The sequence below is a fragment of the Cervus elaphus genome, chromosome 24 (assembly GCF_910594005.1).
Source record: "Cervus elaphus chromosome 24, mCerEla1.1, whole genome shotgun sequence".
Lineage (NCBI taxonomy): Eukaryota > Metazoa > Chordata > Mammalia > Artiodactyla > Cervidae > Cervus > Cervus elaphus.
The window spans coordinates 64,665,856-64,936,990 of record NC_057838.1 but is presented as its reverse complement, the minus strand read 5'-3'; the positions used below and the strand labels follow the sequence as shown (position 1 = coordinate 64,936,990).

The following is a 271,135-nucleotide window of genomic DNA, read 5'->3' as shown; positions in this document are numbered from 1 at the left end:
TAGTGTAGTCGTGGGGTAGGTAGTTCAATCTGCCGTGTTCCCTCTTATAATCTACCACATGGACAGAAAAGCTTTCAGATGATATTGTAGGGTCTATCAACTTGGAGAACCAGAATTTTGATTCTTTCCATGTCCATGAGATGAAATTTTCCTGGAAGGGTCAGAAGGTTTCCCGACGGTCTTTATCGCTCATCAGATGCCGTGTGTAGACACTCCTTTCCACACCGCTTCCAGCTGTCTATCTACTTGGTGATGGCTTTCTCCTACCATCTGAGCCCGGGAGATGGAAAATGTAGAGCAGCGTCTGCAAACTGTGGCAAAGGACCCTGAGCCTGTTTTTGTATGATCTGTGAGCTAAGAATAATTTTTACACTTAGTGATTGAAAAGAGTCCAAAGAGGAATAATTTGTGGTGTATGGCTTCCAGGTGGTGGCAGTCATGGCAAAGAACCTGCCTACCAGTGCAGAAGACAGAAGAGAAACGGGTTCGATCCCTAAGTCAGGAAGATCCCCTGGAGGAGGGCACGGCAACCCACTCCAGTATTCTTGCCTGGAGAATCCCATGGGCAGAGCAACCTGGTGGGCTACATACAGTCCACAGGGTCGCGAAGAGTCAGACATGACTGAATCCACTTAGCATGCACAAATGCATGGAATTTAAGCAAAATTCAAGTTTTTGTGTAGATATTTTGAATAAATGTATACAGATTTCAAATTTCCGTGTCCATAAATAAAGTTATAAATATCAGTATATAACTTATATAGCTTTATAATACATACATTCAGTCACTCCTATTCATTTACATACTCTTTTTCTTATCATTGGCCTCACTGGGTCTTCGTTGCTACACGTGAGCTTTCTCTAGTTGTGACAAGCAGGAGCTACTCTTCCTTGAGGTATGCAAGCTTCTCGTTGTGGCGGCTTCTCTTTTGGGGGAGTATGGGCTCTAGGCGCAGGGACTTCAGTAGTTGTGGTGCACAGGCTTACTTGCTCTGTGGTATGTGGGATCTTCCTGGACCGAGATCGAACCGGTGCCTCATGCATTGGCAGATGAATTCTTTACCACTGAGCCACCAGGGAAGCCCTCATTTATATACTTCTTGTAGCTGTCTTTGAGCTATACCAGCCCAGCTGAGTAGCTTTGATAGTCTGCATGGCCCACAAACCTGAAAATAGTTACTGCTTGGCCCTTTACAGGAAAACCTTGCCAACTTCTGGGCGTCTTGCCCAGAGCCCGCAGGGCCCCTGCAGGGGGATAGTCAGGATGACCCAGGAGCAATGTCTAAGGCAAGCGCTCTCTCCTCCCTCAGCATACTGTGGATGCTGCCCCCAAATTCCACTTCCATGGCACTGGTGGCCTCTCCCCCAGTGGGGAAGGCTGGCTATGACCTCACTGTTCCCAAGTCTACAGATTCTAGGCAGCCAGCTCTCCCAGGATTCTCCTGGACATCTTGCACCCAAACTTGGAATCTTATTTGGCACATGGTAGGATGGCCTTGTCCCCCATGGGCCACATATTATTAGACTGGTGCCAAATATTCTGATTTAAAAAATAAAACAATTTCCCTGACTACTTAATTTGGAAAAACATGCATAAAATATGCTCTGGTTATCGTAAGTAAAAACATGCCTGGTTAGATCTAAATCTTCTAAATCTGGTTTACTGGGGGAGAAAAGAAAGAAAACAAAGGGGTGCAGGTATTGGATGAATTCACATTTGTTTTATTTGTTTTTCTTTATTTTTAATTGAGGGTAATTGCAATATTGTGCTGGTTTCTGCCATACATCAACATGGATCAGCCATCAGTATACATGTGTCCCCTCCCTCTTGAGCCTCTCTCCCACCTCCCACCACATCCTCTAGGGTGTCACAGAGCCCCGGGTTGAGTTCCCTGCATTTTACAGCAAAGTCCCACTGGCTATCTATTTTATATATATTAGTGTATATGTTTCCATGCGATGCATGGAATGTTTGGTTTTTTTAAATAACTTCCAGTGGAGTTACTGAACTGAGTAAACCTCAGCCAAAAGCCCTGGATTTGCAGGGGCCGGGTGGGCTTTGTGACATTTTCCTGTGTCTGAGCTGTGAACTTGGGTAAGTTATTTTGCCTTCCAAAGCCTGAGTCTGTCCATAAATCATTAAAGTAGTGAAAATGCTGTCTCTCTCCTAAGATTGCCGTGATGATTTGGAGAGTCAAGTTCCCGGCATGTAGTAGGTACATAACCCGTGATAACTTCTCCTGTTCCTTGTCTCATGTAGACCCTGCCATAGAGTCTGATACCCAGTGTTAACCCACAAAGGCAAAGAAGATGTTTTTTTACTGTGAAAAATTTCTCACATTTTGTTTGCTTCATTGGCTTGAAAAACCTTTATTGCATGGCTCTGAGCATTTGAATAGAGGAAAGTAAAATAATAATTTTATAGATTATTAGACCCACACAAGCAGCCAGTGTAGATAATCCAGTGGTTAGAAATCACTCTAATAAAACCCCTCTTCTCTTATTTGTACTATACTTTTCTGCTTCAAGTCACCCAGAAAAATGAGTGGGCTTGGCCTCTGTTTCAGTCTGCCTGAAGAAATGCTTGAGGGGTGTGTCTTTGTAGCTGGTGTGTTCTGACTAGCCTGGGAGATAGGAAGGGAAAAAAAGAACATGATACTGCAGGCCTGGAAGGACCAAGGCATCTCCTCGTCCAACAGCCTTGTACTGTAAACGGGGAAACCAAGGCCAAACAGCTCATTAATGGCAAGGCTGGTACCCTAAGCAGGTGGCCCAGTGCCCTGTCTCATGTTACTGCTAGTCTGCTGGAAGTCTCAGGGATGCTAACACTGTATCTGATGCTGATACTAATACTGTGGGACTTCCCTTATAATGCAAGGATTGGGCAGCTATGGCTTTGAACACAGATGGGTGGCAGGACTTTAGGCTTCATCAGGGAGGCCCAGCACACCAGAGCCGGCTGCACTTCAGTTGGTACAAGTGCAGGACTCCCAGAGGCAAGGCCAGCTAGCTGGACGTCATCTGAGACAGGCCAAAGGCCTGGGGGTCAGCTCCTGAGCGGGATGGAGAGTTTAAAGTTCACCCGGTGCTGGGACTTCCCTGGTGGTTCAGCGGATGAGAATCTGCCTGCCAATGCAGGGGACATGGGTTCGATCCCTGGTTGGGGAAGATCCTGCATGCCGGGGAGCAACTACTGCACTGCAACTACTGAAGCCCGTGGTCCTAGAGCCTGTACTCTGCAACAAGAAAAGCCACTGCAGTGAGAAGCCTGTGTGCTGCCGTGAAGAGTACCCCCACTTGCCGCAACTAGAGAAAGCTGGTGTGCAGCAACAAAGACCCAGCATAGGCAAAAATAAAGAAAGAATTTTTTGTTTAAAGAAAAAAAATAAACTTCACCTGGTGCCTTTCAGCTTTATTCCCCGCTCGCCACTACTGGGAATGGAACTCAAGAGTGAGGCGAGGTCTGCAGTGAATCCTGAGGGTGTCCCACGTAGATCCCCTTTACGGGCCTGTACACCATCTGCCGCTGCTGGGACTGTTTGTATGTGTTAGTCACTCAGTTGTGTCCGACCCTGCGACCCTGTGGACTGTAGCCCAACAGCTCCTCTGTCCATGAGATTCTCCAGGCAAGAATACTGGAGTGGGTTGCCATTTCCTTCTCCAGGGCATCTTCCCAACCCAGGGATCTCCTGGGTCTCCTGCATTGCAGGCAGATTTTTTTTTACCGTCTGAGCCACTAGGGAAGACCTGCTGGAAGTGTGCTGGCTTCTAATATCTCCCAGCTCCCTCTGTCTATGGAGAACTGGGCCCATGTAAATGGGAACTGCCAGGGAGGCCATGCAGCCCCTCTCCGCCCCCCCAGACCCAACTTTGACCAGTGATTGAAATGGGAGTACAGAAGCCCAGCCTTTGGCATCAAGTGGTGCGATTCCCTCTCCAGAGACCCTCGTGGGGTCGGCTGAAGCTGACTCCAGCTGACACCACATCCTTGCTTTGCTCCTTTCCTGGCCCCATCCTGCTTCCCCTGCTCCCTTCCTCCTGAGAGCACCCCTCAATCAACCCCTTGTGTGAGTCTTCCCATCTCAGACTCCACTTCCAGGGACCCCAGTCCTAGACAGGATCACTCCTAGAAGGCCTTAACACTGTCCATTTATTGTGATTGGTGCTGAATATATTTTGACTCAGTGATGGTTCCTGTCCTTGGTGGATTCCCCCACCTCTGGCCCCATCTCCTTCTTCTCTCTGGGGAGGTTCTGTCTTTACTCCCTACCCCTGACAGCAGAGGTTTCTGAATGCAGCTGCTCCTTGGCTATGTGGAGCTGTGACAGCTTTAGGGGCAGCATTGTATAGGAGCAATATCCTTTCTGATTATTGAATCTCAGAATTCATGTCACACCAAGACATCAAATAAAACCAGACAATACAAGGCAGCTCCGTGGTTATGACTGGAAGAGAAGAATCTCATTGTTCATCCTCTAAAGTTGTGTTCTGTTCCTTATCAACCTCATCTGAAACCTCAAGAGTAGAGATGTTTCTCCAGGAAGAGTAGAAGGTTTGGGCTGGCTTTGATTCGTGTTGGAGATGATAGACTTGCAATGGGAAAGATAGAAGACCTCCCCAGCCCACTCTCTGCCAAAAATCTTCATCAAGCCTTTGGTCCTCAGATAGGTTTCAATATCCTGTTGCAGCTGGACCTCTGACCCACATTGAGAATACAGCCTTTAAACACTCACTGCCCTGAGAAGCCTTCCATAACCCTCTGCAGAGGGAGGGACCCCTCAAGAGCTCCTGAGTGGAGACAGCAGGGCTCAGAGAAGCAGGTGCCTGCTGGGGTTTTTATACGTAGAATATATGCATGAATGTTTATCGATAAAAATGAGCCATGGTCACTGACTGTGCTGGTGGTGTTGCTGCCATTGATTCCTTTATCTTACGATGAGTATTTTCTCAGTTATCTATGATGTTGCACTTGTATAACAAAGTTTTCAGAACAGTTAGGTACAGAACAATTCCATTTTTAGTGTAAATAACTTCTCATGGACACATATACATGTGTAGAAATAGACTGGAAGTGTGTGCACCAAAACTCTGGCCGGGCTAGCCTTTGGGTAGTAGAAAGATGAGTTCTCCTCTCCTTCTACGCCTGTGTGTCATCATTCCTAATACTTCTACAGTGGATAGATAGCATTCATGTTCAAGCCAGAGTACAAGGATGATGCTGGGTAGCAAAGTGTCATTTCTGAGCCACGTTAACACCTGCAGGGACATGGTGAGAATCTGGAGTCGGCACCATGGGCTCTGCCTCTCAGGCTAGGGGAGACACGGTTTGGAAATCAATGATTCTAGCCTTCCAGGGCCAAAGGAGGAAACTGTTTCAGAGCAGAGCAGAGAGTTGGTGGGGCTGTCCACTCAGGGGTAGCACTTATAAGAGGGGGGCCCGCAGAACCTGTTCCCAGCTCTTGCCCTCGCGTGCCCCTGTCAGAGCGCATCCTGTTGTGGGTCCCCAGGGGCCCTTCACCTGCCTCAGGCGATGGCTCCAGGTCAACCACTCCATTTTAACGTCCTTTGTGCCTTTGTGTGGGGTCTTTCATTGTGTGTGAGGGGAAGGGGAAGGGATGATGAGGTGGGGGGTAATCTTTCTAGTCTTAAAGCTGATTTTTAAAAAAAATCTTTTTATTAAATTATGGTTGACTTACAAAATTGTGTTAATTTCTGTTGTACGGCAAAGTGATCCAGTTACACACACACACACACACACACACACACACACACTGTTTTTTATGTTCTTTTCCACTATGGTTTGTCACAGGATATTGAGTATAGTTCCCTGTGCTATAGAGTAAAGCCTTGTTGTCTATCCATTCTATGAATAATAGTTTGCATCTGCTAACCCCAAAGTCCCACTCCATCTTTGGCCCACCTCACCCCCTTGGCAACCACAGGTCTGTTCTCTATGTCTATGTGTCTGTTTCTGTTTCGGAGATAAGTTCATTTGTGTCACATTTTAGATTCCACGTAAGTGATATGGTGTTTCTCTTTCTTTGTCTGACTTACTTCACTTAGTATAGCAATCTCTGCTGCTGCTGCTGCTGCTGCTAAGTCGCTTCAGTCGTGTCCGGCTCTGTGCGACCCCATAGATGACAGCTCACCAGGCTCCACCATCCCTGGGATTCTCCAGGAAAGAACACTGGAGTGGGTTGCCATTTCCTTCTCCAATGAGTGAAAGTGAAAAGTGAAAGTGAAGTTGCTCAGTCGTGTCCGACTCTCCGCAACCCCATGGACTGCAGCCTACTAGGCTCCTCCATCCATGAGATCTTCCAGGCAAGAGTACTGGAGTGGGGTGCCATTGCCTTCTCAATAGTAATCTCTAGATCCATGTAAATGGCATTATTTCATTCTGGGTATTTTTTTGGCTGAGCAGTATTATATATACGTACTGCATCTTTATCCATCCATCTGTTGCTGGACATTGAAGTTGCTTCCATGCCTTGGCTATTGTGAATCGTGCTGCTGTGAACATAAGGGTGCATGGACTTTTTTGAATCGGAACTTTCTTCAGATAAATGCCCACCAGTGTGATTGCTGGATCTTATGGCAACTCTATTTTTAGTTTTCTGAGGAACTGCCATACTGTTTTCCATAGTGGCTGCACCAACTTACATTCCCACCAACAGTGTAGGAGGGTTCCCCTCTCTCCATGCCTTCTCCAGCATTTGTTATTTGCAGACTTTTAAAAAATATATTTATTTTTAATTGAAGGATAGTTGCTTTAGAATGTTGTGTTGGTTTCTGCCACACATCAACATGAATCAGCCATAGGTGTACATATGTCCCCTCCCTCTTGACCCTCCCTCCCACTCCACCCCATCCCACCTGTCTGGGTTGTCACCGAGCACCTGGTTTGAATTTGCAGACTTTTAAATGATAGCCATTCTGACTGGTGTGAGGTGATACCTTGTTGCAGTTTTGATTTGCATTTCGATAGTAATTAGCGACTTTGAGCTATTTTCATGTGCCTTTTAGCCATTTGTATGTCTTCTTTGGAAAGATGTCTGATTAGGTCTTCTGCCCATTTTTCAGTTGGGTTATTTGTGGGGTTTTCTGTTCTTGTTGAGTTCTATGAACTGTTTGCATATTTTGAAAATTAAGCCCTGGTCGGTTGCATCATTTGCACATATTTTCTCCCATTCTGTAGGTGTCTTTTCATCTTGTTTATGGTTTTCTCTGCTGTGCAAAATTAAAGCTGGTGTTTTAAAGTCGGGCTTTCCTGGTGGCTCAGGTGGTAAATTCACTTCTCTCCTCTTAGTTACTGTTTTCCCTTCTACTCCCTCTCTAATCCAAAATAAGTTAATAACTATTTATGATGATGGTGATAATAATAATTATTATTATTTCCATTGTAAAGTGAAGTCGCTCAGTCATGTCCGACTCTTTGCGACCCTGTGGACTGTGCCTATGGGATTTTCCAGGCAAGATTACTGGAGTGGGTTGCCATTTCCTTCTCCAGGGTATCTTCCCAACCCAGGGATCGAACCCCAGTCTCCCACATTGTAGGCAGATGGTTTACCATCTGAGCCACCAGGGAAGTCTCTGTATTGCCATTGTAGTCCTCCTAAAGAGGTTGCAGAGTTACCTAGGAACACAGGAGGAGAGGTAGGGTATTAATATAATGATAAAGCTTTTAGGGGAAAACTCAGCATCTTTTTACCAAGAGAACCAATGAATGTGGAATTTAACTCCAGCCAAGGTAGTCCAATGATCACAGAATATTCTGAAATAAGATTCCAAGGTACTAACTATAATGATAAAGATCACAATTCTAGATCATTACACAGTGTGATTCATGATTTAAGTCCAGAGTGGAACTTACAAGGAAGCCTAAGAGCTAGGCTGGAATTCACAAGTGTATCCTCTGGGACAGAACAGTGTGGCGCCTTGGACTGCTGGGAAAGCTGCAGGGACAAGACTCCAAGGCACAGCCCCTAGGAGAGGCCAGGGGGCTCTCTTAGGTTCTGAACAAGGTTCAAACTTGCAGTCCAGGGTCAGACCCAGGGTGAAGTAGAGAGCTAGGGGGTCATCAGTCTTGCCCCGCCCCACCCCTTCCAACTGACCCTCAGGAAGTCTGACAGAACTTCCCAGGAGCCCAGGAAGGACTCTGGTCAAAGGGCAAAGTGGGTCCTGGTGGATAACCCTCCACAAGCAGGTTATTTCCTCAAGTGACAAAAAGCTTTCTGGGAGACAATTTGTATGAAGGGTCAAACTGAGGCCTTAGGGTGTGATCAGGATGCTAAGTATTTTGACTTTCATCATTGGCCCATGAAAGCACAAAAAATAATGGGTCCTCCCCAGCACGTTAGCTCACCCCAGTCCTTTAGGTAAGGAGACAGTTCTGGCAACACTCAGACAGTTGGAACACCAGAAAATGCTAAGGGTGAGAGGTGGAGAGAGTCCTGGGTGAGCCACAGCCATGCCACCAGAGAACCACAGTAAATCCCCATCCTCCTCAAAATACCCTTGGACCCTGGCCCGTCCCCGGGCGTGGCAGAAATGACCACACGTCAGCACCCGTTGGGGGTTGTCAAACCCAGACTGGGGACTGTGAGATCCTGGTGGTTGCAGCTGAGCGGGGAGAGACAACAGATTGCAGGACCCCACCCCAGAGCTTCTGCGTCTGAAGTTCCTGGGCAGGGCCCCAGTTTTGCATTTCTAACAAATTCCCAGGTGCTATTGACGCTGCTGTCCCAGGGACCCTATGTTGAGAACTATCAAGAATAGTACCTACTATTCACCAGAACAGAATGCTCTAGCACACGTATTCACTCAGAAGTGGGGAGGGGATGGAGAAAGGGAAAGTAGCTTTAATACTTTTTTAAAGGTGTTTATTAGTTCATGAGACTTGAGAAAAAATCTTAATGCCAAAATACCCCACGTTTTAAAACCAGCTTTTGAAACGTATTCATATACTAAAGGTTACACATATGAAAAGGAAATCTACATGCCTTTTAAAATGAATCATTTTCATGAAAGACACTTGGCTCAGAAGACTTACTGATTTTACCATTTCAGCACTTTACTGGGTGTTTTGTGGGGCTTGCGGGAAGTGGGTAAAAAGATAAGTCACATAAAACTCTGTATGCCGCCATGACAAGTGGTAGTGAGGCTGAGGGGGGAGGGATGTTGTTTCAGGGGAGGGCAATGTGGTGCGGGGTGAAACAATGGGGCGAGGGCATTAGGGTCAGTAATTTGGTTTCCATCTCCCACCTCTCCCAGACAGGTAAGGGAGACAGAGTTAGCCCTTCTCTAACTTTTGGAGATTCCCTTTCTCACGTTTCAGTGGCTCATCTCGTAATTCTTGGATTCCTTTTCAGAATCAAATAAAGAAAAGGCACATACGCATCTCTGGAGGAAAATGTCTGTATTAAAAGCCAAAAAAACACAGAGTACAAGAAGAAACGCCCATCAGGCCACGTCACTGGATAGATCGACTTGGAAAAAGGTTCATAAAGTTCATTTTCAGCGGTAACAATATATCGGTGTTAAATCATTCCCGTGCCCCCCTTTTAAATAAATTAAAAAACAACAAATTTCAAATACTATGTTCAGATACAAAGAGCTTCTCTGACTACAGCAATAGCCATTTGATTTTTTTTTTACTAAAACTTTCATTTAAAACAGTTATTAAATATATAAAACAAATACACAGGATTTGGTCGTTTTCTGCCATGAATATAGGGCACGTGGGTGCGGGGAGGGAGGAGGGCAGGGTGCGCAAAAAAGGGGAAGGGGCCCCATTTCCATCTTCTCCGTCTTCCAAGCTGCGGGTCCCACCCTGCAGGGCGAAGGCTTGCATTTGCTTTTCGGAGCCAGAAGCGGGGCACAAACCTGGCTTTTCCCACACGCTGGGGCCTCTTCGGCGGCCCCCTCCCCCGAAGAAGAACTAACGGTCACTACAGCACGAAGCACACCGGCCGAGTCTCCCGGCGGGAAAGGCACCGAGAGCGCGGACACAGGACGGACACGGGAAGGAGCGGGGCGGGTCACTTGGTCGCCGTCCCCGAGGTGACAGCCGCGGCGGCGGCCGCGGCGGCTGCAGCGGCGGCGGCGGCGGCCGTGGTCCCCGCGGGCACGGCTGCGGGGGCGGCGGCGGCGGCGCTGGCGGTGGTCCGGCGCTGCTCCATGCCGTTGGGCAGGAAGCCGGCGATGATGGGCACCGGCCAGATGAGGGCGGCCACGCTCCACACGACGATGACCAGGGTCATGAAGCAGGCCACCAGCGTGGACTCGATGGGCTTGCGGTTCAGCCGCCAGCCCGGCTCGCCCTGCAGCTCCTCCAGGCTGAAGTCCAGGCAGCAGAAATGCAGCGGCTCGCCCTGCAACCACAGCGGCCCGGGGGGCTCGGCCGCGGGGTAGGCGGGCAGAGCGGTGGGCGCCCCGGCGGTGGCGCCGGTAGGCCGGAGGCGGCCCGGGCGGCGGCCGCGCACCCAGCCGCAACCCACGCAGAGGCGCAGGTCCTGCTGCGCGCCGCCCGCCGCCAGCCCCAGGTGCTCGATGAGCAGCGGCGGCCCGACTCGGTGGAAGGCGGCGGCGAAGAAGGCGCGGCCGTGCGCGTTGGTGGAGAAGAGCAGCAGGTCGCACTGGAAGCCCCGCGGGCGGCCCCAGCGCACAAGCAGCGAGCTCAGCATCTGCCGCTGCACGCTGATGTTGCACGGTGCCGCCGCCTCCTCCTCCGGGCGCTCGGGGGCCCCAGGCGCAGCCGAGGTCAGCAGCCGCGGGGCGGCCGGCTCGTCTGAGGAGGACGCGTTGACCGAGGCGTTGAGGGGCGCCCCGAGGAGGCCCGGCGCGTCCACGGCCCCGCCGCGAGCGGGCGGCAGCGGGCAGGCGGCGGCCAGCAGCGCGGCAAGCAGGGGCAGCATGGCCTGCGGCGGGCGCCTACGCGCGCGGGGCTGGCGGTGGCTGCATGGCGCGCTGGAGACGGGTCGGCGAGCGGACGGCGGGATCGCGGGGGCTGGCTGCGGGCGGAGTGAAGACGCGTCGGACCCCCAGTCAGGCCCGCGCCGGGGCGGCGCGGAGGCGGGGGCGGCGGCTCGCTTGGCGCGGGGCTCCCTCCCGGCCCGGCGGCGTCTGGGGTTCCCCTCCAACCCCCGCGCGGGGTCCCTCGGACGGCCGGGCAGCTCTACTGGGCCGGGCGCTCGAGGGGAGCAGGAATCCCCGACTCGGCTCCGCCTCCCGCGCGCCCCGCCCCGTAGCGCCCCGCCCACCGCCCGCGCACCGCCCACCGCCCGCGCACCGCTCGGAGACTCCGGGGAGGGCGGGGTTGCACGCGCCGCGGCGGGGGCGGGGGCGTGGCCGGGGGCGTGGCCGGGGGGGCCGAGACGGGTGCGGGCCGCGTGCGGGGGTGGGGCTCCGAGGCTTGCGCGCGGGCGCGGCCGCGGCGTCTGTGGAGAACGTCTGATAGTCGCGGTGGGGGTGGGCAGGGCCGGCGGATTTTGCGGACGCGCCCTAGCGGCCCGGCCACACCGCCGAAGTCCAGGTCCAAGCGCAGAAGGCACTCTGAGAGAATTGCGTTCTCTTGAGGGAGGCTCGAGGGCCCGGCGATCAGGTCACGCCTGAGGCAGCCGTGTGGTGTCTCACCTTAATGCTCTCCGGACCCCGCTCCTTTCACAGAGGTAAAACTGAGGTGTCCCCAGATCACCGCAGGAGCCAGAACCAGAACTCCTGGCCACCGTGTCTCCTCAAGTCTGGAGAGTTCGGCTGGTTTTTAATGTGCCTCCAACACAATAGATCCACTTGGTATTCTCACAGCAAGCAGACCCCAAGGAAAATTCCAAGAACTCTGGGGAGTTGAGGTGCAGAAATTCTGGTGGGAATGTGAGCCCCGTAGCGGTTCTGGGGTTCCCAGGAAAGAAGCCCTGTCTGGCAGGTCCGATGAGCACGGTGTTTATGAAAGATTCTATGTAGAACGTGTTCAAGGAAAGATTCATCCCCGTTAGGGCATTAAGTGGAGGAAAGCCTGTCAAGAATAACGTGCCAAGATTAGATTTATGTGCTTAAAAAAAAAAAAAAAAACCCACTTTTCTAGCAATTTGGCCTTTTACACTTGTTAAGAAAAATTCCCTGATGCCCCTTCAAGAGAATAACCTTGTGGTTTGAAGCCAGTGTGCCCCCGGAGCACTGGCTGTTCCTGAGTCTGAGAGGAAAGTAGTGTGGAGAGCAGAAACAGGCCCTCAGCGAAATGACACTCGCTCTAAACCAGCTTCCTTTGCTAAAAACATTGCTAGACTTGGTGGCTGATTACATTTCTGGCAGGTTTATCCATTGTCTCTAACAGTGAGTCAAACCAGGTTGAGGAAGATGTAAAAACAGCTCCAAAATATAGGTCCCAAACCTACCTGGCTTCTTTCTAGCGGGGCAAGCTATTATTCTAACTTGGCCTTGGCTTCCCCATATGAACACTGGGGTCAGTGGTACCTGCCTTGCAGGGTTGGTGTGATCAGTGCGCTCACCCCAGTGTCTGTCCATCAGTCCACAAAGGTGCTGGTGTGTGGCTCAAGAGATGTAGCTCCTATCAGTTCAGAACAGGCTAGCTGGAATGATCTTTGGTTTCTACAGAAATGATTAATATCCCCCAAGGAGCCGGGACCCCTTTTGTTTAAACCTTCATCACTTTTCTGCTGGGAAGCCAGCTATCAGAGAAGACAATGTGAACTTTCGTGCTTTTATTAAAAATTAGTTTTCCTTTTAACCTTGCATGTCAGGTACAGAATCTTCTGTCTGATCTGGCAGAGCTGTTTTAATCTGAGCCATGTGGCTGGTGAACAGCCCCAGAACAGGGGCCTTAGGTAATCCTGAAGGCTGAGAGTCACCCAGTTTTCAATGGGTGGGTTTTAAGTCCACTGTCTTTGGCAGCGAGGGATGCTCTCTAGGGTTTGACCAAGAGGTAGGAGCTGTCTGGCTTTGTCTGAGCAGGGAGGCAGCAGCAGAGGGAGATGGCAACCAGTTGTGGAGCCAAACAGTTAAGTGCAAAGCTGTGCCACCAGTGCATCCTGGGAAGCCGAATTCTGCCCACTTTCCATCTTATGCTATGGACTCTAACACCGTGCCCTCATTCAGAGGGACAGCCATACAGTCCTAGAATGATTTGCTTTCTTTGGGGGCAATAGGAATTTGGGAAGATAAGATAGAATTATTTTCAGTTTTGTTTACTGGTGTGTTACCAGAAACAGAAGAAGCACCGAACACAGGGGAGAGAGGGCCTGTGGTGGGTTTTTGTTTTTTTTTTTTCTTTTTCTTTCTGACGATTTATGTTTTGCTGTTTTTAGTCAGTGTTTGTTGATTGGACAAATTTGCCTGTTTGCTAATAGCTCTGACAAGCCACCATTTATTGAGTACTTTCCACATACCAGGTTTTACACATCATCTCTACTCTTTTCAACAATCCCATAGTGATACCTATTTTACAGTGAAAAAACTAAGGCTCAGAGACGGTGAGTAATTTACCTGAGGCCTCACAAAAGCTGGTGACAAAGCCAGGATGTCAGTCTGGTCTTCATTGACTCAGAGTTTGTGCTTTTTAAAAAACTGGTTGTGTCTTGTCTTACGGAGGTTGGGTTCCAAAGTCTGTGCATAAGACTATATGGCATAATTTTCTTTTATCTTGAGAAAAATTTTTGGTTGAGTTTCTTTTTATTTTATTCATAAAAAAAAATTTTTAAACTTTTTTTTTGACTGTGCCCCGTGTCATGTGGAATCTTAGTTCCCTAATCAGGGATCAGACCTGAGCTTCCACTCCCTGTGGTGGAAGCACAGAGTCTTAACCACTGGACTTCCAGAGAAGTCCCAAGTTTCTTTTTAAAGATATACATATATTATAAACATAACAGCATTAGACAAAGATTGGAAAACAGTGGAGGAAACTACTAGAAACCTGGCTACCTGATTCTCTACTTCTCTGCATCATTTTTCTCTTCTGCAGTCTTTATATTCTCTAAATGTACCACTAATACTCTGGGGAAAAAAGGAAATTAAAATCCCACTGTCTTTTGCAACCATTATCACTTTGTGCTCTTCCCTTCAGCCCAGTGGGGATCTGGGGGGGTCTACCGAGGAGCAAAGGGCACTCAACACACAGTTGCTGACTGAGTTAGCCTCCTGGTTAAGAACTCTGCCTGAGCTACAGGCAGAGGCCTGACGGTTAATTGTGGCTTCTGGTCCCTTCTCTGATCCATCTCCTACCAGTTTCCCTTCTCCTCGCTGGCTCTGTTCCAGGTATCCTGGTTTCCTTGCTAGAACACAGCAAACACATCTAGACTTAGAGCCTTTGCCCAAGCTGTTTTCCCTGCCTGGGATGTTGTTCTTTCTGGTAGCCGTCTTTCTTGTTCCCTCCCTTCCTTCAGATCTCTGCTGAGATATCAGATTCCCCAGAGGGGCCTTGCCAGACCATTTCTGTAAGACAGCACCCATTACCGGCATCCCCGTCCCTCTCAATCCTCTCGTGCATTGTTCCCTGTCTTCCTGGTACTTATCGTCAGCTGACATACTGTGTGCTGTTCTTTGTTTAATGTCTCCCTTCTTTGGAATGCCTGATCCCCCAAAGCAAGACTTTTATCTGTTTTGTTCAATGAAACAATGCGTGGCACATAGTAGAGGTTCAGTGACTAGCTGACGAATGAGTGAGTGAATTCAGTAGACCAGGCTGACCCAGCAGGCAGGATGTGGGCAGGAGTTAGGGACTTGAGATGGACAGAGCCATACCAGTTCCACAGCAACAAGACTCACACAGCCGTTCCCAGCCTGCAGGCCAAGGAGCCACCCCCTGGCCCTGCCCTGCTCTGCCAGGAACCGGCGGAGGAGCCAGGTCTCGTGTGGAACCACATGGCCAGGCAGAGTTTGACCTGGAAGACTGAACTAAACTCACAGACCCAGCAGTACTTAGGGGTGTGAGCCGGGGCAAGCTGAGTGACTGGGAGGAACATCCCAGATGAGCCCAGACTTCCCTTCTGTCTAAGGAAGAAAGGCAAATGACACTCCTTCTATCTCCTCAAGTCTTGTCATTTTTATCAAACAGAGATTTGATAAATCTCTGTTTTATCTATAAAACACAAATAGCAAGTTTTTTCTACATGGACTGTATTGTTAGAAAACAATCATGAGGATTTCAGAGAAAATAATTAGTAATGATGCCCAGTTGTTTCATTTTTTTCATTTCCTGTGTCCCTCCCAGGTGTCAGCTAATTTTTCCTTAGTCTGCCTATTGAAGTTATACTTAACAAAAAGATCTCTCTGGGTTATTTGAATTCCTTTCATCTAAGGACCTCAGAGTGCCACAGGTACAGTAATTCCTTAGTTCTCTCTTATCACGTGGGTGGAATGAAGAGGATATTATTACACACGCTGTAGACTAAGAAGCAAGAACCACAAAAGAATCATAAAAATAGGACAGAGGAAAGAGGGGCTTAAAATGAGGGTTCAGCTACATCAGAGTCACTGGTGAAGGTTGTGGTAGTTGGCTTGGTGTGTGTGTTGGCAGAGGTGGAGGGGTGGGGGGTGGCGCTAGGAAATGGGGGAGGAATTCTTTTCATGCCTGTATTCCCTGAGACATCCCATTCCTCAGATGGGAAACTTGACAGATCCCAGAACTGCTTCTGAAGAGCTGGGCCTTTGTACCAGCCACTGGGGGAGGGCTGGGAGCCCCCAGTGTTGGGTGATTAGACCAGTCCTGTGTCCTCTGCTTCCAGACTGCTTTGTGACGTCCCTGAGTGGCTCAGCCGGATCTCCAGGATGTGGATCTTTATCCTTCCCGACCACTGTGGTCAGAAGAGAGATTTCCCTCCACTCACTTCTGGCAGCAATTATAGCCCACACAATTCATTTGGCAATTAATCGTGGGCTGCCTTGGGACGAGGCTGCCGTTGCCAGCTCAAGCTGTTACTAAGACAATTCTGTCTGGTGTGTTCATCGTTTGCTTGTGGATACCCTGTGCACATGGTGGGCAGGGCCACTGCTGGTATTTCTTTTCTATTCAGAGACCCAAACATCATGCTGGGCTTCTGGTAAGATTTCAGCAAAGACTTTTTGAGGAAATAAGAAGCTGTTGCTGTTACAGGGAGGTGGAGAGTGTTTAAGAGAGAACTGGGAGGACGCAAATGGCTGCCGAGGTGAAAGAACTGGAAGGGGAGAGAAATTCTGCCAAGTGAGCCCCTCTTCTGGGCTTGACCTGTCATTGGTATCTTCCTCAGATGATAAATGTCCCTTGACAGACACTCTGTGCTCCAGGCACTGTGTCGAGCGCTTGAAATTCATCCCTACCATATGCTCCTGAGGAAGAGATTACTGTGCTCATTTTGTTGTTCCTGTTCGGTCGCTCAGTTGTCTGACTCTTTGTGATCTCATGGACTGCAGCACACCAGGCTTCCCTGTCCTTCACTATCTCTCAGAGTTTGTTCAAACTCAGGTGCGTTGAGTCAGTGATGCCATTCAACCATCTCTTCCCCCATCTCCCCCTTCTCTTCCTGCCCTCAGTCTTCCCCAGTGGCCATTGCACATAGGAGGTAAACCGAGGCTCGGGTGATTAAGTCACTTGTACGAAATCACAGCAGCAGAACCAAGATTCAAACCTTGTCTCACAACTGTATTCTTAATCACAGCCCTGCTAAATGGCCTCCACTGTCACTGACAACCTTGCAAGCTGGAAGTTACTGTCCTGTTTTAATGACGAAGAAGCAGATGCAGGATGTCTGGGCAGCTGGCAAAAGATGGGCCATCTGCATCTCTTTAATGTTGCAATTATATCTAGGCTGCACTTAGCCCCAGTTCGTATATTCCACCAATTTGAAAATTCTGGATGTTTTCCCAATCCAGTGCATCCTTATGGATGGAGCCCTGAATTCCCCATACCCATTGCTCTGCCTCCAGGGTTACCAGGGCATGTGGTACAAAGTAGGTACTCAGTAAGTGCTGGGACAGCTGGGTGGACATCCAGCCTGGAGCTCCCAAGATACCTGAGAGCCTTCAGGTTTGACGTTGATGGTTTCTAAGATAATGTATTCACAAGCTACTTGGAGAAGTATTCAAGAAGTATTGATTAAACCCCATTGATGGGGACAGCAGACTAGTTTCTGTGAAAAGGAAAAGGAACTGTCAGTAAGCACTTATTTCCAGGGTGAGCATCTGTCAGACAAACTGACTGAAACTACCTTTTAAAATATATTTTTTTTAAGTATTCTGGTGATGTGCATTTCTAAAACTTTGGGGCTACTTACAGTAATTTCTTTTGAAAAGACAACCCTTAAGGCAAATGATATTTTGTGGTTCTTGTATCCACCTTCTAAGAAGTTAAAATGTCATTTAGCATTTAGAATGGTGAGTTCTGAGGGTTTCAGTATGGCAAATGTGGGAGACAGAGCTGGGTCATCAGAGCCAAGGCAGCTGAATGTTCCCCATCAACCAGCATCATAAAAATTTACTTCATGATGCTTCTAAATAGCACCAAACACTCCCTTCAAGTGAAATCATTGGCATTCCATTTCCAGAGGTAGGGAGGAGATAGAGAAAGCCAGACCCCATTTAGAGAAAGCCAGGAACATTGGAACATATTTCTCAAGGTCCCTCATGCCTTCTAACCGCCCCCTCTTCCTGCTGGATCTGCTGGACCACATGCTTGGAGACATCTGCCACTCGCCTAGGCATGCCCTGTCACTCAGGTGTTCTGCCTGGTATTCCCTTCATGTTGAGGTGGCCTCTAGGTCTACCCATTCTTTTTCTACTAAAGTCCCCAGATTTGGGGACTGTAAACATGGCCTTCAGAGCTAGGCAGACCTAGGCTGGATGTACTACTTCACTGTGTCTCAGTTTTCTTGTCAGTTAAATGGGCCTAAGAGCCACTCTCTTGTAAGGATTAAATGAGATTCTTATTGCAAAACTGCATTCAGTGAGTATAGCTAGCACTTTGGGTTCCAGAAACATGAGCACACTGCTCCTCCTCTGTCCTTACACTGCTTTGGAAGTGGGTGTATTTGCACCTGCAGGGATTCGTCATTGTATGTGGTAAATAAAGAGGGAAGGATAGCTCCTGGCTTAAAAGAAGCTATAATATATTCCTGTCTACACAGAGCCATCCCTCGTTATCGAGCACACTTGGATTCCAGTGGCCATGAGAGTTGAAAGGGAGCAAAGAGGCCACCCAGTCCGAGCTCCTTATTTTATAAGTGGAGAAACCGAAGCCCAGAGATGGATGCGGGCCTCATTAAAGGTCACAGTCTGGTTGACAGCAGAACCAGGGCTGGAAGCCAAGATCCTTGGCCAACAGGCCATCAAACGTGGCACCTCTCTTAAGTATAGTCTGTGACAGTACTTTTATAGCTGCACTTTAAAAATGAGGTCCGGTTGCAAAGTGAGAGCAAAGAGCCCTTCTAATTTACTTAAGAGAAGAAGAGGAAAATGATGGGCTTTATAATTGCCGGAATCACACTTCTCACTCTATTTACAGGATGGAGGATTGATTGCATGGGCTGAAAGTGTCAGCACACTTGGCAAGCTTCCATCCTGATGCAATTAAACCTCGTTCCTTCCGGCTCTGCTGAGAACCTGGTTCAGGCCCTCGGAGACCTGGATGTGAGCTGGAAGCACAGGCTGAGCCAGCCCCAGTTTCTAGTCCTGAAGGAGTCTATGGGAATAGGCAGGAACTTGGAGCCCACTGTCCAAGTGAGGCCACTGGGGCCATCAAGTTGTGCTTCTTCCTGGTACTTGGGCTGTTGGCCAAACTCCTGCAGCCCCTCAGATGGAATCAGAATCCCTGCTTGAAGAATCAGAATCCCTGCAGAATACCTGCTTGAAGCTGTGTCCCAGGACCACCCAGAGCTGGCTGCGCCCTGTCTTCACCACTCAGGCCGGCTTACTCAATGGCAGTCTCCATCTTGACTGTGCCTGGGTTTGCTTTGCTGTGTGCACTTTGAAGATGTGAGCTTTGAGTTCCTCCTTGAAGAACTCTGTGCTACCCTGCAACTGGGTCTGTGGCCCCAGCTGTCTACCCTAGCCCAGCAAAATTCACCTTCTCTGGCTGACCATTGATCATGCAATGAAGCACATGGGTGGGAGCAATCAGACTTCTCCTAAAGCCAAATCCTCATGGAAATCTATTGAGTAGAGCTCAGAGATTTTCTGCACTGCCCACTTAAGATTCACTTTTTTCAGTGACAGTAATGGAAAGAAAACACATTTGGCCTACCCTAGGCAGACAGTCTCACAGTGTCCCACACGCCACGAGCACCCAACTCTCTCCCTGTCCCAGAGACTGACACCTGCAGTTTCCCAGAAGGGACCCATTAGGGTTCTGGCTTGTGTGCATGTGTGCCGAGTCGTGTCCGACTCTTTGTGGCCCCATGCACCATAGCCTGCCAGGCTCCTCTGTCCATGGGATTTCCCAGGCAAAAATACTGGAGTGGATCGCCATGCCCTCTTCTAGGGCATCTTCCCGACCCAGGCACTGAGCCTTTGTCTCCTGCAGTCCTGCATTGGCAGGTATATTCTTTACCCACTGAGCCACCTGGGAAGCCCAAATTCTTTTCCTTAAATTCAGTTCACTGTAGTCTCTTGTTCATCAATGACCTGACTTCTTGTTTTAAGCTCCAAAATGGCAAATCACTTTTATCTTGTAAACTGGATTGGATCAGCTGGAAATCACTGCCTGGATGCTGTGTTAAGAAGGTTTCTGAGGCTGAATCTGGGTTCAAGGGGGAAATATTATAATGGACCAACAGTAGCTGCCATAGTGTGAAGGAACACAGATAGTGAATATCTGTGGTTTGGTTTCTCATTTCCATCCTTTTCTTTTGGGTATCTGCTGCTCCCTAAGTTCGTATGGCTTTGGTGGTTCTGTTAGTACTTGGTCCCTGGTTTCAGTGATGGACATGTGACCCAGGCCTAGCCAATCAAAGTGCCCCAAACCTCCTAACCACAATGATTTGCCCAGGGTGCCAGCCTGTGACCCAAGCCAGTCAATTAGAGACCTTCGTTGGAATTTGATACACAAAGCTAGGGAAGAGAAGGCTCTCTTTCCTGTGGCATCTGGGATGAAGAAAGTTTGGAGTTGTCTGTACGTCTGCCCACTCCTTCCTCCGCCTCCTGCCCATTCGTCCCCGCCCTGCACATGGAAAGCCTGTTTATAGTAGGAAGGAGTAACCAACAGCAGGAGCTTAGAGATAATAGAAGGCCTTGACATTATCACTTGCAACCCTAGATCTAGTGGTACTTGAAACCTGCCCTGCCCGTGTTCTGACCAGACTGTGAGTTTAAAAGCACAGTTGTGAGACTGGGAGCTGGCAAGAGATGCCTGTCTGACACCTGCAACCAGATACATGCAGCAGCGATCTGTCAGCCTTCTTGTTATCACTCAAAACACCCTCAGCTCTAGCAATGCTTTAATCTTACTGGAAAGCCCCCTTTTCCCTTTTCTCACAGTCCCCAGAATACCTGGCTCTACTCTTGAAACCCCTATAATTCTCTCAAAAGAAGAAGATACTTTTTTCCTTTCCTTAATCATATTCATAAATGTTCTGAGCACCACTCACTCTCCTGCTTAATCTCAGGGGAAATTTCTGTTCTGTGTAGTACTTAGCATTCGAACCAAATTGCTCAACATTTGTGAATCTGTGTTCCAAGGTCATAATCATGAATAAAGAGAAAGTTTGCACCTCCAAGACATTTATCACATATTGTTTACCATAGTGAAAAACTGGAAGCCAACCAGGTGCCCCCCACTAAGGGGATGACTAAGGAAATACAGAGCTGTCCCCCTTAGGCAAGAGTATGCAGCCATGACAATTTGCTTTGCAAAGAGATTTCTGTTGAGTGTGGCATGGAGACCACCATGCGGAATTTAGTGCATCTCGTGATGTCCAGAGTGTAGAACCCCCAGAACTTTGGTTGTTTGTATAACCTTCACCGATGCTTTGTGGAGGAGAGGGCGTGTTGCATAAGGCTTATGATTCCACTGACGATGTCTGAAGATTCTCCCTGTTATGGGGGTCTCTCTCTTGCATCCAGTCTCACTGTCTTCACTCTCCTCCCCTCTAGTTTTCCACAGGGAACCTTGAAAGTCCTTTCCTTCTTTTGTGAAGAGCAATCCAGTTCTTACCCAGCTCCTGCCTCCCAGTCTATCCCGGGATTCCCCCTGACCTGAACCACGCAGGAAGCCAGACCCTTCCTCTTTACAAGGTCACTGAGCCCTGGTTTTTGCCAATGGGGTATGTTCTGGAGCTTCCCCATCTCCACCAAAATCAGCTTCCCAGACCTTAACTGTGCCCGAATGCCCTGGAGGGCCCACCCTAGCGGTTCCGATACAGTAGGGCAGGAGTGGAGACCAAGAATCTGCGTCTCTAACGAGGTCTCGGGTGGTTTCCAGGGGATGCTGAGGCCACTGGTCTGGGGGCCACACTCTGAGAACCACTGACTTGGAGCATTTCTTTTGAATGCACAGAATACTGTCCCTAAGAGGAATGTTGGTGAACAGTGTTTTCTCCATCTTGTCACATATTATTCTAGTATTGTTCCTGGAGATAGAAAAAGTTACATTAAAATGTTTATGCTGGGGACATCTGCCTCCCAGCTGCTCCAGAGAAGCAGAGAAAGGGATCCCAGACGGCCCGTCAGCTAGGTTTGCTTAGCTAAAGAGATCCAGCTCTTGCCATGGTTTGGGAAGATGATTTCTAGCCACTGACCAGGGCAGCTTCCATGGTACCCAGGCCAGAGGAGGTACCAGGATGGGGAGCAGGGCTGGGCCAGCAGAGGTTGGAGTCCAGGGCCCCCTGCAGTCATGTCAGGGACCAGTCAGTCCATTGGCAACTGTCCTCAGTGAGCACTGTACAAAGGGCATGTCAGAGACGGCCGGGGGGCACAGCTGGCCCTGACCCCCAACACAGGCCCTTGCTCTCTGCTGGTTTAGGAAGGGGGACGCTGGCAGGACATGAAACTATGGAGTCCCCCTGGACTCGTAGTGGGCACTGACAGAAAAGCCACGGGAGGTGGAGCCGCGCCAGGGACCTGGTTTTGGTCCCACCCTGGTGCTGGCTGGTGAGCCTTCCTTCTTGAGCCCATCACGTCACCTTCCCTGGTTCCAATGTCTCATTGGTAAAACGAGATGAGTCCTTGGCTCCTTAAGATGCCACAGTCAAGTGCATCCTTGGGCTGGCACTCCACTCCTCCGCTGGGACTGTCTTCCTTTTGTGGGGAGAGGGGGATGAAGGATGCGCTTGGATGTTGCGGGAATTGGGGCTGGTTAAGATGTTTTGTTGTGTGTTGCAGTCTCTTCCATTATGAGGAGTCGTGAGGCTGTGAGAGCCCCCAAATCCTGTTTCAGCCCCTGGGGTGCTCCTTTTACTCTGACAAGTGGAGGCAGGATGTTGGGGAGCACAGGTACGGAGGTGGGGAGCATACTGGGCTTCTGGATGCGGGGATCATCCAGCACAACTGGCCCACACTTGATCCACATTGGCAGCTGAGATCTGAAGGACAGGAAGACAAACAGTAACTCTCACCGGGCCTCCCTGGGCAGGAGCCCTGATTTCTTAAAATGGATGTGGGCCGGGACACCAAGGACAATACCTAGTCCATATGCAGGAGCGTGGCTCCTCCCTGCAGCCAGCCATGGGACATGGTGTTACCACAAGGAGACTGCTGGGAATTTGAGGGTCATTTGTGTAAGTTTCTCCACATTCTATAGTCAGACTGTTCCCAGGACTTGGAGAGTTCTCATCTGCCAGCAGGAGCTCCCGGTGGCCTTGATAGCCTCAGGCAGGGCATCTTCTCTGGCCTGATGCGGCTGCCCCTGTAACTTTGGGACAGACCTAGACTCAGGGTGTTTTTCCCTTTTCTCCCTTCTTGTGTCCCTCTTTGCAGGTGCCTGGGGGATTCTCTTAGCTAAGAGCCAGCTGAGCACTTCACACTTTAATAAAAAGTCACCACAGTAATTACCAGATCATTAACAAGGGATTTTGAAAAGGCACTTCAAAACATCTCTCCCAGAATTGCTAAGACAGGTGTAAAAGTCTATCTGGGCGGAGAAGAGTGGTTTAAAGGGATGTTTGGGACTGAGGGGAAGGTGTTAATTAAACCGAGCTGAGCAGCAGCAGAAGTGGGTAACCTCCTAATCGAGCATGGTGACAACCCAGGTGACAGCATGGAGGCCTGACAGTTTTAAAAAACACAACAAAGAGACTTTGTTTCTCCTCTTCTACTTTAATAAGGAATTTGACATAAACCCAGGTGTTTCTTAGAATGTCTGGTACCTGTTTTGACAAGGCTCATGTACACAAAATATAAACAAACCTTCCTGCACCACGGGCTTATTTTTTAATTGTCTTCATTACAATTAAGGAAAAATCAACTGTCCTAGTGGCTGGGGATGAGGTGGGCAGATAAGCTCTCCTTATATCAAAAGTCCCACAGGAAGGAAGACTAATGGTTATATCTCAAATAGGGAAGATGACTAGGTATGCCTACTTGTGCAACCTGCTTTGCACACATGCATGCTCAGTCCTATATGACTTTGTGACCCCATGGTCTGTAGCCCGCCAGGCTCCTCTGTCCATGGGGTTTCCCAGGCAAGAATACTGACTGGAGTGGGTTGCAGTTTCCTCCTCCAGGAGATCTTCCCGTCCCTGGGATCAGACCCGCGTCTCCTGCGGCTTCTGCATTGGCAGGCAAATTCTCTACCACTGAGCCACCTCGGAAGCCCCACTGTCTGCTTTACTGAAACCTTAACTCAATTTGTCGTCTCCTGACAAAAATCTGCACACTGTCTGGATGGAGATATAACCCTTCCGTACCTGGGACTTTGTTTCCAGAGTTCCTTGCCCAATTACAAGTGATAATCTGAGTGGCAGCAGACTCAAGTACAGATCTTTGTCTTTCTGTGATGATCCAAGTCAGTGAGTTTCAGCCATGGCTGCATATCAGAATCCTAGCAACATAGATGCCAGGACTCACCCAAGACACATGGAATCAAAATCCTTGGGGCTGAAAATCTGGCATCCATACTTTTTAACACCTTGCAAGATGATTCTTGTGCAGTTTTTAGAGTACTGGTGTTTGGGAACTAACTATAGGAGCTGAAAATACATTTTGTAACCCCCCCCCACACACACATTCAGAGCTATACTTAAGAGCACAACTGCTTTAAAATGCCACCTGGGGGATCTTCAGCCTCCTTGAGAGGGTAGACTTGAAATAAGTATTTTCTATCTGCCAGACAGAAAGTTTAAGCCAAGCACAGGAGTGTTTGGGCTCATGGTGACCATCTTTAGCATCAGGCAGGCATCTGTCTGGCACCTTGCAGGCTGGCAAGGCGAAGTGTGAAGTTCATGGTGTTTGTATCTGGAGTAATGCAAACTCTGCCTAGGACATCATGCTGTCTGCATATGACTTGATAAAATGCAACTGTTTTTGTTTGTGCACAAGACCACATGGGCCGTGGGTCTAAAGGAGCTGTTCCAAACTCCATGCCCTGTCCCAGGTTCTCTGCCTGACTCCTGGACTGTGGTGAGACAGCCTGAGGCTGTCTTTTGCTACAACCGTGATGGGAAAGGAAGGTCCTGGGTGATCCCAGAGGGGATGGATGAGAGTGATGGGTGGGCTGCTGTGCTTAGGAGGAGGATGTCACCAGCTCGGTCAGAATCCATAGCTTGGGAGACCCTCTGTAACTAAAAGATCAACCTCCCCCCGCCCAAATCCTTAAATGTGCTGGCATCAACTTGTCATTTTATTAAATATTATTACAATCACCTTGAAAATCCATCCTATTTATCGAGGGCACCCTGATGTCTCTGAAACATCTCTGGGCATTCTTGGGATACTCACAATTCTCCTGCCTGCATCTGGCCATGACTCCTATTGGATTCCCAGCTCCGTTATGTGCTATTGTTTTCCCCTTAGGCTATAACCCCGCCTCTCTCAGACCCCACCAGCTCAAAGCTTTGGGTGGAACCAACTTCTAGGCCCAGGTCAGCAGAGTCCAGCTACATCACAAGGATACCCTTGCCCTCAGCCTGATCAGGACCCTTTACCCTCATGTTGTTACTCATGTTATAAAAGCAAAGCATCCCATTCCTGGCTCATTGCCCCCTCATCAAGCATCCCTTCACCCCTCAGAAACCTCCGACACCCCACTTGCTAGTGCAACAGTGCCAGCCGGGAGGGAAGAGTAGAAAGATCGATGGAGGGAGGCAGAGGGAATTTCCCCTCCTGTATATCTTAATTTCAGCAGCAAAATCAAATAGCCAGAGACCAGATTCTGCAGACAGAAGCCAATTACATGCAAATTTTGGCAAATCATATGCTTATAACACATGTGACTGCCCTGGAATGCATCTGCTTAGATGTGTTTCTCAGGAGCAGACAAGTCGAGATGGCTGGGAAAGTGTGTTCAGGATTCAGGGGCAAAGGAGCAAGAGAGGGAATGATGGATTCTTAAACCCAACTGCGTGCCAGGAAATTTTACTTATGTCGTTTGCTCAGCTATCCCTTGAATGGCTGTTCTGTGCTTTGTGTGTTGGCCATGTTTCTCCCAATCATTTGAAAGTGGCTGTCATCACACAGTGATGTCCAGAAACAGAAAAAGAAAGGGGAAAGAAATCCTCACATCTTTCTCTTTTTCACTTTTCAGAGAAGATAGTGGCTCCTCATAACTACGCAGTAATTTTCTCAAGGATACAGACCTGGTTATACAGTGTAACAGAGATGTCAGTGTGGGCAGTCTGACTCTAGGCTGTCCAATAGAAATATAGTACAAGCCACATATGTCATTTTAATATTTTAATGTTTATTTATTTTAGTTTTTAGTATTTAAAAAGTAAAAACCCAGTGAAATTAATATATTTAATTTAACCCAGTATATCTAAATGATTATTTCAGCATGTCAACAGAAAAATTACTAATGATATAGTTTACACTTTTTATACAGTTTTTGAAATCCAGTACATCTTTTATACTTAGAGTACATCTCAATCAATCACTCTATTTTCATTGGAAATACTTGATGTGTATTATATTTCATAAAAGATTTACATGGATACACATACTCAAGTTGTTCCAAATAGGCTTAGAGTTTCCCAGTAGCTGAATCAAATAACTGAATCAAGTAGTGGGGTTTTTGTTTTGTTTTTCTTTGTTTTGTTTGGGGTTTTTTTGGCCATACTACATGGCATGTGGCATCTTAGTTCCGCAACCATGCCCCCTGCAATGGAAGTGCAAAGTCTTAACCGCTGGACTGCCAGGGAAGTTCTGGATCAAGTAGTGGCCTGTACATTCACATTTAAATTAATTAAAGCAAAACACAGCTAAAAATTGGTTTTCTCGGTGTCTCTAGCCCCAGTTCAAGTTCTCAGAAGCCACGTGTGCACTGTCTACCACACTGAACACCATCGTTCTTGACTCTGCACACTTAAGCTAATTTGGATCAAATTCCCTGTGAATGAATGAATGTGAAGTCGCTCAGTCGTGTCCAACTCTTCGCGACCCCGTGGACTGTAGCCTACCAGGCTCCTCCGTCCATGGGATTCTCCAGGCAAGAATACTGGAATGGGTTACCATTTCCTTCTCCAGGGGATCTTCCCAACCCAGGGATCGAACCCGGGTCTCTTGCATTGGAGGCAGACAAAGGGATATGTTAGTAAGTGTCCACCTATTTAAGTGATGCACAGACTCTCTAACTAGAAGACTGGAGACCCACCTTGGTTGTTGCTCTGCTTCCAATCAGCTTGTGTGACCTCAGGAGAGTTACTCAACTTCTCTGGACTCTGTTTACTCATTTGTTAGTGAGGGGGTGTGTCTCAAATGTTTCTTCAAGCTCTCAAATTATGTATTATTTCTCTTTTCTAAAAGAGAAAAGAATAAGGACTTTATTAAAGCAATAGGCACCAGGGCACACGCATACACAAACATGCACACACACATTGTCTTCAAAATAATACCTATTATAATGCCAGTCTCCAGCATTTGCTGGAATGCTGTGGACAAGCGCTCGCAGGACTTTCTCCAGAATGTCCAGGATAAAGAAACATCGAGACATTGTCTGGGCTCCAAATTACAGGAAATATTACTAATTTGTTCCTTTGTATACACCACCTTTTAAGGAAGAAAAATCCTATACATGGACAGAATGCTGCATTGGTTTCTGGAATGGTTTTGAGTCACTGGCTTCCTGGAATGCACTGTGTTCTTTTATATATAAAAGAAAGGGCCATGCCTCTCCCAGACTCCCCTCTTGTTAGGCTGTTTGTATTATGTGCACCTGACTTGTTACTCAGAATGGGGCTTTGGGTTTATTGGGTAGCATAAAAACTCGACTATGTTTTAGCTGTGCTGTGTGCTGTGCTTAGTCACTCAGTTGTGTGACTCTTTGCGACCCTGTGGTGGGCCCGCCAGGTTCCTCTGTCCACGGGGATTCTCCAGGCAAGAATACTGGAGCGGGTTGCCATGCCCTCCTCCAGGCTTTGTGCATGCTAAGTCACTTCTGTCATGTCTACTAGCTCTTTGGGACCCTATGAGCTATAGCCCTCCAGACTCCACTATCCATGGGATTCTCCAGGCAAGAATACTGGAGAGGGTTGCCACTTCTTCCTCTAGTTGATCTTCCCAACCCAGGGATGGAACCTGCGTCTCTTAAGCCTCCTGCATTGGCAGGTGGGTTCTTTACCACTAGTGCCACCTGGGAAGCCTGCTACAGAGCCCTGAAAAGTTGGTCAGGGGATTCAAGTCAAACCAGAGTGACTATTGAGGCTGAAGACTCAGCAATCCATAGAATAATTCAGTTGGACTAGAACTTGCCTTCTGAATGGAGGACTTGGATCTGCCAGGGGTATAAAACTTTAGGGCTATTTGGGAAGGTTCCAATTCTGAAAAACAATTTCACCAGACTGGTGACCTTTTACTACTAGAGTCTCATTTCTTTGGGTCCTGTAAGGTGGGCAAAGTGAGAATAACCTCCTTACTCCAAAATGAGAGCTTCTAGTCTTAGGTTTGAATTTGAAGAGAATGATAAGAAGCTGAATGAGAGGAGAAGGCGGGAGGGGGCAGGTGGAACCAAAAGGACACTGAAGAAGATGCTGAAAGTTGTCAGCCATTTATGTGACACTAACATCATACTGGAGCTTATACAGACCAAGAAATACATAAAAAAAACCTGTCACCAGGTTTATGTTCTGCTTAAAGAAAGACAGGCTAAAAAGAAGCAAGAATGTTTGGTTTAGTTTCCTCATTTTTTTAACCAGAGTGAGAACTGGAAGGAAGGTTATAACTCATTTGTCTGTTCATCTTTTCATCCATTGATTGTAGTAGATAGCCTACAAAGACGGTCACCATCAATCCTTGACCTTCCATCAAGAACTGTGATTTGTTTTCCCTTCCAGGTGATTCTGGGCTAGCCTGTGACTTGTTCTGGCCAATGGAATGTGCTGGAAGTGCTGCTATGCCCTTGGGAGGCTGTGCTGTGCCATAAATGACTTGGGCTACACTGCTGGCTGATGAGAGGCCACATGGAGAGCGAGAGGCCAGGGGAGGGGCCTGAGGGGCCAGATGTGAGTGAAGCCTTCTGGGACCTTCTGACCCAGCCCAGCCACCCTCTGAATGCAGGTGAGTGAGTGATCCCAGCCAATGCCAGATGGAGTGGAAAAAACAGCCCAGCTTTGAACACTGCCCAACTTCACACCCACAGAGTCATGAGAAGTATAAATTGCTGTGGTCTTAAGCCATTCTGTTTTGGAGTAGTTTGCCATCTGACCTTAGGTAACTGAACTCATGTATTTTTGGCAGCTGTATTTAAGGGGTTTCTTTTTAGTTTTCTAAAATAGGTTTTCCTAAAGAGATGGGAATATGCAGACGTACATGAGTTTGGGTAAGCTCTGGGAGTTGGTGATGGACAGGGAAGGCTGACATTCTGCAGTCCATGGGGGTCTCAAAGAGTCAGACATGACTGCACAACTGAAATGAACCGAAAATAGGTTTTTGAACATAAATAAGAATTGGAATTTGTTAAATGACCTTTTCTGCCTCTATTAAAATGATCATGTGATTACTTTCCTCCTTTAGTCCATTAATCTTTAGTTGGCTCTGCATTTAGGGAGTTTTTTAGCAGAGGTTTTGCACATCTGTCATTAAATTTATTCCTAAATATCATATTTTTGATGTTTTTATAAATGATACCTTAAAATTTTTTCTTCTAATTGTTTGTGTCAAATAATATTGATTTTTATATATTAGCACTGTGTTCTGTGAGCTTGTTAAACTCATCTGTTACTTTTAGTAATTTTAAAAGATTCCTTAGGATTTTCTATGTACATAAGCATATTATCTACACACAGAGATAGTTTTACTTCTTCCTGTCCTATATTTATACCTTTTATTTATTTTTCGTGTTTTATTGAACTTGCTGTGACCTCTAGGACCATGGTGAATAGAAGTATTCAGAGTGAACATCCTTGCCTTATTCATATTCTTAGAAAGAAAGGACTCATTCTTTCATCGTTAAGTATGATGTTATCTTTAGGTTTTACATAGATGTCTTTTGTCAGGTTGAGAAAGTTATCCTCTATTAATAATTTGCTGAAAGTTTTTCATTATGAATGGATGTTGAATTTTGTCAAACACTTTTTCTTCCTTAATGAAATGATCATATTTTTTCCTTTATTCTGATTTTTAAATCGGTTGAACTTCAATGTGGTTTGCAGCCTCTAACATGGTCCCCAGCTATCCAGGTATAAAAAGACTGTGACTTATATCATGGGTGATTTTCCTCATTTGCCTTTGCTCTGAGGAAAGCCAGCTGCCATGTCATGAGCCGCTCTGTGGAGCACGAGGTCCACGTGGTGTGGAACTGAGGGAAGCCCTTGGCCATTAGCCAGAGAAGAACTGCAGGCTTCAGTCCAATAGCCCACAAGGAACGGAATCTTACTGAGAACCACATGAGTGACCTTGAAGCAGGGCCACCCTCGTTTAAGGCTTCAGATGAGACCACTATCCAGACTTACCCCTTGACTACAGCGTCATGAGAGACCCTATACCTGAAAACCCGCTTAAATAGCAGCAGGATTCCTCACCCAAAGAAATGGCGAGATAATAAATGTTCATTGCTTTAGTATGCTGAGTTTTGGAAGTGATTTCTTTATGTATCAATAGATAACTATTATCAATATATATGCTGATTACCTTTTGAAAGTGAAATGTCTTGCATTCTTGCAATAAACGTCACTCTGTCATGAAACATTACCCTAGAAACATTGTTAAATTTGATTTACTATTTTTTTGTTGTTGTTAAGGATTTTTGTGTCTGGGTTCATAAGGAATATTGGTCTGCACTTCTTTCTTTGTTTGAAAAATATTTATTTGTTTGGCTGCACTGAGTCTTAGTTGCAGCATGCAGGTTCTTTCAGTTGCAGCATGCAAGCTCTTAGTTGTGGCACGTGGGATCTACTTACCTGACCAGGGATTGAACCCAGACCCTCTGGCATTGGGAGCACGAGTCTTAGCCACTGGACCATCAGGGAAGTTCCTGTGTTTCTTATGTAATGTGTTTGTCGGGTTTTGGTATTAGAGATATGCTTCATAAAGTAAAATCCCTCCTCTATTTTTTGAAAGAGATTATGTGAGATTCATATTATCCCTTCCTTAAATTTTTGATAGCATTGACCAATAAGCCTGGCGTGTTCTTGTAATGAACTTTTTTTTTTCTTATTTATGAATTCAATTGTCTTATAGATATGGGACAATTCAGATTTTGTTTCTTCTTAGGTCACTTTTTCTCTTTCTCCAGCTTTAAAGATTGAAAGAAAAAGTATATGGGCTGATTATCAAAAAAAAGGCAACCCTAAGGCTGCTTAGCATAGCAGGTCTGTGCAATGTGAAGGGAGCACCTTGCCTGGAAATGCATTCATAGAGAAGAGTTCACAGGACCAAGATGGTGGGAAAAGACAGCATGGATGACAGAGTTATTGGAGCGGAAGAGTGAAAAAATACGAGAAGCCTTACATGCTAGAGAGTAGAGAATAGGAGACTTTAAAGAGTTTCTGTGGCTTAAATTGGATTCCCTGATATCTCTGAAAGAAATAGACTTTAAGATTAAAATTCTTGTCTACACGAAGCTAAAGAGTGACACCCCTTTGGGACAACAGTATGAACCCTTGGGACAGAGAGGAGGAGGGATAGTCATAGCTTTGTAAGCATCGCTTTTCCATTACTCTAATGTCACTGAACTTCATTAAAATAATATTACATTATTACCATTACTTCATAACAGATTACCCCCAAACTCGATGGCATACATCAACCATTTATTATTATGCTCCTGGATTCTTTGGGTCAGGAATTTGATCAGTACATAGTAGGAGTGAGTTATCTCCATGGTGTCTTATAACCCCAGCTCTTTCCAGCTTTTTTTTCTCTACCCTCTATGCCTTCCAAGCCCATTCATCTGAAAGTCCTTTACTTTCCTGAACATGCTCTGTATTTTCTGTTACTGAGGCCTTTCCTCCGTAAATGCTCTTCCCAATACAGAAAGCTCTTCTCTTATTTCCTTGCCTGATTAATTCCCCGTCTCTTTTGCGGACCACTTAGATGCCACCTCCTGTGGAAGTCCTTCCCAACCCTTCGCGCCCGCTTTAAGTATCCTTCCTCCAGGCTCTCAGAATTCTCTGTACTTCCCCATCATAAAGCTCATCACACATTATTTATTTCCTGATTCTAATGTCCGACTCCTAAACCCCGACTCCTAAACCACGAGGCTAGCTCCAGAGACAGCCTCTGTGCTGTTCAAATATTTTCCCGACCCCTGGCACAGGGCTGAATGTTTCCTTGTTGATTCTATTAATGGGCAAGGCAGGCATTATTATTCCCTTTCTATAGAAGTGCAAATAGCATGGGGGACAATAAGAGCCAGCCCTAGTCATGGTCAGTTCATGATGTAGCTGAGTCTAAGTGCAGGTCACACCACCACCCTTGTGTAACCTGGAAACAGGTCTCCTGTAAATTTGCAACAGCCTTTGCAGCTTTGGTCCTTGGTACTCTGCCAGCTGTGTCCACTGTCTTTCCAGCCTGGACATGCCAGGCACCTGGGTCCATGGAGGGAAAAGTTCTCGTTATTAGCTTATTTTCACTCATTCACTCACAAACTGCCCCTCGGGAGATGGTGCTATTGACTTGTCTTGGTAAGACACAGCCAGAGAGATAAAAGTTCTACTCCCATGATTAAGGTTCCTCCACAACTAAAATATTGATCTTAATGAAGAAGTAATGCACATAGAGGACACTGGGAACAGTGACAGTGGGCTACAGAGACAGTAAGCTTTTGTGAAAGGAGAACGTGGAAGTTCCATTTGCTCTCATTGCCAGCTTTTTCTCTTTCCCACTTAAGAGTAGTGGCAAATAGTTTTCTTTTTCTTTTTTCCATTTGGGAAAAAAGTACCCACAAAGTACTTAACTCAGGGGAAAAACGAGCCCAAAAGCCAGACAACTCGATCACCCTGTCTCTTAGCAGCTGCTCCTAATGGGTGTGGAATCAATACCACTGAACCCCAGTCTTTCCAGAGCAGACACTACCAGATGCCCAGGACTCAGGCAGGAGAGGCCAGGAGGTGAGGCAGGGCTGGACCAGCCACAGCTGGGCCTGCAAGATGGTAACCAAGCAACAAGCCCACTTTCTGAACCAGGGCAACCACTATGGCTGGATGGTGAGCAGAATTAAAGACTGCAGTATCTCAAGGCAGAGTCAGAGAGGCCCCGAGGCAGAGAGCTCAGGAGCTCAGTAAACTGGAGGAAAGAGCACCTGGTCACCAGAGGTAAGAAAGCCTGACAGTCACGGCAATTTCTGTGATGATGATGACAACAATGAAATAAGCTTGATACAGAAGCCAGAGCCCAGCCCACAGGGGAGCTTCCCATATACTTCCTTTTAAAGATGAGCTCATTCTGATACTCAATAAATAACACACAGGAACATTTAACAAAAGAGCTATACAGTTGGCCATTAAGCATATGGTAAAAGTCTCCAATGTTTTAGACATCAAGGAAATAACAGTTGAAACCACGATGAAAAACCTTGCTCAGTTGCTAAGTCACATCCAACTCTTTGTGACCCCTTGGACTGTAGCCCACCAGGCTCCTCTGTCCATGGGATTTCCCAGGCAAGAATACTGGAGAGGGTTGCCATTTCCTCCTCGAGGGGATCTTGCCTACCCAGGGATCAAACCTGTGTTTCCCACATTGGCAGGTGGGTTCTTTACCACTCAGCCAACAGGGAAGCCCATGAGGAATTCATACAGGGAGTCAAAAGAGAAAGAAAAGGCTTTTGGGTTCACAGTAGCTGGAACATTAATGGAACAGGCTGAGATTTCAACAATATAATTTGCCTCCTCTTCCTGCTTTGTACTTTATCCAGGTCATCGCAGCTAAGTGTTCTCTGTTAATTCCAATATGCTGCTTCTTAATTCTAAGCTCACAGCCCTAAGTCCTATAATTCTTATTGCCTTGAAAAACCATTCCACCCCATTAGGATGGCCAACCTCAGAATGAGACCACCTCTTGGTGAGGAAGTGGAACAAGTGAAGGTGGGAATGCAAAATGGTATAACGACTTTGGAAACTTGTTTGACACGTTCTTCTAAAGTTAAACATATATAACACCTACCCTGTGACTCCATAGTTCCATTCTTACCCGAGAAAATGAAAACATACACCCACAAATTGATTTGGATATGAATGTTCATAAGCAACTTTATAAATATCCTTAAGCTGAAAACAACCCAGATGACCATCAAGTTGAAAATGGATGAATAAATTTTCCACAAAGTGAAATACAGTCAGTAATTTAAAAGGATGGACTAATAGTATATACTTTATGATGAATGACACTCACAGGAATTATGCTGAGCCAGAGTCCACAGTCATTTCTATGCAATTCTCCAACAGCCAAAAACTAATCTATGGTGAGAGGATGCAGAATGAAGCTGAGGGTGGAGAAGGTGACTGGGTGGAACATGAGGGAACTTTCCAGATGATGAAAATGTTCTATATCTGGCTTGCAGTGATGGTTTCAAGGATGTAGACAATTGTCAAAACCTATCAAACGGAACACCTAAGATCATTGCTCCTTGCTGTGTGCTAATTATATCTTAATTTAAAACAAAATAAGCCATAGGTAAATTGGAATCTTTAAGTCTAGAATGACCAACACAAAGCACACGTGCCATTGCTCTGATTCTGCTCCTATGGCAGACAGGATGAATTGATTCAGCATTCTGTGCTCTTGAACTTCAGTGGGGCTTCAGAATATATGTCACACTGTAGCTCTTCAAGCAATCACTGTCAGTCCACCCATCTGTTAGAGGTCAAAGCCAATACAACTCATTCCTGCTACTGAGACCACAGCATAAAGTCTCTCATTTTGGTAAGACCTGGGAAAATTTGAGTTTTCTATAAAAATAATACCCCCATTTCAGAAAAGTTTTAAAATAACTCAAAGTCCCACTCTCTTAATACCATCACTAATACCATTGAAGTTTTTAAAAAATTAATTAATTTTATATTTGGTTGCAGTGGGTCTTCGTTACCATGCCTGGACTTTCTCTAGTTGCAGCAAGCAGGGGCTATTCATCGTTATGGTGCATGGGCTTCTCTTGTGGAGCACAGGCTCTTGGTGCACAGGCTTCAGTAGTTGCAGCACGCGGACTCAGTAGTTGTGGCCCATGGGCTTAGTTGTGGAATCTTCCCAAAGCAGGTATTGAACCCGTGTCCCCTGCATTGGCAGGCAGATTCCTATCCACTGTACCACTATGGGAGTCCTGGCATTGAAGTTTATTTTCTTCTGTTCTGTTATTCTAGGTAGTCATATTTAACACACACATGAAGGTCCTGTTTCTCACTCTTCTAAGCATTTTTCTAGGTTACCTGATAGTGTTCACATCTTCTTTTTATTTTTTAAATGGTGGCATAATTCTCTGGGAAACTGCACTGTCATTTGCTGCCCCTGCCCCTGTGGTGACCACCTCCTCTTGTCTGTTTTCACTCGTTCTAGAAGTATAGTTTTGTTGGGTTTATAAATCTAGTTGACAGTTATTTCTATCAGCACATTGAAAATTTGACCCTACTATCTTCTGACTTCCATATTTGAGAAATCGGATGTTGACCTTTATATTTTTGTGGATAATCTATCTTTTCTTTCAGACTTCTTTTAAGATCTTGTTTTTGTCTTTGGCATTCTGTCTTTTTCACTATGATGTGTCTTGGACATGGCCTTTTTATGGTTTATTCTGTTTAGGAATTTGACTTCCCCTGATAGCTCAGTTGGTAAAGAATCCACCTGCAATGCAGGAGACCCCCATTTGATTCCAGGGTGGAGAAGATCTGCTGGAGAAGGGATAGGCTACCCATTCCAGGGTTCTTGGGCTTCCCTTGTGGCTCAGCTGGTGAAGAATCTGCCTGCAATGCGGGAGACCTAGGTTTGATCCCTGGGTTGGGAAGATCCCCTGAAGAAGGGAAAGGCTACCCACTCCAGTATCCTGGCCTGGAGAATTCCATGGACTGTATAGTCCGTGGGGTCCCAAAGAGTTGGACACAACTGAGCGACTTTCACTTTTCTAAATATGAGGATTCATATCTTCACTGGCCTCTGCAAAAATTCTCAGCTACTATTTCTTTAATTATTGCCTCTCCTCCATTCTTTCTATTATCTACTTTTCTAACCTGGATTAAATGTATGTTGAACTTTTATCACTCCATTCTATAATTTTCTTAGCCGAGTTTTCCATCCTCTCTGAGCTGTTTTCTGTGTAAATTCTTCATGTTTATATTTGAGTTCACCGATTCTTTTTTTCAGATGTGTCTGTTTTGCTTTTCAAATCTTTCATGATTATTTTCACTTCTATTGTAGTCTTCATTTTTAGAGGAAGTTTTATTTGGTTCTTTTATAGTACATTTGCTGCTCATTTGTATAGTTTCTTGCTTTTTTAAAGTTCTGTTACTTACATAATCATATTAAAATATTTTCCATTCGAGATTTCTAATATCTAATCTTTATGAGTAACATTTTTCCCCTGCCAAGTTTTACTCATTACGATGGCTTGTTATTGGGGGCATTTTCTGGTTTTATATTGTGAGCTCATATATGATGGAACTTTGCCTGTAGGAGTTTTACGAGACCTGGGTTGGAGGTACATGCTTGCTTCTGTCAGGAGTTTTAGGCACTAAAGACCTGGGTCCCTCTAAATTAAATTCTTACCTTGGGATTTTTTGGTGTACATCAATGTACAAATCTGTATGAGTGTTGGCCAGTGGCCTTGAAATCTCAGGGGAAGCCTTTTCTCCTCCAGCAGAACTGGTCCTAGGTCCCTGTTTCTTGCAGTCAGCCTCTGATAGGCAGAATGTCTTCTATGTCACCTCGTTTTCAGGGTGTGACCCCCTCTCAGTCCTGGACTGAGGCCAGGTTTTGCTGCTCTGTGTCTGATCACTATTCACATCGAAATCTTGTTCTCTTTTCCCATCCATCCCTCACTCCAGTTTGCTTCTATGTGAGGAAATTCTCTAAAGATGACCTCAGGCTATGAAGTGCTTTTTGGTTTTTATTTACCTTCAAGGACTGGTATTCCTCCTAATTTTCAAATCATAGATAGTTTCCTTACTTTACTTTCTTGAAGACTATTTCATTGCTGTAAAGGAGACTGTGTGTGTGTGTGTGTGACAGAGAGAGAGAGAGAGTGTGTTTATCATGTTAAGATACTTTGTTGCAGAATGCTCAAATTGTTTGCTTTCTCTTTGTGTTGGCTTGTCCTTGTTCATAATGTCTATTCTCTTCTTTCTAGTTGCATTAATACCTTTGTATTTTTCCTTTGCATTGTCATGAGTATTATAAGTTCTTTTATGATGGCAATTTGATTTTGAGCCTTCTATTTCTTACAGTTGTAATATTTTAATTAACTCTTTTATGGTATTTTTTTGTCCTAGATTTGTTTTCTTAATTCTGAAAGATCTAGTTTAACTCTAGTCTATTGATCTTGTCAACTCACCTTTCAGTTCTTGTGCCATTGAATTCATCAAGTTCATGAGAAGAAGCACTCATGTTCTGTTTTTTGAGTAGTGTTTTCTTTCCTTTCTTTAAGTTTAGATTCTCTCTGGAGTTTTCTTCTTCTTTTTGACTGCACTGCGCAGCATGTGGCATCTTAGTTCCTGACCAGGAATGGAACCCACAGCCCCCGCATTGGAAATTTGGAGTCTTAACCCCTAGACCGCCAGGGAAATCCCCCAAGTTGTGCTTTCTTTTAGAATATGTTCTTCAACTTATCTTTAGCATGCTTTGTCCTTTTTTTCTTTCTGTTTATCGGTGTCTTATTTTCATAGCTTGAATGTGGACAGCCATATACACACAGAATATATTCTGTGGGAAATTTCCCCCAAGTGTTGCATCTTCCATCTACCTTTCTGTAACCCAAGAGCATGGGGTAGGGGTGCTCTCCTAATTCACTGTGGAGTCCCGGAGCCCCTGCTTTCATCTGAGAAAGAACCTCCCTTCTCCTCTCGGTGCTGCTTCTACTACTCTTACTCTCCCTGCCACCCCCCACCCAAACAGAAGAGGAAGAGAAAATGTCACATTCTCTCCAGAATAGGTCTATAAGTAGAAATCTCAGGATCCTGTTGACTCACCAGCGCTACATGTAGGTGGTAGGCTGCACTCCATCATATTCCAAGTTATTTTTTACCCTTTGTCACCACTTCTTGAATTCTTATGTCATTAGATTATGCCCTTGTCTGGCTCCTACTGGTAAAATTTTCTGGTTTGTTTAGGGTAGCTCAGTTAGTAAAGAATCTGCCTGCAATGCAAGAGACCCTGGTTCGGTTCCTGCGTGGGGAAGATCCCCAGGAGAAGGGAAAAGCTACCCGCTCCAGTATTCTGGCCTGGAGAATTTCATGAACTATATAGTCCATGGGGTCGCAAAGAGTCAGAAATGACTGAGTGACTTTCACTGTCTTTACTTTCTTTCCTTTTTTCTTACTGTTTTTGTCATCTCCTTAGGAGATGAAAGCCTCTGTGATCCTATTTCACTTTGTCAGCTCAGCTCAGTTTCACCTGTTTTCTATCTTTCAAGATTCTCTCAAACTTCCAGCTGTAACAGACATTATTGTCTTCCAGCACTTTTATAGTTTCATTCCTTAGACATACACACACAGTCACACACACACACACACAGTCATACGTATTCTGCTTGGGGAGCTGCCGTGTATAAGGACGTGTGAGGTTCCCTTTTACTTAGGGCGGCTCACCAGTTTTTGGCTCGTATGGGCTTTTCTGTGCCAACTTGAGAAAGGCTTCCCTTGAACTAAGGCAGTACTCTTAAGCAGTTGCTATACTTCTCTGCTCCACAGTTGGCTAATGTCACCTATAAGAGTTAGGTTCATCAGAGCTTCTCAGACAGGGAAACGTCAGTCATCAGGGTTGGAGCATGATGAGGACGTTTCTCTGGGGAAAGAAGCCTCCAGTTTTCATCACACAACCTCTGTAAGCCTCTGTTCCATCATCTGTAAAATGAGGATGATAATAATGGAACCCACCGCGGAGGGTCATTGTGAGCAGTGGTCCCCGAATGTTTTTGGCACCGGGGAGTGGTTTGGTGGAAGACAGTTTTTCCACGGACAGGAGTGAGGGTGGGAGGAGGATGGTTCAGGTGGTATGCACGTGGTGGGGAGCAATGGGGAACAGCAGCTGAAGCTCCTCTCTCTCGCCTATCACCCACCTCCTGCTGGGCGGTCTGTGGCCTGGGACTTGGGGACCCCTGATTATGTGGATTAAACAATGGAATTCTTATTTAATCTTATTTACTTAAGTAAAGCACTTGGCGTCAGCCCTAGAATGTAATGAGTACTATTATTCTTCTCAAAGGAGCCCATGTATCCCCAATTTTAATAACTACTGAAGTAGATTTTCCTTCTGGTTTTCTACTGCCGTGTAATAAAATGCTCTAAAATCTAGTAGCTTGAAGAACAGTTTCTTGTCATTTGCCATTTTGTGGGTTGACTTGGACTCAGCTGAGAAGTTCCCACTTGGGGGTCTCATACAGTTGCCTTCAGACGTTGGCTGGAGTCGTCAGAAGGCTCGACTGGGCTGGCCATGGAGACGGCTCACTCTCACAGCTGATTGTTGATCCTAGCGGGTGGCTGAGAGCTCAGCTGGTGGCAGGCAGAGTGCCTCCGCTGGCTTCTCTGTGGGACTTGGGGGCTTTGCACAGCATGGGAGCTGGGTCCTAAGGGCAAGTATCCCAGAAATAAACTACCCAAGAGACCCAGTCATGGAAGCCTCAAGCCTCCTTGTGATCTTTTTAAAAAAATATTTTGTTTATTTATCGATTTGGTTGATTTTGTTTATTTATTGATTGGTTTGGTGCTGGGTCTTAGTTGCAGCCTATAGGATCTTCCATCTACATGCAATATGCATGATATTTTAGTTGCAGCTGTGGAGTCTTTTTTTTTTTTTTTTTAAGTTGTGGCATGTGGGATCTAGTTCCCTGACCAGAGATCAAAGCTAGGCCCCCTGCGCTGGGAGTGCAGTCTTAGTGCCTGGACCTTCAGGGAAGTCTCAAGGCTCTGTATGGTCTAAGAGAGTGAATACTGGCAGATGTGAGTTCTGAGAGGCTTGGTTCACTTGTCAGGGGGTAGGGGGGAGCATTTTGGAGGAACTAGCTGCCACAGTTAAAGTTCTCTTCCAGCTCTAATATTCCACAGTTACATAGTCATACATACACAGTTACATAGTCTTTTCTCATTTCATCCTCACACCCAATCTTTTGAACTTCCATTTTAAAGATGAGGAGACCGTCACAGACAGGGTGAGTAACAGTAAGATTCTGCACTCCCAGTGCAGAGGCCCTTGACGCCAGGTCCAGTTTTCTTTCCCCTTGTGTGTTAGTCGCTCAATAGTGTCTGACTCTTTGCGACCCTATGAACTGTAGCCCGCCAGGCTCCACTGTCCATGGAACTCTCCAGGCAAGAATACTGGAGTGGGTAGCCATTCCCATCTCCAGAGGATCTTCCCAACCCAGGGATCAAACCCATGTCTCCTGCACTGCAGGCACATTCTTTATGTCTGAGCCACCAGGGAAGCCCTGATGACTTGTAAATGTGAACTAGAGGGCTGCCATGTATTGAAACCCTGCCCACATTCCTAGCATGAGGCTGGGTACCCAGAAGAGGCTGAACATGTGCTTACTAGTGAAGTAAGGGACTTTTCTTTGATAATTCACCAGAAGAAAGGATGGCTCAAGTGTGTTTCCCTGAGGTGGTTCACAGGACTTGAGAAATGCAAACTCATTTTCCTTTACTGACTATATGCAAGACAAGCAAAAATCTCTTCTTGAACAGCAGTCTTGGGGAAGAGAATTGTAAACCAAAGCACTCTGGAGCCACAGACCTGGGTGGGCGTCCACGCTGTGCTGGGATGCCTTGCATCTCTGTGTGGTCACAGAGGAGGATCTTGACAGTTGAGCAGGCCCAGAATTAATCTTTTCCACCATCAAAATATAGATCAGCTCAATCCGTCCTGTCTGGACCTGTAGCTGCCCACACGGAAACAGGCAGCGTCAATTTAACACCCCTAAAATATACCCTTCCTCAGAGGAACTAGGGACAATGAAGTGACATGGTGATTGAAGTTATGGCTGGAAAACATTTTGCTCTGACAGCTTTCCTCCCCGAGGGTTCCATGCAAGTTTGCCAGCCTCCCTGCCCAGGAGGGAGAAGAAATACCAGAGGCTCTGCGGGTCCTCTTTTTTCTCCCTAACAACTGCTGTTCTGCCCAGCACTTCACAGTTTATCAGTTCTCTCACATGCCACTCCCCGGAGACCTTGTGAGCTGGGTTTTACAGGAAAGGAAAAGCAAGTGGAAAGAAAGAGGGTGACTGGCTCAAGGAAATGTACGGGCAGACCTCGTTTTATTGTAATTCACTTTATTGCACTTCAAAGATAATGCATTTGATTTTTGGAGGGGGGATTGGTTTTGTTTTTACAATTGACATTCGTGGCAACCCTGTGTCGAGCAAGCCTATCAATGTTGTTTTCCCAGTGTCGTTTGCTAACTTCGTGTTTCTTGGTCTCATTTTGGTAATTCTCACAACATTTCAAACTTTTTCAGTATGGTTTTATTTGTTATAGTGATCTGTGATTAGCAGTGTTTATGTTACCACTGTTGCTTGTGAAAGGCTCATATGATGGTTAAAATTTTTTAGCAATAAAATATTCTTTAATTAAGGTATCTACATTGTTTTTTAGACAGTGCTATTGGAGACTTGATAGACCGCAGTATAATGTAAATATAATTTCCCTATGCCCTGGGAAACCAAAACATTTTTGTGACCGCTTTATTGTGATACTCGCTTTACTGCTGTGGTCTGGAATACAACCCATAATATCTCCAAGGTCTGCCTGGAGTTAGTGAAGATCACAGCCAGAACCTGAATGAGTGTCTCTGGACCCTTAACGCCAGCCCCTTCAGTTCCCCTGCAGCCCCCACCGTCCCACGATTACATGGGGAGCATTCCCTGCCTCCGTGCCTCTTGGGGACCACACTGACTCCTCAGCCTTCCCCTCCTGGCTTCCCTGGAGCCACTGGGAGAGCAGGACCATCCCCGCCAGCTTGCTGTGGCTCCTGGGTTTCAGCTCCGTATGTTGCAGAGCACAAGTTGCAACCATGAAACTTTCATTTTTTTCTTCCCAACCTTACATCCTTCAGAAACAGCCCCAGCTGAATATAATAAGGATGCCCTTTGGCACATCTTGCCAATCTTGCTAGTGATTCATAGCGCTCACTCGAGGTGCCCAGGGACACGGGAGCTGCCATGTAGTGAAATTACTGGCTGTGCTGGAAGGCCGCACAGATGGCTCTTAATGAGCTTGCCCTGCTCCTCAGGAGCCGTGCGGTGCTGTAGATGGGGAGAGCCTGGCAGGGCTGGGGTTATGCTGGGCTTCCTCTAGGCCTCCCAGTCTGCTTATCAGCCCAGTGGAGTTCCCAGAGCCTGCCCACAAGCCCACAGCATGGGCCAGGCAGAGCCATGAGGAGCCGGCCCTGTTCCTTGTGGAGTCTCTGTCCTCTGACAGCCCCAGAGGCACGGCCTTTGGTTGGGTTCCCCAGAAACAGAGCCTGAGACAGGAGTTTACTGGGAGACTGCTCCCGGGGTAAACCTGTAGGGGAGTGAGGGAATCGGGACGGAGCAGGGAAGAGGCTGGGCAAACATGTAGGCTGAACTAGGGTCTACGTTGGCCTGATCCTATGGGGAGCTCAGAGGCATGAATCTTTCCATTTGGAGTTCAGGCCTTTGGTCCTTGGACACCCAGTCCAGTCCCTGCTGGCTGCTGGCTGCTTCTGCAGCAGGGCAGAACCTCCAGGCTCTTCTGGGTCAGGTGGCTCCCTTCATTGAGGATGATTCTCTGGAGGAGGGAACAGCTGTAAAATGGTTGCCCCCAATTGCAGCAGCTGGGGGCTGGGTGCACTGGGCAGGAGAAGAGGAATTTGGTGGCAGGACGTCAACTGTACCCACTCCAGGTGCAATTTCTCACTTTTGGGAAAATCAAAATGACCGAGCATCTGAAGGTAAGTCACTTGCTGATAGCAAAATGCTATTTTCAGTTGTCCCAAGGGTGCCTGTGTGCATGCTCAGTCATATCCAACTCTTTACGACCTCATAGACTTAGCCTGCCAGGCTCCTTCCTCTGTCCATGAGATTTCCCAGGCAAGAATACTGGAGTGAGCTGCCATTTCCTTCTCCAGGGGATCTCCCTGACCTGGGGATGGAACCCACGTTTCTTGTGACTCTTGGTAAGCAGATTCTCTACCACTCAGCCACCTGTGAAGCCCGTCCCAAGGGTGGGAGGAGGCCGAATGCAGCATCAACTCATTTATCCTTCATCTTGCATTACATCTGATCTTCCATGCACAGGACAATCCCCGTGATTGGGGAAGAAGTAAAAGCATAAACACCACCGACTCATTACTGACTCCCTTAAACATTCTAACCTCCTATGAGACCAGTGAATGCCATAGTTTTTCATCTCACTCCCTCTGTTCTTTCATTCTGAAAAAAATTGCTGCTGTGATGCATGTGGTGTGGAATACCGCAGTGGTAGAGGAATGCATTCACTAAGTCTGCAGATGTTGTTGCTGGAAGAAATATGGCAGCCATGCAAGGTGAATTCAAACATAGAGTGGGCCCATACTACCTGAGGACACACCATTGCCCCCTCCCAGATTATAAGGACTATAAACAACCTGCCCCTTGGGTTCTTGAAGTAAGTACCATGTCAGATGGCAGACATGCGGCAGTGGTCTTTGCTGCTGGCAAACTGGGGACACAGGAGGGCCAGGACCAGATCATCCTTGCGGGGGGGGGGGGTCCCTTATTGTTTATAACTTGGGGATGCAAGAGGAGCTCTAGGGGTTCCCTCCTTCTTACTACATTTGCCTTTAATCCAAGGTCAGAGAGTCAGAGTGGGGATTCTTCCTCTTGCTGACCTGGGAAATGAGCCATTATGTGCTAGGATATAACTGTGTAAGATATCAGGGGGCTGACTGTGGTGGACTGGTTCTTCTGGGTACCATCATGGAGTCCTGGGTCCCTCAGAACAAACGTCTGATTCTCCTCAAATGTTCTGATGAGCTCCCTGTCCCCAGAAGATAGTTACCCTGAGAAATGGCCATGGATCCCTTTGAGAAAGTGGTGATGGCAGAGAGTAAGGGCAGCCTGGAGACACTTGGGTTTCCCTGTTAAAATAGCTTCTCTAGGTGACACCATTACAGGACTCTGGCAAGGTAGGAAGAGCCTCTTCAAACTGGGATGAAGAGCCATTTTCTGGCAAGAGGATTTGTGGGACTTTGTACCTAGAAGAGGCCAGTTTATCCCAGGCTAAATATAAGATGTCATGTGCATACTTGTGATGTTATCACATTATCTGGAAATTCTGGTCTTCTGAATGACTCGGATCTGGCAACTGCTCTGGTGGCGGTAGTTAAGCTCCACTTGGCCAAACTAGAGGCTCAGGGGTATAAGGTCACGTAGCACCGTAGTTAGCTGCCAACCTATTTTAGTCCTAAGGACTCCATGAACACCTGGCTATGGCTAAAAGCTCTAAAAGTGGTCAGACTATTCTGAGTGCTACCCCAGCCTGTCTGCTGATTGCTGTGACCCCAAGCACCTTCTGGAAGCTAGTGCCACCTCTTGGCCTCAGCCACCTCCGTATCCCTTCACCTACCGCTGACATCAGGCCGTTTTAGCACAGTCTCTCCTGCAAGCACATCTAAACTGCAGGCAAGAGTACAACACCACTTTTCAAGGATTCCCCTTCTTTCTTTATTCATGTAATTCTCAAGACTTTGGCAAAGAGTGTCTTCAGGGTACTCCCAGGGATGTGGTTAGGGAATGAGTGACTGGATCTAGTATAATGATTCCAGTCCGAGATGTATAAAGATGTATCTTTCTTCTATATCAGAGCTTCATAACCTTGAGTATGCATTTTAATCATTTGAGAAGCTTTGACGAAATACTGGTGCCCAGGCCCCATCCACAGATATTCTGATTTAATGGGTCTGGAGTATGACCCTAGCATCAGTATTGTTATAAAGCCCCTTAGATAATTCTAACGTGCAACCATGCTTGAGAGCTGCTGTTCTACATCAGGCCATGGAATTTCTAGAACTCTGTTTCATGTTGGCTGCCACTGAATTCAGGATTAAGTCCACCAGTCAGTTAGAAAGAATAATTGGAATAGTAATCACTATTCTAATAGTGACGATCTTGCGCAGTAGACTGTTTGATATAGTCTTTTAAACAAGGGCTCTCCAGCATTTCTTGCCTGGTGAATTCCACGGACAGAGGAGCCTGGCAGGCTACAGCCCATGGGGTCACAAAGAGTTGGACATGACTGAGCGACGACACTTTCACTTTTCTTTGGTTGGAGCTCTCCAGTTGACAGATGCAGCTCTGTCTACACTATGTCCCTCCTTCTCTGGCCCAGCATCTTCAGAATCAATCCTCTCACTTGGCTCCATGCTTATTTCTGGCACAAATTAGCAGTTCTTATACATCTTTGTTTACAGATGCTTTTTCTTCCTGGGTTTAACTTTATATCTGGCCTCCTATGACTGTTGGGTTCTGACGTCTTCTGATACAGTGAGTGGTGTTGGCCAGCAGTGAGGGGAACTTGGCGGGATTTAGAGGTACCCAGCCAAGTAGCTTCTGTGGTGAGGCATTCCAGGTCCTCCAGCAGTCAGGGATGGAAGGGTTTACTGTTCTGACAGAAGCATCTGGGGCAGCCAGTTGACCCCTCTGACTTTGAATTCCTCATATTCTTCATACCATTTGATGACAGTCCCATTAGATTCCTCTGAGCTTTGCCTTCAATATGCTCTTCAAGGTGCCCCAGGAAACACTGTTTTCAAGACTCAGCCCTTGGACTGTTCAGTCCCCTTCCTTATTGCCAACTGACTCTTCACTGCCATCCCTTCCAACCGGGTCAGATAACCAATCCCTCATTCCTACCCAGGGTCTGTAGCTGGCAACAACTTCTAGTCCCAGTTTCTGGATAAGCCTCGTGTCTGATGGTGAGACTGACTCCAAGTAGGAAAAGCATTTATTAAAAACACACTACCAGGTGGCTCAGTGGTAAAGACTCCAGCTGCCTGGGCAGGAGACATGGGTTCAATTCTTGATCCAGGAGGATCCCACATGCTGCGGAACAACTAAGCTCATGTGCCACAACTATTGAGCCTGTGCTTCAGAGCCTGGGAGCCACAAAGTGCTGAGCCCACACACCACAACTACCGAAGCCCGCTAGCCCATGCCCCACAACAAGAGAAGCCTCCCCAGTGAGAAGCCCGTGCACTGAGAGTAGCCCCTTCAGAGAGCGGCCCCTGCTCTGAAACTAGAGAAAAGCCCGAGCAGCAATGAAGAATCAGTGCAGCCAAAAATAATAAATAAATAAATAAAATTATTTTTTAAAACCCACATTACCATAGCTCATAGAAGCGCTGGGAGGGTGGAGGATCAAGCTCACAGCTAAGCTCTCAGAATCGCACCGCAGGGCTGACTTGATGAGCTCATCTCTGCCTCTGGAACTAGAGGAGCCCTCCCCTACTCCGCTCTGCTGCTGTGAGGCTGACTTCTCCCCAGGAAGTGACCTTGTCCCCGGTGCTGACCCCGAAAGCTACATGCCTCTGCCACCACCCTGCAGAAGGTTCTAGGTAGAGTGTCCTTTGCTGAGTTACGATTTCTGAAATCGTATCTCAGACATATCGATGAGTCTGAGTAGACATGTAGGTCGTGTGCCTGTGTCCCAGCAGCTGAGGAGCCGGGGAACTGATTTCTTTGGGTTCTGTTCTCCAATTCCTTTATCTTAAGGAATAGGTTTCTGTGATTGTGGGGCTGGCGATTCTGAAGCCCTCAGGGCACCCAGCAGGCTGGAAGCTTTCAGGCAGGAGCTGATGAGCAGTCTTGAGGCAGGAGTGTTTCTTCCTCAGGGAAACTTGTTTTGCTCTTAAGGCCTTTCAACTGATCAGATGAGGCTTCCCCACATGATCAATGATAATTTCCTTCACTTGGCGTCAGCTGATTGTCGAGGTTAGCCACAGCAACACCCACATTACTGTTGGATTGAATAACTGGGCACTATAGGCAGCTTCCCAGGTGGCTCAGTGGTGGAGAAGCCACCTGCCACTGCAGGAGACGCAGGAGAGTTGGGTTTGATTCCTGGGCTGGGAAGATCCCCTGGAGAAAGACATGGCAACCCACTCCATTCTTGCCTGGAAAATTCCATAGACAGAGGAGCCTGCTGGGCTACATGGGAGTTGGACACTACTGAGCGACGGAGCACGCCCTGCACACACATAGGCTGGTACCCAAATTGACATATAAAAATACCCACAAAGGATGGCTATTTCCTCGAGTTAGAGATGGTGTTTAAAAGGTCCTGGGAAGCCAGAAAGCATGGGAAATATTTATGATGCACCCCCAGACTCACCACTTACGATGAGATGATGACAGAACTTCCCCGGTGGTCCAGTGAAGACTCCATGCTGCCAGTGCAGGGGACCTGGGTTCTATCCCTGGTTGGGGAACTAAGATCACACATGCTGCAGGGCAAATAAGCCCACACACTGCAACAGAGACCCAGGGCAGACACACAAAAGGAAGAAATCCATGCGATAACGAAAGAGGAGAAGGATCAAGGATCAAGAAGTCAATGGGGGTGATCAAAGAGGAGAAGCAGCAGCAAAGAGCAGCTTGCTAATCTCCTTGTCAAAGAGGAGATACTGTCACAGAGAGAACTGGGTTTCAGTTTTGTGACCTCTTCCACAAGCTTGCAAACACCCTGGTCCCCAGATCTGAGGGAGCCCTGGTAGGCCAAGAATTGACAAAGCATCGTGTCCCCCACTGAGGAAACTCCAGGCAGAACTTCAGCTCATGGATGATTTTATGAACTCTGAAATTACACTAATGTTTCAAGTCCCCCGGAATCTATTTCATCACTCTAAACGTAACCCTACAACAACCCAGATCATCAGGATGGGGAAGGGGAAATGATGGTTCAGTAGAAGAGGATTTGTTAAAGAATATGCTTTTTACTGCAAAAAAAAAAAAAGTCAGCTTTTTGAAGAGAGGATGGACTGGGCATGGGCGGTGGCCAGCTCACTGGTACCCAGTACTAGCCCTTGAAGTTCTGCCCAAGCCCATGCTGACTGCCTGTGAGGAGAACCCCACTGCTCTCTCCCAGCAGCTTACTGGAGTGGGGATTTAAAACACGGTCCTGAGAGGTACCTGGAGGGGACTGAGCATTCAGAAAATGGAGGAAGAGTTCCGGTTCAATCGCTTAAGTTCTAAAACATCTGCGTCGCAGTTTTGTCATTGGCAAAATGGGGAAATACAAGGATCTACCTCACAGAGCAAGGTTTCAGAGTGCGGTTGTAAAATTTTATGTTGCTTTGACTCTTTCCTTGCCTCATTTCCTTTTTTATTTTATTTCCTTTTTTATTTTATGTGACCAGTACTACGATTGAGCGCAAACTGTTCTCAATTTGGCAGGAAGGACAGTCACTTCCAGATTCTTCAAGGATTTGGATAGTCTGGACTTGATCAAATACCTGGATGAACACGAGACAAAATAACGAGAAGGGTTGCTTAGCTGAGGTCCTCTGGAAAGCAGAGCCTGAAGCAAACACTAAACCATTGACATTAATTGGGTTTTTTTGTTTGTTTGTTTGTTTTCTTTTCAATGAGTAGCTTTTAATTAAAGTATAGTTGATTTATAATATTGTGTTAATTTCTGTTGTACAGCAAAGTGATTCAGTTATATATATGTATACAGTAATTTTTTTCGTACTCTTTTCCCTTATGTTTCATCATAGGATATTGAATATGGTTCTCTGTGTTGTATAGCAGGACCTTGTTATTTGTCCATTCCACATATGAAAGCTTACATCTGCCAATCCCAGCCACCCTCCCGCTCCATCCTCCACCCCCCTAACCCTAACCCTAACCCTGGGTGGAGGATGGAGGATCCTCCACTGCATCTCTCCCAGTCTGTTCTCTATGTCCATGATTCTTTTTATCTTCCATAGACAGGTTCATTTGTGTCATATTTTAGACTGCACATGGAAGTAATAGCATATGGTGTTTGCCTTTCTCTTGCTGACTTCCCTCACTTAAAGTGTGATAAACTCTAGTTGTATCCATGTTGCTGCAAAAGGCATTATTTCATCCTTTTTATATGACTGAGTAGTATTTCATCGTATACATGTACCACATCTTTTCTATCCATTCATCTGTCGATGGACATTTAGGTTGTTTGCATGTCTTGGCTATTGTGAATTGTGCTGCTATGTATCCATATACATACATAGGGATGTGTGTATCTTTTTTAATTAGAGTTTTGTCTGGATATATGCCCAGGAGTGGGATTGCTGGATCATACGGTAATTCTATTTTTAGTTTTTTGAGGATCTGCCATACTGTTCTCCATAGTGTCTGCAACTTACATTCCCAACAGTGTAGGAGGGTTCCCTTTTCTCTGCACCTTCCCCAGTATTTGTTATCTGTAGACTTTTTAACGCTGGCCATTTTGACTGGTATGAGATTGTACCTCACTATAGTTTTGATTTGCTTTTCTCTAATAACTAGCAATGTTGAGCATCTTTTCATGTATCTATTGGGCATCTTTGGAGAAATGTCTATTTAGGCTGCATGTAAATCAATGAATTTAGAACACATCCTCTCACCATATAGAAAAATAAACTCCAAATGACTTAAAGACTTACACGTAAGACATGATACCATAAAACTCTTAGAAGACAACATAGGCAAAACGTTCTCTGACATAAATCACACCAATGTTTTCTTAGGTCAGTCTCCCAAGGCAATAAAAATTAAAACAAAAATAAACAAATGAGACCTAATCAAGCTTACAAGCAGTTGCACAGCAAGGGAAACCATAAAGAGAGCAAAAAGACAGCCTACGGGATAGAAGTAGATATTCACAAATGATGAGACCAACAAGGGCTTAATTTCCAAAAGATACAAACAGCTCATACAACTTAACCACAACAACAAACAACCCAATCCAAAAATGGACATGAATTGTTTGAGAATTGTCTAGCCCAGGACAGTGAGGCGGGGAAAATGGGAAGGGGGCGGGGATAAGGAAAATTGCAAAACAACGTGATGCAATGGTACCACCCCGGTCACCACTTCATGACAAGCTGAGAAGGGAGAAACAGGTAGCTTAGCAGGCATGTTTGTCCAGCACATGGGACTCCTCCAAAATAACTGTGAGAGAGAGCTAGCCTTCCGTGGTGGTCCATGGAAGAGAGAGAGGAAGGCACACTTGGTGCTGCCCCTGATGAATGCCAAAAGAGAACGCCTTCGCCACCCTCCATCTATTGCTGTGTCTTATGAACATGGGCACCTTGGGCTTTAGCTGGAAGCTAATTAGTGTTCTCTGGCCCCTTTGGTAGGAATGATGGTGGATTCTCCAATTCCATTCCAGTCTCCCCGTGGTAGCTATAGCCAGTGTCCCCACTAAGTTACCTAAAAAGCAAGCAACCTCACCAAGGCAAGCACTGACCTCTTTCCCTTCAAAGGTAGGTCCAGTCTCAACATGAGAAAAACGTCTTCCTGCCTTGAGCATGACTATCATCAGATCAGGTCAGGTCAGTCGCTCAGTCGTGTCCGACTCTTTGTGACCCCATGAACTGCGGCATGCCAGGCCTCCCTGTCCATCACCAACTCCCGGAGCCTACCCAAATTCATGTCCACTGGACTATCATACCTCTGGTATAATTGTGGCAAGATGAATTTGACTTTTTCTGTCCCAGCAAGAGTTGCCAAAGTGGCTGTAAATGGCCTCTTAGCTACCCAGCATGGGTGGTACCAGGTCAGATTAAAAATCTTGATTCCACTGCACTCTAATACAGTGGCTAATGCATAGGAGACATACAACATGCATGTTGCTCCTTCAACACTCCTCTTATTTATGATGGTGTTGCTGTTGATCCCATTAAATAACTGTTTTCCCCATTACCTCTTTCTCTTATATTTCTCCCTCCCCTCTTCTTTTACTTCCAACCTCGTATTTTGTCGTTTGATCTCTTCTTTGTGGTTTTATATACCCCTTGTAATTATGAAGTGGATGGGTTCTTTGGTGATAAACTTTTGAGGAATTCCTACCAGAAAACAAGAAATTTAAAGTCTTCTCTCAGTTCAACAAAGAGCTGTGGTTCTGTTTACATCGGTAGAGTTGCAGTCAGAAAGTACTAAACAGCCCAGATTAATGCTCTCAACAGCTTCTGTGTGGGTGGGCAGGCAATTAAAAGCTAGACATGCTCAAATTCTTAGATGATGCCTAGGTGGTAAAAATACTGTCAACACATCCAAGGAGGAGTTTGCCAGGTTTTGTTGGAACAACACAATTTTCATGTCCACAAAGGAAACTCTCATCTTGTCTTCAAGTCCAGTGTCAAACTGGAGAGGAGTGTTAGTGGGAGTGGAAGAGTAGGGATGGAGCAGAGACAGCAGGTGGCTTTGTGTTTAAAGGACAGCCAGGGAGATACCCATTAAAATCAGGATTATGCTTCAGAACTTTAAAAAACCAGTCTCTAAACTTGCAGGTGATAAAAGAGATGAGTTGCTTTAGGATGTCTCTAAAGATCTCTTTCAAAAAATTTGAAGTGTCCTTCAGTACAAGCTGGGTTTGCAACTTGGAATGGCTCTGTCATTCCAGTTGTCATTGCCCTTAAGTTTTTGTTGATCCTCTTTAATGAAGCAGGAATGTTGACATGAGCTTCGTGTATATCATCTTACTCTTCACAATAGTGAAGTGAAGTGAAAGTCACTCAGTCGTGTCTGACTCTTTGCGACCCCATGGACTGTATAGTCCATGGAATTTTCCAGGCCAGAATACTGGAGTGGGTAGCCTTTCCCTCTCCAGGGGATCTTTCCAACCCAGGGATCAAACCCAGGTCTCCCGCATTGCAGGCGAATTCTTTACCAGCTGAGCCACAAGGGAAGCCCAAGAATACTGAAATGGGTAGCCTATCCCTTCTCCAGCAGATCTTCTCCACCCAGGAATCGAACGGGGGTCTCCTGCATTGCAGGTGGATTCTTTATCAACTGAGCTGTCAGGGAGTAGGCATTATTTCCATTTTGCAGGTGATAGGACTTGGTCTCACACAAATTAAGAAGCAGAGCAAAAGGTACAGAGTTTCCAGGGGGAGGGTTAAAATCTTAGGACTGAGTCCTAACTCCAAAGCCCATTTCATTCCCACCCTTCCACTTGTTATCTCCTTTATGAGAAGGCACTTCGGACTTGAAGATGTAGGTTGGTTGAAAGTACAAGAATGGCAAGAGATATACCATGCAGGCAGCAACCATAAGAGAGCCAGAATGGCTATGCAAATATCAGGCAAAATATAGACTTTAAAACAGAAATGTGACTAGAGGTGAATACGTTTGCCACCTGACATGAAGAGCCAACTCATTGGGAAGACCCTGATGCTGGGAAAGATTGAGGGCAGGAGAAGAAGGGAGTGACAGAGGACGAGATGGTTGGATGGAATCACCAACTCAATGGACATGAGCTTGAGCAGAATCTGGGAGATAGTGAAGGAAGAGAAGCCTGGTGTGCTGCAGTCCATGGGGTCATAAAGAGTAGACACAACTTAGCAACTGAACAACAAAAGTTAAATATGGATGGTTTACAATGATAAAGGGTCATTCCATCAGAAACCCGTAACAATTATAGTTATAGTCCATGGTGGCTTAGATGGTAAAGAATCCACCTGCAATGCTAGAGACCCGGGTCTGATGGTCAGGAAAATTCCTTGGAGAAGGGAATGGCTACCCACTCTGGTATTCTTGCCTGAGGAATTCTACCACCACAACTAGAGAGTAGTCCTTGCTTGCCGCAACCAGAGAAAAGCCTACTCAGCAGTGAAGACCCAGCACGGCTGAAAATAAGTAAGTAAATAAAATTATAAAACACAAGATATCTGACCTATGATAATATGCTTATTTTGTGATGAGTAAACTGCAACAAGCCTAACTGTGTGATGTGTAAGCTGAAATAGAGTCATGGAAACGAGGTTGCTAACAAGACACACTAATAGTGCCAGGATTTGAACCCAGGCAGAGTTTAGGCCCTTAAAAACTAGTTAAAATGCACTGAGCACCTTCTATGTGCCAAACCCTGCTTTCTTTTCCCTAGAAGTATTGGCTCACTCAATACCCTTTCCAACTTCTTTCTAAAATACCTTCCTCCACTGCAAAGACTAGAAAGCTTGGCATTTTCCAGGCCCCCTAAAAGCTTGTTTTCAGATGTTCTCCTGTGAGACTTTGATGTACAACTGAGTTCCTTGAGCAGAGAAGCAGCATCCAAGGCTCCATTTTCCCGGCACAGGTTGGGCTAGAGGTGGCATGGTTCTCAAGTTAACAACTGTAGTGGCCACTTCCTGACCCTGCAGTTTCCTGGTTACGTAGAGGAGCGTTTCTATTGGTGGCCCTGTTTGGGATTGTGGTTTCGGCAGTTGTTCCTGAGAGCTCAGCCTAGAGTCAATTTCCTCAGGCCTTCTAATGATTCTGTAAGTTTTCTATTCTCCTTAATAACTTTCTTAGCTGGAGCAGATTCTGTTGTCTGCAACCAAGGGTTCTCATTAACACTGTTGGATTCCCTCCCCCCGGGTTAGCTGATGTCTTCAAGAGGAAATCGAAACTCCAAGAAGTTAGATTTGTCAAAGTCATACCACTTTCTAAGTAGGAAAGCAGGAACTTCGATTTAGTTCTGTCCAACTCTGAAGCCTGGGATTCAACTCCTGTATTTCACTGTTTGGGTTTTTGTTTACATTTTCCTGCTAGGCTCGAATGCAGTCACAACCCATCATTTTTGAGATATCCTTATTATCAGAGCCAGCTCTGTTCCTCTCTTCCTCTCTCAGTCTTTCCGGAATGTGTTCTGAATATCTGGCAGCTCCAGCAGCAATTATCTATTTTTTCCCCTATCACAAAGGGTTTTATTTTTTAGAACTTTTTATTTTATATTGGGGTGTATCCAATTAATGGGGCTTCCCAGGTGGTGCGGTGGTAAGGAATCCGCCTCCCAATGTAGGAGATGCAGGAGACGCAGTTTCGATCTCTGGGTTGGAAGGATATCCCTTGGGGTGGGAAATGGCAACCCACTCCAGTGTTCTTGGACAGAGGAGTCTGGTGGGCTACAGTCCACGGGGTCGCAAAGAGTCGGACATGACTGAGCACGCAGGCACACGGAGCCAGTTAACAGCGTTGTCATAGTCTCAGGTGGACAGCAAAGTGACCGGGTCACACACATACATGTATCCAGTTCTCCCCCCATCCAGGCTGCCGCATAACACTGGGCCGAGTTCACTGTGCTCTACAGTGGGTCCTTGTTGCTCATCTGCTTTAAATATAGCAGAGTGTACATGTACCTCTTAATGGCTGATCTCCATTGTCCTGTGTTAAGCTGGACCTCATGCTGGGAGTTCCACATCATCCTCCAATAATCCCACAGATGGGTAATGTAATCCTCATCTTAAAAGGCAGAAAAGAGATCCTCAGGGCTGTTGATTGAAGATCCTAGCTGGTTAGTTAAGGTCATGCTAGCTGTTGGAACAAGCAATCCTAACAATATACAGTGGCTCAAACATGATAGGAATTTATGTTTCATCCACCCAAGCCGAAACAAATGCTCCTGATTGGCAGTGCCTCCCCTGCGAGTGGTGATTGAGGGACCCAGGCGGTCTCCATCCTATGGTTTTGTCACTTGGAACGGGTGGCCTCCTCTAAGTCAAGGCGGTGAATGGAGAAAGGACATGGATGACCCCGTGTGGGTTTGTTTTATGGTCCAGGCCTGAAAGTGATGCTTGTCACGTCTGCTCTGTTTCTATTGGCAAAAACTCAGCCACAAGGCCAGACGTAATCTCAAGGGAGGGTGGGAAATGTATGTGTGAGGAATACTGGGAAGTGTAGTCTAGCCACACGCCCAGGGAGAAGACGAAATGGGCCTGGTGACTGTTAACCAGCCCCGCACAGCAGTCTCAGTGGGGCAGGTGCCAGCCCCATTCTCCTCTCTGCTGCCCAGTCAGCTTTGTCAACAGTGACGATGCAGACAGAAGCGGCTTGGAGCCCTGGTGCTCACTCTGTCACTGGCTGCACGACTCTGGGGAAGTCATGTGACCTCATTCTCCACTTCAGTAAAATGAACGGACTGGGCTAGCTGGGTCTAAAAGCCCTAGCCAGCTCTCACATTAACTTTGACTATGCTAGTTGCCTTCATTATGGTTTGTCTAGAAGAGATGTTTTCAAAACATCTTTTTAAAACATTTATTCTTTCTTCAAGAGGCACGTCACCTGGAGGCCCAGTATATGATAGAGGAAAGAAGAACTGCCCTGGCTAGAGGCAGGAGAGGAGCTGGGAGCCTTGTGTCCTGGGCTGCCAGCTCCCTCTTTCTTGCAGTGGCCCCTGGAGGGTCTCTGTGGACCTTAAATCTCTAAGAAGCATAGTCTGAAATCCAGTTGTCTAAACCACAATGGTCCCTCCAGGTGCGCGTGCTTGGTCTCTGAATAACACAGGTGACCCCTGGATTCCTTCATTCATTCTTCCATCTAATCTTACTGAGTTCCTATTTTGAGAGGCAGGAGGGTACAGTAGTTAGTCATGTGATGTCAGAACTTGGGTTTAAATTTTTAATCTGCCACTTAATAGCCAAAGGGTTGCATTTTGAACAAGTTCCTTAATTTCCTTCTAACTCAGTTTCCTCATCTATGAGACACGGAAAATATGCATCTCATGTGTTTGCTCAGCCCTCTTCCTTGTACTGTCTTTCTCCTTAGGACTTATCACCTTGTACTGTGTCATGCAATTTACTTATTTATCTTATTCCTTTTCTGTCTGCTCCACTAGAATATCAACTCCTTGAAGTAGTGACTTTTGTCTATTTTGTTCTCTGGTGTACCACCAACACCTATGTCCAAGCCTAGCTCAGTAATCATTGTTCAATAAATATTGTTGAATGTTGATTTCCTTAAAGCCCTCAGAATGGGGCCAGGTACATTATAAGCATTTAGTAAATGTTAGCTGTTAGGATTTTTATCGGGTCCTATTGATGAGGATACAGTGTTGAAAAGATTCAGATATCACTCTAGCCTTCATGGACTTTACAGTTCAGAGAAGAGTCTTATGAAATAAAGAATTAAATTAAATATCTATTATATGTTAGTGTTAGTTGCTCAGTCATGTCTGACTCTTTGTGACCCCATGGACTGTAGCCCAGCAGGGATTCTCCAGGCAAGAATACTAGAGTGGGTTGCTATTCCCCTCTCCTGGGGATCTTCCCAACTCAAGGATCGAACCCTGGTCTCCTGTATTGCAGGTGGATTATTCACCATCTCAGCCACTAGGGAAGCCCCCTATTATATGTTACACACATTTAAATTGGAGCACAAAATATGAATGTTTAGGGAGCCATGAAAGAATGTAACAGAAAGATATCATTTGTTTTTGTTTTCTGGTAGGGTGGCGATGAGTCCGAGGGCAACGAGTCTGAGCTGGCTTCTTTGAGATAAATCATTTGAGCTGGGACCTGACAGGTGAACAGGAGTAGGCCAGGCACAGGGACAGTGTATGTGAGGCCTCAAGCCAGGATGGAACGTGGAGTTTCAGGGATCGGAAGGAAGACCAGTGGGGTTGGTGCCCGGTTAGTGAGGGGGACAGTGATAGGAAAGTCTGCTGGGGAGGCAGGGACTGGAGGGGGCAGGGTGTACAGAGCCTCATCATCCCCAGCAGGGCGAAGTCGTTGCTTAACAAGCAGTGGGTCCCCCAGGCAAGGGATGTGTTTAAGCAGAAGAAGGATATGGTCACGTTCACAAGATCCCTCTGGTTGCTGAGCAGGGAGCGAGCTGCAGGGGAAGAAGGGAAGCCGAACACAGAGGCAACACCACGTCCGCACCACATTCCACTGGTCAACGTTCTTCTGCCATTTGTTTTTTCACAAGTCTTGCACTACTTAGGCAAACTCTTACTACTTACTAATCAAGTTCTAGGGCTCGATCTTGAAACTTCTGGTCCTTCTAACTGCTGGGGAAAGAATTTTCATCACACTACAAAAGAAAAATGTTTTCAACACAGGGTACTCTGCTCAATATTCTGTAACAACCTAATTGGGAGAAGAATTTGAAAAAGAATAGATGCATGTATGTATAGATACTTGTAACTGAATCATTTTGTTGGACACCTGAAACTAACACAACATTGTTAATCAACTGTACTCTATTATAAATTTTTTTTAAATGTAGAAAGGAGATAATTCCTAAAAGAGACAGAAAGAAAGAATGAGAGAAAGAGAAATAGATGTTGCCTTCTTCCCCACAGCTATAGAAAAGCAGATACTATCTTACATCCTAAACCTGTTTTTGCAAATGCTGTTTCTGACAAGGTCTTCTGTAAGACCCCTGGATTTTGGAGATGGCTGCTCTGCGTTACCACTACCTTTTAACCTCTAAAATGTCTTTTGTTTGAACTGAATGCCCTGGTAGTAAGATTTAAAATGGCATCTTTATTTTCTAAAACTGATAAGTACTTGTGAGGTTTCCTTCTTAAGCCTGGAGGAGAACATTAACCCTAACTTCTTTCTTTGTAAAAAAATGCCTTTCTGTATCTCTTTTTAAAACAAGAGTTTGCTAGCTTTGGCTCATTTAGATTAACTCAGAAGACTCTAGGGAGCTTTTTGCAAAGTCAGGTGACAGATGCTGCAGGTTTGGGTTAGGACTGGGGTTGTGGGGATGAGAGAGCCGGGAACTGGACAGAATCGAAAAGGATTCCGGAGGTGGAATTGATAGGATTTGGGAAAAGACTGAACTGAGCGTGGGAGGGACTTTGACAGATGACTCCCAGGTTCCTTGCATGAACCACACGGAGAACTGTCCGTGTAAAGAAGTGGGAGGGTGGAATGTCCCTCAGAAATCTGTTTACTCCACAATTACTGATGTCAAGAGTCCGTTTGTGCAAAATTTCCCTCTTCAGAGGCCCCAGAGTGAAAGCTTAAAGGTCATTGACTGTGTCTGAACAGGATTAGAGGAAACGGGGTGGGGTGGGTCACAGGGGCTCTTGAATCAGAAGGTGGATACTCCTCCGTAGACATCACTGGGACGTCTGATGTACTGGGACGTGCGCTCCCCACTGAGCCCCCAAAGAGGTGGTATATCTGCTTGACGTCCACTCAGCTCTGTCCTCTGGGTGCTGGGAACTTCAGGGTTCAGGGCGCGGGGGGTGGGGGGTACATCTCATGTCATGAAAACCCTGCCACTGGATAATTTTACTGGAGGTAAGGACAGGGCTGAATGGCTGAGGAAACAGGCTGGGGATTGAACTGCTGTGAGAAACTAAACGTGCAAATGCAGAGGGCCAGACCACATATAGAAAGAGAACCCTGACCCACAATCTGCTACCACCAGCTCAGGAAGCCAGCCCACAAGCCTTGTAACATTCTCCCCAAGATGACTGGACAGTACAGTCAGTAGCATCCAGCTCCCCTATCGTGTGTCCCCCTTCCAACTCAGGACCAATCACAGAAGGCCAAACACTCTCCCCTAGCCAATCACATGCCCCCTTCTGGTTTGCCCGCCCCCAGCTCCACGGTCTCCAATCAGGGCACACATGGATTGACCCTTCCGTTTATCCACTACAAAGCTGTCCCACTCCGTTTGCCTTTGGGTCTCTGCCAAAGGCAAGTGATGGCGCTGACTCCCTTGCTGTACAGCAAGCTCTGAAGAAATAGCCTTGTTCTCATCAGGGTGGTTTTCACTTATTTCCACACCTGGTCCCTCATGGAAGCTAACTCGCTGGGGACTTGAGGAAGGGGAAGGCAGAGCTGGACCTTGAGGTCTCTGCTTTTCTCAGTGTTGGGGCAGACGGCCGATTCTTCATCAGAGGTGGTGCCGGCCACATCTGGCGATTAATCTGACACCTTCCCGATGCAGCTGAGGGGTAAGACTGAGTAGGCAGAGGGCCGTCTGCTGGGACAGACCCTTTGAGAAACAGCTGTTTGAAGGGGTGTGCATGTCCGTGTGCACATGTTTTCCTGAAATCCTTCAGCTCCTTTACAGGAAGAAAGCCCACAATGGCCACAGACACAGCCTTAGAGTCTGGAGTTGTACAAGTGGCCCACATGGCGTGTTCTCCTTCCCAAAGAATTTGTACAAAGTGTGTGTATCTCTGCCTGCAGCTGGGTCTGAAATCCTGCCTTTATCCCTCTCTGGCTGTGTGATTTTGGACAGGTTACCTGCCCCACTCTGGGGTCTCAGAGTCCTCCTGTGTTTCTCTCATGGGCATTTTGAGGGGTATAAGTTTACACACCACCTGCGTCTGAATCTGGAGTATTTGTTGAGAATACAGGTTTCTGGGCCTGCTGCGCCCGCCCCCACCCCCGCCCCCGCCCCAGACTTAATGAATCAAGAGTCTCTGGCAGTGGTCTAGGTGTCTACTAGACTAGCCGGTTCTCTGAGTGATTGTTCTGCTCATTTAAGTGTAGGAACCTCAGGGTTACTGCATCTTAGATGCTTGCAAGTTTCCAAGGATAATCAAGACTTGATGCCTATCTTGACTAAGGGCTTGTGTATGGAAACTTCCAAGGCAAAGCACCTTGCAATAAACTCAGAAATGGAAGAACCAAGAGCTATAGGGAAAGGAATGGAATGAATTGCAGCCGGGGAATCACAGAAGGCTGCATGAAGGGAGTGACTTCCAGTCTAGGCCCTGAGGGAGAAGGGGAATTTCATCCTGCAGACAAGGGGCCCCATCTAGGGTACTGCTGGTGGGAAAGAAGAAAAGCTTCTTCCTCCAGAAGAGAGAGGCATAGACTCAACACTGCCCAGAGGGCACTTACTACAGTGGCAAAGGCCCATTCTGAACCCCATTAGATGCCCCCTGACTGTGGGGTAAGTAGTGCTCCCAGTTTCATGGATGGGGGACCAGAGGGCCAGCAAAGACCTGGGACTTACCCAAGGAGGTGCATCTAGGAAGAAGGACCCATGGAGTTAGAGAATCTTTGGGAAGAAGGGGGTTTCTGTGGAGCATTTGAGGAGAGGGGACACCCCCCCCCCCCGCATTGGTTTTTAGGAAAAGGTTGTGGTACTGATTTGTTACTATGGGAAATCTGGCCTCAAGGCAGGGGTAGACTGTTGTACATTTAACTGGTCACCAGCTCTGAGCAGAGCAGGAGCCCTGGGTTGCAGCGTTTGCTGACTGCTATGGTGTAATCACTCCCACCATGGCCCATTTCAACCTGTTGACATGACACCACTGAATCATGTCGGGAAGAGATGAGCCCAGTGGGCTCTTGAGCCAGTAGAAGCTTCTCCAGCACCCTGTGGTTGGGGTGTGGATAAAGGACACATGTGAGGCAGACTCATCCATCAAGAAAGAAGCAATGCTGTGGGCTGACCTGTGGGCTGGACCGTGGTGTCTGGCTGGTTCCGAATGCCCCTCAGTCCCTTGGATGGGCTGTGCCATTCTTGTGGCTTCTTGGGCACACCAGCTGAAGCGTCTGCAGCTGAGGAACCCTGGGTGTGAGGGAGGCGGGATGCTGAGCGCTGCTGTCCCCTCTCAGAAGGAAATGCATCCAACATCTTCACACAATGACTTTTTGAAAAACAAGAGGTCTCAACATGGTTGGAGGGGTCTGTGGGCATGTGGAAGAGCCACAGAGAATGAGGGTGCCCCGGCCTTTGGGTCACTGGGAGGAGAGGTGCTGGGAAGACATGAGAAATAAAAGGGACCAGCCAGCCGAGATGGGCTTCACAGTGGCGAGACTAAGCGGTGGGCAGCAGGGACATTTACTGTCGACAAACCTATGCAGAACCACCATGGCAACCAGATAATTAAGAAGTTATTGTAATTTCAGCATACATATAAATTCTGTGCTTTATGATTTTTATATGGAGTTAGGTAGAGGGAGAAGGCACGACAGATGTCTTTTCTTACCCAGAGAACTAAAGGGATTTATCCGGCCCCACCCACTGCCTCCTGACCCATATCTACCTCCTGCAGCCCCTCACTCTGCTCAAACATAGCTGTTCCTAATTGAACCCCATGTTTGCTGTGGGAGAGGGAAGGGATGCTATTTCTCCCCGTTGGAGAGGAAGCCACACTGTCCCTCTCTGAGGGCATCCTCAGTGACACAGAGGCCTGAGCTGAGGCAGAACACACTCATAAGGGCCATACCCACCATCTATGCAGAGAGCATCCCGCCAGCAGGTGCCACCAGCAGCCAACAGAACCAAAGAGAGCCGGAGAGAGGCCCGAGACCTCACCCAGTGTGGAGACCACCCTGCCCCTTGGTTCTCTTAGGTCCCTAAGGCCCGAGGACCCAGGCGTGGGCATTTGGTTTTGTAATTATTATTCTCTGGTGCTATCTTAGGAACCTCTGGGCCAGCACAGTGTCTGATATGTGGCATCCACACAGGCATCTACATAAGGTGGTGGGTGCTTCTTGTGACCCACTCTGTGGAGGATGGACTGGACGAGAGAGGCAGGAAGAGAGGAGAATGTGGCCGTAATTGATAAAGAGCACGGTGTGACGATGAGTCTGTGGGAACACAGCGCCTCTGCGCCTTCATCCCAGAAACCCAAAGCCCCACCCAAGCGTGGGGAAAAAACATCAGACAGACCCAGACTGAGGGACTTTCTGCAAAATACCCGACCAGCTCTCCTCCAAAGGATCAAGATCATTAAAAGAAAAAAAAAAAAAAAGGAAATATCGAGGAGCTATCACACATCAGGGGAGCCTAAAGAGAAATGACAGCTACGTGTGGTGTGTATCTTAGAGAGATCCTAAGTCAGAAAAGGGACTTCAGGGAAAAACCGAATGAGATCCGAACAAATTGTGACATTTAGTTCACAGGGTGTACCAACGTCGCTTTCTTCATTTTGGCAAATGCGCCATGGTAACCTAAGATATTAACATCAGGGCGCACTGGGTGAAGAGTATATGGGAGCTCTCGCTGCTATCTTTGAACTCCTTCATAACTCTAAAACGGTTCTTAAATTAGATGATTAAAAAAAGCGTGAGGAGAGGAGGCATGGCTTCCCAGTGGGGCACCTGGGGACAAGCTCTGGGGACAAGGTGTCGTCTGAGCTGTTGAGGAGCGCGCAGCGCTTGGGTGGGGCAGGGTTTCCAGAGGAGCAGCGGCCTGAGTGCAGACCCGGGAAACCAAGGGAGCTTGGTGGTCCCCGGGTGCTGCCTGCCTTCCCAGCAGAGGTAAATGGCACAGTGATTTTAGCTAGCATTACGTGCTTCTGACTTGAGAATTCTCTAATCCAGGAGGTAATTAGACTGCCTCAGGCTGAATGAGGGCACGTGTATTTTCATCAGCAAGGAGGTGTCTGTGGAGGGGCTGCAGGATCCCGGAGTTCTGCCACGGTCTCGGATGGGCCCCAGGGCAGGGCCGGGAAGGGGGACTTTGCAGGGGCCCTCTCTCGCCACTCCAGTGAAAAACAAGTATGTTGGGTGCACACTAAAAGCTGCACATGGATGTTTATAGCAGCTTTAATCATAATTGCTAAAACTCAGAGGCAACCAAGACGTCCTTCAGTTGGTGAATGGATAAAGTTTGGTACATCCAGACAATCGATGTATTATTCATTGCTAAAAAGAAATGAGCTATCAAGCTATGAAAAGACATAAAGGAAATTTAAGTGCATATTACTAAGTGAGAGAAGCCAGTCTGCAAAGGCTATACACACTGTAGGGTTCCAACTGAATCACATTTCGGAAAAGGCAAAACTATGGAGACAATAAAAGGATCAGTGGTTGCCAGGAATTGGAGGGAGAGCGGGGGCTGGTGGGATGAATTAGGCGGAGCACACAGAAAGTTTAGGACGGTGAAACTACTCTATAGAAGCATGTGTCATGGTAGATACATGTTATTATACATTTGTCCAAACCCACAGAAGGTGTAACATCAAGAGCAAGCCCCAAGGTAAACTATGGACTCTGATGGTTCACCAGTTTTACAAAGGTGCCACTCGGGGGCAGGGGGTGGTCTTGCGGATGTTGATAATGGGGGAGGCTGTGTGTGTAAGTGGGGGCAGGGGGCATGAGGGAAATCTCTGTACCCTCTCCCTTAGTTTTGCTGTGAACCTAAAGCTCCTCTAAAAAATAGTCTTAAAAAAAGGGAACATAACCAGAGAACAAAGCAAAATGAAACAAGTCTGTTGGGAGTGGAATAGGAGACACAGGTTTGATCCCTGGGTCTGGAAGATCCCTGGAGGAGGAAGTAATAACCCATTCTAGTATTCTTGCCTGGGAAATCACATGGACAGAGGAGCCTGATGGGCTCCAGTCCATGGGGTCATGAAGAGTCTGACAAGACTTAGCAACGGAGTGTGTGTGCGCATGTGCATGTGTGCACACACACACACACACACATGGATCCAGAGGAGCTGCCCAGCTCCCTTTGATGGCCCCCAGCTCTGGTCTGTCTGGGAGGCTTTGCCTCCAGAATGACTTCTGGAATGAAGTCATTCCAAGGCCCAGAGGCATGCAAATCAGGGTCCCAGGAGCACAACAGACATAACTTTAGACTTTTAGAGGAGTGGTTTGTCGGGGAGGAATCATTTGAGCCGGAGTTTCATTGACTTCACCATGCAGCTTAAGTCCCACCCTGGCCTCTCCACGTTTTCCCAGGTCCTCCCTACAAGGGAGCATTTTGTTAAAGACGCTTCCACACGGGCACGGCTCCCTGTTCATCATGTGTCGCCACCCAGCTTGTCCCGGGTCCTCTCCTGGCCTGGCCCCTCAGGCGAGCCTCACATGATGTGAGCATCACAGGGGAGGGGGTGATGGAGTTGACATGCTGCTGGGCACCTGTGTGGGCTGGTCTTCCGCAGAGTCGGAAAGGTAAGATCTGGAAGGCCTGTCCCTGCCTTGGAATCCCCGTTCTATCCTTTATGGTGGCTGCTCTGGAAAAGGGAAGGAATGGGAGATTCTTGCCCTGTTTCATTCCATCCTGATTCCCAAGTAATTGGCTTGGGGGTTTAGATGAGCTCTGGCCTCCGGGGCCTCTGCCTCTGGAAAGGAACCAGTCAGCTGCTAAGGAACTGATGCTGCTTCAAAGAGTGGGCGACGGTCCTCCAAACCTGGGTCTAGATTGACCCCAGTGCAGATGGAAGCTTCCGGTAGGGGACCCTAATTGTAAGAGGCTCCTGTGACCACCAAGGCAATTAAATGATGTCCCAGGAGCTGGGAACAGCTGTCGGGGTACGGGTGAATTTTTTTCTCTCACCAGAATTTGCCTGAGCGATCGAAGGAGGTATTGACTGTGGGTGCTGTACAGGTCAGGAAAATTGGTCTCAGGAGAAGTAAGAAAAGTAACATTAGCAACCTGCCTTTTTCAACAGAGGCTCTAACGAGGCTGAGCTGGTTTGTTGGGGGAATAATTGCTTCCAACTATCAGGAAAGTTTCCTGGACCAGAAATTAGGAGAAGGTATCAGAGACACAGGCTTCCCAGGCGGTGCAGTGGTAAAGAATCCACCTGCCAATGCAGGAGAAAGAAGGGACTTGGGTTCAGTCTCAGGGTTGGGAAGATCCCCTGGAGGAGGAAATGGCAACCCACTCTAGTATTCTTGCCTGAAAATTCCCACGGGCAGAGGAACTTGGTGGGCTACAGCCCACGGGGTCGCAGAGAGTCGGACACGACTGAGTGAGCACACAGTGGAGACATGCTACTTTGAGAGGGGGCAGAGAGTTGGGCGGATTAGGTTTTGAAACTCTACCCCCTGTTAGGCTGCGGGAACTACATGCAAATGTCCCTCGAGGTGATTTTGTGGTGATAGAACTATTCTGTCTCTTGATTGTGGTTGACAGTTACAGGATCACATGCCTCTGTCAAACCTGCTATAAAACTGTAAACTTCAAAGGGTCAGTACTGCCACGTGTAAATCATTCCTAAATTTACACACACACACAAGATACACCTACACAGGGTCTCTTAGGCTGTTTCTCCTCACCCAGACCTGGGCACAGGGCTGCTGGTCGACTGTTGACTCCATGTCCTGCCTACAACTCCTGGAGACCTCTACAATTTTTTAAAGGAGGAGAGAAGGAGGAGAAACACCAGCATGGGAGTATGAAAAGTGGGAGGGCTCTATAGCAGGGATTTGCCACCTTGGCTGCCCGCTGTGAGCTCTGACAGCCCAGACCACACCCGACTGGTGTGAAGTCAGAATCTCTAGGGCTGGGACTCAGTCTTAGGGTTTTTAATTTCCCCCACCCCACAGCCCACCTTATGATAGCTTTGTGGGAACAGATCAGGACCTCTGACAGCTCTAAAGTCATGGGAAGTGGGTTGTGTATTCCATCCTTCACTGTTAGTTAATACATCTTTGGAGTCAGAGTCCAAAGCCCACGTCTGAGCTCTGTGCTCTCCCGTCCCCACACCTGCCCCGCAGGCGCTGGGTGCCCTCCCTTGGATTTTCATCTTGCTGCTCTGACGGGACTGTCAAGAGGCTCCCTTCGCTCCCACTCCAGGATCCACTTGGAACTTTGGCCCTGGGTTCCCACTGCCTCCAGCCACCTCCCCTCCTCCGTCTCTCCATGGGACTGTGCATGGATGTTCCCAGAGGAAGAACATGACACTTGGAACTGAGTCTGGTTCCAGCTGCTCGTCTTGGGTGACAGTCCCTGAGGTCAGGGCAAACCCCTCAACGTCTTTGAGGGGTTTCTCACCTGCAAGCTGGAGAAGATGGATGAGGATAAGGAAGGACGCACTTTGGAAACTGCAGCATTCAAGCCCTAGGTAACGGTCTCACCGATGGCTCCCTGGAGGACAGGACTTCGTATCCTACCTTTCTTGGTTTCCAACAGGAGTCACTACCGTGTTCTCCCAGGGGATGCCTGATCGTCGTCGGCCAAATTAATTACCGTGACACCTCGTTTTTCGTGGGGAAAAGGACTAGGCTATTTTCAGGCTGCTGGGTTAAGTCAGAGCTCCGCGCAGGCCTCCAAAACAGCTGCTGGTTCCCGCTGGGCGGTTTCTGAAGTGGCCCAGATTTCTCAGTGCCCCTGTGCTGAGGGAAAGGCTGTCATTGTGCCTGCCTGCCCGCTGCAGGGGAGGAAGATGAGTGCCGCCCTCCTCCCAATGCTGTTCGTGCCTGTGCAGCACGGATGGGGTGTGGGGCTGCCCACTCCGGAGGGGAAGCTTGAGGGACACAGTGGGGAGCAGTGCTGTGTTTTGAAGCTTTTCCAGAATTGATTGTTTGGGGGACACTTTCTTAAAGGGTCCCTCCTTTTTCCCCAACAGTGAAGAGTATCATGTATTGGGTACTACGTGCCAGGCTTGTTGTTGTTCAGTCACTAAGTGGTGTCTGACTCTTTGCAACCCCATGGCCTGCAGCACACCAGGCTTGGATTCAGGGCCCACTCTAATCTAATATGGCCTCATCTCAACCAGTTATGTCCACAAAGACCCGATTTCCAAGGAAGGTCTGAGTAGAGCTGAATTTTAGGGGAACATTATTTAACAAGGATCCCTGGGACTTATAGATCCTTACATATCCTCTGTCCAAGAGGCTTTTTGGCAAAGTCTGAGCAGGGTGAACTCAGCACCACAGTGGTGAAGACAGGCACTATGGTGTCAGAAAAGGGCCAGAGCTGGATCTGAAGACTTGGGTCAACTTCCAGGGGACCTGAGTCAATCAACTACCCTCAGAGCAGGAGCCACTTACAGCCCCACAGCTTAATATGATGAAGTTCTAAGACTATATGTTAAAAATGAACCCTCTGCTGCCTGCAGAAAATTCCTTCCCAGGAACATAAAGCTAAAAATAATTGTATTATCTGTCTTATGAACTTCCTGAAAATCCATTTATCTGAATTTTTATTCATCACTCAACTAGCCTTCGACAGGGTAAATAGCCCCTTTCCCAGAACAATGAGTCTCTCTGCTGGGTTTAGCAAATGACTGTTTACTCTTAAAGTTCATTCAAAACGTTCCTATCTTTATGTTTCCCAATCCTCAACTGTTTTATCAGGAAGTTAGTCCAGTTCCAGTCAGCTCCCCACAGTTGAGGATCTATCTTAAACCAGGCCCCCCTAGATCATATAAATTTGGTATCCTTGACTTTCCCCATTTGCTGCAGAGCAATAAACTGAACTTTCCTGGCCCCAAAGGCTAGCCAGGTGGCATTTTGCCTGGCAGTTGGCACCTCTCTGAGTATCAGTTTTCTATATTTTATATATATTAGTTCAGTTCAGTTCAGTTCAGTCACTCAGTAGTGTCCAACTCTTTGTGACCCCATGAATCGCAGCACTCCAGGCCTTCCTGTCCACCACCAACTCCCGGAGTTCACCCAAACCCATGTCCATTGAGTCAGTGATGCCATCCAGCCATCTCATCCTCTATCATCCTCTTCTCCTCCTGCCCTCAATCTTTCCCAGCATCAGGGTCTTTTCAAAAGAGCCAGCTCTTTGCATTAGGTGGACATATATATTAGTAGCAAACACATATTTTTATGTAGAAATATGTATTTTACATTGTATATTTTTATATTTATATTATAAAAAGTCTATGGAATGGAGATAACAATCCCCTACTTCACCCACCACACAGACTTGTGGGTTCCCCACTCACTCCCACCCCCTCACCAAGGAGAGAAATAGAGACTAGCAGAAATTCGCGTCAGCCAGGATGCACTCCAAGACTGAAAGGAACAAGTTACCCACTTGGGCGCTTTGGGGTCTTTTAATGTGATATCTCTGTAAAAAAATTCTATAAATCAATGGTTGCCATATAAACTTCAGAGACCATTATTAGCAGTTAGATGTTTTTGTCCCTCCACCCACAAACAGAAGCTTTTGAACCAAGTAACAGAATCCAATGAGGTGAAGTTGGCTACTTGTAAACTTTCCTTGTTGTTATTGTTTAGTTGCTAAGTTGTGTCTGACTCTTTGCGACCCTGTGGGCTGTATTCCACCAGGCTCCTCTGTCCACAGGATTATCCAGGCAAGAATACTAGAGTGGGTTGCCATTTCCTCTTCCAGGGGATCTTCCCAACCCAGGGACGGAACTTGCGTCTCCTGCATTGGCAGGCAGATTCTTTACCACGGAGCCACCTGGGAAGCCCCAAGAGTTTCCTTCCTTTTGTTAATTAGAAGTTGACATACCCGCACCTCCCCTGGGCTCAAGGTTGGCCTGGGGGATATCAGACACCCCAAGCGACGTAGGTTGACAGTGCTCGGTGGTCTCCTTCCTCCAGCCCTCCTGCAGCATCTTTCATGTCCCCACTGGATGGGAGTCATGGGGGAATTACTGTACCATAGACCAGAATGTTGATATTTAATAAGAGGTACTTACTAAAGGTTTAGTTATCAAAACTAACTTTAGATAGCTTTCTAAGAGGCATTTTATGTAAAATGAAGAGAAGTTCGCTATTTTGAAGTTGTGCAGGGTTCTCTTCAATTTAAGAACATATTGTGATGCGCTCTCTGAGTGTGTCTATTATGGGCTGTGATTCTCAGGGTGGAGCTTTTGCAAATCAGATATTTGCCAACTGGGGAGCACATCTGCAGTTTGACCAACTGAGGATCAAAACACAGGCTCATGTTTCACGTTTCCCCAACTGTCTCTACAATACATTTTAGACCTGACTCTAAGTCAGGACCCAATAAAAATTTGGGCGTGGCATTCAGTGGCTACACATGTTTAGCTTTCGTTCATCTAGAATGGCCCCCCAATTTTTTGTCCCTCATCATATCAACTTTCAGAGAGGACAATCAGTTTCCTTATAGAAAGTTCCACCTTCTGGATGTTGTTAGATTGTTTCTTCGTGGTTTCATGTCACTTGTTTCTCTTTCATCAAAGTGAGAGTTAGGGCTCATTCAATTTGTTTTTGGCAAGAATATGTCACAGATTTTTTAAAATACTTTTTTCAGATAATGAAACCAATTCAAAGTCATTATGGACAAATTTAAAGACAGAAAGAAGCAAAGACAGCCCATAGTCCTACCATCCCAAGATAAATATATTTTAGTGCGTTTCTTGCCAGCCTTTTATTCTCTGCATGGGTAGAGAAACAAAGGCAGAAAATATATAATATTCTTTTTAAGAACAAAATGAAGCTCACAGATTCTCTGTGTGGGAAAGTGTGTGTGTGTGTGAATGTATGTGAGATCCATCCATTATTTGATCAGTTTTCCTATTGCTGGGCATTAAGATAATTTCCAGTTCTTGTGTGTATATATACACACACACATATATATATATGACAAGTATCCTTGCATACAGATCCTTATCTGTCTTTTTCTAAAATGGACTTACTAGGCTAGCGCTATGTATAAGTGGAGTCACATTTGGCAACCCACTCCAGTATTCTTGCTTGGAAAGTTCCATGGACAGAGGAGCCTGGCGGGCTACAGTCCACAGGGTCACAAAGAGTCAAACACGAGTGAGCGCCACACATGTGTGAGATTTCTGATCCACACTGACCAGGTGGCCCAGTTGATCAGGGTATTCATCCACCACCCATTACTCGCCTGCCCGTTTTATCAAAACTTCACCAAACCAGAGTTTTCTTTAAAAATGTTTTGATAGGTGAAGACAGAAAACTAATTTTAGTTTTCATAGTGGATTACTTAAGGAAGCTGAGCATACTTCCATATGCTCATTGGCCCATCGTGGGTCTTTTTTTTTTTTTTTAATTTTATCCATAATTTCTTTAAACATTTTTATTTATTTTTTATTATTTGATTATGTTTGATTATTTTTGGTTGTGATTTGTTTTGTTTTTGATTCATCGCTGCCCATGGGCCTTTTCTAGCGGTGGCTGGTAGGGGCTGCTCTTCACTGCGGTACACGGGCTTGCCATCGCAGTGGCTTCTCTTGTCTCAGCATAGGCTCTAGGCTCAAGGGCTCACTAGTTGTGACGCATGGGCTTACCTGCCCTGCAGCATGTTAGATCTTCCAGGACCGGAGAAGGAACCCGTGTCCTCTGCGCTTACAGGTGGCGTCCTAACCGCTGGACCACCACTGGGTATGGAAAGCCCGATTCATAACTTCTTGCTTGTGCAATCATTTATATTAAGAATCATAGTCCTATGTCCTACATGTTGCTCTTATCATGTTGGAAATTGAAAGGCAACCTCAGGTTTCACTCACAGCCACTCTCTTCAGATTCACACTGGACTCTAGGGCCTCCTGAGAAGGTAGGAGCTTGGCGGAAAAGAAAGCCCTTGACACAGAGCTTGGTACACAATAGGCACTCAGCAGAGGTTGGGAACATACTAGTGATCCCAATAAGCCCCAGGACATGTCCCCTGCTGTGACCACAGAGACCCCCATCATAAACCACCTGGATGAAGCTCAGAGCTTTAACCAGCCTCGCCCCTCCCCTGCCCTGCCATGCTTCCCACTTCACTTCCTTCTCTCCATCTGTTCCTCATGAATCCAGCCCTGCCCAAATTTACCTCTTGGTTGATCTTCCCTCTGTCAAGCTACGGAACATGATTCCCAATCTACAAGGGCCTGATTTGCAAAAGCCGCAGCCCCTGGTAGCTCAGTCAATAAAGAATCTACCTGCAATGCAGGAGACCTGGGTTCGATCCCTGGGTAGGGAACATCCCCTGGAGAAGGAAATGACTACCCACTCAGGTATTCTTTCCTGGAAAATCCCATGGACAGAGGAGCCTGGCAGGCTGCAGGCCATGGGGTCGTAAAGTGTTGGACACGACTTAGTGACTAAACCACCACCAGCCCCAGAATCGGGTTCAGAATGCCTGGTTCAACGGGCTGCACTGAAGAAAGCTGCAGAAGGTGGGGGTGGGGGCCAGGGTGGGTGCAGAGGGAGATGTGTGCCTCCAGAGAAGGCCTAGTCCAGGCTGACCCGAGGCGTGAGGGCATGCTGGGCAGCCCAATAATTTGGAGCCCCATCACACTGAGATGTTCAAAAAATTCTTAATGGTAAATAAATAGAAAGTAATTTTCCGTTTTAAAAAAATAGCGTGCAGAGACAGCTTTCCCCCTCTATGTTCCCAGCACGGCTTCTCTAAACCTTTACTCTGGTTTCCACATTGTGATCACCAGCAACTACATGATTCCTCCAACCGGACTGTGAGTGCCTGGAGGGTGGGGACTGTCCCTCTTGGTCTCAGAGTCCTCAGTTCCTGGGGCAGTGTCTGGCACGTAGAAGATCCTGGAATGATTGCTGACTCTGTTTCTATAAAAGGCGGTGGTAGACACATGGGCTCAAAGGGAAGAGCAAGACACCCACACATGGCTGATTTCAGGCCCCTTTGGACGCTGGGGCCCAGCCCTATTGACATGAAGCCCCCATGCCTGGGCTGTGGAGGAAAGCTGAGGACTCGTTCTGCTCCCCTGGGTTCTCCTGGGCTCTCTCAGCATCCTGAGACACATTTGGCTCTTCTTGTCCTGGATTAACTTTGAAGTGCAGCAGTTCCTCTTCGGGAAACAGATGGAGAGCGAGAGGGAGAGGGAGCTAGAAGCGATATGAATGAGGGTGGGGGCTGGGTGGACCATCACCCGGCTCTGGGCCCTAGGAGCAGGAAACCAGATCAGAAGCTGAGAGGCTGTTGGTGGAAGGGTTAGGGCTAGGGTTGGCAAAAAGGGCATCGTAAAATACCAGTTCTAAAGAGAAGTCACTGGGGCTCAAAGGCTGGGGAGTCACTGCTCTAATCCTGTTCCCCAGCTCTCAGCTGCTTCTCTTCTTCGGGAAGCCTGGCCTCACCCTGTCATGCTGACCACATCAACTGCAGGCAAATAATAATAGCTGCCATTACGAATGTCCTCTGTGAACTCTGCCTCACGGATACTTTCTCCCTGAATGTAGTCCTCACTGCTTCTGATCTGCTTATGTGATACATACTGATACCTATCCCCACTTTCTTTTTTAAGAAAATAAATGTATTTATTTAATTTTGGCGGTGCTAGGTCTTCGTTGCTGCGTGGGCTCTGCTGTAGTTTTGGTGAGTGAGGGCTACTCTCTGGTTGCACGGGCTTCTCACTGTGGTGGCTTCTCTTGCACGGCTCTAGGGTGCACAGGCTTCAGTAGCTGTGGTTCCCGGGCTGTGGAGCACAGACTCTGTAGTTGCGGTACATGGGCTTAGTTCCTCTGAGGCCTGTGGGATATTCCCAGATCAGGGATAGAACCCGTGTCTCCTGCATTGGCAGGCAAATTATTTACCACTAGGCCTCCAGGGAAGCCTGTCCTCACTTCCTTTTGTAGCTATAATAAAAATCAATATTACAATAAAAAAGCACTAAATTTGTATAATGAAAAATAAAAACCCCTATAGATATGCTGTGAACAGCCCCTCTTGGAACAGAACTTGTCTGCACTATGCTCCCAGTTACAAGTGATGGGCTTGATCTGAGAGGATCAATCTCTGTGTTCGGGCATCGCACAGACAAGCTGTGCCCTGCACCCACCACTCCACTCCTAATCTTCAACTGCTGCCTCTCCCCGAGGCTGTCACATCAGAACGCAGTGCTTACATTTGCATCAATAGATCCTTTGCGTATAGTAAAGTTCACCCATTTGAAGTGTACACTTTGAAGACTTTGAGTCACGGTATACAGTCAAGTAGCTAGCATCACAACACAGACCAGAACCATCCCCTCACCCTAAGAAACTCCTCCTGCCCCTGTGCAGTTGCTCCCTTCCACCAGCCTTACGCAACCACTCGTCTGCTCTCTGCCATTATAGTGTACTCTTCTCTAAAATTTCCCATAAATGTTCTCGTATAATATTGGGTTGGCCAAAAACTTCATTTGAGTATAACATTTTTGAGATTCATAACGTTTTTGAGATTCATCTGTGTTGTTGCATGCATTGCTATTTTGTTCCTTTTTATTGCTGAGTAGTATGCCATTGTGTGCATATTCTACAATTTGTTTATCCATCCGTCATTGACTGGGGGCTTCTGGTAGCTCAGTGGTAAAGAATCCACCTGCCAATGCCGGAGACACAGGTTCGATCCCTGGTTCGTGAAGATCCCCTGGAGAAGGAAATGGCAACCCACTCCAGTATTCTGGCCTGGGAAAGCCCATGGACAGAGGAGCCTGACGGGCTACAGCCCATGGGGTCACAAAGACTTGGACACGATTTAGCGGCTAAACAACCACCACCACCACCATTGGTTGCTTCCACTTTGGAGTGATCATGATACATAAAGCTCCTATGAACTTTCACACACACATCTTTGTGTGGACATGTGTTTTCATTTCTCATCCCAGGAGTGGGATGGCAGAATCATATAGTAAGTTTAACTTGGAAAGAAACAGCCCTGCTGTTTCCCAGAGTGGCTGCACCACTTTGCATTCCCATCAGCCATGTGTGAGAGTTCCAGTTGTTCCACATCCTTGCCAGCACTTAGCATTGTCGGCTTTTGTTGTTATTTGCTGTCTTCCAGTCATTCTGAGAGTTGCATTGCTGTGCATTGCTGCACTTCTGCTTTGCATTTCCCTGATGACTGATAACGCTGAGCATCTTTTCATGTGCTTATTGGCCATTTTGGTGTCTTCATTGGTGAAATGTCTGTTCAGACCTTTTGCCTATTTTTGTATTGTGTTGTTTGTCTTTTTATTATTGAATTGTACAATGCCAAATTTATTTTAAAAATGTATTTATTCGAGTATAGTTGACTTACAATGTTGTGTTCATTTCTGCTGCACAGTGAAGGGCTTCAGGTATACATATATATACATTCTTTTTCATATTCTTTTCATTGTGGTTTATCACAGGATATTGAATATAGTTCCGCCCTGTTGTTTATCCATTCTATTTATATAATAGCTCGCATCTGCTAATCCCAAACTCCTAATCCATCTCCCCCCTACCCCCACCTTCCTTGGCAACCTCAAGTCTGTTCTCTATGTCTGCGAGTCTTTTTCGTAGAGAAGTTCCATCTGTGCCATATTTTGAATTCCACATATAAGTGATATCATATGGTATTTGCCTTTCTCTTTCTGCTTTCACTTAGATGATCATCTCTAGGTTCATCCATGTTGCTGCAAATGGCATTATTTCATTCTTTTTTTTATGTAAGATGCCATATTTTTAATAGCTGTTTCCTATGACCCAGCCTGAGGCACGGAAGTCAGATTTCTGTTTCAACTGCTTTATCTCACTTAGAGATACAGATTTAATTATAGTACAATTCAGAATGTGCCTCCATCCAAGTCATACTGACCAGTGATAAGTTATTTTAATCCATTGCACCTTTTAAAAATAAACAAGCATTTGTCCTCTGCACCCTAAACATGGCTAATATGACTTTTACTTCCTTTTTTCAGGAACGTAAACACATAACAATGCTTGTGTAAGAAAACACCCACATATTAGCTGACACCTGCTTTTTCTCTTCTTATGTCAACTAAAGTTAAATAGTCACCAACAGAACATGGAGAAATCTGTTCCAAAGATAAACCCCTTAGCTTCTTGATACTCTGATGGGTCATTGCTCTGGGAAAGAAAATCCATACATCAGGAAATGTATGCTTTGACTCAAATTCTTTGGAGTTTCTGATCTTTACATGAAGTCCTAACCATGCCAGAGGACCCTTATAAACAGTTTGTCCGTATGTCTGTGCTTCATCCAGCCCTTTCCAGTAGTGGGACACAAAATAAACCTGGTAAGTTTGATAGTTTAATAATGGCTACCATTGTAGATGGGGCTTCCCTGGTGGCTCAGTGATAGAGAACCACCTGCCAATGCAGGGGATGCAGGTTCAGTGCTTGGGTTGGGGACATCTCCAGGAGAAGGAAATGGCAACCAACTCCAGGATTCTTGCCTGCCAAATCTGATGGACAGAGGAGCCTGGTGGGCTACAGTCCATGGGGCCACAAAGAGTTGGACACGACTTAGCAACCAAACAACAACAACCGCTGTAGATGACTTACTGCATGCCTGGCCCTAGGGACTTTGAGTTTATAATCTGAGCGACTGAGCACAGCCCGGACTTAAAAAGAGACGACTCCCATATGAAAATCGGGGTGAGCTACACTAGAAACGCAGCTGCAGGGGCGGAGGGCCTCAAGCCTGCCTTGGCCTCTGGTTCCGTCTCTGATCTCCAGATCAGAGACGCACTTTTCCGTTTTCCAACAGCCTGCATTCCTTTCACAGAGCTGACATCCTCAGTGGGCTAAGCCCCATTTGGGTTGGCAACCTCTACTGGATTGTTCTATTGTCAACTTGTTTACTCTAGGGGCTCTGTTTTCCAAAATCGCCTTCCTGGTGTGGTTCTGAGTTGGCCACAGTTGAAGTTCTGCAGGACCTATGAGGCATAAGTGAAGCAGCAACCCTGAAGGTTGCCGTTGGCGGCAGGCTCTGAGAAACAGTCACCCCCTCTTGCTCTGCTTCCCTTCCTGACTGCCAGGCGCCTGCCAGCAACGGCCCAGGGTCCCTGTCACTGCGTTGCCTACCAGAGGCGGTAGCCGCTGCTCCGTGGTGAGCATTTAAGATGGCCAATCCCTTTCTTTGAATATCCTATTTTTCTTTGTCCCAGGGCTAGGGGCATCTTTGGTAGAGTTCCTTCATCCTCTCCCTTTTTTCAGGCTTTTTCTTTTCTTCTTTGGAATCCGGATGCAATAGGGTAGATTTCCTTCCAAGCCTCCATCTCTCTCCTGTTTGCTTCACATGGTTCAGGTAGTTTTCTTTGATGCTTGTCCTATTTTGAGGTCGGGTGCTGGGGGAGGGAAGGACGAGGAAGGATTTAAGGGTCAGATCCACCGGGGACAGTCATAGGGCTACCCATTGCCTGTTGTATGTCTCACAGTCTCAGAAACAACAGCGTAAATCGGAGGGCTGAGAAAACCCTCAGTGAGAACCATCCAGTTGCTCATTCTCTCTGTCTTGACAACCACCCTTTTTACTGGGGGATGAGGATTAGTTATGGTGATGGGAGAGGGCTGAATGGAGAAGGTTGGTGTTTTGGTTTTATGTAATTATTTATAGGCAGGGGCATAATTTGTATTGCATGAGTGCATACTCAACTGCTATGTTGTATCCAACTCTTTGCAGCCCCATGGACTGTAACACACCAGTCTCCTCGGTCCATGGGATTTCCCAGGCAAGAATACTGGAGTGGGTTGCCATTTTCTCCTCCTGGGGATCCTCCTGACCTGCATCTCCTGCACTGACAGGCTCATTCTTTACCACTGAGCCACCTGGGAACCCCACAACTTGTATAAACCACTGTAAAAGTTTTCTTCTCTGAGCTGTGCTGAAGTCATGTTTCCTTAACACTGTGGACACCACGAGGGAGGAGAATGCAGTTTCCTACAACTCGCAGATCAGCTCCTGGTGCTGCCCAGAGACCCACAGGGAGCCCGCAGTTACTAAAGAGGACAGGGGACAGCCAGGGCAGGTGACCCAGTGCCTGGGAACGGACCTGTTTGTTGGTTGTCTTTCCACCCATCCCTTCAGGCTCTAGAATTTGCACATGTTGGAGTGAGGTGTGTGAATGTACTTCTATGTACTTCTCATCATAACCTTTTGATGGATACAGACTGCTTTCAATTGCAAAAAAGACGCAGAGCCTGGCTGGTAAATCACTTGTCAGACTTGAGTAATCTGTCCATAAGGAAATTCCTGGACTGCGGAAATCCTTCTCTGATACTCTGGCCAACCCCACATTTACTCACATTTGGGAGAGTCTGGGAAGATCCTCTCAGGAGCTGTCAAAGGAGACTTTGTCAAAGGAGCTGTCTCAGGAGACTTCCGTCTCCTCCTGAAATCTGGGGACCACCCAGACCTTCTCGCATTTGGCTTCCAAGGCACAGGGAAGCAATCATATTACCACAAGCTCCAGGAAGACTCCGGCTGGCTTCACACACACTGCTCTTGACCGCGGGCATCATCCTTGCAGATGGAGGCTGTAATTAAAGGAGTCACTCCACGAGATAGGCTGGGAGTAGCCCCGTGATTAATGGGAGAGACTCACTCAAAATGCAAGATGTCTCATTTCCTAGTTGGGTGTACAAGCAAGACCCTGTGGAAATGTAGCCTCCACAACTCCAGCTGAAATGTCTTGGCAGATTTCCTTCTATTCCCAGGCAATTGGAAACAGCAGGGGTGTCTCAGATTCCAAAATCATATTTGGGAAGAGGTGGTTTTCTAGAGGAGTGACTCTAGAGAAGTCACTAGAGATCCCAGGTGGTTTTCAAACAAGTTTTTTGGAATATCTGGGCTTCCCTGATAGCTCAGTTGGTAAAGAATCCACCTGAAATGCAGGAGACCCCATTTGATTCCTGGGTCAGGAAGATCTGCTGGAGAAGGGATAGGCTACCCACTCCAGTATTCTTGGGCTTCCCTTGTGGCTATCTAAGGGCATATCTAATTTCAAAAGTCATTTTATATAAGTTCATTCTGGAAAAGTTGGAAATTATAGAAAAATATCTGAAAGAAACCAGAAGTTATCCACAAGCCCACCAGCCACAGATACCCCTGACTGGCATTTTTGAGTATCTTCTTCCAGCTGTTTTGCTGGGCATACACAGAGTAAGAGCTTACACAAAATATTCTGTTTTTTCCTTTTTTTTTTTAAACTTTGTTGTTGTTGAGTCACTCAGTTGTGTCACTCTTTGCAACCCCATGGTCTGCAGAATACCAGGCTTCCTTGTCTATCACCAACTCCCGGAGCTTGCTCAAACTCATGTCCATTGAGTTGGTGATGCCATCCAACCATCTCATCTTTTGTCATCCCGTTCTCCTCCTGCCTTCAATCTTTCCCAGCATCAGGGTCTTTTCCAATGAATCAGTTCTTCACATCAGATAGCCAAAGTACTGGAGCTTCAGCATCAGTCCTTCCAATGAATATTCAGGGTTGATTTTACTTTAGCACACAAAAATTATTAAACCCTGCAGTCAATACCTATCGAGCATTGGCTGTATACTGGGACCAATTTTCCACACACTACTGAGAATATCTATGGGTGTGTGCTCACTCGTGTCCAACTCTTTTGTGACCCCAGACTGTAGCCCACCAGGCTCCCCTGTCCATGAAATTTTCCAGGCAAGAATACTGCAGTAGGTAGCCATTTCTTCCTTCTCCAGGGGGTCTTCCCCATCCTGTGTCTAATGCATTGGCAGGTGGATTCTTCACCACTGGCGCCACCGGAGAGTCCCTCTACTGATAATACCTACTGATAATACATCATTTAATCCTCTCCAGTACTAGAAAGAAAGCTACTTTTATCTCTTCCACTCTACGGATGAGGAAATTGAGGGGCAGAGTTGTTAAAACAACCTGCCTAGGATCATTGGGCTTCCCAGGTGGAGAATCCCATGAATAGTGGAACCTGGCAGGCTACAGTCCATAGGGTTGCAGAGTCAGATACACCACTGAAGCGACTTAACACACACACACAGCTAGGGAATTCATGGAAAGACCTCCAGGGGGCGTCCTGCAAGCAGCAGTGACAAGAGGACCTGCTGTCAGGGTGACCCTGAAAGTGACCAGCAGCCCAGTTTTCAGCACCTGAAAGGGAGAGTGTGCTGTAAACAGTTGTGGTTTCTCATGGGGTCCACCTGCCCAGGGCAGGGGCAGCAATGCCGCTCAGAATCAGGCAGTTGAAAGAGCCCTGTTTGCAGAAGGTGCATTTGTTGCCATGGTGCCCAGACAGCAGGAGACCCAGAGAGAGGATCCTGTGTGCCGCCTGCCCTCTCCTCTGGAAGATATTTATGGGGGAGGAGAATTAGGCCCAACTCCAGCCCCAGGAGGACCAGAGGAGGAGGAGACTCCTGGTCACAGTCTCCGACAGGCTGAGTGACAAGGATGCTCAGGGCAGCTGACGCCTCACTGCCAGCCTTGGCCAGGGCCACGTGTCCTCAGAGCTCACAGCCAAGTGACACCTGGGCTGGGCTGGGCTGGGCTGCCACCGCTGGGCTCCCCTCCTCCTTCCTCTGTCCCCCTGAGCGGATGAGAGGAAATGGGAGATTCGGGAACACTTTGAACAATGAAAGCAGCAGGCCGAGGTGAGAGGTCTATAGGTGTGCTTCTGCCTGCAGAGAACTAGGTCAACGTCATTAAGGCGCGTCTGTTGAAAACTGAGCCCGTCCCCCTCCAGGCTGTGTCCCTCTCGTCAGAGAGATGTCAGTGTCTCCTGCTAGAGTCCTGTCCACAGCCCCCAGGCCCCGTGCGGAGACTTTTCTGTGCACTCTCTCACAGAATGCACACAGCCCCAGGCAGGGTCTAGGATTTCTCTTGTGTGGATGCGGAAATGAGCCTTGGAGAAGCCAAGAGCATTCCTCAGCCACATCAGGGTCACGCCGCTACTGAGTGGCAGAGTGTGGATTAAAACCCAGAGCTGTAGAATCACAAACGGCTTGCTTGGTCTTGGGTAACTGCGTCCATCTGTGTGATAGCTGAAGCTCCCTTTGGCCTGAAAACGAACTAATAACTTAAATCCTTCTGGCTCATTCGGCATCATTTTGTTCAGGCAAACGGTTACTAAGTCAGGGAACCAGAGAGGTGGTAGGAGGAGCTCTGTCTTCATTAGCCTCAGAGCCTAGGTGCCCAGGCTCACCAGTCCACACTGAAAGCTCACCAGGGGCTCCAAGGAGAGGTGAGGGTGGAGAGGGAGGTGCCTGCTCACTGCTGTATCCACCACAACTAGACCAGCACCAGCCCTCAGCCAGGGCCCCATCCACACACTGGGTGAAGAGGGGTGAGGCTCAGGACGCCCAGGCTGAAGGCAGACTCCTACCCAGCAGGGAAGCCCTTCCTTAACCTGTCTCAACCTGCCTCCTCACCTCCCCACACGCCCCCCTGTTCGAGGGCAGGTGGTCTGCACCCAACTTGTGTCCCACTTCTGGCTTTTACTTATGACAAAAGTACACCCTCCCACCAGGCACACACCATTCCCAGCTGCAAGGCCCAGCCCACATCCTTCCCTCTTCCACAAAACTCCCCACTGGCCAGCGGCTTCCTCCCGACTCCTGGCCCATCTGTCTGAGCTGTGAAAGCCTGGGGGCCCCTCCGGAAGGCCCCGCTCCCGCTCTCCTGCCCCCACTCCATTTCCCACTTGCCATTGCATCCTCACCATTCGTGTGTGTTGGGGGCGGGCAGTAAGCAACTGTTGCCTCAAAGCTCTTGTGTTATTACAGGAAGTAGGAAATTATAAAGATACCACGTTCCTAAGAATGAAGCTTGCAGAATAATGATTGTGTAATAATGCGAACATTAAGTATATTCCAGTCCTAGCTTCTTTTGTTTTTAAGACTCTGAAATTCCAAGTCTATTTTTTCCACACCCATTTAAGAATTGAGGGACTTCACTGGCAGTCTGGTGGTTAATAGTCCAAGCTCCCAATGCAGGGGACACGGCTTCGATTCCTGTTGAGGAAACATGCTGTTATGGCATTGCCGAAAAATAAAAAATGTTTAAAATCTGAACCATCCTTTGGGCCTTCACTACCACCGTGCCCCACTTTCATTAGGAGCTCATGTGAGCCCTGTATTCACACTTCCACCCCACCGGTGGTGGTGATCCAAACGCACCCAGCAGGTCCTGGTTCTGGACAAAGTGAACTATGCCAAAGCAGCGGGAAGAAGACCAAATCCATTCATTCTTTCACGTTCGCTGAGCATTCACTGTGCGCCAGGCACTGCCTCGGGAACGCAGGAGTGACCACCATTCCCGTGCAGAGAACCAGGAGCAGGCAGAGAGTGCAGCACGGGGTGGGGGGGGCCGCTACGGAGAAAGCAGAGAAGAAATCTGGACAGCGGAGGGGGCCCAGCGGGGCAGGGGCATCAAGAAGAACAAAGGCCCAGGGCAGGGATCCTGTGTGGCAAGCCAGGCCCGCAGGCAGGAGGATGCGCGGACCATGGGAGGGGACCCCGGAGAGAGTCGAGAGTCGGGCGCCAAGGTCCAGGAAGGGGGCCAATCACAGGACCCTGCACACGACCTTCCGGGGCTCTGGGTTGGAGCCAGGTCAGCCGAGGGGACTTTGGAGGGTCTCGATTTGTTTTTTCACTTCTGAGTTAAAGAATCACTCTGGCTGCTGAGTGGCGAACAGACTCGGGGGGCAGGGGCAAAGGTGGGTGCAGGAAAACCAATTTGGAGGCTGCCGGCGGTCTAGAGGCTGGATTCTACGTACATTTTCAAAGACAATGGGATTTCCTAATATCTTGGATGTAGGTGTTAGAGGAAAAAAAAGGGGCTGGATGATGATAAAGTTGACTTTATATGGAAACCATTTACAAAGTGCTCATGAGGGGGCTGATGTTACCACTGGACCTGAAAAGGAGGAAGAGGAGCTGACGAAGCAAAAGGTGAAGAAGAGGCTGAAAAGGGGCCACGGCCAGGGCCAGAGCAGGGCCAATAGGAAGGACCTCTTCTGTCTCCGTCCCAGTGCAGGTCTCTGTCAGCGCCTCGCATCGGCTACTCCATCCAGAACCCAGAAGGCAAGGGAACCCCTGGCGCTGCTGTCTTCAGGACCAGTCTTGGGGTACACAGGGCAGCGGTGGGGGGAACAGAAGAAGTGAGAGGCAGAGAATCACAAGCACAGCAGAGATGCCTCAACCTTGGGGGAAGTGTGTGCTTAAACATCACGTTAATTGTTCATTACTGCTTTCCCTGGACCTGTGCTTAAGCTGCAGCTGGAGAAAGTCAAGTTCTCTGGAAAGAACATCATGGTTGGAATAATGATTGGGTACTAAAAACCAGAGACTGTGAAATCCTGACTCCTGGGGGCCTTCCAGAACAAACTTAAATAGTCACTGGCTTTAGATGTCAGAGAGCTTCCAGGAGGCAGAGGAATAAGACAGAGACCTAAGACCCCAGGTCTCCTGCATTGCAGGTGGATTCTTTACCATCTGAGCCACCAGGGAAGCCCAAGAATACTGGAGTAGGTAGCCTATCCTTTCTCCAGGGGATTGTACCAACCCAGAAATTGAACCCAGGTCTCCCGCATTGCAGGCAGATTCTTTGCCAGCTGAGTTACCAGGGAAGCCCAGACCTAGGACCCAGGAAGGCATTTCTAGCTCTAGTGTTAAGGTATGTGATGCGGTACTTTTCCAGAGCAGCCAATATAATTTTGATATAATGGAACCATAAGTCATTTTCCAGGCAGAATCTATACTAGCAGATTGACTATTCCTATGTAACCCTTTTCAGGGCAGACACATCTTGATAATTGGGATGGTGTAGATGGGTCTTAAAAGTCCTCATACATTCTAGATAATTAGGATGCTTTGGAACCAAAAGGAATTCATTGTAAACTAGGACTAAACACGTTGCCTTCTTAGTGTGAAATTTTTTTTAAATCAAGACTTTTAAAAATTCCTTTTTCTCCAACTAAAATCTAGGTTTTCACAGGCAATCAACTGACCTTTTGATTTGAGCAGAATTTGCAACTGCTTGTAAAGTCAAAGATCAATTCTTATCTAAAATCGTCAGCCTGGAAATCTCTTTATTTTCTTGAGCCGTGTAGGCGGCTTTTCTGATAACACGCGCTCACTCCAGTGCTGCGTTTTGGAGGTGATCTGTATCTGAAAATCGCCCTTCAAGTGATTTTTCCCTCCCAACACTCAAGCAAGTTGGTTGACAATTCCTGTCAGTCCTTTCTAGTTGCTCAGTGGGACCAAGGCTGTGTTAGGGAGCTCTGAATTCACCCCCATCTATCCACAGAGGGGAAGACGGGAAGCACAGATCTGCAGGGGGGTCTCCACACTTCACTGAGATGCACCCGTTTAGTTCCCTGTCTCCTTCACCTTCTCTCTGTGGCTGCCTCATGGTGCTTCTGTCTTTTTTTGCCCTTTATCCCCCTTTCTCCTCTGATTGGAGGGTGGAATGAGACACAAGATGCTCTTCATACTGCAGAAAAATATTCCTTTGAAGAGGTGAACTGGATGATTTCAACCGTTTAGTGTCTTGTTATTCACGTCTGTAAGATCTGTGTTGCTGTTCAGTTGCTCAGTTGTGTCCGACTCTTTGTGACCCCGTTGTCTGCAGCACACCAGGCTTCCCTGTCCTTCACCATCTCCTGGAGTTTGCTCAAACTCATGTCCATCGAGTCGGTGATGCCATCCAACCATCTCATCCTCTGTCACCCGCTTCTCCTCCTGCCCTCAGTCTTTCCTAGCATCGGATCTTTTCCAGTGAGTCGGCTCGTCCCAGCAGGGGGCCAAAGTATTGGAGCTTCAGCTTCAGCATCACTCCTTCCAGTGAATATTCAGGGTTGATTTCCTTTAGGATTGACTGGTTTGATGTCCTTAGAGATCATCTCTAGATCACTTGAAGATGATCTAGAGATCATCTCTAGATCACTTATAATAACTAATTCAATGTAAATGCTATGTAAACAGATATAAATACAATATGAATATTGTGTAAATAGTTGCCAGTGCACATCAAATTCAAGTTATGCTTTTTGGAACTTTCTGGGATCTTTTTAAAAAATAAATATCCTAGGGAACTCCTTGAGTGGTTGGGACTCCCTGCTTCCACTGCAGGGGTCATAGGTTCAATTCCTGGTCGGGGAACTAGGACCCTGCATGCCGTGTGGCCAAAATTTAAACAAAACAAAATAAAAAATATTTTCTACCCCTGATTGGTTGAATCTGCAGACGTGGAAGGCAGACTGTAATTCTTAAGAAAAAAAGAAGGCAATCTTCACTGACAATGCATGCATGCATGCATTCCTCCGACCGATAGGTGGCGCTGCAGTCAACTACGGTCATTCCCCTGGAAATTTAACAGGAAAAAATTGTATTTCTGTTCATAGGTATAATTAAACAGTTGTGATCTCCATTTTATTGCCTTCCTTTTCTTTTACCATGCCATTTCTTTTAGTTCTATATAGCAAGGAAAAATATGCAAAAGAAATTTCAAGCCTATATAAAAGCTTGTGCTGATAAATTAAACCAAAGTACCTCATTCATTCATTCATTCAATAATATTAACAAGGGATATCTTTTGAGTATTTACACTGTGACAAACTTTATGCTGAGAACTTGAGATGATATCCTCATTAAATCTATATGATTACTCTATGGGATAACTGCTAATATTATCACTATTTCACAAGTGAGAAAATTTTAAGAAATATGCCAGGTCCTGTGCAAAATCGGGAGAAGCAGAATGACTAACATATTTTCCTGGCATCAGAGATTTAGAATCATGAAGGCAGAGACAAAACCATAGACAAAAACATGCAATAAAATATTAAAAGAGCCACCACGAGCAGCTATTAGGGTCCAGCGCACAAAGGAAGGAATGGTCCCTTTACCTTAATGTTATTCAGCCGGCTGTAAGTCCTGAGGCTTTCCAAAGGGTGTGGAAAAAAGTCTAGGACCAGCATTTCAACAACCTTTTTTAAAAAACTAAAGCTCTTGGCCAACCCCACTTTTCCCAATTACCTCTGCTTGCACCTTCCTCCCTACCCCTCCATGACTGTGCTATCCCCCAAGCCCTTGGATATGCTCACCCCAAGCCCTAGAAAAGAAAAGCCCAATACTTTTCTGTGATAACCATGTTGTGGTGTAAAAAAATATGCTCTCTTAACTGCAGGATTTCTAAGTCCTCTTAGGAGAGCCAGCCTGGGAAAATAGTATGATCAACATTTGAGGGCAGAGCAGGGAAGTTACAAGGTGGAAAGTCAAAAGTAATGGCTAAAGATGAGACAGTAAAAGAAATTTATTGTGCTCCTGAGAGGAAGAAGGAAAAAGAAATGAGGCAGTGCTAACCAGAGGATGGGTCCTTTGGGGTAAAAGTAGTAGAAGTAGATGGGCTATGCTGGTGGCCCAAGGAAACATCTAAGAATGAGGACTCAAAAATAAATAAATAAATAAATAAAAACAAACAAAAAAAAAAGAATGAGGACTCCTAGTGTGGCTGGTTGTAACCTCTTTCTTCCCATCCCCATCAACATCACTCCCAAACACACACACACACACACACATATACACACCGTAGAGAGGTCTACCACACCCAGGAATACCTTGGCTAGGTGCAGGAGCATATTCACATTTTATGGAATCTGAAGTTCATACAGTTTGGTGATATACCCTTAAAGAAAAATAATATGAAAATATCAAACTTTTGCAAATTTTACCAAAGCATATGACCACGTGAACACTTTGCTAGTCGCTCCCACAAGGGAGCAGCCCCGGAATTTAAGCTTCATTAGCTTTCTTATAAATCTTCTGCTGGGAAGACAAGGCCACAGGAGAGTCAGACGCCACTTGAGAGTCCTCAGAAATCTTTGAGGGGGCTTTGGGCTCCAGAGGTCATGCTTTGGGGGAGTCCGAGTCAAGCTGATCTAGATTTCAGGGGCTGGCTGGCTGTGACTGACAGCTGGGTGATAATCACTTTCCTAATCTCCAGAACAAAGTTCAGTCTCAGAAGAGGAGAGACATGGATGAAGGAGGGATTGCATTTGGAACCTGGAATGGTAAGTCTGAGAACTTGTGTTTCAAAAGGGAGGGGAAGTGGGGAGGATGACCACAGGCCTGCAGAGTGAGACGAGCCAGCTCTTTAAAAGCTCTTCAAGTCTTATTAGAAAATTGCAGTGGAGAGATCCCCTGCCCTCGCCTCCATCCCAGGGCACAGAGTAAGGTCTGTCCTCCACTCTGATTACTTCATTTTGGAGCTCAGAAAGATGCTAATCAGAAGGCTCACATCGCACAACCTACTTCAAGTGCAGTTTGGAAGTCAGCACGATGAAGGGAATCATCAGCTGTGTCAGTATAAAGAAACATTCCAGCCTAATTAAGGCATGAAGGTGCAGCGATGGACAAGTGGACAGGGATGATCAGAAGAAACAGGGCACATTGGGGAAGACTTCCCTGGTAGCTCAGTGGCTTAGACTGTGCTCCCAATGCAGGGGGCCTGGGTTCGATCCTTGGTCAGGGAACTAGATTTCACATGCCACAACTAAGAATTAGCATACCTCAACTAAGAGACCCCGCAGGCTGCAACTAAGACCTGGCGCGGCCAAATAAATAAATGCTTTAGAAGAAGAAGAAACAGGACACGGCTCTCCACCCCTCTGAACAGCGCACAGCTCTGCACCCCAGCCCATGAGGAAACACAGCTTCCCTGCATTCCTACACTCCCAGCAGCATCGCCAATAACCCTCCCAGCCCTCTCAGTGGCGTGTGTTAGTTTTCTCTTGCTGCAGTAACAAATTAGCATAAATTTACTGTCTTAACACATCTATCTTCTTATAGTTCCGTAGGTCAGAAGCCTGAGATGAGTCTCACTGGGCCAAATCAAGATGTGCCCAGAACCACATTCCTTGCTGGAGGCTCTCGGGAGAAGTCATTCTCTTGCTCTTCCGGCTTCTGGAAGCTGCCTACACTCCTTGGTCCTGGTCCTCTTGCATCTTCAAAGCCAGCAATGTTGGTCAAGTCTTTCTCACATCTCATTCCTGTGACATTTATTCTCTTGCCTCCTTCTTCCACATGTAAGGACCTCTGTGATGACACTGACCTCACCCAGGTCATCCAGAATAATCTCTTTAAAGTCCAGCTGATCAGCAGCCTTACTTCTCCTTCCTTATATGGTATAACATATTCACAGGTTCAGGGATTAGGAAATCAGGATGTAGATATCTTTGAGGCCATTGTCCTGCCTATCATGATAGGAGATATTATCATCTCCTACTTTCCAGGTGAGGCAAATGAGGCGCAGAGAGGTCCTGTGACTTGCCCAATGCCACACAGCTGGCCAGCAGCAAAGTTGGGATTCACCCAACTGGCCATCTGATCCAGACCCTGTATCTTAACCTTTAAACTGTACTCCTTCCATATAATCATTGTTCTTGTGTTCAACAATTTATTGAGTTTTATTTTATTTTATTTGACTACTTCCATTGATAGAAGGATTTGGGTGAGGCAGGGGTTCTGGGAGCAGGAGTTGCCAGTGGTGCGGACTTGCGGGGAGTGGGAGAGGCATACTGTATACCCCATACTGCTGCTGAATGGGAGCCCGTCTCCCTCTGTTAGGTCGCAAGAGGCCTGGGTTCACATCTCAGCTCTGTCACTTACATCTGTGTGCCTTCCAGCCAGTTGCTGGATCGCTGAGTTTCCTCCTCTGCAAAGTGATGGCAGCAGAACCCACCTTACAGACTCCTCGTATTAACTAGAACAGCATGTATGAAGCGCCCCGCTGTGCCCGGAGCACGGGCAGTGTTCCATGAGTGCTCCCGTTACTCCCCCGCTCTTCTTGCTCCCCTCTCCCCTAGGAACCTTAACTTCTCACAGGTATTAACAGGGGAAATGGTGGCTGAGATTTCTAGATTCTGAGGGAGCAGATCTGGGGAGACTGAGACAGAACAGGTCGGAGGAGGAAAAGGAACTCTGCTACCATCTGTCTTGGGGGGCCCACATTAGATTTTTTTTTAATATTTATTTGGCTGTATCAGGTTTTAGCTGTGGCATCCTAGTTCCCAGCCAGGGATTGAACCCAGGCCCCCTGCATTGGGAGCATGGAGTCTTAGCCAGGGAATTCCCCACGTTAGATTTATTTAGAGAAAAAAGGCTCTGTGGCTAAAACACATTTTAAAAACACTGATATCTCCCTTCCATCCTTTGTCACTTCCTTCTTTTCTTCTTTCTTTGTGCTTTTAGGAAACGTTGAAAGGAGGAGAGGAGAAATCAAATGTCCATTAGATTTAGAGTCCTTGGTTGCAAGCAACAGATTCTGATTCTGACTAACTTAAATGAAAGTTGGGATTCGGTGAAAGGACATGGGGTGACACCAAGTTGAAGACAAAGCTGAACATCTGGGTCTTGGGAAGACAGGAGCACCTAGACAGCAGGGAGGAACGAAGATGCTCTTCGGGCAACCAGGCCATGACGGGAGCCCTTTCCACTGGCCCCTGGGCTTGGCACTGGGTCCCCTCCCCATCTTCCGGGGAAGCAGAGTTAACTAGCCTTGCTTGGGACACTTGCTGGATCCTTATCTCAGTAGGCAGGGAAGCTTGACTGATTGTCCCTGCACAGTCTCTCCAGAGGGCAAAATAGAGTTCCTCAAAAGAGAACCTGGCAGTAGAGAAAGGGGAAGATGCCAGCAAGCAAGCTACTCACCCATCAGTCACCTTTGCTATGTTTGAAAATGTGTCTTTCACTCCTGCCCTGCCTCTAAGACTCTCTTTGATTTCCTCATTCACTCTATTTAAACTACACAGTGTCGTTTTTGTAGCTACTGCCACACACACACACAAACAACAACAAAACCAGGATAACGAGAAGCTTCGTGTTACTTAAACTTGGGGAGAAACACTTTGTGTTTTATTACAGAATGAATTGAATTGGGTTAATATGGGACCCTGAGCACAGAGGCCGTTTTGCTGTGTCAGCATCAGTGGGACAAGGACCACTATGTCACAAAAGACCCATCTGTCTAAGCCCCATGTTTTCCAGCTGAGACTCAGGTCTGAGAGGCCCAGTGGCCTGCTCCAGGTCACAAGGCAGTGTAGAGGCGGGATCTCCACTGGTTCCTTTCATTAAACAAGGCAGGCCTTCGGAGCGGCAGTGCTTCATCAAGAGGTGGGCATCCTCTTATCTGATAGGTGCCCCATCACAGATGAGGACGTGCGTGGCACAGCCTCGCGTTTGCTGGGTTTTGCTGCCAAAACCCAGGGCCTGGATGGGCTCCTGGGTGACGGAGCTCGACTGGCTGGGCCGAGGTGTGTACTGGGGAGTCCTGAGTCAGATACGGCTTCCTTGTCAGCCCCTGACTTTGAGGGCTTAAAAGAAATGAAAGAAAGGGAAAGAAAAGAGAAGTCCTTCCAATCTCTGATCTTACAGAACAAGGCAAATTTCTCATTTTGACAGAATCAAAACCCAAATCTATCTTACCAAGAGACCAAAGGGGGAAAAAATGTTCAATAGATTTTTGTTGGATCCTGTTTGAAAGGAAATGGGTTTCTCTCTTTAAAAGAGAGAGACAAGAAACGCGCGTTCCTGTAGGATAAAGTGTGGTGTCCCCACGTGCCCGGCAGCCAAGGGAGGGCCAGCAGTTTCAGGGTGTGGTTGATGGGCGATTTGGTCAAGGTGTGCAGAAATGGAGGAGGGTTAGGTTTCCAGAATAACTGAGTGGTCTCTTGCTCTCCAGTGACTTCCAGTGACTTCCAAATGGCATCCTTCAGTTTCAGGGAGGGCAGGGTGGCGTGAGCCACTGGAATCAAAGCTGGTGCTGCAGTGAGCCTCCAAGGCTCACCTCCAAATGCTGGGCCTAATTATCTTGCTCTAAAGTAGATGGAGGAGCTTCCTAGGTGGCTCAGTGTTAAAGAATCTGCCTTACCAGTGCAGTAACACAGGTTCGATCCCTGGGCCCGGAAGATTCCACATGCTGCGGAGCAACTAAGTCTGTGGGCCACAACTACTGAGTCTGTGTGCCCTGGAGCCCATGTTCCCCAACAAGAGACGCCGCCACAATAAGCCTGTACAGTGCAACAAAGAGCAGCCCCTGCTCACTGCAACTGCAGAAAACAGGCGCACGGCAATGAAGACCTAGCGCAACCAAAAATTAAATAAAATTAATAAAACAATTCTTTTTTAAGTTAGTGAACTTAGAAACAGAGCAACAAGGAGGTAAATAGGGCCATCCGTCTGCAAATGGGTTCATTCATCATCACATGTCCTGAGTGCTGACCGAGGCAGGCCACTCTGCTGAGTGCTGCAACATGATGACCCCTGAGGTTCACCCCACCCTCCAAGCTGTGAGTCTGGTGGGGAAAAGGGAGAATGAGAAGAATGTCCAGAGACAGACAAACTAGATCTCAGGCTTTAAAATAAACTTAGTTACTATTGTTTAGTTATCTTAAAATCAATGTAGAAACTTGACTAAAGATTAAGGGTGGGAAAAATCTATTTTAAGCTCATAAAATGGATTTTCTAGGATCAATTTTAGGGCTGAGGCAGAGCTGGGAGATCCTGTGGCCCGACCCACTCCCACCCCTTTATTATCAAAATGTAGGAAGTGAGGCTCCAATTAGGCACTTCATAGTTTTCCATATGAAACAGAGGGCCCAGATCTCCAGGGTGACCAAATCACAGTCTCTATATGGTCATGTGCAGTAGGGAAAACATGCAATAGGATAGTGGCTTTGTGGTCAGGAAATTTTATTTACTTTTAAAATTTCATACATCCTTAAGGCAGGATGTGACATTTGTGTGTTTATCAAAACGAGAGTATGGGATTTCCTTGGTAGTACAGTGGTTAAGACTTCACCTTCCAATGCAGGAGGTGTGGGTTTGATTTCTGGCAGGCAAGCTATGATCCCACATGACTCACAATCAGAAAACTAAAACATAAAGCAGAGAAATATTGTAACAAATTCAATAAAGACTTAAAAAATAAAAAAGAGAGAGAGAGTGTATGCCTGACCCAGTCCTTTTCCAAAGTAACTTGGTTGTGAAAGATAAGGAGAGAGAGAGAGAAGCCACCCAGATCAGAGGATGTCATGGAGACCTAGTGATTGTATGTGCTGTGATAAATAACTGACAGTATGTAAGATGTTAATTTAACAACAGAAGGACCTGGGGGACGAGCACACAGGAATTTTCAGTACCATCTTTGCAAATCTTCACAATTATTTGAAAGTAAAAGGTAATTTTTAAGAAGGAGAGCATGGTGTGGTAGATTGCATTTTCTAAAAGTTGATGCAACGTGGTCTTCCAAGAGTTTGCCACTTCCACATGAAGAGAAAGATCTGTGTTCTCTCCTTTGAAAGGCGGCAGGTTACTTACCTTCTCTGTGCTCCCGCTGCCTCTGTAAAATAGGAAGGAAATGTTAGAACTGTTTTTACTATGAAATGGGAATACACATGTAAAGCATGTAGACAAAGCTTGGAAATATTGGCTGTCATAACTGCTGTGGGGCACAAGTTAGGAACCTAGTCATCAGAACTGAAGTGGCAACCAGAGTAACAGGCCATACAGAATCCCTGGAATTCCTTAAACTCCTCCTGCTTCAGGGGCGAATCCTTCCTGGGGGTGGAGATGCCAAGTTTGCAGGTGGGCTCTGGGAGAGACAGGAGGGAGAAGACAAGTGCAGAGATTAGGAACGGACGATGAAGTACAGTGCGTTTGCTCAGGGAAGGAGGAAACCGCCATAGTCTGGGGTGATTAGGGGTGGTGTCAGGAGGGAGAATGAGCTGAAGTTGTACCTTGAAGGCCAGCTCAGGTGCAGATAAGCAGAAAGGCAGGGAAGGGTAGCAGAGGTGGAACCAGGGCCTCACCAGGGGTCTGCTTGGGCACAATTTCCATGTTATTTACCTTTAGCTATCCTTCTTTCTTGATTTCTACTAACGTGAAATGGTGAGAAAGAATCTGTACATTTATAATTTTAAGGATAACAGACCATAGCCATTCCTGCTGGCCTACATGTGCTCCTCAGTGGAGCCCTTTCTTTTCAAGGTCACACATCCATCAAATGACACAAGTTGGAGCTTATACCCAGGACTGGCCACTTAGGACAGACACGACATCCATGTGCTGGTGGTAATTGGTCCAGAGGTGATCCTAGGACACCAGCAAGACCAATCAGTGTCCTCTCCTGCAGACTCTGGGAGAGAGAGGGACCCCTTGTGGTTGTTTTAAATCATGACCACAAATTCTTTTATATTTCCGGCCTTTAAATTGTAGCCTGTGACTTTCTCCTTGAATTTGAGCAGGAATGTAACTGCTTTGAGCATGGAATGTGATGTGAGTAATACCAGGTGACATTTAAAGGTTCAGCTTAAAAGATCATGTGGTTTCTGTCTTTGTTGAAACACTTGCTCTTAGTCTTGAGCTTCCAGACCAGAGAAGAGAGGAGAGGAAAGGAGGGAATACGAGTCCTTAGTCATTTGAGCCATCACATCCCTTGTGCCAGACATGGAGGGAAAAAGCACTTAGATGAAACCAACCTCTAGTCACTTGAGTCTCACTGGCTATTATGGACTGTATATTGTACCTCCAGATTCATATGTGAGTCCCTCAGTTCAGTTCAGTCGCTCAGTCATGTCTGACTCTTTTCGACCCCATAGACCACAGCATACCAGGCTTCCCTGTCCATCACCAACTCCCAGAGCTTGCTCAAACTCATACCCATCGAGTTGGTGATGCCATCCAGCCATCTCATCCTCTGTCGTCCCCTTCTCCTCCTGCCTTCAATCTTTCCCAGCATCGGGGTATTTTCCAATGAGTCAGTTCTTCGCATCAGGTGGCCAAAGTATTGGAGCTTCAGCTTCAAGCATCAGTCCTTCCAATGAAAACTCAGGATGGAATTCCTTTAGGGTTGACTGCTTTGATCTTCTTGCAGTCCAAGGGACTCTCAAGAGTCTTCTCCAACACCACAGTTCAAAAATATCAATTCTTTGGCGCTCAGCTTTCTTTATATATGTGAATAAATGTGAATCCCTAACATGATGGTATTTGGAGATGGTACTTTTGGGAGGTTATTAGGGTCAGATGATGTCATGGAGGTGATGGCCTCATGATGGGATTAGTGCCCTTACAAGATGGGACCCCAGAGAACTGTCACAAGCACTTGCTAAGAGACCTGTGAGTACATAGCAATAAGGCAATTGTCTGCAATCCAGGGAGAAACCCACACCAGAACACGACTGTGCTGGTGCCTTGATTTTAGACTAACAGCCTCCAGACTGTGGGAAAATAAATTTCTGTTGTTTAAGTCACCCAATCCATGATGTTTTGTTACGGCAATCCAAGCAGACTAACATACCAGCTGAGACCCCAAACACTGTGGAACAGAGAACAGCCAACCCTACCATGCCCTATGTGAATCCCTGATCCCTAGACTCCATAAGCATAAGAAACAGTTGTTTTATGTCACCAACCTTCAAGAGTGATATTATAATTCAGCAATATCTATTTAACCGGATAGATGGTTCCTATTAACTGGAACATTGTATTTCCAGAGCCTTGAGTTGAGGATTGTGGAGGTTCTGAGCTGCCAAAGGCCACATTAGCTAATAACTAGAGAGAGTTAGCCTGAGAAATAAGCTGGCACAGAGCTGACAATGAAGAGATGGAAAAATCGAGCCGTCCTTGATGATACCACTCAAATCCTTGGATCAAGCTGGGCCAGTCTCCTCTTTAACGTTTCAGTTACATAAGCCAGTAATTTTTTTTAAGTCTTAAGCCACTTTGATTTGGTTTATAGTCCCTCTAGTTATAACTGGAATAGAGATTAAAAGGATAAAAAGGAAGAAGGGAGAAACGGAGGCAGGCGGTCGAATGGGAAGGGGACAGGATCTGTTCTGTCTGCCATTTAAATGTAAGTGGTATCTATGGCAGGTTGCCAATTTCGGATCTAATCCCCATCTACCCCCTTATGAACAGAACCTCTGTACTTTACAGGTGCCATCTTCCCCTTCCAGTCACTCAGAGGAAGGTGACTCAGAGTTAAATCCAGATTGGTTCCTAGCTAATCCAGAGTCCTATGTTCCTTACCAATGATTGGTTCAGAAGTGGGCAAATGACCAAGTTCCGCCAATGAGATGTGAGGGGACGTCTCTGGGCGGAGCCTCTGGGAAAGTTTTCCTTCTCTCCACAAGGAGAGACGGGCATTGTCACCTGTGAACGGCCTGAGTGGGGATGTTCGTCCAGAGGGGCCACAGCTACCTTGCAGAGAAGGAACCTGGACCTCCAAAGGTGTGGAGCTGCTGGTTGTCCCTTGCCTGAGGCGCATTCTCTTCTGCCTTTTGTGTGAGATAACAAATGACAGACGAATTTGAACTGCCATTTTCTGCTGCATGGAGCCGTGATACTGCGGGTTCTGAGGAAGGCCAACTCACCACCATCTTGTTTTACTGAGGCCAGAACCAAGGCCTAGAGGGACCTCTATGTGTCCAGGTCTCAAAACCAGCTGATGGCAGTGAGGGACAAGAGCCTCACCTCCCTTCTCCTAAGCTAGGCTTCATCCTGTAGTGAGACAGATTCTAGAATCTTCTGTCGTTGCGCTTCCCACCCTCAGCCCAGAGCCTTCTGTAGTCAGCTGTGTGTACAGAAGCTCACCTGATTTGAATCCAGCAGGCAGTATTCCGTCTAATTAAGCAGTTATGAGCAGGAAGGCTACATCTCCAGAGCGTACCTGTTTTTCGTGAGGTGCCTTTATAAACCCTCGCTGGTTGTTGTGACAGATGCCAGGGGCCGCCGAGACCTCTGGAAGATGGGTCCTGCTGGGCCACCATGGGGGCCGTGACAGTGACTGTTTATGGAATCTGAAGGCTGTATTTGGATAATTACTGCCATCTGATTGTCAGATTAATGTCACCTGAACCAGACGGTCTGCTGTTTTTCTGCTTCAGGGAAGAAGAATAAAACCCTTTGGAGATGCTCACTGACGGTGAACTTGGAAATAACCCTGAAAGTTAGTGAGGCAGTGAGTGTGGTGAGGCCAGAGCACAGCCAGCAGCATGCTGAACAAGTGTGCTAGTGGGTGAAGTAGAGAGGAGCCTCAAAGAAAATGTGTTGATTTTCCTGCTTTCCTGTTTGCACACAAGGATGTGCAAATTCACTGCGAAGCAGGCAGCAGTGGGCTTCTGATATGGTCACCTCTCTCATGGCACCTGCTATCAGGAAATTCAAGCCAGAAACTTCAAGAAGAAGAATAGCTTGGGAAAAGCCAGGTCCAAATAGAAGCCACCTTCATCTTGGACACGGCAGCCGTTGCTGCGGATCCTCAAGGGCTCACCCTGCTGCACAGATTCACAGGGGGTGATATTTTAGCACAGAGGCAAACTTTCTCCTCTCAGAAGAACCCCTCAAAGAGACAGACGCTACAGGTAAAGGTGCTCCCTGCCACTTGCCCATTACTTTGCCAGACAGAGCACCGCTGATCAGTGGGTGGGGGGCATCCCCAGCAGATGGTCTAGAATAGCAGTTTCCCTCAAGTCCAGCAGAGGAGGAGAGGGGGAGGTCCTCAGGCAGCTGCTTTGTGGGCAGGTCTCAGGGGTTGTGTATCTTTGTGGCCCCAAGCCTGTTTCCTGGAGTGGCTCTGTCGGGGTAAGTGGTGAGTGTTGGGATGGGGACAGAGAGTGTGAGTTCTCCTGTGCAAATGGAATTGTGTGTGTGTGTGTGTGTGTGTGCACACACACTTGTGCTTACACAGGAACTTATGAGGATTTGGGGATCTCTGGGTTGAGAAGGCTTCCCAGGTGGTGCAGTGGTAAAGAATCCGCTTGCCAGTGCAGGAGACACAAGGGATGGGGGGTTGGGAAGATTCACTGGGAGGAGGAAATGGCAACCCTCTCCAGTACTCTTGCCTGGAGAATTCCATGGACAGAGGAACATGGTGGGCTACAGTCCATGGGGTCTCAAAGAGTCAGACACAACTGAGCTACTGAGCACATGCAAGGAATATGGGAAATGCCTGGTGCTTTGCAAAGAGAGTACTAGACCAAGAGTGCAGTCATACTAAGAAATATAATGTGAGCTAAATTTGTAATCTTATTTTTTTTTCATTTATTTTTATTAGTTGGAGGCTAATTACTTTACAATATTGTAGTGTTTTTTGTCATACATTGACGTGAATCAGCCATGCATTTAAATTTGTAATCTTAAATTTTCCAGGAAGTACATTAGAGAAGAAAGAAAATCAATTTCAAAAATGTATTTCATTTAACCAAGCATACCCAAAATTATCATATAGTCAATATAAATATATAAATGGGATATCCTACAGCCTTTTTCCCTCTTACGAAGTCTTCAAAATTGCTACTTTACACTCGCAGCAATATCTCAATTTGGACCAGCCCCATGTCAAGCTTTCAATAATCACCTGTGATTCGTGGCTACCATCCTGGACAGTGCTGGTTTAGAGACCTGGATTTGAGTCCCTGTTCGGTTTCTCCATAGATCTGTGGCCCTGACAAAACTTTTTATGTGTTCTGAGGTGCTGTGTCACCATCTCCGTAATGCCCTTAATATCCTATCTCATGCCAGTTGTTCAGGTCGTGTCCTGTGTGTTGCTGAGCGTCTAGGGTCCAGGTCCGTGCTGCGGGGCTGGCTTGTATGCTGGTGTGTTGGAGCTGCACCATACAGGCTCACAAGAGCCCATGGTTAAATATTCATGAATTTTGTAAAGTGATTTTAAACCATGGGTCTCTTGAAATCAGCCACGGTGGGAGAATGTTTGCACCATGGAAATGAGAAAATGCTTACAAATCAGCCCTTGCCACTCCACAGAGCTGGTTGTGAAACATGACTTGCACACCTCTGGACTTGGATATATTTATATGTGATGCAAGGCTGAGTGTGGACTGGGCACTGCCTCCTGGGCTGTTTTTCCCTCTCTAAGGCCTCATCATCTCCGTTTAGGTGCCCCTGTCTTATTGCAGCCCCTTCCGGATTATTCTTTCCTACTCTCAGAGGCAGCACTGAGGAATGGTTATGCCGGCAGAGTCTGGAGCAGACCTAGATCCTCCATTTACTCATTTTATAACTGTGGACAGGTAATTTAACTTCTCTGTGCCTCAGTTTCCCTCATTTTTGAAAATAATACCAGCTGAGAAATAGGGTTAAATACCATCGATGTAAAGTGATAGAACAGTGCCTGGCATACAGTATGTGCTTATAAATGTTGCGTGGTCTATAATGTTGATTTGACTGTCTGCAGCCTCTCCCTGCTTCCAGGCTCTAACTGTTGATCAGTGTGGAACATTCGCGAAGGGCAGTGCTCATGGCAGGCAGGGGCACCCAGAGGATGAGCTGGTATGATAGTGGGGTAGGTAACACCACAGTCAGGTTGGATCTGGGGTTGTCTTTCCTTCCATTTTCCTTTCATCCTCTCTGAAGAACTAAATGCCTACTGTGTGTGTGTTCTGTGGGGATGGGGTAGGCACATGTAACCGAGAAAGCTGATCCCTGCCCTCAAGGAGCTTACAAAAACTCTTGGGGGTCTTCACTAATTTTTAAGAGGATAATGGGGTTCTTAAATGGGAGGATTTGAGAACTGCTGGACTGTAGGTATAATGGAAAGACCACTAAATGTGGGGGCCATAGAAGTTGGCAGGTTTGAGCTCCAGCACATAATTATTGTGTTTCTAATCCCTTGACTTCTTCTGGCCTCAGTTTCTTCCTCTCTAAAATGGGAGTGATAATGTGGATCCATGCCTCAGCCTCCTGAGGCACTGAGAAAGTGCATTTAAAGACTCTTTTAAAGGGCAGGGTGTGTGTTGGGCGGGGGGGGGGGGGGGGGGGCATTGTGGTGCAGGCAAACCTGACCCGTTGGGGACTCTGTTCTGAAACTGACATTTTACCATCTGGGGGATCTGACCAACTCCTCCATGCTATACACACAAATGAAGGGAAACCCAGAGAGTACCCACCATGCTGTCCCAGACTCTGTCATCTGACTTCCTGGAACACCAGGGATTATTGTTGTTCAGTCGCTAAGTCATGTCTGACTCTTTGCAATCCCGTGGACTGCAGCATGCCAGGCTTCCCTATGCTTCACTATGTCCCAGAGTTTGCCCAAACTCCTGTCCATTGAGTTGGCGATACAGTCCAACCATCTCATCCTCTGTCCCCCTTCTCCTTTTGCCTTCACTCTTTCCCAGCATTGGGTCTTTTCCTGTGAGTTGGAAAAATACCAGCGATTCTCTGTGGGTAATTCCCACATCAGCACGTGAAAAGCCAACTTGACACATTTGGGTGACTCTGAGAACATTGCTAGAAAATGTAGGTAGGGAGTTCCCTGGTGGCCTAGTGGTTAGGATTCCAGGCTTTCTCTGCTTTGGCCTGGTTCAGTCCCTAGTCAGGGAACTGAGATTCTGCAAGTCTCACAGCAGAGCCAAAAAAAAAAAAAAAAAAAAAAACCCTACAGGCAGGGAAGAGATTTGGAGCTTGAAATTTCCTGATCTCTGCCACCCTGCTTAACTGGAGCTGACAGCCTCAAGTGCATCACCCACCAGGACCAGTCTCAAATGGAGGGCCGTTAAGTCTCTAAGGGTCTGCCAGGTGGCTCAGTGGTGAATAATACGCCTGGCCAATGAAAGACACAAGAGATTCGGGTCCAGTTCCTGGGTTAGGAAGATCCCCTGGAGCAGGAAATGGCAGCCCACTCAAGTATTCTTGCCTGGGAAATCTCATGGACAGAGGAGCCTGGTGGGCTACATTACATGGGGCACAGAGTCGGACATGACTGAGTGACCAAACAACAAACAACAGCAAGGTTCCAAAACAACCCAAAGGGGACATCCTGGCTTCTGACCTCCTTTGGTCTACCCTGGCCTTCTCCGGGCTCCAATGCTTTTTTCCTTCCCCAGAGAGTGCCATGATTGTTTCTACCCATCGGAACCCCTAGGTTGTCTCCCATCAGAACCTCTATCTCCTACCCCATCCTAACCCCCCAGCCCTAACCTTGGCCACTGACTAGATTGGATGACAAGACCCCGTAAGAGCCAAAGAGATTTTTCTCAAAGAAGAGCTTTAAAGGTTCCTGGGGTGTTTAAATATGTCAGTATTAATAGAGACATTTTAGTGGAAGAAAATGCCAAAATTGGACCTGAAAACACTCCATGCCAAATTGAGCAACCAGCAGGGTAGAGAGGACATATTCTCCTTAGCATCGCTCTAACCAGTTAACTCCACTCCCTGTATTCCCCCCACCAAGCAAGCGGCAAGCCTTCCTAGCACTTGTCTCTTGCCCCTGCCCCTTAAGGAAGACAGTTAGCATCTGAGTAGAGGTCTCCTCCTGACATCCTGTCAGTTTTTCTACCTAGTTCAGCCATGACTTTCAAAACAGGAATCATTTTTTGATCAATTACATCCAATTTTTTAATATTTTAATATTTAAATCTGTTTTACGTAGTTGTGATTGTATTCTAAAAACACTTGAATAGGCTGTTTACCATTTTAGTGTAATAAAACTTTCTTTTTCTTATTAAACTTATTTTTTTTCTTTTTCAAAATGAAAATAATTCTTAATTATAAAAATAAAGTATCATTAAGAAATAGTTTAAAATAGAAAAAAAAAGAAATAGTTTAAAATAGAGAAAAGATTTGCTACTACCACCAAAAAAATAAATAAATAAATAATAAAATAGAGAAAAGAAGAGAAATCACTCATGATCTTCTCTCCCCAGCTCTAACGCAGCCAGAACCATCATATTGGTGCTTTTTATTGCAGTCTCTGCCCCTAACTGCTGCTGCTGCTAAGTCACTTCAGTCGTGTCCGACTCTGTGCGACCCCATAGACGGCAGCCCACCAGGCTCCGCCATCCCTGGGATTCTCCAGGCAAGAACACTGGAGTGGGTTGCCATTGCCTTCTCCACTCTGCCCCTATAAATACATTTTATTTGAATGTTGTGATGCTAATCTTGGCCTGGTTCCTGAGAAAGCAGAGTCTAAGACAAAGGTTTCCATGCAAGTATTTTACGGAGGAACTTGATTCCAGGGAGCTGGAATGAGAAATGGGGAGGGAAGCTGGCAAGAATGTGTCATGGAATTGGCCATCACTGAGTGCGCCTGGTTGCTGGGTTCACGTTGAACTGAGGAGCCACAGGAAGACCTTGCATGGGCGGGGGAGAAAGAAACATTTTCCCATTGGCTCCCAGTCCCTGTTGGTCAAAGGCTGTCCCTGTCGGGTAATTCTCCCACATTTCTGAGCTTCCCTTGCGTGGGTGCTGAGTGGATTTCTCCTTGATCCCAGGCCATTTCTGTCCTCATGGCATCAGGTGATGCAGGCATGTTAACATCAAATTCCGTGATGGTCCTGTGATGGTAAGCATGAGACACAACAGGGAAAGAATAGATATGACATTTGATTCATTCTCTGACTGTATTAGTTATTTATTTCTGGGTACCAAACTGCCCCAGTACTTAGCTACCTAGAACAATAATAAGTATTATCATACAGTTTGAGTGGATCAGTAATTTAGGAACGGTTCAGCTAAGTGGTTGAAATCAAAATGCCAGCCAGGGCTGCAGTCATCTGAAGGCTTGACCAGGACTCAAGGATCTGCTTCCAAAATGGTTCCCTCACACAGCTCTTAGCAGGAGATTTTAGTTTCTAGCCATGTCAACAATGCTATTCAGTATGGGAGTGAACTGCCTGCAGAGTCAATATCAGGAAGTGGGGATCAAGGGGAGCCATCTTGGAGGCTAGCTACCATGTTGGTTCATTGATTTATTTGATTGCCATTTACTATGCAACTGCCAGGAGATGTGCTGTCGATGGGGGATACCAACATGGTTGTGATTAATTGAGTTCCAGGGCCACTTTTTTGTTTAATTTGTGTCTCTGTACCTGGAACACAGAAAGTCTCAGTTAAAGGCTTTTTTATTTGTCAAAAGGAAGCAAAATGCAGTGGTTAGGAGCTGGACTTATGGAGCCAGTCTGCCTAGGTTCAAATCTGGCTTCCTCCACCACACCCTGATGGTTTTGCATTAAATCTTGTGGGTTTATGTTGCTTAGAATCAAGAATCCTGATTGATACACTCATTAGTTTTTCCACTAATCTCCTTTTATAGTTTAGACTCTGCACAGGATCCCACATTGCATTTAATTGTCGTGTCTCCTTTTATTTGGGACAGTTTCTCAGTCTTTCCTTGTCTTTTTTGACCTTTCCACTTCTCAATAGTACTGTGCAGACATTTTGTAGATTGTCCTTCAATTTGGATTTGAGGTTTTCTCATGGTTAGGTTGAGGTAATGCATTTTGGACAAGAACACCAGAAGTAATATTTTGAATCATATTAGGGATCCATGGCCCACTCCAGTGTTCTTGCCTGGAGAATCCCAGGGATGGGGGAGCCTGGAGGGCTGCCGTCTATGGGGTCACATAGAGTCGGACACGACTAAAGTGACTTAGCAGCAGCAGCAGGGATCATGATATCAACATGTCTTGTTATACTGGTGATGTTGTCTTTGACCTCTTGATTAAGGTTGTTGGTATATGCTCAGTTACCGTGGAACATGGAATATGGATTCCACACTGGTTCCAACCAGTGGTTCCAGACTGGTTCCAGATCGGGAAAGGAGTACATCAAGGCTGTATATTGTCACCCTGCTTATTTAACTTATATACAGAGTACCTCATGTGAAATGCCAGGCTGGATGAAGGACAAGCTGGAATCAAGATTGCCGGGAGAAATATCAATAACCTCAGATGACAGATGCAGATGTCAGATAACCTCAGATGCAGATGACACCACTCTTATGGCAGAAAGTGAAGAAGAACTAAAGAACCTCTTGAAGAAAGTGAAAAAGGAGAGTGAAAAAGTTGGCTTAAAACTCAACATTCAGTTAAGTTTTCAGATCTAGAAAACTAAGATCTTGGCACCTGGTCCCATCACTTCATGGCAAAGCGATAGGGAAACAGTGGAAACAGTGAGAGACTTTATTTTTTTTGGCTCCAAAATCACTGCAGGTAGTGACTGCAGCCATGAAATTAAAAGGCGCTTGCTCCTTGAAAGAAAAGCTATGATCACCCTAGACAGCATATTAAAAAGCAGAGACATTACTTTGACAACAAAGGTCCCTCTAGTCAAAGCTATGGTTTTTCCAGTAGTCATGTATGGATGTAAGAGTTGGACTATAAAGAAAACAGCACCGAAGAATTGATGCTTTTGAACTGTGGTGTTGGAGAAGACTGTTGAGAGTCCTTTGGACTGCAAGGAGATCCAACCAGTCAATCCTAAAGGAAATCAGTCCTGAATATTCATTGGAAGGACTGATGTTGAAGCTGAAACTCCAATACTTGGCCACCTGATTCGAAGAACTGACTCATTTGAAAAGACCCTGATGCTGGGAAAGATTGAAGGTGGGAGAAGGGGACAACAGGGGATGAGATGGTTGGATGGCATCATCGACTCAATGGACATGAGTTTGAGTAAGTTCCAGGAGTTGGTGATGGACAGGGAGGCCTGGTGTGCTGCAGTCCATGGGGTTACAAAGAGTCGGACACGACTGAGCAGCTGAACTGAACTGATCTGCTCAGTTACTATTTTTCTCTTTGTAATTAATGATTATCTTGAGATACCTTGAGACTGCAAATATCCTTTCTCATTCTTTTGCCCATTGATTTAGCATCCATTGATAATACTTTTGGACAGCAATTATTACAGTGCTTTTTGTCTATTGCTGATTTCCTATTCTATCATTCTTTCTACATTTATTGATTGGAAATCTACTGTGAAGAACTGTCCCGTCTCCTTCTTATTTACTTATTCAAGTATTTATTTACATTAGTATGAACTCATGCATTTCCCCCCTATGGGTTATATGTGGTTATTTGTTTCTCAAATTGTCTCAGATTTGGCCTTTGGAAACTCTCAGACTGGCTCTTGTGTGTATAGGAGTTTTTTTTTTTTTCTTTTTTAGTTTTGATTTTTATGGTAGTAGTAACATATGCCTGAGTAGAGGGTACATGAGAACTTTCTATACTATTTTTACAATTTCTCCTAAATCTGTAATTATTTCAAAAGGTTAAAAAAGTTCCTCTTGTTCAGTCACTCAGTCATGTCTGACTCTTTGAGACCCTGTGGACTGCAGCACGCCAGGCTTCCCTGTCCTTCACCATATCCTGGAGCTTGCTCAAACTCATGTTCATTGAGTCGGTGATGCCATTCAACCTTCTCATCCTCTGTCATGCCCTTTTCCTGCCTTCAGTCTTTCCCAGAATCAGGATCTTTTCCAATGAGTCAGCTCTTCTCATCAGGTGGCTAAAGTATTGGAGCTTCAGCTTCAGCATCAGTCCTTCCAATGAATATTCAGGACTGATTTCCTTTAGGATTGACCGGTTTGATCTTGCTATCTCGAGTCTTCTCCAGCACTACAGTTCAAAACCATAAGTCTTTCAGCATGCAGCCTTCTTTATGGCCCAGCTGTCACATCCAAACATGACTACTGGCAAAACCACAGCTTTGACTAGACGGACCTTTGTTGGCAAAGTAATGTCTCTGCTTTTTAATATGTTGTCTAGGTTTGTCATGGTTTTTCTTTCAAGGAGCAAACGTCTTTTAATCTCATGACTGAAATTACCATCTGCAGTGATTTTGGAGCCCAAGAAAAGAAAGTCTGTCACTGTTTCCATTGTCTCCCCATCTATTTGTCATGACGTGATGGGACCAGATGCCATGATCTTTGTTTTTTTATGTTGCATTTGCTCTTTCAGTCTCCTCTTTCACTTTCATCAAGAGGCTCTTTAGTTCCTCTTTGCTTTCTGCCATAAGGGTGATTTCATCTGCATATCTGAAGTTGTTGATACTTCTCCTGGCAATCTTGATTCCAGTTTGTGCTTCATCCAGCCCAGCATTTCACACGATGTACTCTGCATGTAAGGTAAATAAGCAAGGTGACAATATGCAGCCTTGACGTACTCCTTTCCCAATTTTGAACCAGTCCATTGTTCCATGTCTGGTTCTAACTGTTGCTTTTTGACCTGCATACGGGTTTCTTAGGAGGCAGGTAAGGTGGTCTGGTATTCCCATCTCTTGAAGAATTTTCTGCAGTTTGTTGTGATTCACACAAAGGCTTTAATGTAGTCAATGAAGCAGAAGTAGATGTTTTAGTGGAATTCTCTTGCTTTTTCTGTGACCCAACATGCATGAATGCTTAGTTGTCAGTTGTATCTGACTCTTTGCATAGACCCCATGGACTGCAGCCCGTCAGGCTCCTTTGTCCATGGGGATTCTCCAGGCAAGAATACTGGAGTGTGTTGCCATGCCCTCCTTCAGGGGATCTTCTCAACCCAGGGATCGAACCCAGGCATCCCGCATTGCAGACTGATTCTTTACCATCTGAGCAACCAAGGCTATGATCCAACAAATGTTGGCAATTTGATCTCTGGTTCCTCTGCCTTTTATAAATCCAGCTTGAACATCTGGAAGTTCTCAGTTCACATACTGTTGAAGCCTGGCTTGGAGAATTTTGAGCATTACTTTGCTAGGGTGTGAGATGAGTGCAATTATGTGGTAGTTTGAGCATTCTTTGGCATTGCCTTTCTTTGGGATTGGAATGAAAACTGACCTTTTCCAGTCCTTGGCCATTGCTGAGTTTTCCAAATTTGCTGGCTCATTGAGTGCAACCCTGTCACAGCTCAGCTGGAATTCTATCACCTCCACCAGCTTTATTCATAGTAATGCTTCCTAAGGACCACTTGACTTTGCACTCCAGGATGTCTGGGCTCTAGGTGAGTGATCACACTTTTGTGGTTATCCAGGTCATTAAGATCTTTTTTGTATAGTTCTTCCGTGTATTCTTTCTACCTCTTCTTAATATCTTCTGCTTCTGTTATGTCCATACCATTTCTGTCCTTTATTGTGCCCATCTTTACATGAAATTTTCCCTTGGTATCTCTAATTTTCTTGAAGAGATCTCAGTCTTTCCCGTTCAATTATTTTCCTCTATTTCTTTGCAATGTTCACTTAGGAAGGCTTTCTTATCTCTCCTTGCTATTCTTTGGAATTCTGCATTCAAATGGGTATATCTTTCCATTTCTCCTTTGCCTTTCCCTTCTCTTCTTTTCTCAGCTTTTTGTAAGGCCTCCTCAGAAAACCATTTTGCCTTTTTGCATTTCTTTTTCTTGGGGATGGTCTTGATCACTGCCTCCTGTACAGTGTTATGAATCTTCACCCATAGTTCTTCAGACACTCTGTCTATCAGATCTAATCTGTTGAATCTATTTGTCACTTCCACTGTATAATCATAATGTATTTGATTTAGTTCATACCTGAATGACCTAGTGGTTTCCCCTACTTTCTTCAGTTTAAGTCTTAATTTTGCAATAAGGAGTTCATGATCTGAGCCACAGTCAGCTCTTGGTCTTGTTTTTCCTGACTGTATAGAGTTTCTCCATCTTCGGCTGCAAAGAATGTAATATAACCTGCCTGATTTCGGTATTTACCATCTGGTGATGTCCATGTGTAGAGTTGTCTCTTGTGTTGCTGGAAGAGGGTGTTTGCTATGACCAGTGTGTTCTCTTGGCAAAACTCGGTTAACCTTTCCCCTGCTTCATTTTGTACTCCAAGGCCAAACTTGCCTGTTACTCCAGGTATCTCTTGACTTCCTACTTTTGCATTCCAGTCCCCTATATTGAAAAGGACATCTTTTTTGGGTGTTAATTCTAGAAGGTCTTGTAGGTCCGTAGAACCATTAAACTTCAGCTTCTTTGGCATTAGTGGGGCATAGACTGGGATTACTCTGGTATTGAATGGTTTGCCTTGGAAAAGAACAGAGATCATTCTGTCGTTTTTGAGATTGCACCCAAGTACTGCATTTTGGACTCTTTTGTTGACTATGAGGGCTACTTCACTTCTTCTAAGGGATTCTTGCCCACAGTAGTAGATATGATGGTCATCTGAATTAAATTTGCCCATTCCAGTCCATTTTAGTTCATTGATTCCTAAAATGTCAGTCTTGCTATCTCCTGTTTGACCACTTCCAAGTTACCTTGATTCATGGACCTAACATTCCATGTTCCTGTGCAATATTGTTCTTTACAGAATTGGACATTCCTTTCACCACCAGACAGGTCCATAACTGGGTGTTGTTTCCACTTTGGCTCAGCCTCTTCATTCCTTCTGGAGCTAATTTTCTTTGCTCTTCTCTAATAGCATATTGGACAGCTAGTGACCTGGGGAGTTCATCTTTCAGTGTCATATCTTTGGGCTCTCAAGGCAAGAATGCTGAAGTGGTTTGCCATTCCCTTCTCCAGTGGACCATGTTTTGTCAGAACTTTCCCGCATGACCCATCTGTCTTGGATGGCCCTGCATGGTATGGCTCATAGTTTGATTGAGTTAGACAAGGCTGTCATCCATGTGATCATTTGGGTTAGTTTTCTATGGTTGTGGTTTTCATTCTGTCTGGCCTCTGATGGATAAGGAGCTAGAAAAGTAATATATATTTTAAAAGTAATGTATGCTCATTATAAAAAATCAGAAAATACAGCAAAGTATACAAATGGTTGTCTCATCTCCTAGACTTATTAACTGTCTGTGTTCTGGTATGTTTCTCTCCATTACTTCATTTTAAATGGTATCATTCCACAACTGTGGCAGCTCTGAGCACTGACATTCTGGTTTTGTAATGGAGAAAATACCAGCCAGGGAGACTGGGGTTAATAAAGCAGTAATACCTCCAGCCCAACGTCTGTGTATCTGCCACAGGCCCCCAGCCCTCCTGGTGCTGGACTACATCTAATTCCTCCCCCACCAGCTTGTGAGGTGTGGTGATGTGGGCAACACCAATCAAATGGGGTACCGGAGGGTCTCAGTGTACTGAGTCAGGGAGAAGAAGATATCAAGGCTAGTTAGCAGAAACAGGAGTTAGAGCTAGTTAATCCAGGAGAATGTACACAGGTCAGGTTGACTTGAGGTGGGTGGGGAGGAGATTGATTAAGATGATCAGAGAGACAGAAAAGAGGAGAAAACCAGAAAATGTCAAATTTTTTACATTTTTGCTTCAAGGAAGCAGAGGGCAGCCAAGAACTCAGTGGGTGTTTGTAGCCAGACTTCAGGCATTGGTCAGGGGTGAACTTCTCACTCGCACTGGGTTGCCCTGACAACCTCCTCCTTCTGGTATTGACATGATGGTGAGAAAGAAGGAAAAACAGGCAAATGAAGAAAATAGTCATTAGAGGCAGAACCAGCTGAGGTCTGGCTTGCTTCCTCCTGCAGGGAGGTCCAGGTGGTGGGGGGAGCCTGGGAGGAGCAGTGGGCTCTTGGGCTGGGACACAGACAGAGGCACAAGGACTAGAGGGAGAGGCGGGGTTTCAGGGATGGACTTGGCGGGTACAGGGGTGAACTTGAACTCATGTGCCAGAGACTTCTTTCAGAAATTATGGTGAAGCCATTCACCACTAATTGAATCTCACTGGTTGCATATCCCTTGCTTCCCCTGCTCTTTTCTTAAAAAAAAAAAAAGATTTATTAACTTTATTTTTGGCCATGGTGGGTCTTCATGGCTGCATGGGCTTTTTTCTAGTTGCAGCAAGTGGGAGTCCTCTTTGTTGTACGCGGGCTTCTTGCAGTGGCTTGTCTTGTTGCAGAGCACGGACTCTAAGCACTCAGGCTTCAGTACTTGCAGCGTGTGAGCTCAGTAGTTGCAGCTTGAGGGCTCTAGAGTTGCTCTGCGGAATGTGGAATCTTCCCAGACCAGGGACTGAACTCATGTCTCTTCATTGCAAGGCAGCTTCTTAACCACTGGACCACCAGGTAAGCCCTGCCTCCAGCTCTTTTCGAATTAATCAAGGTTGCTTAAAAGGGATCTCCACAACCTAGAGTCAGGCAATGGCAGCCACCCACTCTACCAGCAGAGCTCAGGGTCACCACATCAGCCTGGGGCTTAGAGTCCTCTCTCCTTCTGGGTCTTACCTAGAAGGGTTGGGACCATCAGAGGAGGGAAAAAGAATGGAGGAGGGAGTCCACAGTAGTTACTACTCTATTCTCTTTCCAGACAGGGAAACTGAGGCTGAGACATTAAGTATCTCACTCACAGTCACAAAGCTATGTCTGGGAGTCAGACCTAGGCTGGATCAAGTCAAAATTTTGCTGGGGTATTACCTCACTCTGTGGTACAGAGTAGTGGTTCCCAAGCTTGATCAGGCATCTGAATCCCCTGGAGGACTTTTTAAAACACAGAAGGCTGAGCCCCGATTTGGTAGATCTGGGATGTGGCCTGGGAGTTTGCATTTCTGACAAGTTTCCAGATGGTGTTGATGCTGCTGGTCCAGGGACCAGTTTGAGAACTGCTTACATAAAGCAAGCTGTTTAACCCTTGGACCTTGAGTGCAGTCTTTGTAAAACAAGGAGTAGGACTGGTTTGCAGTCTTAAACTGAACACCTTTTCCAGAGCGACGTTAGCCATGGAGCAGGGATACAAAGGTTGAGGGAACTTTACTTCTAGCAAAATAACTCCTTGGATCTCTACATATGAGGGTTCTATATGAGATTTTATTGGAAAAGAGCTTTCTGCTATTAAACCTAAAGCCAAGAGTTATAAACTACAGAACTAAAAGGTATTAAATACTGTTTGTTCCTGTTATCTATTCCTATGGTTTAAAACAACAATGGTTGTAATACACAATTTGTGAGTCAGAAATCTGGGCAGGTCTACCCCTAAGGTTACTCAGCGCTACTCAGCTGGTGTCCGGGCTGGTCTGGAGGGTCCAAGATGGCTTCTCTCACCCCCGACCCTTGTTGGTGGTGGTTGGAAGCCTGTTGACTGGAACATCTACCCTCGCCCCTCCAGCAGGATGGTTTCAGGGTAATTGGATTTCATGACAGCTCAGGGTCCAGAGCAAGTGTTCCAAGAGACAGAAAACAGAAAGCACCCTTAAAGCTCAGGCCTGGAAACCGGCCCAACATCACCTTGCACGCACACATGCTAAGTCACTTCAGTTGTATCTGACTTCATATGACCCTATGGACTGCAGCCCGCCAGGCACCTCTGACCATGGGATTCTCCAGGTCAGAATACTGGAGTAGGTTGCCATGCCCTCCCCCAGGGGATCTTCCTGACCCAGGGATTGAACCCGCTTCTCTTTCATCTCCTGCATTGGCAGGTAGGTTCTTGACCACTAGCACTACCTGGGAAGCCCCCAGCATCGCTTTGTCACCTGCCATTTGTCCACATAGTAACTAGAGGTCCCTGTCCCCAGATTCACGGGGAAGGGGCATTCCACCTGACTTATCAGCGGGCCATAAAGAATACTTTGTGGCTGTCTCTTTGAACTCAAAATTCATCCTTATTTTGATAAGCTCCTGATCTTCAAGTCAGGTGTGGTGAAAGGATGAGACTTTGGGTGGGGCTGGGGGGTGGTAAGTGTATTTGGCATGTGGGATAAATGTAAAGAACTGGACCAGAGGAGGGATTGTAATAAGTCCTAGAACACCTGCTTTTTTAAGTAATGTTTGGAATTCATTTTTGGCTGTTCTGGGCCTTTGTTGCTGCACACAGCCTCTCTCTAGTTGCAGCGAGCAGGGGCTACTCTCCTGGTGCAAGGCGTGGGTTTCTCACTGCAGTGGCTTCTCTTTGTTTCTGTGCCAGGGCTCTAGGGTGCGCAGGCTTCAGTCATTGTGGCTCCCAGACTCTAGAACGCAGGCTCAGTGGTTGTAGGGCACGGGCTCAGTTGCTCTGCAGCAATCCTGGACAAGGGGTTGAACCCATGTCTTCTGCATTAGCAGGCAGATTCTTTACCACTGAGCCAAGCACTCGGAAGCCCCAGAGTACCTGCTTTTAAGTCCAGTCATCATGCTGGAGGAAGCCGGTATAGAGAGAAACCAGGTCCCCCACCTCCATCCCAGGGGTCCAGCTGAGCTCCCAGCCCAAGGGCAGCTCACAGGGGAGTGAGCCAGTGGGGAAGGTTTGGTCCCCAGCTCCAGTTGAGCTTAGCTGACTGCGGATAGAGTGACATGACGCTAAATGGGGCCATGTGATGGTTTATGTTGTGTGTCAACCTGGCTGGGCACAGTGCCCGGATATTTGGTCAGCTATTATAAAAATATTTCCATGATGTTTGGGAAAACTGTTTATCAAACAGTGCTTTCAGGGTCTCTGTGTTGCAGAACTTGTCCTAATTTGGCCACGAATTGCTGTCTGTACAGCACACCTGGAGCCTTGGAGAGGGCTGATCTGGAGTTATTGAGAGTTTCCTGACAGTGAATCTTTATTCTGTTTTGAAAGTAGGTCACCCTGGTCAGTTTCCACTCTTTTAGAGGGTCTCCTTTCTAGGAGAAAAGGGGTCTCCTTCTTGGGTAAAGGGAAAGCATTTGTTCTCTTGCACATCATTTTGTTCTCTTCCATCAGAGAAGGACTGTGGGTCCGTGAGTGAAGACCTTTCAGCCCGGGAGCCACTGCTTCGTCACAGCCCTCCCTCCCCCAGCTCTTGAGGCTTCCCCTTACTATGACGGAGTTTGGACCACTCAGACATTCTAGAGCAGAACCAATGAATTATTCATGTGCTTTCTGCTGGCAGAGATGCTAATGAGATGCGACTGCGTACATTAGTGTAATTCCTGGAGATTCTTTTTGCTCAGGACCACTGCCTCTGCCCCCTGTTGGCCGTGGGGAGAGATGGGGTCAGGTAGGGTATGAGATGGCAAAGAAGCCAAGGAACTGAAGACTTACTAGCCAGCAGCTCATGTCTAGGAAGGCCAGAGAACAACCCGTCTTCCTGAATCCAGTTCTGTGGACTTGAAGAATGAACTTCCAGAAGCTGTCTTCCAGTCACTCAAGCAGGACAGAGCTCAGACCTCCTCCAGGATGCCTTTCCTGATTTACCCCTCCCTGCCATGCCTTCTCCTTCCTTTCCAGGCTGAGATGTGTCCCTCCTCTGTGTGCCTTAGTCTCTGTGCTGACCGTCATCATAGACGATGGGGGGCGGGCTCCACTGTCCATCTCCACCACTACACCCCAAGCTCCTGAGCACACGTGTTCAGTGCCTTTCTTCTCATCCTCTCCAGGACCTAAGGTGACACGCAGTGTGTACAGAATGTTCAGATGTTTGATGGGTGGAATTGAACTGTTCATACGTGATTAGTTCAACTCAGAAGGAAACGTGGCTATTTTGATAGGGATTAGTCTTTGCCTTTGAATCCGATGAGCAAATTTAACATGTAAACAAGATTCAGGTGGAGAGATGTTAAGCACTCTTAAAAAAAATCTATTCCAAGAACTTTGGCAGCTTCCATTTGATGAACAGTTAGCTAATTTCAAATTGATTTAGATGTATTTATGCAAGTAAGTTCAAAAAGACCAATCTTTAGTTGGCAAAATTCTGTTAATTCTTATTGTCTTTTACTGTATGACCTTAGAAGTAGTTCATTTTCATTTCATCTTCCTTCCTTCCTATTCATTAAGGTTTCATTATTCAAGCTTCCCACTTGTTCAGATGGGATTTTGCTCCCCAAATTTAAAGAATAAGTAAATGTGTGCATGCTCAGTCACTCAGCCATATCTGACTCTGTGACCCTATGGACTGTAGCTCACCAGGTCCCTCAGTCCAGGGGGATTCTCCAGGCAACAATACTGGAGTGGGTTGCCATTCCCTACTACAGGGGATCTTCCCAACCCAAGGATCAAACCCACATCTCCTGTGTCTCCTGCATTGGCAGGTGATTCTTCACCACTGAGCCACCTGGGAAGCGAGTAAGTTAAGTATTAGGAAGTAAATCAGTGGTCGTATATCTTGTCTTATTTCTGTGTTACTTTCATGTTGCAAGGGGCTTCGTCACACCAAAGCTATTGCTCAGATCTTTACTTCTTAACCACGCAGTCTGCGGACTGGCTGCATCGGCATCTTCTGGGAGCCTGCTGGAAATGCAGACTCTCAGCCCTCCATTTCCCCGGACTTATCCCTGGGTGATTCACATGCATGTAGATGTCTGGGAACAGAAGTTTAACTAACCTGGTCAGTGTCCCTGTTTCATCCCTTGAAGATGAGGTGGGGACTGAATCAGAAGAAGATACCTCTTTGCACTTTATCAGACTAAGTGGCCTATACTTTTATGGCATCTGCACACTAGAAAAGTTTCCTCTCCTGTCCCACCCACACCTTCTGGAAGGGGCAGCCTCACTGCCTGTAAGGGACTGCCATTAACCCCGTTTCATGCATTCTCTCCCTCAGTCCTTAGGACAAATCTGTGAGGTAGTTACCCTCCTGTCTCTTTACTGGTGAAGAGATTAAAGATTAGAGAGGTGAAACAGCCTACTTGCTGCCACCAGCTTGGCACAGCACCTGACCTGTAATATGGGTTCTACAATGGAAGGCTGTCAGCATCCTCCACCTCTTTCTGGGAACAGGGTGGTCCAGATTTAAATGGCTGCAGAGTCCAGTTGACTCATAAACTGCACTGTCATTTTCTGTTTTTAACCCTTTGCAGACTCTTAAATGGCATCTGCCACCCTGGGCTGAGAGTCGAGGACAGTATCTTGTTGCTTGCTTCTCAAGCCCAAGGCTTCCACATCCTCTTCAGTGTGGTCCTCCTCCTCCTCAGTCTCCTCCTCCTCCTCAACCTTCTCCTTCTCTCCTTCATCCAACTTCTCCTCCTCTTTCTCTTTCTTGTCTATCTCCTTTTCCTTCTATTCCCTCTCCTCTTCTTCCCACCCCCCCTTCTTAGATTTTTTTAAAAATTGAAGTATAATTGACTTGGGGTTCTCTGGTGACAGATGGTAAAGAATTCGCCTGCAGTGCGGGAGACCTAGGTTCGATTCCTGGATTGGGAAGATGTCCTGGAGAGAGGGAACTGCTACCCACTCCAGTATTCTGGCCTGGAGAATTCCATGGACAGAGGAGTCTGACAGGGTACAGTCCATGGGGTTAGAAAGAGTCAGACACTACTGAGTGACTTTTACTTCCCTGGAGGAGGAAATGGCAGCCCACTCCAGTATTCTTGCTGGGAAAATCCCATGGACAGAGCAACCTGGTGGGCTACAGTCCATGGGGTCACAAAGAGTCAGACACAGCTGAGCACATACACACACTTAGTTGACTTACAATGTTGTGTTAATTTCTGCTGTTCAGCAAAGTGATTCAGTTATATATAGATACATTTTTTTTAAAAAATGTTCATAGCATCTGTATTCATGACAAAAACCTGGACACATTTCAGGTGTTCAGCATTAGATATGTCACAGAAGTGTGTAATTTCCTTGGTTCTGTCTCACCGCAGCAAAGATTTGAAATGGCAGACCAGTGTTACAGCTCAGTTACAGTTCAGAGTTTTATTAGGCAAGTAAAGGAAAGTACACCCTCAAGGCGTGAGGGCAGGCCGACCCCAAAGGAGAGGCCTCAATCCAACTTGGCTTCCTCTTTTTATACATTTTGTCTCCTCCCTGCTGAGCCTGCCTGTGCAAATTGGGCTAGCCAAGAAGGGGGCATGTTTGTTTCACCTGAAGTTCTCACTACAGATTTTCTCAGGTCTGTGGATTTTCTTTTGTTCCATTTCTGTGGGTTTTTCCCTTTCTTTGTCTTTTAGTCACCACCATTTTGGACTCTTTCTTCCTATTCTAACTACCTAACATTCCCTCCCTCAAGAGATGGGAGGCCCAATTCTTTGGGAATAGGGGCATTGAGGTCTCTCAACTTCCTGTTGAGCTGGGACAGTGAGGGACAATGGGCCTCCCCCTCTTCCTAGTCTCAAACTGCAGAGTCTTTATAGCTGTGTCCATCTGAGGGTGAGTGATGTTTTCTGTGGCTGAGTGTAGTTTTATATATCCTTGTTGAACTAGCAGTGCGTTTTGTATCTTGTTGACCTGGGCAGAGACAAAATGGGTTTAACAATTTTAATACATGGAGCAATCATAAGCAGTGTCAATGTGATAATAGGGGTTAGTAGGAGCACTAGCCAACTCCAAATCCCCCTTCGCCAGGAGAAAGATCCCCCAAAGAGATTGTGGCCACCCTGAGGGTTCTCCAGCTTATTCTTTGAGATCCTGTGGGATCTGAATGCTTTTCTTGAGGACTGTGAGACTTTCTTCAACTTAGCTGGAGGTACTTATGCAGAAACAACATGTCTCATCCAGGATGGCTCGAGTCCCTCCTTGTTCAGGGATCAGGTGGTTTATCTCCTGTCTATTTTGGAGAACAACTTCTGCCAAGCTGTGTTGACTCTTTAGAGCTATCCTTAGAAAGCTTATCCCCAGAAACTTAATTTTGGGGGATGGTCATTAGAATGACACTGATTTGTAGTCCTGAATGGGTATCTGAGATCTCCCAGTGGTGTACAGGTGTATTGAGCGTCCTCTTCTGTTTTCTTCCGTGGCTTGACTCGTGATTAGTGAATCCAAGAGTTGTGGTCTGGTACCTTGACTGCTTAACCAGAGTCTTCTGGAATCTGAGACTGAGCTGCATGAGCTTTCTGCCGAGTTTGTTTTTGCTGTCCTGGTTTCCAGCACACAGGCTTCTTGGTCACTTGCTCTGTGATGCGTTTCCATCACATGCAGCTTCCACAGTGTGAGCTTTCACTAAGTTTGGCTTCTGCTGTGCTTGGCCTCCATCTCGTGGGGGCTGAGCTAAGGTTGCTTTCGCCAGGCTACATCCAGGTCATGGCATCAGATATGTCGAGAGAGTGTGTAATTTCCTCGTTTCTGTCTCGCCACAGCAAAGATTGGAAATGGTGGACCAGTGTTACAGCTCAGTTACAGCTCAGAGTTTTATTAGGCAAGCAAAGGAAAGTACACCCTCAAGGTGTGAGGGCGGGCCGACCCCAAAGGAGAGGCCAATGCATTATTTTTTATATTCTTTTCCATTATGGTTTGTCTCAGCATATTGAATATGGTTCCCCATGCTATACAGGAGGACCTTGTGATTTATCCATCCTATGTGCAATAGTTGGCATCTGCTAACTCCAGACTCCCCATCCATCCCTCCTCTTCTCTGCTTCCCCCTTGGCAAACACAAATCTGTTGTCTGCTCTGTGAGTCTGTTTCTGTTTCCCTTTTTTCTCCTCCTCCTCCTCCCGTGTCCAAGCACTTGAACTCAACATAACTCTTCTCCCCATCTCCCCCTCCCTTCCTCCTTTCACCCTAGGTTCCAGGTACAGAATTCAGACGACAATGATGATGATGATTTTATCATTGTTACTGTTTGGCCATGCAAGATCTTTGGTCCCTTTTCTCCCTTTATTTTCATCTTCTACCCTGGTGGCAAGGAGGTCATTCAGCATAAGAACACAAACTGTTAAGAAAGCAACCAACATTGTAAGAAAAAGGCTGTTTGTCTTAAAGACTTAGAAACTCTGTAGGGGAGGAGAAGGGACAAGGTGGGTAATAAGGACCACAGGGAAGGAAGAGGGAGAGAAAAGAGAGGAGACTATTAATAGAAAGAACTCCAGAGTGCTCCTCAGACACACAGTCTGGTTGTTCTGAAAGGGGACTAGGAAGAAAAGCACAGATGTTTTAGCATCATCCTCTCTACTTAGGGTGTGTTTACCACCAGCCACTGGGAAGTCCCAGGTGGCTCAGTGGTGAAGAGCCCGTGTGCCAATGCAGGAGACGCAAGAGATGCAGGTTGGATCCCTGGGTCGGGAATATCCCCTGGAGGAAGGCATGGTAACCCACTCCAGAATTCTTGCCTGGAGAATCCCATGGACAGAGAAGCCTGGCAGGCTATAGTCCATGGGGTCGCAAAGAGTTGGACATGACTTACAGACTACGCACGCATGCATTGGGAAGCCACTGTCAGGTGAAGAAGATACCAGCAAGTCCTTGTAGCCACTGCAGGACCTTAAGGGATAGTTACATTATGGTTACCACTAATACCAGGCCACCAGTTCTTAAGCCTCCTCTGTGTAACCGGCACTTGTTAGATTCCTTCTGTACATGACTCCTGCCCCTCACAGACTGGGCAGAGTAGGGAACCGAAGCCTGTGCTTCCCCTATTTGTGTGCTGTACCGTTGGGGCTGTCACACACTTAACTAGACCTTTGGGACTGCCACACAACTTGCTGTCCTCTGTGTACAAAACTGTGCTGCTCATCAAGGATCAGAAGAGCGTGCTTATTGACTTAATTTATTGTCTACTTGGGAAGAAAAGACACACACACATAAATTCAAGGGCCAATTACCTCTACAAGTGACGTCAGAAGATGGTCTGACTAACTGCCAAATTAATAGCAGAGATGTGGGACCTAGGAGATCTTATTAACTTTTATTTGTTAAAATTGTGATGACTCAACAGGTAAAGAATCCACTTGCAATACAGGAGGTGCAAGAGATAAGGGTTCGATCCCTGGATCGGGAAGATCCCCTGGAGGAGGAAATGGCAACCCACTCCAGTGTTCCTGTTTGAGAAATCCCATGGGCAGAGGAGCCTGGGGGGCTATAGTCCGTGGGGTCCCAAAGAGTTGTACACAACTAAACAACTAAGCATGCACATACATTAAAATTGCAGATATCACCAAAAGATGGACAAAATACATTTCACACATTTGCAAGTACATGTGAGTAACCCAAGGCCCACTCTCAGGCTGATGGTGGTGGTGGTTTAGTTGCTCAGTCATATCCGACTCTTGCGACCCCATGGATTGTAGCTCACCAGGCTCCTCTGTCCATGGGATTCTCCAGGCGAGAATACTGGAGCGGGTTTCCATGCCCTTCTCCAGGGGATCTTCCTAACAATAAGAAATTCTGAATCTCTTCAGGTCAAATGTAACTCAATACTGTCTTGTACATTCAGTATTTCTTCAAATAGGATTATCTTTTCTAGAAGCAATCACAAGGTCTAAGGAGATTTGCAGCAATGGAAACGATTTTTTCCTTCCCTATAATGAACAGATTAAAAGCTTAACCCCAAGGTTGGTCTCAGTGTCCAAAGATAATTGTGGTATGAATCACTCCAAGTGGGTTTTTTCATGTGTACTCAAGAACAGAAAGGCATGGGGTAGAGGGAGAATGTAAAATTTTAGAAGTCAACAAAAGAAATCATGTTCAGCAAACTTTATATCCTGGAAAGGAGGCCAAAAGGGATACTTTTTAATATCAGGTACCTAGGGGAATATGTACTGATTGTACTCCAGGTCACTCAAGACCAAGACGGCTCTTCAGAAACGAATCTTCTCCCATCTACAGACCTCTAAGATGCTGGCTTTGCAAAGATCATTATGAGTTTTTTGACCCGTCGGTGCTAGGCTTAGCTTTCTTAACTTAATTTTATTATTTATGGCTGCACTGGGTCTTTGCTGCTGCAAGCAGGCTTCCTCTAGTTGCAGTGTTGTTCAGGCACCCGGTCGTGTCTGACTCTGAGACCCCATGGACTGCAGCACATCAGGGCTCCCTGTCCCTCACCATCTCCCAGAGTTTGCCCAAGTTCATGTTCATTGCATTGGTGATGCCGTCCAGCCATCTCATTCTCTGACGCCCTCTTCTCCTGCCCTCAATCTTTCCCAGCATCGGGGACTTTTCCAATGAGTCGTCTGTTCGCATCAGATGACCAAAATACTGGAGCTTCAGCTTCAGCATCATTCCTTCCAGTGAATATTCAGGGTTGATCTCCTTTAAGATTGACTGGCTTGATCTCCTTGTTGTCCAAGGGACTTTCAGGAGTTTTCACCAGCACCACAGTTCAAAGGCATCAATTCTTTGGCATTCTGTCTTCTTTACAGTCCAGTTGTTATAGCCATGCGTTCCGGGAAACAAACTCACTCAGAAGGACAATGCAGATAGTGGAGTGCAGTTTATTATACTGGCGGGCCCAAGGCAGAGTCTCCTCTTAGCCAAGAACCCCGACCAGCATTTTTGAAAATCTTTTATAGCCTATGTGTACGTGTCCGAACCCACCACCCCAAATTCTTTGAGATTTACAAAGGAAGGGTAAATACAATCACAATAACCCCATCATTCATGTGTTATGTGTTCAAACAGTTAATAATCAATAAGCCTGAGGTTACATTCCAACCAGTTAATAACCGATAAGCCTGTGGTTACATTCTGATAGATACTGTCCAGAGGCAGGGGTGATTAAAGTATGTTTTCTCTTAGGTGATGAGTAACCTGGATATGATCTTTAAGGTTCCTCTGTCCGGAGGGGGTCTTATCCTTCCATTGTTGTTCCCACAGGCACTAAGCAGAGAGTTCAGAGTCCATTGGAGAGGTGGCCGAGCATGATCAGCATGGACAGGCCTAACATGGAGTCCAGGCCCTATGAATTCCTTCTTCACACTATAGGTGACCACGGGAAGACTATAGCCTTGACCATACAGACCTTTCTTCGCAGAGTAATGTCTCTACTTTTCAACACACTGTCTAGGTTTGTCATTGTTTTCCTGCCAAGAAGCAATCATCCTCTGATTTCATGGCTGCAGTCACCATCCGCAGTGATTTTGAAGCCCAAGAAGACATCTGTCACTACTTCCATCTTTTCCCCTTCTATTTGCCATGCAGTGATGGGGGCAGACATCATGATCTTAGTTTTTTTATTAAATAGTCTTAAGCTGGCTCGTTTACCCTCCTCCTTCACCCTTCTCAGAGGCTCTTTAGTTCCTCTTGGCTTTCTGCCTTTCGAGTGGTTTCGTCCGCATGTCTGAGGTTGCTGATCACTGCTAGTTGCAGTGAGCAGCGGCTCTTCTCTGGTTGTGTTGCATGGGCTTCTCTTTTAAGTGGCTGTCTTGTTGCGGAGCACGGGCTCTAGGCATGCAGGCTCAGTAGGTGTGGCGCACAGGCTTAGTTCTCTACAGCATGTTCCATCTTCCTGGACAGACATCGAACCTGTGTCCCCTGCACTGGCAGGCAGATTCTTAAACCACTGGACCACCAGGGAAGTCCCTAGGCTTAACTCTCATGTCAGCAAGAACTACTAAAGAAAAAAATTATTCATGACACTAGTTAAAATAGTGAGGCAGACTTTATTCAGAATGACCTTTGCTGTAGGTATAGGGACTGCTGCAGTGGGGTTTTGCAGGAGGGAAGAAAGATCAGGCTTAGCTCTGAATATGACAAGGAAAAGTGGAAGTTTATAGCCAAGGAGCAGAGTGAGGGTCAGTGGATGGAAAATTAATAGGAAACATCAAGGGTAAGGGGAGAATCTGGCTAAGCCAGCCTAACAGGATTCTTGCTGAAGGCAGGCCAGGATGATCAGACATCCCTTGGGAGTTGGTGGAGGATGATGAAGGGCAAAAGGAGTCTGGCCAAACTGACTTAGCAGCACTTGGTATGATGGGTCATGCAGAGACAGACACAGAAGTCCATAAGTTGAGGCCTAGTTGGAAAGAGGATTCTGAGGCAGTTGGCTTCAGGTATGGCTTGATCTGACAGATCCCTCAGTAGCACCAGGACCCAATTTGTCTCTCAGCTTCCTGCCTTCATTCTTAGCAGACTCATCTAGCTGGTTCTGGGATGGCTGCTGCAACTCCTGAGATTTTTATTTCCACACAGCAGGGAAAAGAATCTGGGTTCTGTCTGTATTCCCCGCAGGAGTCCTGGGCTTTCCTCTGGTTAGTTTAGTTGAGATATGCCTCAACCATCTCTGTGGTCAGGGGATGGAATAACTGGATTGGATTAAGCCAGACCTCAGACCTAGGGTATGTGGGGTAAGGTCAATTTCTTAAGACAGAACGGCTCAGATTTAGAGTGAGGGCTTTCTTTTAAAGGGAAGTCCAGAAGCAGTGACCAGAAAAGGGGGAGGAATAGATAAGAGGGAAAAATCTTAGGTAATAAGCCTATCTATACCTTCAGTGATTTGACTATCACAGCTGGGGCATTTTTATTGAAAAACCATCTATAAAGTAGCAAGAATCTTGCCTGCATCTCCATAATGGAGGCCTGAAAGTTGTGCCTAGAAGATCTGAATCAATGCCTGAAACATGACAGCTCAGATAAGAATTTACATGGCTGCCCCAGGATTCATTTTTTAAAAGGTCACAAAAACATGGGAATAAATGTCAAGTTGGAATTATTTATTACTCTTGCAACTCGAAGTCATTTCCAGTGAGTTTACTTGACCTAGTGAGGTAAACAGAAGAAAAGACTTGTTTTTACACTAAGGGAAGAAGCAGTTGAAGAAATGGAGACCCCTATTCCTAGAAATCCCTGACACACAGGCTTTTGTATTAATCAAAGAGAGTGCAGAGCAAGGTGCAAGAGGAAGGGAAAATAAACAAAGGGTAGAGGAGTAAAGCTGGGCAGTGATTCAAATAAAACTCAAAGATGTTAAGGGAGTCCACAAAGAACTCAGGACTTCAGTCATTAAAATTTTTTGAACAGTGCTTGAATGAACCCAGAATGTCTAAACCTTGATAGGTTCCAACAGGGTAGGCTGAGCAAGGTGAGGAGGGAAAAGGGTGAGGAGGTGGTGTGGAAAGGACCAGAAAGAGACCATCCAAGAGGGTGGCTGGGAAGAGAGAAAGAAGGGGGAGGAGGAGGAGGAAGAAGAAGAGAAACTTGGAGGATCAGACGCCATAACATGAAAGGCACACGGATGGCAGGAAAGGCAGGGGCACCAGGCAGAGGGAAGTAGAGACACAGTTTGCATATGAGAGTCTCCCTGAGGTCAGGGAAGCCTGTTTTCTTTATCCTTGTCCACCCATGTCCTGATGCAGGGCCTGGCTCTTACAGCAAAAATCAAGGCAGGGGAGACTCCCAGAGAAGCATGCAGAGAAGCCGAAGGGGAAAACATGGGGGTGGGAGATGGTTCCAGTTGAAGATGGGGTGCCGGCCATTAAAGGATGTGCGAGTTAATAATTTGGAAGGAAAGTAACATTTGCAAGTCTCCCTGCTATAGAAGCTCTCACAGTGTAGGGGGAAAGGTAGTGTGATTTCTGAAACAGAATTGAGTGTAGAATTTAAAAAATAAGTGTTTTTCATTTTTTAGTCAAAAATAAAAACCTCAGTGTTTTCTTTTTTAAAGATTTATTTATTTCATATTTTGGCTGTGGCGGGTCTTTGTTGCTGCACGCAGGCTTTCTCTAGCTGTGGTGAGCGGGGGCTACTCTGCGTTGTGGTGTGTGGGCTTCTCATGGTGGTTCCTCTTGTTGCAGAGCACAGACTCTAGGCACTCGGGCTTAGTAATGACGTCTGGAGGTCTCTAGAGCACAGGCTCAGGAGTTGTGGCGCGTGGGCTTAGTTGCTCTGAGGCATGAGGGATCTTCTCGGACCAGGGATGGAACTGGTCTCCCTTGCATCGCAAGGCGGATTCTTGACCACTGGACCACCAGGGAAGTCCTAAAAACGTCAGTGTTTTAATACAGAGAGTAAAATGTGAAAGTCTACCTCTGTGAGCTAGGCATCCTGCCCCTTCTCACTTCTCAGGCTTCTCTCTTTTTACAAAAAAAAAAAATGTTATACACTGCATTGGTTCCTTCTTTGACTTTACCATCTCCACCCCTGCCCCCAACATGTTTGTGCATTGTCTGTTCCTTAAAAAACAAACGCACCAAGAAGAGCTCAGCTCTCACTACTGTGACATGTCTGCCCCATATTCAGATCTCAAATTACATCAGGAAGGGCATTCTACAAAATACTGACTGTACCCTTAGAAGTGTTCGGGTCATACAAAGCAAATGAACATGTACCAGTTAGACAATGTACCCTCTTCCCACCCCTGAGCATCCACCCTTCTACTTTCTGTCTCTGTGAATCTGACTGCTGTAGGCATACAAGAGGAATCATATAATACTTGTCCTTTTGTGACTGTTTATTTCACTTCGTATATCTTCAGGATTGATCCATGTTGTAGCATGTGTCAGAATTTCCTTCCTTTTGGGGTGAAATTTGTTGATCCATTCATCATGATGCACTCTTGGCATCACTTCCATGTTTTGATTACTGTCAACAGTGCCTCTATGACATGGATGTACAAGTAACTCTTTAAGATCCTGTTTTCGGTTCCTTTGGGTATCTACTCAGAAATGGAGTTGCTGGATCATATGGGAGACTCTATATTCTCTGCCTTTTCATCTCCTGAAGCTGGATTCCTTGCTCTCCTTTGTTCACGGTCCTTCCTTCATCTTCTAAACCATCAGGGCAGTATCTTGTTCTGTGGTCACATTCTCTCTTTTTCTGTCTCAGATTTCCCTCTGCCTGTCCCTGTGTGATTGCATTTAGGACCTACCAGGATAACCAACCCAAGATAATATCATCTCCAAGATATTCAATTTAATCACATGCAAAGTCTCTTTTGCCATATACAATAATATTCACAGGTTTTAAGGATTAGGACCTAGATATCTTTGGGGACCACTATTCAGCCTACCACACAAGCTAATAGAAAAAGCAAAAGGAACAAAGAAAACTATTATAGAGAAAGACCCGTGGAAACACTGTTCCTAGAGATCATCACAGGAAATAAATAGTATGAGACATAGTCTTCTAGATTTCTTGCCATGCATATACTAACACATGTATTTCATTTATTCCCTTTCCTTTTTGCAGAATTGAAAGTGGGATAACTTTTTACACAGCCCAGCAACTTGTGTCTTTCATTTAATAATGGATCTTTGTAGCAAGCTCTTTAAGAGTGGAAGAAATTTACTTTCATGCTACTGTCTTGTTTGATGTAAAAATAGCAATTTTCCAGTAAAGCAAGTGAACTTTCAGAAAAATTCTATTTGAAATAATCTCTTAGAAATGTCAGCGTTAACTTCAATTCATAAGAGGAAAGAGATATTTTGAATCAAAATAAAGGTGAAGGCCACTTAGGATTTAGTGTTTTGGGTGAATTAGAGAAAGGGCACTCTAGTTATATGTGCATACAGCATGACACCCTTAAAGGGTATGTTACTTTGTATGGTATGTTAATGTGAGAGTCAGTGCTTTTGACTTTCTGTCATCAACTAGCTGTGTGATCTTAAGCTATATCCAATCTCTGGACCTCAGTGCATCCTTATCTTCAAAATGAGAGGATTGGCCTGGAAGTTGTCTTAGCTAATGATCCTTCATTCTGCACTTTGAGAAGGGCACTATTTTAGCAGGTGTTAGAGACCCAGCTTTGAATACCAGAACTTTTACACTTAACCATCTGTATCCGTGATTCTACATCAGTGGATTCAACCAACCACAGATGAGAAATATCCCCACCTCCCAATTCCAGAAAGTTTCAAAAAAGCACACTGGCACCTATTTACATAGTATTTACATTGTTATTGTTGTTCAGTTGTTCAGTTGTGTCCGACTCTTTGTGGCCCCATGGACTGCAGCACACCAGGCTTCCCTGTCCTTCATCATCTCCTGGAGCTTGCTCAAACTCATGTCCATTGAGTCAGGGATGCCATCCATCCATCTCATCCTCTGTCGTCCCCTGCTCCTCCTGTCTTCAATCTTTCTCAGCATCAGGGTCTTTTCTAATGAGTCAGTTCTTCTCATCAGGTGGCCAAAGTATTGGATCCTCACCTTCAGCATCAGTCCTTCCAATGAATATTCAGGACTGATTTCCTTTAGGATTGACTGGTTTGATCCCCTTGCAGTGCAAGGGACTCTCAAGAGTCTTCTCCAACACTACAGTTCAAAAGCATCAATTCTTTGGCGTTCAGCTTTCTTTATGATCCAACTCTCACATCCATACATGACTATTGGAAAAACCATAGCTTTGACTAGACAGACCTTTGTTGGCAAACTAATGTCTCTGCTTTTTAATATGCTGTCTAGGTTGGTCATAGCTTTTCTTCCAAGAAGCAAGTGTCTTTTAATTTCATGGCTGCAGTCACCATCTACAATGATTTTGGAGCCCAAGAAAAGAAAGTCTGTCACTGCCTCCACTGTTTCCCCATCTGTTTGCCATGAAGTGATGGGAACAGATGCCATGATCTTAGTTTCTTGAATGTTGAGTTTTAAGCCAGCTTTTTCACTCTTCTCTTTCACTTTCATCAAGAGGCTCTTTAGTTCCTCTTCACTTTTTTCCATAAGGGTGGTTTCATTTGCATATCTGAAGTTACTGATATTTCTCCCGGCAATCTTGATTCCAGCTTGTGCTTCATCCAGCCTGGCATTTCACATGATGTACCCTGCATATAAATTAAATAAGCAGGGTGACAATATACAGCCTTGACTTACTCCTTTCCCAATTCTGAACCAGTCTGTTGTTCCATGTCTGGTTCTAACTGTTGCTTCTTGACCTGCATACAAGTTTCTCAGGAGGCAGGTCAGGTGGTCTGGTGTTCCCATCTCTTGAAGAATTTTCCACAGTTTGATATTTACATAGTATTTTCACTGTATAAGGTATTATAGATAATCTAGAGATGACTTTAAAGTGTACAAGAGGATGTGCATAGGTTATATGCAAATATCATACCATTTTAATGAGAGACGTGAACATCCTTGGATTTTTATATTCTCGAAGGGTCCTGGCATACCTTGGGGTGACTGTTTTGACTTACTTGCTGTGCTAAACAGCCCCATTGGGCCTCAGTTTTGTTCTTCAGTCCTCCGTTGTCCCCTTCTCCTCCTGCCTTCTATCTTTCCCAGCATCAGGGTCTTATCCAGTGAGGTGACTCTTCGTATCAGGTGGCCAAAGTATTGGAGCTTCAGCTTCAGCATCATTCCTTCCAATGAATATTCAGGGTTGATTTCCTTTAGGATTGACTGGCTTAATCTTGCAGCTCCGTAAAATGAGCCTGCTGGACTAGAGTGTTCTCAAGATTGTTTCTAACTCTCACATTCTAAGACAATTAGTCTCAAACTTAAGTGTGCCTAAGAATTCCCTAGAGATTTGTTAAAATGCAGAGTCCAATTCAGCAGGTCTGGGATGGGCACTGAGACTCCACATTCCTAGCAAGTGAAGTTGACGCTGGTTTGAAGTGTACACTTAGTGAAAAAGTATTTGGATTCTGAACTGTCAGGAAACTTTGTTAAAGACTTGGAATCTGGCAAGAGATTAGCGTGTGGGTGGTTTGCTGGTCTGGGGACTATCTGGTGCTGTGAGGTGTTCATATTTGGACACAGTGTCTTCTACTGTCCATACATAAACTCTTTTAGGAAAGTGGGTGGTCAGGTATCACGCTTTCCTGACACCCAGCCCAGGTGTCAAGGGAGAAAAACACTGTATCTCCAGCTTTAGCCAGGTGATTCCCCTCCCAGAGCTAGACCACGGATGTGGTAGAAGATGTTTTAACCACCACGTGGTCCATTAAGGATCAAGACGTTGAGAGAGGAGGCGGATGGACTTTGAACCGTGGCCTCAGGTTTCCTCCAGTGGTCTTTACCCCACGTGCCGCCTAGGTGCACTAAGCTGATGGCTTTCACACGTCTGCTGCAAAAATCTGATACTTCTGTGTTCAGAGTTTTGCAGTCGCCAAACTCTGGGTGGAGTACTGGATCCAAAGGCGGGGCTTGGAGCCGGAAGGCGGTGCCAGTGACCGAAGAGCGGAACCAGGGACTGTAGTGTGGCGACCCCGGCCTCAAGGAATGCCGGGAGTCGGGACCAGGCAGCGCTCCGCCCCCTTCGGCTCAGCCACTGCCTGTCTGTGTCTGCGGCGGCCGCTATTGATAAAGTTGTTGTTCTGCCAACATGGCGGCGCCCATGGTGACTGGCTGGGCCGTGTTCGCCTGAGGTGGGAACCGAGGAGTAAGGAGCCGCAGGCCAGAGCCTGTGAGCAGGTAAACCCCTGACCCGCGCTCAGCGGGACTCGAGATGAGACCTGATCTCCTCTCTCTGCAGACCGATAGATTTCGACTTGCCGGGAGCCAGAAGGGAAAGTGCGGTCTGGGTTCGGTGATCTCGGAGCTGTGCAGTTTCCTAATTGGAAAAGTCTCTGAGATCCAGATCTTAACACTCTGAGCCACTGACTCCGTTGATAGCTCTGGGCCCTTTCCCAGAAAAACGCATATGTACGCATAGTTTTGTACTCAAGTCCCTCTCTCCACTCTTCCACTACCCCAGTTGGTCCCTGAATCATCTCTGTGACCCACAGATGATCGTCACAGCATGTTAGGTCCTCAGAGATCATCTGGATTGACCCCTTCATTTTAAGGAGAAGCTGGTGTTCCGGACAGGAAATAATTTCTCCAAGGTCACGTAGAAATTTAGTTGTTTGCACGTAACTTGGCTCCTTGTTAATTTCCCAGGTACATTTTTGCACACTTTCTTTTGGGTGCACACTGTGATCCTGTGCTTTTCCCACATACTGTTTGCCTATCTTTTCCTACTCATCTCCTAGGTTTCTCTGTCCCTATATGATTGTTGTTTTGGGTCCAGTTCTCAGGCCTCTCCTTCTGCGGTCACATGCTGGTACCCCCACCATTCTCAAAAAACTTAAACCCTCAGTGAGGTTGAGATCAGGGCTGACTCTTAAGGAGGAATAGTGGGGATTGATGCTTTGGAAGGATGTGGTAGAAGAGACAAGGTTCCAAACATCTAGGCAAGGAACTGGATGTGACAGAGCTAAGGAAGAAGAGGGCCAAGTTACCATAACACAAAACATGAGTCACACCTTTCATATTCATGGTAGGGGCATGGTGCTCTAATAAAATGACTGCTCCTTATCAGCGAGAGGCAGTGTCCATCAGGGCTTTGTTGGTGGCGTGGCCCATAGCAGGACCTGGGAAGTAAAAGAAGGGAACTGAACTGAACTCCAGGGCTGCAGTAAATCATAACCCTGAGTGCACTGTGTGCTGAGTCTGCCTGAGTTCTGGGGTTCCCCTAACATTAAGGGTGTGGACTTCTCTTAAAGGATCTTGACACATATATTACCACATTGCTCCCCAGGGAGATGGAATCAATTTACATTCCACCAGCAGTGTATAAAAATGCACATCTCTTTTCATAACAGATTTTTGCCAATGTGATAAGCAAAATATTTCCTTGTTATTTTAATGTGCATTTCTTTGTTTAGTTATAAAGTCATTCTTTTTTTCCTTATATTCGTAAGTCATTTGTATATCCTCTTTTTTCCTTTGCCAACTTTTAAAATTAGGTTTTTGATGTTTCTCTTTTCATATGTGAATTCTTTATAGAGAAGGGTAATCTTTTTTTTTTTTTTTTGGTAGTTTTAGCAGTTTTCTTTCAGCTTATTGTTTGCTTCTAATTTTTTGTTTGTTTGTTTATTTGTTTGTTTGACCACACTGTGTGGCATGTGAGATCTTCTAACCAGAGATCAAACCTGTGCCCCCTGCATTGGAATTGTGGAATCTTAACAACCACCTCCAGGGGAGTTCCCAAATTCATGGTGTTTTTGATATGCAGATTTTAATATTTTTTAGAGAGTTTTATTAATATTTTTCCTTTACAATTCTTCCATTGCTTTTATGCTAGGACAGAACATCCTGCACCTTGTACAGAATTAGTCCATACTTTATTTTTTTCTTGTTTTATGGTATTTTTAAAAATTCTTTAATCTTTGTGGCATTTACTGTGGACTTCCCAGGTAGCTCAAGTGGTAAAGAATCCGCCTGCCACTGCAGCAGACACAGGAAACCTGGGTTTGATACTTGGATTGGGAAGATCCCCTGGAGAAGGAAATGGCAACCCACTCCAGTGTTCTTGCCTGGAAAATCCCATGGACAGAGGAGCCTGGCGGGCTGCAGTCCATGGGGTTACAAAGAGTCAGACACAACTGAGCACACACCAGTGGAGGTAACCAACATCAAAACAAAGAACTTGTAAGGCTGTAGTTCAGGTCATTTTTGTATTTTTATAATTCCATCCTTTTCCATTCTTTCTGTTTCTCCTTATGTGTTCTTAAGGAATACAGTCTAAGAGAGAAATTGCAGGTATCTATGTGCCCTCTGCTAAATTAACATTCTTTAGCTTGCAAAGATATAAAAACACTGACTTAACTAGAGAACCATAAAGTCCATGACTCTATGATAGTTCTAATTATGTAGAAATGAACTCCTCAAAATAAATGTAATTGCCTTAATTGTACAAAATGTCTGTATATATTAGATTGGTCATATGAAATTGCTGATAGTCAACTAATTATATAGTTTACCCTGGTATCAATAGTCAAATCTACACACTTTAAAATAGACAAGCCCGTTAGATAGGAAGGGAGGTGTTTTGTTTGTTTGTTATATTTGGTCTGTTTCTGATTCCACCCACAAAGAAGCAAGAGGGGTTGAGTACAGTGAGAATTGGTATGTCAAGAACTTTTGCAGACCAACTTGTAAATGTCAACACTGGTGATGCCATTTTATGTGTGTGAAACTCACTTGTGTAAGTCTATAATGAACCCTCTTGGCAGCATTTGTGACCTAGAACCTTTGCTAAACAGATCAGACCCTAGTGGATGTGGATAAAATTTTGAGAGGATCAAGAATTAATGCCAGCTTAAGAGTGCCAGTTTCTTCCTTCATTTTCTCTCTGGTTTTTAGAGATCTGTTTTCATCTGTTTTCTTCATGGTAGCGAATGCTGTTATGCCGGAAGGCAGAAAGTTTAGGCTGTTTAGTCATACATCTTAAATATTTGATGAACTGTCACCTCAGTGATAAATCATGAAGCTTCTTCCATGAGGTCATTGTTGAAATTCACTGTTGGAGGAAGCCAATGCAACATTTAAGCTGAATTTTGAATCGCAGCTGGATGTCTTGGTGAGCCCTGTGGATTGTTTTCCAAAAACCATAGTGCTCATCACTGTTACACATGCTGGATGTTTATTTGTTTCTTTCTTTCTTTTTTGACAGCGGTGGGGTATGCTTGCTAGTTTCTGCTGTATAGCAGAGTGAATCAGCCTTATGGATTTCCTTTTCATTTAAGTCACTACAGAGCATCATTGAGTAGAGTTTCCTGTGCTATATAGTCTGTTGTGATTAGTTATCTGTTCTATGCATAGTAGTATACATGTCAATCCCAATGTCCCAGTTCACACACCCCCCCCTTCCATCATTTGTTCGTTTCTTACCTGCTTTTCTCTGCCAGTATATAAGTGCCATGTAAGAAGGGACTTCATTTTTGTTCTCTGCTATATCCCCAGTGCCTGGAATAGTGTGTGGACCTAGTGACACTCAATAAATATTTGGTAAATGAATGAAGAAGTAAGTGAATAAGAGTCTTCTAAATAATGGTTATTTCCTGGCTCAGCCTACTGAGTATATTTAACTTGTTGTATGTATGAAGGAGACTGATCATAGCTCAGAGTCTCCGGTCTTCCTGGGAGACCTGTGCTCAAGATCTCTTATGATATTTGAGCCTAAGGCCAAGCCCAGATGTGCTTAGAACTCTTTGGAAGCCTGGATGGTGGGATGTGAAGCCTGCTAGACAGACCCTGGACTGGCCTAGAGGCAAGGAAGGGGCCTCCGCTGCTCCCCACGAAAGCTCTGAGGTCATGGCTGGTGCTGGCCCAGGGGGTGGTCTCCTTCTGTCCCTATGGGACTTTTGTATCTTTGCTGTTTGGGAGCATTGAACATCTTTAATATTTTCCATTAAAAAGATTGTGTTTAGCTTGACTGCACTTCTAAAGTTTTCTTTTCAGGGAAAGAAATCAAAATAAGAGGAAAGCCTGTGAATGCTGGCTGTGCTGAATGGAAGGAGGAGCTCCGGGAGGTTCTGGGCAGCTCACACGTGTGTTCTCCACTCTCTCTTTCAGGCTCTTTCCACCTTTTGAAGAATGGCTCCTTCTTGGCAGAGACTGGGTTTATATGCCTGTCTTCTAAAAAGGCAGCTAAACGATGGGCCAGATGTCATTAAGCGGGGAAGGAGAGTGATTCCGGGATGGTCCAGAGGTATTTACAGTGCCACGGGAGAGTGGACCAAGGAGTATACATTGCAGACAAGAAAGGATGTGGAGAAATGGTGGCATCAGCGAATAAAAGACCAGGCCTTCAAGGTTTCAGAAGCTGATGTGAGTATTCTAAGAGATGCTGAAAGGGTTGAGAAGAGGGGCGAAGGGCGTGGACTAGGGTCAGATTGCCTGGATTCAAATAAGTTATTGAGTATGTGACCTTGAACCAAAGAACCAAATCTCTCTAGGCATCAATTTTTTTTTTTTTTAACTGAAAATAAGCAGTGATAATAGTAGTGCCCACCTGCTTCCCAGGAGGCTGGTGACGGGTCACTGGGATGAGGCCAGGATGGTGCTCGGAGGAGTCTCAGTGAGGTGCACGTTCACATAAGGGGCACACGGATGGGGCCACACTGGGCATTGTGGAGCCGCATTTACTGGGGGAGCTCACCCAGACAGGAGCTACAGCAGACGTCAACTTCTCTGTGGTCCGCTGCCTGGGGGGCGACATGCAGGGATCTGGCAGGGTCAGATAGGAGACTCCAGGAAGGGCATGTGGGCCTCTCAGCTGTGGACTTTTTAAGTGGCATGTTCTGAGAAGTGCCTCCCTTGCCCCTGGAATGATGTTGGCCTCCAACCTTGCTCTGCCATCTTGGTTTGGGAGGTCCCAGCCCTTCCCTGGTGTAATCTGGAGTTGGGGTCCAACCTCACGGTCACAGATATATAAGTTAGTGGACCCTTGGCTTCTAGTCTGTCTGCACCAGCTCAGCGCTCTACCTGAATTCATTGGCTTTAGCACTTGGCTGTAACCGGTTTCCATGGCCACTCTGCTGGAAGCCAGCTTCTTCTCTGGGAGGCCAGCCTGGTGGGAATCAGTCTTAGATGTGTTAACCCTTACCTCTCAATATTGGTCACAATATGGAAGATGTGGTTTGGTACATGAAATGAATCTGATTAGAGTATACCACTATTAAGTACAGTTTTACTCTTAAAATTCTGACCATGCTTTCATAATGGTTACCAGTCAAATAATATAAACTCTCTCTATGTTCAATTAAAGAGATTAGGACAAAGGCAAGCAGTTGAGTAAATATATATTTGCCCAAGACCACAGTGTGCTAGAATCACCTTTCCTGATTCTCCTCTCATCAGACTCCTTTCTATGAGATTGATCATTATGAAAAATGGGGGGTGGGTAGCTATTTCTGTTAAACTGAAGGATGGTTTTTTGCCTTAGTTACGAAGAAAATCTGGTATTGAAAGATAAGTAATACGTGATATGATAAAAAGGAAGGTTTAAATGAAATGCATAATTATACAATGAAAGCTTAACTTTTACCTCATTAGGAAATGAAAATTCTTCATGGCAACATGACCAGATTAATGTAGCTAAATGTGTTTTGGAAGCAGACCTTAGGGAGAAGTTTAATTCTGAATGAGGAGCATAAAATTAGCTTCTTTTTCTTTTTCCTTTTGGTTTAGATTCAGTGGCCTCCAAACATTTGGAAGTTGTAGCTTTTTGTTCTTGTGACATTTCATTCTTAAGTGTATGGTTTTCTAATTAAATGGATCAAAATAAACTATGCTTGACTAATTGGGTAAATAGCTTTATGAACATTTTGGGTGATCCCCCAGTGGCATTCTGTCAGGGTTTGAATTGGAAAAGGGTAAAGTGGAGAGAATGCTAGATAAGGAGTCTGGAGCCTGGGCAGTAATTCTGGCTCTGCTCCCCAAATCACTGTGCCCTCAGCAGCATCGTTTAACCTCTCTGATCCTCAGATTCTTTGCATTGTTTATCCCACAGAATTGCTTTGAAAATCAAAGGAGAAAATAAGATTAAACTCATTTTACAAACTGAAGTGTTATATAAATGAAAGATGCATGCTAAGTCACTTCAGTCTTGTCCGACTCTTGGTGACCGTATGGACCGTATGCTGCCAGGCTCTCCTGTCCATGGAATTCTCCAGGCAGGCATACTGGAGTGGGTTGCCATGCCCTCCTCCAGGGCATCTTCCCAACCTAGGGATCGAACCCACACCTCTTATGTCTCCTGCATTGGCAGATGAGTTCTTTACCCCTAGCACCACCTGGAAAGCCCCATGAGTGAAAGATACAAGAAGATAAAAATATGTGGTGTATCTTTGACAGGAATGAGAATATGACTAGACGCTGGTAGATTTTAAAGCATATCTATGATCAATCTCACTCTGGTAGTAGCTACATTTGAAATCTACTGGAAATGAGTTTTTAGAAGTTGAATATTTTACCGTCATCATCATAATCATCGTTATAAAAGAACTTCCATTTAGTGAGCATTTTAGTGTATCAGGTACCATCTTTCCTTTCATTATCTCATTTAAATTCTGAAACAGCCCTGAAGGTGCATAGTAGTAAGAAAACATTTTGGAGTAAGAAAACTGGGAGGGAAGTTTGGTAAGTTGTTGAGATCCATAACTCACTTGTTGTTGTTCAGTCACTTAGTCATGTCTCATTGTTTGTGACCGCATGGACTGCAGCATGCCAGGCTCCCCTGTCCTTCACTATCTCTTGGAATATGCTCGAGCTCATGTCCATTGAGTCAGTGATGCCATCCAATCATCTCACCCTCTGTCCTCAATCTCACTTGTGGCACAGCCCAGATCTAAACATATTTGAGTCCTAAGCTCATGCTTTCACCAGGAACCTTCTTTTGTCTCACCTTTGATTTACAGATTGTGAACTGAGCCCAGAAAAACAAAGGAATTTGCTTGAGGTCTCACAGCTAGTGGCAGAGCTTGGACCAGATCCCAGGCTGCAAGCTTCCACTGAGTGGTCCAACCCCCTCCATTCTGTAGTCTCAGGGAGAGTTTCAGAGCATGATCCATAAAGAGGCAGAAGTTATCTTTCTTCTGATGTCAGAAGCTGGCAAAAATAATAGGACCCACTTATATAAAAACCATCCATTTTCCATCACTTCCAATCTTAATTTCTATTAAAGGCTTAAATACTTACACTTTTATATAATTATGAAAATGTCCCTTTCAATCAGATTCCTGCTCAATTATAAACTCCCCAAATCCGCTCCTCTACCCTCGGAGAATAGAATTCATTTCATTGTCACAGAGGAAAATGACTTAGTTCACACAGAGAAACAGAAGGCAGGGACAAGCAGTGAGCTGAACACCTTTTCTGCAATAAACAAAAATATTCATGAATAGTAAAAACTTTTGCTAGCAGTACTTTTCTGTATCTTCTGTGGACTCAATACTCCGAAATCACTGCAGATGGTGACTGCAGCCGTGAAATTAAAAGACGCTTGCTCCTTGGAAGAAAAGCTGTGACCAACCAAGACAGCATATTAAAAAGCAGAGACATTACACTTTGCCGATAAAGGTCCGTCTAGTCAGAGCTATGGTTTTTTCCAGTAGTCATGTATGGATGTGAGAGTTGGACTATAAAGAAAGCTGAGTGCCAAAGAGTTGATGCTTTTGAACTGTGGTGTTGGAGAAGACTCTTGAGAGTCCCTTGGACTGCAAGGAGATCCAACCAATCCATCCTAAAGGAGATCAGTCCTGAATTTTGGAAGGATTGATGCTGAGGTGAGGCTCCAATACTTTGGCCACCTGATGTGAAGAACTGACTCACTTGAAAAGACCCTGATGCTGGGGAAGAGTGAAGGCGGGAGGAGAAGGGGACCACAGAGGGTGAGATGGTTGAATGGCCTCACCGACTCAATGGACATGAGTTTGAGTAAGCTCTGGGAGTTGGTGATGGACCGGGAAGCTTGGTGTGCGGCAGTCCATGGGGTTACAAAGTCGGGCATGACCGAGTGACTGAACTGAACTGAACTAGCTTGTATGTAATGAATTCCTCAATTTTGCCATAAGTTTCATCTTTGTTGGAGAGACATACAAAAAAGAGATATTAATGAAGAAGCTATATGTAGAAAATGTTTGAGATAAGATTATTAAATAAACATAATTTTTAAAATAAATTTCATAATAAAAACAAGGTGATTATAATAAAAATGCATTTAATGTAAAAACTTTAAAATGAAAAACTAGAAATAGTGTATATCAATATTTTATTGTTTTTTCAGGTCCCAAAGAACTCTGTAACAACTGTTTTCTTATGTCCCTAAAGATCCCCCAAAAAGAAACAGTAGGCCTGATCTACGTCAACGCGTAAGGTGGAATTGAGTGGATAGTCTGCTTATTTCTCATTCTGTACCAGGTATCAGAATGAGGTCTTGCACTTCCTCTGAGGGAGTTGTTTACAACCTGAGAGGATCATCTGTCACTTGGCTTCTTAAAGAAGAAAGTCCTGAGTCCCCAGTGACTGCTGACTCTCAAGTTGTCTCTCTCGCTTCTGAGATTTTCCTGAGTTATGGTTCCACAGTTTCCAATTAAAGTGCGTGATCAATGTGGGGCTTTCCATCCATTTCTAGAAATCAATAGCAGCTGTCACTTTAGTATTACAGGTTTCCAAGTTTATTATGCAAACTCCTTATTTATTCACTTTTCCCTTCCCTCCCTGCAGGCAACTTGACTTACCACACAGTTGATAATTTCTAGAGGAAGCGCAGTATAGGGAAAAGGGCCACTCTGGTCTGTCTTGCCACACGATAGTGGCCCTGCTAAAGACTTGTTCACCTTCTTTGCTGAGGGAAGTTTAAAGCAAGGGGTCAAGTGAGATTTGGAAAGAATTTCTGGTTTCTTCTGCTCCCCTGATTACAGCTGACTGTCAGTTATCAGTCATGCAAATAAATACTTAGCAAAAAGTACTCCCCCCCCTCAATACCCACTCGCACACATAAGAATGGTCATGAATATTCTGTTTTGCATTTGTTTTCATTAATTTTGGAGAAGCAAAGCCTTGAAGACCTCTTGTAGAGTTCTCGGAAGGGAGTAAGAACAGAAAAAGAGAAACAGGAGAAAAAAAGTAGTGATAACATCAGAGGATCCAGACACTTAGTGACTAAACAGAAGCAGTTACCTGTTCTCTTCCTTTCTTCAGAGGCATCCCTTCTCCCCCGTGCAAGGATTTAAGGCTGGGTGTGGGGGACGCTCCTGTCACCTGGACAGGGTAGTGAAGTGTGCTGGGAAGAGTGCCCGTCAGTAATCAGTGATCTCCAAAGGCCTGTTCTCAGGCTTCAGAGCACAAAGGCCTACAGACATTTACCCAACAGTTTGTTAAACTAGGGGTTCAGCCAGGAAGGTGGGGATTGGGGTGGGGTTAGATGGTTAAAACATGATCCTTGCCCTTGAACAACAATTCCTTAAGGTCCCCAATAAGGAATCAATTAAATGACTACCCCCTTTCCAGCCTTCCCCCCTCGTGTGCACAAACTTGTGTCAGCATTCACCATAATAAGAACTAAGGTCCCGAAGGTTGACGTTCCAGTGAGGATGTCCTGCCCTGTGCTCGTCTGTGTTCCAATGCATGTACCTTTTTTCTGTTTCTCGTGATGAAACTGCGTCTTTGGATATTGGAGAGTTACGTAACCCAGGCCTGAGGCTGCCTGTAGATCACCCCCTGGGAAACAGCAACCTGGCTAAGATTTTCTCATTACCTTCCCATTTCAGCTTTTCTGTTGAAAGATAAGCTCACAATACAGCAGAGAAACCTGGAACCTGAACCCGCACCTGGGGACCCTGCTCAGTCCAAGTCTGCATGCAGCTCCCCGGAATTTAGGGAGGGGCTCCATTTTAGACTTGTCACCTCTCTATGATTCACTGTTGTCTCCATGAATTTTATGGGCACATGTGTCAGAGCTTCGTTTGGAAAAACATACAGTTCTTTTAAGTCCTAGATAGCTGTGGTAAAAGAGAAAAGGGCAGATTTAAAAATAACTAGGGGTAATTAGCACTGTGAGGCTGTTTGGCATTATTTCGGACATTCTTTAGGATAACTCAGGGCTTCGAATTTTGGTATTTGGCATTTTTGTCCATTTACCATATGGGAATGGTGTTTTTTTTTTTAAAGAAAACTTTTGAAAATGTTAAATTATTACCTTGAGTAAAATGCCGAAATATTATATGCGTACCTAGTTCCCTGTGAATGATTAATAAATACTCATTGTATTTTTTGTCATCCTTTCCTAGAAATCAAAGCCCAAGTTTTACGTGCTTTCCATGTTCCCTTATCCCTCCGGCAAGCTGCACATGGGCCATGTGCGCGTGTATACCATCAGCGACACCATTGCACGCTTCCAGAAGATGAGAGGGATGCAGGTAAGGTCAGGTGCCTGCTGGGGTGGCACTTTCCTGCCCCACTCAGGACAGTAAGAATGTAGGACAAAGGAGACACCCAGTCTCAGTTAAGATTAGGGCAACTTTGAAGGTAAACATGAGAAGCTTAGGGTTTCCTCTGATGAACTGGAGAACATAATAAAGCATCAGGATTAATTGGGGGGCAGCTATGTATTGGGTATTGTGCTGGGGCGGGAGGTGGGGTGCCGATGCAGTGGAAGCATTTATGCCTGTGGGTACCATGTTGATACCACCTCAGGAGGAGTCCACAGTGTGGTGGGACTGTTACCCCTCAATAGACAGACATTGGAGAGGGGAATGAATCCAGTAGAACAAAAGAGGAGCAAATGCTGTGAGTAGGAGGTAGAGCCACAAAGAGATTTTTCTCCTTGTATTTTGATATTCTCTGTATTCTCTAATGAGCACATATTTATCTTATAATGGAAAAAGTCAAATTTTCATAACATAAAAATTTGGAGGGAAGTAACAGCCCTGCGGGAGTTGGGAAAGACTCCTTCATAGGGGACCATCTGACATGGGTGTTGATGGACAAGGTGAACTTTCCTGGGAGAGGAAGAGAAGAACACTTCCATGGCTGATGTGGGTCAGACCCCTTTCACTGCCAGCTACCCAGAGCCTGCACTTAACTCCTTAACAACACATCATCTGTAAGACAAGGTAGCAGTGATTGTAGTAGCTTCTTGAACAACTTCCTGAGAGAGGTAGCATCTAAGAGGGGCTGAAAGCGTGGACCCATGAATCAAATGGCTAGCATTGAGGTTCTAGCTCTTAACACTCAGTAAGTAGTCAACCTCTGACTCATTCCTGATTAACCTCTCTAAACTAAGACCTAGTTTTCTCTCATCAGTAGAAAGGGGATAAAATAGTACTTGCCCGCTGGCCTTTCCCAAGGATTGAAAGATGATGACTATGAAGCACTTGGCGCATGACAGGCGCATAAGCACATAACCAGTAAATGCTGTCGTCATCAGCAGAGGGCTGGAGCCTGCCGTACCGGGTCCTGAGAGCTGTGCGCACCTCTGCCCAACTTCGTGTTAATATTTGTCACCTTAGTAGCTCAAAATCCACCCAGGGTGGGAGTGTTTACATCATGGAGATCAGCAGAGCCTGCAAATCAGGGCTTTTTCTGCTAGAGAGTCTATTGTTAAACATTTACCTGCACTCCCCCTGGCTGTTGCTGTTATTAACCTCTCAGGGTCTGCATAAAGGGTATCTGCTGCCTCCCAGTTCTTTCTGAAGATTTTCTTTTAAAGTGGTAAGTGCATCCATTGTCATAACTGGTTTGAACATTTGTGCCGAGCTGACCCTGGCAGCAAGAAGTATTCCTAAAAAGGAAGTCAGGGTACTGTGTCTGTCTGTCCCTCGAAGAGTTAACGACTTTTACTGTCAGATTCAGAGATGTGCCTTCTACCAGGGCCGTCTCCCTGGACTCTGCCAGGTGTTATTTCCCCCCGTATTGCTTTCCATCACTTCTGCAGTGTTTATTGGAAAGAGGTGGTGCAGAATAAATTGGCTCTTGTCAGGAAGTATATCTAACTGTGCTTCTTCAACTAGATTTAATCTTGTTGTTTTTTTTTTTTTTAACTTAAGCCAACTTATTTTGAACAGTTAGTACAGGCAGTTGCTACAGATTAAACTTTCATAGCAAAACTGTGTGTTTATGGTACATTAGCAGATAGGTGGTTGAGGGGGTATAGGTGGAACTCTGATTCTCTTGGATGAATGAGACATTACAGACAAAGCTCCAGGCAGAACCCCAGGCCCAGACTTACTGGGACCCTTATAGGCAGCTCAAGCCCAAGAGACAAAATAGAGTCCCTTACCAGTAACCGAAACCCAAGGTCAGGCTGAACTCAGGGGTCGGGCAACCCAGGTTTGACCCTCTTACACCACTTTCTCACTGAGTGACCTTGCACGAGTCATTGAATCTCTTAAAATAGGGATAATATTTATTCTTCCCTCCTGGGTTGTTGTTCAGGATAAATGAGACAGTATATGTGTCTGACCAATAATAATCCCCTAAAAAAGGTGGAAGCCTCCAGAATCACTGCAGACATGACTTAAGCCAGAAAATTAAGATGATTGCTCCTTGGAAGGAAAGGTATGACAAACCTAGAAAGTTTATTAAAAAGCAGAGACCTTACTTTGCCAACAAATATCCATATAGTCAAAGCTGTAGTTTTTCCAGTAGTTACATATGGATGTGAGAGTTGAACCATTAATAAGGCTGAGTACTGAAGAATTGATGCTTTCAAACTGTGGTGTTGGAGAAGATTCTTAAGAGTCCCTTGGACTGCAAGGAGATCAAATCAGTGAATACTAAAGGAAATCAACCCTGAACATTCATTGGAGGGACTGAAGCTGAAGCTCCAGTAGTTTGGCCACTTGATGCAAAGAACTGACTCATTGAAAAAGACCCTGATGCTGGGAAAGATTGAGGCCAAAATGAAAAGGTTGCTGCAGAGGATGAGATGGTTAGATAGCAACACCAACTCAAGGGACATGAATTTGAGCAAACTCTGGGAGATAGTGAAGGACAGGGAAGGCCGGTGTGCTGCCGTCAAAGAGTTGGACACGATATATTGACTGAACAGCCACAAATGGTAAGTAAGTCAGATCAGTATAAATGCCCTTCTTGAAGGGATCTTCCTGACCCAGGGATTGAACCTGGGTCTCCCGCATTGCAGACAGTTTCTTTACTGTCTGAGCCATCAGGGAAGCCCTGCTCTGGGAAGTCACATAATAAATGAAATTAATCTAGTTCATTTAATAAATGATTGTGTACTCTCTTCTGCCCACTGCATGGATTTGCCTTTTGAGAAGCATCCAGACATTGCCTGCTATTTGTATCATCTATCCTGTGACTTGGTTGGTGCCTAAGATCACCCTGTGTTATTTGGTTTATGGTATCTTAGTGACCAGCAGGCACCTCGGGTTCCCTGCATTCCTGTTTCAGTTGCTCTCTTTAAGATGATAAACTGTCTGTGGAGCGGGAGGGTATTCTGCAGGTTCTCCTGAGATTAATTTCTTGTTAATTTTCATAGCCCATATTTAAGTCAGATCATCCCCAAAATAACTGCCAAATATGGTGAAAGATTTGCCCTGCCATTTCTAAGTTATCATGGCAGAAAAGACACAAACCTCTGTCAACAGAGATGGTCAACAGTGTGAAAGCCTGTTGAACTTCCTGCTGTTTTAAAATCCTTCTCTCCCAATGTCAGGATTAGTCCCAGGGATAGAGCAGGGTTGGGTGCAGGTCAGATCTCAATGATCCTGACTCTAAGGAGGGAAGGAACATCTGATCTGGAATAAGAGCATCTGACATGTGTATTGATTAACTCATTAGGTACGTAGTCCTTGGGCACCAACTTTGTTCGAAACACTGGCCTTTCTACTGTACTGTAGAGCAGGACTGGAATCTTAGGTTCAAGGTCTGTCAGTAAGCCTCCTTCTCTAACTTGTTAATTTGTTCTTTGCTGTGCTGGGTCTTTTCTTACCACGTGGGCTTTTTTCTCTAGCTGCGGTGAGTAGGGGCTGCTCTCCGTTACGGCGCGCCAGCTTCCCAGTGCGGTGGCTTCTCCTGTGGAGCGCAGGCTCTCGGGCGCACAGTCTCAGTTGTTGCAGCGTGCAGGCTCAGTGGTTGTGGCACATGGGCTTAGTTGCTCCGTGGCATATGGGATCCTCCTGGACCAGGAATCGAACCTGTGTCTCCTGCCTTGGCAGGTGGTTTCTTCACTGCTGAGCCGCCAGGGAAGCCCTGATTTGCATAATTCTTGAATGGAGGTATGGGAGTCATTCTGAGGCATGCTAGGAACAGCAGATGGGAAGTAAAAGGTGGGCTGACCTCTGCACCAAGCCTGCAGTCTCCAACGCCACCAGTGACCTCCCTGGATGGGTCTCTCCTCATCTTTTCTCACCTCAGCGGCACGTCATATGGTGGACCGTGTTCCCCCACGCCTTGAAAGGCTGTGCTCTTGGCATGAGATCCCACTCTCCAGGTCTTTCTCCTGCATCTTGGTTTCTTCCTCTCAGTTTGCTCCACAGGGTTTTCCTGCTCTGCTCCATCTTTGCATCCTCATATCCAGTTGGAAAGTTCTGTCCAGGCAGACCTCGGCGATAGTGTGGGTTTAGTCCCAGACCACTGCAATAAAGCATATGTTGCAGTAAAGTGAATCATGTGAATTTTTTGGTCCCAGTGCATTTAAAAGTAATTTTTACATTATACTGTGGTCTGTTGTGTGCGGTAACATGATGTGTTCTAAAAAAATGTACATACCTTAATTAAAAAATAATACTGTCGGAAAGTGCTGCCAATTGACTTGCTCAAAGCAGGATTGCCACATGCCTTCAATTTGTAAAAAGCACAGTATCTGTGAAGTGCAGTAAAACGAGGTTGTCCCTATATTCCTAGTTTGCTGAGAATTTTTCTCATGAATGGATATTCATTTTTTTACTATACCTTTCTGCATCTGTTGAGACAATGCATGATTTTTCCCCTTTAATCTGTTAATGTGATAGATTATGTTGATTGGTTTTTAATATCAAAGCAACCTTGTGTTGCTAGGATAAAGTTGATCTGGTCATGATGTACTTTTGTGTCTGTATTGCTGTATTCATTTGTTAGTATCCCTGTGTGCCTGAAGGCCACTGCCCTATAATTATTTTTTTTTGTTTCTTGTAGTGTCTTTGTATTTAATATCAGGGTTATGCTGGCCTCATAAAACAAGCTAGGAAGTGTTCCCTTCTTCCCATTTTCTGAAAGTACTGTGTGTTACTGGTGTTATTTCTAGCTTTATTGTTGAATAGCATTCACCAGTGATGGTATCTTGACCTAAAGTTTTCTTTGTGGGAAGTCTTAAAATGACATTTCTATTTCTTTAATGGATATAGGGCTATTCAGATCTGGGTTTCTTTTTTGTGTGTGTGTCCATTTTATTTATTAAAATTTTAGATTTATCTTTTAAATTGGAGTATAATTGCTTTACAGTGTTGTGTTAATTTCTCCTGTACAACAGTGTGAATTAACTGTATGTACACATATATCCCTCTCCTCTTGGGCCTCTCTGCACCGCCCCCTCTTGTCCATTTTATTTTGTGTTTTTATAAGAGTTTTGTATACCTTACCTCATGTTCTGTTCTAGACTGCCTTCCCTTTTATTTCTCTGTCTACTTTCCTTAGGCAGTCTCAATCCTTTTCAGTTTAAATATGACGCTGTAAGAAATTATACACATTTCCAACATAGACGTCCAAAGAACATTGTCATAAATACTCAGACCTGCCATCCTCATGTGATAGATATTAATGTTTAATCTTGCTAGCCTCAGCTTTTTCTTTTAATGTTACAGACACAGTTGTGCCTCTCTACAATCAGATTCCAATCCTTCAGCTAAAAAAATACTGTATTATTTTTGTCTTCATGTTTTTATGCTGTATTTCTATAGGTTGTTTATGGATACACCCACACTTGTGTGTAGTATTTGTGTTTTAAATTTTGTGTATAAGCTCTTAATATTCTGCGTGTTTTTAACTATTTTGTTTCAAGATTTAGTCCATCTCTAGAGTTCATCTATTATAAGTACTGTGTAATTATGACATATTTAATTACCCATTTTCACATTAGTAGAGATTTAGGTTGTTACAGATTTCTGTTCCAGTGAACATCCTTGCACCTCACTGTTAGCTTGTGGGAGAGGTGGCATCACTGGGTCACAGAGTGTGTATAACCTCAGCATAAATGGGTCTTGCCAAATTGCTTTCCAGAATTTTGGTGCCAGTTTATACTCCTGCCAGCAATGAATGGCATTTCTTACTGCCCTACCTCCTTGATAACACTTATTAATGTTAGACTTTTTAATCCTTGCTAATTTGATCCATAGGAAATGACATCTAATTGTGTTTTTAATTTACATTTTCCTGAACACTGTCCCAGCGAAGCTGAGATACTTTCTCATGTTTGGTATCTATTTAAGTTTCTTCTCTGATTGGCTTGCTCACATTTTTTGCCAAGTTCCACTGGGGTTGTTTGTCTTTTTCATATTGTTCTTATTGTTCATACCGTAGGAGTTCTTTTTTTTTTTTTTTCAAACTTTTTATTTTGTATTGGAGTGTGGCTGATTAGCAAACAATGTTGTAGTAATTTCAGGCGAACAGCAAAGGGCTTCAGCCATACATACACTTGTACCCGTTCTGCCCCAGACAGCCCTCCCATCCGGGCTGACCCATTGTTCAGTGCAGTTCAGTCGCTCAGTCGTGTCCGACTCTTTGCGACCCCATGAACTGCAGCACACCAGGCCTGCCTACCCTCCACCTCGGATATGTTGCAAGGTTCATGTGAGATAATCTGTGAGAAAACTCTTTAAAAACCATAATGCAATTTTCCAGTATAACCTAATTAATAATAGCAGTAATAAGGTAGTTCTGAGGTTTGGATGTTTAAGCGGGGGCCACTTGAAGTTAGAGATAAATTATTCTCTTTCAGGAATTAGAAAAGACCACACTTCCAGTCATTTTCTTCTACTTTTTAAATCTTTTTTTAAGTTTATTATTTTTTTCTTTTTGGCCGTGCTGGGTCTTTGTTGCTGCTCGGGCTGTGCTCTAGTTGTGGTGTGTGGGCTTCTTACTGCGACGACTTCTCCTGTTGCAAAACACGGACTCTAGGCACACGGGCTTCAGTCGTTGCAGCAATGGGCTCAGTAGGTGCGGTGTGCAGACTCTAGAGCTCAGGCTCAGAAGTTGCGGTGCGTGGGCTTAGTTGCATGTGGGATCTTCCTGAATCGGGGGTCTGACCCGCGTCCCCTGCACTGGCACGCAGGTTCTTTACCACTGAGCCACCAGGGAAGCCCCAGTCAGTCTTCTTAAACTCATACAATGTCTGGTGACACATTTGAAGCTTAGCACCATATGGTGATTTGTTGTGTTTTCATATGTTGTATGCACAGATGGTTAGAAAATAAAATTACCCACCTCCCACCTTAGCTGGTCTCCTCAGCACCTTTTGGGCCAGAAGCAGGGCAATTAAAACGTCAAGCTGCCACGTCCCTCTCCCAGAGTAGGACTTGGGCTAATTTGCCTCAGGCAGAACTCCACAGGGTACTGCGCAAGTGGTTTTCTGCCTGGGCCTTTTTGCTGCTCACTCTGGAGGGGGAGGCTGCGGGCCTGGCAGCCACATGATCGTAATGCAACTCCCCACAAATACCAGGGAAGGAGAGGAGTTTCTTAGCAAGTGAGCCATGACATACATTTCATCAGTTCTCAGTCGGCCAGTCAGTCAGCAAGTGTTTATGAAGTGCCCAGAGAGTGCATCACATGGCATTTTGTTTTCAAATTTTCTAATCTCTGTAGCATCTGAAAGTAGAGAGTGGATTTCCAGTGCTTATCCTCTCAAATGTAATTTGAAAGGGAAAATGAATTGCAGGTCTAGTATTTTGATTGGAAAACTGGCTGATTTATCTGCCTCCACATTCCCAGAGGAGGTCTTCTGTTTGGGGCCTAGGTACTATCATTTGAATTCTTTTACTCTGAAGCGTTTGCTGGATTTTTGATCCCCAACCTGTAATAATGTTGGGTTATTAAACTTGCTAAACAAAATTAAATATTGCATTTCTCATTTCTTGGAAATGAAGCATTGCATCTCCTCCAGAAAAACCACAGCACTCTGAAAATAGCAATTTTTGTGAGAAGCAGTAACCATGGTTGCTTTCAATTAGAAGCTGAATTGGCTTCAAATTTAAAGTTTTGTTTTGTAATGAAAGGGAAAGAAAGCTGGTCATTCCTGGGGAATTGGTACTTTTCTGTCTTTGGGAGGGCAACAGACTACCCCACTTCCTTCCCTTCTACTTCCAAAGTCTTCTTAACTCTGCTTAATCTTCTTTCCTGTGTTGGAGGAAGAGCTGTACTTTTGCCTGTTCATTTCTTCCTTCTTAGGAAAAGTATTTTAAAATTGTACATAAAATTCCATATGTTGTTGTTGTTGTTCAGTCACTTAGTCGTGTCCAACTCTTTGCGACCCCACGGACTGTAGCACACCAGGCTCCTGTGTCTTCCATTATCTCGCGGAGTTTGCTCAGATTCATGTTCACTGAGTCGGTGATGCCATCCAGTCATCTCATCCTCTGTCGTCCCCTTCTCCTCCTGCCCTCAATCTTTCCCAGCATCAGGGTTTTTTCCAATGAGTCGACTCATATTCTCCCCTTTAAAAAGGAGAACTATAGCATGGGTAAGGCTGCCGTCCCCCTTGATTACTCCCTCCCTCCCAGGCCCTTCTGGACACTGATCCCTGTCATTTTCTAGGGTACGTCCCTCCGGAGCCTCATCTGTACATTGTCACCTGTAGCCGCCACCCCTGAGCTGCCCACGGCTCTGCCCAACGGGAGGTGGGAGGTTCCTGTGGGGTGATCCGTTGTCACGTGACTGGGTTCTCACCAGAGGCTGGCCTCACCCCGGCTTCCAGGTCTCGCTTCCCAGCCAGCACTGGTCCAGCTTGCCAGGACTCTGATCCCTGTGTTTGCCCCTCATCAGTAGCTGGCCCCAACTCCCCTTTTATATCTCGAGTCCCTGTAAATTTTGCAGTCCTGCTAGTGTTCCTGTGCTGGTCTCTGACCAGTTTGCCGTCAGATCCGTCTCCTGATTTGCTTTGTATGGTGGAAGGGCAGAACCAGAACTCTGCAGGCCATGTTTCCCAAGCTCTGGTGTCAGTTGACCTCTGAATAGTTTTGGACAAGAAGAATTTGGCAAGATTGTAGGGTAAGAGGAAAGAAGCAGCCAGGGAATTTCTCTCTCTCTCCCCTCTTAACGTCTCCATTAATCCAGCTCCATTTGGCCAGACCTGTCTGTTTCAAAAGCTTCTGCAACTGATCTCGGCCTTCAGGTTCAGTTCTCTCTGCTTCCTCCCTTTGTTCCTTCCGTCTAGAAGTGGGGTCAGTGTACCACCCATCTAATTTCTGTGTTGTTTCCCCTGTGCCTTTTGGCTTCTCACTCAATTTGAGATAGTTAGAGCATTTGTTAGAAGAACAGCTGGAAGTGATGGCTTTTATTTTATGCATTTTCAAGTTATAGCTGCCAGAACTTCTTGATCCCCTTTCTGTTGAAAGCACTCATCCTGGGGGATTGAGAGGCTCAGGTGGCGCTAAAATAGAAATCCAGATGTTAGGGGGGTGGTTGTTGTTTGTTTTTAGGTTAAGTTGTCTAGTTGGCATATGTGAGCTATAGATGTAGTTACTTGTGGAACTAAACCAAGGATTAAACCAGGTTATGGTGATAGAAAAAAAAAGGGATTTTACAACCCCAAAGGAAAGTTTAGAGTTCCTCCAGTGAACGTTTTGGATGGTTTTGCCCATAGAGAAACCACAGACAAGAAAGTGGGCATGATATATCCAGGATGGGGGTATTTGATCTGGATGATGTAGAAGAGACCAAGAGGTGAACAAGGTGGGCACAGACAGCACTGACATGGTGTCTTTTCAGTAAATGAACTGTAACAATATGACCCTGATGCTGAGAAAGATTGAGGGCAGGAGGAGAAGGGAGCAACAGAGGATGTGATGGTTGGATGGCATCATCCACTCAATGGACAGGAATTTGAGCAAACGCTGGGAGATGGTGAAGAACAGGGAAGCCTGGCGTGCTGCACTTCATGGGGTCACAGAGTCGGACATGACTTAGCAACCAAACAGCAACAATTGACCAGCAAATAGAACCTGCTGCCTGGGGATGTGGGACAGTCTTTGGCATTTCAAAATCTCGTTGCGGGCCTTTACTTTGTTCCCTCTGGACAATAGTGGATCATCTTGCGGCACAAGAGTGAGTTCTGCCCTTTGTCGCTGGGTGTCTGGGAAATCCATGGTGTAGAATGGGCGGGGCCCTTTCCTGTCTCCTGGAGGCTTGGCTCACAAGGACACTACTTCTGGTGTCAAGCCATGATGGAAAGGACTGTCCTGACTCCCCACAGTCTATGTTCTAGGGCAGACATTTGTTTATTGTGACTTTTTGGTAAGACTATGAAATAATTAAGAAGCTTTAAGATTTTTCAAATTTTTATTTTCATAGACAGCTGGGGTAACATGTGAACTAAGAATATATCTTTTCATGTTCATTTCATCTGAAAACAAAAATAGAAATGAGTAAGTATATTATGTAAATCCAGACTGATTTTTTGACTGTCTCTGTATTGACTTTGTTTAAAAATATGGATGGTAACCTGGCAGCATGTTAATGGGCAGAAACATTGAACTGCTGCCATTTTGGCAGTCCCTACGGAGAAACCAAATGATAACTAAGTTTTCCCCTTTCTTGTGGAGCATGGTTACACAACAGTTACATTATTCTGCCAGCGAAGTAGCACTGTCTCTGGCCCCAGGAGAATTACAGCACATCTGGAAGCTGCGTTCTAGCGTTGTCCATGGAAGCGTTGCAGAACTTTCTAGTAATCAAACACAAATCCCCAAAGTGGGGTTTCCATTATTATTATTATTATTTAACTCTTGGAAATTAAAGAGAGAGAAAAATCTGTGCAGGAAATGTTTTTCATCTGTGGGTTAAGCAATACTCCAGAGAAAGCTGTATGCTACAAGGTGTGTGTTTTAGTCAGAATTCTTGGCTCCCAGGGACTGTAACCCAGCTGAGACCAGTTTAACCAAACAAGGAGGTTTTGTGTGTTTTTGACAGATCCTGGTATAACTCACAGAACCGGAGAAGATGTAGTAGGAACCGGGCCTACTGGGAATTGGGCCCGGGTCCTTGAAGCAGATCAGCACCCCTAGTCTCTGTCCACCTCCCGTTTCTGTGTGTGTCCACACACCCAGCTGTATTTTCTCAGACAACTCCACCAGCTGCTTCCTCCGTGGCCAGAGGGGTGGGTTTTGTGACTGTCCCCAGCAGGGTGATATGAAGTTGGAGGAGGAGCATATTCTTAGAAGACGGGTGGGGGAGGTCTGAAAGATGCACTGGATTGGGTTATATTTTGACAACTTCCTAAAACTACATAGAATTAGATATTCCTAGGGAATGTTAAAATTTTTTTTAAAAAGACATGTATATACACACACATATATACTTACATATTTTTTGCAGATGTCCATGGCGTGTTAAATGGAAAAAAAAAAAAAACAGGTTATAAAATGGTATATAGTAGGTTCTATTTCCATAAAAATAAACCAGCCAGCTCCTACATGTGTGCATATGTTTGTGTGTCTGCATTTAGTAAGGAGAAAGGCTGGGAAGGACACAAAGGCTGGTTGAGAGTAGGGGTGGGGTGGAGTGGGGAGGTGATCAGCTTTGCCTTTATGTATCATGTCCCATGTCCTTTCACTTGTTAAAATAAGCCTGTATTGTGCTTGTAATTTGAGAAGCATCACTTAAGGAAAAGAAGAGGAGCCTATTCCGACTGACCTCAGGAGAGTGGATGCAGGGGCTGAGGTAGTCATGTCATCTCTTGAGTTTTTTTTCGACCATGCCGCACACTTGTGGGATCTTAGTTCCCTGACCAGGGATTGAACCCTTGGCAGGGTTCAGATAGGGTCGAGACCCTTGGCAGTGAGATCGCAGAGTCCTAACCACTGGGAATTCCCTGGGAGTCATGTCATCTGAGGCTGGAAGTCCAGGGCATCCACTCTTCCCAGACTCCCGGGCTGGGAAGCACAGCAGGGGATGTGGCGAGCCAGCCCCTCCCGGAGTGGCAGCAGACTGCAGAGCCGAGGTCCTGACAAGGGAACCGGTGATGTGTGACCTTGTGAGGTGCTGAAGGTCAAGCCGGTGATGGCAGCTGCCGCTTGCAGCCAGCCCTGCCGTTGCCTGGGTGCCTGCCCTGTGCTGGGTGCGCCACACACACCTTAGCACGTGGTTCTCAACAGTCAGGGGGCTGCCTTCAGTCACAGCTGGTAGTTGAGACTCAGGGCGCACTGCCAGTAAATGTCAGGTTTGGGTTTAGGATCCTTCCCCCAAACCACAGCCTCCTGAGCAGCAGGCCTTTGTTGACATTTCCCACCCACTAACCAGAGGTGTGGGGCTTCCCTGGTGGCTCAGTGGTCAGGAATCTGCCTACCAATGCAGGGAACTCCGGTTCGATCCCTGGGTGGAGAAGGGAATGACAACCCACTCCAGTATTCTTGCCTGGGAAATCCCGTGGACAGAGGAGCCAGGTAGGCTACAGTCCCTGGGGTTGCAGAGTTGAACACAGCTTAGCAACTAAACCAGCACCATCAGCCAAAGGAGTTGGAGCGGCTGTGAATTTAGATGCATGGTCTTTGTTCTTGAGATGGAATTGTTCCATCAGAACAAAATCCTAGTTTTAAAACATTTAATAATCACAGAATGGAAGGATGACTTTACGGCAAGTAGCGTCTGCTACTGGGGGGGGGGGCATGCCTGTTTCTTACTGCCACCTGCTAAGAGCCACTAGGGAGAGGACGGGTCTGGTGATTGGGATTCGAGTATGAATCCAGTTTGGGACACTTTGAATTGTAGAGCAGAGATGGCCATGGGTGATACTCACTTGCATCTCAGAAAGTTCTTGAATAAGACAGAAAGACAGAAGAAAACCCTAGGTACATGGTGGTTTTTTTTTTTTTTAAAGGAGATAAAAAACACACATGGAAATAATATGATCTCAATTTTTAAAGATTAGATATAAACGTACCAAATAACAGTTATGTATGGTTATATGGTAGAATTAAGGGTGTTTATTTTCTTCTGAATATTTTTCTCTATGTATTAAGGTTTTTCATAGTGAATAAACATTATTTCTATAATCAGGGGAAATGTTACTTAGAAAATGAAGGCTTCCCCGGTGACTCCATGGTAAAGAATCCACCTGCCAATGCAAAAGACATGGTTCAGTCCCTGGGTTGGGAAGGTCCCACGTGCCGAGGGAAACTAAGCCCACGCACCACAGCTATTGAGTCTGTGCTCTAGAGCCGGGGAGCTGCGACTCCTGAAGCCCGCACGCCCTGCAGCCTGTGCTGCACGACAAGAGAGGCCACTGCGATGAAGCCCACGTGCTGCAACAAGGAGTAGCTCCTCCCCTGCCGCTCGCCACAACTAGAGAAAAGGCCGAGCAGCAACAAAGACCCAGCACAGCCATAAATAAATAAATACAATTAAAAAAAAAAAAGAAGGCGAGGGTGGGATGTTTCGAGAGAACAGCATCGAAACATGTATATTATCTGGGGTGGAACAGATCACCAGCCTAGGTTGGATGCATGAGACAGGTGCTCGGGCCTGGTGCACTGGGAAGACCCAGAGGGATCAGGTGGAGAGGGAGGTGAGGGGGGGATCGGGATGGGGAATACATGTAAATCCATGGCTGATTCATGTCAATGTATGACAAAAACCACTACAATATTGTAAAGTAATTAGCCTCCAACTAATAAAAATAAATGGAAAAAAAAAAAAAAGAAAGAAAAGGAGAGCTGTTTCTTTGGTGGAAAATGTCCCATCAGGATATGAACAGGAAATGAACAGAGTGTCCATCACTGTCCTGGGAGATGTGTATGAACAGAAGATCAGGTTCCTGCATGATTACAAACACATAAACCCAGCTTGTGGCAGTGGACAGACCAGGAGCTTGAGAGGAAGTAAGAAGGCCAGCCATTAAGGACTGTTTCTAGAAATACCAGAGCCTCCTCAGCCCATCCTCCCCTATAGGCAAGTTTCGGAAATCTGGCTCTGGGACAAGTTGTGTCTGTGGCGTTGTGGCTGAAATCGGCATCAGAGAAGGGTAGGGGACTGAGTGTTCAAAACAGGTCTTCTGAGGCTGTCCCTTGATGCCACAGCTTGTGTTTCAAGCCATTGTTCCCGTTCACAGCATGGAAGGTAGCTTGAGAGAACTTGCTATTAAAGCTACCAGCTGAGCTGTGACTGGTCATCCATTTGCAGAAATGAATGCCTGTCCTGGCTTGAAGTAACTGCTCCTAGTGTCACCTGGCGAGGCTGCTTCCTCTTTCTGGGCCCCAGTTGCCTGGACTGTCAAATAAGGAAACGGGGACGGAGGGTGCATCTCAAGAGTTTCTTCAAGCTCTAAGGTCTGAGGATCCCCAGACATTTCCAAAGATCTGAGGTTCTTTGGAAAATGGAAATATCTTAGAGGTAGTGATTCAGAGTGGCTTATTGTACACTTGAAAGGTGGCTATTGTGATGGAGGGACTGAATTTTAAATTTTGCTACATTTTAATTTAAGTTTATATGACCATATGTGGCTAGTGGCTACCCTATTGGATAGCACAGCTCCTTAACTGGAAAATCTAAGGTGAGCATGTGGAATGCCTGTATACATTTTTATATATACCTACTTTGATATTGAAAGAAACTTTCTAATTTCAGAAAAACCGTTTGGGTTCCTTACAGACAATACAGACAAGAAGAAAAAGAAAGTAAAAAATAGTCACGAAGACACCTACTCAAAGATGACTGCTCTTGGCACCTTGATGTTTAACTTTCTAAATTCCTTTCTGTGCTCATGTCTTAGGTAGCCAGCTGGCTTTCAACAGCATAGCTTGAAATCATCCGGGAAGGGATGAGACATGTTAGGAGAGAATGCCTGCTCACTGCCCAGCAGAGAATACTGATAAAGACTTTAGCAATCTGCCCTGGCTGATGTTTCTTTTCTGGGTGCTAGGTTATCAACCCTATGGGCTGGGATGCATTTGGATTGCCTGCCGAAAATGCTGCGATCGAGAGGAATCTACATCCAGAAAGCTGGACGCAAAGGTATGTGTTTACAAGCATATTCAAGCACTTGTATACATTACCCTTAAACAATTTTTTTTTTAAACCTGTGCATGAGAAATAGAAAGCAAAGGAAACAAAACACTGCAGTCTGCTAAGCAATAAAAAAGGATTGTCTATATTGGTATTTGCTTTTTCTCACACTGTATTCTTATTTAAGAAATAACACAAAGTGTTTGGCTATTCATTCATGTGTTCATTTAGATGCTTTCTTATTTACAGTTATTCTTCCTTTGACTATTTGCATTTAGAAGGAAAAAGGAGGAAGAAAGGATGACATCTGTTAAAGTTCTACAGTGTTCTTCATCTTCTTGACCATAGTTTGAGCCATATCCAAACGCCACATTATAATTTTCTCTGCAAATTTTAATTTTTTTGGCTTCACCATTCTGAAGCAAGAGGAACATAGATCGTCAACAAGGAAGTATTTGGCCACTTTATTGTAGGTGTGGCTTTCTTCAAGGAGGACATAGTCTGAGTCCCCCGTGGCCTCAGGCTTCCATGTGCTCAGGCAATGCTCATCCCTCTTCCTCCTGATAAAGCCTTGAGGAACTTGAACTAGAACCCAGCACAATGTTCTGGGCTCACTCCAGCTCCTTTCATAAAGCCATTCCTCGCCCTACCCCTCGGAGGTGTAGAGAGCAGTTCAAGGCCTATCCCCATTGTCTTTCATCTTCCTTTGCTTTATCTTTGCCCCAAAGAAACATCTTCTGCACCATCTACTTCTCTTTTTCCTTCCTCATCCCTGGTTTCCACTTTTCCAATTACGGTTAATTCTGAAGTAGTAGGAGTGATGAAAAAAGGAGGAAATGATGATTCAAATAAAAAGGGTCAAATATGGTATAAATTTGATATCACCCAGGATAGTAATTGGCAAATTCTGTAGGCCAAATTTGGCCCTGCCTGATGGGGCTTCCCTGGTGGCTCAGAGGGTAAAGAATCCGCCTGTAATGCAGGAGATCCCAGTTCAATTCCTGGGTTGGGAAGATCCCCTGGAGAAGGGAAGGGCTACACACTCCAGTATTCTGGCCTGGAGAATTGCATGGATTGTATAGTCCATGGGGTCGCAAAGAGTTGGACGTGACTGAGCGACTTTCACAAAAGATTTTATAAATAAACTTTTCTTAGAACTCAAGCCACACCCATTTGTTTCTGTATTGTTCATGGCTGCTTTCATGATACAGTGGCAGAATTGAGTAGTTGTGACAGAGACCGTATGGCTCACATGGAGCTGGAAACATTTGCCATCTGGGCCTTTACAGACAAAGTTTGCCAGCTTCTCCACAAGAGCATAGCAGTAAAGAAGATGGCCCCAGAATCAGGCCACATAGGTACAAATCCTGCCTTTCTTTCTTCCTAGCCATTCACCTTGAGCAGATTACTTAACCTCTCTGCCCCTCAGGTTATTTATCTGTAAAGGAGGATAATGATTAAGCACTGTCAGTCAACTGCTATAACAAAGCAAAAATAACATCCAGTTGTGGATGTGACTGGTGGTAGAAGCCAGGTCTGATGCTGTAAAGAGCAATATTGCATAGGAACCTGCAATGTTAGGCCCGTGAATCAAGGCAAATTGGAAGTGGTCAAACAGGAGATGGCAAGAGTGAATGTTGACGTTCTAGGAATCAGTGAACTAAAATGGACTGAAATGGGTGAATTTAACTCAGATGACCATTTTATCTACTACTGTGGGCAGGAATCCCTTAGAAGAAATGGAGTAGCCCTCATAGTCAACAGAAGAGTCCAAAATGCAGTACTTGGAGGCAGTCTCAAAAACAACAGAATAATCTGTTTGTTTCCAAGGCAAACCATTCCATATCAGGGTAATCCAAGCCTTTACGCTGACCAGTAATTCTGAAGAAGCTGAAGTTGAATGGTTCTATGAAGACCTACAAGACCTTTTAGAACTAACACCCAAAAAAGATGTCCGTTTCATTGTAGGGAACTGGAATGCAAAAGTAGGAAGTCAAGAAACATCTAGACTAACAGGTAAATTTGGCCTCAAAGTACAGAATGAAGCAGGGCAAAGGCTAATAGAGTTTTACCAAGAGAAGGCACTGGTCATAGCAAACACCCTCTTCTAACAACACAAGAGAAGACTCTACACATGGACATCACCAGATGGTCAACACTGAAATCAGATTGATTATATTCTTTTCAGCCAAAGATGAAGAAGCTCTATACAGTCAGCAAAAACAAGACTGGGAGCTGACTGTGGCTCAGATAGTGAACTCCTTATTGCCAAATTCAGACTTAAATTGAAGAAAGTGGGGAAAACCACTTGACTATTCAAGTATGACCTAAATCAAATCCCTTATGATTATACAGTGGAAGTGAGAAATAGATTTAAGGGACTAGATCTGATAGACAGAGTGCCTGATGAGCTATGGATGGAGGTTCATGACATTGTACAGGAAACAGGGATCAAGACCATCCCCAAGAAAAAGAAATGCAAAAAAGCAAAATGGCTGGCTGAGGAGGCCTTACAAATAGCTGTGAAAAGAAGAGAAAAAGGAAAAAAGAGAAAAGGAAAAAAGCAAAAGAGAAAAGGAAAGATATACCCATTTGAATGCAGAGTTCCAAAGAATGGCAAGGAGAGATGAGAAAGCCTTCCTCAGTGATCAGTGCAAAGAAATAGAGGAAAATAATAGAATGGGAAAGACTAGAGATCTCTTTAAGAAAATTAGAGATACCAAGGGAACATTTCATGCAAAGATGGGCTCAATAAAGGACAGAAATGGTATGGACCTAACAGAAGCAGAAGATATTAAGAAGAGGTGGCAAGAATACACAGAAGAACTGTACAAAAAAGATTTTCACGACCCAGATAACCACGATGGTGTGATCACTCACCTAGAGCCAGACATCCTCGAATGCAAAGTCAAGTGGGCCTTAGGAAGCATCACTATGAACAAAGCTAGTAGAGGTGATGTAATTCCAGTTGAGCTAATTCAAATCCTAAAAGATGATGCTGTGAAAGTGCTGCACTCAATATGCCAGCAAATTTGGAAAACTCAGCAGTGGCCGCAGAACTGGAAAAGGTCAGTTTTCATTCCAATCCCAAAAAAAGGCAATGCCAAAGAATGGTCAAACTACCACACAGTTGCACTCATCTCACACATTAGTAAAGTAATGCTCAAAATTCTCCAAGCCAGGCTTCAGCAATACGTGAACTTCCAGATGTTCAAGCTGGTTTTAGAAAAGGCAGAGGAACCAGAAATCGAATTGCCAAGATCCACTGGATCATCAAAAAAGCAAGAGAGTTCCAGAAAAACATCTATTTCTGCTTTATTGACTATGCCAAAGCCTTTGACTGTGTGGATCACAATAAACTGGAAAATTCTGAAAGAGATGGGAATACCAGACCAGCTGACCTGCCTCTTGAGAAATCTGTATGCCGGTCAGGAAGCTGGACATGGAACAACAGACTGGTTCCAAATAGGGAAAGGAGTACGTCAAGGCTGTATATTGTCACCCTGCTGATTTAACTTATATGCAGAGTATATCATGAGAAATGCTGGGCTGGATGAAGCACAAGCTGGAATTAAGATTGCCAGGAGAAATATCAATAACCTCAGATATGCAGATGACACTACCCTTATGGCAGAAAGTGAAGAACTAAAGAGCCTCTTGATGAAAGTGAAAGAGGAGAGTGAAAAAGTTGGCTTAAAGCTCAACATTCAGAAAACTAAGATCATGGCATCTGGTCCCATCACATGGCAAATAGATGGGGAAACAGTGGAAACAGTGATAGACTTTTATTTTGGGGGGCTCCAAAATCACTGCAGATGGTGATAGCAGCCGTAAAATTAAAAGATGCTTACTCCTTGGAAGGAAAGTTATGACCAACCTAGACAGCATATTAAAAAGCAGAGACATTACTTTGCCAACAAAGGTCTGTCTAGTCAAGGCTATGGTTTTTCTAGTGGTCATGTATGGATGTGAGAGTTGGACTATAAAGAAAGCTGAGCACCAAAGAATTGATGCTTTTGAATTGTGGTGTTGGAGAAGACTCTTGAGAGTCCCTTGGACTGCAAGGAGATCCAACCAGTCCATCCTAAAGGAGATCAGTCTTGAATATCCGTTGGAAAGACTGATGTTGAAGCTGAAACTCCAATACTTTGGCCACCTGATGTGAAGAACTGACTCATTTGAAAAGATCCTGATGCTGGGGGAGACTGAAGGAGGGCGGAGAAGGGGTCGACAGAGGAAGAGTTGGTTGAAGGGCATCACTGACTCAATGGACATGAATTTGAGTAAACTCCGGGAGTTGGTGATGGACAGGGAGGCCTTGCATGCTATAGTCCATGGGGTCACAAAGAGTCTGTCATGACTGAGCTACTGAACTGAACTGATTGTTAGCTAATCAGAGATCACCTAGGGAACTTCATGGTTTTTCATATTTTCAGTCTGCTTGAAGTCAAAGGGTACACAGTAGAAATGAATTAGTCCTACAGAAAAAAAGAGAACCTGAAGATTATCATTTTTACTGAAGTAAGATAGACAAATATCATGAGATCACTTATGTGTGGAATCTTAAAAAATGATACAAATGAACTTGTTTAAAAAACAGACATAGAAAACAAATCTGTGGTTTCGTAGTGGTAGTGTTAGTCATTCAGTTGTGTCCTTCTCTTTGTGACCCCATGGCCCTGTAGCCCTCCTGGCTCCTCTGTCCATGGGATTCTCCAGGCAAAACTACTGGAGTAGATTGCCATTCCCTTCTCTAGAGCATCTTCCCAATCCAGAGATAGAACCTAGGTCTCCTGCATTGCAGGCAGATTCTTTACCGTTAGAGCTATAGTGAAGACCTTTACACGGGAGGGCAGGGGGGAATAAATTAGAGGTTTGGGATTAACATATATTTATTACTGTATATAAAATAGATAAGCAACAAGGACCTACTGTATAGCACAGGGAACTATACTCAATGTCTTATGATAACCTACTATGGAAAATAATCTGAAAAATATGTATGTATGACTGACTCACTTTCCTATATGCCTAAAACTAATACAACATTGTAAATTATACTTCAATAAAAAAGGCTACAATGTTTTTAATTTAAAAATTGTATAGAAAAAGCAATATTTCCTATTTTCTTATTTCATGCTAAAATTGGTTTATATACTTCTCTCCTCTTTTCCAGTTGTTTGAGAGTTTCAGTTTTCAGGTTTTGATTGACAAAGCTCTGTGTGATTTCTCCTGGATTTGTGAAATTTTTATGTTAAATTTTTTTATTCAGGTGCTTTTAAATTTGTAAATGCTTGGCCTAACTTTGTGCAGGATCCAGGCATATGGATGTGCCAGGCGTGCACAAATCAAAAAAGTTGCCTTTCTGAATGGCCAGGGAAAAGGCCAGTCCCCAGGAGCAAAGACTGTCATGGTTTTTAGTAGATTTTGCAAGCGTCCAAAGAATAGCTGTCTTCTACTAAGCAGATATTTTAGTTGGTTCTTAGTGACTAACTTCTTTTTTTTTTTTTTTTTTTGGCTAGAGCAAAACAACACTTAAAGCCCTTTGAATCATCTAGACTTTTCCAGTCTCCTTTTCACAATCTCAGAGTGTAATTTGCTTATGGCTTCTCCTGTTTCTAAAATCCAAACCCTCTTCCCTTTGTTTCACAGTAATATCAGACACATGAGGAAACAGCTTGATCAACTGGGCCTGTGTTTCAGCTGGGACAGGGTAAGTCACCTCTTTCCCAGAAGGTCTTTATTTTAACCACAGTCCTGACTGAACAGGGGACTGTGCTCATTTACTTTATCTTCCTTCTCTTCACGTCAAGAGGAGGGAAAGGAGGGTGGCAGAAAACAGGCAGGAAGGATTAGCACTCCACAAATGAAAAAGTATCCCCAGTGGATAATCTGTCTGCAGACAAGTAATTTTCTGAGGGATTAAGCTAAGAGAGTTAACTTATTTAACTTCCCAGTTGGCTGTGATTTATATATGTGGAAAAAGCTCTGCACAAGGATTGCTCCTATTGTCAGCAATAGTTTAAAAAGACTATTGAAATCTATGTAAGTGATTAAATATCAACCCATGTGGTCCCTTTAGGTGATTAGGTGGAGGTCGATGGATCATTTATCTCTTTTGTCTCACGTTTGGAATTGAGGTTCATGATAAATAGCCTTTTGGTATAAAATGCGTTCAAACTGTGTATTAAATCCCTGGAGAATTCCAGACCTGGGAGGAGTTCAACACCCAGGCTAAATGCGGCTGAACCCTTCAAAGCAGTGGCCAGTAATTAGCCTCCAATTAAAATGAATTAATTAATTTTTTAAAAAGATGTAAAAGAAAAAAAAAAAGCAGTGGCCAAAGAACCCCAGTTAGACTCTGATGTGTGGTCTGTTAGGTAAGGTGGACTCCTGCTCATCCTCTCCATGAAGCAATACTGTAATCACTTTTAGCTTCCTATTTACTTCACAAAATGCTTTTCATTGCTGGGTCTGTCAAGTTCATGTTCACATCCTTTTTACTCATGAGAAGCACCTGGGAAAAACTGAAATATGATCGTCTTCTCCTCCCCCACGATTTTTTAAAGATCGCATTTTGATGAGTACAGTGAAAAAGAGTGAAGATCAAACACATTTAAACAGTCCCTGCTTTTGTCTTTTTTTTTTTTTTTCCAGCTTCTTTAGATGAGTTCATGGGCTGAATTAAGTTCTTATTGCAGCACTGATGCCATTTTTATCACTAACTTGCAAGGTCACCAGGGTTTTGTTTGGTGGAGGTGTGAAAAACTCCTGGTGCCTGACTCAGCTTGTCCTGAGGAGCCAGTGGGGAAGTGCTGGTAGAGAACCAAACGTGTTCTACTGTGGAGAGAATTGAGTGACGCCCTGAGCTCTCCAGAGATGCGTTGGTAGATTCCTTGAGGGCAGAGATGGGCTTGCTAACCCTCTAGGATGAGAACTAGGCTAGTCCTACACAGGAACAGCAACCATAAATGGTTCAAAGACTAATGGGTTGTTTCCCAGATTATCATAGAAGATTAGAAAACACAGAAAAGTATGAAGAAGAACATAAGTCAGTGTGGTTAATTCAACATCATTGTATGGTTCCTTGTAGTCTTTTTTTCTGGGATTATAAATATCTATGTAATTTACTTTTGCAAAATAGAATTCATAAATCATGTTTTTTATTTTGCTTTTTTTTTTTTTAACCTTTCTGTTCATGAACATTTTTTCCAGTTTATTAAATAGTCTTTGGGAAAAGTGACTTTTTATAGCTATACAGTTTTCCATCTTATGAATATATCATAATTTATGTAACCTACCCCTTGTGTGTGTGCTCAGTCATGTCTGACCCCTGGCAACCCCATAGACTATAGCCCTCCAGGCTCCTGTGTCCATGGGATTTCCCAGGCAAGAATATTCAAGTGAATTGCCATTTCCTACTCCAGAGTATCTTCCTGACCCAGGGATTGAACCTACATCTCCTGCATTGGCAGGTGGATTATCATATATTTAGATATATTCTAATGTTTGTCTATTGTAAGTACAACTTCTCAATCCGTCTTGTAAAAATTTGAAGTCCAGAAAGCTCTAAAAGTGGAAAGTTTTTTCATAATTCATTTGACTGCAAAACCTGACCTAAACTGATGTTTATCTCACTTATAATGAATATTCATATATGTTTTACTCTAGGAATAGTACAGTGATTGATTACCAGGTGCTCTCCCAGACCTAGTTAGGTAAATATACTGTTGTCTCTTAACATCCAGAAAGTTCTTAGTTCTGAAGCACAGTTTGACCACAGGCGTTTCAAATAAGGGATTTTGAGCCTGGAAGTGCAAGGTTATAGATGAATATCACCACTCCTGCTATCACTGTCTAATAGTTACTGAACAATTCCCATGGGCCAGGCACCCATAATTCTCTCTTGAGATCTCTAGAAAGCTCTAAAACGTGTACACTTCTGTTGACTGCATTTTATTGCCGGTCACCCAAGCGGCAGGGCTGGTCATGTCCCCTGGCTAATTTATGACTGGTGTGTTCACTCCCCAACACTTGGAGCAGATACCTTAATGCACATATTTTGTTTCCTTAGTATGAATCCTCAAAAAATCCATGAACAAGTTTAAAGCTTGTGGTACTTGAATTTAAAGATAGTTAAAGGTATAATTTGCTTATGTTACTTTGCTGTTGCCAAATTATCCTCCATAAAGGTAATACATATTTACCCTCCCAAGTTATTAGTTATTTTCATCTGTACTTCTTTTATTACTAGTGATAGTGAGTTTTTTTCGTGCTTTTAATGAATGTTTGAATTGGCAGGGTGTTGTGTGAAAATGATCTAACCATGTCTTTTATCCATATAGGTAGATGGTGTTTGTCCTTCTCTTAGTGATTTTCATTTTGTTACAAATATTTTCCCTCAATTTATCATTTGACTTGCGTGCTTCCAGATGGTGCTAGTGGTAAAGAACCTGCCTACCAATGCTGGAGACTTAAGAGGCATGGGTTCAATCCCTGGGTTGGGAAAATCCCTTGGAGGAGGGCATGGCAACCCACCCCAGTATTCTTGCCTGGAGAGTCCCATGGACAGAGGAGCCTGGCAGGCTACAACTCCATAGTGTCTCGAAGAGTCAAACTAGACTGAGGTGACTTAGCACGCATGGGATTATTATTAGCACACAAATATTTTCTTGGAAAGGCCTTTCAGACAGATAAATACATTTATATCTCAATTAATTTTTAATTCTTTCACTTAACTGGAATTCAGTTAAGGAATTCCTACTTTTTCTGAATAACCGGTTGTTTCTTTTATTTTCAAACAGTCTTTTCCTCATTGATTTGAAAGGTTACCTTTATTATAGTCATGATCTTTTACACTATTATTACACACTTAGGTTCTGTTTCTGTTCATTTGATCCACTGATTACTATGTCATTACTGAACTATTTTTAGTTATACTTGCTTTATAATTGGCTTTAATATCTGGTAACAGAGGTTTTTTATTGTTTGATGTTGATAGTGCCATCCCTACTATCTTGTGTTTTTGTTTTCTTGATGTATTCTGCCCATTTAAAAGCATTTTTATCCTTTAGTTGTTGGATTCTTTTGATGCACCACTTATGTATACAGTTAATTTACAAAATTAAAAGATGGACAAAGCATATGAGAAAAACCATCTTTTGGCTAATCTAGAGTCTTTCACAGTGAAGTGTAAGCTATTTGTATTTATTTTTATAACTAGTATATCAATTCTTTATTCTTACACATGATACCTTTAAGTGTCTTTTTTTTTTTAATGTGTTCAGCAGTATCAACATAAAAAATAGAACAGTATGTATGTTTTTGCTTCCCATGTAAGGTAAGGAGATTAGCTGGTAGATACACTTTCCATTTTCTAAATCTGTTTTCCAGAGGCTTTTGGGGTATATTCTGAGATTTGGGGCCTAACTTCTTCTTCTTGTAATTTTTCTTATCACGTATCACTTCTTAGCATAGAAATGTAGATATTTGCTTTTGGTTTTAAAATCATATCCATAACAATTACTGAAACCAAATGATACTTAGCTAGTTTCAGTGCTCATCCGTAGGCCTTATAGAGCATGATTGCCCATTTGCAAAATCTAGATTTGTGAAAAAATGTTTAGATATTTTAGCTCTTGCTTTGAATCTTCTGATGTTGCATACTATTTTCATAACAGAGAATGACTTTTCATTGCTTTCACCTATGAGCAGCAACTTATTGGGGTATATATAATTCTTTTTTCTTTCAAATTTCTTTAGTAGACCTTGATCCTTGACCTACTGTCTTAAAAATTACAGACACACAGGAATTTGCCGAGATAGTATAGAGAGATCCTATGAATCCTGCACCGGCTTTTCCCAGTGATGTCACTTCAAACAACTGCAGTGTAATATCAAAACCAAGAAATTAACATTGGCATAATGCTATTAACTAGAGTACAAATCTTATTCAGATTTCACCGGTTTTTATATGTACACACAGTGTGTGTACCTAATGTGTGTATGTATGGGGAGGAGGAGGAATTCTATGCAATTTTATCACATGTCGATTTATGGAACCACTACCATCTGCCCATTGTCTGCTGATAGAGAAGTCTAAGTCCAGCCCGCACCATCTCTTTGTCACATAGAGATCTTTCTGCTCTCATTTTGGTGCCGTTGGACTCCTTTTGTCCCTGCCTTTGCCAGAGGCAGTTTTTTAAAAGTCTCCTCAGGGTGTATCTTCCCTCCTTTCACTTTTAATTTGCCCCGTTGCTTACTGCCCACGTTTGATCTGCGGTGTGAGTCTTTCCTTCTGGCAGTTTTCGAGACTCGCAAGACTCTGTGTGTGCTCTGTTCACTGTCTTCCGTTGTTTTCACCACCTCTCTCGTGATTTTGGTCCCTTTGTTCTCCTCTACCTTTTGGGAGAAAGTCTACTGTTTGCTTTCCACATCACTGATTCTGTTCCTATTGAAGCAGGGCTGCTTTGTGTCGTTTCTAATGCCAATAATAATTCTGCTATTGTATTTTTAGATTAATTCTCAGTTTTCCTCATCTCGTTCAGTTCCCATCCTCTTTCTCAAGCCTCTTGGCCAGATACATTTCTTTTCTTCCTATTTTGCTATCTTATCTCCTTTCACAGACCACATATGTTCAGAAAATTTCTTGAGAATACAAGGCGATGCTCTTGAAAAGTTATCTTTTGCTTCTTTTAAATAAACCTTATCACAAGTTTGAAATGCTATGCTCTCCTTGTTTGTTTCAGAATCTTTTCATGGACCCCTGGTGGATTTTTCCGCCTGTTTCCTAAGTGAGGTGGACTAGTGTATCAGTTTAGAGATCCGTCAGCCTGAGGGGAGCAGAGTGGAAGCTCTGGTCATTCTCTCTGCTGCCTTTATTGCTGTCGGGGCTCAGGGGACCCATAGCTCCTGGGGCATCTTTCTCTTTGCTCTGATCTTTACCCGGGTGTGAGCTGCGGTCACAAGTGCCCGTGACCACGACTCCTTCACCTGCTTCTAAGGCCCTCCAGCCTGGGGTGTCCAGTCTGTGGGCTTTCCACTGCTCCATAGCCCATTCTCCCCTCTGAACTCACCCTTTCAAATTAGGGGCGCCAGAGCCCTGCTTCTCAAGAACCCAGTCTGTCTTTAAGAGGGGAAGATGCTCTTTGGCTTACGGTGTTTGTCTTCAACCTAATCCGGTCGGCCAAACTTCCTTGATGTTTCTGGGATGTCAGTGGCACCTCTCTTACTTCCCGTCCTGGTGCACTTCCTTCAGCCTCCATCTGTATGTTCTCCTGGTCATTTTTTTTTTAATAAATATGGCTTTCTGTCTTTCTTTATTTGTTTTTGGCCATGCTGGGTCTTCGTTGCTGTGCGGACTTTTTCTCTACTTGCAGTGAGAGGGGGCTGCTCGTCGTGGCAGTGCGGAGGCTTCTTATTGGGGTGGCTTCTCTTGTTGTGGAGCATGGGCGTCAGTAGTCGGGACTCCGAGGCTCTAGAACACAGACTTAGTAGCTGAGCCGCACGGGCCTAGGTGCTCGGCAACATCGGGGATCTTCCTGACCCAGGAACTGAACTGTGTCTCTCCTGCGTTGGCAGGCAGATTCTTTACCACTGACCCACCAGGGAAATCCCCCCAAGATGGTTATTTTAATGGGAATAATGGAAACAACTTTAGATACGTGCATTTTTTTTTTAGTTTATTTATTTTAAAAAAATGAAACAAAGATTAATATTTTTCATGATGAAAGGTACAATTCACAAAGAAGGTAGACATCGTAAACCATTAGACACCTAACAACAAAGAAACAAAGATACATAAAGCAAAAATCAAAATAAATATAAGGAAAAAGAAAAAAAATTAATAATCATAGTGAGACATATTAACATTTCTCTGAGAATCTTTTAGATACATGCATTCTTGATACCCTTTTCCCCAGAAACCCACCAGTGCTTTTTAATGGAACTTTTGCATTCTGATGGATCATACAGAGCAGCAGAGTGAGGAGGTAGAGGAATAGTTTATCTATAATTGATGGGGTAAATCTGTGCCATTTGCAAATAACAATCCTAATGTCTCATAAAAACTGGGTAGGTGGCATGTATGGATGTGAGAGCTGGACTATAAGGAAAGCTGAGCACCGAAAAATTGATGCTTTTGAACTGTGGTTTTGGAGAAGACTCTTGAGAGTCCCTTGGACTGCAAGGAGATCCAACCAGTCCATCCTAAAGGAGATCAGTCCTAGGTGTTCATTGGAAGGACTGATGTTGAAGCTGAAACTCCAATACTTTGGCCACCTGATGCAAAGAGCTGACTCATTGGAAAAGACCCTGATGCTGGGAAAGATTGAGGGCAGGAGGAGAAGGGGATGACAGAGGATGAGATGGTTGGATGGCATCACCGACTCAGTGGACATGAGTTTGTGTAAACTCCGGGAGTTGGTGATGGACAGGGAGGCCTGGCGTGCTGCGGTTCATGGGGTCGCAAAGAGTCGGACGTGACTGAGCGACTGAACCGAACTGAACTAAGTAGATTGCTAGTTGACAGTCAACAGAATACTTAAAAAATCAGATGGCTCAGAAACCTTCTCTTCCTCCCCCAGATGGAGAAAACCTGGGTCATGGTCTCATCCTTCCTCCTTCTGTCTGGATGGGGAATCCCTGTAGGAATGGTCCAGCTCTGGAGCTGCCTTCTCTCTTTCTTACAGCAAATGCTTGATTGTCTGAGTTAAAAGAAAAAGAAGTATGCATTTCTGGGATTAATACTTTTCTGGTGAGCCAGAACAATAATCACACGGTGCTTTTTAGCTCAGCACTGTGTTTCACTGTATCAGATGTTATTCCCCAAACAGCCTGTATCATCTTGATTCGGAAAGGAAGAAACTGAAGGCTGAATTTGAATAGCTAAACATCTCCTCCAGGAAGAGGAAAGAGGAGATAAAATTCCAAACCGTGCAGTGAGAGAGATCAGACACGTTGTTGTGTGTGTGGAGCACTTTCTTTGTGGAATCATCGGCAGCCTTTCTGGAGAAGGTGTGACCTGCGTTCTGTTTTCATGGCTTCAGGCTGTGGCCTTGGCGATCGTGCCCTGGTGCTCGGGCTGGCCCCGTGAGTTCCTTGGGACAGTGACGCTGTCAGCTTCTACGCTGTGTGGTATGACTCAGGCTGGCGATCGTGCACTGGTGCTCGGGCTGGCCCCGTGAGTTCCTTGGGACAGTGACGCTGTCAGCTTCTTCGCTGTGTGGTATGACTCACTGAGGCACGTCTGTCTCTGACTTTGACCCTGTGCCCTCCCGCCAGTGCTCTGGTGCCTGAAGCTGGTTCTGGACCAGGCCCTAGCTGTGTGTTTTGATTGGAGTAGGCTCTGGGGCCTGATTTTTATCAGGAATCATCTGGATAATTGTTTGGGGAGCACTTCCTAGGAGTTCCCTTCAAAACCAGCAAGCATATGAAGAGAAAAAAAAAAAATGTCCCAACCAAATGGAACTCAAAGTAAGGCCTGCAGAACCTGTGAGAGCAGGGCTTTATTAACTCGTTGTTGATGGTGTTTGCTGAGCAATCCCCAGACACTCATCCTTCAATGTAACATCAAAACAAAATGGAAACACGGGACTGGGCATCAGTGATATTAGGATGAACTTGTCTCCTTTGCTGGAGTAATCAAGAATTGACTCTTTGCTGAGTTTCTTTACTGTGGAGATCTTAATGAGCTTTTATTTTATGAGCAATCATTTTCATTGGATTTTAATTTTATTTATTTATTTTTGGCTGTGCTGGGGCTTCGTTGCTTCAAGGGCTTTTCTCTAGTTTTGGCGAGTGGAGGCTACTCTAGTGGTGGTGAGCAAGCTTCTCACTGCAGTGACTTCTTTTGTTGCAGGGCACGGGCTCTAGGGTGTGAGGGCTTCGGTAGTTGCGGCTCAGTAGAGCTGCAGCAGAGCTTCGGTAGAGCGCGGGCTCCGTAGTCGTGGCGCACAGGCGTAGTTGCTCTGCAGCATGTGGGATCTTCCTGGATTACGGATCGAACCTGTGGCTCCTGCGTTGGCAGGCAGACTCCTCACCACTAAGCCACCAGGGAAGCCCTATTTGTCACTGAATTTTAAGTTTGATTTCTTCCCATGTTTCTACGTTCTGTCTTCCATACACGTTGGTGCCTGGTAATAAGACCAATGGATTTGCCCAGCAGTCCCATTGGAAGCAGGGATTACTGCCCCCAAGACAATCAGCCGTTGAAACGAATTCAAAATGAGCCTCGCCCTCCCCACTGCCAGGTTCCCTGAAGGCCATGTTGGCCGAGATGGATGTGGGGTGTGGTTATCCTGGAGTGGTGGAAGAGACACATCAGAACTGGCTCTGTAAGAGTTTTTATTGGGACTGGCTTTTCTGATGTCAACATTTTCCAAGTTTTATCCACCCATGCTGCCCAGCCTCCATAAATTCTGGGGGCTGCTGAGGCATTCATGGCATCACATGCCTACAACTCTGTGCTTCTGTTTCTCTCTCTTTCTCTTTCTTCCCTCTCCCTGTCCTCTTTCTATTCCTTATCCTCATCCATTTTCCTTGATTTACTTGCTTTCCTTTTCCTCTTGTCTTCTCTCTCCTGCCTCTCTTTTATAAATAATTTTATTATTATGAAAACTTTGTAACCTACACTAAAAGTGAGAATAGCACAGACAACCCCCAAAGACTCATTACCCATCGTCAACAGCTGCTGCTATGTGACCAGTCTCATTTCATCTGTACCCCTCTGCTCTGAATGATTTTGCGACAAGCCCCAGACATCGCATAACCTCATCTGAAAAGAGTCACTATATATCACTAGAGGATGAAGGCTCAGTCTTTCCTTCTCCCTGCCTTCCTTCCTTCTTCACAATTCCACTATCACACCTAAAACAATTAACAGTAACACCATAAAATCAGGGAATACCAGACATTTTGCAGGCTTCCATGGATGTCTTATCAGTATTTCTTTTTACCGGGTTTGTTTGCCTGCACTTCTCCTGGCCTTTGTTTAGCCTTTTCTTCCCCACCCTCCTGTCATTATCATGGTTTGGAACCAGTACTGTCTTTTCATCCAAAACATACAGGCTCTTTGGACCATAGCTGCATGAGTTTATTTTCAAAGACAGCATGCTTTGTATGATTACAAAGTGAAAACTATTATTGCCTCAAGGCCCTGACTACCTTGGAATTTTATTTACAGAGAGGACTAGACATTTGACAGGAGGGATTAAATTCCAGGAAAAAATGAGGCTTCTGGGATAATAGAAAGGTACATTTTTAACAGTTTTTATTTTAAAAGAATTTAAAGAATAGCTTAAAACAAAAAGAACTTAGGGCAAGTGATCGCCTGAAAACCTGGTTGGGAAGATGCCAGTTGTGAAAGCTCAGAGCTCTGGTTGCCTTGACAACATGCAACCAGGCCTCGAAATGTTTGACTCTCTGAGTCCTCCTTCAGGTCCTTCCAGAAGTGAAGCCATTTGTCTGGTAGATCTCTGGCTCTGCATTACTTGCTGTCCCTCAAAATTAAAAAAAAAAAATTAACCTTCTTCCAAATGCTCTTCTGTCGACCGGGGGGAAGAGGCAATACCTTTGTTTTACCTGAGGTGAACCGGCAGCCTGTCTCCAGTGCTTTCATTTCGGGGAGGCTCAGTGCTGGTGCATAACGGTTAGTGTTCAGAATTGTCACCGTGTGTCATCACAGATACCTAGCACACGTGCAGACCCCGTGCACTGCTGTGCCAGCTCAGCACTTACCGGCCTAAAACAAGGGGGGAAGCTTCTGGTTGCTTCAGCCAGGATAGCGTTCTTGGACTCTTCAGCCCTAACTGAAGAAGGAGATGGCCTGGGGCAGCAGGGAAGTAGTCTGTTTTATCCTCATGCCCATTTGTGGTCATGAGCCCTATGAAGGATGCACGCTTTGGCTCATGGAGTAGAATTTCCCAATTTAGTGCTTGTTAAATGCTTCTTGGAGATCAGATCTTGGACACTCATCCCAGAGGCCTGGACTTTGGTGATGGGCCTTGCTGTTCACACAGGGTGGGCATGATCTGTTACCCCTCTGAGCCTCAGGTTCTTACAGTTATTAAAGAGATTAGCTCACACCTCAAATACTTCAGAAAATAAGAGTGCAAAGCCTCTTCCCCATGGCTGAATCAGATATCCAGGTCAGTTTTGCATGATAGCCAGTACAACTTTTGACCAGACAGGTGCCTGTAGGTGTGCAACACGAGATGCTCTATGCACATTGGGAGGCAGTGCCCACAAGACCTTGAAGATAGTGTTATTATTCCATGAAAATAACGAGGTTAATTTATGTGTGTGCTTGGACCAGTGGTTCTCTAACATTGACAAGCTTCAGTATCACCAAGAGGGCTTGTTAAAGCACAGATTTCTGGGTCCCACCCTGATGCAGTATGTCTGTGGTTTTGTTTTTCTGTTCAGAAAAAAAGGACCTTAGGAATGATTGTACTCCCAAACCTTATTAGGTAGGAATCACAATAAAACCTACCGTTAGTTTTTTCTGACATGTGGTAGAGCATAAATGAATAATAAAAACACAATTTATAAAAAAATAGGCAATGTTTTTGCAAATACAAGATTATTTTTATAACATTTCTTTGTGAAATGTGAGACACAGATAGACTTGAGCATAAAGCATGTACGTAAAACTTAGCACTGTATTGGAAGTGCAACCAGCCACCACCTAGGTTAAGAAATAAAACTTCGCAGCACCCAGAAGCTCTTTGGGGGCCCTTTTCCAATTGCAGCTCCATCTCTCCCCACTACCAGCATCATATGGAACTACTGTTCTGACATTTATGGTCATCCCTGCTTTGTTTTCAGTTTCACCACCTACCAGTGTTTTTCATAGTTACTTAAATGGACTCACCTATATGTGTTCTTTTGTGTCTAGCTTCTTAAACGCAACATTTTTAAACTCAGCGTTATGATCAGAGAATGTTCTCTGTATGATTTTTCTAGAGGAAAACCCCACTCCTGAGTGTCTCCCACAGTCTCAGTACTCTGCGACAGCAGCCTCACGTCTGACGCCAGATGTGTGTCCTCTAATGTAACTCAGTTCTGATACTGTCTGCGTGAAGATGGTGTCAGACCCCACAGGTTACACGCTTAGCCCTACAAGACAGTCCCCCTGCCCTCACTTCTTATTCCACCCACAAGTCCAGGTTGTTACCTCGACTTCTGACCAGCTGACTCTTAAGTCAGAGGTTTCCACAACCCCTCTTGATTAGTTTGCTAGCAAGAGTTCACGAATTTCACAGAATTCAGGAAAGCAGTCTGCTACTTGTTAGAGTACCAATTTATTACCAAGGACATCAAGATGAACAGCCAGATGAAGAAGTATATAGGATGGGGCCCAGGAGGGTCTCAAGCACAGAATCTTCTGTCCCAGTGAACTGGGTTGGGCCACTTTCCTGCATGTCACCATCCCAGAGGCTCATCAAGTCTTCCTGTTCATGAGATTTTATGTAGCAAGAATGAATTCCCTGACTCTCTATTTGAACTCCTCTGACACTGGCCTGTCAGAGAGACAGAAGGGCCCCTCAATATTGCTGGTTGGGGTCGAAGTCCAGAACCCCTTCCCCAACCCCTGTGATCTCCACTGACACTGCCAAGGTTGTTGTTTTTTTTTTTTTCCCCGTATATTAACTTGGATTTTATTTTTATTTAAGTTGATTTACAATGTTGTGTTAGTTTCTGTTGACAAAGTGATTAAATTATATATATATATATGCCTTCTCTTTTTATATATATTCTCTTCCATTATGGTTTGTCATAGGATATTGAATGTAGTTTCTTTGTGCCATGCAGTAAGACCTTGTTATTTATCTGTCCTGTATATAAAAACCTGGTGTCCAGGAGGAGTAGGAGAGCCCGGCTTTCCACTCCACCTCCTCGGACACCGCCCTGATGTAGGGACTGGGCTCCCTTGGTCTTGGCCCCCCGGGCTTGTAAGCTTAGACCGTCTACTAACCACTTCCTGATGGGGATAGGGCTGTCATTTTTTCCTGTGGTGTTGACTAGGGTAGAGCAGTAATTGTCTAAATTTTCTCTCTTGTTAGGCTGTCCCTTTCATGGTATTTTGGCTAAAGGAAACAGGCTTTTCTTCTTTTTTATTTTTTTGTCTGTACTCCTTGGCATTTCTGGATTACTGGCTTCGTTAGCTCCAATTCTGGGACTTATGAGGCATAAAGAAAATCTGTGAAACTCACCACTGTGTCATTCCTCAGGTGCTGAGGTCTCTAATTAGCCTGCCTTCTCTTCTCAATTTATCCAAGTCTGTGTTTGCTTTATACATACATATATATAACATTCAGGGTTTTTAGCTATACTTAGTGGAAAGAACAGGGAAAAGTGCATCTGTTCCATCTTCCCAGAAGAAGATGGCATATATAGTTTTAAATCCCCCCTTCTTCCTGTGAGATTCTGATCTGCACTTCCCTGCCCCTAGTCCTTCCCATAAACATCACTGGGCTACATTGTGTTACATATGACATCTTTTAGGCTGTGACGGGTTTCTACTACTCGTTGCTTATAGAGCTCGCAGGCAGCAGAACAGCTCATCTTGGGCACCACTGTCACTGTTTTGCATCCAAGGAATTGATGAATTGATATTTCCTCTTCATCTGGACCCATGCCCATCTCTAACAAATAGCCTTCTCATTATTCAGGAAACCTAGAGAACTCACTTCTCAAAAATATCTTTCAGAGGACACTGCCCTGTTGATCCTGAAATTTTCAAGTGTGTTGCAGATAAAATTAATGTTCTTTTCCTCCCAGGAAAAATGAAACAATGGTAGAGAGCTGGTTTGGCATGAATATTTGAAATACTGGCTTCTGCCCAAGTAGACTGATAACAAATTACAACTCATACCCATTCATCTCATCTGTAGTTGAATGGAGGGTTTTCCATTCCCAGCTGTCTAGTTAGAAAAGCTGTCCCTATTGTCTGACTGCCTTGATGAAATTCTTGTCAGCTGGCAAAGAACAGTTACCAAGCAATTAGGCAAAGTGTTGCTTCTTGTCCAATTATGGATAGTTTATAGAAACTTGGTGCCGTTTGTAGCAGGAGACAGCTTTCAGGTTACCATAAAAATGACAATGCTCAAAAAATAATGGCCAGGAAAATAGCAAAAGAGGAGCCTACTGGTCAGCCTGATTTCAGTTCAGAAAGACAGTGTGAGCTGTCTTCAAAACTGCAAAGACCATGATTTCCTTTTCCTTAACGCTCCTTCTCTAAATTGGCTTCAAGAGCACGTAGAACATGAACCTTTCAAATGACGAAAATTCAGCTGTAGCCCTAGATTTGAAAAACAAGACCTTTAAGAGTAAAATGCGTGCTCTGTAAAAGCAGAGTGTCTAGCATTTGTCATTTTCAGTTTTCATTAAATGCTCATTTTCAGGCTAAAGTTAGTCCTGAGATGAAGAAACATAATTACATACAAATGAGTTCTTAGACAAATGTTAGGTTCATGATTAATTAATTACCCTGATATTAACACCTGTTCCCTCAGCTCTGCAAAAAAGGAGGAGAACCGGGAAGGTAAAGGAGGCCCCAGGCAGAAACTCAGCCAGGATGGAATTTAACAGATGGCTGAAGGAAGAGGGATGAAAGGATGGGGCCAAGGTGAGGGGGACAGTGAGGCTGAAGAACCTGGGCAGTGACAGTCATTGTTGTTTAGTCTGACTCTTTGCAACATCATGGACTGCAGCACGCCAGGCTTCCCCATCCTTCACTGTCTCCCAGAGTTTGCTCAAACTCATGTCCATTGAGTCAGTGATGCCATCCAACCATCTCCTGCCACGCTCTTTTTCTTTTACGTTCTCTTTCCCAGCATCAGGGTCTTTTCCAGTGGGTGGGGAGTAACAAATAGTTTAGGAGGGAGGAAGCAGTGGCCATGTGGTCTAGGACAGGGACCCCCAGCTGGATCTGTGGGTGGCAAAGAGTTGTTGGGAGAGATGCAAATAGAATGGAATAAAGCAGAACCAGGAGAGGTCGGGGAGAGGTCTCAGCCCTGGAATGCCTGTGGGAGGTAAAGATGTGATGGATTGCCTCTTTTCTCTCAGAGACAAATGGGAATGAATGAGATAGGAATGGGAATGACCATTCAGAGAAACTGCTTAAGGAAAGAGAGACTGTGAAAAGGTTTAATGTAGGTGGCTCGAATCTTCATATTCTCTGACCCAGGGCCCATATGCAGTCAGTACTCAATAAATGTCCGTGGCATAATTCAGGGAGTGAGTGAGCAAACAGAGCCCTCAGTTGGATGGAAATTCCCTTCTCTTTGTTCTCTGAACCTCCGTCTTCTGTCACTATAGCCGCTTGTTGTTGTTAAGTCTCTAAGGATAAGGACAGGGTAATTGTAGACCCTTCATGAATGTTTTCTCCTTGATGAATTAAATGGGGAGAAACACAGAATTCTGAACCAGTGTTACACCATGGAGCTGAGAAACTAATCTCAAGCATGTCTCCTTTTGAAAAGCCATCATTTGTTTTTGATTTTGTAGAAGTCGCTAATGGAGATATATGTGGTTCTTCATTTGCCTCTAGAGGTTTGAAGTTTCTGCATACAGGTTTCTTAGAACACTCTGTTCAGTATGAATTGGAGTGACATTTCTCATGTGAACCCGTACTTGACAACATTTAATATGAATAAGCCAGACTGGTTACAAGAGAAAAAGACACTCTAATCTTTTAAAAACATGTTAACATTTAAGAAAACTTGCTAGGGCTTTGTCTCAAAGCTTTAATTTTTTTTTTTTTTTTTTACTCTGGTGACACTTGATGTCCTGAATTTTGATCTATTTGTTGCTTTAATGATTTATTGAGCATCTGCCATGTATACCTACTGGGCCAGTGTTGGAAAGGCAAGCTGACCCTCTCCAGATTCCTGGATCCTCATAGCACTTACGCATCCCATTTTCTAGATGAGAAACATGAGGCCCAGAGAGATGAGTCGTTGTCCAGGGTCACTGGCGAGTCCACAGCAGACCCACGGACTGAATCCAGTGCTCCGACCCCAGTCTTCAGCCTGCCTGTCATTCACTCCTTCCTTCCACTGCCCTTCACCTGCCAACAGGCTGTTTAGGAAGGTGGATAGAACCTGGGGACTTAAATAATAGAGCCAAGAAGTCTGTTGGGTCCTAAAAGATGGGGGTATGCTTGGCATGGAGCACTAGGCCGCTTTCTCATGCCCTTGTGGCATGGGCAGCCGATGGATCCACCCCTACCCTGTGGGGAAGGGAGCTGGATGATTCTTACACACCCGTGGGGCCCCTCGCATCACCACTGTCCTCTCACCTGTGTGCTAAGTGTTTGCCAAGTACAGTACCGCTCTTGCTCGTTACTCACAGGCAGAGGTATCTACCTGGCCCTTTACAGTCTTGTAACAGCAAGTCAGAAAGTGAGTAGGCCTGCTTAGGCCTCTTCCCCAGGAATTGTGGACCATGAGCCAGCCTCCCCCGTTATATTCCCTGGTGGTTCTGCATTGAGGCCACATCCTTCCCTTTGGAGCCTGGGTTGTTGGAACTGGTCATATGGATACATACTAGGTTGTCAGGGGCTTTCCAAGTGGCCGTGTGGATCCCCATTGTGACCTCAGGATATTTGTCTGTGCGTGCGTGCTCAGTTGTGTCTGACTTTTTGTGACCTCATGGACTGCAGCCCACCAGGCTCCTGTGTCCATGGAATTCTCCAGGCAAGAATACTGGAGCAGGTTGCAATTTCCTTCTCCAGGGGATCTTCCTGACCCAGGATCGAACCTGCATCTCCTGCATTGCAGGAAGATTCTTTACCACTGAGCCTCCTAGGAACTGAGCGTTGTTCTTCCTAAAAGAATATTCACCACGGTATTCCTTTATCTAGGAGTGCTCTGACCTGTTGCTTCTGCCTGATTTCCCCAGACCTCCTTGGAGCACACAGTTGAGTCAGTCCGAGCACAGCCCGGCTGTACTTACCAAGGTGCTGTCTTGCTGCCTGGTGCCCCTCTGAGCCCAGAGTCCTGGCTTCCAGTTGTTTCCGCCACCCAGAGCTGGGCTGCTTCGGGCGGGCCAGTCCCTCCCTGCAGGGTGGGGCTTCCTCCTGTAAAGCCGCTCTCACGGCCCCGGCTTCGCAGCTGCAGCCACCGAGAGACGTGGGACAGGAGAGGGGGGACGGAGGGCGGGAGGAGCGGTTTGGGAGCACGGAGTACCAGTGTGTCTAATGCACTCACGTGGCCTGTTTCTTGCTAATGAAGACTCCCAGTCGGGGCTGAGTGAGCGCTCCTCCTCTGCTTTCTCTGCCCCTGTCCTGCCTAAAGGCCCTTCAGGAGCCTCCAAGTGAGAAGTTAGCCATCCTCCTCCCTCCTTTTCCTGTGAAGCTGCAGGGGAGGGCCAGCCCACTCTTGTGGGTTTCCTGCAGCTTCCCTTCCAGAACCACGTCTCCTCTGGGAAGAGACTGAGCTCTCAGACAGTCAGGTATTTTTAAACAGCTGATCACAGAGCACAGGTAGTTACCTAACCAGGCTTCTGTGTCTGCTGGATGGAGGTGGGCTTCAGGTGATTATTTCTTGGTGTTTTCTTCTGTTTGTTTTGTGAAGGCAGAGTGGAGATTGACCGCGAGGATGAAGAGAATCTGTGTTGGGGTGGAGCTGCAGAACGTAGCGAGGATTTGAATCTAGGCAGGCTCCTGGGGAGACCCTTCTTAACACAGGACACTGTTTGCGGCTGGGGAGGGGCTTGTTAGAAATCTCACATGGACTAAATTGTTTCCTTAGCTTCTGTCGAAAACCAGTTCATTGAATTCAGTTCATGAAGACAGAAGGGCAGGACAGGGCCCTGTCACTCAGGCAGTGTTTGGGAGGGGGATGTATTTGGAAAGAACCTCTTTGCGGTAGTTCTCAGCCCTGGCAGCACATGAAGTTTCTGGGGGTGTGGTGAGACCCGGGCACCAGTAACCTCTAAAGCTCCTCTTCAAGGTGCAACCAAGTTTGAGAGCCAGCACTAAGTTTAGAGGACTCCGCGTGGGGTGGCCGTACACGTCCACTTTCGGCAGATTTTTCTCGTAAGCACCCTCCACCCCCACCCCTCCTTCTTCCAGCTCAGCAGGTGCCCCGAGCTGTGGACGGGAACCTTGAACCACCACCAGCGAGGAGCATCTGATGCAGGATATATGTTTATTCCTAAGCGGCACAGTATGAATCCTGAGGCTGATTTCCCTAGCCTTTAAGCTGTGCTGGGCTTTCACAACCCCTCCGCTTCAGAACGCGAACACGTGGGAAGGGATAAAAGGCAAGGCCATTACCACCCATTTCCTTTTGATCAGTTGCAGTAAAGAGCAAGTGACAGAAATGCACAGAAGAGGAATGTGACTACCCACATCTCCTCTGTTTACAAGGTTGGTTGTTTTGGAGGCAGAAGGCTCTGGTGAGAGTGAGAAGCAGGGAGATGATGCCTTGTCGCCAGAAACTCTGACGCCTGGCGGTTGCTCACCCTTCTTACTGTGTTTACTTTCCCGTGTATGGGGACGTCCAATGACTGACTTGATGAACATGTTGCCTCTGGTTTGGTCTGTTTCATTTTCTCAAATCCTGAGAGCTGACTTAAACTCTGTGAGGTTTGCAATGCAAATTACATGCACGGTGGCCTCTAGTGACGTTAGTAGTTCTGTGATCTGGGACCCATCACTGTCAAAAGTGCAGTGGGATCAAGAGACACAGACCCGACTGAGTCCTGCCCGAGCTGAAGGGGGTTCAGAGGCGACCTCGCTGCCTCCCCTTGAGGCAGGCGTTGCCCCCGGAGGCGGCTGGGAGCAATCTTTTGTGGATTTCCTTGCCTGGGTCCCGTGGTTCGGTCTCTCCCTCACGAACACAATCTCTTTTCAGTCCGAAAGCCAGTGTTTGGTAAGGGATGGTGAGTGCAGATCCTTCCGACCCAAGCCCACTGCTCTCCCTCCCGCCCCGTCCAGCAGCCCCATGAGGATATCCGCCGCCTCTGAGAGGGGTGTGGTGACCGAGCCGGCCTCCCTCCTTCACCACACACTCTGAATCAGCAAGGGGAGCAGCACCGTCAATCCCTCACTTGTGCCCGGCGTCTGCTTCACACGTATCACCACATTTGTCCCGAGGCCCCTCCGACGGGCCTCGCCGCCCCTCTCCCCTGGACACGGACACCTGACTGTGGCCACATGCCGATGGTGGTGCAAGGACCGGAACCCCGACACACGGCTGCCGAGTGGGTTGTCTTTCCCTTGGCTCACTCTTTCTCTCCCTCTCTCCCTGGAGCAAGGAAGGTCAGCCTGAGGTCCACAGGAGCCGGTCCCCCTCACAGACCAAGCACTGTTTTCCTCTCCGAAAAGGTCAGCTGGGCCTCTGGGACTCGGGCTTCTCCGGCCGTTGTCGAGTCACTGTGTGCAGGGCGGTCCCGGCAAGGCCGGCTGGGTTATTGATCTGTGCAGTCACTGAGGTGTGGGTGGCTGGCCTCAAGTGAGGACGTTTTGATCCTCGCTCGTGTTGAGGGAGTGTCACCTTCTCCGCTGGGCCTCAGCTTTGGCTGTGAATGTGCAAAATATTTCTAATGCTAAAAGCCAGGTATCGCTGAATGTAAAAACTGCAGTGTGGCGGAATGAGACTTGTTGAAATTCTAGATGCATAAATTTGGTCTCTTGGCAGCTGGGTTGCATTTTGCAGAGCCCAGGGGGTTATAAAAGTTGACATCTTTATATAGATATATGTGGAGTATGGCTGAATTGCCATTGCTTTTGGAGCTATAACTTTGAATTGCCTGACTTTTTGTTCTAAAAACAAGGGTGTTTTTGCATGGGAGTGGGCTTACTCGGAAAGCAGAGCAAGAAAGGCACAGGAAGGAAAAGGGACTTGGGACACAGGGAACAGGCCTCGTGTGAGGGCCCCGGTGGTCTCGCAGAGAAGTCTTATTTCCGAGCTGACACCATCCACAGCTCAGGGACAAGAACCCCTGCCCCCAGACAGAAGCTCCCCTTCGGAGGACAGGCAGGGCTGGTCCTGGACATTTGGGTGCTGTGGGCTGGAGTCCAGCGGGTGACCTTTAAACATCTATCCGTTCAACATCTCTTTCACAGGTGGGGATGAACTGATGTTGCATCAAGAACAACCGTGTGCCTCTCTAACTTCAAAATGGGAAATTTATTACATGAATTTTTTACCGATTTTCCCAAGTCAGACAGCTACTCGGAGGCATATTGAATGATTTAAATTTTAGATGGTAAAGTCAGTCGCTCTTTCCCCGTGAGTAGCATCGTGCACACCTAACAGCTTCAGAGCCGTGTCTGCCGGCTCCCCACACTTGCCAGGCCTCCCAGAGGGGAGGCTCCCAGAGGGGAGGCCTCCCAGCCTGGGCTCAGCGCTGGCGGGAGGACCGGCGGCCACAGTGAGCAGCACCCCCACCTGCGCCGCGCCATGTGCTCAGGGAGATGGGGTCAGCCCCGCGGGAGAGTTCCCTAAGCTAGCTCAGTCCCGTTTCTGCCTTTGCCAGGAACATCTGATCGCTTTTATGGACCGCCCTCCAGAGAACTGCTTGCTCATTCCTCTTAATCCGTCTATGGTTGCAGACTCAAGCTAAGAAGGTCGAAATCCTTCGAGTAGGGTTTCTCACCTTGGCGTTATTGACGTTTGGGGCTGGATAATTCTCTGTTCAAGGGGCTGTCTTGCGCTCTGTAGGGTTTCAGCAGCACCCCTGGCCTCCACCCGGCAGATGCCGTTCAGACGTCCCCCAGCCCCAGCCCCGTCACAGTTGTCACCTGCTGCCTGACCCAGTCACTACCTGGGGAGCAGAAGTGTCCCCATTGAGACTCGCTGCTCCAGGAAGAGGCAGGAAGACTTTTCACATCTCTGTGGACGCGGACCCCCCCAGAAGACCTTCGTCTGCAGGGCTGGGTTTCAAATAACCAGTTCCCAAAACATGGGAAAGGAGTCTCATTTTCTAGCCAGTTGACTACAGTTAAAGCTTTTAAGCAGTTTTATTTCAGAAAGGTACCTTTAATGATTTTTACTGGGATGAGGCATTAGAAGACTGGAAGCAGCTGTTTGGACTTTCTTGGCTTTTTGTTCCCATCAAGTCAGCAGAGCAGAGGGACGGAGGTTCCGGAAAGGTTCTGTGTTTCAGGAAATGCATTTCCAAGCAGGTGTCCCCCGGCCGCCACACTTAGTGTGGTTCCTGTGAGGCTGGACGTCCGCCCGGGCATTTCTTCACGGAGTGGCAGTACTGAGGGTCGAGCCGGGCCCTGTGTGCAGCAGGTGGGAATCAATGGGCAGGGGCGATGTTCCTGTCCCCAGGACAGGAACAGGACAGGACAGGACAGGACAGGTCCCCAGCCTCCTCTAGGCAGGAGGCGCCAGCATCTCAGGAGGGGAGACAGTGCCAATGAGGCAGCCATGTGTTGAAGCAGTTCTGCTGGGATTAGAATATCCATCCTGGAGCCATGGTTTTCAGGCTGTACTATTAGCAGTGGATGTGATTTTTTTTCTTCAAATGACATGTTTCGTAGAAATGCAATATATATGAAACAGGCGGAAAGCAGAATGAAAGATTGAAGGCAGAAGAGAAGGAGGGGTCCATACCTCCTACCCCCTGTCTCACCTTGGAGCTGACACTTCCCAAGACAATGCAGTTTGCATCACCCATCTGACTGAAAGTAGCCTAATATTTGGTTGGATAATGATCTTTTTTTTTTCCCCCTGACTGGTTCTATCATCTTTTTTTTCTATTTTAGATAAAAGCAGTTTTCCAAACCACAAACCTAAGGGAAGATTATCATGCTGTTCCATGGCTATGTAATTTTTACTCTCTGTCTATGAAAGCAGATCCAGGGGCCAAGGAAATATATATGTATATACATGCCTACATACACATATTCATTAGGAGTATTTTGATATTTTGAAAAATTTAAATATATAGAAAAACAGTGAAAAGAGCCCAGTCACTAGATTTAACAGTTGTCATTATTTTGTCATATTTGCTTCACCTGTTTCTTTAGACCTCTAATGGATAACAATTTTAAAAAGCATATCTACTGTAACAAGGTCTGGGACTTTTCCCACCACCTTCCCCTTACCCCCACCCTGTTTCCTATTCCAGTTCATCTTGTGGACCTGTGTAATTTGAGTTCAGTTTATGAAACTTCCATGAGGGATACAAATTTAATTTGACATTCCTATGTCTATTTAGTTTCGTTCAACATCAATTTGGGGGTGCCTTGCTGTTTCGAGACCTGAGCATACATGATGAGCAAAATGAACCAGACCAAACATAGCCCCTGCCCTGGGTTTTGTTAGAAATGGAAGTTCTTAAGTTGCTTATCAGGAAAATGAGTTCTGCCCCAAGCTTGCAGGGGTGGGGGAGGGCTGGCTGGTGAGGAAAATATGGGATGAGGATGAATTTGGAGGTTTGGGGGAGCGAACCCACCCACAGTGTGCTGGTCTGGTTCTTGTGTCACTGAAGTACTTTGTGTCCCATGCTCTTCAGACTCGATGTCCATGGCACCTCGGGAGCTGGTGTAGCCTGTGTGTGCTGTGTCTCCGGCGTTGGCAGGGGCGAGCTACAGTGTGGGCAGAGTTGTTAGACTGGCTGGGTATTCACTCCCTGCCTTGTTGGGGCGAGTGGAACCTGTGATCAGGGTTATTTGTTTCCTGGTGGTAATTACTCTGCTGTTGTTACAAAACAACGTTAAAAAGGACCCAGGAATCTTCCATGAGGAACATCACCCATGGGGGACAGCAGGAGTTTACCTGCCACCTTGCTCATTTCCTGCCACCCTTACCCTCATCTGGAGAAAGACTGGATCAATTGCTCTTTTGATAGAAGTATGCCTTCTGTCAGTCGTCCATGACAAATGAACCATCTGGAATGTCCCCTGCCCTGCATCCATTTCTCTGTTAGCTCTCCTTTGCAGTGAAACAAGAGCCCTAGGAAGGAAACAGTGTGACGATGTAGAGGTTTTTATGCTTATGACTTCCTCAACTGCAAACCTTATTGGTTAATTAATTAATTAAACCTTATCGGCTGGTTAATTAACAACCTGATTTTACAGATTCTATAGCACATGTGTTCTCAGGACAGAAAATACATTTTGGGAACATTCGATTTAAGCTTGGAAATACAAGCCAGGTGGTTTTTCACTAAGTTTATTAACAGTATTTGATAACGTTTCTAATGGGCCTTCCTAAGTAGACTCCAGCATGATTCACATAATGGGATAAATGGAATATAATGAGTCTAAAAGAGCTATCAAGCCCCAGTTGTATCTAGAAACACGGGTTTGTTTTCCAGTGAGGATCGTACCAAAGCTAGCAAATATTCCTCTTAAATTTTGTGATTGCTTCCAAAATGAACTACATTTATGAATTAGCTCCATGGCCCCCAAATATGTTTATACTGACAGAAAGGGGAGTACTCAAGTCTGTACAGTGTAATTCAACTGTTACTTGCATGCATGGGGCCATGCAGAAGACTTAAATCAAGTTTCTCATCGTTAAACAGGCCCTGGGAAAGGTTGCCCATGAGGTTGGCATTTCAATAACATCTCTCTTCCTAGAATAAATTGCTTCTTCCCTTACTTCACAAATCGATAAAAATATTATAGATTGATAAATATTTTTGCAGAGTGATTGCTTTTCAAAATTGAATTCAAAGGTGATCCATATGTTGGTAGAGGGAATGTTTACAGTGGCCCATACATAATTTTACCCCTCTTTGGCAGGAAATAACGACATGTTTACCAGATTACTACAAATGGACTCAGTATCTCTTTATTAAACTCTATGAAGCTGGACTGGCCTATCAAAAGGAGGTAAGTTAAAGTTTGTTGTTGTTATTGTTTAGTTACTAAGTTGTGTCCGATCCATTTGTGACCCCTGGCCCACCAGGCTCCTCCATCCATGGGATTTCCCAGGCAAGAATACTGGAGTGAGTTGCCATTTCCTCCTCCAGGGGATCTTTCCCACACAGGGATTGAACCTGCATCTCCTCCATCTCCTGCATTGGCAAGTGGATTCTTTACCATGAGCCACCCAGAAACCCCATGATAAGATAAGCCTTAGATGGTGGGAAATGAGAGAAATAGTATCCTCGTGTGGCCTAGAACTGCAGTGTCCAGTATGATGATGGCTATTAGCTGCACCTGGTTATTGAAATTTTAAGTAATTAAGATTGAAAAATTGATGCTTTTGAACTGTGGTGTTGGAGAAGACTCTTGAGAGTCCCTTGGACTGCAAGGAGATCCAACCAGTCCATCCTAAAGGAGATCAGTCCTGGGTGTTCATTGGAAGGACTGATGTTGAAGCTGAAACTCCAATACGTTGGCCACCTGATGCGAAGAGCTGACTCATTTGAAAAGACCCTGATGCTGGGAAAGATTGAGGGCAGGAGGAGAAGGGGATAACAGAGGATAAGATGGTTGGATGGCATCACCAACTCAATGGACATGGGTTTGGGTGGACTCCGGGAGTTGGTGATGGACAGGGAGGCCTGGTGTGCTGCGGTTCATGGGGTCACAAAGAGTCAGACACAACTTAGCAACTGAACTGAACTGAAGATTAAAACAGTGTTAAAAATTCAGTTCCTCAGTTATACAAGTCACATTCAGATGTTGGTAGCTAGTGCTGGACAGTCTAGATAGAAAACATTCCCATCATAACAATATGCTTTTAATCATTATGGTTTTTATGGGGTTTTTTGTTCAGTTTTCTCTCCTTTTCTTTCTTCTTTTAAAAAGTATTTTGTTTTTAATTGATGGATAATTGCTTTACAGTATTGTGTTGGTTTCTACCAAACATCAACATGAGTCAGCCATAGGTTTACCCCTCCCACTTGAACATCCCTCCACCTCCCTCTCATCCCACACCTCTAGGTTGTTATGGAGCCCCAGTTTGAGTTCCCTGAGTCAAACGGCAAATTCCCGTTGGCTATCTGTTTTACATGTGGTAATGTGTGTTTCCATGTTATGCTCTTCATACATCCTACCCTCTCCTTCCTACCCCCTCAGCCTTGTTCCTAAGTCTGTTCTCTATGTCTGTGTCTCCATTGCTGCTCTGCAAATTGGTTCAACAGTACCATCTTCCTAGATTCCATATATAATGCATTAGTATACGATATTTATTTTTCTCTTTCTGACTCACTTCACTCTGTATGACAGATTCTGTGTTCATCCACCTCATTAGGACTGACTCAAATGTGTTCCTTTTTATGGCTGAAAATATTTCATTGTATACATGTACCACCGCTTCTTGATCCGTTCATCTGTCAATGGACGTCTAAGTTACTTCCATGTCCTAGCTGTTGCAGATAGAGCTGCAATGAACATTGAGGTACACATGTCTTTTTCAGTTGCGGTTTCCTCAGGGTATATGCCTAGTAGTGGGATTCCTGGGTCATATGGTGGTTTTATTCCTAGTTTTTTAAGGAATCTCCATACTGTTCTCCATAGTGCCTGTATCAATTTCGTTATGTTTTCAATTAAAAAAATTTTAGAATCGGTATAGTGACTCATGTAGAAGGCTCAGTTTAGAATATCAGGATAACATGAATTTTCTTAAACCTTGACAACATAAAAAGTAATCTAGCTAACAAAAATCAGGAGGTGGAATTGGGGAAGAGAAGTAGAAGCAAGTGAGAGATGATCCCTACATACTTCATAACAAGGAGCCATAGAAGGAGAATTAGAGATTTATGTCTGTTTTTTTAAGTTGAAATGTAGCTATTAAAGCTAAGGATAAAGGTAGCAGAAACTAGAAGAGGAGTCTGGTTCGAGAAAGGCTGTATGACCATGCTCAGTATCTCATATATATGGCAAAGGGTCAGCAGAATCATCTAAAGATAGTAATCAGACTTAAAGTGGTACAGTTTCATTACATAAAGTTATAATGGTAAGTACCAGAAGAACTAATAAACTAAGCCTGCTAAAAGAGGAGTATTTTAATAATCACTTCAGATAATTATGAATGTCCTCCTTTAATACTATACCAAAACTCAACAAGTGGTGGGTTCTTAAAGGTCAGTTGCAATGTTGAATCTAAATATCACTGAGCTTTTTGCACCCTTGTTATATTAAGATGTTTTGGTCTATTTTACCCTTTGAATGAATGTTTTACCCTTGTGTTATGATTATTATGAATATAGTTTTGACCTGCCAACCCCTTGTAGTGGTCTCTGGGACTCCAGAGGTTTATGAACCACACTGAGAACCTCTGTACAAAGTATACAATCCCTAACCCACTCTCATCTTTAAGCTGAGGATATTGGTTGTTTAAAATACAGTGTTGTTAACCTTTTTTTTTAAGTATTCAGTCCCCATTAACATTTGGGATACATTGAAAGTGAGAACTTTGTGGAGTCAAGTCATACTAATCTTTAACCACTGTAGACCCTCTTGGGTCAGTTTAATTTCTTTAACACACTGTAGCTGTTCCTATGCCCAGAAGCTGGTTAGGTGAGGAGTGGTGAGAGAGGGAAGTACCTGTCCGAGGTGCTGACTTCAACAGACCTTGTTGTTGTTGTGTTGGACATATCGTTGTGTTGTTAAAGAATAATTTTTAAAAGTTAGAAACACGACTCCCATACAAATATAAAATGAACATGTGTCAAAGATTTTATTCAGCTCACTCATTAACAAGAGAACCAGCTGTATGTTAAGACTGGTTCAAATGAGATTTCAAGGAAGGACGATTTATAGAGTCCAAGGCATGTGAAATGTATTTGCTGATAGAATCAAAACTGCTTAGTGACCTACAAGGCATAAACCTAGTTTTGGGGAGGCTTTTCTGTGAATCAGAAGTCATTTGCATTGTCATTGCCCGAGAGTCATTTGTGTTACTCTCAGACAAAAAGCTTTTGTGTTGCTCTGCGTTGTCTGTAAGTTAACCCCTTCTTTGGCACCCTAGCAGAGTTGTATTGGGTTGGCCAAAGCATTCATTCATGTTTTTCCATACCATCTTATGGAAAAACCCAAGTGAATTTTTTGGCCAACCCAATAAAATGATAGTGAAGAGGGAATCAGACAAAGGTAAACATCCCTAGAAAATCAGATAATCCCTGGGGGATGTGGCTCTGCTAGCCAATTCCAGCTTGCCTTGAAGAAGCAACCCCTTTCCCTGTTTTTGAGTTTGGAATAATTTTTCTTAATAGCATTATTCAATATTCAGAAGCAAAAGGGTCGGAAGGAAATTGGTGGGAAAATCATCAGCTTCCCACTCTCATCAGCAGATTCGGTGCTAACCGAGCAGCCTGGCAGACTCCTTCCCAGAAGAGCCCAGAATGATCAGAATCATTCGCCAGACGGGTTCCCGTCTGGAATCACCCATGGGTCCCGGCAGAGGGATTATGAGATAACAAGCCACATTGTGTATCCCAAGTGATAGCAGGAAGGACAGACAGAAATCAAAGTTACTAGCACATGAAAAAGCCACAGCTAAGCAGAGGACATCCTGCAGGTAAAACAGATATAACTGCTCTTTAGAGTGTAAGCAGTGGTACACGGCATCAGTTAGATTAGCCAGTGTTAACTCTCCTCAGTTGCTTCGTTACTCTTTATACGGATGGGATATGAAAGAGCTGACACGTTAATATAGCAGTGTAAACAGTTCTTGCACAGAGCCCTTGGCTGTGTGATAGCCCTTTATGAGACACTTGATTTTTTGTGTGTGTTGTATAGTTAAGCTGACTCTGAATATACTGAATATTTACTGTAATATTCCTTCATAGGACACTTGCTTCGATCTTTGTTAGTGCTGCTTCGGTTCTAAGTACATCAAACCCAAGTAGGTAGCTTAACCCCTTCAATATTGGGTTGGAGCCAAAGCCAGTCATAAGCACCGCCTCAGGAGCTGAGTAACTTTTCTAAACATGGAAGGGGTTCCAGGAGGTCCCCCACTGCATGAGCACCACCGTGCTCCTGGGTCCGGATATCTCTCTTCTCCCCAGTTGTTTCCGAGTCAGTGTGACACACACGCACACCCCTCTAATTGCGCACCCCTGGGAATTCGGTCCAGTCTTCCCTCTGACTCCTTCTCTCATGGAAACAGCCTATATTCCTTTCCTGATGCTGCTGCTGTAACAAATTACCACAAACTGGGTCGCTTAGAACAACACAGATTCATTGTTTCACAGTTCCTGCGGTCAGAAGTCCATGAAATAGGTCTCACTGGGATACAAATCAAGATGTTGTCAGAGCTGCCTTCTTTCTGAAGGCACTAGAGGAAAATCTCTTTCTTGCCTTGTCCAGCTTCTGGAGGCTGCTCCCATCCTTGACTTTGGACCCCTCTCCATCCTCAAAACCAGAGCATCTTGAAATCTCTCTGACTGTGCTTCCATCGTCATATCTTCTCAGACTCAGACTCTGACTCTTTTGCCTTCTTTCTCCTATAAGAGCTTTTTTTCATTACTTTGGGCCCATCTGGTTAATCCAGGTTAATCCCCCCATCTCCAAATCCTTCATTAATCGTATATCTTCAAAGATCCCTTTGCCATATAGGTAACACACTCACCGGTTGCAAGTGACACGGGCATCCAGGTTCTGGGTGACGTAGGACACAGACATCTTTGGGGTGCACTTGTTCTGCCTACCACAAGCCTCTTCTCCCCGCCTCAGAGGGTCATTATGAGGGTTAAACTGGTGAATGCTTGTGGGGAGGCTGGGATGGTGCCTGGCACAGAGTACGTCCTTAATAAGTGCCCATCTGTGCATGCCTGTAGTTACCTAGGGTGATTATGATATTTAAATTGGAAAAACAAAAAGTTAAAAAATCCTGAAGCTTCTTGGCTCATTCTGAGGCAACCTGCACATGGAAAGGTATTACAGAAAAACAGTGTAGATTGTTCCATGGGTATTCATTTAGAAATACAGTGTTTTTATTGCTGGATGTTAATTTAAATTTTTTTGGTGTGTTCTTTTAAGTCACTAAATGACATGATCTTAAAAAAAAATCATAAAAAGAATGTAAACATGCAAACTTGGTACATTGTTTGAAGACCAGAGTTATCTCTAATCCAAGGTATTTTTCCCCAGGTAGATTTCCTTTTATTGGATAGCCATTTTCAACTTGGCTTTAAAACATGAAGCATACCAATACACTTAGGTTTCTATTCTTGGGGTTTATTTCAATATATAAGCTTTTGAAGTTAGCATAAGCAAGTTAATTTGATTAAAAAAAAATTTCATATAGCATACTTTGTAAAGCATATTTGGCAAAAAAGTTCACATATTAATACTTTTCCTCTAGTGGCATTGTCATAACCTGTTTTTTTCTTTTTAAATAAAGATAGCCTTAATCCTTAGATTCAGTTCCACTACAAGTATAAATGGACATTTAGGGGAGTATTTTAGCAGAGCATTACAAAGCAGAGCTGGAGTCTAACTTTTGTTCTTTTTTTTTTATGAATAATAAAATGAACACACGTTTATTGATCAGCCGGCTTTACACAGTAGAACTTTGTTCCTATCTTATTCTACAAAGAAATTCAATCCTTTCTTGCCCACATAAAAATCATATGGAGATCTAATTTTACTCCTAACAGAAGTTCCTTTAACAAAGGCCAATTTCTTCTGATTTTACCTTTACTTGTAGCCCATTCATAAGCTTCAGAAGGTAGAGGCTATGGCATCTTTCCTAAGTTTCCATTCCAGTTTTCATCTCTCTTCTGAGAAAAATCGAGTAGTGTTTAAACTGTACTTTCTTCCAGACTGTAATCCTTAGTGTAAATTATAATGGATTGTAATTCTTATTAATGCTAAAATATAAATTTGTTGACTGGAAAAAAAAAACATAATTCTCAACTTTTAGGTCCTGCTTTTTTTTTTTTTTCAGCTAACTCTTGTTCTTAACAGTCACTGTCCGTCAAAATGGTTATTTCCATTGCAGAAGCGAATCTGTTCTTGCTCTCATGGAACAAAAATATTTTCAGCCAAAAATATGATTATAGAGACTTCTTCTTGGGAGAACATTAAATATCACCTCTCTGGTTAAAAGAACAAAAATTCCGTGGATGTAGCTAGTAGAGAGAATAATGCCGTGTTCTACTTGGACGTTCTAGGGAACTGTGGAGCGCCACTTAATCTGTGAATTTGTCTTTGACTCTTGATTTCAGCAGCACCTGCTGCTAGTGCTAATTCACCAGCCTGAGCTACTTGAAGAAGCGTGGTGAACGAACAGGCAGCCTCACCCAGTCTGCCCCCTGGTGGCTCTGGAAGGTAGTGCAAGCAACAAGCGGCGGCCTTGGGAACTTTCCACCCCCCCACCCCCCTCCCCATTCTGGACCGAGTCCAAAGTCAGGCCCATTCTGGATGGAATAGAGCAAAATCGATTTTGAGAATTAGATCCTTTAATGAGATCTATGTGGTGTTCCTTAATTAAGTGAGGTTTTGTCAAGAAAAAAGCTAATAGTCCTTGAGAAAATCAATACCCTAAAGCATATCTCGCCAGCCTTTGGAAGCTGAAGCTGCATGGCAGGATACTCAGAAAAGGTCTCCAGTCACACGGAAGGAGAGCTCGAGGAGAAAGAAGCCAGGGAAATGATGGAGAGCAGCCCGAGCCTGAAGAGTGGTGCTGTGGCCAGGCAGGAGCCAAAAGCATGCTGATGGAGGAGGTACTCCCTTTGGGACTGGCAGCCGGTGAAGAGGGTGAGGGCCAGGGAGGCAGGCGGAGAGAGGATCCAGAGGAAGGAGAGGATGAGATGAGAAAGGACGAGCTTTGACACAGGAGGCCTGCTGGGGCGGTAGGCACCAGGGCAGCTGTGTCGCAGAGAAGAGGGCAGATAAACTCAAAATCAGGCTGATTCAACGCTATACATCACCATATTTAAAACAGACAGCTAGTGGGAAGTTGTTGTATGGTAGGGAGCTCAGCCCAGTGCTCTGTGACAACCTAGAGGGGTAGGACAGGAGCGGGGTGAGAAGGAGGTTCGAGGGGGGGGACACGTGTGTACTTATGGCCGATTCACGTTGTCGAATGGCAGAAACCAGCGTAACACTGTAAAGCAGTTATCCTCCAATTAAAACTAAATTTAAAAAAAATCAGAATGAAACGGCCTTGAGAATCCCCAGTGGACCCCATGGTCTCCCAAGACTCCAAGAGCCCAACAGCCAAGAAGGGGAGGGGAAGGGAGCGACAATGATTTAAAGTTGCCTGGGAAATACAGAGATAGGCTGTATTTTGCTCATAAGACTAGTTGACTGTAAGGAGCATGGAGTTAGCCTTGGAGGTGATAGAGATCATAATTAAGCTGGGTAGTGACCACAGTCAATGAAGTTGTCCATAAACTGTATTCTGTGGAGCATAACTGTGCTTGCTTAAAAATCAGGGCATCCTACAAAGGAAACTATAAGTAAGGTGAAAAGACAGCCCTCAGATTGGGAGAAAATAATAGCAAATGAAGAAACAGACAAAGGATTAATCTCAAAAATATACAAGCAACTCCTGAAGCTCAATTCCAGAAAAATAAATGACCCAATCAAAAAATGGGCCAAAGAACTAAACAGACATTTCTCCAAAGAAGACATACAGATGGCTAACAAACACATGAAAAGATGCTCAACATCACTCATTATTAGAGAAATGCAAATCAAAACCACAATGAGGTACCATTACTCGCCAGTCAGGATGGCTGCTATCCAAAAGTCTACAAGCAATAAATGCTGGAGAGGCTGTGGAGAAAAGGGAACCCTCTTACACTGTTGGTGGGAATGCAAACTAGTACAGCCGCTCTGGAAAACAGTGTGGAGATTTCTTAAAAAACTGGAAATAGAACTGCCATATGACCCAGCAATCCCACTTCTGGATATACACACTGAGGAAACCAGATCTGAAAGAGACACGTGCACCCCAATGTTCATCGCAGCACTGTTTATAATAGCCAGGACATGGAAGCAACCTAGATGCCCATCAGCAGATGAATGGATAAGGAAGCTGTGGTACATATATACCATGGAATATTACTCAGCCATTAAAAAGAATTCATTTGAACCAGTCCTAATGAGATGGATGAAACTGGAGCCCCTTATACAGAGTGAAGTAAGCCAGAAAGATAAAGAACATTACAGCATACTAACACATATATATGGAATTTAGAAAGAAGGTAACGATAACTCTATATGCAAAACGGAAAAAGAGACACAGAAATACAGAACAGACTTTTGAACTCTGTGGGAGAATGTGAGGGTGGGATATTTCAAAAGAACAGCATGTATACTATTTATGGTGAAACAGATCACCAGCCCAGGTGGGATGCATGAGACAAGTGCTCGGGCCTGGTGCACTGGGAAGACCCAGAGGAATCGGGTGGAGAGGGAGGTGGGAGGGGGGATCGGGATGGGGAATACGTGTAAATCTATGGCCGATTCATATCAATGTATGACAAAAAAATAAATAAATAAAAATTAAAAAAAAAAAAAAAGTCAGGGCATCCATCAAAGTAAGTGTTCAAAATGTGAAAACCCAGGAATGCCAGGTGAAAGAAGACAGACTATGGCTTAAAGGGAAGCTATAGGTTAGAGACTATTACGTAAGAGAGGAGACCCAGAGAAAGAGATTTGGAAGTCAACTCCAGACCTTCAAGAGGCCATGGGTGCTGTACACCCTGGACCCTATAGGCCCTGGATTTTGACCACCTATGGGTTTACCACCTGCGGAAAGGCCAAGACTGAACTCTGTAACTCTGTGCTTGAGATGGATCACGGTCCTGAGAAGAAACGAGACTGAGTACTTACAAGAATGCATCTTTTTTATATTATTATTATTTGGCTGCAGCAGATCTTAATTGAGGTATGTGGGATCTAGTTTCCTGACCAGAGACTGAACCCAGGCCCCCGCTGCATTGGGAGCACAGACTCTTAGCCACTAGACCACCAGGGATGTCCCTTTGATTTGAATGCATCTTTGATTGGAAACTTTATTTCCTTTTGTATTTTTCCTCTCTCCCATCAAGACTTTCACTGGGGAAAAATTGCTTTTGTGTTTTGCTTCTGTTTGTCTTTCATTTGACAGCAGGGTTTTGTTATAACGTGTAAACCTCTTAGGAACACACGTCCCTCATTGCATTTTGTAACTTGGAGTCTGAGAGCTGCCAGGCTGTGTGGGAAATGTCGATGAGAAAATCAAGTCCTGTCCTGTTCTTGCAATCCCCAGGGTTGAGTGTTTGCTTCTTCGTGTCACCCGAGGTGTGCAGTGGGGGCAGGAGGCAGAGGTGAAGGCATACAGGGCTTTTGTTCTCCTTTCATACTTTGTGCTGTTTCACTGGTGCATTAGTTTTGGGTTTGGGGGGCAGGGGGCTCTTGAAGGAGCTGGCCTTGTCACTGAACAGTACTGGGCCCTCTCTTTGTATCTTTTAAGTGGTATCCTTCCGCTCACCCCTAATACGGGCAGTGGTAGTAGATAAGTAAGCCACCCTTGGCTTGTTCACCTCAAGGTTTTAGGTCTGCAGCCATTTGTCCTATATTTTATCTCTCTCTGTCTATGGATTCAAGGATCTGGGGGACTGTAGAAAGAGGGGAGAAAAATCACTCTGTGCATGTCTTTCCCACTCCTAGTCTATGCTTTACAGGTTTAAAATTTCCAGTGGGTATATTACTTTTTGGTTGTAAAATCACAACCCATAGAAATTAGCCTCTCGTCCACTCCTCCTTTTTCTGTAATTTTTAGATAAGTCTTTGGATCAGTCGGGGTCCCAGCAGAAGAAAAGGGGGCCTCCCTGACAGCAGTCACTGAAGAAAATGGAATGAAAAGACGGATTCTGTGCAGAGTTTGGGGAAGCCCACCACGGGTGGGCCAGCACCTGGCACTAGGACCAGAAGGAAGCCTTTGCCCACCTCGGGGGCAGGGGTGACATAGGGGAGCCATTCCTGGAACTGGGGGAGCGGCAGCTGGAGCAGTGGAGGGGCCAGTCCGTGACCCACGGGAGAAGGAGCCGGGGGCCTCTCACTGGTGGAACCCAGTCAGAGGGCAAGGGTCCAGGTTAATGTGGGCACAGGGGACAGCTTCCACCACGGAACATGGTGGAAAGAGGATTAGAGGGGCAAATGGGCAATATTCAGCACAACGTCTTATTAGAATCGTTTATTAAAATTTTAAAACACAATATATATGTTTTACTGCCCAAACACGTCTCTGTATTCATTGCCCTTTTTGTGCTAAGTAGTACCTAAATGTCATAAAGAAGTGAATGCAGGGGACTTCTCCGGTGGTCCCAATGCTGGGGGCCTGGGTTGTATCCCTGGTCAGGGACCTAGATCCCACATGCCACAACTAAAGATCCTGCATGCTACAACGATCCCACATGTGGCAACTAAGAGCTGGCACAGCCAAATAAAGAAATAAATAGAAACAAATGCTTTTTTAAAAGGAGTGAATATAAATGGCAGGGGTATTTTAAATGAAACTAAAAATGAATTAGAACTCTATAGAGAGAAACTTCATCGTGGTTCAGACTATAGGTTCTATCAGACAAAGAAATCTATGGAGAAAGATCTCAGACTATTGTTACCTTTTGGGGGGCAGATGTTGATTGGGAGAAGGCAGACAGACTTTTCTGGGGTGCTGGGAATGCTCTGTGTCTTGATGAGCAGTGGTGGAAATAGATGGAGCTGTACATGTGAGATTTATTCACAGTGCTCTGTGTGTTGTACCGTAATTTAAACAGAAATTTAAAAAAAATCACAAAAATGCTTACAGTTACAGTTTGAGTTCCTGCCCTGCTATCTCTCTTACTTACTGACTGTGTGACCTCAGGCACGTTGTTTAATCTCCCTGTTCCTTAACTTCCTCCTATGCAACATGAGGATAGTAATATTCTTGCCTCAAAAGGTTGTCCCAAGGATTATAAGAGCCAACCTTAGGGAAGCCTCTGATACAGCATCTGGCACATGGTAATCACTCAGGAAGTACTGGCTATTTCTGTTAAGATAAACCTATTTTTTTCCCTAAAATAACCCAATTCTGCTAAGTTCTGGGTATCATTTTTTTCTTCTTTTCTTCTGTTTACTAAAATTTCCAATCTGCAAGTCCATCCTTTTATACAAGCAGATTCTGAACTTGAGTTAGTCACATGCATACAGCCTCCCTTCCCAGGCCTGTGCTGATGAGGTGAAAGCACTGAGGCGGTTCACATTCTCTCTTTTCAGCTTGCTGGTGGCTTCCTTGCCAAACAATGCTCCAAGGAGATGCCCGTAAGTCTCAGAGCAGAGATACTGCCTTTGTAGACCCTCTCACTTGTGAGGGACCTCCATATGATCCTATTCAGTATACTCACCAGATTGCATCATTTTGTTTCATGAATTATAACAGGCCTTGGTTAACTGGGACCCGGTGGACCAAACAGTGCTTGCCAATGAGCAGGTGGATGAACATGGCTGTTCATGGCGTTCTGGAGCAAAGGTGGAGCAGAAGTACCTCAGACAGTGGTTTATTAAGACAACTGCTTATGCAAAGGTGAGTGTCAGCCTGGAGGTGCCCCAATAAGGCTTACGTTTGAGCAGGTCTTCTGAATGTCAGCCTCACTGTTGGGGGTGAACTCTAGTTAGGGCTGTTAGAGCCATGGGCATGCAGACAGGAAGCACGTGGACCTCAGGGTCACTCACATAGAGCTTGATGGATTTGGGTCCTTCAGTTGGAAATCAAGAATAGCACCTGGAGGTCACTGTAGGCCACTGTTTGCTGACCTTTCAACAAATCACTGTACTGCTCTAAAGGCCAAAAAACATTCATCTTTATCTGTGGCTGTATCAGCAATAAAACTAGAAAGGAAAAAAATATTTTCATCTGTGTAGTTCTAGTAAGACCTCCAGAAAGATAGAATGACATTTCTGAGGGTCCAGAGGAGACCATCTAAAGGAGTGAGGAGATGGCAGTCTTCATGCGGGAAGGCCAGGGTGAAAGTGAACCAAGGCAGGAAGCAAAGCTTTGGACTCTAACTCTTGTTGTGTCTCTGATTAATAGTGTAAACCAGTGTGGGTCCCCGAAGTTCAGTTTCCTCATCAATAGAAGGAGAGGGTGCGACCAAGTGATCTTTAAGTTGCCTCTGGCTCTTTATGTTTTCAGAAATTCAAGGCAAAACCAACCATTGAAAGGTGGGGCTTGCTTACTAAATCACCAATAGCCTGGGTAAAATAGCTTATTAAGGGTATGCCAGAACCACTCTGTGCAAGATATTCTTTGAGCCTACCACGTTTCAGGATATGGAATTGATCGATCACTTCCTGAAATTCCAGAGAAAAGTGATTAGAACAAATCAAGGGGGGCATTTCCTGTGGCAATTTGATAATCTCTGTATTAGCATAAGACTGGAAGTCAGCAGGATCTGAAAAGCTAAAGACATCATGCAGAGTTACTGATGGTATGTCATGGTAGTTCTTACTTTATGGTAACCACCATACGTAGGATGGTTGTACCTTTCCATCATAGCCCATGGGTTGCTACATCACAGATAGGGTACTGGACTGAAGTGGACTTTGGGTCAGATCCAATTCTGTAATTTTTATATTGCAAAATAAGCACAAGGTATAAATAACCTCTGATCACTACAAAACTTTGCTGAATTAGAACTATAGTACTCCAATTCACCAGACCAGTGCCATATGGTTATATGACCTCTAGTTCTCTCACTCAAAAGACATGTCTTAAATGAAAATGTTCCCCATTTTAATTTATCCAGAATGTAGCATATGGTTTTGGAGAACTACTCGTTAGAACTTGCTAACATAATGCCTTGCTCCTTTCAAGCATGCTGGTAGTATTGAGAGGCTGAATAGAAGCAAGCTGGGGACACAGCTTTTTGTAACAGCCCAGGCAGTGGGGCCCCCACCTGCTGGCAGTTGGGGAGACTGCATCACCAGGAGGCGTGCCAGGTCACCCCAGGGACCTGTCAGATGACTCTGATAGGCATTGGTGGGAAGGCCACCTAATTAGCTCTTCTGTTTGACCTCTGCCTCTAATTGGAAATGTAATAACCTGAGTGGCATTATTCTTTAAATTGTCAGCTGTGAATTTTCAACTGTTCAGCAGAAGTGGTTAGTTACCATGGTGACTTGCCTGCTTCTTGATGAACTCCAGGGAAGAATTAACTGCAAAAGCTGACAGTAGAAGTCAACACTTGGTTTGCCCTGAAAATCAGAAGAAGGGGTGGTGTGGGAGTGGTAAGGGTGAGCAGATATCTGTGTTCACTGCACATCCTTGACTGAGGGCTACATGTGCACAAAGCAAGACTTCATAAGGCCTAATAGAAAATGATTGCTATGGGATTAAGAGGAGAACAGAGCTATCAGGGGGCTACACAGTGCTCTGAGACTTGGAGTTACGGTTCAGCTGAAAGTATGCAGTTGAGACCCCAGGAAGGCTATATATTACAAATGTGCATGACTCTTTAGGACCAAGGACAAAATCAAAATAGACTCACCTTAATTAAAAATAAGCCTGACAGTTTCAAAAGTAACTTTCAGAACAAAACTCAACACCTTAAAAGGGAAACAGCATAGTTCAGACTCGCTGAAAGGTTGGTTTCATCTGAAGTGTCCAACATGTAGTAAAAAATTACAAGATTTGCAAAGAACCAGGAAATTGTGATCCATGATAAAGGGGGGAAAGGGAGTCAGCACAAGAGAGATACATCCTGAGATAAAGGAAAAGATGGTAATAAGGAGTGAGCAGGTGAGTGGACAGGGGAATCTCTGGACAGAAATGGAAACATTTTTTTAAAAATGGAAATCTAGAACATAAAAGTATAACATCTGAAATAGAAAATTATTGTTTGAGCTGTAGAGGGATGCGTAAGGGTTAAATAAGCCATGAAGCTGTAAGGGAACCCCTGTCACTCCATATAGGGAACAAAACAAGTGGTAGTTCTAAAACAGAAATGTGTATGACACATTTAAGAAACTGAAATAATGACGGTATAGCTGAAACTAAGAGAGCCAAGAGGAGAAACTCAAGGTAGGACTGGAAAACCTGAAGAAATGGTTAGGAGCCAGATCAGGCAGTGCCTTAAGAAATCCGTACTTTATCATGGGAGTCCTGAGAAACCATTAAAGGATTCTAAGGAAAGGAGTAACATGATCAGATTTGTGTTTTTATAAATTCACCATGGAAAGAGCAAGTGAGGATGCAGAGAGACCAGCTAGGAGGTTATTGCAGCGTTCCAGGCACGCATAACTTAGATGGTAGTGGGAATAAATGGGTAGGTTAGTAAAATATTCATATGGCAAAGCCTAAGAACTTGGTGATATTGAATGATATTGAAATTGCGTGTAGGAGATGATGTCAAAAGCCCCTGACCTGGACACAAAGTGAATGATAAAGCTACTCACTGGCATAGGGAGTCCTGGAAGAGACACAGTCCTGACCCTTTTGAGTTTGCAGTGACAATGAATCATTTGAGTAGAGATGTAGAAATAAATGATTCTTGGATAAATGGGTCTAAAACTTCAAAGAAGATCAAGTGAGACAGGACATCTACTTTAAAACCTGGTATGACAGCAATAGTGTTGAATTAGTGATGAGGTCTTGCTATATAGACAAGGATGAGATATTGAGTCAGTAATGCTTTTAGCTGCAAGTAACTGAAAATCCAAGTTATGGCAACTTAATAAATGGGAGATTCCTTCCCAAAGAAGAAGTCCCAGTTGCTGGGACCAAACTATGATAGGCCTCTATCCTATCCTATCCTGCCAAATGAGTTGGCATTTCCATGGTCCTCATCAGCCATTCCTTCCTGCCTGTCACCTCATGGTTGCAAGATAGCTGCTGCAGATCAGACATCATGTTTCCATTCAAGACAGAAAGAAGCAAAAGAGGCACTGTGAGTAACAAGAAAGCAAGCACTTTGCCACAAACGCGCAGCCAAATTCCACTGATGTTCTGCAACCCCTGTTGTATCATGTGGCTACACCCAGGTTCAAGGAAGGCTTTTAGGAAAGCAGACTTGAGCTTTTTAGCTTCTGTAGTCAAGATGGTTGGGGGAAGGGATTGGGGAATGGGTGTGTGTCCGGCAGTCATCTTTAGAGCTCCATGTGTACTTCTGATTGTGCAGCCTCTGTGATGTACAGCTGGTGGCCTGCTTGGGAGCATGGCTGGAGGAACCCTCTTTTCATTCTCTTAACTTCCAAATTAGAAAGATGATGCCTGATGTGAAAATTAAGGGCACCCTGAAATATAAACAAATCTTTTATCGAGGCTGTTCTGTGATGTATTTGATGTTTCTCCATGTATCCCCCACCCAGTCCTCCCCAGGATTGTTTGCTTTATGGAACATTAAAAGTGATTTCAGCTACTTGTTCTGTGAAAAAAGAAAACTGGCAGTAGGAGTATCTGAGGAGCATGAATTAGTCCTGGCAGAAACGTGTGGGAGGATTGACGTGGGCAGCACCGTGAGGTGGGAGCAAGGGGAGGGGGGCAGATTGGAGACGTACGTACAGGAAGCAAAGGGGGTTCAGAGCCTGGTGGAACGAGTGCTTCGGTTCCTGACAGCAGGGTGACAATTGGAAGGCGAGACAGATGGAGAGACGGCTTCCCATTTGACCTTTCCTGATGGGTTTGTGGTTTTGACTTCTGCGCTGCCTCCTGTAGCCCCAGAGGCTTCCTGCCCACAGGTCCTCAGACAAGACGCCGGGACATTGTACCTGGCTCCTCTTCGGCATTAAAATGGCCATAATCATGGCCTGAAGGTGCGCAGTCAACGCCCACACCTAACTGGTGTTGATGTTCTCTTAAGTTTCCAGAAGTTACCTGGCAACTGCTTAAATGTGAACCAAGTCTGATCACCTCCCGCTTCCTGCCTGCTTGCCCCCAATCTGATCCCAGGCTTTTCCTTGCACCATCTTATTGAACATTCACATTATTCTTTGGAGGGTGGGTACCACCTGTTAGCCCATTTTACTGATGGGGAAACTGAGGCTCACACTGGTCATAAAGTAACAGCACTGGGATTCCAGTCCAGGTGCTTATGTTCTTCACCAGCAGTCTGTACCACTTCTCAGGTAATCTGAATTCATTCTTTCTCTCCCAGATGTTATTGAGTGCCTTGCCTAGGTGCTAAGAATACAGGTGAGAAAAGCTGAGGTCCCTGCTTCTTGGGCTTCGCAGGTGGCTCTGTGACAATCTGCCTGCCAGTGCCAGAGACGCGGGTTCAATCCCAGGCTTGGGGAGATGCCCCGGAGAAGGCAAGACCACCCACTCCAGTATTCTTGCCTAAAAAATCCCATTGTCAGAGCAGCCTGGCAGGCTGCAGTCCATGGGGTCACAAAGCATCGGGGACGACTGAACGACTTAGCACACACCGCTCTTTGGGAACTCAAGGACTAGCATAGGGGACCTTCGCAGACATGAGAGGTCTCAGCCCTTGGGATTACCGTCACACTGCAGGAGAGCACCTAGCCCAGTGGTCGGGGGAGGTACCGCCAGATGGTGATGAAGGCTGGGACGTGCAGGATGTCTGTACGGGAGTGTTTTGTTGCCTTCCAGACGTGCAGGAAACTTCACACTTCACGTCTTTCCAAGTAGAGCTCCTTCTGGCAAGAAGGAGACGGGCAGCACCGAGCCCTCAGGGAAGCAGGGAGGATGGGCGGGAATAAGCCAGCCCTTCCCTGCCCGCTCTGGGCCTCTCATCTTGGCTTCACACCGCACTTGGGGGTCAAGTAGAGACAGCTTCCCCAGAACCTCCTGGTCTTGTCGGCCCCTGCAAAGAGGGAAACTCGGGTTGGAGTGGTGTGGAGATGAGGGAGGGGAGCAAGGCTATGACAGGAGCTGTCTGTGGGGGCTGTGGAGGAGGAGGTTGGGGCAGAAAGGCTGCCCCCGAGGAGCAGTGGTACACGGGTCTAGGCCCCTGGTGTCCCTGGCTCCTTAAGAGTCCCCAGTGCTCTGGATTAGGGACCTTCCGGTGCCCTTGTTCTGATCCTGAGGCCTGGAGTTCCCTGAGAAAGCATTTGCCCATCTCCTGGAAAGGGAGCTGTTGCCTGGCTCTCTGCTCCTGCCCTCAGGTCCTCTCTCAGCCCCAGAACAGAGACGCAGGTCCACAGGTGGTGCCTGGAAATGCCTCCTTGGAAGCATGCGCTGTCACGAGACTTTGCAGAGGGATTGGTCCGTGGGGTTTGGCCCTTCGGCCCCACCCTGCCGCCCAGAAAGATCCTTGGCCCCGATGTCGCCTCCTCTGTGTGCAGCCTGGGCCTTCACATGGTGGGCACGTGCACTGAGGAGGTGTGGGCTGAGGAGGGAAAGTTTCTGAGCAGCCAGAGGAGCAAGTGAGAACCATTTCACAAGCTGTCGGCTTCTCTGCAGGGCTGTTTTGATAAAAAGCCGCGAGGACACAGGCCAGGGCCAGAGTTAACGACTCTAATGCTGAGGTTTATGTACTGTGAGGGGCAGGGTTAAGCCCAGTAGCTTGAAAGCCATTACCGCGATCACCCCCGTTATGCTCCGCTGTGGCCAGTCAGGGCTGAGAGTGGCCTCTTTCCTCCCTGCTTGGAAGAAACAGTTGATCGGCGCCTGTGCAGTAGGGGCCGTCGAACCCAGACCCCACCCTGCACCCGTGCTCAGAGCAGCCTCGGAGCTGGCTTCCTGCCGGAGTGCCCCTGCAGGCCACGGCTTTCACTTGTTTTGGAAACAGCAGACTCTGCTCCCATCCCAGGATCTGGTTTTGACTCCCTGTCTCACAAAGCTAATTAATGGTTAAATTCTGCTCCTTCTTACATAATATCTCATACTTCCTCCTGTTCTCCGTTTCACCTCCTCTCCGGGATCTTTTCTCTCCTACACCATGAGCCGAACTCTGCTCTTCTTCACCTTCCATCCTAGCCTCTCAGCCCTCCTCAGGGTGATCATCCTCTGGTGCCAAGGGGCACAGGGAGGTCCTTCTGGGGTGAGGATGGGAGCAGACGGGTGGGAGGGGGACAGAGGCAAAGGGAAAGAGAAGGATTTGAGGCTGACGGTGCCCCAGCACTTTGCCGGGGAGCGGGAGGCTGCCTGGGGTGAATCAGGAGACTTGTCACCACCCCCTCCCCACCCACAGCCCCAGCCAAGGGACCAGGCTCCTTAATACCAGCTGGGGCTGACGGCGGACCTGCTGGGAGGCCTCTGGCCGACTCTTAGCAGGCCTTAGGGATCACTTCTACCTGGAAGAGCTCATCAGAGTTGGTGCAGGGCTGAATTCCAGCTCCGGATTCAGAAACCACTGTATTTCATGATGAAATAGGCAGATTTCCTCTCCGCTAGACATAGTGCCTGCCTGCTGCCTTGGGAGTGTCCCTCACCATGAGATCAGGTCCAGGGCCACCTCATTTCCTACCCCTGAGTTCTTGCCGGCACTGTGTCCCTCCCATCAGGGAACTACTGAAGACAGCCCTGCCTGCACACCCACTCCTGTGTGAGGATGAACTAGAACTTCTGAAGGAAGGAAGCGTGCAGTCTCCAGCGTGGCACACATGCTCTGCAAGCAGGAAGGCTTCCTTTATTATTTTTGTTTCAGAGATAGGAGGAATGATTTGTTGTTGTTGTTGTTGTTGTTTAGTAGCTCATTCATGTCTCACTCTTTGCAGCCCCATGGACTGCAGCACGCCAGGCTTCCCTGTCCTTTACCATCTCCTGGAGCTTGCTCAAACTCATGTCCATTGAGTTGGTGATGCCATCTAACCATCTCCTCCTCTGTCATCCTCTTCTCCTCCTGCCTTTAGTCTTTCCCAGCATCAGGGTCTTTTCTAATGAGTCGGCTCTTCGAATCAGTTGGCCACGTATTGGAGCTTCAGCTTCAACATCAGTCCTTCCAATGAATATTCAGTGTTGATTTCCTTTAGGATTGATTGATTTCCATGCAGTCCACGGGACTCTCAAGAGTCTTCTCCAACACCGCAATTCAAAAGCATCAATTCTTCAGTGCTCAGCCTTCTTCATGGTCCAACTCTCACATCCAACATGACTACTAGAAAAACCATAGCTTTGACTAGACAGACCTTTGGTGACAAAGTAATGTCTCTGCTTTTTAATATGCTGTCTAGGTTTGTCTAGGAATGATTACTAGGGAAAAATGGGACAGATACCTTAATAATGTATTTCTTATTGTATGCTGACAATGAAATAAATTATAAATTTGATTAGAAAAAAATGAAGACAAAGTAAACATTACATCTTGCTCTTCAACTTCCCTGGGAGCCTTCCTGAACCACCTGGCCAGGTCCTTTTGGAACATAAAGGTGTCCTTTGTTCTCGAGGTGATAGCTTGGACTCATAGGAAGAGGAAAGACATAGAGTAGCACCTTGTTGGGGGCCATCCCTGGAGGGCTAGTGGGTGTCACCAGTGAACCCTTTTAGCTTAGGGAGTCATTGGAATTTCAACACTGGAAGAAAGCCAAGAGAACATTATACAGGCTTCCCCATGTTAGGCCTAGTCTCCCAGGCTTTCTAATCCCGGCCCTGACCTGAAAAACATAAAAGCCAACAAAAACCCCCTCATGCCTCCCTTTACTGCTGCTGGAAATTACAAAATCAATATGATGTCTAAACACAAAGGGATACGGTGTTGCTTCATTTTAAGCAGCTCACATCCTACCCTCCTCCTGCTCCCCAGAGGTGCTGCTGGCCAGACTGAGGAGTCCCAGAAAATTACCACCTGCGCCCACTTCTCATTTGATACCTGGGGCCCCCAAGCCTAGGAAAGCCAGGACCCAGCTCGAGTGTCCCTGGCCCTGGGCGTGTGCTTGGTCTGCCTGCTCTTGAGCACTGATTCCAGAGAAACCGGGCGTCTCCAACAACCACAGGCAGAGGGCAGACAGCCAGAGGGCGGGTGTTGTGGGAAGGCAGCTAACACGAGTTAGGGAATGTTGCAGGAGGTCCAGAGAGGACACAGATGGCCAGATAACAGGAAGTGCAGTGGGCTGAGGTTTGCTGGTCTGTTCCTGACGGAACTGGCTTCTTGGCCTCAGAGCTGAGCAGTGTCGTGTTTTATGTCATTCTCTACTCCTGCCCCCTTTCCTTACCCCAGGGCTTTCTGAACCCAGCTGCCTGGAGAACAGTGAGACCGAACCAGAGGCTGCCACTGCTGTGAAGGAAGTGACAGTCGTTAGGAGATACCTACATATCCATATTAACGTTGTGCTGTTCTGTTTTTCAAAGTAAGCGTTTTCTTATAGAAAGGGGCCATTTTCCACAGTATCTTTCCATTTCTCTCTATATTTTGCTTACTATTCCAAGGTAACTGACTCTGAGTGTCAGATTTATTCAAAATAGAGAGATTTAATCCTTTCTAGAGCTATAATACGGAGAAAGAAATGACAACCCACTCCAGTATTCTTGCCTAGAGAATCCCGTGGACAGAGGAGCCTGGTGGGCTGCCGTCTGTGGGGGTCGCACAGAGTCGGACACGACTGAAGTGGCTTAGCATGCATGCATGCATTGGAGGAGGAAGTGGCAACCCACTCCAGTATTCTTGCCTGGAGAATCCCAGGGACAGAGGAGCCTGGTGGGCTGCCATCTATGGGGCCGCACAGAGTTGGACTTGACTGAAGCAACTTAGCAACAGCAGCAGCAGAGCAATAAGAAGTTGTGAACACTGGTAAAATGCAAAAACTCTGGTTGTTTAAAAACAGTATATAAACAGCATAATTTTAATTATATGAAACCATATACACAACTACACACACTCATACTGCATTTTATCAGTTCTAACACACGATTGGTTTTAAAGTTTATGCTCCACCTGGAATAAAAAATGCTGTCGATCAAAGACACCATTGATTGTAAGGCCTGTCAGATTTCAGGATTTGTGGGGAAAACATGCATCTCAGAATCAGTGGAAGATGGGATTAATTAGGATGGAAGGATGTAGAGCAAAGATTAAGAGTGATCTCCCTGGATGCTAAAGTTGATTTGGGGTAATGGTTATCTTCTCTCCATCCTTCTCTGTCTTTTCTAAACTTCCCATAATGCTTATTGTTATTTTGAAAATTGTAAAAAATGCAAAGCAGCCTGCTTTGCAATTGTAAAAATGCAAAACAGGGTTAGGTCAGCACTGATCTACACCGAATCTCTAGACCTCAGTGTCTTGGAAGAGGATAATCTCATGTTCCTGCAAGTTTTAAGTTAACAGGCGAACTTGCAGGATGTCCCCTGAGACATCTGTCCCCATTTTGTTTGTCTTGATCAGACCAATAAAAGCTTTTAGCCTTGCTCCCAAGACTCCCCTTTCCTGGAACAAAACCACCTTTTCGGGCAAAGGTAGCCTCATGCCACAGGTTGGGCTGAGTCCCATATTCTGTTTGCAGGATAGTGATTTAATTTCTTCCTCCTCCTGAGGGGTACAGCTGTGTGTGTACTTAGTCACTCAGTGGTGTCCGACTCTTTCTGACCACCCCCCACCCCAGACTGTAGCCCGCCAGACTCCTCTGTCTATGGAATTTTCTAGGCAAGACTACTGGAGTGGGTTACCATTTCCTCCTCCAGAGGATCTTCCCAACCCAGAGATCAAACCTGTGTTTCTTGAGTCTCCTGCATTAGCAGGAGGATTCTTTACCACTGAGCCAACCTGGGAAGCCCAGCCTCTCTTTTGTCCTGTGGAGCCAGGGGAAGTGAAGTGATGTGAGCAGCCTCTGGGAATCAGAAGCTGTGTCATGAGACAGGTGGCTTTGTCCTTGAGAGAGTTTGTTCTCTGTCATCTGCACTATGAGGAGCGTAGTGATGACCTGCAGTCACCATCTCTTAGAAGTCAGTGGAATTTAAATCATTTTGCTATTGGTTAGCAAATAGCAAAAAAGTGGGCTACTTGAGTCAGAGGAGAACAGAAACATAAAGCAAGGCTGCTGCGTGGCCTGAGCCGGTGCATGAATAGGAGATTGGTCAGTCTGGCTGCACCACGGCATCCTGGTTTCCTTCATCACAGCCTCTCCCACTGAGCGGGCACACAGGACGACCCCTGGCGATGATTCCCAGGGAGCACTTCCTTCTTTCCAGCTGTTCAGAGACTGTGTAACAGCACTTGGTCTCTTCCTCCTTTTCACATGGCTGAGATACACACTGGACATAGACATGGGCTGCTTGATGCCTCTTCCTCTTGCCCCTGCAGTCCCGTGACCCACATCTTGTTGGCAAGTCATACATCATTTTCAGGGTGCCTTTTCTGGTAGCTCAGGGGTAATGAATCTGCCTACAAGTGCAGGAGACCTTGATTCGATCCCCGGGTTGGGAAGATCCCCTGGAGAAGGGAATGGCAACCCACTCCAGTATTCTTGCCTGGAGAATCCCATGAACAAAGGAGCCTGTAGGGACTATAGTCCAGCTTGGACACGACTGAGCAACGAACACATTTACTTTCACATACTTTGCTTAGACCTGATGGTTTCCTTTCTGGGTTAACAATACCTTCACTGGAATTGAGACCCTTGAATAGCACAACTGTATTTGTAAGTGAATGTTTTTCATTGAGATGCTGTAGCAAATGGATTTTGCTAGAAATGCATATTCCATTTAGGTTGAAGGAGGACCATCAGAGGGAGGTAAACAAGATAAATGTCATGCCAGAGCTTTTTAATGTATCATCTTCCTGCATAACTTCATGCCAGAGCCAAAGCAGAAGCGCGAGACTTGAAAGCAAAAGAGTTTACTCCTCTAGAATGTTCCAGAGGGAACGTCTAGATTTTTTAAACATCTTACTGGCTTCAGAATTGATTTTTCCTTATTACAACTCAAATATATCCTGTATCTTTCGAGTAACTGCACTGAAATGATTCCAAAGACAAAAAGAATAAAGAAATCTTGGTAACAGTAGTAAGTTTTAGAAAAAATATAGACAAATTATAATTCAAAAATAATTGCTAATCAAATCATACTGATTCAGAAGAAGGCTGAGTGTTAAGCTTTTTTAAACTGTCTGTTTTAATTAAATATCATTAAATCCCATTTCAAATCTGTATCTAGCTCTCATGGTTCTGGTTTCTTAACTTTCCCCTTATGGGCTAATAAACCCACTTGTTTTAAAAGGTCTGTATTTCTCAGTTTTCCTAAACTTTTTGTTGTTGTTGTTGTTGTGTAGTCACTAAATTCTGTCCAACTCTTTGCAATCCCACACATTATAGCCCTCCATGCTTCTCTGTTCCTGGGATTTTCCAAGCAAGAATACTGGAGTGGGTTGCCATTTCCTCCTCCAGGGGGTCTTCCGAACCCAGGGATCGAACTTGCTTCTGCTGCATTGACAGGCAGATTCTTTACAGCTGAGCCACCAGGGAAGCCCAACCTTTTTTTTTTTTTTTTTTTTAACAAGGTCTTTAAAATATGTCACATGTTTAAACCATGTCTTCTAGAATTCTTGTTTATGGTTTTGATGTACTTTGTTCTTCATGCTTTAGCTCACATCCTGTCTTCTCTTGGGAAGTATGGATTTACTCCTGGCATTATTTCTGCCTCTTTGAAGGAAAAATCAGATTAGTCATGCTATATCTAATCCTCTTCTTATCCCCAGCATTGTAGTTTTGATCTTCCTCTTTCTTATTCCTGATTCTTTTTTCTTGTGACTAAATCCTTTTCAGTTGGGTATGTATTTCAGTGCATCTCCTGGTGGTCCATGCCCTTAAACATGGGCTCATACTGTACAGTGCTTTTTCAGCTTTTGAAAGCATCTTCATTCACGTACTGTGAAGCAGTAGTGGCTGTCTTTTCAGACTTATCCTAGTGAAATGATTATAAAGCCCCTTGTAAACCATACTACTTCTACATATAGCATACATAGAAGTACTTCTATATATATGCTAAATAATAACCACAGAGAAACTTTACAATTGGACTTCAGCTGAGTATTAAATACAATAATTATTTGTAAAAATTAAATGAGGAGCCCATTCACTGTTCATTTCTAGGTTTTGCATATGGAAGAAGCTGTCTTTTTTTTTTTTTAAATTTACAGACAGTTGCCTGAAAACTTGAGTATGATGGTCCCAGAATAGTCAGATTTGGATAATTCATTATTTAGGGATCTGATGTTGACTTGGTCAAGTGAGCCATTTTTTCATTAATTAAATGAAGGGAGATGAATAAATGAATGGTTTCCAAGTTGTGCCCAAGCCTGGCAAGTGGATGGAGAGGGGTTAGAGGAGATAGCAGAGAATCTCCTAATGGTTCAGCCTTCAACTCTTAGATCTTGGGGTCCCTCAGATTTTATATGGAAAAGAATTTCATAGCACTTTAATAAAGAGTCTCAAAGCCTGCCATTTTCCCAGGTTTTTGGATTCTGTGAACCAGTAGGGAAAAAAAAAATGTGTTAGTCTGTCAGTCATGTCCAACTCTTTGAAGGCCCAGGGACTGTAGCCCGCCAGGCTCCTCTGTCCATGGAATTCTCCAGGCAAGAATACTGGAGTGGGTTGCCATTTCCTTCTCCAGGGGATTTTCCCAACCCAGGGATCAAACCCAGGTCCCCTGCATTGCAGGCAGATTCTTTACCATCTGAGCCACCAAGGAAATTTAGGTTGGCCAGGGTGGAGAGGGGAGGCACTGCCCATTGGCAAATGTAAAGACTTGAGATGAATACTGTCCCCTGTCACTATAATTGCAAAACACCACAGAAAGGATGTACTCTGAATGAACACCCCAGACAAACAGGTAGAACCAGTTCTTTGCGTTGAACAACCGTAAATGCTCAGCAGACTGTTCCTGTGGTGGTGGACAGTTGATGGGGCCCAGCCTGAGCTGCGGGGAGCTTGTTGAAGGCTGTTGGGCAGGTGCGTTCTGGAGGCCTGTTCCTCAAAAGATCAGTCTTGAATAATGAGTTTATTTTACAGCAGGGACTAAAAAGGGCTTGCTCAGTTGTTCTCCAGAGGGTGGTTTCTTTTCTTTTCTTCTTCATTTCTTTTGATTTTTAAAAATATTCATAGATTTGGTAAGGATTTAAGCAGGCGTACATTTTTCCCTGCCACAATTAGCATATCAAAACATTCACATTTCATTCTATTTGAATCTTTTGTCCTCATCGAGCTGTGAATATTTTAAGCAAAAGCACTTCCATAGGATGTATTCTAGCCTTGACAGTTCAATCTGGAAGAAAAACACCATGAGAAAGTTTATAAACTGCGGCTCAGTACTGCAGGGGAGGGGGCAGGAAGTGTGTCAGAAATGGACCCTGTCAGATCCAAGCTGTCTGTGGCATGAAAGGATGGGGTGGGAGATGGAGCCAACCTTCAGATCATGTCACATGAGTTTTATCTGATGGGAAGGACATCAGATCCCATGAGACCACATGTAGGTTTGCTTGGAAGTTAAATGGAATCTCAATGATCCTTGGAAAGGAAAAGCCCGCGGGTCATGCGGAGTTCATAAAGTCCTAGTTACATGCTTGCTGACATTTAAGATCCCTTAAATGCTGCATAAATTGGAAAGTTTTCTAAAATGTACACTTGCGTCAGAAGGCTTTTTAATAGTTTATAAACATTATGTCTTATTATTATAATATTAACATATACTTAATATATTCAAGATTTCAACACTTTTGCTACAGTGATATCAAGACGGTACAGTTTTAGCTAGCATACATGAAGATGTTGAAGGACTTCCCTGGTGGTCCAGTGGCTAAGGCTCCATGCTTCCAGTGCAGGGGTCCCAGGTTCAATTCCTGGTCAGAGAACTAGATCCCCCTTGCCACTATTAAAATCTCACATACTGCAAGAAAGACTTGAAGATGCCATGTCCCACAACTGAGACCCAGCACAGCCAAATAAATAAATATTTCTTTTAAAAGAGAGGTTGAAACTTTTAAAGTCCATTATCAGTTAGGAAACTTGGTTGAAGCAACCTGAAGTTACTCTGGTTAACTTAAGCCAAAAGAGAATTGATCAGAAGAGGATCAGGTTCCTCATAGCTGGGTGAGAAGCTAGAGACACAGGCCTGGGCAGGAGTCAGGGAGAACGAGAGCACCACTGAGATCCCGTCCCAGGAATGGTCTGTCTAAGTCTGCGCTGCCTCTCAGTTCTGGTGTGGCGTTTAAACCAGTTGACCCTGTGCCTCTGGGTACCCCCTCAGCATTCTGACTGTACTGAGCCCATGATGGGCTACACTGTTTGTTTAACTTCAACGGGGGAGAAGAGTAGGGTGGGAAGAACACCCCCTTTCTAGCTTCCATAGTTGGTGATGGGGCCTTGCCACTCACCCATCTTGTAATTCCCCTGCCTACCCTCTCCAGAAAGGAGAGACTTCAAATGCTGGGCAGCTTAAACAGTACAAGTTCATTGTGCAGTTGGGGAGCAAGGCTCAAGGAAGGTTAATCGTAGTTAAATGAGGCTTGAGGAACAAGTTTTTGGCCTCAGTCAAGGGAGCTCAGTGATGTTGTGCAGATTGTTAGACCTCTGGGAGCCTCTGGGTCCTCATCTGAAGAAAGAGAGTTTTGATCACAACCCGAGCCCTAAGACTCTGCAACCAGAGCCTTCTTTCCAGGAAAAAGATAAAAATATAAATAGGATAATAGAAGCAGACAGATCTCTAAGAAGTGCCTCTTTTAACTTAGAGAATGATAGGTCGAAAGTATCTGAAACACAGATGCGGGAAAGCTGGATTTAAGGACCTCTGCTAGAGAGGACTCACTGCAGAGTAAGGTGTAGGAATGCGTGTGGACCTAGGAGTCAGCTGCACCTTGCTGCCCGTGCTCTTTCACAGTTCCGCCCTGTATTTGTGGGCTGATTTAGAGGAAATTCCCCAGACTTGTTTTCTCTTCTGTGAGGTGGAGATAATACTCCTTGACAACACTCCTTGACTGTGATGAAGATTTAAATGAGGTCCCATATGCCAAAGTGCCTGCTGCATAGGAAGCGATCTACTGAGGTTATTACTTTTCCTCCCTAGAGGCCTGGGGATCTGGTTCTAGAACATAATCTTGCTCTCTGAGTCTCCCCTTGGAGTGGAGGGAGTTAAATGGGAATTTAGTGAGCATTTGCCCAATTCAGGTTCACAGTCCCAGGCTCTAGGCCAGGCCCCTTGTGGGGTTTAAATAAAAACCAGAGTTTGTACTTGCATTACTGAGCTCGCAGGCCAATGTCTCCCGTACCATACTCTGGGAGCAGTGTGAGAGAAGAGTTGAGACCTGTGTAATACCAAACTTAGTAGAAAGTCTTTGTTTTACTTTTACATTTTTATTATAAAATGAAACACAGATAACCATATAAAACAAATGTATAGTTTATTGAGTTATTTTAAAGCAGCCGCCCTTGTAGGTCAAGATAATACATCTCACCGGCACTCTACAAGCACTCTACATGCCTCATCTCAATGTAACTACCCCCCAAGCCCCCCACAGTAGCCACTATCCTGACTTTAAGAATAGTCACATCAAAAAAAAAAAAAAAAGAATAGTCACATCCTTACCTTTCTCTATAGTTTACCACCTAAATGTGCCTCCCTGGATAATATAGTTTATTCCTACCCTCGTCTTTTAAATTTGACAATGTCTGTTGAGTGTTTTAATCTGTAGGTTTCCCTCTTTATCCCTTTCTCTTTCTTACAGTTTATCAATTGAAGGACTAGGCCGTTTGGCCCATAGTTTCCTGGGTTTTGCTGATTGAACACTGATCCTGGCACATTTCCACACCTCCCTGTGCCCTCTGTATTTCCTGGCACCTTTTTTATTTTTGTTTTTTGGCTGCACCATGCAACATGCAGGATGCTGGATCTTAGCAGTTCCCCATCTGGGGATCGAACCGGGGCCGCCTGTATTGGGAGAATGAATCTTAACCACTGGACCACCAGGAAAGTCCCACCTGGCACTCCTTATTCTCCCAAACACATTGTCTTCTATAAAGGAGCTCAGTGGCCATATTGTAATTGAAGTGGATGGGAACATGGAATCTTTGGTACATGATTCACTCATAATTGAGATACCATATACCATCTTCTAATTTCCAAAGCAGCTGATTTCCTTTGAAAGAATTTCTACTGATGGACATCTAGGTTGCTTCCATGTCCTGGCTATTATAAACAGTGCTGCAATGAACATTGGGGTGCATGTGTCTCTTTCAGATCTGGTTTCCTCAGTGTGTATGCCCAGAAGTGGTATTGCTGGGTCATATGGCAGTTCTATTTCCAGTTTTTTAAGAAATCTCCACACTGTTTTCCATAGTGGCTGTACTAGTTTGCATTCCCACCAACAGTGTAAGAGGATTCCCTTTTCTCCACACCCTCTCCAGCATTTATTGCTTGTAGACTTTTGGATAGCAGCCATCCTGACTGGCATGTAATGGTACCTCATTGTGGTTTTGATTTGCATTTCTCTAATAATGAGTGATGTTGAGCATCTTTTCATGTGTTTGTTAGCCATCTGTATGTCTTCTTTGGAGAAATGTCTGTTTAGTTCTTTGGCCCATTTTTTGATTGGGTCATTTATTTTTCTGGAATTGAGCTTCAGGAGTTGCTTGTATATTTTTGAGATTAATCCTTTGTCTGTTTCTTCATTTGCTATTATTTTCTCCCAATCTGAGGGCTGTCTTTTCACCTTACTTATAGTTTCCTTTGTAGTGCAAAAGCTTTTAAGTTTCATTAGGTCCCATTTGTTTAGTTTTGCTTTTATTTCCAATATTCTGGGAGGTGGGTCATAGAGGATCTTGCTGTGATTTATGTCGGAGAGTGTTTTGCCTATGTTGTCCTCTAGGAGTTTTATAGTTTCTGGTCTTACATTTAGATCTTTAATCCATTTTGAGTTTATTTTTGTGTATGGTGTTAGGAAGTGTTCTAGTTTCATTCTTTTACAAGTGGTTGACCAGTTTTCCCAGCACCACTTGTTAAAGAGGTTGTCTTTTTTCCATTGTATATCCTTGCCTCCTTTGTCAAAGATAAGGTGTCCATAGGTTCGTGGATTTATCTCTGGGCTTTCTATTCTGTTCCATTGATCTATATTTATGTCTTTGTGCCAGTACCATACTGTCTTGATGACTGTGGCTTTGTAGTAGAGTCTGAAGTCAGGCAGGTTGATTCCTCCAGTTCCATTCTTCTTTCTCAAGATTATTTTGGCTATTCGAGGTCTTTTGTATTTCCATACAAATTGTGAAGTTATTTGTTCTAGTTCTGTGAAAAATACCGTTGGTAGCTTGATAGGGATTGCATTGAATCTATAGATTGCTTTGGGTAGAATAGCCATTTTGACAATATTGATTCTTCCAATCCATGAACACGGTATGTTTCTCCATCTGTTTGTGTCAGCACTGTTTATAATAGCCAGGACATGGAAGCAACCTAGATGCCCATCAGCAGATGAATGGATAAGGAAGCTGTGGTACATATACACCATGGAATATTACTTAGCCGTTAAAAAGAATTCATTTGAATCAGTTCTAATGAGATGGATGATACTGGAGCCCATTATACAGAGTGAAGTAAGCCAGAAAGATAAAGAACATTACAGCATACTAACACATATATATGGAATTTAGAAAGATGGTAATGATAACCCTATATGCAAAACAGAAAAAGAGACACAGAAGTACAGAACAGACTTTTGAACTCTGTGGGAGAAAGTGAGGGGGGGATATTTCGAAAGAACAGCATGTATATTATCTATGGTGAAACAGATCACCAGCCCAGGTGGGATGCATGAGACAAGTGCTCAGGTCTGGTGCACTGGGAAGACCCAGAGGAATTGGGTGGAGAGGGAGGTGGGAGGGGGGATCAGGATGGGGAATACGTGTAACTCTATGGCTGATTCATATCAATGTATGACAAACCCACTGAAATGTTGTGAAGTAATTAGCCTCCAACTAATAAAAAAAAAAAAAAAAAGAAATTTAGAGAACATACCTCCTCACGCAAAAAAAAAAAAAAGAAAGAAAGAAAGAATTTCTAGGAAGGCCTTATTTTAGATGAAGTTTACATTGCAGTTCTTACCAACTGACTCATTTTTATCACTCATGCATCTTTAGAATGATATATCAAAGATCAAATCCCAGAAATCACATTAACCTCTGGGTTATGCAAAAATTAGTTGTTCAGTTTTTCAAGTCTGTGGTGTCAGTAACAGAAACTGTGTGTTTCTGATATTTGTTTTGTAGCATTCTTAAACTGTTAAGGCATATGTAGCTCTGCAAATTCATGTTCCCACTTATGTCAGCCAGGAGAGGAAAATATGGAGAAACTATAGTTTATCTGAAAGAGTTTGGGAATAGGCTCTTTTAATCAGTAAGTGTTCTCCTTAGCTAAATGTGTTCATGTGTACCCTCATGGATGTGGTAGTTTCTAAGGAATTTGTATGCAACTCAATACATAAAAACTACATGTGGAATATAATTTAACGTTTCCTCAGTGAGTCACGATCTTATACTGCCTTACAACCATCACTATGGGTGATTTTTTTTTAAATGATTTATTGTTTTATTTGTTGACTGTGGTGGGTCTTTGTTGCTGCACACAGGATTTCTCTACTTGTGGCAAGCTAGGGGCACTCTTCGACTGGGTCCAGAAGATTGAGATGATAAAATGCAGGTTACTGTGTGTTTTGCTAGAAAATATTACCCAGAATCTTCTCATAAATCCTAGTTATTACCACCTTCCATTCATTCTGTTAACATATTTTCCTAGCCTCTGGCTAAGCACGAAGTTTAGTTGCATTTTATGAGTACTCAACAATAGAGAAGAAAATAATATTTCTACATACAGTTCACTGTTAAAAAGGTATTAAAATATCCCATTGAAGAAACAATAGAAAATAAAATTGAGGTTAGGGACTCTGACAATCCTGCTTTTTCATATGCCCAAACTCCGGGAGTTGGTGATGGACAGGGAGGCCTGGCATGCTGCGGTCCATGAGGTCACAAAGAGTCGGACACGACTGAGTGACTGAACTGAACTGAACTGAAGCCTCCAATGCCTGGGTGAGGTCCTTTAGGGGTGGAGAATTAATACATTCTGGGGAATAAACTAATGAATGAACACATCTCTGGTTAGCCTGTAGGTGTCCATAATCCACAGTTTATGCCTCAAAATAAATTTCTGAATCCTGAAGCTTGCAGACTCTCCAAAGTAAATGAGAATGGATGGATAGATAGATGACAAATACAGGAAATGCTCTGTATTGTTTATCACAAGATTGAGTCAGAATCTCCGCACTGTAGGTGAAAGAATGCAGTTAGTAAGTCTGGGAGGATCACGACAAACTGGGAAATTCTTCAAGAGATAGGAATACCAGACCCACCTTACCCGCCTGAGAAACCTGTATGCAGGTCAAGAAGCACCAGTTAGAACTGGACATGGAACAATGGACTGGTTCCAAATTGGAAAAGGAGTATGTCAAGGCTGTATAGTGTCATCCTGCTTATTTAACTTATATGTAGAATACATCATGCAAAATGCCAGGTTGGATTAAGCACAAGATGGAATCAAGATTACCAGGAGAAATATCAATCACCTCAGATATGCATATGACACCACCCTAATGGCAGAAAGCAAAGAGGAACTAAAGAGCCTCTTGATGAAGGTGAAAGAAGAGAGTGAAAAAGCTAGCTTAAAACTCAATATCCAAAAAATGAAGATCATGGTATCTGACCCCATCATGCCATGGCAAATAGATGGGGGAAAAATGGAAGCAATGACAGACTTTATTTTCTGGGGATTCCAAAATCACTGCAGATGGTGACTGCAGCCATGAAATTAAAAAACACTTGCTCCTTGGAAGAAAAGCTGTGACAAACCTAGACAGCATATTAAAAAACAGAGACATCACTTTGCTAACAAAGGTCCATCTAGTCAAAGCTATGGTTTTTCCAGTAATGTACAGATGTGAGAGTTGGACCATGAAGAAGGCTGAACACTGAAGAATTGATGCTTTCAAACTGTGGTGATGAAGAGTCTTGAGAGTCCCTTGGACAGCAAAGAGATCAAACCAGTCAATCCTAAAGGAAAGCAGCTGAATATTCTTTGAAAGGACCAATGCTGAAGCTGAAGCTCCAGTACTTTGGCCACCTGATGGGAAGAGCTGACTCACTGGAAAAGGCCCAGATGCTGGGAAAGATTGAGGGCAGGAGGAGAAGGAGACGACAGAGGATGAGATGGTGGGATGACATCATCAACTCAATGATCTTGAGTTTGAGCAAACTCTGGGAGATAATGAAGGACGGGGAAGCATGGCGTGCTGCATGGGGTGGCAAAGAATCCGACAGCACTTAGAGACTGAACAACCCAAGTCTGGGTTTTAGTCCTGGCTCATCTTTTCCTGTAGGTGGCGCTAGTGGTAAAGAACCCTGCCTGCCAATGGACGAGATGTGGGTTCCATGCCTGGATTGGGAAGGTCCCCAGGATGAAGGCATGGCAACCCACTCCAGTATTCTTGCCTGGAGAATCCCCACAGACAGAGGAGCCTGGCACGCTACATTTCATGAGATCGCAAAGAATCAGACACGACTGAGTGACTTAGTACACATACACACACACGGATTAAAATTAGACAGATATCAATGAAAATAAAAAAAATAAAATGTGTGCCTCTAATAGCAAATGTTACACAAATCAATGTGATGATTTCTGTTATACTAATTTTTATTTTTACGATAGATTTATAATGTTCTATATATTCTACAGCTGAGGTATAGAATAGCCATGGCTTATCTTAGTTTAAAAATTCATAAACATGTACTTCTTTTGTTTAGGTTCTAGACTGGGGAGGAAAATGCCCCAACCACATCCATCAGAGATAAGCATGTTGTTGTTCAGTTGTTAAGTGGTGTTTGACTCTTTGCTACCCCATGGACTGCAACACGCCAGGCTTCCCTGTCCTTTACTATCTCCTGGAGTTTGCTCACATTCATGTCCATAAAGTCGGTGATGCCATCCAACCATCTCATCCTCTTCTTGTTAATTTTCTTCTTTCTCTGAAACTTTGGCTCACTGAGAATAGAGAGGTGTGTGAAGCCCATCTCATGAAGTTGAGTCATGATGGGCCCATCCGTATAACCTTTGCTGGGCCCCTCTGATTGGCCAGTGAAGGAGAAAAGGGTGAATTCCTGAGCCTCAGTGTCCCCAGTTCTCCCACCTTAGCGAGCCCCCAGTCACTTGCTTTGTCTTAAGCAATCTGTAGTTTCTACTTCTCCATTCTCCTTTCATTCCTACAGGCCATGCAGGACGCACTGGCAGACCTTCCGGAATGGTATGGGATAAAAGGCATGCAGGCCCACTGGATTGGGGACTGTGTGGGCTGCCATCTGGACTTCACGTTAAAGGTGATTGAGCAGGAGCATCTGCAGCAGTTCATGCTCACAAACCCCCTTCTGCCTCTCTAGACCTCTTTTTAGAAAAATAGGTGCCTGTATTCATCACATAAATCCTGGAGGAAAGTATAGCACCTTTCCCAGGACAAATAACATTGACAGTTGTTATTGATTCTTGGACAGAGGAGCCAGGAACTGGGGAAGGCCTCTTTCTGGGCATGCTTTGACGTCCTTTGATGGGGACCCCCAAGTAGGCCTGGGGGTAGGCTCTGGGGAGGCCTCCTGAGAGAGGAACTGTGGCCCTCTTCTCTCTCCCCCTGTCTGCACCTGCCTGGGACCAGGCCCCCACGTGCCTGCTGCTGCTGTCCCCGCTGCCTGGGATTGAGGAGGGGTGGGAACGGGATGTGGGCTGGGGAGCACAGCAGCCCAGAGTGGGGACTGAGAAATGAAATGACTCTGCCTCTCGTCAGGTTGATGGGCAAGTCACAGGAGAAAAGCTGAGCGCCTACACAGCCACCCCCGAGGCCGTTTATGGCGCCTCCCACGTGGCCATCTCTCCCAGCCACAGGCTCTTGCATGGGCACAGCCCTCTGAAGGAAACCTTTCGGAAGGCCCTCATCCCTGGCCAAGGTGAGTCGGCAAGTTAAGGTTAAGACGGGGGCGTTATGCCTTACATTTCACAGAGTTCACAGTCCTTTCACATATGTCATCCCATGTGATCTGTTCCTCTCCTTGGCCTTACTTTATGTGTCGATCTTAAAGAGTGAGGATCAGAAAGAGCCTTGAAAATAAGTTACTTTGAGTCAGTAGCTTCTCCGCTTCTTAAGTTTTTGTTTGAAAGTTCAACTCTTTCCCTTTAAATATAATCTAGATTCAAAGCTCTTTTCTGATAAGAATAGAATCTTGTGCTTAATTTATAGTCTCATCATCAAGTAAAACTATACTGACAAGGACAGGAAGGAAGCCAGTGAGAAACAGAGGAAACATTTCAATAACTTAATTTTAGTGTTTCTTAAGGATTCACAGAGTGATCTGAGCAGACCAGCAGTCTGGTCTTCAATGAATGAATCAAGCTGACTTCGAATTGGCATAGCAAGTGTTGGTCAGTGAGGAAGAGAAGTGCCTCTGCATTAGTCTGAAGTCCAGGGCTGCAAGTCACAGAGTCCACCTCTGGATAATCCAGAGGAAAGGGGGAACATACTGGAAAACTGTGGGGAAGAACCAGTCTGGAAGAGGACTTGGACTAGTCAGCCACATGGGTTGGGGCAGCAAGAACGAATAATGTCTTAATACCATTGACTGAGGGAATCTGCTCTCACCTTGCCATCAACACTTGGGGCACTTGGTTTAAGATTCGTCCTGCAGAGAAATGTGTCCAATTGGTACAGCTGGGGACCCTGGCCTCTGTTGGCCGAAGGAAGGCCAGGTACCTCATTCCTTGATAGCCCCCCAGGACTATCATCCGTGAGGAAGGGATAGCTCTATAAAACTCAGGCTCTTACCAGAGGAAGGGGTCTGAATCCTGGGCAGGCAAAAGGAACTGCCCTGTAAATTAGAAGTAGGTCTCAAGAGAAATGTAAACATTTCTGTAAAAATCACAGCCCACTTCACTTTTCATAGACTATAAGCTTCAACCCAAGGCACATAGTCTGAATTATTGCAGGTCTGTTTAAGTTACTAGATTAATAAACATTTTTGAATGATAATATAGTTTTGTGTGTTGTGTTTTTTTTAAATAATTGCTATGCATAAAATAGCCAGAAGGAAAGACTCCCTGATCAGATTGGAAAGATAAACAGTGTTGCCCCAGCTTCTCTCTGCTTAAGACTTCTAATTCTTAACAACAGTAGTACTCAGATCAGTTAATACTTACTGAGAGCTGGCTGCATGCTGAGCCCTCGGGGACGGGTAGGTGGCCACTCACAGTCTTGCCTCCTGGGAGGCTGCAGCAGAGGAGACCCAGATGCGTACGTAATTCACGGGCACAGGACAGATATCACTTGGTTTCATCTCTTTGGTTGTTCTATATTGAAATAAAGAAAAGACTCTTTTAAGATTTCAGTGTGTGCTTCTGAAGTCCAGTATAACTCTGTTTTATTTTCCATTTATTCAAAAGAAAAATTGGATTCTTTTCAATGGTTTAAAGGGAAAACTCATCATTTTTACTCTCATGAGCATTTTGAGATTTCTTGAGAGCTATGGCAGTGGAATAATATCTAAAATTGAAAAACTAAAAAATGTGAATCTGACCTTAGATTCCCCCTCCATGCTTAAGTTGGGGACATAAATTAAAATGAAGTAATAGCAGTAGGGGATTAACTAGCTAATAAGTTATAAAAGATAGAGTTCCTGCCATGAAAGGTACTATATGAACCCAGAACATTTTCACATGTAAGAAATTAAGAGGTGATTTTAGCATGTGCAAGTTTTCACGGTCATGTGGGTACCAGCACATCTGACTTGGCCTGGTTGGTTTCCTTTTGGCGCTGAATGGCTTATTTGCTTGGTTCTCCCCTCTTTAGTAATTTCTGAACTAAATCCATATGGAATGCTCTACTTGGCTCTAAATTTTCCAATTCTAATTTTCAGAATGGAGATATTCTTTTTGCAGATGCCAGTTTATTCAAAGTCTCTAGATTAATTTGCATGTCAGACCTCTGGATATTGACCTGTGGCCTCAGTCATTTACGGTCAGTACAGTGCTTGAGTGTAACGCGGTTTTCCCGAAGGTGAATTAAAACTACTGCATGGATATGGATTTATGCCTCCTTTGGCCTCTGAGGTCACATTTTAAACCTGAGCATCTCATCACTAGTGTCATTTACCATTGCCAACTGGCTCCGTTCAGACAGGTGCCTTGGTTTTCCCTCAAATATCTGGTTTTCAGGACAAATAAATATTAAAGCAGTGACCACTGCAAGTCATGGTAGCACACAGTTGTGATTGAATTTATTACTTGCATGAGCTTAAATTCTCACACTCGAGTTCCTACAGTTGCTGAGTTGGTATCTGCATACGGGCTCCTGAGTTCGCACAAGATGACCAAGGTTCTGATCCCAGATCCATCCTATGACCAAAGAAAGTTGAGTTTTCTCAGCAGCACAGGTGATGGGGCTGTCAGGCAAGGTGGTGTACAGACGGAGTCCTGAGGGGCTCTGAGGAGGAGTATGGACAGGGTGATATTTGAGCGTTAGAGCGGAAGCAGGAGAGCTGGCTCCCCCAGTAGTGAGGTGGGAAGTGGTGAAGACCCTGAAACAGTGGCCATCAGGATGGGAGGGTGAGGATAGCTCTCAGAATTATTTTTTTAGAAGGCTCCTCAGACATCTCCCTGATTTTTGGCCTGGCCGACTATGTTGCTCATGTTTTTGACTAAATGTACTGTTTTTGCCCAACATCCTGTAATTGGCACAGATTGCTTTAAGAGAGCGACAAGTAACGTCCCTCTCTGTACAGATCCTGAAATTGAGTGTGTTTCCACAATCATTGACATTGTCTCCTCTTCTCAGTTGACTACCTCTGACTTAAGTTGTGTTACGTAAGCTGTGACTTGATAGGAACTAGAAACCATAAAAAGCATCAATGGGGGAAATATTGTCAGAGTTCTAGACGCTGTTCTGTTTTTTTCCTGGAGTCTTTTTCTTACACTCCTGATATTAAAATATGCAAACCCTGGGGCTTTGGAACCATGCATTTCAGCTCTGAGTCATCGATGGTCTACACAATGCATTTTTTGCCAAAAGGGTAAATGAGGTCTCTGTAATAAGTGGCTTAGGAACCCTGTCTTTGTTGACACATTAGAGAGAGGCCCCAAAGCTTCGAATAATTATGGCTCCCTATTGCCTTGCCCTGTCTCCGTAGAATCGGCGTGGGGGTGGGACAAAGGGCCAGGAACAGAATCCTGTGGGTAGTAGTTTGTCCCTACTAGCATCCTTTCAGTTCAGCAGGTGTTGGTAGATGCTGTGCAGAGGAATGCTTCTGTGCTCAGGTAGCCTGGTATAAAGCAGATATAAATAGGTTTCTTTGCTTCCAGACTTGTCCTTGTCTGTGCTGACGTGCACTGTGATTGTCACAGGGGAACGTCAGGCGACTCTCCTCACACTTGCTTGACTGGGGGGCCCTGTTTCCACAGAGATCCGGGGACCTAGTTGCAGGCAACACCACTCTGCTAAGCACTGAACAAAAATCCCTGGTCTGTTTTTCCAAGGGGCATGAAAGACCTGCCTTGTTTGCAGTGGGGGCCCTGAGAGAGAGGGCAGCTTCTTGCCTAGAATGTTTCCTTTGTAATTACTGACTGTTAAGTTAGTAATCCTTTGTGTTTCCTAAGGCCTTGAGTGGTGATTTAACCCCTGTATGAACTGCTTGAGTCACTTGGGATTTCTCCCTGGCTTCCTGCTTCATGTCGCCGGCACATGGCTCGTGAGAAATGTGGCGAACGCCAATCCTGACCAAGAATTTCAGATCTTAACTTTCGTTCTTTCTGAGAAATAGGTTGTGACTTGGCAGAGCAGGCACGTTGCTATAGGGCATTCATTACCAATCTGCTCATATGTAAATTCAAATATTAACTTTTTTTCTAATTGAAAAACAGTCACAATAGACTTTTAGTGGGAAAATGAAAAAAATCCAACCCTTTAATCCATACTCTACTTTTTTCCTTATTTTTCTGATAATGACTTTATTGATATATATTTCACATACTATAAAATTCATCTATTTAAAGTGTACAATTCAATGGTTTTTTTGTATCTCCACAGAGTTGTACAACCATCACCACTATCAATTTTAGGACATTTTCATCACCGCCCCCCACACAGAAATCCCATACCCTCTAGCACTCATGCTCAATACCTCCTATTTCCCCAGCCCCAGGAAACCACTGATCTGCTTTCTTTCTCCACGTCTTTGCCTGTTCTGGACATTTCGTATAAATGGACTCACATGGTATTTGTTCTTTTTTGACTGGTTTCTTTCACTTAGTGTAATGTTTTCAAGGATACAGTGTTGTAGCATGTGTCAGTACTTCACTCCTTTTATTTCAGAATAATACTTCATTATATATACCACATTTTATTTATTCTTTCATCAGTTGATAGACATTTTGGTTTCCACTCTCTAGCTAGCTGCTATGTACCTTTGGTACAGATTCTTACGCGGATATATGCTTTTATTTCTTCATATATGTATCTAAGAATTGAGTTGTTGGGTCTTATGTTAATAGTAACTCTATATTTCACTGGTTGAGGAACTGTCAGACTTTCTCAAGGCAGGTGCTCTATTTTACATTCCCAGGAGCAGTGCAAAGGGATCCAGTACTCCACATCTTTGCCAGCACTTGTCACTGTCTTTTTTGTTATGGTCATGCTAATGGGTGTGAAGCATTATCTCTCTGTGGCTTCAGTTTGCATTTATCTGATGACTAATGGTGTTGATCATCTTTTCATGTCCTTATTGGCCATTTACATATCTTCTGTAGAGGATTATCTATTCAGAGCATCTGCTCAATTTTTAATTGAGTTGTCTTTTTATTCTTTACTTTTGATAGTTCTTTACTATCTAGATACAAGTTTCTCATCAGGTATATGATTTACATAAATGTTCTCCAGTTCTGTGAGAATTCTTTTCTCTTCTTGGTGTCCTTTGAAGCTTGGAAGTTTTAAATTTTGGTGAGAAGTTTAAATTTTGGTGAAGTCCAATTTATCTATTAATACTGTTTCTTCTGTTGTTTTTGCTTTTGGTGTCATATCTAAGACACCATTGCCTAGTCAAAGATCATGAAGGTTTACATCTGTGTTTTCTTCTAAGACTTTTGTAGTTTTAGATCTTATATTTAGGTTTTTAATCTATTTTTAAATTAAGTTTAATTTATTCTTTTGCATGTGGTCATACATCTTTTAAATTCATGTTCCCACACACACTTATCCTAAAAATCAGACTGCTCCTGTCTTTTTTTTTTTTTTCATTTTTTACTTAATATGATATCAGAAAATATTTCTTAGTTTTTAGGCAGGCTTGTCTTTAATCCATGCATAATATTCTATCAACTCAATGTTCCATAATATTCTAAATCTTCCCTATCGTGTTGAATATTTGGCCTTTTTCGTGTTTGGGCTATTAGGGAGTTCTTTGCCTCTGTAGAATTACTTCCTTAGAAAACAGCTCCCCCCCCTCAAAAAAAACAAAGAAAAAAACATCCCCAAGAGTGTGATTTTTTTGGTCAAAGTTTATGAACCCTTTTTTGGTTCTTTTTTATGTGTTGCTTTTATTGGTTTCTGAAAGGGCTATATCAGTTGAGAGCGTCTTATCCAAATGACACACAAATTTCAGTGCAACTTCACAGTGATGGTACCCTTCTAATTTTATTTTATTTTTCTATCTTTTGGCTGTGCTGGGTCTTCAGTGCTACGTCAGCTCTTTTCTGGTTGCGGTGGCTTGTCTTGTTGCTGAGCCAGGACTCTCAGTAGTTGTGGCCCGAGGGCTCAGTACTTACGGCTCATGGGCTCTAGGGCACAGGCTCAGTAGTTGTGGCACATGGGCTTAGTTGCTCCGCAGCAGGTGGGATCTTCTCAGACCAGGGATTGAACCTGCATCTCCTGTATTGTCAGGCAAATTCTTAACCACCAGGGAAAGCCTTGATGGTACCCTTCTAAAAGTTTTCCCAACTTAGCAAGTAAAAAGTAATACTTCAAGATCACTTTCCATCTCTCTTTATAAAAATTACTTTGTGTTTTTAAAAATCTAAGTAACATGTGTATATTACATGAAATTTCAGAGGGTACTAACAACAACAATGACTGTAGCCTCCGCACCCAACCTCTTTTAATAATTTGGGGAACATGTTACCCAAGATGTAAGTTTGGTGGCTTGACAGAGTCCTAGAAAACTAGTGAGTCCAAAGAAGTTTATTTCTCGCACACGTGAAGCACGGAGTGGGTATGACAAGTCTACTCCTGAGGCGGTCAGGCCGAGGCTCTTTCTTTTGTCCTGCTCGGCCCCTCTAGGATGTCGCCCTCATCTGAGTGTTCTCAGTTGCTCTGCATGTCATCTGCATTGTGGGAAGAAGGGGCGGGGGAAGAGGGCAGCCCCTTCCCTTTGCAAGCATGTCCTCATGTTCTTCTGCCTGCATCCCACGGCCATACCTGCTAGAGGGCGGCTGAGCAGCGCTGTCTTTAGCTATGCGGTCTTGTGTCCAGCCAAACATCCTGTTGCTGAATCAGAGGGCAAGACAGACACCGGGTCAGCTGGCAGCCTGTGCCCCAGCAGAGATTTGTGGTCTGTTTGGATAGTTATCTTCTGTTTGGATAATTCCAAATTAAGTGTTTTGTTATGACCACATAAATATCGGTCATCTGAGCCAAATATACTCTGATTACATTTTCCTTTTTCCATAACTTTCTATTTTTCCTGAAGTTCATCTTGTTCTCTCTCTCTCTTTTTTTTTTTCTTCATTTGTTTTTTGTTCTTTGAATTTCTGATTGTCTTCCCACGCCCTCCCAGAAGCTCTTTAAAACTCCTTTCAAGTTTTCTACATATTCCGGTCTGTCAGATAATCTGCCGGTCCTCTTTTTCTCCCTGACGATGCTTCCTGGGGCTCTCTGTCCTGCTCACATGTCACCTGGTCCTTCTCCCGGCTCCTTCCACACATCTGCCATCCTGGGAGTCCTGTCTGTTGCTGCTCTGCAGATGTCCCTGCCTTCTTCTCTTTGTTGAATTCCTTGTTTGTTTCCTGGATTCCATGTCTGTCTCTTTCTTGATTTACCCCTTCCTTTCGCAGGGCTTCCCTGGTGGTTCAGACGGTAAAGTGCCCGCAATGCAGGACACCCGGGTTCGATCCCTGGGTCAGGAAGATCCCTTGGAGAAGGAAATGGCAACCCACTCCAGCATCCTTGGCTGGAAAATCCCATGGATGGAGGAGTCTGATAGGTTACAGTCCATGGGGTCTCAAAGAGTCGGACACGAGTAAGCGACTTTCACTTTTTGCTGGACCACGGCCTCTGGTATCTCCTTAGAAATGGATCATGAGAAGGAACGTTTTGTCCTTGTATGTGTGAAAATCGGATCTCTGCTCATTTTCCCCTTTCCTAGCCACTTCCATCTTTAAGTGTTATGTTTTAAAATTCCAGATATCTTTTATTTTCACCGTAGATAGATTGTTGGTTTTCTCTTTCTTCTGTATACTTGAGGTACTTTTCTAAAGAATAAGGGAGGTGGTAGAAACATCTTTCCTCCACCTTCTGGAAAGCAAAAGTGCCATTTTCACTTCTTTGGTGAGGAGCACGAATGAATATTCTCATGTATTTGTTTAATCTTTTGATTCTCTACTAGTGTGAATTATCTGTTAATACCTTCAAAGAACAAATTCTATAATAATTAGCACAAAACACAGAGGTTCTAAAGCTTCTTTTTCTCACTTGTCTCCTCTGAGACGCGGAGGGTGTTAGAGCCCCAGCTGACGGGCCTCCACCATTGTTTGCCCTCATTTTCAGATTGCCTGACGCCCGTGACGGCTGTGAACATGCTCACCCAGCAGGAAGTCCCGGTCATCATCTTGGCCAAAGCTGACTTGGAGGGCTCTCTAGATGCAAAAATAGGTGAGTAGCTAGTAAAATGTAATCAGGAGAATGTCTTTAGCAGGCTTAAGATCAAAATACTAGCCTGGAAGAGCTGGCTGTATATTCCATGATCTGTTTTGCCTCTTTGTAAAAATGAGTGTCCCTTCATATCATTGTCTCTTAGTTAAAGCATTGCATTTTGAAAACACATTGAGTGTATCACATCTTACTACTTGCTGCTGAGAATAATAAAAAATGTCTGGCCCACAGATTTTGCCGGTGGAGCTAGTTGGTGAGACTTGCCTATACAATGTGGGGAACCATACTACTCAGATAAGAATCCCATTTCAGAACTCATAGAAGCAGCAGCAGCTACTGAGATGGGGGTTCAAAGCACACATGATTGATGTGGGCTAACTTTTGGGGGAAGACTTAGTGGAGGGGGTGACCTTGAGCCATGAAAGAAAGGGATTGTGAAACAGCAGTAGAATCGAAGGCATTTGTAGAGCTGTAAATTGTATGTGGTTGGTGGCCTTACTCATTGCTGAGTGTTCTAAACTATCCTCACCTAACGGGAAGTCTGGGGTTGAACCAGGGGATGGAACCTAATCATATCCCATCCAAGACCTGCCCTGAAGGGGACCTGAGCATCTCTCTTTTACAACTTACCTACTGTAGATTCCAGCCAGTCACCAGTGAGCTGGAACCTGCAGAGAAGGTTACTGCCACACTCTCTATCTCCTAGGACACAGAAGAAATAGCGTTGCTTATTGAAACCATGTTTTTCCTCACAGTCCCCAGATCCTTTTTTGACAAAGTGATTTGAAGAAACACCAACCCAGAAAACAAGATATTTAGCCATTCAAGTCATTCTTATCTGACAGTTTAACCTAGAAAATATGTTGCTTAAGGGACATAATTCCTTCTAGTACTTTAATGCATCTTATAATTAGTAAAATTCGTTAATATAGCCAGCCAAGTTGAACAGTAAAGGAAGCTCTTGCCGATGTAGCTTTTTTTTTTCCCCTCATTTGGTATTTTGAGTCAAAGTACTGGCACAATATTGAGAGTTCTGAAGAAAAAGGGAACAAGAAAAAGAGAAATCTGATTTTCTTGGGTATGCATGGAAAATCAGTTTTCCTATTGTCTTCATTTTGCATACTTGCATAATTAACATTTTCTCAGTTATTGTCTCTTGCGCTCCAAGAATAACAGAAACGAAAGTAAACGAGATGAAGTAGGGTTTTCACCATCTTACCGGCATGTTACAAATAGCTTACATTCTGCTGAGCCCTCCATGACCAACATGGTGGCCCAGCGCGAGCTTTATGCGGTCAGGTAAATTCTATGGTCACATCTCCATTTGCAGATCTCTCTGAGTTACTCCAGACCACACAGGAATGGAGTAAATGACTTTCTTCCCTCCTTGTCCATGAACACTTCTCAGCAATCTTCGTTGCTTGCCATTTGTCCTCCCCCTTCAGTGTCTTTCAAGTCCACTCTGACAGTTTATTTGCTTCATTAGATGCTTTTTGTCGACAATCTCAGCTGGAACAAACACCACAGAGCTTTCCATCATACCGTGGTGTTTTCTATCTTACCAGGGAGGTTTAGAACCCACACCCGAACATTAAGTCGCCCTTGTAGGGCAGCGTCCCAGAGAGGCTGTTCGTGGAATCTGAGGCAAGCGTCTTGTGTGTGACCCTTAGTTCTCTCTCTCAGTTGCCGTGTGGCGTGCTGTGTCCCCACAGCCAACTTCAGAATGTCAGATCGGGCCCAGGTGGAGAAACCCTGGCTTACAGAACTGACAGCTGAAAAGCCTATTTTTCTGAAGAGCTGAAGCTGAAACAGCAGGCCCTGATCCTCTGAATGAGCGATTTCCTTACACTCAGCTCCATCTCCTCAAGGGCGTATGTGGGTTGAAGAATAAATGTCTATTCAGAATGTACTGTTGCCTCTGGGAACAGAGCGCAGTATGGAGAAACACAGTTGCCAGCTTTCCACTTCCTGCCCGAGTGGATGTTTCTGGGGCGCTGGGAGACGCTAGCGGAGTCAGCCCTGCTGATCAAGAGCACCCCACTGTGCTGTGTCACTGAAGGAGTTCAAAACCAGGCTTCCCCGGGTGCTTGTGATTCACTGTTTAAGTGACAGAAGCACCCGAAGTTGTATATTTTAGAGTTACAAGTAATCGTTTTCAAAGAAAGTAAACAAAGGAATAAGACGTAAAGAAAGTAGGGTCAATACGGAACACCATGGTGTCAGGGTGGTGAGTTTCCCCAAGACTGTTCTCCCTTTTCTCAGTGAATGCGATGTGATTTGATAATTTCTCTGACTAAAAAAGATAGAGTCTCACTTCAAAAGCTAATGCTGAGTGTCAGTGCTCGCAGTCCCTTTGTGATTAGGGCATTTGCAAAGAAGACATTTTGTATTTCTTCACCTTGAACAGGAATTCCCAGCACCAGCTTAGAGGACTCCGCCTTAGCCCAGACTCTGGGCCTGTCCTACTCCGAAGTCATTGAAGCGACACCAGATGGCACAGAGAGACTGAGTGACTCTGCGGAGGTTGGTGGGGCCTGAGAATTTACGTCTAAACTCATGGTCTTCACGTGAGCTTGATGGTGCATTTTCCTTTTGATGCAAGTTACAACCTACCATTTACCATTGCATTCATCCCCACTCCTAACAGTCTTGCAGCCTCGTTTCTAAATCTATGAAACCAAAATAATGTTCTTTTATTACTATTATTATTTACTTTTATTTTATTTATTTATTTTGGCCACACAGGATCTTAGTTGCAGCATGTGAACTCTTAGTTGCGACATGTGGGATCTAATTCCCTGACCAGAGCTTGAACCCAGGTCCCCTGCATTGGGAGCATGGAGCCTTAGCCACTGGACCACCAGGGAAGCCAAAAATAATGTTCTTTTTCAAGATCTAAAAGCTTCTCAACTCCAAGTTGAACCTGATCCCAGAATAGTATAGTTGTCGGAATAACTAATACCTTATTTTGGGAATCTCCTGCTTGAGAAAAGTGACCTCCTCCAGGGAAACTGGTTCCTTGAGGCAGTTGACCAAAATTGGCTTTTCCTTTTGGAGCTCTATCTTCTCCCCAGATACTTATTTCCAGACCGTGGCAGTCCAGGGTGGTGGCCTCAGGGTAGCAGCTCACTCTTACCGCTCTGCTCCCCCTCTCAGTTCACAGGTATGCAGCGGCAGGCTGCGTTTCTAGCCCTGACTCAGAAAGCCCGGAGGGAGAGAGTGGGCGGTGATGTGACAAGTGACAAGCTGAAGGACTGGCTGATCTCGAGGCAGCGGTACTGGGGCACGCCCATCCCCATGGTCCACTGTCCGGCCTGTGGGCCCGTGCCCGTGCCTTTGGAGGACTTGCCCGTGACCCTGCCCAGCATCACCTCTTTCACCGGCAAGGGAGGCTCCCCACTGGCCTCGGCTTCCGAGTGGGTGAACTGCTCCTGCCCTAGGTAAGGAGCCACGCCCCTCGGCCGCGACCCCTGCTGGAGTGCCAGACTGCCCCGTCCCTCCTTCTGCTAACTCTCCTCTTGGACTCCCACTGGGTTGGAAAGAATAACATGGGTCTTTTGCAATCTTAGAAAGAGGAGGTTGGAATCTGGAGCCTAGCCCTGTGATGGGTGCCCTCTCCTCTCCTCTGGGCTGGTGGAGGCAGCAATATCAATTCACATCTTTTCCAGAAACAGCCGATCCAACTGATGGAAAAGCTACACATTTTCATCATAGCTTTGGAAAAGACCACTTTCCTTCATTTTATATTCCAAAGAGCTTCTCAGAGAAAAGAGGAAACGCCTTACCGTTTTCCCACAGAGTGACTATGATAACAGTGGAGATTTTATCACAAGCAGCAGAATAGTAGCTATGAGGACAAGTGTACTCAGGGGTCTCATTCTTTAATATCCTGAAATATGTCATATCTCCTTAATTCTCATTTTGGAAGTAGGATTATGTTTTCTGTCAATTCACTGGCGTGTCTCCCTTTTTTTTTTTTTTTTTTAAGATCTTTTGATGTGGATCATTTTTAAAATCTGTATTGAATTTGTTACAGTATAGCTTCTGCTTTGGTTTTTTGATTTTTTGATTCTTTGGCCCTAAGACATGTAGGGTATTAGCTCCCAACTAGGGATCGAACCCTCCTCCCCTGCATTGGAAGGCAAAGTCTTAACCACTGGACCGCTAGGGAAGTCCCTCCCATGTGATTTTTTAGGATGCCATTCCAACTGATTAAAAAGTAAATAACAGATAACAAAGTATGGTATTTCCCTTCGTCCTTCTATGGAAAAGCCATTTTTCTCTGCCTTGTAGATCATGCTGGGGTTGTTTTTAAAGTTTTAAAATAACTTAGTCCTCTTACTTCCACTGCTAGGTCAGTAATTAGATACTCACCTAGTTGGATGGCATCATCGACTCAATGACCATGAGTCTGAGCAAACTCTGGGAGATAGTGAAGGACAAGGAAGCCTGGTGTGCTGCAGTCCATGGGGTCGCAAAGAGTCAGACACGACTGGGTGACTGAACAATATTGCAAGTGCATGGCTCGGGCTGGGGAGACAACACTCACGGCTTCAAGTCCTGGCCTGGCCTCCTCACCAGCTACGTGGTCTTGGGAAAGTCACGTAAGCTTGCTAAGCACTGATTTCCCTATCAGGAACGAAAATAACCCCATGAAGGGGTTTCAGAAGATGAGAATTAACACATGGAACCCAGCGCAGTGGCTCCTAGCAGACACCCTGTAACTGGAAGTATTAGCGACATTCTGCCCCGGCCTGCCAGCAGTTTACCCAGGTGCTCACGCAGGCAGTTTTGAGGTTTGCGATGGGGCTTGCGGAATGTAGGAAGCTCTGGGCCAGGTAGGGGAGAGATAGCACACCCTTTTTGTTGATAAGCAGTAACAGAGTACTTCTCTGTTGGAGACATGGGCAGCCTTCAGCCCACCCATTGTGGCTGCCCAGGGCCTTGGTGGTGGGGGTAAGATCTACCTTGTCTACTGATTCCTGGAGAGCAGACCCCAGGGGTGAGCTTGGTCAAGGCTCCCTGTTGAATCTGATGAGCATGCAGGGCTGAGAGCCGCTGAGCCCATGTGGCCAAGCGGGACAGCCCAGTGGTAGGAACCATGGGCACCAGACTCCAGCAGAGGTAGATTCATTACCCTCGAGCTGCAGGACCTTGAACAGATTTCTCAACCTCTCTGAACCCTAGTTACCCATCTGCAAAGTGGGGACGTCAGTAGTGTCTCCCTCATCATCCCCAGAGTTACTGGGGATTAAATGAGATAAAGCCCGGGAAGCATTTGGCTCAGTGCCCACCACCCAGTTTTAGTATTATTAATGTTGGAGCTAATAATGGTAGTAACGCTGTCACCATCACCGTTGTCTATGCCTCCCACTTACCAAGTAGTCTCTTCTGTATAATCCAGCTTTTAGTGTCAGCCATAAAAGGTGTTGGTCAACTTCAAATCCACCATGACCAGTTAAAAAATCAGCATGGCAAGTTTTGGTCAGATATCAGCCCCTTTTATTAGCTGAGTCCTGCATTTCCTTCCTAAATCGTATGTGTGCCCTAACAGTGAGGAAGAAGAAGAGACATTTACCTTCTAATTATTTCCCAAAAATAGTATGTGTTCTGGTTGCTTACTCTCCAAATAAAGAGACCTGGCTTTCATTTAGAGATGCACTGTTAAGATCAGATTCTTAGAGCAGCCCTGGGTGGTAGGAAACAGGATTAGGGGTCCCCTGGGGCTCTCTCCGATAAGCCCCTACCCCTGGAACCAGCACTGTTCCCAGTGGGAGGCGCCCTGACTGAGAGGCAGGAGGCCCCTGGGAGCCCAGAGCCCTGCCAGGCGTGGGCTCCTGTGTTCTCTGCTCAGCCACTTCCATTTAATAAGCAGGAGGTGGGAGTGACTGTTTCCTCCAGTAATATTCGGAAAGCCAGTATGAACTGCTTCACATATGCAACATATAAAGGCAACCCTTCTTTTATTTTTTTTTTTAGATTCCTTCTTTTATTTTTAAAATTAAAAACAGACTGAAGCCCTTACGTGCTAAATTAGCAAAGGATTCATCACTTCCTCTTTGGGGCACATCATCCCCCTCCTCAAATTTTCCAAGAACAACTCCCCCCCCACCCGCCCCCAAGGACTCATCCCACCAAGAAGGCAGCACTGGGAGGCATGGTTGGTCCCACTTCCATGCTTCAGAAGGAAGAGCCTGTAGTCTGAGCTGTGTTCTCCTGCTGTGGCTTCTCACAGCCACAAAGGGTCCCTGCTAATAGCTGGCGACCCCCATCCACTACTGATCCATGCCTTTGAGGGGTCTTCAAGGGAGCCAAGCATCTTCCTTGGCCAGGCTTGGCTAAGGGTCCCGTCTCTTGCCTTCCCAGAAGTGGTGGCTTATGTTCCAGTCCGCTGGGCCGTCATCCTACTGACACGTTTCAAAATTGGTTTGGTGGTTGGGCCCTTCCGGAACCTCAGACCTCTCCACGTATCACATTCCTAGGATGAGCACTGCTTTTTCTTTTCAACCCTTCACATACCACGCATCTCCCTCCATTCACTGTCTTGAACTGGGGGCTATCTTCACCTTCTGTAAGGAGCCTTTCTTTAGACAATGGTGTGTTGGTGAGTGTGTACTAAATAGATCCTGGAGTGGGGCTTCTGATTTGTAGTGTTGGCCCATTTCTATGGTACAGATACTTCCTCCAAGGGCTAACTTCAGACGACCCCTTGGCATCACTCATCCCATCGTTGGGAAGAGATCTCAAGAGTCAATCCTCACAAGCTGGTATGAGTTGCTTCAGCACACTTCTGCTTTTGGGTCTCCATGGTGACTTATCTTCCTGAGGTCAGGAAGCAGTGGATATCCACTGTGGATATCTGCTCCTCTCCCCCAAGAGATAGAGATAGGAAAAATTTTTTTAAAAGAACCAAGTTCATTTTTCAGCACAGTATCTCACTACATTTGGTTTTCAACTTCTCTTCATAAACCGATGTGCCCCATAAGCATCATAGAGTAGTAGGCATTGGCTGAAGACAGTCGTGACATGCCTAAGAAGTGAGTGCATAAAGAGATAAGATTCCTGTTAGATATTCTACCATGTTAAATTCAGAGAAGTAGAGAATAGGGCTTTTAATTGTCTAAGATTTACATTTTTAAGTTTCTTTAAAGTATTGTGTACTCCGCAGTACAAAGAGAGCCCATACTGTGAACTGTTCTTTTCATGATGTGGCATTGTTCTTGTGACATTTTGAATTCATACTAATTGTTATAGCTTTCTGAAAAGCTGGTGGAAAATGTATTAATACTTAAAAAGAAGCCAATCGATGAACTTTCTTTCCTTCTTAGGTGCAAAGGAGCAGCCACAAGAGAGACAGATACGATGGATACCTTTGTGGATTCTGCTTGGTACTACTTCAGATATACTGACCCTCAGAATACTCAGAGGTACAGAAAGCCCTGCTGAATTCATGAGCATGTGTTGGTCTGGGTCTTCCATGAAGCAAACATCAAGATAGAATTCAATGGGCAAGAGATTTATGGGGGCAGGTGCCTCTGGGGAATAAAGAGGTGAGGGAGCAGGAGTCGGCAGCCAAGCCCTGGACTGGGATATAGGTCTGACACCTATGAAAAAAATGGACAAAGGCAGAAGGATTGGGTCGAAGAGCCTCAGACCCCAGCACAGCTTGAAAATTCTTGAGCAGGCCAGATAGGAAACGCTGAGAGTCCCAAGTCAGGAGGCAATGCCTACTCTGGTCTGCTCCTCCCAGGAGGGCACAGACTGCCATCAACACCCGGTGGGTCCAGAGATGAAAGAGCTGGAAGCCATGGGTCAACGGTATTCTTTGAAACAGGCTCTTGTAGTGAGTGTGTTCAATTATTAAATTAGATTCTTCAGAGCCAAGTAAATCCCAGGTATAGGAAAAATGAAAAAGAGTAAAAGGAAGAGCTTTGGTAGTCCCCTCGTTGGCCCCGCAGTGAACTGCATTTGTGCAGTTGTAAATATGTAAAGTTATTAACTTAACCGAAAATAATGATGTAAGTATACAGGGAGGGTAGAAGATAGTGAGCTGAGAGCATGACCTCTTCGCACATACGGTCACTAGATAATTTCCAAAACTGATAAATGAACAAAGCATATAAACATATTTTTAAATAATTGCCAGGAAAAAAAACATCTGAAAGGTTTAAAAGTGGCTAAGTGACAAGTAGGCAGTTAGGGGGAGGGTAGTGAAGGAACGGGGCTGGCGGCCACTGTTCGACATTATAAACCTTTCGGGACTGTTTGATTTTGTTCAACTATGTGCTTGTGCTTCTTTGACAAAAATAAATAAGGGAAAGAGAGCAATGGGTAGATGGGTAGAGAAGGAAATGAGAACAAAAGAAAACTGGAGCAGAGCCCAGGAAACCACAGACACCGTGCTTCAAAGAACTTGCCGACTCGCTCTTGTCCACGGGAGAATGGTTATACTGAAACCCTGTAGGCCGAGTATAAAAATGCCCCCATTTTCTTCGCTGGTTGGGAGATAATGTATTTCCAGGGAGACGGGCGCTCCTGCCTGCCCCAGTCCTGCTGTTCTGTGATTCGCGTGGAGGCTGTGCAGAAACGAGCAGGAGCCAGAGTGAACAGCAGCTGTCAGAGGCAGAAAGGACACAGAGGGATTGCTGCGGCTGGGACCAACCAGGCAACCCCGGCCAACCCACAGAGAGGCCCCTCTTCTGGGTCTTCCTTCTCGAAGGAGCTTTTATTGCCTTCCATTTCATGTATGGTTGTGAGAGTTAGACCAGAAAGAAGGCTGAGCGCTGAAGAATTTATGCTTTTGAGCTGTGGTGTTGGAGAAGACTCTTGAGAGTCCCGTGGACTGCAAGGAGATCAGACCAGTCAATCCTAAAGGCAATCAACCCTGAATATTCATTGGAAGGACTGATGCTGAAGCTGAAGCTCCGATACTTTGGCCACCTGATGCGAAGAGCCAACTCATTGGAAAAGACCCTGATGCTGGAAAAGATTGAGGTCAGGGAGAGAAGAGGGCAGCAGAGGATGAGATGGTTGGATGGCATCACCGATTCAACAGACATGAACTTAGATAAACTCCGGGAGACAGTGAAGAACAGGGAAGCTTGGCATGCTGCAGTCCATGGGTTTGCAAAGAGTCAGAAAGACTTAGCAACTCAACAACGGCAACAATGATTTAGGAAGAGCAGCCTTACAGTGCAAGGGAAATCAGACTCTCCACCTCTCAGAGAGCTTCGAGGGAAAACCTTCCTACAGATGACAGAGACTCTGGCTTAATGAGGGGGCCCTGAGTGGTGAGACACATCCTGAGACCTCCACAGCCCCTGGTTTGGAATCCCACCCACCACATCATTCCCCCTGTAAAATGCTGCTGTGCATTTCCATGCTGTCTTTAAGCATGGGTGGCTTCCCGGATAGATCATAGATCCCAGCCATAGCTACTTTCATTGTCTCACTCCTCAGTTTATTTCAAGCTTACTTTCAGGCACCATCCTTGACTTCCCTTGCTTTTCTGTCGCCTGTGTGAGCAGTCACATCTCTCCAGGGAGCCATTTTTCATATAGAAACATTATTTAAAATTTTGCCAGAATTCTGGCATCGTAGCTGGAGGAGAGAAAGCCAAGCTGTATTAAGATGCAAACACATGGTGTTTGGCCAGGCCCACCTGCCGAGCCCTGGGCTCCTGCTTCCAGCCTGAAATGGAGCGAAGGTCCACGCTGGGGGGAAAAACATGCTTGAGGTGCGGGGAGGAGAATTCACAAATACGGGAAGCCATGGGGTGCAGATCCTCCACAGGCCAAGGTTTGCCTCACTGGATGACCTCAAGAGAGGGCATTACCTTGGGGATGAAGAGATCTGTCCCCAGCCCATGCTGTTTCTCCCTCCCACCCCCCACCAGCCCCACACCTGACAAGAACCCCAGCCAGGAAATAGAGGGAGTGGCCTTTTCCTCCTTGGCATCCATTAGGGTTGAGAATGATGCTTCCAGTGAGGAAACTTTTCTTTTAGGACCTCCATTGACCAAAAAATACCTGTTGGGTGAGAGAGAGTTGAGCTATTTTAATTACTTTACGTATGCTAAGGGCATTTTAAGAGGCATATACAGGCTCTTGCTGACTATCTGCATTTTAAGGCTACTTTTAAGACAGATTTTCTGTGCTAGAATGAATGTTTAGTATCTGTGTGAGTCTCCATTTTAAGTGCCATATTGCCCTCTATTGGTAAGAACTCAAAAATCTCTATTGTCTATGGTAATAAAAATTAAAACGAGACAGTCAAATATATGCCTTGTACAGAAATACCTCTATTGCTGGTATATATTCCTTTTGTCCTCATTCTATGTGAAAATCACATTTGTTAAAATATGTCAGCAATGACTTCTGAAACAGTTCTTCTAAATTTCATAAATTAATATTGCTCTGACATTTTTCTCCTCTCTTATGTAAGCTTCTCATTATATTTTGAAATGAAAATCACTGTTTTTCTTTCACATAATTTATTTCAGGGAATATGCAAATTATAATGTCTATCTAATTTATGCAGTTGTAACAAAGTAGGTTTTTTTTTTTTTTTTAATAAATGACCATTTCTCTTCCTCCCAGCCCTTTCAGCACAGCGCTGGCAGATTACTGGATGCCTGTGGATTTGTACATTGGAGGGAAAGAGCACGCTGTCATGCACTTGTTCTATGCGAGATTCTTCAGTCATTTTTGCCATGATCAAAAAATGGTCAAACACAGGTGAGCATTTACACTGCTTTGCAAAAGAATTCAGTTTCTTGAATAGCAGCCGAAAGCAGGTGTCAGTTCTTCTGGAGCAAGGTGAATATATATGTAGCAGAAGAACTCTTATTTATCAAGTATGCTTTAGAGGTCACTGTCAGCCTTAACCGTTGGAAGTCCACTTGTGTTGTTGAGTCAGTCCTAGCCTATGCTGTTTGCCTACTCACATAGGATCTTCCCTTCAGCTCTTCTCTGTTAGATGGAGTTAAATCTCTGTTAATGGAGATTTTTCACCTGGGAGGCAGCGAAGAGCTTTCATTATGTTACATGGCTTTTTATAGCTTCTCGTGTGAGGTCATGTTTATCATCAGGTCCTTTGATGTCCGCTCTGTTTTCAAGGTTGACTGAATCCTGTCTCAATATATCACTCTGATAAAAGTGTATAATGGATTAAAAGCTAGGGAAAAATCCATTGAGAAATTCGTTCCCTGTTGGTCCATAATGTGTTCCCCATGGTGTTCAGAAAGATGTGTGTGTGGGCTTCTTCCCTGTGAAATACCTTATATATAAATATGTATATATATGTGTGTGTGTGTACATGTATATAATGTATACAATATGTATATTTAATGTATTATACAATTTTAAAAATAAAATGACCATCCATGCACCCCGTTGTCACATTAGGAAATAGAGTTCTACAGGCCCCTTAGGATACCCAGGGTGCCCTCTCTAATCAGATCGTCCCCATTCCTACACCTCCGCCTCTGCCCCACACAATCCCATTCCTGAATCTTGAATTATGCATTTTCTTGCTTTTCTTATATTTATTACTTCTTGATATATTTTGACTTAATTTATGTTTTACTTTGAGACACAGTTGATTTACAGTCTTGTGTTAGTGTCAGGTGTAGAGCAAAGTGATTCAGTTTCATCTGTACATATACATATATAAACCATCTTTTGCAGATTCTTTTCCTGTATAGGTTATTGCAGAGGATCAAGTAGAGGTCCCTGTGCTATACAGTAGACCCTTGTTGATTATTTATTTTATATATATCATTGTGTATAAGTTAATCCCAAACTCCTACTAATTTATCACTCCCCTCAACCTTTCCACTTGGATAACCATAAGTCTGCTTTCTACATTTGTGACTCTATTTCTGCTTGCAAATAAGTTCATTTGTATCATCTTTTTAGATATCACCTATAAGTTATATATATTTGTCTTTCTCTGTCCGATTTACTACACCTAGTATGATAATCTCTAGGTCCATCCATGTTGCTGAAAGTGGCATTATTTCATTCTTTTTTGTGACCTAGTAATATTTCACTGTATATTTGTATGACATCTTCTTTACCCATTCCTCTGCTGACGGACATTTGGGTTCCTTCTGTGTCTTGGCTAATGTAAATAGTCTGCAGTGAACATTGATGTGCATTTCAGATTATGGTCTCCATAGTGGTTGTACCAATTTACATTCCCATCAACAGTGTAGGAGGATTACCTTTTCTCTGCACCCAACATTTGTTATTTGTAGACCTTTAACATTTTATTTATTTGTGGCAGTGCTGGGTCTTCATTGGTGTGTGTGAGCTTTCTCATGCTGTGGCAAGTGGGGGCTACTTTCTAGTTGCAGTGCATGGGCTTCTCATTGAGGTGGCTCCTCTTATTTCGGAAAGTGAACTCTTGAGTGCACAGGATTCAGTAGTCACAGCTCTAGGGCTCCTGAGCAAGGACTTAGTTGCCCCAAGGCACGTGGAATCTTCTCAGGCCAGGGATCAAACCCATGTCTCCTGCATTGGCAGGCGGGCTTTTTACCACAGGACCATCAGGGAAGTCCTGTTTGTAGACTTTTGATGATACCCATTCTGGCTGGTGTGAGGTGCTACCTCAGTTTAGTTTGATTTGCATTTCTTTAATAATTGGCAGTGATGAATATTTTTAAGATATATGTGTTGTTTCTGTCTTTGAACTTTATGTATAAATAGAATCATATTTCACATATTCTCTCTTGCTTCCCTTGCTCAGCATTTTTGGAATTTCATCCATCTTGCTGCGTAGAGTAGTTCCATTCCTGTTTTACTGCCCTCTGGTATTCCATTACATGGAATAGAGTTTCTAATACAGAGTTCAGTTCATGTCCATACCATTAATGTCCTTGGGCTGTTTTGTGCAGTTATGAACAAAACTGCTGGGAGCATCCATGTATGTTTCCTGACATACACACATGAGCAGTTCTCTAAGATATGTGCCTGGAGTGAGATTGCCGAATTGTAGGATTACTCATATGATCAACTTTAGTAAGAAAGCCAGGCTGTTTTTCAAATTGATGATATAAACCTACACTGGCACAACCAGAGGAGAGCATCCTATTTATTACTTGACATCTTCACCATTACAACATACAGTGCTGCCATCCCTGCATCTCCGTGGAGGATGGGTTCTGGGACCTGCTGAGGGTACCAAATCTGCAGATGCTCAGTTGCCATGGTTGGCCCTTGATATCCATGAGTTCCACATGCTTGGATTCAACCAACCACGGATCATAAAACACAGAGGGCTGACTGTATTATCCAACTGTAAGAATTCTGTCAAACTTGTGGTTTTATAATGGATGAATTTGTGAGTTAAATTCGAATTTAAAGACTTAATGAAGTTTAACTTGTTTTCATTATGTTTATGAGCCTCTGTGTTTCCGCTTCCATTAAATCCCTGTTTGTGTGTTTTGCTCTTATTTCTTCTGGGCTGTCTTTTATCAATTGTAGGAATTCTATAAATATTTTGGATGCTATGTGTATTGCAATATTTTTTCCTGGTTCTTGGCTTATTTGTATGGTGTCTTTTGATGAACAGAAACTCTTAATTTAATGTAGTAAATTTTAATAATCTTTTCCTTCATGGCGACTGCTTTTAGTGTCTCAATACCTTTAATGGAATAGTCCATCATTTCCTCCACTGATCTGCAGTGCCCTCTCCATCATAAATCAAGTTTTTGTGAATATGCACGGGCCTATTTACAGGGTCTTTTTTTTTTCTTTTGTCCGTTGGTCTATTTTCTTTTTTCTGTGCCATTAATAGTTATTTACTGGCATTGTTTATTTTAATTCTACAAGTCTCAATATCCAGTAAGGGCAGTCTTCCTATTTTGTTCTTTTTCTTTAGGAGTATCTTGACTATTAATATATTCGGACTTTTGTTCCTCCATATAAATTTCAGATTCCGCTTGTCAGATTCCACAGAGGTTAACTATTGGGCATTCAACTGAAATTGCATTGGATCTCCATACTTATTAATCTTTTCTCACTCTTCCTTCTTGCATATCTGAATTGAACATCTGAAATCATTTCCCTTTTATCTGAAATATATATTAATATTAATACTTTAGAATCTCTTTTTTTTTTTAAGGGAAGGACCAACTGTTAGTTCTTATTTACCTAAAAATAGATTTATTTCAGCCTCGTTTCTTAGTTTGCCAACTCAGTAGCACAGTTAAAACAATGTGGTTTTTATGTCCGATCTGCCTTTTTCACTTGTGTTTCACCAGGACAATAATTCAGGTTCTTTTGTCTGCCGCTCTGCCTGGAGCACCGTTCCTGAGATTTTTTTTTCAGTTGTTGCTGTGCTGTTTTTTTCATGCAACAGCCTTTTAGAATGTTTTTTTAATTAAAGAGAAGAAAAGAAAAATAAATAAATAAATTAATTAATTAATTAAAAAAGAGAGAAGAAAAGGGGAAAATATATCTGGTTATCTCTCTGTCCACTTAATTGATGTTAACAATTAAAGTATTAAATAATGAAAAAGTAATACATGTCTAAAATTAAAATTTTTAAATTTAACTGCAAAGAAAGTGAACATTGAAATCTTCCTCCCTGCAGCCTACCTTCTACCCATCTCAACTGTTAACTGTTAACTGTTAACAGTTTCTCTTGATTTCTTCCAGAAAAATATTTTGTATATCTCCATGTATCTATTGATATACTCATTTTTAGATGTTTCATATATATATATGTCTTTTGCTTTTTTATTTTATAATATATCTTGCTGATCTCTCTACATTAGCATTTACAATTTACGCATAGTATCCTGTCATATGGATATATTGTAATTTATTTTAGCAGTCACCTTAAGTCACTTTCAGAACCTCTAAAATCTATTTTCATTAAAATGAAGTGCCTTTAAAGCTCCCTCCCTTTTTACCCCATCTTCAGATCTGCTTCCTCATTCTGTACATGCACACATGGATTAAGTCTACAGAAAGCTAATTTAGTATATAAATTAAATGCTTAAAATAATTCTCATTAGTCCCAGGGAACTTCATGTGTAAAAATTAACCCATCTGCTTCAGAAGGCCACTAAACACATTAACGGCATTAATCCTCAGGGAAGTATCAATAAATTACAGCCATCCATTGGTGTCCATTAGGGATTAGTTCCAGGACCCCCACTGATACCAAAATCAGTGGATGCTGAAATCCCTCATGCAAAATGATGTAGTGTTTGCGTGTAGCTTACACTCTGCTGAATGCTTTAAGTCATCTCTGGATAATTTTATAATGCCTAATACAGTGTAAATGCTATGTAAATTGCCTGGGTACACCAAATTCAAGTTTTGCTTTTTGGAAGTTTCTGGAATTTTTTTTTTTTTAATATATTTTTGATCGATGGTTTGTTGAATCCACAAGTGTGGAGCCCACAGATAAAGAGGGCTGACTGTAGTTCCAATGTTTGTAACCTAGATTATACCATCTGCCATTCTGCCTTGCATTTCTTCTCTGTGGAAATTTCCTTACCTCACTAGACATAGACTACCCTGGAGGATGTAACCTGTGTCCTGTTAACCATCATAGTCTCATGGACTTCATACATTCTCAGCGAATGTTTGTTTCAATCAGTTGAGTTTAACCCCATCGATATAAACAGATTAAAATGTATGTTCTTCAAAGGAAATGTTCTCCTTGGGTAGGGAAAGTTGGATAGAGAGAGGCTAAGTTCAAACAGCAAGTACAACCTAAGAAATAATTCCTTCTCATGTAGGTCTAGGGCTTCCCAGGTGGCTCAGTGGTTAAAAAAAAAATCTGCCTGGCAGTGCAGGAGATGCAAGAGATGTGTGTTTGATCCCTGGGTTGGGATCAAATGGGAAATCCCATAGACATAGAAGCCTGGTGGGCTACAGTCCATGGGGTCGCAGAGTCAGACATGACTGAGCATACATGCACGCATGTAGGTCTAGAAACAAAGACCACAAATGATTTCTGGCTTCTTAACAGGAGGGCACTTTTCTCAGCCTTGGAACCATTATTTGTAGAAGGAATGAATGAGTCAATAAATTACCCAATGGCTAATTTAAGATGTAGGACAAGACCTGGCTACTTTTTCAACTTGTTTGCATTGTTTTAAAACTATAGTCAAGCAGAAAAAGATTTGTAGCATTCTGACATAATTTTAAAGCACTGTTTTGGATGTGACTTGTTTCTATTAAATACATTTCTAAAATTTGCAAAGCCTGAGGTCCACCTGGAATTTGCCTTACCATCAATTTTAAGGGACAACTAATATGGTATAAATAGAAATATACCTATGCAATATATATTTTTTAATTCTTCCCAAGATGGTTCAATTCTATTCCATGCCTTCATACTCCCCCACAAAGAGGGAGAGTTATTTTAAGTCCTCAGAAGGCTGACCTTTCTGAAGAAGATGCAGAAAGTCATCTTATCTCTGTTTCTCAGCACACCTGTCAGCACTGCTCCTGTTCAGTCACATCAGGGCAACAGTAGCGTCTGAAAACTATTTATTTCTGAGCATTACCTCTTTAGCAGAGGTGTTTTGGTAAACCAGTTGGCCTCAGATGAAATGAAAATCATCCACTTTCTGTGATGAGTAATTCAGAACTCTCCAATTAGCGTTTATTTTAAAGCCTCCAAACAACTTTATCAAGCTGGTCTAGGGTGAAATTTTGAGACCTGTCAGTCACGTGTGTGTTTCTCTTTATGTATTAGCTCCTTTTCCTGAAATGTGTATAAATTGGAATCTCTTGTCTATTTCTGTATGCCTTTTGGTTAACATTGTCATATCAGGAGGGACTTGGGACTTCAGTTGTCCCACTTTTCATTTCTCAGACAGTCACTTGGCCACTGTCTCAGGTAGTAGGTCTGGACTGGAAGTCCAGAAACCTCTGTTTCCTGCTCACTTGGTCCTGTAATTAGTGGTGCAGATGAGAGTTCTAACCCCTGTGGTTCTCCTTGGCCTCATGGATTAGGGATTCAGTCACCTCTGAGCACCCCTTTCACTCTCTGATTCTGGTTAAATGTCTTCAAATATAAAAGCAAAGGTTTATGTGGATCTAATAATCTTCCTATTTCCTAAAAGAGCCCAGGCCCTTTCTTTCATCACTTGCACATTTAGGTCTGCAGTTTGAATTTCCAGAAGGGCTCTTTACCATTTATAAGAAGAAACTGGCCTCTGGATTAGAAGTGCCATCCCATGGGACAGCTGGTGCCTTTATTGTGTGTCTGAAACATCAGTGTCAGATGATGATTGATTCAGTTTTGCTTGATGATTAAGCTGGAAGTTATGTCAACAGGAAATTTGCAAAAGAAGAAATGCAGGCGATCAGTAAACATACTTTAAAATGTTTATCTTGTTGGCAGCAAAAGGAACACAAAATAAGCGTTTTCCAAACAGCATCCCAGTGAGAGCAGGTCTCTCATGCACTACAAGGCAGTTGGGAACAATCTTCTTGAAAAGTTTTTTAGCAGTATAGAGGGAGTGCTTTAAAAATAGTCATAAAATAGTGCCTTAAAAAAATAGTTTTGGGCACACTAATTGCACTTCTAGAAATCTATCATAAGGAAATAATTAGAAACACAAACTTATACACGAGAATGTTCATATAAGTATTACTTCAAGTATTACCACAAACCTAAATGCCCCAAAATGCTGAGAAAGGGCAAAGTATACTCCATCTCTATGGAAGACTCCATACAACTCTTTATATTTATTTCAAAGGATGTTGAACACCAAGGAGAAATACATCTGAAGTAATGAGAAGTAAAAAAACCAAGGCAGAAATTTGTAGATACAATTTGATTCTCTGTCTTTACATGTACACACACCAGTACACACAGAAAGCAAGAGAAAAGACTAGAAAAAAAATTATGTCAGTATGTTAACACTAGTTCTCTCTGGATGATGAGCTTATTGATGATTTTATTATTTCTTAATGGTTTTTTTCCCAGATTTTTTTTCCCAATGACTATGTGACTTTATAACAGAAAATAAAGCAAAGTCATTTATAGTTTGTATTCTGAAGCAGGGAAGTGTGCTGGGCTTGAAATGTGATGTGTAAGCATGGGGGGGTAGGGGGTGAGGGGGAGTCAGCATCAGCCTCAGCTGCTCATACGACCCAGAGAGACACTAAATACCCTGAATTGACGTTCTGTCTGCGGTTTGCAGTCATCAAAGGGTGGGGTGGCGTCAGAAGCTGCTGCTTCCCGTGCTGACAGCCAGCTGCTGACCTTTGTGAACTCAGCAGGCCCGCGTCCCTGGTCCAGGGAGCTGTTTCTAATCACACCAGAAATGGAGCTATTGGGAAAAGGTAAGGAAAAAAAGAAAGACTTTACCTGAGTCTCATGGTATTAATAAGACTTCCTTCCAGGCCCCTGGCTAGCTGCTAGGAAATGGAAACAGTGATATTTTCAGACAAGCCACATCTCGATGCTTAGAAACAGGCCAATTATGTGAACGTGATGGCCCTGGACTCAGGGGCAGGGATGAAGAGTAAGGTGAAGTTAGTCTGAGAAGTCCTAATTAGAGACTGTTTTCAGAGTTCTGCAGCTTTCTGTTTTCTTCTTTGCAGATCTACATAGTAGCTGACTGACCAGGTGGGAGAGAGGAGAGCAAGTTATCCAGGGTTTCATAAGTAAGCAAATGTCACCTGCAGTGACTGGTTAGGGCTCTGATGAATCCTGAGATTCTTTTAGCCATGTCTTGATTAATACATTCCTGTATGCAGTGATTTTTGTAAGGATGCTTAAAATAGCCTGCCTGTGTTCTAAAATTCCTTGTTAATCCTAATGATTAGTGACCTTTCTCCCTCCCTCCCTCACACCTACCCTCCCTTGCTTTCCATCGCGCCTTCTTTGGACAAAGGTGCGTTTCCGTGACCAGCAGGTATTACTTGTAATTTCTGAGTTAGTGCAGTCCAGGCTGTCAAGGAAACACTTGACGATTCCATCACTTTTCATCATTCTACTTGCATAGAGCCTTGCTTCGGTGAATATGAAAGTAATCCAACCCTCAGGGTGGTATTGAAGGAGTAAGAGGAAGTCTGACTCAAGGAAAAGAGCACTAATTTGTAATCATGAAAGTGAAACCCATCTAGGCCTTCCCTAAGGCCAAGGCCCTGCATAACGCCTCCATCTTTGATGGCTTCGGAATCCGAAGGGGTTTGTTGGTGGTTTGGAGTGGCAGACTTTTCACTTTGTTATAAAGCTCCCTGGTATACAGAGTCATCATGACAGGAGAATATCTCGGTTACTTATACAGTTTTGTTCCCAGGTGCCTTTGGTGAATGAATGTACAGATGGGAAATACGTGAGTTACACTGTTGCACACCTGAATCATGAACTTGGCAGTGTGGTGTGACGTCCAGTCCAGCAGGACCCTTGACGTCCCCTTGGCCCCCATGCCCATGCCACGTGCTTCTCTACATCACATTGCACGCCTCCTTCTTGTGCCGGTGATTTATGAGCATGTCTTGGGCCACCCGTTTTCCTGTAAGCTCTTTGATTAAGTGCAAGAGGGGTCTGTACCGAGTTGTTGCTCAAGTACAAACGTGACTCCTCATTCAGAGCTGAACTACACCTAAGGGTAGAAGGAATGAGAACCGGCTTCCCAGAGCCCTGAGGCCCTGGGAGAGTGGAGGGAGAATCACTGGGGACTGAGCAGGATTCCAGGAACTGGGGGCCCCCTGCCCACTGTGGAGTTTGTCCCTCTTCCACTCTCATTCCCTGCTGATCTTCCCAGGGGCTTCAAGTGGACAGAGTCTGAAATCTTTACGCATGCCTCTCTCCGCAGAAAGGGCCTGGCCCTACTTGGAAGCAGTAGCATCCAGTGCCCGCCCTTCATCCCCTTTCTTGCTTCGTCTCTTGTCCCCTCCACACTGTCCCCTTCTCTGCTGCTGGCAGATTTATTTATTCACGCGTGGAAACACACTTGACATAGCTCAAACCAGTTGCCTTAGCTGAGCATCTGTGATGAGCTGGGTGCTGGAGGGGTCTTCAAGGATCCTCTGACTCGCCACTCTCAGGGAAGGCAGGCAGCAAAGCAACTCGCATGAATGCACAGTAGCATTTAATACCTGCCCGCTGCAGTTACAGGAACCACACCGGACACACCGAAGAAAGAGCAACTGACTTTGCCCAGGAGGCCCTGAGACGCCTTCCTAGTGGATTTGGCGTTTGAGGGGAGTCTGGAAGGAGGGGTAGAGTTCTGACAAATGGGCAGTTTTGATAGTACTTCAGGGAACAGTGAGCGAGGACATGGACGCGCCTGTGGGCAACAAGTGTGTAAGAAAGAGGAGAGGACGCGGATGGGGAGGGATGGACATCCTCAATGGCCAAGCCAAGTGGTTTGGACTTGGTGTGGCAGGAGTCGGTCTGCAGATCTGACTGGACTCTCTGTTCCCCCCTCCCAGCCCTGAGGATGGGCAGGCATCCGTCTGGCTCAGTGGCAGCAGGCAGGCCGGCTCCTTGAGGGGAGGGCTGGCCTTGCCCACCATGACATCCCTAAATGCCTGGCTCAGCGCGGGACATGTTGTCAGCACTCAGTAAATAGCTGCGGAATAAACGAATGACAAGTGTCACAGGGTAGCTCTGCCTTCTGAGCACGTGGCCCCAAGGATCCTGAGGCTCAGCCCCAGTCCACCAGGACGTGCAGCCGTGGGTCCGTGATGGGGGCAGGGGCACCGGGGCAGTCTTGCCATCTCTGCCCTAGATGGCCCTTCCGGCCACCACTGCAGTGCTTCAGCCCTGGGGGAAGGCAGCCCGGGTGAGCCTCAGCCGTCAGGTCGCGTCGCTGCTAACTTTTTCAGAATTAAGACTTTTTAACTGGCAGGGCTTGTTTTGGGTGCTCTGCTGTCTGAGAGGGAACGCCTGCCTTTCTGGGAAAGGCCTCCAGTGTGGGTGCTCCCATGAGATCCCCTCATTCTGAAAAGGGTAGAGGTGTGAGCAGCCAGGCAGCTGGTGCCTATGGTGGGGAGACGGCACCTGGAAGGGGAAGGAGGGGGCCTCCAGGAGGTGGGTCACTTTCTGATCATTGACCTGGGTACTGGTTACACCAGTGTGTTTATGTTGTGAAAATTCCTCAAGTTTTACCAGTAGGAATTACAAGCTTTTCAATATGTGCGCTTTACTTCATTTAGAAGTTCACTTTTAAAAAAGAAAGATGAGGCCAGAGAAGTGTGTAGCCTTAGGCAGAAAGGCTGGACTTAGGGTTCAGAGTCCAGCAGGTTGAGGGTTGAGATGGGGGGTGCGGGGGCGGGAGGAAGACTCAAGAGGGAGGAGATGTATGTAAACTTATGGCTGATTCACGTTGTACGGCAGAAACCAGCACGATATTGTAAAACAGTTATCCTCCAATTAAAAATAAAGGGCTTGCTTCCCTGGTGGCTCAGTGGTAAAGACTCCACCTGCCGGTGCAGGAGACATGGGTTTGATCCCTGATCTGAGAAGATCCCACATGCTGCGGAGCAGCTAAGCCCTTGCGCCACAGTTCCTGAGCCCACGCGCTGCAACTGCTGAAGCCCGCGCACCCTAGAGCCTATGCTCAGCGCCAAGAGAAGCCCCCACAATGAGAAACCCGGGCAGCGCAGCTGGAGTTGTTATTGTTGCTCAGTTGCCAAGTCGTGTCCAACTCTCTGACCCCGTGGATTGTAACATGCTGGTCCTCCCCGTCCCTCACCAGCTTCCGGAGTTTGCCCAAGTTCATGTCCGTTGAATCAGTGATACCATCCAACCATCTCATCCTCTGACGCCCTCTTCTCCTTCTGCCTTCAGTCTTTCCCAGCATCAGGGTCTCTTCCAGTGAGTCAGCTCTTCATAGTGATCAGGTTGCCAGATGATTAGAGATTCTGCTTCAGCATCATTCCTTCCAATGAGTATTCAGGGTTTATTTCCTTTAGGATTGACTGGTCTGATCTTCTTGCTGTCCAAGGGACTCTCAAGAGTCTTCTGTAGCACCACAGTTCAAAAGCATCAATTCTTCAGTGCTCAGCCTTCTTTATGGTCCAACTCTCACATCCATACATGATTACTGGAAAGACTATAGCTTTAACTATATGGACCCTTGTCAGCAAAATTATGTCTTTGCTTTTTAATACATTGTCTATGTTTGTCATAGCTTTCCTTCCAAGGAGCAGTCGTCTTCTAAGTTCATGGCTGCAGTCACCATCCGCAGTGATTTTAGAGCCCAAGAAGAGGAAATCTGTCACTGCTTCCACCCTTTCCCCTTCTATTTGCTATGAAGTGATGGGACAGGATGCCATGATCTTAGTTTTTTTAATATTGAGTTTTAAGCCGGCCTTTTCACTCTCCTCTTTCACCCTCATCAAGAGGCTCTTTAGTTCCTCTTTGCTTTCTGCCACTAGAGTGGTATCATCTGCATATCTGAGGTGGTTTATATTTCTCCTGGCAATCTTGATTGCAGCTTGTAACTCATCCAGCTCAGCATTTCACATGATGTGCTCTGCATGTAAGTTAAATAAACAGGGGAACTATAAACAGCCTTGCTGTACTCCTTTCTCAATCTTGAACCAGTCAGTTGTTCCATACAGCCTTCTAACTTGCTTCTTGACCAGCATACAGGTTTCTCAGGAGACAGGTAAGATGGTCTTGATATTACCATCTTTAAGAGTTTCTCACAGCTTGTTATGGTTCACATCATCAAAGGCTTTAGCATAATCAATGAAACAGATTTTTTTTGGAATGCCCTTGCTTTCTCTTTGATCCAACGAATGTTGGCAACTTGATCTCTAGTTCCTCTGCCTTTTCTAAACCCAGTTTGTACATCTGGAAGCTCTCCATTCATGAACTGCTGAAGCCTAGCTTGAAGGATTTTGAGCATAACCTTGTTAGTATGTGAAATGAGCACGATTGTATGGTGTTTGAACCTTCTTTAGTACTGCCCCTAGTTTGGGGAAAAAAAAAAAAACCAACAGGTTGCAATTCTGCCAATCCCCAGTAGAGGGCAGCATTGCACCACTTAATACCCTGCAAGAAGGAAGACCAAGCTCCTTATTTCTGCCCCTGCCTGTTCTGGAAGCTTAAAGCTACTGCTTTTGATCATCTTACTGATAATCTTTACCTTTGAGATCCAAATTATTTCCTCCCTTCTTCCATCCCAAGGACGTATTTTTTATTTCTATTAAGAGTGACCAAAGCTGTGTACTAACAGTGAGAAAGGAAAGGAAAAACCTCAAAAACTAGTGCACAGGGAGCCTAAGATGGTAAAAGCAAATTTATCCTCCTGCCACGGAGCCCAGCAGGAAGAAAGTTGCAGTGTGTCTCTGTATGAGGCAGCAGCATGTAAAATTATTTGAGGAAGATTCCTAAAAGATGAGCTAGTGCTCAAAAACGTGCACCCTGGGTGTGTGCAAAAATCGGCCCCGTTGAGCCCACCGATGCCCAGTGAAGGCCCCACCGGGTATGGGGGAGGCCGCTCCCGCACGTGGGACAGTCATTCAGTGTGCTGTGTAGCCACTGTCTTCGTCTGCCCAGTAAAAAGTAACCATATGCTTTTCTCCTTCTGTTTTAAAACTGTGTTGTATCTTTTGTGTGATGAGGTTAAAATCCAGGTGCCACCCCAGATTGGATGGAAGGCACAGATGGCTTCAAACATTCATGTCTTCCTCCCTCCATCCTGCTGTCCGTCTGTCTGTTCATTTGTATTTGTTCATCCATCATCCGTGTTCTGAACATATTTAAAGAGCCTGTCGTCCATTGAAAGAGTGCAAAGCGCTGAGACAGATGAGAGGACAAGACCATAGTCCTTGTCATGACGGGGTAGGGCGGCGGTACATGGGTATTTATGTTGTAACCAGTACACAGCCTGGGCATGCTCTTCATGACTGAGCGTGCTGGACATGGCAGGATCCGAAGGAGAGTCCAGAGCTGCGTGCTCTGGATGCAGGGGAGACAGGGACACTCACCAGAGAAGGGGGTGCCTGAGCTCAGTGGTGAAGGGCGGGTCTGGGTTACCCCAGGAACTCAGGCTGAGATGGGCATTCCTGCTGAGTCCTAGGGAGCATGGCCGGTTCTGGGGACAGCCAGTGTCCCTGGGACCTCTATGAGGACCAGGGGCATTTAGGTGTGAAGGCAGAGGCCCAGAGGGCAGACGCGGCTGGTGGCAGAGAGCGCTGCAGACTTGGTCTGTGGGTAGAGGCCCTTGAGCTTCCTGAGGAAAACGCAGATCTGGGGTCTGGGGCATCCAAACCCCAACCTGCCTGGATACAGGTCGTGTGGCCCAAGGGCACCAGGCTCCTCATGGTTCTGTGTTCTGTGTTGCTGAGAAGTGGGGACCACAGACACCGTTGCTCCCCGTTAAAGGTGCTTCTGGGTTAAAATGCAGCCTGAGATCCAAGTGCACTGTATTTTCAGATCATTTTTCATATCACTCACATTGTCTGGGAATCTTCCTGGGACGTGGTAGAGAAGGATGTCATTCGGCCAGTGGTGACATTGCTGGTGGAATGTCTGAGAGGTGGAAGGAAGGCAATTTTGTGACTCAAAGAGCTTATTATTAAGATAGCTTTGGAGCCAGAACAATGGGGTGACTATTTTTCTGCATGTATATCTTCCAAATTAACATGGTACCATGATGGACAGGCCCTGTTGACACTGAGTAACTTGACTAATTTCCATTTAATGTTAATTATATTGGGTCTTTTACACTGTAGCAGATACCCCCACACACACATACACACACACCCCACCAAACTCACATGTGCACACACACATACATACACATGCTCATAACAGGATTAAAACACGGAGACCGGGGGTCCTTTTTTCCTAGCTGACCTCATCTCTTTCTCAGTCATCTTCTTTGTTCCGCTCCATCCCTCTGAGTCCCCTGGAGAATTTCCTTTAAACCGCGTCTGTCCGCCCGGCTGCTGTGACGGGCTGCCCAGTGCGCAGATCAGGGCCCTGTGCGGAGGCCTTCTTCCTCTGTCCCAGGGTTCATCTGCATTAGCCTCACGTGTGAAACGACATTCTGTTAATTAACAAAGCCAGCACCCTGCGCCTCCATCACTGCTTGGCCTCTCTGAGGTTGTTGGGTCTTTGAGTTGTTTGTTGTTTGGTCACTAAAGTCGTGTCCAACTCCTTGCAACCCCATGGACTGCAGCACGCCAGGCTTCCTTGTTCTTCACTATCTCAGATCCATGTCCATTGAGTTGGTGATGCCATCTGTTGGGTCTTTGAGCCTCTAAAAAGCCACTCCGTGTAAGTGAGCTTAAAGACCCCGATGGTTCGTATGCTGACAGATGTGTTGTGCTGGCGGTGATGTTGGCAGAGAACATCAGTCCATCTCCTCGTTCAAATGTTCCTCCCTGCACTTTATAAGAGTGAGATATGAACACATGCTCTCAGCAGAGGTCTCCACAAATTGAATGTGGAGTAGCTCTTTCTTATGTGCTTCAAAACTGTGCAACAGTTTCAAATCTGAAATAATTTCAGTTCAAGGGTCAAACCTTTGCTTGTCCTCTTGAGAGAAAACATCTTCAATTCACTATTCAACCAATAAGGGTATGACTAACACTGCTTTTTTTTAAAAAAATAGACACTATAAATAAATTACAATCCACCCATATGTAAAGTACTCAGTAGATGTTGAAAATGAAATAGATCTGGGGATTCCCTGGTGGTCCAGTGGTTGGACTCAGTACTTTCACTGCCAGGGCCTGGGTTCAGTCCCTGGTCGAGGAGCTAAGATCCCGCAGGCCGTGCTGTGCAACCAAAAGGAAAACGGAAACAGATCTGTGTGGACTCGTCGTAACTGCCTCATCAGAGGGGAATAGGCCTGGGAAGACAGGGAGGGGCGTTTGAATTTGAACAAAAGGGGTAATCATGTATAATTTGCATGATTTAAAAATATTTAAAAGAATTTTAGCAAGCACTGTATAAAAGTTAAGGAGTGAATTATCTTCTTGAATAAAACCCCAGCATAGACCTCTTTGTGACATCCTGAACTTTTCGTTACTCCGGGCTCAGCATAACTGACCTTGTGTATGTGTGCGTGTCAGTCGCTTCAGTCATGTCTGACTCTGCAGACTTATGGGCTCTAGCCCACCAGGCTCCTCTGTCCATGGGATTTTCCAGGCAAGAATACTGGAGTGGGTTGTCAGACCCTCTTCCTGGGGGTCTCCCCGACCCAGGGATCAAATCTGGACCTCCTGCATTTTAGGCGGATTCTTTACTGCTGAGGCACCAGGGAAGCCCAACTGACCTTTGTACATACCTTTAAAATTTACAAGTGTTTTCATGCAGTCGTTTCATTTAATCCTCCCAACAATGCTTTGAGGCAGGTTTTTATAATCCCCATTTTACAGATGAGCAGACTGATGTTCAGAGTAAAGAACTGACTTGCCTTGGGCTCATTGAGAAGCAGCATAGAGATTCCAATCCAGGACTTCCAGATGTGAGGCCTGGTGTTCATTTCACTTCCCCACGTTGGAAAGTAGTTAATCTCCACTGATTTGACCTCGTTTTCTCAGCGTTTATGTGTAAGGAACCGTTTGTGCAAGTCGAGTTGACAAGCGGTCAGCCTGTTTTCACAAAGAGCGTTTACCTGTACTCATCCGCAGGTAAGGTTTGTACTGCTCTCTCTGGATGCGTCCAGTGCCCACCCCACCAGTTTTCTGCTCCTGTTTTCTTTCCTCAGAGAGCCTTTTCATAAACTGCTGGCCCAAGGCCTTATCAAGGGGCAGACATTCCGCCTACCGTCTGGACAGTATCTACGGCGAGAGGAAGTAGATCTCACAGGTGAGAATGGGCCATCTGGGTTGCTCTTGGAGCCAAGGAATACTTAGCTAGGAGGAACAGAAATCCACACAAAGGCGGGTTTCACCCAAGGACATCGGGACATCGTCCAAGCCCAGCTGCAGGGAGGGGCAGCATGTAGGAGCCGTGCCCGCTGCTGCCTCCTCTGTTGTTCTTGAGCCTCTAGTTCCACTTCCTGCTCCGCTCCGTTCTCCTGCCCCGTTCCCCTTCCCCTCCCAGACTTGGACCCCGCCCTCCCTAATTTCAGTGCGCACAGTGACCTTGGGCAGAGGCCTCACCTCCTTAGGACCCCTGGCTCCAGTGCCCAGCAGCGCCGAGACAGACTGGCCATCTCTTAGCCAGTTGCGGAGAAGGAGACAACCTTGTCAGGGGTCCTCCTGGTCCCAGCCGCTGGAGCTTGGCTGCAAGGCCACCTCATCCACACACGGCCAGGGAAGGCCTCCTCCGTCAGCACCATCCAGACAGATAGTGTGGAGCAGGGAGGAGAGAAGGAACAGGGCTCCACAGCAGGACCCACGGGTAACGTGAGCCCAGCGAGCTAACCCCATGCGTGGACCCCGCTCTGGGGGTGAGCTCACGTTCTGGTGACTTCACATGGACGGGGACCTCCCTCCGGGTGAAGTGACCTCAGACATGCTCTGCTGCTCCGAGACCCCGGCTGGTCAACTGCCAGCTGCCAGAGGAGGCCCTGAATCCATAAAGAAAAGAGCAGTATGCAGGTCCTCCTTACCCTTTTTTCCTGTCTTTTTGTATGTAAGTGATTTACTTTTTAAAAAAAGAGCCATTGCTTTGTCTTGTTTTGTGACCGAGAAAAAGCTGGCAAGTGTACCACCTGTTCATGAAAGGCAGATTTGTGGTGGGAGGTTGGCCTCATTTATTTGAAAACCAAAACACGGTTACAATGTCTAAAGGGAGAGAACACGTCACACTAAGTGAATTAGTGGGATTCTTCCAGTGGACACGTTGAACGGCTCCCTCAGTATTTCCAGATTGGACATGCTGTGATAGAACCAGTTCGGCGTCCCCTCCTACCAACACGTCCTTCTGGTTTGCAGGTTCCAATCCCGTTCATGCAAACACGAGGGAGAAGCTCGAGGTGAGCTGGGAGAAGATGAGCAAATCCAAGCACAACGGCGTGGAGCCCGAGGACGTGGTGAAGCAGTTCGGCATCGACACCGTCCGGCTCTACATCCTCTTCGCCGCCCCTCCGGAGAAGGATATCTTGTGGGATGTGAAGAGTAAGTCAGCCTTCCCTCCCAGCCTGCCGCCTCCATGATCCACCTCCGCGCCCAGGGAGTCCAGGGAAGGGAGTGTCTTTGCTGAGACTGTAGGGGAGGGTCCTAGGGGTCCTACTGTGGAGCAGGTAGCAGTTTGCCCGACGTCCTGTGCCATTCCCAGGCCAGCGTGGTCAGACATAATGAGCCCCAGACCTCCGAGAGAGCGCGCTGTGGCTGCAGACCCCCGGTCCTCACTGCAGCCTTGCTGACCCAGCCCCCAGGGTGGGGCTGGGAGCCTGCCTTCAGCATAGACTGGGTGTTCTCCGGCAGATTCTACGAGGATCCCACTTTGAGAACATTTCCTTGAGCCAGGCTGGTTTTTGTGGTACGTCTGGGCCCATTACGGTCCACAGAGGCCAGTCCCTTCTTGGTGTAACCCGAAAGGTTTTTTTCCTGGAACGGCGTCATTGCCCTTTACCAGGCCAGAGAACCCCACGTGGGGCCTGGCCCTGATGTTACCTGTGACCTCTGCAGTCACCCACAGAAGCTTCCAGAGCCCCACGGTCGGGGTGTTGGGGGGTGTGGGTGGGGGGCATGGCAATTTCTCCCTCCAGAGTTGTTTAGATCTAAAACTGGGTTGGCAAGATCCTTTGGAGGAGGAAATGGCAACCCACACCAGTATTCTTGCCTGGGGAATCCGGTGGAGAGAGGAGCCTGGTGGGCTACAGTCCAAGGGGTCACAGAGAGTCACACACGACTGAGCATGCGCGCATGCTGAAACACGTGGAACACACGAAACTGGCTTGTGTTGAGACACCTGAGGCTGCGTAGCAGGGTGGCTCTGAACGCAGCGTGGGGACCAGCGCTGCCTCTGTGTACTGCCTGTCCTCGTGAGAGGGCAGCCTGCATGTAACTCAGCCCTGTCTCCACGCACACTGCTGGTTCCAAGGACGTTTTCATCACAGCAGGCTTTCCTAACCAAGGAGGCGACGCCCTCACGCACATCCTGGCCCAAACTTCTAAGCTCCTTTTGGGCCAGTGACAGTTGCTGGGAACCCTTTGAGTAAGCCCCGGCGTCCTGTGCTCAGAATACCTGGGGCCCTAAGAAGAAATGACTGAGTCAGTCCTGGTCTGAGGTCCCAGGCACTGGCAGCCAGGGAGGACCCTTCTCCCCGCCCTCGGGGAGATCCCATGAAGCATCTCCTCCTTCACAGGCGCTTTGTTGCTTAGGTGTGACCAAGCCAGTCTTCCTCACATGTCTCTCCTCTCTCTCGTTCACTAACGTCACACGCAGCTGACGCGATCCCTGGGGTGCTGAGATGGCAGCAGCGTCTGTGGTCCTTGGTGACGCGATTTATTGAGGCCAGGACGTCTGGGAAGGCGCCCAGGCCTCAGCTGTTGAGCGACAAGGAGAAAGCCGAGGCCAGGAGGCTGTGGGAGTATAAGAACTCGGTCATCTCTCAGGTCAGAACCCTTCCCGGAACACTGGTTGATTCTGTGACTGAGCCCTCGTGATCTGTGTGGCCTGCCTGCCCTGGGGTGGGCACACTGGGTCTTCCTCCTGTCTTATTATGGTGGCCCCACTTACCTTGATTATTTGATCCTCCTGCTTTGGGTGTTTCCCCAAGGTGGAGCAACAGTTCAGTTCAGTTGCTCAGTCGTGTCCGACTCTTTGCGACCCCATGAACCGCAGCACTCCAGGCCTCCCTGTCCATCACCAACTCCCGGAGTTCACCCAAACCTATGTCCATTGAGTTGGTGATGCCATCCAACCATCTCATCATCTGTCGTCCCTTTCTCCTCCTGCCCTCAATCTTTCCCAGCATCAGGGTCTTTTCCAATGAGTCAGCTCTTCACATCAGGTGGCCAGAATATTGGAGTTTCAGTTTCAACATCAGTCCTTCCAATGAACACCCAGGACTGATCTCCTTTAGGATGGACTGGTTGGATCTCCTTGCAGTCCAAGGGACTCTCAAGAGTCTTCTCCAACACCACAGTTCAAAAGCGTCAATTCTTCTGTGCTTAGCTTTCTGTATAGTCCAACTCTCACATCCATACATGACCTCTGGAAAAACCACAACCTTGGCTAGACGAATTTTTGTTGTTAAACTAATGTCTCTGCTTTTTAATATGCTGTCTAGGTTGGTCATAACTTTCCTTCCAAGGAGTAAGCATCTTTTAATTTCATGGCTGCAATCACCATCTGCAGTGATTTTGGAGCCCAAAAAAATAAAGTCAGCCACTGTTTCAACTGTTTCCCCATCATTTGCCATGAAGTGATGGGACCAGATGAAATGATCTTAGTTTTCTGAATGTTGAGCTTTAAGCCAACTTTTTCACTCTCCTCTTTCACTTGCATCAAGAGGCTTTTTAGTTCCTCTTCACTCTCTGCCAGAAGGGTGGTGTCATCTGCATATCTGAGGTTATTGACATTTCCCCCGGCAATCTTGATTCCAGCTTGTGCTTCCTCCAGCCCAGTGTTTCTCATGATGTACTCTGCCTATAAGTTAAATAAGCAGGGTGACAATGTACAGCCTTGACGTACTCCTTTCCCTATTTGGAACCAGTTTGTTCCATGTCCAGTCCTAACTGTTGCTTCCTGACCTGCATATAGGTTTCTCAAGAGGCAGGTCGGGTGGTCTAGTATGCCCATCTCTTTCAGAACTTTCCACAGTTTATTGTGATCCACACAGTCAAAGGCTTTGGCGTAGTCAATAAAGCAGAAATAGATGTTTTTCTGGAACTCTCTTGCTTTTTCGATGATCCAGAGGATGTTGGCAATTTGATCTCTGGTTCCTCTGCCTTTTCTAAAACCAGCTTGAACATCTGGAAGTTCACGGTTCACGTATTGCTGAAGCCTGGCTTGGAGAATTTTAAGCATTGCTTTACTAGCGTGGGAGAACGCATCAGTGCATGCATTCTAAGGGAAAGAGATGCTCTTGGGAAATGGCTCCCTCTAGTGATGTCTCCCATTTGTCCATCCCAGATCTGAGGAAGCTGCCCACTTTCCATGTTTCCGTATTTAACACACCCTGGGGCTTTCCTGGTGGTTCAGACAGTAAAGAATCTGCCTGCAATGCGGGAGACCCAGGTTCAATCCCTGGGTGGAAAGATCCCCTGGAGAAGGGAATGCCTGCCCACTCCAGTATTCTTGCCTGGAGAATCCCATGAACAGAGAAGCCTGGCGGCTACAGTCCGTGAGGTTGTAAAGAGTTGGACATGACTGAGCAACTGACGCTTTCACTTTCAGATAGAGAATCAAGTTTAATGTCATACCGATGACACACTATATATATTATAAAAACAGAAATAGAATTTTAGAGTTGAAAGGGGTTGAAAAGACTCTGTTCTTTAGTCTCCTCATCTTTAGCCGCCTCCTCATCCCTTCTGTGGGCAGAACTGAGTCACAGACGGTTAAATGCCCCGTGAAAGTCACATAGCCCATGAGGAACTGAGCAGAGAGTTCCCTCATACTCAGCATAGCGGAGACTTTTCCACTCAGAAACTTTGTTACACAGTATTTGTGTAAGATATTGTGGAATGAATTTTGCAAATAAATCAATGGTTTATTTTATCTTCTTAGAGAATAGCATAGTAGTGTCTAAATCATTTTTAAAGATTCTTCATTGATAACATCCCTTTAAATTTTTCATCTGGAAGTCTGCTATAATATAACATTTACCTCTTTAAGAACTTTGTGAAAAAATGTCATATGTCTTTGAAAGAAAGCACTTAGGAAATCTGAAGCCACTTTTGAATGGGTACTAAATACCCCAAATTCTCCTTAGGCTGAATGTTTTCTTTTTTTTAAGATGTGCTGATTCAAACTTAGAAAGTCAGTCAAGGTCACTTCTCTAGATTCCGGTGACTGAGGACGTTGAAAAGAAGCTGAGCTTTTCTCTGGTTTGTGTAGACTGCAGCGGCCCCGGATCCAGCATGGTCTCATTTAGTGACACTTCTTCAGCTTTATTTCCATCCTGTCTACCATGCTGTAGAGAAGCAGAGCTCATGAAATTGACTTTAGTCATCTGAGTGCTGCTTGAATGATTATCTGCATATCACATATTTTCTCTTTGAATTTGGCAAATTCTTCTCTTCTGTCAGATAATAGAATTGGGTTATTTCAACAAGTTGGAAACTCTTGACATCTTAAGGATGTGTTAGTTTTCTGTATCCTTGCCCATGGTCAAAATTGAAAAGCATGCCAATAGGAAAAAGCTGACAAGTAGTATTTGTGTTCTTGTGTTGACTCTATATTTGAAAATGTAAAACTCGCCTTATCCCCATGTACCAGTAATCTTCATTGTGAATTAAGGTCATGCGACCATGGGGAAGTGACATCCTTTATCCCATCTCCTGTTTGCTGTTTGGTCATCAGTGGGTCCCGCCTCCTCTTCAGATAATGATCAGTGTTTTCTTAGGCACCTGCTGCGAGAACCAACACTGTCGCAGCTATAGAGGAAGAGGAGCAGTCTTGAGTGGCGGAAACAACATTGACTTTGACTTTAAAAATCTTTGTGCTGAAAAAAAAAAAATCTTTGTGCTGATAAAACATTATAGTGACTACTTGAGATAGTGAAAACAGTTATAAGTATCTTTTATGGCATGCAGTTAGTTCCACATTTTTTGGATAATTCAGTTTGTGTGTGTGTGTGTGTGTGTGTGTGTGTGTAAGCTTAACGGAACTTTGAACAAAGTGAATGATTCTGCTTTCACCAATAGGTGACTGTCCATTTCACGGAGGACTTCTCGCTGAACTCTGCGATTTCTCAGCTGATGGGACTCAGCAGTGCCCTCTCGGTAAGTGGCCCGTCTGTGCCCATTTGCTCCTGGCCAGGGGCAGGGTGGTGTGTGGCTTCCAGTCACGTGGTGAGGTGGCCTGCCGCTCCCAGAGGGCAGAGACCATGCCTTTCTGGACGTTTTATTTCTAAAGTGTGGTGTGCAGCAGATGAACGGGTGTGACAAGTTTGACTGATCAGCCTCACCTCAGGAAGACGCTGAGTATTGGCAAGAACTGACAAAGAATAGGAGGACCCCTGAGATCCTTGAGAGAGGCAAGAGGACCCGAGTCCTGGGAGTTTCACAGTGCAGAACCTTTGAGCAAGTCTCTGCGTTTCCCACTGGTCCTGCACATACAGGAAACCGAGCCGAGCACAGTGGTTAAGAATTAGGACTGACCTGCATTCTAATCTAGTCTCCATCTCTTGCGTAACCGTGTGTCCAGGCACAGGTGACTGTCCCTCTGTCATAGCCCTTTGCTGCTTCATCTGTCAAATGGGCTAACAGTCCTGCCCTCAGAGGGTGGGAAGACCCAAACCAATTAGCATCAGCTCAAGGATGTGGTTAAGTGTTCAGTCAACAGTGATGTATCTGCTCGGGGCTTTCCTGGCGGTCCAGTGGCTAGGGCCCTGTGCTTCCACTGCAGAGGGCCTCATGTGAGGTTCAGTCCCTCATAAGGAAACTAAGATCCTGCAAGTTGTGCGGCGCAGCCAAGAAAATAAAATAGAACAATAATACAACTGCTGTTGCTGCTCCAGCTATTTTTAATACTGTGATTAAACGGGGAAAGTTCTTTGCCTAAAACAAAAGTGATGTGAAGAGAGTCTCTTCCCGCCTGCATGTCTCTGGACTTCAGGAACCTTCGTGGCCTCTCTCACCCAGGCTCCTCTTGCGTGCCTCGGCGTGCTCACAGTGCTGTTCCCTTCTCTCCCGCAGCAAGCTTCACAGAGAGTTGTTCTCCACAGCCCTGAGTTCGAGGATGCCCTGTGTGCCCTGATGGTGATGGCTGCCCCCATGGCCCCTCACATAACCTCAGAGCTCTGGGCAGGTAGGTGGCGTAGGCCTCACTTGACCTGTTACTACTGACCAGCGTGTGCTTCCGCCGCTTGTTGAGCCTTGTTCGGGGCTCACGTCCTCAGCCGTGGGGCCCAGTGTGTGGCAGCGGCCCTGGGGACCTCTCTGTGGAAATGCGAGCGAGGTGAGAAGGGGCCGTGCGGGAGGACTTGATGGCGGGGCTGGGCCTGGCTCTCCAGACCCTGTGTCCAGAGGTCCCCCGTGACTTCTGAGGGTGTTTTAAAGGCGCTTGCAGGAGGCGGGCAGCCTAGGGACGCTGTGTTTACGTTATGCTTTTATCTGGGGGTCTCTGAGAAGCAGCATTCATTTCTTTTTCCTGGTTATTTTAGCTCTTCTCACTGGTTTATTCTTCTCAGTAGAACTCGGGTGTAATTTTGTTAAATTCTCCCAAAATCTCCTTGAGATATTTGACTGAGATTTTCTTAAGCCTGGAAGTAACCTAGGAAAGCTTCACATCTCTACCGCATCTAGGCTTCCATCCCCGAACACGGTCTGTCTCTCCATTTATTCAAGATTTCCCTCACACCTAGTCAAGTTCCTCATATGGATCCCACACATTTCTTAAGATTATTTTCAAATATTTCATCTTGCCATCAGCTCAGTTCAGTTCAATCGCTCAGTTGTGTCTGACTCTTTGCAACCCCCTGGACTGCAGCACACCAGGCCTCCCTGTCCATCACCAACTCCCGGAGCTTGCTCAGAACTCATGTCCATTGAGTCGGTGATGCCATCCAACCATCTCATCCTCTGTCGTCCCCTTCTTCTCCTGCCTTCACCTTTCCCAACATCTTGCCATAGTTCATTTTATTTTTTTTACTCAAACTGGAATCTTTTTTTTTTCTCTTACAATTTTTGACTGGTGATATCTGGCGTATGATTTTTAGTATTTATGTACTTACTTGTAACCAGATTCCCTATCAATCACTCTTCCTTCATTTAGGGGTAGAATCCTCTTGGATTTTCTAGGAGTCTGTGACTAACAAGTAAGCATTAGTTTCCTCCTGTCTAACAGTTACGCTCTTATGCCTGTTTACTTTCTTTAATATACTGCTTAGAAAACCGCATGTGATGTTAAAGAATACTGGTGACAGCAAGTCTCCTCGCATTTCCAAAGTTAAGTGGAACATGTTTCCCTGTGAGGTTTGCGGTTGGCTGTTGGTTTAGGGTAGATAGTCCCTGTCGTGTTAAGGAAGTGGCCAGCTAGCCTTGTTTACCAGAACTCACCTTAGGAAAGGGAGGTAGATTTTACTAAACGTCCATTCTTCAGTTGATTGTAGTCTTTGCTTTTAATTTTCCCCTTTGTCCTGATGATATGACTTATGTCCAGTTAATTGATTGCCTAACAGGCTATTGCGGGATAAATTTGCCTTGGCCATGGGGTCGTACACCTTTAACATACTGTAACTCCTATTTGCTAGTGTTTGATTTAGGATTTTGCAGTTACTCTCCTAGGAGAAACCAGCTTTTCCTCACTGTGCCTTGTCAGCTTTGGAAATAAGGGTTTCACTGCCTTCACCAAGTGAATTGAATTGCTTCTGTGCTTTAGAACATACCACATTGGACAAGAACGTCCCCCCGTTCTTTACTGAATAGACAGAATGCCCTAAAGGGAGGGTGGTATTAGGCCCTGCCAGGCTGCTGCCATATTACATTAGCTTATGCACCCTTTCATTATCTCCTTAGGCAGGAAACATGCCTATTTCATTTAGCATTGGTGATCACATTAAGTCTTTTAAGTAGCACCCTGTTAATTCTTTCCTGCTCTTCCCTTCTTATAAAACAAAGCTTATCTAATTTGTAATAAACGTATTCACTCACCCTGGAATATACACATCTCTCCCTCTTATCATTTTCAGTCCCGCATTATCTGTCTGCCTTCTTCATTTCGTTTCTCCCACAAGGGACTGATGTAAATGGGGTTTTCAGAAATCCCCTCCTTGCATGCCCCTCCAGTCTCTGTGTTTTAGGGCCAGGATTCGGAGGGTGGCAGAGAGGGCCTGCTGTCTCCAGTGTCCTATCCCCACCCGGCAGGTCTTACCAGAGGTGTACACTGTGGGGATACCCTGCTGGTCTGTTTTTCAGTTGTGTGGCCGGCTCTCCTGAAGGACATACACTAAAGCAGTGTGATAGAAACTAGTCCGTTTCAGATTCGGCTCCATGTTTTTCCCCACATGTGACACCAGTGGGTTTTGTGAGCTGTATTAGAATAAGGAGTGGGTCTAGATTGAATAACGGGTCTCGTTCAGTCATTCCGTGAACATTCATTGAGCGTGTATTTTGTGCCGGACTCTGTTCTAGGCATTGGTGGGAAAGCTGGGGAGGGCATTCGGAGCAGCGGGCACTGCAGTCTGTGTCCATTCCCTTGAAAGGTCATCCCTCAAGCGTTTAAAGAAGCAGTGGGAAACCTTTGTCTCCTGGCTCTGCACGTGAGTGTGTGTGTGTCTCCTCGGAATGGGCAGCGGGGCCATGGCACAGTCAGGTGAGGAGTCCCCCATCCCAGGCACGGCACCCTGGCCATTAGCTCGCAGCTCTTTGTCAGGCGCCTTCTGCGGACGGTGGGGACCTGACCCCTTCCGGCCTCTCCCAACATCTGGTAAGGGCCAGTGTCACAGGAGTGAGAGTCCTCTGCAAGCAGAAGCACTGTGCTGTGAGGGGACGTCATTACTGTCGTCCCACACTGTCAGTCACCCTCCTCTCAAGGCTCTGGGACTTTATTCTAAGTAAACATAGCTTTCAGGACTTCCCTGGTGGTCTAGCGGGTAAGACTGCACACTCCCATGGCAGGGAGTCCAGGTTCACTCCCTGGTCAGGAAACTAGATCCCACACGATGCAACTGAGAGTTCCCACGCCTCAACTAAAGAAGCCACTTGCTGCAACAGCAACAACAAAAAATTCCGCACGCTGCAACTAAGACCCAGCGCAAATAAATAAATAAAAAACATAGCTTTCATACAGCTTCTGATTTCCCTGCTGCACCTTAGATAACCACACAGTGACTACAATGGGAGGACAGTCAGTGAGGGTGGGTTGTTCAGAAATTACCATTTCCCAGAGTTCCCCAGAAAAGCAGGTTTTCATGGAAGAGATTCTCCCCAAAGGACATCAGATGAGATCTATCTTTTGAGGGCCGTTTGGGGTCCATGGGCAAAATAGCCATCGTGGCTCTGGATAGAAGAAAACCTTTAGAGAAACCCAAAGTACTTGATAGCCTAATAATGTCCTCTACCAACCATGTAAAGAGTCAGTGGATACCTTCAGTGGAACATAATAGAACCAGTGTCTTGGCAGTATGCACACGTTAACAGGATGAGGAAATCTTTTTTTCCTTCCTGAAGCTCTGGATCTGAGAAGATCAGGAGACCACATCTGAATTTACAGAGTGATCTTTTGTTTACCATCATAGAGTATTGTCCTATCCACAAGGGTGTTAGGGAAATTTTGCATGTTTGGGGTCCCTGACACTGTTTCCAGACAAAGGACATGAGGTTCCCCCTCTGGGCTTCTTAAAGCAAAGCAAATCCTAGAGTTTTCCTTGAAAATTACGTCTATACACATACTGAGGAACCCTCAGCTCTTACAAAGGGTGTGTCCTAGGTTCTCGCGCATCCTCACCCCTACGCTCAGCTGTTCTCCCCAGGCACCTCCACTGCTGAGTCTGACAGTCAGATTGTCAGAACTCCATGCATGTAGGTGAAATTTTTCTCTCTTACCATACTGAGTGTTCTATTGGGTAGTTCTGTATCATCACTTACAGGCTGACCCTGTTCTTTTTTAAAAAGCTTCATGGTGTCTTACCTAGTGAATATTCATTCCATCCGTTATTCAACAGTTGTCTGTTGATGGGCATTTAAGTGATTTTTCCTTTTTTTGTGTGTGTGTGTGTGCTACTTTGCAATTAGCCTCTTTTCCAAATACAGGTTATTTAAAATGTGATAATAAGATCTCCCATTTCTGTTTCTCTGGCCATTTTTACAGTTCAACAGTGATTTTTCTCCCTTGCTTTTTGCATCTTGCTTCTACCTCTTGCCATCTCTGAGTCTTCCATCAACATCTTAATTATTAGGGTCACAGCACGGTGACCCTTTGCCTCCCTTAAGTTTCTCAAGTAACTCATGATCTTGAAGTGTAGTCTACCACCACACATTTTTTTCTTCGTAAGAATGGTGGTAAAATATTGTAACTATATTGTTTTGCCATGCATATATGCTGTATTCATTAATTTCAACAAAACTACAAATCTTGGGACTTCCCTGATGGTCCAGTGGTTAGGACTCCGAGCTTTCACTGCAGAGGGCACAGGTTCAGTCCCTGGCTGAGGAATTAAGATTCTGCAAGCCACTCAGAAAGGCCAAAAAAAAAAACCTGCAAATCCACAAATCATCTAGAAGTGTGTGTGTGATACTTCTAAGGGACAGTAAGATATTTGCTGATGTTCCTATAGTTTTATACATGAATGTGTGTGCTGTTTCCACATTATTTTGTTGTTGTTTAGTCACTGAGTCACATCCGACTCTTTCGTGACTCAATGGACTATAACCCACCAGGCTTCTCAGGTCATGTGATTTCCCAGACAAGAAAATTGGAGTTGGTTGTCATTTCCTCCTTCTCCTGGGGATCTTCCCAACCCAGGAATCGAACCTGTGGCTCCTTCATTGGCAGGCGGATTCTTTACCACTGAGGCAATGTCACCAGAACCCTTTCTGTGGGTAAAGGCTAACATGAAGCAGCGTCTTTCCCGGTCCATTTCCTTGGCAGTGCCAGGGCTGGGTGGCGCATGGTGGGGACCCAGTCTCTGGACCTCCCCTGTGTGTGATGAGGATTGGGGTGGAGTGGAGATAGGCGTGAAACTGGTCATCAGGGGAGGCCTGCCATCCACAGACACCACGACCACCTGCTCTCGCTCCAGGTGCCGTGGTGGTGTGGGACCTCACCAGCTCTCGGGGCGGGAGAAGAGGATCGTTTCGGTTCTTGCACAGGAAGGTCAGCGACAGCAGCTCTCCAGGGAGGGGCAGGAAGAGGGTGGGCTGAGAGCGACAGCTGGCCTCCACGGTGGCCTGTGTATCAGAGCCTTGCCGCTTCCCAGCCCGTGCTCAGACTTTCTCCATGTGCTTCCCAAACACCAGCTCCTGGCCTGACCTGTGTCACGTAAAGAAAGCATTGTATTTGCCATGCAAATGGAAGGTATTTTTAGTTCCCTAAAAAGAGCAGGAAGGCAAAAACATGACGCAGAGCCTAGGGTCGTGAGTTTCTGTTCCTCCCTGCTGAGCAGGACAGGGCAGGGGTAGCGAGGTGGGGGGCCCCCTCTCCCATCTATATGGAATCCCTGGCAGGGCTGCCAGCCACTATAAATAAGCATCCTGATTGCTCCAGGAAGGCTGCGCTTCCTCATTTTTTTTTAAAGTGGAATTTGTAACAGCTTCTGCCCAGAACATTTGTGTCCAGGGTCCTTTCATCTCCCAGGCATCCTGTGCAACTGCCATGCGGAGGCTCTGGAACGCTGCCCGTGGCAGCTGGGTCACAGGACAAGCCATGCTGGCCCAGCCAGCTAAAATAAAGACCTGATTATCTCCCTTCTGTGACCTCTGTCCTGTATTTAGATATGAGTCTCAATAGGAACCCTTCTGAGGAGCCAGTAGGAAGCTCCTTTCTGCTTCTGCCAAGAGGCACAGGCTCGTTAGAAGCAGGGGAAGCCCAGGGCACGGGGCCAGACGGGGCCAGGAGCGCATCTCCAACGCCACTGGGTTCTCAGATCCCGAGGGGCCTTTCCTGCCCCCAGGCTGTCTGCCAGCACAGGGTGACAGGAAGAGCGCCAGATAGTAGAACACAGGATGCTACGGCAAACCTGCAATGCCCGCACGGGGGCTGAGACACGCAGGTCACCAGAGCAAGACACCAGTGCTCTTCAGAGGGGTCCAGAGACCTGAGGCTGGTCTGGGAACTGTCTCTCAGAGCTTAGGACAAGGTGAGGAGCTTAGCAGGTCCATGGCCGGTGTCACTAAGCACGCATTCCAGTAAAACTGACCATATTGTTGGTAACAAGACTTTCTCAGTGAAGGAAGCAGTGTGCTGATCCATCTTCTGACCCGTCCTTCACCTCATCACATGCAGGCATTTTAAGTATCTTCATGGTAAACAGTCCTGCAGCCATCCCTAGTATGTGCTGCGCTTAGTCGCTCAGCTGTGTCCGACTCTTTGCGACCCCACGGACTGTAGCCTGCCAGGCTCCTCTGTCCGTGAGGATTCTTTTGGCGAGAATACTGGAGTGGGTTTCCCTGCCCTTCTCCAGGGAATCTTCCCAACCCTGGGATCGAACTCAGGTCTCCTGCATTGCAGGCAGATTCTTTACTGTCTGAGCCATCAGGGAAGCCCATCTCTAGTATAGTATATTGTAAAACAAAATCACAAACCAATAGGGAAGAGAAGCTTTATTCAATGGAGTCAGTTTGGAAAACTGCTGTGTATTTTTTTTTCACATTATACACAAAATAAATTACAGATAGATAAATTATGAATAAATGGAAAAGAAAATGAAACCTTAAAAAGAAACCAGAAAAAAATTCTTGAACTGATGTCACAGTATGGGAACACTGTTTATAAATATCTTTTCAAATTACAAAAGCCACGAGTATTCCTTGTAGAAAAATCTATAATTTTTTTTAACAAAAAGATTGCCTATACTTATATCTCCCATGGATAATCCTTGCTGCTATTCTGCTGTTTTTCTTCCTCAACTTTTCTATCTGTTTATATAAACATTTGCTAAAACTATGACCATAGTACATATATACTGTTGTGTGTCATCATTTTCCATGAAGCTGATTATTAGTTTAAAATGTAGGAGAAAAGAGAATCCAAAACTGTGTCTATAGCATGATCCAGGTGGTAGTTAGGCTTAATTCTGTGGATACAATATCATACAAATATTCATTCAATATATTACATTACTACCTTTCAAAATAAAAAGTTTTATAGATGCTATCCATGTGAACATGATTTTTTTGTTGTTTTTTGACTTTTTACAAATTTTCTGCAAGGAGTATGCATCACTTTTGTCATCAAAGAAAATAAAACATTGTCAACTCACAGCCCAGTGTTCGGGACTGGCATTGGTGGGCTTCATTTCCTCTGTCCCAGACTCAAACTTCAAATGTATCTGCTAGTCTCAAGGCTAATAATAAGTGGGGCGGTTGGGGCGGGGGAAGCACGGAATGTAAGGGCCACGCCACCTCTACCAGCCCTGGAGAAACCACTCACAGTGTGAGGGCTGTGCCGTTGCCTTGGCAATGTCCCCACATGGGCACACTGCCCGCATTCATGTGCCCTCTCGCTCAAGGCCTGCCTCTGGGAGGACCAGGAGGCAGCGGTGAGGTGCCACGCCACAATCGCCCAGGCATCGGCTTTTCTGCCCCGTGTATTCCTGCACTTTTGGGGGCATCTTTTGTACTCCCGATATCAACAGAGGCTCAGAGGTCGAACCCTCCCTGCTAGAGAAGCCCTGGTTGAAGCCCTAAAGTGCAGACCACTGGCCATGACCGCCTCTGGGGTACTGAGCCTCCTCGGCCTTGGGGGCTGCAGCGCGAAGCATTGGGGAGCTCGAGAGGGGAGAGGCTTTCATTCCTCCCAGCTTCCTCGGGTTGGACCCACCCTGGGTCAAGGACAGCCCTTTCCAATTTGGAAGTGGCGGGAGCCTCTCACGAGAGGGAGTTTTAGCTGAGAGGTTGAGCTCCCTCTGAGTAGGTCCAGAAGGAGCCTCCTGCTGTTCTCAGCATGTTGGCTCGGTCGATTAGGAGCCAAAGGACTGGGTGGGAGGCCCTCTCAGACCACAAGTATTCTCGGGCCAGAGAGGAAGCCAGCACAGCTCGTTACTTCGGGATCTGCACACTGGAGTCCTTCACCAGCGGGACTACAGAGACCGAGGAAAGTCAGCAGCCTTACTTTTCCAAATGCACACTTAAGAACAGTGTGTTCACCCATCTTTATTGCTCTGGGTATTGTTGAAAAAAAAAGAAAGCTACCTATAAACTGAGATGGTAATTCTCTGGCAGTCCAGTGGTTAAGACTCCGCGCCTCTAGTGCAGGGGATGCAGGTTTGATCCCTGGTCAGGGAACTGGAATCCCATATGCCACTTGGTGCAGTCAAAAAAAATTTTTTTTTTCCTAAACTTTAAGCTTTTTATTTTGTTTTAGGGTCTGACTGATTAACAATATTGTGGTAGTTTCAGTTGAACAGCGGAGGGACTCAATCATACATATACACTGATCCATTCTCCCCCAAACTAGCCTCCTATGGCCAAAATATATTTAATAAATAAGCTGGGATGATGAGCAAGTCTGAAGGAAGTGGGGGCCCCTGGTGGGCTGTGGAAAGCCATGGTGGGGCCCCCGGGGCCTCAGACAGCTCCAGGGCAGGCCGTGTCGGGACAGACGCTCTGCAGCGCGCCCCCGTGAGCCCGAATGTGCTCAGGGACCCTCTGTGTCTCCATGTTGCAGGCCTGGCACTGGTGCCACAGAAGCTATGTGCCCACTACGCCTGGGACGCCAGCGTGCTGCTTCAGGCCTGGCCCGCCGTGGACCCGCAGTTCCTCCAGCAGCCCGAGGTCGTGCAGATGGCGGTTCTGGTGAGTGCCTCCCGAGGCCCCTTGCACCCAGGGGAATCTCTCCCTCACACACACACACACACGGCTGGGTCTGGAGGTTTCTCCGACTCTCTGCCCGACCTACACACACACACACACACACACACACACACGGCTGGGTCTGGACACACACACACACACACACACTCTGGAGGTTTCTCTGACTCTCTGCCCGACCTTCACACACACACACACACACACGCACACACACACACACACACACACACACACGCGGCTAGGTCTGGTCACACACACACACACACACACACACACACACACACACACACACGGCTGGGTCTGGAGGTTTCTCCGACTCTCTGCCCAACCTTCACACACACACACACACACACACACACACACGGCTGGGTCTGGAGGTTTCTCCGACTCTCTGCCCGACCTTCACACACACACACACACACACACACACACACACGGCTAGGTCTGGTCACACACACACACACACACACACTCACACGGCTGGGTCTGGAGGTTTCTCCGACTCTCTGCCCGACCTTCACACACACACACACACACACACACACAGACACACACACACACACACACACACACGGCTGGGTCTGGAGGTTTCTCTGACTTTCTGCCTGACCTTCACACACACACACACACACACACACACACTCACACGGCTGGGTCTGGAGGTTTCTCCGACTCTCTGCCCGACCTTCACACACACACACACACACAGAGACACACACACACACACACGGCTGGGTCTGGAGGTTTCTCTGACTCTCTGCCTGACTCTCTGCCTGACCTTCCAGCCTGTCTTGCTTTGCCAGCACCTTCAGTTTTGAGGTCACCACATACCAAAAGCTTGTGAGCAGAAAACCTGTGGCCTTCGAGTTTTTGAGAGCATGGAAAGAATCAACCTGTCCTGTCTTATGTGTTCTGTCTTCATTCCAACTGTGTTTCAGGCTCTCTAGGTTTTATTCAGCTGCTGTTGGCTTTTGGAAAGGGTAAGGTGATAGTGAGGTGGTGGGCATGGAATCCCTCACTCTGCAAAATATATTTCAGAAAGGCTACATGAAATCTCTTTTTTGGTAAAGTGGATCATTTTAAATACATAGAAGTAGTTGATTATAGTATAGAGCTAGTAGTTCTGCTCTAGTGTATCCTTATGCATTTAGTTTGCTTAATCTGAGACCCGTTGTGAGGAATATCTCTTCAATATGCTGATGTGGCTGAAGAGGGAAAGAAAACAAGGGGCAGACCTTTTAGTCTGAACCACACGTGGGCCAGCTGATTTACATCCCAACTCTCATCACCCTGAAAGGTAGGCATCACTGTCCTCATTTTTTTTTTTTTTCAGCTGAGGACATGGGCTCAGAGAGCTCATCACTTTGCCCACATTTGTTTATTCCTCAGTCATTATCCAGTTACCTCCCTTACCTTAACACAGGCTCTTGGGACCCAAACCCAAATACAACAAACCAGGTCCCTGTCCTCGTGGAGCTTAAAGCCTGGTAGAAAAGATAGGGAAAAATAAGAAGGAAGGAAAAATAGAAACAAAATGATTGCAAGTTGTGGAACATGCCCAGAGGCTGAGGGGTAGCCGGGCCTGCCAGTCCCCACCGGCTGCGTCTGCCAACCTGGGCCCTGCAGGCAGGTCCACATTGGGAAAGACAGTACCCCCAGGAGACTGGCTCCTTGTCAGCCACTCTTTCTCCTCACCCTCTCCCCTGGCACTTAGTTCCTCGATGCCTCCTGTTCGCCTGCCCACAGAGGGCAGGGAGGTGGGGCTGCCTGGCTAGGCTTCTTCCCAGAGTCCTCAAAACTAGCCTGTGCCACAGAGAGGTAATTTCTTTAATTTGGTTAACGTTTCTAAGAAATAATTCTCTTGCATACTTCTAAGGGCTCGTCGGCCTAAGCTGAGGTTGAGAAAGGCCAACTTTTTTTTTTTTTTTTTTGCCACACCCTGCAGCCTGTGGGATCTTAGTTCCCTTGACCAGGGATCAAACCAGCTCCCCCTGCAGAGTCTGAACCACTGGACCACCAGGGAAGTCCCAGAAATGCCAAACTTGAGACGCTGAAGTTCTAGCCTGAAAATGTCTTTCCATTTTAAATTAACCACTGCGGAAAAGAAATCGAGTTTTGATAATTGGTAAAATAATCTTAGATTTTCATTGAAATAAAAATTCAAGATTTAAAATGTGTAGGGCTCCTTGCAAGCACACCCCGCTCAACAGCCTCCGGGTCGGGGTGTCGAGGCCTGCCATCCTGTCTCCACGTGATCTCACTCAGGGCCAAGGCCAGAAATAGAAGCTACAGCACAGAACAGTGTAACTCAGCATAACTCAGTTCAGCCGCGCCCGTGTGCTCTGAGCCCGGAGGCACCGCCTCGTGTCCGAGGACCCCAGCACCAGGAGAGACGGTCTGGGGAGGCACACACGTTGTCATGCACACTGACAATTTGCATAGCCTCCAGGTTAAGACAGAAGAGCTTGGGACTTGGACCACCTCACTTTGCAAAATGCCTAATCCTCAGTTTCCTCAGTTAAAATGGAGGCAAATCCACGGCCTGCCTCACCTGATTATGCCAAGAATTAGACGGAGCATGCCAGGAGTACTTAACCTGCTTCTGGACGCACTAATGACAAAACCCACTAACACACTGTGAGCACTGACTAAGAAGCGGGCTCTGCCCTTAGAATTTTCCAGGTGCTAACTCACTGACCCCGCATAGCAGCCCCACGAGGCAGACCCTGCTGTTCTCCCCATTTCACAGACGAGGCCCCGTCTCACAAAGAGGAAACACTGGCAGCACAGGGCTTAGTAGCTCACATGCTAGGTGGTCACCGCTGCTCGCATAGGCGTCGCGGCCTCTGGCAGCTGGGGCGCTGGGGAACGTGTCCTGAGGAAGAGGATGTGACCTTGGCTTTGAAAGAGGAGCTTGGTTTCCCTAAGTGGAGGGAAGGAGCCACGGCCGGGGGAGCCTTCCCTGCACCGTGAGCCGAGGAGGGGCTGGAGCAGAGGCAGGGCCACTCGAGAGAGAGGGCCGGACTGCGTCTGGAGCGGCTGGGGGCTGGCAGGGAAGAGAGGTGGGTCCAGGGGTCATCCCGTCTCCAGTGTGGGCTGGGGTGGGGACCTGGGTCCGTGGCTTCACAATCCTGTCCCTCAGCTTGGCCCTCTGAGAATCGGGGCTGGAATAGCAGTGACCTCCCTCAGGCTTGTGACAGGGATAAACAGAGTCTCTCAGGTGACTTGTGGAGCACGGTGCCTGGCAGAGAGAGAGCTCAGACAGCGAGTGCCTTTACTGTCGTGAGCCCCTGTGGGGCTCCTGTCAGTGAGCAGTGGATGGGGCGGTTAGGGGGTGCGGGGACAGCGCTCACGGCCAGGGGCCACCAGGCAGCTGTTGGAAGACTCCTAGAGAACAGCACAGAGGCCTGGACGCAGGCCGAGTGGTGAAGTGGAGGTGGCAAGGCCAAAGGGCAGAAGCTAGCACAGCCACCAGGTCACCTGGAGACCTTCCTAAGGCAAGCAGCCGCTGTTTGAGGTGACTTCTTTTTTTTTTTTTTTTTAATGGAAAGAAAAGCAACCTGAAGTAATGAGGTGACTTCTTATTTGTCTCCCATCCCGTCGCCTAGGTGGTGCGAGTGGTAAAGAACCCGCCTCCCATCCCTTCCTCTAGGTGGCGCTAGTGGTGAAGAACCTGCCTACCAATGCAGGAGATGTAAGAGACGCGGGTTCCATCCCAGTCAGGAAGATCCCCCGGAGGAGGACATAGCAACCCACTCCAGTATTCTTGCCTGGAGAATGCCATGGACAGAGGGGCCTGGCAGGCTATAGTCCATGGGGGTCTCAGAGTCGGACACCACTGAAGTGTCTTAGCACACACAGCACAGCACAGCGATCTAGGCCAATGCAGCCTCGAAAAATGCCATTATGTGCACAGAAATCTGAAAAGATAAATGGGTGACTATGGGATCCTGGATAATATGCTTTGGTTAAAACTTCAGAAGTTCTTCCTGGTAATTTTTCATTATACAGTGACTTTATTTTCCAAGTTAAAAACTGGAGCATTCATGAAAGAAACGTAAGCATTCTGACAGGAGCCACTGGGACGGAGGATTTGAAACAAGCTGTTCAGAAGCTATCTGGATCACATGTCACTTTCCTTAGCAACCATATCAGTTCATATTTGATGTGAAATTTAACCTTCACATCAAATAATTGAACCAACATTCAGTGAATAACACCACTGGTGTCTGGAGCCGTTCAGTTCAGTTCAGTCACTCAGTCGCATCCGACTCTTTGTGACCCCATGGACTGTAGCACACCAGGCTTCCCTGTCCATTACCAACTCCCGAAGCCTATTCAAAACTCATGTCCATCGCGTCAGTGATGCCATCCAACCATTTCATCCTCTCTCGACCCCTTCTCCTGCCTTCAATCTTTCCCAGCATCAGGGTCTCTTCCAGTGAGTCAGCTCTTCGCATCAGGTAGCCGGAGTATTGGAGTTTCAGCTTCAACATCAGTCCTTCCAATGAATTTCCTTTAGGATGGACTGGTTGGATCTCCTTGCAGTCCAAGGGACTCTCAAGAGTCTTCTCCAACTCCACAGTTCAAAAGCATCAATTCTTCGGCCTTCAGCTTTCTTTATAGTCCAACTCTCACATCCATACATGACCACTGGAAAAACCTTAGCTTTGACTAGACGGACCTTTGTTGGTAAAGTAATGTCTCTGCTTTTTAATATGCTGTCTAGGTTGGTCATAGCTTTTCTTCCAAGGAGCAAGCATCTTTTAATTCCATGGCTGCAATCACCATCTGCAGTGATTTTGGAGCCCAGAAAAATAAAGTCTGTCACTGTTTCCATTATTTCCCCATCTATTTGCCGTGAAGTGATGGAACTGGATGCCATGATCTTAGTTTTCTGAATGTTGAGTTTTAAGCCAACTTTTTCACTCTCCTCTTTCATCAAGAGGCTCTTAGTTCTTCTTCACTTTCTGCCATAGGGTGGTGTCATCTGCATATCTGAGGTTATTGATATTTCTCCTGGCAATCTTGATTCCAACTTTTGCTTCCTCCAGCCCAGTGTTTCTCATGATGTACTCTGCATATAAGTTAAATAAGCAGGGTGACAATATACGGCCTTGACCTACTCCTTTCCCGATTTGGAACCAGTCTGTTGTTCCATGTTCAGTTCTAACTGTTGCTTCTTGACCTGCATACAGATTTATCAGGAGGCAGGTGAGGTGGTCTGGTATTCCCATCTCTTTGAGAATTTTCCACAGTTTGTGGTGATCCACACAGTCAAAGGCTTTGGCGTAGTCAATAAAGCCAAAGTAGATGTTTTCCTGGAACTCTCTTGCTTTTTCGATGATCCAGAGGATGTTGGCAATTTGATCTCTGGTTCCTCTGCCTTTTCTAAAACCAGCTTGAACATCTGGAACCATACTGGCCCATTTTAGGTAAGAACTGTGAGTGGTGTGGATCCTGTTTCCAGGTTGTCACATGTGAGCGCCCCCTTCTGGAGCCAGTCATCCGGAAGGGAGGTTGCCTGTGTTCCCCAGAAATTAGTCCACGTGAAACGCCCTGTAGCCAGATCTGAACTCGACATGATCTTCAGTAACACAGTTGTCCCTCTCTTCCTGAATATAGCCTGAACCATCTCATGCCAAGAGTTTTTGACATAATTCCCACCAAGGTGTGATGGGGGCAGCTTTCAGGAAACATGGGGTGGCGCCCCCGCCCTCTCTGCGGTGTTCAGGTGTTAATCCCGCCCATCTCACTACACTTCGCTCTTCTGGGAAGCCGGGTCCCGCCTTTTCTTTCTCTCTTCCCACACCCTCTCCCCACACAGAGACAGCAGCTCCCTTTAGGGGCAGTGGGTGTCAGGCTGCCTACCACTCTCAGGCTTTCCTCATGGGTTGTCTCTCTTTTCACCTTGTCAGATCAACAACAAAGCCTGTGGCAAAGTCCCCGTACCCCAGCATGTCGCCCAGGACCAGGACAAAGTCCATGAACTGGTTCTCCAGAGTGAGCTGGGTGTCAGGCTGTTACAGGGGCGAAGCATCAAGAAGGCCTTCCTCTCCCCACGCACCGCCCTCATCAACTTCCTGGTGCAGGAGTGACTGCCGGCCCGCTGCGGCCCCTCCTCTGGGTCTGGGGCGAAGGAACGAGTCTGGGGCCCGGGCTCAGGGAAAAGCCCAGTGTCTTGAATGTCTGCCTTTGCATTCTGACAGGCTGGCATCCTCAGGGCGCCTCCACAGTGTGATCCGGTGCTGGGGCGAGGGTGGGTAGGGGCAGAGGAGAAATACGGGTGAAGCGGTGGGGAGCGCATACCTCTGCCGTTGCAGGTGGGGGAAGCGTCTAGCCCCACGTGCAGCCCCCAGAGATTCGGCTGGGTGGGAGTGGGAAGGGAAGTGGATGAGCCTGAACACGAAGCCTCGCAAGCAGCCTGGGCACCTCTGGACCCTGGAGACTGCACTGCCTTCAGCAGGTCCCCGCCGAGGATGTCGGGGGCTCAGGGGCAGCTCGAGCAGTCACTGTTGATCAGCAGATGGTCTCCTGCCTTCAGGCTGGATCCAGATATCCACGTGCGGCATGGACACTGGTGTCTTCAGAAGTCGCTCGGAGGAACTCCCTGGCCGTCCAGTGGTTTGGACCCGGTGCTTTCACTGCTCTGGACCCCAGTTCAATCCCTAGTCAGGAAACTAAGATCCTGCATGTCTGGCACAGCCAAAAAGAAGAAGAAATAGCTGGGAATCAAGAGACAAGCAGGGCTAGTCTGGCTGCCTGCACCCCGGCTCCTCAGCCCTGCCTGGCTGGCTGTTTCCACCCTGGCTCAGCTGGACTCGCCTGGCGGGCCTGCTCTGATGCCGATCCTCAGGCCCTCGGGCGAAGCACCGCTCCGCACTGTGAATGGGGAGCAGCCCCTCCCGACTGCCCCTTCAGAGTGTCACGTTTGCTGTGAAGTAAAGCGGAACCAAGCTGCTTCCAGCCTGGACAGAACCCATCTCAGAGCCTGCCACAGCTCAACAGGGCGTCTGCTCATGTGCGCCCCAGATGGCAATGCTGCCCTGGGTGTGGCCCCCAGAACGAGCCCACCGCCGGCGGGGGTGGGGGTGGGGGGCTGATGCCACCCGGGTGTCGCCTTCTGTGCTCCAGCCACAGCAGCTGGCTGCCGGGAGGACCCCCGTGTGATGTATGTTAGGGTGGTCCTGGGTTTTGGGGAGGTCAGAGGTTAGGTGCTCTTAACAGAACTGGCCTCAGTCCACTGAGTACTATTTAATACGGGGAGGGGAGGAGAATCCAGACATGTTGTCACGCTGAAAATCTGTATTTGTTCCCCGATGTCTTTTTCTGAAGTAGGCTCAAGTGTGGTCCCCCGCAGTTCAGCAGTTAACAGATGACTTTTTTTTTTTAATGGAATAAAATGTTTGTCATGTATGAGTTCGGGACAAATGTGTGATCCTGGAATAGTCACCATATTCCAATTCTAGGAGTTAATCAGGAACACACTGAGTTATTCTGTTATTCTCTGAAGCCCTGGCTGTCGACTGTTGTAAAGTGGGATGCATGGGGAACTTAACAACCACGGTACTGACTTAGAAACAGCAGCTAAGTCACTTGGCTCAAGCTTAATACTCTGCCTGGTCCCCATGCCCAGAAATCCTGGTATAACTGATCTCAAGTGCACTTGGGCATCAGGGATCTTATTAATAGATTCTCCACATTTGATTGATTATTGATTGTTAGTCGTTCAGTCATGTCCGACTCTTCACGACCCCATGGACTGTAGCCCGCCAGGCTCCTCTGCCCATGGAATTCTCCGGGCAAGAATACTGGAGTGGGTAGCCATTCCCTTCCCCAGGGGATCTTCCTAACCCAGGAATCAAACTTGGGTCTCCTGAATCGCAGGCAGATTCTTTACAGTCTGAGCTACAAGGGAAGCTGACACAGGTGCTCCACGGGTGATTCTAATGGCCAGCTAAGTTTGAGAACCACTGGATTAATTGATTCATTTGAACCATAATGTCTAACTAGTCCTTTCTCTCCCTAACCTTCAGCTTAACTGGGATGAATTTGGTCCAGGACCAAAACACAGCGAAGCAGAGTTAGGAAAGACTTGGACTGGAAGGGAAGGCAGGGGCCAGAACTCTGGAGCAGGTATTTAAGATGTTCCCAGAGCTGACCTGAGTGGACAAAATCCTATGGCATGTACCAACAAATGCAAATTCACTGTAAGTAAACAGATGAGGATCTTTGATTCAAGGAGGGGAGTGAGTGCATTTGCCGCATTGTCTTGTTTATTCCTAAAGTAAGCTAAGTGATCTTGATTTAAGATGTTCCCAGAGCTGACCTGAGTGGACAAAATCCTATGGCATGTACCAACAAATGCAAATTCACTGTAAGTAAACAGATGAGGATCTTTGATTCAAGGAGGGGAGTGAGAGCATTTGCCGCATTGT

General features: G+C 45.6%; 2 protein-coding genes across 2 annotated transcripts; one reads left to right on the top strand and one right to left on the bottom strand.

Annotated features, from left to right (window-relative positions):
* Positions 1-9,400: 9,400 nt before the first annotated feature.
* TMEM158 (transmembrane protein 158) lies at positions 9,401-11,222 on the bottom strand. Its single transcript, XM_043886627.1, has one exon. The coding sequence runs from the start codon at positions 10,911-10,913 to the stop codon at positions 10,038-10,040; it is 876 nt and encodes a 291-aa protein (XP_043742562.1). The 5' UTR covers positions 10,914-11,222; the 3' UTR covers positions 9,401-10,037.
* A 113,122-nt stretch (positions 11,223-124,344) lies between these two features.
* On the top strand, positions 124,345-270,113 carry LARS2 (leucyl-tRNA synthetase 2, mitochondrial). Its single transcript, XM_043886184.1, has 21 exons — positions 124,345-124,497; positions 128,425-128,679; positions 134,643-134,771; positions 149,420-149,511; positions 155,155-155,215; positions 178,214-178,303; positions 189,783-189,926; positions 211,529-211,636; positions 212,095-212,254; positions 220,108-220,212; positions 222,620-222,735; positions 223,369-223,652; positions 227,541-227,639; positions 230,811-230,948; positions 246,875-246,975; positions 248,049-248,231; positions 249,505-249,674; positions 252,933-253,010; positions 253,926-254,037; positions 262,555-262,682; positions 268,616-270,113. Exons 2-21 carry the CDS (start codon positions 128,446-128,448, stop codon positions 268,793-268,795), a joined length of 2,712 nt encoding a protein of 903 aa, XP_043742119.1. The 5' UTR covers positions 124,345-124,497; positions 128,425-128,445; the 3' UTR covers positions 268,796-270,113.
* The last annotated feature ends 1,022 nt before the right edge of the window (positions 270,114-271,135 follow it).

Excerpts from the sequence above, each read along its gene's own strand:
- LARS2 (XM_043886184.1), top strand. The coding sequence starts at position 128,446 with ATGGCTCCTTCTTGGCAGAGACTGGGTTTATATGCCTGTCTTCTAAAA. Across the intron at positions 149,512-155,154 it reads CCAGAAAGCTGGACGCAAAG|TAATATCAGACACATGAGGA; the intron begins GTATGTGTTTAC and ends TTTGTTTCACAG. Across the intron at positions 253,011-253,925 it reads GACTCAGCAGTGCCCTCTCG|CAAGCTTCACAGAGAGTTGT; the intron begins GTAAGTGGCCCG and ends TCTCTCCCGCAG.
- TMEM158 (XM_043886627.1), bottom strand. The coding sequence starts at position 10,913 with ATGCTGCCCCTGCTTGCCGCGCTGCTGGCCGCCGCCTGCCCGCTGCCG.